This window comes from Sturnus vulgaris, chromosome 1 (genome assembly GCF_052056855.1).
Source record: "Sturnus vulgaris isolate bStuVul1 chromosome 1, bStuVul1.hap1, whole genome shotgun sequence".
NCBI lineage: Eukaryota > Metazoa > Chordata > Aves > Passeriformes > Sturnidae > Sturnus > Sturnus vulgaris.
Genome location: NC_142243.1, coordinates 120348099 through 120591891, shown reverse-complemented (window position 1 = coordinate 120591891; position 243793 = coordinate 120348099). Strand labels below are relative to the sequence as shown.

General features: G+C 38.2%; 3 protein-coding genes across 10 annotated transcripts; 2 read left to right on the top strand and 1 right to left on the bottom strand.

Moving 5' to 3' along the window:
* The first annotated feature begins 14972 nt into the window (after positions 1–14972).
* On the top strand, positions 14973–124143 carry ASPH (aspartate beta-hydroxylase). Of its 7 annotated transcripts, none has more exons than XM_088175463.1 (27): positions 14999–15178; positions 31450–31599; positions 32330–32374; positions 33632–33700; positions 54191–54280; positions 55783–55857; positions 56334–56495; positions 58111–58170; positions 59714–59770; positions 60290–60334; positions 61109–61144; positions 64331–64369; positions 65712–65753; positions 67123–67176; positions 68134–68178; positions 77595–77636; positions 88970–89058; positions 90383–90469; positions 93500–93650; positions 94681–94817; positions 100251–100349; positions 101024–101113; positions 104507–104644; positions 110896–111031; positions 111894–111985; positions 116643–116776; positions 122899–124143. In XM_088175463.1, exons 1-27 carry the CDS (start codon positions 15118–15120, stop codon positions 123047–123049), a joined length of 2376 nt encoding a protein of 791 aa, XP_088031589.1. In that variant the 5' UTR covers positions 14999–15117; the 3' UTR covers positions 123050–124143. The 7 variants fall into 7 exon arrangements, with proteins under 7 accessions (XP_088031593.1, XP_088031589.1, XP_088031571.1 ...); XM_088175436.1 differs by lacking the exon at positions 14999–15178 and adding an exon at positions 28180–28465; XM_088175445.1 differs by lacking the exon at positions 58111–58170 and having other exon boundaries at positions 15000–15178.
* Positions 124144–127191: 3048 nt separating this feature from the next.
* On the bottom strand, positions 127192–229150 carry CLVS1 (clavesin 1). Its single transcript, XM_014873063.2, has 6 exons — positions 228638–229150; positions 217370–217987; positions 194928–195102; positions 147608–147718; positions 146248–146483; positions 127192–128430 (listed from the first exon to the last, which is right to left on the bottom strand). The coding sequence occupies exons 2-6, from the start codon at positions 217756–217758 to the stop codon at positions 128343–128345; spliced, it is 999 nt and encodes a 332-aa protein (XP_014728549.2). The 5' UTR covers positions 217759–217987; positions 228638–229150; the 3' UTR covers positions 127192–128342.
* A 1570-nt stretch (positions 229151–230720) lies between these two features.
* LOC148225461 (uncharacterized) lies at positions 230721–239583 on the top strand. 2 transcript variants are annotated; one of them, XR_015807520.1, is made up of 4 exons: positions 230721–230833; positions 237149–237247; positions 238815–238839; positions 239401–239514. XR_015807520.1 is itself a non-coding variant. In XM_088175487.1 (3 exons), exons 1-3 carry the CDS (start codon positions 236950–236952, stop codon positions 239438–239440), a joined length of 363 nt encoding a protein of 120 aa, XP_088031613.1. In that variant the 5' UTR covers positions 236837–236949; the 3' UTR covers positions 239441–239583. The 2 variants fall into 2 exon arrangements, 1 of the variants encoding a protein (XP_088031613.1); XM_088175487.1 differs by lacking the exon at positions 230721–230833 and having other exon boundaries at positions 236837–237247; positions 239401–239583.
* The last annotated feature ends 4210 nt before the right edge of the window (positions 239584–243793 follow it).

The following is a 243793-nucleotide window of genomic DNA, read 5'->3' as shown; positions in this document are numbered from 1 at the left end:
GTGCAAATTGACTCTAAAATCTAAACATCACATAGGGAGCTATACCTCAGAAAACCCTGACCTTTTATCCCTATGCATACAACAGACCCAATTAAAACCTTTTTACTAATACAAAACATGTGACTACAATTAGTCATTTTTGTTTTTTTTGGTAAGTATGGGTACTCAAAATAGTCTCAAAAAAGACTCAGACTAAAGTGTGATCCCTCCAAACAGATGAGGCATTTTAAATACAAAGGCTGAGTCAGTAGAGAAATATGCAGGAATTATCGTGCAGATCTTATGTACTGTCTTTTATAGATCTTTTCATATTCCCTTGAGAGACCCGACTGCATCTGCCTTATTTTAGCACAAAAGCAGAAATCACTCTTTGGTACTCAGCTGTATCAACACTGAGCTAGGAATTGTTCTCATTTACAACAGCCTTCTGAGTATTGCTTATAGAGCTCTGAGCAGCCCCAAATCTTCATGCTACTTCAACTGGAAGCTACTCTTTGTTAACACAGGTGCTATGGTCAAATAACACTTAAGAAGTCTATCCTATTCCAATCCTATTGGGATTGAATCTTCTCTATAACACTACTGTGCCAAATGTGCTTTTTACCTCTAGGCACATACAGGCCAGTCAGGTGATCAGGCCTATGCTTCTGGGTTTGAGAAACTAAACCACCTCCCTGTTTGCCTTTTCTCTATTCTAAAATCTGGAGAGGCTTTGTGAGCAGGGAGACATATTTTTTCTTGATAGCCAACTGCTCAGAACATCTCTGGTGAATTTATTTACGTTATCTAGGAAGTGGCTCAACCACATTATTGGAGGCAGAGTCATCTGAACTGCCTCATGCAGGCCAGCCATGTTCTGAAAGCAGTATAGCCACACCTTCACTATCCACACCTACCAGTTTGGCTCAGCTAGAAGTTCTCTGGTTTCCATGGCCAATGAAGCGTTCTCATTTTTCCAGTCATAGCTTGCATTTGCATTCATCATATCTGGATTTGCTTGTTTATTTTTTAGATTTACCATGTTTCTGCCTATCTAACCCCTGAAGAACTGAGATCTGATAGTACATATGAAAAAGAGGAGTGAGGAAAGAAGATACACAGTTGTATTTCTATTAAATATGCACGTTTGTGAGCAATACACTCAATAAAAGGAGCAAAATCTACCATGTAACAGAAGTATGCTCACACTGTTATTTCTAATGCTATCAGGTTTACTGAGATAGAATTTAGCCACAAAAGACTTGTGTCCATGGGTTCACTGCTTCGTTATCTCAAATTGGCTCTTTTTTCACATCTGTTTCCATCAAGCAGCACATGTGTCTCACAGTTCTTCAGAGTGCTTTGGCGTGATTAATTTCTGTGACACAAACTCTGCCATTGCTGCCAGGTCTGTGGTGTTCAGGTTTGTGCTGCCTGTTTGGGTATGAGAAAGCATGAACTCTCTGTACTGCAGCACAGCTACACTGGAGATGACTCTTCCTGCAAATCAGCTCGGTATTGCCATCAGGCAACTACAACTCTTCTTCCTGAGCCAGCCAAGGAAAGTCCCTTCTCTGCTGCAGTAACTGCTGCTATTTCAGCCTGGCCCCACGCCACTCCAAGCCTATAGGATCCCATCAACCACATCTATTCCCTTGTCCTCAAAACAAAGCATTTGGAACACGAATGCTAGACTTGCTCTTGTTTATTCAGAGAGCCTTTTCTGGTTTCTTGATGCTTCCCTCAAAATAACTGAAAAACCTTGGCTGGAACTTTGGAGGTTTTACTGTGAAAATTAAATGCCATTTAAGGTATCTCAATTCACAATTCCCTGCCTATTATGTCAGGATGACTCTTAACACTGAAACAAATGACAAATTTCCTCTTTCTGCTGTCATTATTACAAAATATTAACTTAGCAAGAAGATCTAAAGCAGGAAGAAAACAGTACTGTGTGGGACTAGGAACAAATAACAGAATGATTTATGCAAATTATGTTAGACACAGTAAGTTGTTCCCCTTTGCCTTTGGTGCCAGTCAATCTTCACTCCCAGCTCTGATGCTTCTAATGCCCAGAGGAATTGAACATATTGATTTACAAACCTCTTGAAACATTTAGCATTCTTTTGGTTGTTAGTTTAAAATAAGCAAATGCTTGAGAGAAGCAAAGACCAAAAATCAAGACAGTGGAATACCAAGATTTTCCTAGAGCAAAAAATAATGAATAGAAGAATATCTCTCTCTAGGGAAAGAAAAGTTGCATTTCGAGAGAATTATGAAGTTCTTAATATAAACAGATTTCTGTTTTGTGAAATTAGAAGTAATTAATCTAACTAAAGGCCATGCCATTTAACATAAAAGGGATTTATATTAGTATCATTACATTCCCTATGACATGAATACAGCACATATAGATTGCAAGATCTTTTAAGGGGCTGGATGATTTGTCATCCACTCAAGAATAGTCACTTGCTGAGACAGCTAAAGGTAATATGAGCACTCCGGGGTCCCATGCCAGGGCATAACCCGATCACCTACAAAGATTAGAAAGGAATGTTCCTCACATGTGCAGTCCTGAGTAGCTGGCTCTCTGTAGCATAGATCTTGGTACTTGTTTTTTAACCTTTTCCTTGAGCAGAAGCTTATTATTGTTTCTAGACTAGGTGCACAACAGAATTGATTCTGTATACTAAATCTTGTTCTTATCTTTTTACTGTTAGAGGATTCTTTGGTGAAAAAGAATAAAGTCCTATTATATATTATATTTCAATATGCAGATGACTTCCAAGGTAATTTCATTTACATTAAATACTTTACTTCCAATTTATTTTCATGGAACACCAGGCACTGCAAATGAGAATGTTATACGAAATAAAAATGAATAGCTTTGCACTCAGGCAAATAAGCTCGTCATCATAAAGTTATTCAAATTTATAAAAAATATGGAAAGCTTCCTTGATTTGAACTTTCAAGTATGTATTTTTACATTATTTAATTGATTATACTTACTAGATAACATGATTTGAAAGCCACCCTTCAATGTTGTAGGCATCACTGATAGTATTTTACAGGTTTCAATAATGCATAAACAAGGTAATAAACACTCCTCAGAGTGTTTATTACACTCACATTAAATCACATAATTCAGCAACAACGTAAAGTAAACAGATCTTCCTACCCCCCAGAGCCTCCACATTACCACTGGCACCCCCCAGTGAAAATCCAGCTACTCACAGTCACAGGGGTGAGCAGATGGGCCAGCTTTGCAATCAATCCAGGAAGCTCAGATATTTTACAGATATTAGAAAAGAAAGAGACAAAAAAACCTCACCAACCAATCAAACAAAGAAAACAACAAAAAACCGCCAAACTACTTCACCTGCCACTTTCTCTTCTTATTCTAATTATGAATTAAGACTAAGTTCCTCCTTTGGCAGTATAGGCTAGCATGGGATGGAAAATATTCCAAGACACATCTTGGCATATGTAGGTCAAAATAAACCCTTTAGCATTATTTTTAAAACTTGAGAAGTTCTATGAGAAAGTTTTTATCAATAGTCTTTTTATAGAAAGGCTTTAATAAATAGATATGTATACACATATTTAAGCTCACACACAAAGCCACCACATACAAACTCATACATTAGGACTGCATACACACTGTGCTTGAACCTGAGCTATTATATATTTTACAAACAAAAAGATGGTATTTATATTCCGCCTTTTGAATGATGTGAACAAAAGAGAGAGCCTAGAGTGGGCCACATTGAAAGATGTGAAGGTGACAGCAAAGTCATTCACTTTGTTCATTATGTTATGAGGTGCACCTCTTTGACTACATGATCCTGGGATAAAGCAAAGATAAAAGTGGGCAGAACCACCTAAAGAATGACACTCCAGGAACGCAAAGGAGTTTTTTTGTTTGACTTCATCTCTGTGCAGATTTTCCCCATCAGGCAAGAATGGTCTTCCAGTAGAGATGCAGACATGATTTCCCCTCTCACAGAAATAAAACTTCAGACCCTCACCTGCTTTCACATAGAGCAAGATCCTACACCTCTCCTGATGGGATCCCTCAGCTCATTTCTGTCCCTGCATTACAGTACTGCAGCTCTATTATCTTCTTTTTCATTAATCCAAATGGAAGTGGCAGCCTACTACGAAGTAGAGAAACAGCTGGTCTATACTTGGATACTACAAGTGGAAGAGCTACATAATTAGGGATTCAAAACACACACTCAGCTCTGTTGTGGGGCTAATCCATCAGCTGTAGGCTGCTCTCATTTGTGATATGAAATTATGCTGAGAAAAGCCATGGACTTCTGGAGTACACAGGTGACTACCACTCTTGCCTTTCTGTTATAGCAGTATCCTCCAGCCAGACCATTGATGGCCACTGATGGGTCTATTTGTCTAATGGAATATTAATTCATAGAATCAGAGAATAACCTGAGTTGGGAGGGACCCACAAGAATCATCAAAGTCCAAATCCTTAGAGTAATTATCTGCTTATTAATACTTTTGATTGGATTAACCAAGCATAGTGCCATCAACATACCTTTCTTCTCAGCTCCATAGCACATGAACTTCTTGTGGAGGCCAATGGGCCTGCCACAGCTCTGCCCATGGCCCTGCTCTGGAGGGATGTCCCTAGAATGGGATGTCCCTTGAATGGGCTGTGATTAACTTATCACAACCCTCCTGGAAAGATGTTCCTTAAGTGGGCACATCCCCCCTTATCATGGTGAGCTATCCCCAAAGGCTTCAGTGATCCCACCATGATTTAGCACCCATGTTAATCCTATGTAACCCATTGGTCTTTCCCCCTTGGAACCATCCTTGCTTTCTCCCATAAAAACCCCAGCTTTTCCCCCAGTTCTTGAGGGAGCTGTCATCCCTGGCCCCCTTCACAGAGCTGCTGGATAATAAAGAAATCGCTGTGGAATTGCCATATAATGCTCCTGTCTCTCTGTCTCTGGGCTGGCCTGGGATAGCCTCGCAAGTAGAGCTGAAATCACTGAGCTGAAATCACTGATCAGAGCTGATCACTTGCAGCCACAGGCTGCAGCTTGCTGAGGTGTATCTGGCGGATAGGGGATCTGCCAGAAGACCCTCTTAGAAGGCAGTCCTTTGCAGGACTCTCTCTGGGAAGGTTGGTGGCTTTCTGAGTTGCAGCATTGGACTTCCACGGCCCCCCCCAGCTGCCTACAACTTCTCAGATGCCATTTCTTTGGCTTCCACACTCCCCTTAACGTCCCCTTAACATCTCAGTATTTCCCCCTTTCAAACAACAACCATCTCTTCCCCAAGATCATATTGGAGACACCATGTTTGCCAGCATTAATGCCAAGTGTGGGTGTGTTCTACTCCTTTTCTTAGTTCTTAGGATACATTCTCCCCATGTAGAGCAAGCTCTCAGTGTTAGGAACACTCTGCTTACCTTCTGGTAATGTCCACTCGATGCCGACATTATGGCTCACAGATTTTATAAAAATGAAATTAAAGACAGTTGAATCAATTTAGTAAAGTACATTTGGGTTTAAGCAACTAAAATTTTGTTTGGGTCATGTTTACCCACCTGAGCACATAAAATTCCCTAACCATACTTGCCACTTCTTCTCACTTGTCCTTTTCCTGCATCCCCACCCTTCTCAGGTCCATCCCAAAGTCCAAATACCTTTCCATTAATAAAACGTTTTGTTCCAAATGTACCAGCTTGTAAAAGGTTCACAGGCTGTTTTTCTAAATTAACATTAATGCCATTTTAGTAGCCAGTCATGAGTAAAGCAAACAGGTTCTTGAAATAAGATATTTTCTTTACAACATTAGGCTCAACACTTCACTACTTCAATTAATGTGTTGTGATAGGTGTTGTAGGTTCATATTACTATCTTCCTGTATATCTGCAGTGAAGCCTCATAGTGCAGTGTAATTGGACCTTCACAAAGTCACCTTCCACCTACTGGCAATGGATAATGGCACAGTTTGTAAAATACCTTACTACAAAGAATGTAGTAGCCTGATAAATTCAGAAAGATAAAGAATAATTTGTAAATATAAATCAGTGGAAATTTTACCACTAAAAAAGGTATTTGAATTTGCATTAGAAGCAAGAAGTATTCAAGAAGCAAGAAGTTTAAGAAAAAAGTTTAAGTTTAAGAAAAAAGCATCAGAATTTAAAGTCTTTAACCAAGATGAAGATTTAATGGTAGTTTGATCTTAGACGTCACAGGCAAGTATGTTCCAACCAGATAACATAATAAAAGGGCTACAAGCCTATGGCCAAAGAATTTACAAAGGCAAATCAGTAAAGTTTACTGAAACCAAGAGAATTACAGTTGGTATGATCCAGCTCTATGTATAACACTATCTTGAATCCAGTATAGGAGCAGTGCTTATGAATTTCACATAGGAAACAAAAAACACAACAAAGGGCAGATTCTGTTGCTGGCATTGTTCCATTCAGCTATTTCTCACTCATACTGCTGTAGCAGCTAAGATCAGAAGAACTCTACCATCACAGTAAAAGACAGGCTCCCCCTCCCAGCAAAGAAACACATCCTGTAAGCAAGCATAGAGGATCCCAAATGGATGACCAAAGAGTACTAGGAAACAGTACCATCCTATTGATTACAGTGCACCAATCCTCTCCATGGGCTAATTTTTTTTTTTTGTGGCCAAGAGTTTCAGGGTGGTGTGTGAAGAAGAAAGAATATAGAAGAAGGTACACCAGTGCTTATTATAACATGAAACATATGGGCAAATGAAGTCAGTATCTTAATTGATGAGAAACAATAACTTTAATCTTGATGTGGAAAGTAAGATGTCAGACAATGACAGGCATCTGTCAGTTTGTGGAGCTGGGACCCACTCCTGCTCTGAATGCCAGTCTGCTCTTTGTCACTGTATAGCATACAGAACTTGGCACCCTGCCTCCATTCCACACAAAACAAGGGAATGAAAGCAGAAGACCCTAAAAAATGCAGGAATTTTTGCATGTGTAATGTTAAAAGATTCTGCCTGAAGGTCTCTTTAGCTTTTTTAAATTTGCTATTTTGAATGTCATCTTTCCTGGACTTAGCCTTAAATTCGACTAGCTTGACTAATCAGCTGAAAATAGGAGCAATTTTGAAGTTCAGAGTCATCTGAATTATCAAGAATGAGTGATAACCCTTCAATGTAACTGATCTTCCATAGCCACAAAGCAGAAAACTTTCCATTGGAATGATAATGCACTTCCATGGCAAAGTAGTCTTTCCCCATAATCTACAGGATACACTATCATGACAACCACACCTACAAGATACCCAAATTGTGAAGTGAATTACTACTACTTGCTCCCCAGAGGAAAACACTAGCTTATACCTGCCAGATGGAACTGGCAGCTGGCAACTCAATGCACCACAGAGACTTTATGTAAATAGGCTCTTAACAAATGGGTATTCTGGCTTCCTGTTCCCACTCCATTTAAGTCTAACACCACTGACTCCCACTCCACATCTTGATTGGCTCTTGGACTTAGCCTTTGTTCCTGCCTAGTTCAGACTGCTTCATACACACAGACACACACACAGTTTTTATTATTTATATATTTTATCATAATAAATATTAATTATATGTATTTAATCAAAGACATTGCTTCCAGTTTGCTTACAAACAGACCTTCATTGGCTGCATCATGTCAAAGAAAAGAAGTCACATATCTCAGTGTCACAGACTTTATGCCCTTGATTACCAAATACATATCCCAATCCTCTCACTGAGGGAGGACAAGATTAATAGTACAGCAAGTGCATATACTGCTGCCCTGAATGTTCAGTACTGCCAAGTGTTTTCTTAAGTTGGGCTGCACCTAAACAAGAGTTAGCATGCCTAACTACTTCAAATAAATGATGTAATTGCTCTTTCAGTTTGAAAAGTTTAACAAAAAACTGGCTTTTACTTGTCGTTAAGTGCAACCACAAATAAACCTTACCAGTCCAGTAATTTTTTAAATAGAAATTTCTGAAACTATTTTAGTGAAATACACAGGGAAAATAAGAATAAAAAACAACCAAACAAAACAATCAAAAACCTCAGGAGATATGTAAACAAATAACAATATGAACCATTCTTGAACGTGTTCTGCTCCAGTAGGAGGGAAACACATACCTGTGGAAAACTGAAGCAGATCTAATGAAAGCATTACAGCTGGCAGAAAATGCTTATTACAGAATGCTTTAAAAATACACGATTTTAAAAAAAGAAGTATTCAAATACATTATTTATGGTCATGCAGTAAAAGCTAGCCAGACAGAAAATATAAAGAAACTTCATTATCTATCTCAAGAGAGTCATGAATTACAGTGAGCTTTAGAACAACTCCTCTCAGATCTGTCCACATCTTACTCACATCATCAAGCCCCGAAGATTAATGAACAAAACACAGAATATTTTATTACTAAAAGTCACTTACTAATGAATACAGGATATGATTAAGTTACATTTCTTCACTGAAAAGTGAAATAGGCTTAGAGAGAAATAGAAATAGTTTGCTTCATGAAAACAGCAACCTTAAGGTATATTCTTTCACCTTGCAAAACACACGTGAGGGTTTAGATATACTATCACTAACTGATAAATCTAAGACTTTATACTAAGAAATCCCATTTTTTGTGGCGTTTTGGGTATGTGGGTGTGCTTACCCTAGGCAGAAGTAGCTTCCAGAAGCTGGGAAAAACTTGCAGGTGTGAGAGCTCATACCACAGGTTATTCCCCCCAGAATTACTTGTGAAGAAAGAACATGACAGAGTTCTAGCATTTGATCAGTTCTAGTTTACTGAAATGTGCAATTTTGAAGTTAATACTATCATCTTATTTGCTGCCTTGCCCCTTTACTACAGCCAGACTGACACTAGCTGTGGGGGATCCTTAAGCAAGTGGCCTGGACTGAAAAAGCTTCCTACAGGGCAAGCTCTATCAATTACAGCTTTTTTTAAAAACAATACTAGCTATTTTTTACCGATTTTTTGCAGGTGCTTTCAGTTTAAAAATTCTTCTAAATACAGCTAAGTGAATTCTCTCCATTTTTTTTCTGGAATGACGAGTATGTAAAAGCCTCTCATAAAAGCCTCTCAAGGCCACAGAACCTTTCATATGTTAAATACACTTGAGTGTTATTTATTTATAACCGAAGATACAAAGTTCACTAGAGAGGACTCAGTTCTTTAATTTGCCAACAGGATGAGTAATCAGCAAGTATGTGCTGGCCAGAGCACGGCAGCCATTTAGTACACACTATCTAAATCCACAGGGATGATCACAATTCACAGTGGAATATGGAACGCCACTGAAGCAGAGGTGGGAGAGAGTTTGGGCAGAAAAAGGAAACAAATCTCCAGGAATTTAGGCACAGTATATCCTGCTGCACCTTGGACAATTTGTTTTCTTTCCTAATATGGAAAATTCACAAAATTACTTTATTAGACAGTGCGAAGTAACAAGACTAGTTCAGAAACGGCATCTAGGGTAAGCAGCTATTGGTGATGGCTGATTTAATAAGAATATTCCAGATTGATTTTGGAAAGCTGCCAAGTCACTCACAGAAATGTATCATCCATCAGGACAACTTATTAAATCCATTGTTATTTCTGTTAATCTATTGTTTAATCTTAAGAATCCTAATTTATGGCCAATAGAGGTTTTTGTTTTTTAAGTAAACAAAACTCTAGAGCTTCTGACTAGAAATTTCTGCTATTCAGATTGCTCTTTTAATATCACTACTTTTTCTCCAGTGGTTTTACCAAATGCAATTGTAGGCTACAGACTTTTTTGATTCTTTCCTGCTTTTGCTAAATAATTCAGATATCTTGAAAAGAGCAGGCAGTACATTGGCAGGAAAGTACCTTCCTCTTATTTTTCCTGCTAATTTCAGTGGGATGTATGATGGCATGTGCTGGGAATGGATAATTAAGCCTCATTCTCTTGTTGCCACTCTAATGAGGATTGTATTTGTATCTAAGTTAATTGAAGTAATACTGATACTGGTTTGTTGTAGTCTGTAGTGTAGTATCATTTGAGCTCCATCCATTGCTCTCATGACTTTCAGTTTAAATACATTTCAAGGTTTATTTCTCATGGTCTTCCAAGAATACACATTATAACTGTTACAAGTGCACAAATTATTGTTTACTCTTTTCTTCTGGGCATCTCATGCTGTAGGAAACAAATCCACACTTTACTATGGACTTGGTGCATGGGGACATGACAAAAGGCATCACTTAAATTCTAAATATCTTCACAGTTTATGCAAAATCTAATCACTATATGAAAAACCTTGCTCTGAGAAGTTTGCTTCATCCTCAGCTTTGATTACACTCACAGGGATCATTTTACCTGAATCAGACCTGGCAAAATCTGCACTAAGACCTCCAGAATCCAAGCAATGCTGTAACAAATCCCAGACTACTAGGCCACACCACTGATCCAAAGGCCAAATGCTATTTGAGTTACTCCTCAGTGAGGTCGATCAAATCAGATGAGAGCAACAAGAACAAGCTTTTGACCTACATTTTACCTTTGCAATTTAAAACCAAACTTTACTTCAGCTCTAGCTATGCCTGAACCAGACGTGCTTTGCCTAGCTCAAGTTCTTTGTGTCTTATATTCTGGATAATTCATCCTTCTGAATGCTTATCAAACAAATGGCTACCTTCTATTTGTCAGTAACACCAACTATATAGAAAATGTTCTAAGATTATATTAAAACACACAATTATAATAACAGGTGTCTACTGCCATAGAAGCACTGTTAAAATAAATAAAAAATAAATAAAAGAGACATTTACTCATTACAGGAAACTCAACACCAACTCAACACCTTACTTTACTGCAGATTCAACTAGTTATAAGTGGAACACCAACACAGACAATGCAGTTGTTTAGGCTGGGATAACTGAGACACTCTTCACCTTCTCTCCCCCTCTTCCCAAAACATCTGATCTGTTTCTTGACAAGTGGTTAGTATAATTTGGCTGATAAATGCAAATGTCTGGATGTTGATTCTTTGACCTGCCTGTAATCAGAAAAATGATCAGCAGTTCAAGTGTCAACTTGATAATCCAGAAAACAAACAGCAAAACCTGTTCATCACCCTCTTTACCCTTTGTTTACCAAAGGCATATTTTTAAACACAGACTGCTGGTGGGAACATCTTTTCCAGCTGGCTAGCAAGGTGCATAGTTCACTCACCATGCACGAAAAAATATTTTCTAAGTAATAAAAACTTTGAAGTTCTAAACGCCTAAGTCTTGGATCAAAAAATCTTATACTTTCTTGTTGTTTTCAACACTGTATTTTTAATGCCATCCCAAGAAATCTCTACCTCTTTTCAATGCAAGGTATTAAGACATAAAATTGTGTTTCCTCTCTTGTTGGAGAATGGACTTTCGCTTAAAAATCAATTCAAACTCATTAATGAGAAATATATAATTTAATGGACAGCTGTCAGAATGAACAATATGAGTAACAGGGACACCAACAGAATAAGGACAAACCCTTTAAGCTTAAATTATCATACTTTTTATACAAGAAATGTCACAGCCTATTAGCAGTATAACAGATGTCTTCATAACAAATTCAGATAAAAACTGTGAATGGAAACTAACTCAGAAAACTATAGCACTGATTTTAGCACAGGTGAAGAGGGATTTAAAATGTCTTATTCAGCTATGATACAGGAATTGAAAAATATAGGCCTAATTTAATGGTTCCTTTAAGGAGATGTCACTTATTCTTTCATATTTATACTTTTCACTCAGCATCCCATTTCACTGTTAAAGATAGGTCATACACTTGAAGTTCTTTCAGAAACTAGGAGATTAGACACTGAATTCTCTTCTTCTGTAATTGTTTCATTGCTGCTTCTGCTTATCACCTTGGATGTGTTTCTGTCAAACAGCAGAGTCACTGTGCTTGAATGAATCAGGACAGCAAAACAGCTGTGACTGCACTAATGCAAAGGTATTTATGGAAACAAAATGCACAGTAAAAACATGCATTTATTTTCCAAGCAGGGCTCATTAATTGGTGGCATTCTTTTAATACAATGATTTATGATATGCAGTATAATCTAAATTTAGTTTTGCTGTAGTCTCAACAAGGAATCAATTAGGACAATTTGGAGTGAGGGTAAATGTGATTCTTGCCAAGAGAAAGGATATTTTATTTTCTCTTTTTAAAAGCCTGATGCAAGCAGAAAGACTCCAACTGACCACTGTGTGGTCTGTCTCATAGCCCTTGCCTTTACTTATAACTCCTGTTTTTATTACTTATGGGTTTTACGGCTTTAATTTGTTTTGCCTTTGCATTACCAGCCAACTGTTACATTCTTTTTCTGTCCTGTTTCTTTTCCTCCAAAAAACAAAGCTGATATTTATCTTTTTGTGGTTTCCTGCACACCCTTACAATGTACCAAACATGTAGCTCTAAAACAACTAAGCAGATTAAAAATGGTGGGGCATTCACATGCACTTTCACCTACCCACACTGTTGGTTTTTATCTTTGTTGTCTTTCTCAAAAATGACATTTTAAATATTCACTTCAATTTTCATTACATTTCAGATCAGAAGGCATTATACCATTTGTAGCAACAGTCGCCCTGGCAAATTTAAATCAAATCAAGTGTTACTTTCTCTAAAGAACTGGTATCAAGCTGTCCTAAGCTTGTTCAATGGCACAACACAGATGCCATAGCCTGTACATGAACTGTGCTTAGGTGATCTCAGCAGGAAAATCAGGCCTGCTGTTTTCTGCAAATTAATCTGAACATCTGCTTTGTCTAAAACCATATATCATGATCAGATTTAAATGTATGATATAAGGCAGAAATATTAGAAAAATGTTCTCTGATCAGTAGAAGACAATAGTTCCTCTTATCCAACATTCTTCTTCAGTTTACAGTTGCCTGTAGACTGGGAGGAAAAAAGTCCTGATGCTATAGAAGGTCGACAGATATCTCCAAATGACAAGATCATGCAGAAGGATGGTGATCAGCATAAACATACAATACTGTATGAGCACTTGTACCTCTGGGAGTATATTTTAATCTTGCAAGGGAGACTTCTTGGGCAGAAGAGTGTACAAGCAGGTACTGAATACAGCAATTACAAAGTGCTGGAAGCTGTGTGCCAAAGTAAACAGAACTAGGGAATTTCACAGTCCATTTAAAGCCAAAACGTTTGGTCACAATGAAACAATAACAATATCCTTCTAAGTGTGCCAGCCTGTCCAGTGGCTTCAATGTTCTCAGTATCTCTTTTCTTATCAAACTGCCGTTTCCAGTAGCATAGCTTCAGGAAACTGTGTCCCACATTAACCACAAACAGCTGTTGTCTCAATTGACAGTAATTGCTACTTGCAAGAATATACTTACACATCCATTTTTTACTAATTACTGTATTTTCAGTAATCTCAGTACCAGATTATAATTATTTTTTGTGCTTTTCTTAGGACAATTTATTCCTTGCATTGTACTTTCCGATTTGCTGAAATGTTAATAATTCATCCTGTTAGCTTTTCTGTAATAAATTCTACACATTCATGAGTACACCTACTCTTCCCTAGCAGCTTTTCAAACTTGTCCAGCAGCTTTAGTCTCACCAAACAAAAGGGAAGCATCTCAAAAAATAGTAAGTGCTAACACATCATGTAAAAATAAGACTCTGGTAGAGTGCCATAACCAAGTGAAAAGTTCAGATACTCAACTGTACTAGATACCAATTAACACACATGAGAGATGCCAAGAAGTAGGCTTCACTATTTTTGATGTTCCCAAAACTAGTTGCTTTTATTTCTACTGCCTGAAGTGATATCAGTGTACCCACACTGATATTCTGTTACTTGACGAAGCATCTAAGCGCAAATTACATTTAAAAATACTAATTAATGCTCTTCAGTAAATTTCTGTTTCTGGTTAGCTTCATGGCATTACTATCCAAAACACAGTGCTGACCTCTGATTTGAGAAAAGACTTTCTTCTTCACACATCCACTTGCAAAGCTCTCGAATTTGCAAAATTGTTTTTGACTCGAAACACTGTATTTATGGTCAGGACTCAAAAGCTGGGTTTTGCTTTTTTCTTTCAGACTTCATGCCAAACTGGTATGTAACCCAGTCTCAAACTGAATCATCGGTACCTAGAGGAATCCAGAAGTCCCGCAAAAATAAGAAGTTTATTTTATCATAGTCAATTAAAACATCAATTACAATCAAAAAGCCTCGTTGGAGAACTCATTATCTGATGCGACAAACTTCAAGCCCTTTCACTCAGTCGATTGCAAAGATGCTCTGTGCAAGGTTTGACAATGTGTTCCATAGAATCTGTCACAGAATGGGTCAGGCTGGAAGGGAGCAGAGCACGGAGGACACGGCACAGGATTGTGTCCGGATGGTTCTGGAATATCTCCGGTGACAGAGCTCCATAACCTCTCTGGGCAAGCTGTTCCAGTGCTTAGTCACCAACACAATAAAGAAGTTATTCCTCACGTTCAGGTGGAACTTCCTGTGCATCAGTTTCTGCGCATTGCCTCTTGTCCTACTATTTGGCACCGTCGAAAAGAGCCTAGCTCCATCCTCTTAGACCGTCTGACATGTACACACACCAACGATGTTTCCCGCAACCTGGGCGTTTAAGTGGATGCGGAGCGCAGTTTAAGGCACGGGGCGGGATGTTTTAGACGGACTCGCCATGTAAATGCCGCCTTGCCGCCCTCCAAGCTTTCCCTGCCCGACCTCCCCCGCCTTCCCTCCCTCAGCTGCCTGGCGGCGCGCGCGCGCCCGAACCCTCGCGAGAGGCCGCAGCTCGCGCCCGCGTCTGCCACGTTCGAATGGGCCGGCGGCGGCGGCGGAGCGCGGCGGGCGCGCGCAACCGGCGGGCCCCCGCCCCGCCCACCCGCGGGGCCTCCGCCAATCGGAGACGGGGGCGCCCCGCCTCCCTGGCGGGATTGGCTGGTGGCGGATGAGGGGGCGGGGCCGCGGAGCGCTCGGGGTCGCGCTGCTGGGGCCTCGGCGCGCTCCCGCCGCACGCAGCTCTTGGGTGGCGGTGGCGGCTCCCGACGCGCTCCCGCTCCGCCCCCCTGCGCTGCCCGACGGGAGGTGCGATGGCTTCCCGCAAGAGCTCCAGAGCCACCGGCGGCAGCCCCAGTCCCGGCTCCAAGAGAGGTGAGCGGCTGCGAGAACGAGGCGCTAGTTCAGCGGGGAAGGGGCGGGGGGTCCAGTGGCGGCTGGAGCCGGCGGAAGGGAAGGGGCCGATGCTGCCTTCCTCGTGGTGCGGGGCAGCCGCCAGGCAAAGCGCTGGGATGCTGCGCCTTCTCCCCGCCCTGCTGCCCTTCCCTCCCCTCCTCTCCTGCCGGCCCCGCCGGTTCCTCCCGCGCTGCGGGAGCTGGGGAGGGGGTCGCAGGGATCGATGGCCGGGATGTGTCCCTCGCGTTTCCGCCGTTCCCTATCCAGGGAGTTCACGTGGAGGAGAAAGTTGGGCCTGGGCGGCCCTCGAAAGCACCCTAGAAGGGATGAGACAGCGCTGGACAGGCCTCAGCATCTGTGGGTAGCCCCGAGACCTCTTCCTCCGGGAGATGAGGTAGAACCGGGGTGCCCCAATCTCAAGTCTTTCATATTCTCGTGTCCAAACTTGGGTGTGGAATATCTCCTCAGACTGACCTGGTTAGGTCAAAATTATTAGATCTGTTGTAGATGGAGCACCTAAGCTGATGGTTTCTGTAACTATTGAGGCAAGGAGGAAGAGTCTTAGGAAAATGCAAGTAGGAGGTTTTTATGAGGCAGTGATCCACACCTCTCCAATAAAGAACCCCTTGACAAATCTGACAAAGCTATGTGTGGACATTTTGTGTAGGGGAAGTTTAATGTGCATTGGCATTTCTCAGCATAGCAGTACGCCCCTGAAAGAGGGGAGAAAAGTGTCTGGACTTCTGGAGTCACTATGCATCCATGCACACTGTACTGGAGAAAGCAGGTTTATTTTTTTTTTGCCACACACTGAGGGTTTACGTGTTGTAGCTTCTTTGGATTTGAGCTTGATGTGCACAGAGCTCCAGTGATAAAATGTGGTGATGACACAAATAAGATCTGTTGTCCCTCTTTGAATATAGCAATAATTGCGAGAACAGTGTTCATTAAAGGCTGAACCATATAGGATTAGTTTATCTATCACATGATGAATTAAGAGGGAAAGATTTCAAATATACTTAAGCTTAACAGAGTTTAGGGGTAGTATTGTTTGTAGAAGTGTTGTTTTTTGTTTTTTTTTTTTTTAAATCCTTTTTTCAGTTGCTGACCTATGCTGTGCAGTCCGTCTTAATTACAGGTTTTGCTTGGACTGGACTGTGATGATCACCCAGTATTAAGCATGTTGAATACAGATTTTCAATTTTAATGCCTTAAAAACATGCATCTCTGTTGTAATTTTAAGTACTGAATATAGTAGTTAATATTTTAACTATCACTTTACATGTTTGTCTATATTTGAAAAATAAATTTATCAGTAAACTGAATCTCTGATTGAATAAAAAAAGTATCCCACGGGTTTTTGTTTTTAATCAGAGTAAAATTTTCTCTCTTTATATTAAAAGATGTCTTTGAGGAGATGAAGCAATATAAGTAATGTGTTAGGCACTCTACTGACTTGTGACCTCTTAAATTTGTTAGTGTATGAGACTCCTAGTTAGAATCCCTTAGACAACCATAGCAATTACAGCGTGAAGCTGGTGCTGTTTTCATAGTTGCAGCTGCAGAAAGAGGTAAGGGATGGTAACTCCTGTCTGCATAAAGGAACAGCTGGAGGAGCAGAGTGCTCACAGCAGCCAGTAAGCTTTCCATAGTCAAGGGATGTGAAAATGAGATGAGGAAATGATTTTGAGATGGCAAGTAATTGAGACTGTGACGTATGAAAACCTCAAGTCTGAGGCAGTTTTTTCTTGATAGAAGCATTCACTTTCGCAGCAATTCTTGAGAGAGGATGTGGCTTCTTGCCAAGGCCTTGCTTGCAGCTTGAACCACTGAGGCTAACAGCTTATTTACAAATCTGTGCACTCAAGACAATGCCAGCATCAGCAATCTGCGTTTAGGTTTCTCTATTAGATAACATTTGCAGTAATCTACAGATAGATTGAGTCCAAAATAGTTCTAACTGTAATTTATATAGGTGTTTTCAGATACACTGTATTGTCAGAAGCAGAACTAAAAATCTTTTAGAAATAGAACTCTAGCTTTTACTTTCAGAAGTCATATACTAGAAGCTGTCAAATCAGTCCTAATTTTAAAAAAAATCTTTATTTTACCTTTATAGTGCTACTTATTATTTGAAAGTTACATTTACAGAATTGTATGACTGTACCAATGAATTTTTTTAGAGTACAGAAATGTAAACCAGGGAAAATTTGACAGTTTGGGGATACTTAGGGAGGGAAACATGTGTTTGTTATTATCTTTACTGGAAAGTTTGGCTGCTTGTTACTAGCCTGCAGAATCCATTGTAAAGACTTGGCCCCTCAAAAGGAAGACTATCAGTTTTAAAGACTAGATGAAGTAATAGATGCTTGCTGCATTGTCACTTGAAGCATCATTAGATGATGTAAAGTTTTGTTACAGAAACAAATGTATAACAACTGGTCACGAATCAACTCTCTCAAATTTCATGACATGTGAAATGTGGAAATGTCTTGGGCATTGGCAGGTGCCTGTGGAGAAGCCTTCCAGCAAGACTGAGGATCAGCAGCTCAGCTAACTTTTCAAATACAGGTGGCTGAAAAAATATGGACTACTTTGTAAACTATGCTTACCTATAGAAGTTCAGATCATAAGACAACTATCATTATGCTGCTGTGTGGGTGTATTGTAGCTTAAAGTAAGTGAGGGCTTACTTAAACATAATATTTATTGAAGTTGTGCAATAATTGTTTTTTTTGCATCTCTAATGTTAAGTGGGAGAGTTCTCCATTAAGCTAGGCACCATAGAAGCCACACATTTCTAACACAAGGCATTATCTGTATCTACAGAGAACTGTATTTCATATAAAAAAACTCATACTCCTGTCTCAGTTGTGAGACTGTGTTGCCTTCCGTCTCTGTGATGACAAAGAACTCTAACATTTCTTTGGTAAATTTTCTTTAATCTCCACAATAATGACTGAGAATCTTCTGACATCCCCTACTTTTCTCTGCAAGATCCCAGGAGATGGTAGTTTTATCGTTTTGCTGTTTTAACCATGTGGTTTCCTTACTTGTGTGAATGTACTGCCATGTTTTTAACTCCTTTCACTCATCCTTTGGACTGTCTAGTGCCCATTGCTGTAATTCTTTGATTAATTATTGGTGTTTCAACTTTCTTCAGATTTGTTTGGGGCTTTTTTTGGTATGTCTTCAAGGTGACTCAATGTACATACCCAGGTAAAATTTTGTGTTATTACAACTTTTTTAGTTCACTGTATCACTTCTAGAAAGAAGTTGTGCCTGTTAATTTACAAGAATTTCCACTTTTTATCTCATCTCTGTTGTAAAGACTGCTTTAGGGTGTGCTTTTATCTGGGTGAGGATCTCCATTAGCTTTCTAGTTTACCCAAAAAGCAGAGAAAATTCATCAACTGAGCAGGTCATGTTTTACTACTGAAATTCTTTTGTTGGGAATGCTGAACTTCACATCAGTGCTTCCAGTGCTTGGAGTGGGATTGCCTATCCATTCTGTGGTGTTTCTCAGCTGCCCAGCTGTGCTATGGTATCTAATTTTCTTACACCGTGGATTCTGTTTAAATATGATGCTTTTATATATGTAAAAATTTGGTCTCTCTAACTTCTGACCTCAGCTGCTGTCCAGTGTGCTTTTTTATGCTCTTTACAGTTGTGTAATATGTCATCTGATTTCTTGTATTGCAATCTATGCATTATTTCCTTCTTCGTGTTAATTGAAACCCTTAGGAAGAAGGGTGTTAAGATGTTGGAGGTCATAAGTGAGATGTAAATTTGGGATGCTCTATGGGCCTTAACAAATGTTTTGACTTGTCAAACTGCTGACCAAAAGTGACCAAAGTCCAAGCGTTTGCTGAACCAGAAATATTTCTCATGATTCAGTTAGCGTGCTGCTCTGTGCTTTGATTTGGCTTTTTAAACTCAATGTTTTCTTGTAACATAATTGGTCTTCAGAAATACACAGCTGAAGTGTCATTACTGTGTTAGAGTTTCTATAGGTCTATTGTGGGTAAATTAGAAATACTTTGTATCTCACTGGTGGAAACTTTGTATACTTTTAAAGAAATTCTGCTGTAATTTTTTTTGAAAGTCTATCCTATTGCCTAGATTAGTTGCCTGCAACTATTTTAAGATCTTGTATTTTTACCATTAATGCCAGATGCTAATATAAATGGCAAAACCATGGAAATGTAGACAGCTCTATAATTTGTCTTTCTGCCTCGGATCTTATTGAGGGTGGCCTTTCTGGAAGGCATTTTAAAATATTGTCAAACAATCTGCCAAATTTAAAAATTGTAGTGACAGTAATGGTCCAAACATTTGTAATTTGTAATTTAATTTGTAATTTAATACCATTTAATAATGGTATATTGCAGCAGTGCCACTGGTGAAATTACTTCATTTGCTGATTCTCTTCCTTTCTTCTCTTTTTTCTTTTTTTTCCTTTTGTTTTTTTTTTAAATGTCCCGAAGGCAGTAACTCTACAAGCAAATCAGTTTTCTTATATCTGATTCAATGAAAAATATATAAAAAACAATCTTAAAATGGTTAACACAGGTATTTCTCAGCTTACTTGAGCAGATTTGCATTGAAATAGTGAATCCTCAATAGACTCTTGATTCATTTGTCTAACTCTAAAGTGAGGTCTAGAAAGACTACCCTTAAGGTTTATCTCAATGAAATTTTCTCTGCACCATTAACTGTTGACAGGTGCAGTAGCTGATTGCCAAAATGCTGATTGCTTTTTCTCAAGGATGTATTATTTTGCGTTTTAAGACTGATACTTACGTGGAGCAGGATGGATATAAACACCAAGAGCCTGATGCATTCCTCTCGGTTCTTTTCTCCTGAAGAATTCTGAAGGATTCAGAATTCCTCCCCTGAAGAGGACTGGAAGAATCCTCTCCAAATTTCCAGAGATGCTGGCACCTGATGAAGACATCAAAGTTCTCAGTCCCCCTTTTGATCCAGTGTGGGCTGAAATCTTGGGCCTGCTCTGTGTTTCCTAATGGATCTTACCTGTATGCAGGAAGTCATTGTGGGCTAAAATATTCACAGTGCTTCAGATATGGAGGAAGGTTGGACTTCACATCTGCAAGGATGTTTGCTTCAATATAGTTTTTGAGCATTATATTAAGTCTTTAAATAATAACCTTTTCATTAGCCTTTTGAGGATAGGGTTTGTTTAAAATGCTAGGTGGAAAATCTAAAGTATCTCTGGTATCAGAGAGACAGGAAGCTGGAATATGTTTTATCACATTTTGGCAATTGCTCTGACAGTGCACGTGAGGATTCCCCATCAGAGCTCATAGCTACTCAGTGTTCAGACATCAAGGATGTACATCATATTGGGGGATCAAGAAGGTAATTTTTTTTAACAGTTTAAACTACAGGTCTGCAGCCAGCTTAATCTAGTTTGAGGTTTCTCTGCAGTCTTCCTCTTTTAATGCCCCTTCCCTGTACTGAATTAGCTGTGCAGGCATGAGGTGAACCACACAGGGAACTGATAAGCAGAAAACGGATTTTTTTTTATTTCTCCGTCTAGACTGGCTCAATGCATGGCTCTACAGAAGGTCATTTGGGAAGGAGGGAAGAGATGACAATGAGTGGGTGGGCATTTTAGGGGAGGGTAAGGTTAAGTCCAGAGTTTTATGTTTGCTTATGTAATCATGGGGCCATGGTGAACACTGAAAGGTGGCTGGTTTGGTTGGCTATGCTAATGTAATAGGTGGATATATAAGGCCTTCAGTATAGATAACAACATTTACTAGCAGTAGAAGGCCTTTTGTCAAGATTATTTCTAATTACAGAGTGCATAAAAAGGTGACATTTCAATAATGCTGTCTCTTTAAACTGAAAACCCCTTGGCCAATGACCGGTATAAAAAGAAAGGGTTCATTTTCAGCTGGAATTTCTTTGAAACATACAATAAGAATTCCTGTGCTAATTCGTATGTTGAATTCTTCATTGTAGAGAACTTGAGCAATGAAGTTCTGATTTGCCCCAAGCTGTTCTTTCCTGATGAAGATCACAATCTGGTAATCTGTGTGATGGCTGCAGTAATCTTTTTCCTAACTGCATCTGTAAGATAGCTCTTTGCATGGAAAAGTTTTGAGCTATGCTTTGAAGTGGAACTCATAATATTATGTGTCTTGAAACATGTTGGAAATTAAGTATGCAGCTAACTATGTACTGAGTTTGAACATACTGCAGTATGTGTGGTTCAACTTCATTAGAACTTCAAAGATTAAACCAATTGTGGTTTTCTTCATATGGAGTTGCACTCTTACTATGCATGTACTTTACCTGATGTAACAAATGCTACCAAGTTGTTTGTTTGAAGACTTTCTTTACAAAACATCTAATAGCTAGGGGGAGTTGTAACTATTCAGTAGTGGTTTTTTGGTTTTGCAATTCCTTTTCCTGAGGTTCTGTTTTTTAATTGACAGTTAATTACTAATGCAACATATCTCACTTTCTCATTCCTCATGCTGATAGTTTTAAATTTAAAAGTTCTCAAAGAATGTTCATGTAGCAGTTTGTAACTGTAGTCCTATTTCTTTCTATAGTAGCTAGAGGATACATAGTGATTAGAAGACAGAGATATATCTTTTGAAACCAGAAGTTTTTGTAAACAGCAATTACTCTGCAACTGAGATCTCCTAAAAACATATTTTAGTAATGTATGAGACACCTAAAACCTCTTTTGTGCTCCAGAAGAGTTGCAGGTGCATAGCGCCTCCATGGATAAACACCTAATTAAATTGGCTTAGTATTGGACTTGAAACTCTGATAAGTTCTTGGCATTTTAAGCATTTTAAAATATTCTTTCTTTCCATGAGCAGAAACCTGTGAAAAGCAGAGCTGTACGTTTTTGCATGGCAACTGGAGTTTTTCTATTTGAACTCCTTCAAAGCATGAGAAAAATTTAAAGAACTAAACCAACATAGTCTGTTTTCTTTATTTTGTGGCTTAATTAGGACTTGTTGCTAAAACAAATTGATGTGGCCCACATTACAGGATAGGAAAGTGGAACAAGGAAAAAATACCCTTAAATTAATGCCAGCATGTTATGTACGGAGATGAGGATTTTCAGCCTTATGTAATAGAATCTTTTTTAAAGGTCACCACCAGAAAAATTTGCATGTTCTGGGCCCAAGTATTTCTTGTATTTCCTCTCCACATTTACCTTCCCTGAACTCTGCTCTGTCCTAAATACAGCCAACTATTTAATTAACCTACTAATTATGTAGGGCTGTTGGCTACATTAAATCATTCAAATGCAAGGTAGGTAGATTGTATAATTTTAGATCTTATTTCCAAATGTTCTGTGGGAGAGTTGGTTAATCAAAATAGCAGCTTATAAAAAACTTTAATTTGTACAGTTAAAATCAGCATTTTGACTACTCATTGGTGTTGCAGAGATATTGTTCCTACAGCAGGAGGCAAACTAAAATTTGTTTTTAAGTGTGTGGCCTTAACCTTGAACCTTTTGGCTTGATACTTGAGTCAAGTAAGTTTACAAGAGGAATGTTCTACCTTTTTTTGAGTTTAATTCTATTTTGTGCTTGTATACACATAAAAACAAAACTAGAGAAAATTGACAGAAGTATTTGGAAAAAAGATGTACTTTTCTGTACACATCTATTTAAGTTAGGTAAATGTATAACAAAATATTTTTATTCTGTCTTTACAGAACTCCTGTTTTGTTTTTTTTCTCCAATGCTAATTGTCTGAGCCAGTTATTGTACTATCTTTAAGTTTGTGGAGAAAAGGTTAAGAAAAAAAAAGTAATCCAAAGTATTCAGATAATGATAGATGAATTAAATATATTCCTGTTGATAGCATTCATTATAAAACTCAAGTTGTAACCAATGCAGTTTTTAGTCATTTAAGCAGTGTGCACATTTATTTCTTCCTTTTAATAAACCCTACTTGAACTACCCAAAACATAGTCATCCAAATAATCAAAAACTAAAATAAAAAGCCAAAACATAGCTTGGGCAAAATTTGACTAGGTTTTGGAAGTGATCTTCTTTCTATCACATTTAGAAAAGATGCAATTGCAGATTCAGGATTTTCTTTAATATATATGCATCTCTGTGTTCTTCTTCTCTGACTTGAGTAGTTATACTTAGATAAACAAGACTTGAGAAGAAAGTTGTTAAAAGCAGCAGCTCTTATGGGGCAAACAGCTGGTCTCTCCAAACCTCACTGAGAAATGTGGAACCAGCATTGCAAGTAGAGTCCACTGTTTTTCTCATAGAGATAAATCCTTAGGGTTTTAAAAAACACCCAAACGACGAACAACCCTGAAGCTAGTCATTGTGTGGGTTTTCTGGGTAGATTTCTTGGGAATAAATATTATTTTTGTTGTGTATGTCTTAGAAGAATCGTGTAAATGGAAAGCAATAGGATTTGTTTATAGTCAGAAAAAATGTAGCTACTGAAGAATAATAAATGAATGTAAAAAAGCCCATGCCCTGAGGATGGTGCTTAACTTCAATTAGCCAGATGATAATCTTATTCTTGTTTTGGATTTTTTTTCCTGAAGAATAAATAATTCTGATTTAGTAACACATTACCTTAGCTTGCATCTAAAAAACTCTTCTAAATATCATGATGCTCCCTGTGAGTCAGAAGGCTATCTCTAGGCTTAAAAGTGCTTTGAAATATAGCAGTTTATATTCAGAAATGGAGTTATTGACCATCTCTTTATAAGCTGAATATAAAACAGCTAAAAACCTGTGTATGTTGTGTGTACTTGAAACAAATTTCAGATAATGGGATCTCAGATCTGATTCTTGAGGGACTAAAATGACTTTGTTCTTATACCTTTGAGTGTACTTAAAAATGTCTTTTAGACCTACAAAGAAGTTCAAACAGTGTTCCCTAGAGGAGAGAACTGAGTTTGATCTTTCACATCCTGACTAAGTGAGGAATTCGAGGAGATGTTTCAATGGAATCATTTAATCGCTTGAAGGCAGGAGCTTCATTTCTAGGGGAAGTTCAGCAGGATGCTTATGATCCCAGAGGTTTTTTACATATTTTGTGGTGCATTCCTTTTTTTTTTGCCATTTTTTCCCCCTCCAGTTGGCCATTTCAGTGTCCCTACAGTCAGCCTCTTTGCTGTCCAATCCTGAATTTATGACTTTTCTCCTGCTTTCAGTATTTACATTTTTCGGTTTTTTTTATATAGTGGGATATCTTACTGTGAGAAATCTTGTAGGGATTGAAAATTAAGGGTATAAAGGTTTATGTTTGGATTGATTATATGTGAAATAAGGAAAAGTTCCTCAAGTACTAAGGTAAAAATCTGTTAAATGTCAGCAGGAGAGACAAAATTGTATTTCAGTTAGTTAATTGTTTTTCAAATTTATGTTCTGGTCTTTGTATTTCCTTTGAACTTAGTGCTTTCTTTGTTCCATCAGTTTCCACATTCCTAATCAGCACATTTCTGATATAGATTATTAAAGTCTTTTGACAGCATGCAGCGGTATCTTTATAGCCGTATAACCTAGGTTATACAAAGTTCAGATCAGGGATATAGGTTTTGATGAAAAAATAATCAAAAAAAGCTATTTGCCCCCTGCCCCTAATTTTTCTCTTAAGGTTGTAGTGCTGAAGAAAATTTCTTAGAAACTAAAAGGAAGAATCAATTTTGTATTGCAAAGATTTTTTAATTGAATTTATTGAAAGTAAACATTTTTCCTTAAGCTTTAAATTTTACCTCTAAAGACCCTGCTGCCATGATTGTAAAACAAACAAAAATTTCTGAATATGGATGTTAGTGAAAATTTAAGGTTGGAATATTTCATAAATAAGTATTTTAGTAAAAATCTCTCTACCATCTGTAAAGTAAATACAGAGAAAATAGTAACCCTGTCTCCCTTTAAAAATAAAATAGAGTTTGTAAAAGCACAGATTTGTTCATTGAAAGTGTATTCTACCCTTGATGTAGAATAACTCTGAGTAAAAATAGAAGATGAAAATAATTTTAATTTCAGGATAGCACTTGGAATCATTATGGTGTAGGGACTTCTTAGAATTCATCAGTTCAGTATGTGCTTATTGAGTCAATTATAAAATACGTATTATATAAAGTGTGTGTGTGTGTGTGTATACACTTACATGACCTGTCTCTCAGTAGTGAGAGAATGGAAAAAAGCTTGTGTTTTAATAGAAAGGGGAAAATAAATAGGGGAAAAAAAACAGAAAAGGCACTGAATTTCCTGAGACACTTCAGTCAAAATACTTGTTACTGACCCAAACCAAAAAAGTACTCTGTGTAAAATCAGTTTAAAATAATTACCTGCAGATCTGTTACTGGAAGGGGCTTGCAACAGTTGCTTTGTTATTAATCATATTGGACAAGATAATTTGGCCAAAATTTCAAGCAATAGTAGGCTATGCTTATAAAATAGAGGCTGCTTTTTGTCTTTGCACTGCTATTGGTGGTAAGATGGTTCCTTTGTACCTTATTTTAACTTTTTAATTCTCTCCCATATCTTGCTTTTTATCACAGCGCATTTTGTTCTTAGGATAACTTGTTTTAAAGTCTCTCTTTAATCTAGCTGATTGATAGTTTTTACTTCTGAAACGTGATTTTTACTTGTTTCTTTGAAGTTAATGTTTTATTGTTTTTTCTTTTAGTATGTATTTCCAATTTCTAGTAACTGCTTGCTTTTGTGCACCCTTATCTTCAAGTAATAAATCATAATTTCTTCCATATAACTTCCTAATCTCCTTTGTGGGAAATAATTATACACATTACAAAAGCTTAGCTTGATGATTTGAAGCACAATATTTGGTGGTCGTAATTGGCTGTTTTTCCCCTCTAAATTTCTTTGCTTGCACTTTGGTAGTGATGTAGAGGTGTAACTAATGCTGCTAGTCTTAATTGTCAATTATGCTTCTGTAAAATTAATTAAAATACCTTGGCTGCATAGTTGTAGCACAACTAACTTGAAAATAGTTTTTAAATTTTTGAATAGTTATATAAATCAGGTGGAGAATAATAACTTTGAGTGTTAGTGCAGCAATTTGAATTACTTGAAAAAGAAGGAGCCTTTGAACACAGTGGAGATGAGACATTGTAAGAAATCTACACTGTTGACTTTGCTATCCCAATGTCAAATTGCATTATAAGTAGATATGTATTCAACTTGTCTTTCATCAAACTAACCAAAATCTTACCACATGGTATTTTTAGCTAACCCTGATCCATCTTTCTCTTGGTCCTTTTTCTTTTTGATGAATTTGAAGAGTTTCCCCATTTTAGCTGTAACCTCCCCTTTCAGGAAGGCAGATGTTTGTCATTCTTGGAATCAATTAATTTTTAAAGGGCACAAGCTTAAAGCTCTGGGTACTTGGCTAGAGGTTGATATATATGTGTTAGTTCAGATTTGGAGTGTACATTTGAAATTAATTTCTTGATTCTCTCAACTCACTTTCCTTATAAGCCTTGTGCTTGTCATCCCTGAATGGAATATGCTTATTTAGGTCTGAGTGAAAGGTGCAAAAAAATATCCTGAAATCATTATGGGCGTTCAGCCAGGTAAGGTCTAATTCAGAACAATCCCCCCAAAATATATATTAATGAACGAGGAGGTTCTCAGCATGAGTTAAATGCTTTATGAATGCACTTGTGGTAGGATCTGGTGTCTGCAAATGCAGGTGCAGCTGAAGTGAATTTGCTATAAATTGCCTAATCTGATGCCTGTCAAAGCACTATATTCTATAGAATACATATCATTGGATGTAAAATTATTTTGAATATTATTTTGATTTCTCCTTACTTTCACTGTGTAAATTCACCCCTCCCAGTTTTGCTCTCAGTTGCTTGTGCCTCAGTTACATTACTGAAATATACTAGTCAGGAGGTCTTTCTTAAAGCATCTGATCCGTTTAATGTATTCAAGTGGCTTTAAAGATAGTTAAAAGTTAGTTACAGAACTAACTAGTTAGTAACACTAGTTACAGAATCAACTGCCTGTAGCTCCTTTTCATCCATTTGAAAAGTCTTAAGCTCTAGTGCTATTTCTCAATTTTTCTCCCATAAACTCTTGAGAATTGCATTTGGTAATTAGTTGCTGGATGTTAAAATCACAGGAGATACGTGTTGTTTTTCAAAGTAGCTGTAACATTCTCTGTTCACTCCATCTACCTGGTAGCTGTGTTATTTAAATAAGCATGGGGATAGTAGGGCAGAGTAGTAGATCATAGAGCTTTTTTTACGGTTTTAGTGAATGAGAAATTAGTTTGTTTCTGATTTCCACCTAAAAGGAGCTGGCTTTTGTTTGATAAGCAATGGAAAAGAATAGTTTGCTAAAATTGAAGATGTAAAAAAAGTTGAAAACTATATTAGTGGGTTTTTGCCCTTTTTCTGGTCCTTAAGAAGAGGGTTTATTGGTGATTTAATTTATATTAGCTTTAAATTGTACAGGCAGTGTGCATTTTGTCAGAATTTAAGGGAGGGGTGAGTGAGATAAATCAGTTTTAACTCTTTCTGTAAGGGGTCTGCCAGAAGTAAATACAATGTGTACAGTTCTGATATGAAAATTCTTTGGCAAGAATGCATGAGGTTGGTTTCAAGTAATTCTTTTAAAAGACTCAAAACTACATTACAGAAAGTAGTTGTCTCTTTTTTCTTAAAGTAGTTAGCAAGTTTCAAGTGAGCAGTCTCTGCAGGATACTCAGAGCCTGGTAGGGGAGTGCCAACATGGAGAAAGTTTCTTGGATGAGGGCCAACGTAACAAATGCAAGCAGGCAAGCTTTGTGTCCAGACTTGTGTTCCAGCTTATGTGAATGGATTTAATGTCCTTAGAGATCAGGCACTGTGGCATAAATTGCAGCAGAAGTACTACAGTACAATGTGCTTGGTTTCATTCGCTGTTGTTTTTGATGTTGGAGGATTAAGGGGAGGGGAAAGGATCAACTACCCAGGATGCTCTGTTTGGAGGAGTAAGTGAATTTCATTGTCGTCAGAGCTAGATTGCCATATGAGTTCTGAAAAGCGTTTGGCTCCTGAGGATAACTGCTCTAAAAATAGATTTGGAGGAGAGGTTTCTCTTGGGTCCAGTTTCAGGTTCCAGCTGAGCTGGCTTTAGGAAACCTGTTTGCTCCTATTGCAAACAGGAGGTTAACAGTGAGGATATTTCTTATTCTGCCTCCAGCATTAACTTTGGGAAATACTGACACACTCGCTCTGTTGGTGGAAATCGAGCACTAATGTTATGGCTGACGACACAGGTATAATCCTAACCTTCTTTTTGTGAGCAAATGGGAAATGTGTACTTGCAAATACCAGTTATGTCTGATTTTATAATCAGCAAAGTAACTGGCTTAGTGTTGTATGTTTTCTTGCCAGTTTGCTGTCTAGTCTGTGTTACAGGCTGCTTCTGTTCTCTTTGGTTATGTGTTCTCTGGACTAGAGGTATTCTGTGAGTTTATGGCTGATGGTTAATTGTAAATTAAATTGTTAATTTTGCCTAATAGAGCGTACATTAACATTAGTGATATTGTTTGGTCTTCAAATACCTGACTTCAAAGCTATTTTTAGAGCATGTAAAATTGCTAAGTGTCTTGAAGGTAAGCTAAAGTAAAAAGGTTTTCTTACATTTTTAGCTAGCTGTGACTTAGTGGGGGGTGGGTGAGGTATAGGATTTTATAGATTTGCTGTTGAGCTGTAGACGGTGCTTTAAGACTTTCTGATGTCTGCATAAAGACATCTGGTGGTGTAAGCACAGGCTTACCAGATATGGCAAGTGACCTACTTCTGGCATGGCTGGCAGCATGTGCAGGGCAAGGGCTTGAGTCGAGAATTAACTGTTTGGAATGAGCTCTGAGCCAGCTTCAGCCCTTGCAGTGTTTTGTTCTGACCCTGCATGCAGCATTATTTGTGCAGATCATAGGTAAATTTTTTGTTACATAACCTCCATTTATATAAGTGTTGCATGATCAAGCTGCCATGGTTGAGTTGTTATTCAAGAGTTTTGAAAATAATTTTGCTATAAGGTAGAAAAACAGCATAAAAATGTCTTTGTGACTATTTTGAACTACATTCTTACAACAGAATCTATTTTTGAGGAATTTGCATGAAAAAGTCTTTTATACTGGAAAAAATATGAATAGTTCTGCTTGATTACTTAAATAAGTTGTATTTTATTTCATTCTCCTGTTCTTCTGATAAGTAAGACTTCTTTCTTCAGAGGCAAACAGCAGTAAATGGTGGAAAACAGTAAAGCAAATGAGTGTGAAATGCAGTAAGATCCTCTTTCCTGTTTGCTCTAGAACCGAGTTGCAGTCTGGAATGATTTAAACTGTTTTTAACCTAAGGATTTAATTTGAAGTGCATACAAAACTTTCATTGACTGCCTTGCTACACAGGAGTAGCGAAGCCTTGCTGTTACATACTGTAATTGTTTCTCAGTATTAACATTACCAGTTCAAGAGTACTGTGAGTAATTTTTGTACAGTTGATCATATTTCTGAATGCAGACACTGCTTGTCTGTCCGTCAATTTTCAGGCTACCCATACATTTCCCACAAAAAGGATGTTACAATGAGTTGTGTATATGGACCCTGCACATATGTAATTAGAGGACTGTGCAGTACCAAATGATACATACTTGATGTGAGGCTAAGTTGCCTCAGTTTCTCTCTGAATATTATTGAGCTTTTGTGTTTAATGTAGAAAAGAAACTAAATAGTTGCTGTTTGACCTTTGGAGTAGTGTTAATAAAAATTTTTATTTTCAGTAGAATGCTGAGCTGAGTAAGAGTTGACGTGGATCAGTAGTTTTTATATTGGTCTGAACTTGGTATAAAACACAATAAATGTAATAAAAGAGTATTTTATTGCAGCTGTAAACCTGCTGGCAAGCAGGGTCAGAGAGAAATTATTTATAGTTCCTGTTACAAAAATAAGTCAGTTGCCCATTTCTCATTACTTATCTTTCAGATACACCGTTTTATTGTAAATTGATATTTAGCTCCTGAGAGTATTTTTTATCTTCTTCTATGATTCTAGTGTTGATAAATACATCAGACATTACTTTCAGTTAGTATAAAGATCTCACCTTATATTATCACAATATTCATGACAAAGTTTCTTGCAACAGTATTTAAATCATGTAAGAAATAGTTTTGCTTGAATAACTGAGCCTGCATGTGGCTGAGCAGGCAGAAGTTGGTTTTTAGAATGGAATGAAGTGGAATAGATTAATGGACTTGAAACTGCAGCCAAGTACCACCCTTGCAGCAGTAATGTCAGAGGGCAGAAGAGCAGACCTTAAGCTTTGGATGAAGGCCACAGGCAGGCATCTTTTTGGGTACATATTTATTTACTTATATACAGATATCCCTCTTTCACTAAAACAATCCTAAAAAAACAGACCAAGCAGTGTATGTCTTCTCTAGTGATTATGCCCATTTGAAACTTGTTAAACATATGCAGGGTCTTTTGCAATAATTTGTTTACAACTGCATGTGATTTTTTTAATATATATTTAATTTCCTTATGTGCAGTTACTAATGAAACCATGATTTGTATCGTGTCTCTGTGCCATCCTTTTACTTGTATGTTCCATAGGACTGAAATTCTGGAGTTGTTTAGCATGGAGTGGATCTCTGCTTAATTCTAAGCATCAGGGAGGATGGTTTTAGTTGGTAAAGTGTTCTGAATTTGAAGTCTTACTCTTAAAACTCTTAGCGTTTTCTTAGGCTATTTAAATTGCAACTTTGGTTCTGTGAGCTATTTCAACTAGTTCTGAAACTCGATTTAGGAGAAGTGCTTCCCTTGCAAAGCTTTTCTGCTGACCATACTGGCCTCTGGTGGCAGACTGGGAACTTCGGAGAACAAATGCAAAGCATCTCAAAAATGTGAAGCTCTGTGTAAATACACATCAAAGGGGAGCAAGGCAGAATTTTCAGCTAATTTGTAAGACAAATTAGATGGGGGCTTTTGGTATTTGGTTGGTTATGAGGCTTTTGCTTAGATAATCATCAAGCTTCTCACAGTAATTCACAATGAAATGGAAAGCAAGTAAAGGTGGTAAAGTTTAAAAAAACCCAACCAACCGAAAAACTCCACAACTACAACAAAAGCCACCAAAAAATTGTTGCTCAAATGTCTTGTATTCTATGTGTTCAAAAGTACCAAGTTTTGTAATTGTATCCTCAGTAAGAATTTTCTAACTCTTACATCCATTTTTTCTTCTTGTTTTATTTTAACAGAGACTAAGCATGGGGGAAGCAAGAATGGAAAGAAAGAAGGCCTCTCTGGAAGCTCGTTTTTCACTTGGTTTATGGTAATTGCTTTGCTGGGAGTTTGGACATCAGTAGCAGTTGTCTGGTTTGAACTTGTAGATTATGAAGAAGTTCTAGGTAAGAATTCTAAATCTTAAGATTTTTCTAATAATGTGATATGTATTAAATGAATGCCATTTTGTGTTTTTAGATAAATGATTTGTCTACTGTAGTGTTTGCAAATTATCTACATGATAAGAATAGCAGTGTAGTTGGAAATGTATGCTTTAATGCTGAACACTATTAGGATGTTAAAACGGGGTTCTCATAAAAGGATATTAACATCCTGTGGGACACCTTTGTAACATGTATACTGTAGTTCGTTTGAGAGGTCAGCTAAATATGCAGTTTGAATTTAAGCTCTCAGAAACTCGCAGCAGTGGTTGAAAGTGGGCAGCCAGTGTTAGCTCTGCTCTGATGGACTGTGATGCCTGTAGGGTCAGGACAACTGATCAGTCATCCTCTCACGAGTGAGATGTTGAATGACCTCAGTTTTAAGCTTGTAGCAGTGATAACTCTATCTCAGTATGACAATTTTAATACAGAACTGTCAATATAATATTTAAGGTTACAAATTAAGATGTCAAATTTCAATATATATGCCCATAGGTACAGCTGTTTTCCCTGATGTTGTAGGATTCAACATGCACTTTTGCACTTGGTGGCTTTACAAGATTTAAAAATCTATTGGTACATGCTTTTCTTTTTTTTGACCTGGACTGATTTTTTTTTCAGAAAAAATCTGGTTTGAAACTTAACTGGGTCTAGTGATGCAAATAATGTTTTTGTATTTTTACCATGCATGCAGCCAAGGCAAAGGATTTCCGTTATAACTTGTCAGAGGTCCTACAAGGTAGGATATTAGAGGAATAAGCTTGTTTTACAGTCCCTTGGCTGAAAGTTTTGGTTTACTTTATCGTGGTTTTAATTTTTTTTAAGAATTACTCTTCTTCTGCAGTGACATGAATCTCAGCCATTTCTCATCTATCTCATTCTTCATGGTTTTGAAGATGATATAATTCTTATTTCTAGAGAGTTATATTTTTGCACCAGTCTGCTGTGTTTATCCATAAACAGATATGGCTCCTTTCTAATGGGTTGCTTCCATACAATGGTGATGAACACATTTTTCTATTCTAGACCCAAGTTTGAAGTTTTTCTTCCACAAAACTGTTTCCTAATTTTCTAAGTACCACATTAAGAACTGTATTTTATTTATTTTGATATCAAGAAAGTTCTACCTCCATTTACAGAATGACAAGTGTAGTAAACTGTCAGACTATCAAAGTTCTGCAAGCTCTACAGAGCTTGAGCCTGTTGAACATTGTGTCTGAACTTTAGCAAGCCTATAATTAGATAACTCTACTTGTTTGGTGGTCCCAGGACACTTCAAATCCTGGATACCATGCTTCTCTATGCTGAAAATTCTCTTTTAGTAGAAACTGAGTTCTCCTTTTGCATATATTTAGGGCTGATAGAGCTGCAGTTTCAAAAACAAAAAGTGAGAAAACTGATCTGTTAGTCATATATGAAAAGATGTGTTATTTTTTTTGGCTGCATGATAGGTTACACAATTGTTGGTAAAATTTGTGAATGGTTTTCCTTTGTTTGGGAAGTAGACTGCTTACTTTCTATTAACTTGGCACTAAAAACTACATACCTATATACCTATCTATTTTCTGAGAATTTAGAATTGCAGGAGGCATGTAATCAGAAAACAAATGGTGATTATTTTACGAATTTTTGTTTTATTATTTTCCCTCAGACATGTTGTATGTTTCTCGTGAGCTTACAATTTATTCTGAGCAAAGCATGTCCATGTCAAGTACATAATTACAGACTTGCTTTAAATCTACAGGCTGCAAAATCAATACTCAGGAAAAAGATTAACTTGTGTTTGGTCTCAAGTGCAGGAAATACAGAAAGAAACTTGAAATATTTGTAGTATTTCCCAGGAAATTTAAAATGTGGTTAAGGATATTACAGCTGAATTGTTAAAAAACATGGTGACAACCTAGCATTGACAATCAAGCATTGCACATTGAAAACTGTGCTGGACACAAATGGGCAAATCCCTAATTGTCTTTTCTTCCTCTCTTTGCACTTCTAGGAAAACTTGGGATATATGATGCTGATGGAGATGGAGATTTTGATGTGGAAGATGCTAAAGTATTGCTAGGCAAGTACAAATACAGGTGGAACAATCTATATAATTTAGTTGGCATGTTCATGTTTGGCCTTTTTTTTTTTTTTTTAAGTCAAAACAATATTTCTGGTTTCTTTATTTTTTTCCTAGTTTGATCAATTAAATTGATTTAATTGTGATGGGTTTCTCCCTTAATGCAGGTTGTAGGATTGGGTGTGTACCTCACAACAATTTTTGTTCTTTTTCTTCCCATATAGCAATGTTAGTGGGAAGCATTTAATTGCTTACGGAATGATTTTGAAATTAGGTGGTTGATGCTACTGTATTGAATGTTGAAAGATAGTTGTGATTATCAATAAATTTATCAGATGCAGGACCTAAGATGCTTCAAGAGTGAAAACATTGTTTATGTTAACATATTAAGACAGGTCCATTTTAAAGACTTTTAATATGTCTTTGTACTTCTTAGATGACTATTTGTGTAGTGCATTTTTGTATTGTCTTTATTCTCAATTCTTTTCAAGTCTGTTCATCTTCTTTGCTCTTCAGAAGCAGTACATGACATCAATTTTTCTTCTCTGGCTTTGAAACACTGGGTTTAGGCTTCTGTTCCTTTAATTCTAATTTGTGAGAATGTCTTTCTGCTCACTCTGTATCTTCAAAGGAAATTTCAATCTCTAGACATGCTTTACAATATTGTTGTTTACCTACATCTTTTAAAGCACTGCCTTCTTCAGCTACAGTCAAGCATTGGATAGATATTTCTTGCACACCTGATGATAGAAATTTTACTTAAGTTTACTTTTCTTTAGATTCTCTTTAGTTTTTTGTTCAAATTTAAAACTCTGCTCAACACTCAAACTTGTAAAATTAAACAAATGAACAAAGCAACAAACTCCCCAGCATAGTAACTAACAGCTTGAGCAGAGGACAAAATGGAATGTATCAAACTAGTCAGTTATCAGTAGTACATTATGTGTTATGGTTTGCTATTTCAAGTTCATACTCCATAAAAATCAACTTACCATAATTTTATTTTTCCTACTTTTATCTGGAGAAATAAGCATGTCTTTGGGAGGATGTGTGTTCATTTGTTTAATCCCTTCATGGTTTATAGAAAACCTGAGTAATCAACTGAATCAGTTTGCAGTGATATGAATGTGGGAGTCACTCCAAAGAATCTCCAGCACTCTGAATGGCTACAGAGCTACAGATTGGGCCTTAACTATAAAGGGTGACTAAGATAATACTTGGGATAGTTATAATCCTAATCTTTCTCTGTCTATTATGTAGTGTATAGAAACTGGATATCCTTTTCTTGACCGTCATATAAAGGCAGAAACATTCTGCTGCTTTGTTCCATCTCTGTTTTATGCAGCCTGATATAGCTGGGAGTTCTGCCAGTACATGAAAGAGTTTCTATTATAAGCTCATCTTATCATGCATTTAAACCTTGTATTTCAAATGTGACCTTAAAAGGTCACAGATCAAAATTTATTTTTATCATTTTTGAAAAGTTTCTTAGAAATAGGATTTAATCTCATTTAAATTTGAGAATAGTTTTTGCAGTTTCAAAGAAATGATACATTTTTAAGTTTTAACTGAGAAAATTATGAATATAAAAATTTATTTTATCTAATAAGTAGCATGTTGTATTATTAACTGAACTTCTCTGGAAGTTACTGTGTTTGTTTGCATTTAAAATTTAATAAAAAATAAAAAATGAGCACCACAATGCAGGCTGAAATTATTTCATTGATGCAGAAACTAGAAGACTGGATTCCCTCTTGAGGAATTAGTCTTCTAGAATTAAGTCATTATAGTAAAGGAAAATGAATAATAAGCTTATTTTCTGAATATTGAGTGCAAAGCTGCTTTTATTTGTTAGTACAAATAATAGTGCAGAGGATTTTGTTAGTACATATGCTGTATTTGAAGGCTTATTACTTTCTGGGTTTTTTTTTTCTGGGTCAGACTGCCATAACAGCAAGTGGTTTCTCCTGTATCAAAGGAGTTACTGCAGTTTGGTCTTTAATAATAGGAATTCATATGCTTTTTTCTCTTCTGTTCTTTAGCTATTTCAGCACTCGTATTGCATATTGAAATTGTCATATGTACAGTGGTTTAATGTTGTCCACTTCCATAAGCTGTAGTTTTCACTACAAATTTCAAGATTGAATTTCCTATTAATGGTCAATATTTTTAAAGTTTAAATTAATTTATTAACATTTTGAGAAATGCTTCTACCAGCATGAGTTTATTTTATATTTCAAACAATGGTTTAGTAGCTGATAATTTAGTAATTTTCTGTACTACTTGGCCATACCTAAATAGAAGAATTAAAATTTATTATTTTATTTCTTGTTTGTATAAGCTATGATAGGATCTGTTCTTTTTTTATTTGTTGGAATCAGAGTGGGTTTTATGATTAAGTTCTTTTGAGGGTAATTTGTGTAATTTTCAAAAGGGTTTGGCGAGAAGTTTGTTATGCCCTCTTCCCCCACTCCCCATGTAAGAGAAGTAAAAACACAAAAAACCAATCCAACTACACCCCCTCCAGTCAACCAACCCCAAGTAATTATGGAGTATTGTAGCATTTATTAAAAAATTATCTGTGGTGGAAATGTGAACTTGTTGAAACTAATCTGACATTATCTTGCAGATTTCTCTTTTTCATAGATATTTCTGAGGTTCTGTTTACAGAATTCCTTCTGGTAATGGGAAGAGAGGTTTTGTACTCTGGTCCTTTGGGTTCTGCTGTTTGCAGTACTTTGCTTCCAAGTTTTTGTCCACTTCACTCTGATTGTCTTCAGAAGGGTGTTACTCTTAGGAGGAGTGCTACATGTCTGACCTTGCTTTAAATCAGTACAGCAAAGCAGTGGCTTTAGTGGTCTTACCAAAAGCTGGCATGTGTAGGGGTACCAATGTCTGTAATAGTGACTTTGGAGCCAGGCTGTTTCTTTTGTACTTCTGTCCCTTTTAACAAGCAACAATATCCTGAGAAATCCTCCTTAAACACTTGCAGCAGTTAGTACAGTTTTGGAACTGCAGCTACAGAAAACAATCCCTTAATTGTTCTTGTGCATTTAGTTCAGAGTGGTCCAGCTATGCAGAAAATGGCAAAACCCCATCCTCATGTATCAGCAGTCAAATGGTAATAAGCAGTAGAATCCAAGTAAAAAAATCTTCTTTTCCTGTGGTTCACCTACAGTAGAAAAATATAATTGCAGGCAGTCGCGCTGAGATTGCACGTTCAAAAAATCTGTAGTCAGATAAGAGGTGTTAAAAGAATGCTTTTGCACGGTTTAGCTGTTTAGGATAAGTTTCATACTCTTCCCTATTTTTCTTGTATTCTACTGTAGTACTTTCAAATATTAAAGGTAGGCTCATTGTTCTCAGTTTCATAAGAAGAGGTGTTTACAGGGGAAGAAAGACTTTGTCTTGTTAAATGCATTTAGGGAGGTCCTGTGCCCTACTGCTGTGGTAACTATTGAACAGACAAATATTTTGATTCTTTCATTCACTTGATTTAAATTGTCATGTTAAGACTTCTCTTGAAATAAAGTAGCTATATCTTGTGAGTCTCTGCTTTTGTCACCATTTTCAGGTGCTTGTTATGATGCTTTTGTGAGCTCATCAGTTTTTACTTGGAAAAGCAGTTCTTCTTGATTATGGGGGTGAATGAAGACGAAAAATAGACTATAAATCAGTTGGTGGGTTTATCTGTAGGTATGAGAAAAATCCTATGTTTTTTTCTTTAATTCAGGCTGAAGTGTTGTCTGAGGGGTTTTTTGTTTTGTTCTTGGGTTTATTTTGTGAAATTCAAAGGTCATTATCTTCATCTTGGATAATATTTCAAAGAATTGTAAGGAAAGGGTTTAATTTTTTTTGTTTGGTGTTTTTTTTTGACAAAGACTGTAAGACACATTGTTCCAATTTCTGTGGTTCCCTTTGGAGTCCTAGTATTTTCAAAGAATATACGCCGCTGTACTCCGTTTTATAAACGTAATTGCCCAAAAATCTTATTCTTTACTTAGTGCAAGAATAGGTGCATCTATATGACTCTGTACGTGTGTACAAAAATGACTTCTAAAGCCTGAGGTCTTTTGGGAGTAGTGTGTTGTTTTTATTCTTTTGTTATTTTGGGTTTCTTTTGGCAGGGGCGTTTCCCATTTTGTTTTTATGAGATTCAGACAGACTAGAATGACACAAGTATTAATTCTGTCTTTATAACTTGGATTGTACTTTTAGGACTTTTAGATTCAAGTTTCCATTCTTATATTGAGATTTTGTTCCTCAATAAATATCTTTACTTTAGTTTATGTTTTTACATCTCGTATGAGCCAAATTTTGAAAACAAATTAGAATAACTGAGTACTGTGCGTAAAGTTGTTTATAAAATTTAATTTTTATAGAACTAAGCCATGGAAGAAGTTGGAGAGGGATATTTATAATACCTTGATTGCCTCCTGGATTCAATCTGTCATTTTTAGACCTTTGGGCTATCCAGTGAAAAGTTAAAGAGAATGGCTGGTCAATCAAGTAGAGGTTCTGGACATCCAGGTACAAGGATGTGGAATATCATGGACTTGGAAGTTTCTTCAGAATTATCATTGATAATTTCACTATGTGCTGTAAGAAAAACATGTGTTAAATGTCTCTACCATGAACTTCTCTATCTTGAATGTTTAATTAACCTGCATCTAATACTGCTTTATCTGCATGTGCAATGTGTTCACTTAATTTTATGTTTCAACAATCTGTCTTCACCTTTAGCTCACTTTCTGCTTGTCTTTTCAACACAAATGAAGATTTGTTCTGGTTAGAAGTGGGGGAAGTTCCTCCTTCTGCAGCTTTAAAGCGTACCAATAATTGTTTGTTGTTGCCTGGTCATTCTGTTGTGCTTTTCCTAGAATGGAAAATTTGAAATGTTATTTAGTAACAACTGTAAAACAGTGATTTTAATTTTAAAAATCCAAACAAACCTAAGCAAGATCTCCCCAAAAACAGGAGGGAAAGCAAGCCATGGCTTATTTGCCCTTTACAAATGCCATTTAGATCAGTGGGCCTTGTAACATAAAATATTAACTTCAAAAATTAGGGACTTTAGCAGTGATGAGCTCACTCTTTTGCTGTTCTGGCCTATTCTACTTTAGCTCTTTACCGTGCTTTAGAATTTCTATATAATGAAACTTTTACCCTGTATTGGCTACCTATTCATTTTTATCTGGTGTTCTGTGTATCCTCAGGTGTGGAAATAATTCCCGAGGATCAAGTACATCATATTAAAAAAAATCTATAATAGGAAAAAAAATGATTGAGAAACGTTAAAAAACCCAAACAAGCAAACAAACTGCAAAACGATGCCCCCCAGCAATTCAAATCCTCACTTCTAAACAAAATCAAAATTCTGCATGGATAAGAGTGTTATCCCTAACAGTGTGTCCGTGATGAATTTGTTTATATACCCTTTGCTTTTAAATGTTATTCTTGGCCATCAGTTGCAAGCTCTCAAATTTGAAAATGATGGTTTAAAAAATAAAGAAAACAAAATGAGTGATTTTAAAGTAGTAGAAGATTACTGATAAAAAATTTTCTAAAGGTGAATGCTGTGGCAGAAAACCTGAATATAAATGAGTTTAGTTTTAGAACTAGGAAGAAGGGAAAGCAAAGCTACTGCCATTTTTTCTCTTTTTGTTTAGTAAGATTCTGGCATAATACTTTGCATGTTTATTGCCCAAATTATAGTCTGTATTGGAAAGATTAACTTTCTTAACATCCTTCTATTTCCTAGTTAGCATTCCTGTAAAGACTTCTGTCTGTGACAAGAGATGTCTTTCACAGATCCTCTTTTTGCAGTTTCCTCTTTCCACCTAACTCCTGTCTCTTTTTTCCCCTTCCCTCTCTCTTTCTCTTTCCTCTATTCTTGTATAGGCCTGACCAAAGATGGCAGTAATGAAAATATTGATTCCCTTGAGGAAGTCCTTAATATTTTAGCAGAGGAAAGCTCTGATTGGTTTTATGGCTTTCTCTCATTTCTCTATGATGTATTGACTCCTTTTGAAATACTAGAAGAAGAAGAGAGCGAAGCTGCAGATGATGTTGATGGTACGTCACAGAATGAAGGGGTTCAGGGAAAAAAGACTTGTGTTATTTTGGATTTACAGAACCAGTGACTGAAAGACTAATTTGATTGGCTTTCAAAAATGTCCATGAAATCATCAATCTTAATATAGCAAGAATTGATGGCATTGAGGGGAGCCTCCCAAATGGACGCACTAAAGATTGAACTAAAGTTAGCCATGCAATGCTGTTTCAGTAGTTGAAAGCCTTTCAATAATTTTTCCATTTTTGTGACAGGATGACAAGTATTACACAGGTGTGTAAATATGTAGAATAAAACATGTATCTGTGGATGTGTAGTTGGTTTCTGTATGTGCTTCAGTTTGTGCATTTTGTGCACACAACTTACAAAGCTTAAATGTAATAATCTCTACTGTTAACACTGTAACATTTGTCTTTCTAGCAAACATTAACTGAAGCATTTTGTAACAGCCTTGGTTATAAAGTATTCTAGCATGACTGCATTTTGTAAATACTTGGTTTCATGTTAATCCTTAATATAGACATGACAATGATAATTCTCTTGTGAAATATAATTTTAATAAATAACTTATTTTGTGATTCACTGATTTCTCAGATAGGTTCTTTTTACTTGTTCAAAGAAAAGCACTTCATTTATAAGCGCTTGAAAATTCTACAGAAACATTTATTTCTAAGTTAGCTAACATTTTGTATTCAGAAGCTGCTCTGTCACATGGTTTATTCCCACTGCTTTTTCTGTTTTCAAACTAAATCTTAAGTCATTTCTTTGATATGACAATCACATCACAAGGGCTGTTTCAAATTTCTTTTCATTTTTAAGGTGGGCCTTCTGTGGAAGTGGGAAGCTGTGATTATGTATTTCTAATGTAATAATGACCATATTAAAGACTAATTGGAAATTAGAATTTAATGTCTTCTATTCCTTGAGAAACTGAAGTATTTAATGTAGTTTTGCAAATTTGAATCTTTTTCTTGTGAAACTGTTTTATGACAGTTGTTCCAAAAATACTTTCCATGTATGTGAATTCTGTCTGCTATCATGAAGTTATTGGTATAGAAAGGGCACTTTATAATTGTATCCTGCAGTTTGTATCAGATATCAATAGCTAAAACTGAGCTGTACTTTTAAAACATGAATAATGTACTCAAACAAATTACTATTAAAATTGTATCAAATTGTTTTTTGTAATGCCTGCTTTGCTTAAGTTTGTATTGGTTTCCTCTATGAAGCTGACATCCAAGTTTAAACGCTAGTAGTTACAGGCTGAAATTTTAACTTCTTTTTAAAATAAATATAATTTCACTTATTTTGGCATGCCATTTAAAAGTAATTTAACATGCCTGTTTAAAAAAACTTCCTCTAGATCATCCAGTTCAGGGTACTATATAACCTTTTAAAAGTAATAAAAATGTGCTAGTGTTAAGCAAGTGAAATGTTGTGTTGGACTAGTACTGCTGCTTAAGGTTTATGAATTAAATAGAGCCATGAGAGCATTCCAAATATTTGGGAATTAGGATATAAGAAAGCTAACAGCTTATTCATTTGGTGGTTTTTAAAACAAGTTCTATGAAGTTTAAGGCAAAAAAAAAATAAATTAGCCCCTAAACATTATAAAAATAAATGCTAGTGGATCTGGAATATTACTGAGCAGTTTGTTAGCAAGTGCAAGAAACTTGCAGTGTCTGAGATGTAGGAATTAAGTAAGCTTGAGATGTTTTATTTGAGAATTTTTTAAATCTTAATTTTAGAAGCAGCTTTGAATTAGAAATAAGAGTTTCATCACTGTTTTGTTATTATAATACTTCTCAGTGTGAAATAAAAAGTTGTCACGGAACATTGAGTTCTATTGTAGATGCTTCAGTAATGGAGTTAGATAGCCAAAAAGAGAAGAGGAACCTGTGCTATAGGAATTCTGTATAATGAAGTTTATGCAAAATAGTTTAAAAATTAGTTGATAAACTGGGAATTTTTCAAGTGAAATTGAGGTGGATTGCTTGAACTGCGGGAAAGCTACAGACACTGAGAGAGGTGATCAGTAAACAGTGAATTAGTTTAATGTGGGCTGCAGATATGAAATGCAGGCCAACAGAGTCCTGGCTTGATATCCTGCAACTTCCTTGTTGGTTTTATTAAGTGTGTAGGCATCTGCTCAAGAACAATTACAGTGAGAATGAATAATTTGTCAGGGGAGAAGGGGTGAGGGGTGGGTGCAAAGACCTAGTGTAAGTCAATAATTTAGTAGGGTACTTCGTTTCTGGAAAATATTCTCAGAAGTGTTCACTCTTGCCTGGGATTGTTCCTGTTAACAATTCAACCCTTGCCCATAGTGAGCAGAGCTCTCAAAACTCTCCAAAAGTTTGGGATATGAATTTGCTTTTCATGTATTCCATTAATGGTTGTGATTACAAACAGAACTTGGCTGATAAGGATGGCAATAAGATTTAATTGAATCTTCCATTTATCAGCATGGCAGGCTTTTTGTTTGTTTGCTCATTTGTTCTAAAAAAAGGCATTTAACAGCAAAAAACATTCAGTTGAGTATGATGTGCAAATAAGCAAAGAAAACTGAACAGTATCCCAATTTGCTTGTGAGTCTGCACAAAATATTTGAAATTAATTGAGGAACTTGAAAACTAAATTTTTAGCTTGAATGTTTATGAGTATAAAAATACAGTCATTAATTTTTTTAAACAGTATTTTTAAAGTGGGTTGAAAGCTATGGCATTTTGCCTTCTATTATTTTAGAATAATTATTTTAGAAAGTGAGGCTGTTGCTTTCTCCTGCAGTTTCTGGTCTGATAATTTTTAGTAGGAGAAAATTAGTAGCTAATAATGGTTTTTATGTGGAAAATATATTGTTTAAGTGATAGGAACTTGCTGGGTTTTATAGCTCGCAAGGAATGAAACTTTACTGATTTTTTTATTAAATTTGACATGCAGTTTTCATTAGATACCCTTGTACTCCTTACAGTTAATTAATATTAAATTTTCGGATCTCCAGAAATAAATGTCTGTGACTAAAATTGTAGTCTTTCAGATTGTCCAGCATTTTTAGAAATTGTGGGATGTTTTACTTTGTCATTTGTTGGTAAATGTTTGATATTTTAATTGCCAGTCTTCAAACAAAATGCTGCATTAACCTTTGTAGCAAAGCTTTTGCTTGCTTTCTTGTGATACTAATAAAAAGAAATTTATAGGGGAAAAAACCCTTAATACCCATACATCTAAAATGGCTGAAAACTTTCAGAGGCTTTGAACCCCAGATTTCTGTGACCACCTTCAGCAGGATTTAATTTGAAAGTAAAAGATTGTTATATGGCGGAGAGAAATCACAATGCTCATAATGTATAGAATAACTTTGAAGAGAATAAAGAGTACGTTGTTTGCATATCTGTTAAAATTCATATTTCAAAAATTTTTTGCCAATATTTTCCCCCTTCCCTCTTAAAAAAAAAAATCATTATTAGTCTCAACTAGCTGTCTATAGAAGAAATCAAATTTCCATAACAGTTACTGGTATAGGTTGCATTTAGATAGTGGCATAGAAGAAGAATATATTGAAGCATTAGAAAGATTTTAATTCACCTGTATTGTAAATGTAATTTGAGAGGTGGGGAAAGCTGTTGTGTACAGATCAGTCCTTTTGGAGAGATGTGTTACTGTATTCCCTGTTTAGTTTCCATCAGATAAGCAGCTATCATAATGATGTCACAGTAGCATGAAATACATTAAGTATTGTATTTCTCATGGTCAGTTAGGATGTATGTCTCAAGATGAGGCTAATAAAGGCAAGATTTGCTTATTGGTTTCTTACATCTGCTCGTACAGGATGCAGCATTAAACATCTGTGACTTCAGGAAACAAAAATGCTTTCTACCATGTGTATCTGATCTGGATTTTTCTTCTGACATTAGGCAGTTAAATAAGCAACAGGTATTGAAGCAATGTATGGAGAATGTACTGAAGTTTGGTGTTTTGTTGTTTGGGGAGTTTGTATGCTAGTTGTATGAATTAAAAATCTTGCACTTGGAGACGTGCAGGCTTTGGTAAGACAAGTGCTCTGAGTTCCGTTTAAGGTAAGTGGGTATGAGCTTTCTGTCAGTAAAGTAATTTTGTTTAGCAGATGACCTTGTGTATCTAATATAGCATATTACAAATGCACAGTCATAGTAATCATGTGCAGCGGGATAGACAAACAATCATAATTTTTTTCTGACTTGCAGTTCTTCTGGAAAAGGAAAGTAAAGAGAGAAAAAAATTTCAGTAATGATTTTGGCTTACAGATTAGTACTTTCTCTTTTTGTACTACAATTTTATCATCTTTCGCTAATTTTCTGTGTGGTTAAGGAGGTTCTTGATGGAACATCATAAATTAAGGCAAGAGTCTGAACACCAGCCCTAGCGTTTTTAAACTTGACACTTTTATATTCTGTTATCCAGGCTTTGCATAAATTGCAGCTGTTTGTCAGTTGCTTAGTGCTAACCTGGCCCGTGTACTTTCTATGGTAAATACAAAGTAGCCTCTCCCTTTTTCACATTTAAGTGGATAAACCACCTTAATTAGCTTACATTTGTTTTGTGGTTCTGCAGCTTAAAAGTGTTTATGCAGGTAGAGGTTGTGGAGAAATTGATTTACAGGAATTTTTTCATATGGCAAAGCCTTTCATCTAGCAAGGCTATTAAAGTTTTCAGAGTTATTAAGTGAATATAATAGTATTTGCACATGCCAGGTTGCTCAATATATTGTTAAATATGAGAAACTTATTTGTCAGCATCTGGGAAACTGCTCAAAAATTGAGAGCTTTTTGCCTATTTTTCTTTTGCAATGCTTATCTTTCTAAATAAAAATAGTATTTATATATTTTTCTTCTGATGCTAAAGTTCTAGATCTCTTCTCTCACTTGGGTGTTTGTGGAGAATGTTCTTGAAGGTTTTTTATGGAGAAAAATAGAGGAAGTGACTGGACTTTCTTGCAGATTAAGAATACTTTGTAATATTAAAAGGATCAGTTAAGGTAGCAAGTTGACTGCCTTTAAGCTCTATATGAAAATAACCACTTTGAGAGGAGTATTTTTATAGAATGACTATTTAAAGAGATTATTTAAAAAATACTATAAAGCTATCTACCTAAGTTAACTTTGAACTCCACTTTTTAATTAACTAACTCCAATAGTGGCCATTTCTGACATTTGATGATATAAATTGTATATTATCTTCTCGTATTGCCAGCATTGGATATTTATAATGTGGGATTGAATGGAGAAAAGGAGGACTGAAAACTAGCTCAAAACAAGTGTGAAGCCACTTGAATTGGACTTTGGAGTAAGAGTCCACAAGTTCAACTACTTGATTTATAGAATTCTGGACATTTGTTTGTGTGCCCCTGTGCTGTAATAGCCTAAGTCTTTGCCATGAATTCCCTTAGGTTTTGTCACATGCCCTGGACATTGCTATCTTGGAAAACAAGGTGGTTTGCACCCATCTTGCTTCAGCCTAATTGGGGCTGACAAGTAAGGCTTCCCTGTGCTGTAGGGATTTCCTCTTGTAGGGGTCATGTCCAGGTGGAAATCAAGATGCAGCAGGATTCTGGTCTTGTGATTTGTGCATAATACTAATGTTTTAAAATATATTATTTTACATACTTCTTTTGTGAACAGGTCTATTAATAATATGTTAAAATTTACATGATTTATGTAATTATGTCATGAATTGATAATTTGCTGAAAACTATAGTTCTATTCATTGCATAAAAGCAGATTGAAACAAAATTACTGCTTGTCTGAATATTTAACAAGTGAAATAACTGTAATCAGTGAACAAGGTATTTTGTAATCTTTCAACATAGTGCATATATGTTTATTTTAAAATAATTTGAAATATCTGTATGATAGCTTTTGTGTCTACTGATACTTGTAAAATTTCAGTTTTCCTTGTCAACACATGCTTCTAAGAATATCGTAAAATATCCAGTAATGTTTAATTTTAATATTAAAAGACAGAAGGAGCTGGAAATTTAGATGGCTTTGTACAACTTTTCTGAGTACCTTGTATTGTTTATATTTTCACTGATGATGTAAATGAAAGTTGGAGTCTGTTTTTGCTTTTATATGAAAAAAATGTTGACTTATTCTTCCATGCATTGCTTAGAAATAGTAAGACTGAATAATGATTTTGTCAAGTTAGAGCTCTGGTCTTCAGCAATGATGGTAATCTTTGAGGGAAGAGCTTGAAAAACTCATATCCCAGGTATGAATTTGTAAGGAAATTAATCTAAAGCCTATATTTTTCCTTGACTAATCCTTTTAAAAACAATTTTGGCCATGGCACAAATGCTTGATGTTTTGAAAACATGTAGTATAGAAGTTAGATGCAAGGTCACTACAATGACTTTAATGGCTACATTAATTAAATTTATCATTTCATTTTTTTAGTATAAGCTATCAGAGTATTGTTTGTTTTTTTCAGATTAAATGTTGCTATATGACACAGTTTAGGTAGATATTGTTTTCTGGAAACCTAAGATCATGGTGTAGATGTTCAGTGTCAGTGTTTTGTATGTCTGAATGAGAAGCCTAGTGTTTAAAAGCACATAGTTACTGTATCTTTTCAGCTTTTCTTTACTTTCTAGTTGGCTTTTAGGTAGCAACCTACGTGATTTTTTTTGGTTAAAATTGCTGTGTTTATGGGATTTAAGTCTTAATCCAGAGCATCACGATAGTGATAATCTAGTCTCTTAATGGTATTAAAAAGATGAAGCTAAATACTACTTGTTTTTCTGGAAAGGCTTTTGCCTTTATGCCTCTTGTGGTGCTGGCTGTGAAGTGCAATCACGAGGCTGCTGCTCTCTGTTAGCTACAATGGGAAAAGAAGACAGCACCTGATCTTGGAGAATAAGGTTCATTTTTTAAAATAAAAATCCTAACAGTCTTAAGTTGTCTGAAGTGCTGCAGTAAGTATTTTAACTGTAATGAAATGGTAACTGCTTTTTGGATCTGGGCAATACCTTTGCCAAAACATTTATTTTCCTTTGGATAAAGAAATATATTGTAATTTTTTGAAAGAAAACAGTCAATTTATATACTCTGCAATACCTGTGTACTTGAAGGCTTTTTGAGTTAACGTGCTTATAAAATATTTATAAGATTTTATAGGAACAGAAATTAGTGCATTTGAGAGGGAGCAGACAAATACTTTGCTGACAAATCAGAGGGGGTGCTGGTTATAATTATGTGGCAGCACTTGTCTGGAGGGAACTGAGCAATCTCCTAGTTTAGACACTTCACAAGTAGCATGCATTTGGTAATGTGGTGCTTTTCTTTGATTAGTTAGTCTTTCATATCAGTACTTGTGATGGTCCTGCAATGGAGGTTGCTTTATTCTTAAGTTAATATTTCGTATTTTTCCATAGTGTTATAGTGTACTATGTAAAGTGAATGTTTTACATAACATGGCAGGTAGGGAAATTTCATGTCAAGTTTATTAAACATTACAAATATGTTCATAACCTATTTCCATTTTGCAACTAATTAGGTGAGGAGCCAGGAGGGGTAGCCAAGAAAAAAACTAAACTCAAAGGTATTTTTAATGTTCTTTATCCTGCGGAACTTTATGCAGATAATGATGTATGAAATGCATGTGCATTACAAATACAAACTATGGGTTATAATGTTTACTAATATTAGCTGTGTTGGCTAAATATTTTCTAATGGTGCAGCAAATTATTGTTCTTGCAATTTTTCTTTTTTTTTTTTTTTTTTAATACTGATTGAAATTTAGTGGCAATGTGAGTGCTTTCCTAACTAGAGATTATATTTTTGTGTGGATTTTTTTTACAAAAGATATCTTGTTTGGACTGTAAGTAGTTTATGATAACCTGATATTCTGCATGTTTTTAAGTAAGATTTTGCTCCATGTGAAATCCTCTTTGTTATCTTCAATGAATTCATGATATTATTACTATATTGTAATTTGACTTGATTGCCTTAATTCTTCTAAGGCTATACTTTAATAGTTTCATCTATTTTTTTTCCTGTGGGAATTGAAATTCAGGCAAGGTTCAATAACTTCCCTTTAATAATATTTGCAGGATTGATTGCAACATTTTCTAAAAGCTTAGCATGGGATAGCTTGCAACCAATTTATGCCATATATTTATTTATTATTACATTGTATGAACAGGTCATAGTGTTGAAAACAAAAAAAGCTAATTAGCCTCAGCAAACACCAAGGTACCAGATGTACTTCAGGTGCTTAGCTTTTTATCTGCTCAGTTATCTCTGGGCAGCATGAGGCTATGCAAACAGTCCCTATGTGACATAAAGAACATATAGACTGTAAGGTGTTATTCTCTAGCAATATATGAAAAATGCATGCTGTCCACCATACAAACCTTCATGAGGAAAAAAAGTGTATTTGCTAAGGAAAGCTCGTTTCAGTGTGACTTTGTTCAGCATCTTGTATCAAGTTGAAATTATTAGCATTGTGCTTGGTATAACTTCGTTGCAAACTGCATGTTTCCAAGAATGTAGTAAATGCCACTTAGCAATTCTCTCCTGAGTTTTGGATTATCTTTCATTGTTTGATATGAGAATAAAGAAATGGCATATTTCAAATGTTTTGTGTCAAAAACTATTTAGAAGGAAATATGATATCATTCCTTTTAGACTGAGCTATGTAATTGAATTGTTCACTCCAGAAATGTTACACAGCAGCTAGAGGCACACCTGCTTTTTTGCCTCAACAGGCTGCAGTTTCTCTCAAAAGTCTGAATAAAAATAGAGCTGTTTATATGTTAAAGTTTTCTCACTTTCTTAATAATGTGGGAGTATTCATTTCAAAATTAAATTGAAATATTGCATACAGATTTAATGGAAAAATCTCTAAATTTTATTTACTTAAAAATTCCTTATTCTGGAGTATTCTACTGATACTGAAAAATATTTTCAAAACTATGGTAAAATGGAAGTAAATATTGAACATTAAACATACTGAACATAAATTTCAAGGATTCTGTTCTGATTGTTCTTATGACATATTATCTGTATACCCTGACACAGCCAAATGTGAATTAGGCAGAGAAAAGAAGCACAAGAGACACAACTCCAAAAGTAAAACAAATTAAAAAAAATTATACTGATAGCTGAAAAGCAAAGTTGTAAGAACCAATTTACAATTATTGCTTTGATTTCACTGAGTTTAGTCTAACGCATTTAACTGTTTTGGACTTGATTTAATTCATCAGGACATTGCTGTTTCTTCTTGTACTTCTCAATACATACTTCAGTTATCTTTTTAAAGTCTTTGCTTAATATGAGGTAGCAATATCAGTAAAACATTGTATTATAAATTTGTGTAATAACGTTTACAACTGTTACGCTGTTGTCAAAGGTTCAAAATTTATTGTGATTTTCATGCTCACAGGCAAAAGTGGTTTTAGCATTCTGCAGAAGTTAACAGTAAGATAATAGAGGCATGGTTTTCTCTACATTAACGCTTCATTTGGATGCAGCTGCAGTATAAGCCAATGTTATTCGCTGGCTGCATGGTGTGAGATGTTCCTAAACGTCAAAACTAATTTGTTTAAATTACTTAAAGCTTACGAGTTGATTATACAAAATCTAACAAGCATTAAATAATAATTTGATCAAAGCTTTTACATGGTGTTCATAAGATGTTTTTTGGCCTAAGAATGGTTCTCTTATTGAACATTTCCTCTTTTTTAAATGAAAAACTAAAAGCTATTAAAGAACCACTCAAGAAATTAAGGGAGAAGCAGGAATCCAAGAAGGAGGAAAATGAAGAAGAAAAAAAGAAAACCAGGAAAGGAAAAGATGCTACTGATCGAAAGGACAAGAAAGCTGTTGATACGAATAAATTAAAGAAAGATTCTGACAAGGCTAAAAGAGACAGAGGAAAGGAAAAAGGCCTAGACAAAAATATAAAATCCAAGGAGACTACAAAAAAGTCAGCCAGTGAAAAGGATGGCACTGTTCAGGCTGGAAAAGACAAAGAAACAAAAAAGCTAGTTAAAAGCCAATCCAAGGAAGACAAGAAAGAAAAGAAATAAACAAGAGTTCCTGTTCTGCTAATGAGGAACAGACCTCAAGAATGTAAAATTCAGCATATTTATATGAATGTGGTAAATATGGCAGTAAGAAAATAATGTTTTCTGGAAATAAGTGTGAACAAAGGCTATATATACTATTTTTCTAAAACTGTTCAGTGTGTACTGGTATTGTAAACACAAAGCAGAAATATCTGCTGGGAAACTCAAGTATGTACATATGTTAATGTGCCTGGCTACCAATGTATATTGAAAACATTCAAATGTTAAATTTATGCCAGTTACTTCAAGTCTACTCTAAATATGGGTTTGGGGTTTTGTGATTGTTTTTTTTTTTCCCTTCAGTGTTCACTTGATGTGGAGATAATAGTATAATATTCTATATGAAATGCAAGTTTAAAAACAGTATTAACAGACTTACCTGGACATATATAGTAGAAACTCAAAATATTTCTATTTCACAGAAACAACCAGGAGGAACATTAATGGTCTGTAGTGTCATAGGAACTAAACAAATAAATGTAACGTAGTCTCTGCCAAACTTTTTCCATAAGGAAACTGGTTTTTTTTCCTGAGAAAACTGTTTTGTACACAAATAGTCAAACCAACTTCAGTGTTGCACTTTGTCATAAGACCCCAGTGTATACTCAATCAAAATGTTCCTACATTTTTGATCCCATGATAATATGTTTCTGCTTTTCTTCCATTCCCTATTTATTTAATTACTTTATTTCTCTAAATTTGAGTTCAAAAGCTTGATTCATTATCACTTTTTATTTAACTGTGTCCTGATTTTTTTCCAAGTTTACCAACCGTTTAGTAGTGAATACTGCTGAAAATTAGGCCACCTATTTCATCATTGATAAGTATTGTTGTATTCCAGTTATATTTAATATGTGATATGCTAGTACTACTCTATTCTGTTTGAACTTGTTTAGAGAACAGCTTATATATTTTTGCAGCTATTATCTTCTTCAACACTTCCAAGTGCATGATGCTTCTATAAGCAAAATCTTGTGTTAGTTTGTTCTTACAGCTTCTGTATTTTTAGCATCAAGGAAAGGGTTATCCAGCAGTCTCTTTAGAATAAAGTTGCAAAACATTTCTGCAGAGATAATAGAGAGATTTCAGAATATTTTTGAATCTATAGTTGCTTTCAAGTTTATTTAGAAATGAGTATTTTCCAAATAAATTTGAAAGCAAGTACATTGCACAGAGTACAAAAACTTGTAATGGAAGTTTGATTCTTGACATACCGCAGCATTAGTTTCAAGAAAACAAAACTAAGGACTGAAATTTGTGAATGAGTATATATATGCATGTGGATAGTAATTTAAGATTGAAGTCCTGAAGGTTAATTCTGTTTGTGGTTTTGCTAAAATTTTGTGTATAACAGTTGGCAATACACTTACCTCAGCCGTTCCATACAGATGTCTGCATCATGCTTTGATTCCTAGAGTTATGAGATGTGATAATAAGATTAAAGATGATTTTTTTTTTTTGTTAGAAAAAGTGAAATATTCAATTAGTTATGAAAAATAGTTCAAATTAAAGCTATAGAAAACAGTACAGTATCTTAAGATTCTGGCTGTTGTAATTCACAGAGATGATCTACTCTGAGGTATTCTTTAAATATTTATAAATTCATTAAGAGGGAGGGAAGACATGTGCATTGTGAATGGTACAATGCCTAGCAAAAAAAATACGAGAGAATGAAGATCTAATAAATGCACTTCCATAATGAACATTCTCTGTTAGGTTTTGATGATGATAGATGTATTTATTCACTTTGCTCTGGTAAGTATTAAAATGTGTATTTGACCAGAGGAGCATTCAAATCACACTTCTCAAGGATGGTGGCACAATGGCACAACATCACTTTTTATTTTCTCCCATAATGTGACAGAACTTGTAACTATGTGGGAGTGAAAGTTGAAATGAATTGCTGTTCTGATTAATATATTGTATCTGTGGCCCAAAGTTTATGGGCTTCTGGAAAGGTTGGGTTGTTTTATTTTTGCCTTTCCAAAGAAAATTTTATTTAGCACTCCAGGCTATACAGACAGCCACAAAATAAAGTATTTTTCCCCCAGTGATCTCTTGTGTTGTTGTATATCTCTCTGAAATACTATTGTCATCAAACTTGATGCAACAAGTTACTACATAAACTCAAAAAATGCGCCAGACAAGTAAAAGCTGAATGCAATTCTAATAAACAGAAGAGAGAAAACAATATGTTACAAAAAGTAAATGATTTAGTATATTACATATTTCATAGGATTGACTAGAAATCAGTGTTAAACACAATAGATATGTATAAAAAGCTTGAAGGTCAAGTTGAGAAATGTGCAAGTGAAACAAAGACAATTGTTGGTTCTTTCTTTCTTGTTAAGTACCCATAAGTGCTTGTTAGGTGTGGAATATTGGCTGTCTTTTGAAATGCTTTTACTTCATTTATTGTTCATGAAGCAGAGTATGTGGTTGTCTGGAACTTGTGGATTATTGAGGATACAAAGACTTACTTAAAGCAGTGTATGTGTAAAGTAACTGAACTGTGTTTCTTAAAGCAAACTGTTTCCATGTGGCTGTTTCCGTGCTTATGGATTCTGAAGTATGAGAGAGTGGTTAATATGACTTGCTGGTTTTGTCTCCATCCTAAGATGATTGTAGAAGGAAGTAACTTCTTACTCTTATAGCCATTAATATTCCTGCAGGAAAAGATTAATGTCTTAATTATATTTTCTAATATTCTAGGTGAGTGTTTTTTTAATGACATGGGAAAATTGGCCAAAAACTAAGTGTAGATTTGGCATTTTGCTTCTAGCTTCTTATTTTGACTCCAAAGTGGTAGACTCTTAGTTACACTACTTTTGGATACGGCCTAACTACCTATCTTCAAATAATTTAAATTTAAATAATATAAAAAGATATACTTAATTCTATTGTCCTGTAACCATTACTTGAAATAAATACATGTTTTTCTCACAATCCATAAAATAATATCTCTCTAGTCTGCACAAATTTGGCTTGAGACATACTTGTCCAATTTGCATTGAGATATGTTTGACTCCAATAGAAATGTGGTAATTCTTATTTTTTAAATTGTACTTACTTGAAATACAAACATTATATTTATATTTGTCAAGTGACACTTAAGAGTCACTTTTACAAGATTGCTGGTACTACAGGGATATTCATCATAGTTTAGCCTCTGCTTTCTTACATACTATATTTTCTGTTTATTTCCATGTATACAGCTGTTGAAAAACTCTTTTGCTTTGGGCAGTGGTGTGTGTTGAGACGGAAGTCTTACCTTAATTGACTTGGATGTAGGATTATAGTCAAATGCCATTTGGAAGGGACTTTGGGAGATCGTTATTCCAACATCCTGCTCAAAACAGGGTCATTTCAGAGGAATGACCAGGTTGCTCTGGCCATTTTCCAGTGCTGTCTTTCAGACCTCCAAGGATGGGAATACACAGCCTCTCTGTGCAGTGTTTTCCACTGATTTCACTGCTGTCTTAGTGGAAGGGGGTTGTGGGTGTGTGAGATTTTTCTTATACCCAGTCTGAACCTCTTGTACAAGGCTTGCTTGAACCCTCCTAAAGGACACTTGAGAATTAGTCCAATACCAACACATTCTTGAGCATATGGTGTCTTAAGATGTAACATGATCCATCACAGCTGTGTCTTTATCTCCTGCCATGATGATGTTGATCATTACATTTATTGATTGCTTTCTTTTCATTGTGTTTTGATCTAGAAAGAGACTGTGGTATAGATAGCCAGGATCTTAGTGGTAAAATTCCATCAGTCATCCTTTTCTATAGTCCTAGTTGTCAAAACAAACTAATCTTAATCAGGTCTTCTAAGATGTAACATATTTAATTAAAGTAACTCTTCTCATTCTGTGCAGCCTTTCATAAAGTTCAAATTAGTTCTTCATAGAACCTATAAAATTGATCATATGAAGCACTTTCTGCCCAAATTGAAAAAAAGAGAAAAATTTGCTGCCTGTTTTTTTATTGGATACTGAATAGATGTTGAGAATACTGTAGTCATTTGTTCAGTTACTTTGAAATAAAGGCAAGTCCTTAAATTTCTGTCTCTTTTTACCTCCTCATTGTACGTCTGTCTTCCAAACATCTTTGTTTACTATCTGGATACACTTTAGTCTTTATATATATATGTATATATATATCACTGTATATTATGACAGCCCTGTAATTGTGATTGTTTGAATGCATTTTTGGAAACTGTAACATCAGTTAATTTAATTGAAAGAACTCTCTTATTTTATAACTGAATCGGTTCAAAAAGGGCATAAAGTTAACTTTATAACTGAAAAATGCAGGCCTTAAAGAAAGATCTGTCCCAGCACAGCCAGCATCACCAGAATCTGAGGAGACTGTCCAGCCCGCTGAGAAGTCATATGTCGAATCAGGTAAGAACTTTCGTGAATCATAGGCAAAACAAAAGACATGATGCTTCGTTTGAATTTTAATTCTGTGTCATTAACATGTGAACTCTTTTACAGATTTTGTGTTGCTTATCTACTGGCATTTATTTAACAGGAATCACTGTTTATAACTTCATATAAATCACTGACCATGAAAAATGTAAAATTTCATGGTTGCTATTGTAGTCATATCACATCAGAATAATTTTCTGATGATGTACAGTTGTGGCTTGGATTGATTTCCAACTGTATATCCAGACAGAATAATAGCAGATTCTTCACCTTAAAAAACAAACAAGACCCTCTCAACAGCCAACTTAATAATATAATAAAGTACTCACTTTTCCACTAAAACTACTAGCATATAATAAATACTATAAATGGAGCTCCTACTGTTAAAAAAGTTTAAACGAATTTAAAGCCCTATAGTATTAGTAGAATGTATTAGAATTAAGAGGGATTCAAGAAAAAGTCTTTACAAATGTCACATTTCACATAAGTGGTTTACATTAGTGTTATTCAGAGAGTATGGGTTTTTTTCCTGTTTATTGAAGAGTCTTATCCTATGTGATATTTGTGTGAACCTAATGCATGAACATACAAATACAGAGCATAAGGCCAGTGGAATCTATGGAACATAGATTTTGTTTTGAAAGATTTTTCTTCTGATATAATTTATAAAATACATCAAGATATGGTTTCCTGGTTGAGTGGGTTTTTTTGTATGTGTGTGTGGTTTTTGTTTTTGTGGGACTGTTATTCATAACTGGTAGCATTTTTGGATCCGTATTTGAAAATACAGCTGTTACCTGGTTTAGAGCTTTTTTGTCAGATGTGTCATTATAGGGTTTCTCAGTGTTAATTTCAGGACATTTGTATGAAGACAACACTTCATATAAACTCCTGTTCTGTCCTGGGCTGGTGTGTTAGATGGCAATCGCTTGTCCATGAAACCAGTTTGTGATTTCTCCTGGCAATTTGTAGCAGAACAAGACCTTGATATTGTAATATTAGTATCTATTTTCCCTGTTTATGAAGTCGACAGGATCCTTCTGCTGCAACTCACATTCTGTTGTCAAATATGACTTGCTAGTGCTGCTCCCTAAATTGCAGGAAGATAATGGATGAAAGTGTTAGTAAATTAATTCCTTAGAAGAGAGTTCTTGGTTTGAGTAGTTACCTGAAGTTGTTACTACCCCTGGAAAAAATATATGTGCAAAAAATGTAGTGTAGATAAATTCTCCCAATTCATCTTCAGATGGACAAATCTGATGTGATTGTTGCAATACTTTCTATATTGGAGAGTAAGCAAGACAAAATTGTTTTTCTAATTATGTGAGTTGCAGAGGTGCACCAAGTCAGTCTCTAGGGAATTTCGTGAAAGGGATTAAGAACATGATGAAGCCTACTAAAAGCTGCAAGCTTTGAGTTAATGTTTAGATTTTGCCTTTTGCACTTACCTTCACTGCAATTTATAATCCTTTTAGAGCACAAGACTGCCGATGTAGAATTGGAAGAGGAAATTCAATCTGTTCATCATGAAGCTCTCCATTCCAAGCCTGGTAATGCATTAACACTTAGAAATCACTGAAGAGTTTATAAATACCACCATAGGCTAGATGAATCTCAGAGTCTGGTTTTGGTATGAACTTAAAGTACTTTTGCCTGCACAGAACATTCAAATCAAATAATTTGTAATTTTCAAGAAAATTCAGAAAGTTCAGTCATCAAATCCTAAAACTGTGTCTTCTTATCCAGACTTGTGTGGTAGTAATAGCTCAAATCAGTCATTTAACAAAAGCTTTCTCAAAACACTGTGTAGAGGGCAGGAGTGGACAGAGGAGAGTTGGCCTTTTCTGTGAGCAAAGGTCCTGGCAAGTTGGGTTTATAATGCTGGGTAAAAAAACCTGTGCAGATAAGTTTTCTGTCACTCCCCTTCCCTTTGGAGACTAGCTGGAAAATACAAAGGGTGTACTGAAGACTGAATATTTGCTGGTAATAGAAAATGTATTCACTAACAATCTGCTGTATTGATTAGGAGAGAGACATGAAGATATAGATGAAAGTGTAAGTGACCAGTGGCAAGTAAAGGAAGAAATACATGGAGAAACTTTTGAAGCTCCTGCAACAGATGACATGCTCAGAGAATTTGAGAATGAAATTCCAGAGACATATGAGACACCAGACTCAGTTCAGAAAGGTATCTGAATTACTAAATACATTTAAAAATACATTTACAAAAGAAAACCCAATCCAAATGTCACGTTAAAACCTGGGCTTTTAATTTCTACTTGAAATAGAGCCTTCACAACTGTCAACCACAGTATTATTTAGCAAATAAATATATTTTAAATCAAAATGGGATATTTTAATACTATGTGGTTTGAATTTTTTTTTATTTAATTGCAACTCTATGTGCTTTCATCAGAATTAATCTGTGCTCCAAATATGCATATCTGTCCCCAGAGGCATGAATATAGTAATATAGAATGGTTTTGGTTGAAAAGGTCTTTAAAGATCTCCTAGTTCTAGCTCTTCTGCCATGAAGGGCACCATTCACTAGACCAGATCATTCAAAGCCCCATCTGGCCAGGCCTTGAATACTTCCAGGGATGAGGCATTCACAGCTTCTCTGGACAACATGTTCCAGTGCTTCATCACTCTCACAGTGAAGAATTTTTACTTTATACTCTATCTAAACATGCCCCCTTTCAGTTTAAAGCCAAAACCCCTTTCCTGTCACTACATTCCCTTGTAAAAAGTCCCTCTTCATCTTCTTTGTCCCCTGAAGATACTGAAAAGCTGCAATTAGGTCACCCCAGAGCATTTTTTTTCTCCAGGCTGAACCCCAGTTCTCAGCCTTTTCTCAGACCTCTGGAGAGGTGTTCCATGTTCAGTCTTTCATCTCCCAGCACCCTCAATTGCTTCCTGGTGTGGCTGCTCTTAATCTGTTCATCTCCCATCAGTAAAACCTGTACGGAATCTGCTTCTATATCTTTTGGTTTATTAAACTAAATTTTAAAGTTTATTAACACAGTCTTTTCTATACTTTATTCTCATTCTTATTTCATTCAAATATGGCTCCCTAAGAGCATTAACTACATTTAAGTCCTGCAGAGATGAAGACATCATATAAAGAAGATGCTCATATCTTGTCATCTTGGGACTTTGACTGGATGATGAAAATTGTAGTCAACACATGAAAGTAGAGTCATATGATCTAAATCCAACTAGGGGGGGAAATTTTCTGAATGCTTTTTATTTGCACTGCTGAAAAATTTACCTATATCTTAATATACCTCTATACTTTTTGATAAAACACATATAATTGGTATTGTCTAAAAGTTTTGATTGCTGGAAGTGCACTGAGATTCTTTCTTCACAACCAAAGTAACTCTTCAGTCTAGGTCTATTATACCTCCTCATTTCTGTATCTCTTTTATTCATCCACAGCACAAGTCAAATTAGGAGACTAGAGGAGAAATATAAATTCCATTTACTTTGAATCTTTGCAATTAAGAAGGCAAAGTTAATATATTCTTCTTTCCTCCAGTTTATTCAGAAATTTCTGTGGAGAGTCCTCTTTTTTTGAGGAAATGTGTATAGAATTTATTAATATATGTACATTCTCAATACTGTATATGAATAAAATAAGTAACTTTTTTCAGTCTATATATACATATCCTATTGCCATTAGGAGAAATTTGCTTAGAATTTCAGCTTAGAAATATTACAGTTCTTACATAATATCTGTTAGAGGGTTTGTGGTATTGTTTGTTGATTTAAAAATGTAAAAATTTGTGCAAAATTCTCAGATGCTGATCCTGTGGTGGATGATGTTGGAGCAGTGGAGTCTGAATCATATGAAATTCCAGGTACCTTTGTTTTTCCATACTGAGTAATAATAGTTTTCTGCCTCAATGTAACATATTATATGAGAAAGAAAAATAGAAAAGGTTAGACTAGTTTAGAAATATATCATTTTGAATTTGGGTTTTTTTTCTCTCAGTAACTAATTGTTATTGTCTTGGAGGATTTTTCTTAAGGGATGACTGTATCATACTTACTATTGAAAATCTTTATTACAAATAAGAGGTGACAGGTATGGAAACTTTGCTTTCATTGGTGCAAAATTTTTTATTTACCATGTGTTTCTGACTGTTGTGTATGATTGGGGACTGGGTAGGCAAGTGGTCTGTGGTTATACAGTCTAAAAAAGGGAGAATGAGATGTATTGCTTATATTGTCTTCATACAGTCTATAATAATAAGGTTCTTCTAGACTATTTTTCTTGGCATTAGGAGAATCCAGTTTTTGTGCCTTTCCTTCAGGGCTATCACAGTTTCTTTGTGTCTGACTCTGCTAACAGAGAGGGAGTCAACACCAAGGACATAATTCTGAACTATCCTTGTTCTGTCTTTCTGCACATCTTAATTGGTCTTGAAAGCTTTTTGAAATTTGGCTTGGACTAATCCGATTACCTTGTAGTCATCTTCATGTTATGCTTGATGTCATGTACATGGGCATTAGCTCATCTTTCCCATTATGAAGAAGCATTAAGTGGATATTGCAGTTTCCCTACTGTCTGATAAGTATTTTCTTCAGGATTCTAACAATGTTTCTTTAGAATATGGACAGTCTCTTGCATTTACATTAGACATTGATTTCTGTTTGTACTAGGCTTCTTATGTTTGACTAAGTGTTAGCTCTAGACTTTGCAGTTGTGTTTGGTGTCACAGATGTGACAGAAAAATAGTTTTATTTATTTGATACAGCTAAAACTGTTTATCCCAAACTGTGTGTGGGATTACTGGTTTAGAAGCCAAGCTTCCAAAGTAAAAGGATAATACTTTACCTTCAGTACTGTGTTTTCTCATATGTGAGTATATTAACAACATTGAAAAGAATTGTAGTTATAGAGGAAAATAATCCCCAAATTTATCTAGGTAATGAGGGGAAGTACATTGCTCTAAATCTGAGATGCCAGAAGTGAAGCACATATTTTGCAAGGTCATTTTCTGGTTCATGTCTTGTCTTCTATAGATCCATCACCAAGTCAGCCTCCTGCACATTAGTAAAGATATTTTGCTGTTTTGAAGATAGACAATGCTTGCATTTTTTATTCATGTTAGAAGAAATATTTAAAAATATTGATGGAGATATTGATGGCTCTCATTGCTCTAGTTTTCCTACAGAGAGTATAGCAGAAGACTGGAAGAGAGAGTGGCCCAACACCTTCTTTTAGATTGCCATGTGTCAAGTGTCAGTTTATAAAGTTTCAGTTTTTCAGATTTCAGCTAAGGAACTACATTTAGCCATTGACAGAATCATTATGTATACAAGTTAAAACAATGACATTTTAGACATATTTCATATTTTTAATTTCAATATATTTATTTTTTCATATTTAATTTGCAGCCTTAAGAGAATATGTTGCAGATTTGGAAGAGAGAGCAAGTGATCCAGACACTCCAGGTTTGTAAATTTTCAGTATTTCAAATGATAATAATCACACTTTTTAAAATGTGCTACAAGGTGATGTGTCATATTGACTGTTTCCTCATAGTTTTATTTTCAAATGGTTTTTAGATAGTTTCAAGTAGGCCTGATTTTTATGCTGCTATGTTACCATTACATTTGTGAGCATAACACTTCATGAATCCAATCTACAAATACTTACATAAATATTTTGTTCTGTTAGGAATTTCCCAGTCAAATCAATGGATTGATTATCCAACACCTACTTATATTCCTAACTTTAAGCCTCAATACAAATATGCATAAACTTATTGTACTCTGTGTTTTATGATGTAGTTCCTGGATGGGTTTTATAATTCACCTATCATTGTCAAATAAAATACTGTAGTATTAAGTCACTATTATTATTTCTTTAATTTTTGAGCTAAATATGTGACCTTTTTAAAACCTCTTGCATTGTTTAGCTGTTGCATGAAAATTCAATTCAATATAAAATATTAAATATTTCTATTTAAGGTGACTCTGAGGTAATGCCAGAAGATGCTATGGAAGATTACACAGGTACAATCCAAAATCTTCTTTCTTCTTGCTGAAGATTCATTGAATTTTGGTCACAAACCAAGACAGTCATACACACAAAAAAATCCCCTGAACAAACAAAACAAACCACAACAACATACAACACCCAAGACTTTGGAGTTCCTAGGTAGTATTTTTTCAGAATGTAAATTGAAAATTTAGACATTAACTTCCTGAGGAAATGATTCTAAAATTCACATGAGTACTACTTCTCTGTAATGCCATCCAAATGGGCAGAATAATATTTTGAGGGTTGAATTTCCAGGAGAATGGAGATTGATATTTTAAATTGTATAGAAGTGTTTCTGTGAATAAAAAAGAATTTAAATATGCCAGAGGTGTTGCAGTTAGTGTGATGTCAAGAAAAAGTAATATCTCTACGTTTTTTTAAAAGCAAGTAAGCCATAACAACCAGATGCCAAAATTACACTGTAGAAGTTAATTGTATATAAAAGTGATGTACAAATAGTTCAGATTCAAAATAATTATGAATATTTATGAGCCATATAAGAAAGCCTGCTGATATTGCTTTCTTTTTAAAGTTTATCTTTTGATGCCAGAAAATCAATCAGTTGTTTTCACAGGATCTTTTAGAAATCTTCACCTTTGCACTCTCATTATTACAGTATGAACTACTATAGTTTCAGATATTTTTTTTGATCTGAATAAACTTGACACTGTATTGTATTATTTGTGTGTCTTTATTGTCTTAAAATTCCATGAATTTTCCTGCTTATTTTCTCTTTCTTTAAACAGAGGATAGAGTGCATGAAGATTATAGTGAAGACCAAGGTAGGACTGCTATACTTAATGAAATTATAGTATCAAAATTTTTCATTAATATAAAAGTGGAATTACATTGTTTTAAACTTTCCTATGCTGCCACATTACTTTGCAAGTTCTCAGCTAAGGTTTTGGGTTGTTGTCTGTTCAAACCCCCTGTGTTTGTAATCAGTCAATCAATTAATCTTTTAACACTGGTCCAAGTGTAGAGTATGCATACTCATTATATTCCCATACTGCTCCTCTTTGCCATCCTTTGTGCATATGTGGAATAAGAATGTTGAAGGCTTTACCAAGCCTTTTTCCTTGTGAAGCCCTGGCCAGGTGAGATGTGGTTTATTGCATCTGTTTAGCTCAGTATCACCTTTTCATCTTGTCTGCCACTACCAGTTCTTTGTAAATAACCCTGTTTTAATTTGATTTGTTTGATGATTTGCTAATGATTACTGAGACCAAATCAAAAAGTAAACAAGAAGAATAGTAGTCACAGCCTTGAAACAAAGGTGTGTGGTTGTGATTCCTGCTGTGATATCCTTCTGGACACTGCCACACTTCACGATTGTTAAACATATCTTTACGGCACTCTTGTTTATTTCCCATGTTCATGTAACCTGAGCAAAGGACAGGGTTTCTTAACTTCAAAATATTTGCAACAGAAAACCTCTTTGTTATCAGGAGGTTAATTCCAACATCCTTCTTTGGGATAGAAGTCAGACTTCCATTGAAAGACTCTCAGTGGCCTGAAGGTGTATTTAGTCCTTAGCCTGTGTCTTTATCAGTCTGCAGAAAATAATTATTTGCCTCAGTTATGGTGCCCTTGACAAAATATCTCAGGAGTAATAGGACAGAAAAGCAGGAGACTCTAGGTTTTTCCCAGGGCTTATTTTTTACTTACCTTTTTAGGAGATAGTTATTTTATGTTCAGTTTCTAATCAAGAATCACTTCTCTTGCTTCTCACATCTAGATATGAAGAAGTGCAACTTTTAATCTTTACTTTTCGTACTCTTTCATATGTAGTGGTAACACAAACAGAAAATGCTTCAATGCCCTTGTGAAGAGACACCTATATCTGCTTTTTGACTAACTTGATCAGGGAGGTTACAAAGTAAATTGCATAAGCTTTTTTAAAAATCAGTTCCAAAAGCATTTCATATTCTGCAGTCTCTTCTGGCACCCCAGCACAATAACAATGAGTCACTGTATTTTGTGAGTAATTAATTTACTTCAGGAAGCAGCAGTTTCATGTGCAGTTACCCGTCTGTACTGCAATGGGAGTTTTAGATAGAGTAGGGGGATTTATCTAACACTTTCTTCATTCTTGCCAGTCTTCTGATTAGGATGATAAAGAGAATAGAAACTTCCATTCTTTTTCTCAAAAGGAAATTCTAAGGTAGCATGTGACTGTCAAAAAATTATTATTCTTTGCTATTAAATTGTTTGGCTTCTTTATGTAGTAAATTACTCCCACAGTTCAATATAATCCATGGAAAACTGATTTCCTCTTGATAAAATTTGCCTTTTTACAACAGAATTTTACCTTGCTTTCAAGTTCCACCATGAATGCATTCTGGTTGTGAGAGAAAGCACAATGTGTCCTTTGTACTTTTTGGAGGAATTTCTTTTCAGAGCTCCAGGAGAGCAGTGTAGAAGAAAAAGACCAGTGAGATGAGGCTGCCTTTCTGTCACACACCATTTTTTCCTTCTTAGTTCAGTATGAGTTCAGTCCCTGGAGTTTCAGGGCATGTTCATGTGCTAGTCACCATTTTAGCAATTGTACCTGTTTTTCATCCCTTTTGTCTCTAGGCCCATCTTTCTCGTACCTTTTGATTATGGTTTTGGTTGGATTGAAAGTGAAACAGATTTACTTTGTTTTTGGAGGAGCACAATTTTTCTAAATTTTTCTCCATTTTTCTAAGTCACAGAATGGTTGGAGGCCATTGTGGAGATCTGAAATCCTTTCTCTCAGATTTAAAGCTTGTGGTTTTGGCATGGGCTCCAAAACTGCAGTTGAACCCCACAAGAAGATTCACATTAAAGCCTTTGTAGGCAATTGTCTGTGAAATCAATGGAAGTATAGGCTTTGAGTCAATTGATCTTCCTTGTTTCTATCACATGTTTTCCCTCTTCTGGCAAGACCTTCTGGTGAAATATTTTCTCCAATCCTGGTGCTTTCTAGAGTTCTCAAAGCTGAAGACAGTGCAAGATGATTGCTGGCCAGAGCAGTCCAATTTCTTTTGTGGCTCTTGCTTTGTAAGGCTTGGTTCTTAATTCACATCAGGAACTCCCTCTAATAGGATTGCTGTAATCACATCACTGAGGTTATTGCTAATGCTAAAAACTCTTCAGGGGAAATAAGTATCCACAGTGGAGCATGTAAAAGATTGATTATAGAACAAGAATACAAGAACTCAATTGTTGTACATAACTTCCAGTTTTATGAAGAGTTTCCTACAGTTTGTAGCCATGAAACTAGAGAAAGAAAGCGAGTTTGAGATCTTCATTAGAAAGAAAGAGTTCTGGATATTTTTAAAGGATATTCTATTAGAACTCCCTTTTGAAGGAATATGGGGAGAGCTACGCAACCATAAGATGCAACAATATCTTAAACTTACTACATTAATATAAAGGTGGTGGTTTTTTGTTTTTGTTTTTTAAAATGTTATAAAATAACCTTAATCAGTTGAGAATTTGTATGTTAGATAATGAAATTATCCAAAACACTGAATGAACTTTGAACTTTTTTAGTCTAAAATTCAAAGTAATATTGAAAATTCAGACAATGGATAACATTTTATCTATTTTCAGATATTATCTAAAATTAAATAATGATTATTCTTGACCTATTTCGTCTTCAGAATTACAAAAATTAGACTGACTATGCAAAGATTAAGAATGTAGGAGAATTATAACAGAATAATAGATTTGTTTAGTTGTTTTCAATATTTCATCTGTGTGATAGAAAGTCTTGAAATTTCAGCAATATATACACATACGGTTTCTTTTTTTTTTAATGTAGAATTTCTACTACAAGCTCCAGAAAGGGTTCATATATCTATTCAGGCCCCCAAACTAAGGGAATTTTTTTTCAGGCCTTTGCTTTTGCCACTAAAGAAGTGAACTATATGCTTAACCAAATTTTTAGAATACTTTGTGTATATCAACTACCCAAGAACTTTATTTTTCTTTCCTTTCAGAACCAAAACATGAAAAGCTGACTGAGACTCAAGATACAGGTATATACCTTTCTCTTCTCTCTCTCTCTCTTCCTCTGTATGTATATATAATATTGTAGGCAAATTAGCATAAAGGTCATAAACTCAGTCTTTTATAAATATGGAAGTACATTATCTGTGTGACCTTCAGTCATGAATTGCCAGTTATGGCAAAGGTTCAAAACAGTCTGTATTATTATAAAGTTAGATTTTTGACTGTGAACTTAGAAACTCTCTTTTACTATGCTGTTCTTGAGAATTCATCTTTAAGGTCTCAGGTGACATAGAATGGGCTGTCTGAGCTTTTAATGGACAGCTGGACCACAGTGGTTCATCACAGACATTGCTTCTTGTGATGAGCCCTGCTCATAACCTTGTGTGTAAGATCACTCAAAATGTAGGCTGTCAGTACTAGCTCTGCTTTGATGCAGACTTCTTGCTGGTGCATTTGTCTAATTAGGAGAAGCAATTACAAATTATTTGTCTGCAATATTCTCTCTGGGTTCTGTATACTTTATTATCTTGAAATGCCAGCTTTTTTGAGAGTCGTCTCAGGCAGCTGACTGAAAAAACCCACAATCATTTAGTTTAGAAGGAAGTCAAGAAGTTCTCTAGTGTAAATAAATTGTAAGTATCTGTTTCCTCACCTTTGTTATCATAATCTTAAGAGTACAGTCAAAGGAATTTTTAAAGTATTAAGAGAAAACAAATTATTTTTTCTTTAGAATCCATAATTTAAGTTGTATAACTTCTTTTTGTGCTTCAAGAAGGAAATTAGGACTCACAAATGAATTGCATGTTTATCCAAATAAGAAACTTTTAAAGTTTATAGGTATGCAGGATTTTTGGTTGGTTTTCACTTTACCTAGGAGATAGAGTTGATGCTGCAAAAGATGAGCATGGGAATACTTGAATATATTTGGAAAGATTAAGAAGTAGTTTTAAAATTTCACTTATTGTATCATAATCCAAACAACAAGTGTTGAAAAAGTACAATTTTGAAATAACTAGCTGATGAATAGAAGAGCTGTTTAGTGAAACAGGCAAGAATATTTAAGATTTTTTTTCCCCTGGAATTCACTAAAATGTCTGTTCATAGCAGGTAAACATGTCTATGTGCTAGCTGTGCTCTTTTGTGTAGTGTATGAGTTCCATCACTTGAGGGCTTGATATCATTATTGCTCTGAATTGAATGTTTTCTTAGCTGCTGAGGACTTTCCAAAGGGGGTAAGTGGAGCCACAGGCCCAGGTGTATATTTTGTAATTGTGATCTTCGTGTTTTGATAAAATGCATAAGTTTGAAAATCGTATGTTAAGAAAAAAAGCAAGCTGATTATACGCTTTTTCCTTTTCATACTTATAGAAGAAATTAATGAAGATTTTGATATTGCTAAAGACCTCCCAGGTATGAAACTTTATAGTTTGTAAAAGCTTTTTTTCTTCCATTAATATTTGTTAAAATAATTTAAAAGGAACAAATGAAAAACACAGCAGATAACAGAATCATGGAAGGGATATTTGAAGATCATCTGGTTCAATCCCCTTGTCATGTCTAGGGACATCTTATTCTTAGTCAGCTTGCTCAAAGCTCTGTCCAGCCTAACTTCATAAACACTTCCAGGGTTGGAGTACCCACTACTGCTCTAGGCAACCTGTCCCACACCCATCATGAAAAGTTTCCTTATGTCCAATCTCTATCTCCTCTTTTTCTTTTTAAAATCCATTGTCCTGTTGCTACAGGCTTGAGTAAAAGATCTCTCCATCTTTTTTACAAGATCCCTTATTGAAAGGCTACAATAAGGTCTCACTGGAGTCTTCTTTTGTCCAGGCTGAACAATCCCAGTCTGTCAGCCTGCCTTCCTAGGAGAGGTGCTCCAGCCCTCTGATCACCTTCATGGATTTCATCTGAGCCTGTTCTAACAGGTCTCTTGTACTAAGAGCTCCAGGGCACTCCGTGGTGGGTCTGATGAGAGACTCCTTCAGATGCAGCCAGGGATGCAGTTGGCCTTCTGGGCTGGGAGTGCACACTTTTGGCTCATGTCCAGTGCTTTATGCACCAGAATATCCAAGTCATTCCCCACAGGGATGCTCTCAATCCTTTCTTCCCACAACGTTTATTGATATTGACGGTTGCCCTGACCCTGGTTCAGGAGCTTGCACCTGGCCTTGTTGAACTTCATGATGTTCTTATGAAGTGCTTATTCCATTCCTCAAATTGGAGCTCTGTGGTAATTTCCCACATTGCTACTCAGAAAGGTTACATTGTAAATTTTTGTTTGCTTATTATCCTTGAAGAATGTCGAATGAGTGCTGTGTTAAATGTAATTTAAAGGTCTGCTCTTAGGAGTTGAAAATTTTGTTAAAGAAGTTTTTCTCAAACATGATGTTGATTCAGTCAGCTAGAGCAAAGCAATCTAAGCAGTTTAGCCTGAGCACTATGTGTAGAATTTGATGCTATATTTATTTAGGTTTTCTATTTGAAAAATGCATTATTGTGTGATTAAAAGGGATAACATACATTGTTTCACTCAAATAACAATTGTAACTAAAATCCTTCTGGTGTGTGCAGTAGAAGTCCTACTTCTAGTAGCAAAACTTTTGATGTAAAATACATTTAGTACCCTTATTCCTACTCTTCGGTTAACTGAACTTGTTAGTTTATAATTTAAGTCTTCCTTTTTGTTTGGTATTAATTCAATTGTGTGGCTGCTGGGAAATAAAAACAAAATTGTGAATGCAATGTGAATAACTTTCAACCTTTCTTTTTTATCTAGGAGTAGAAAGTAAACAAACAGAAGATGATGTGGCCATTGAACCAGAGGAATCAGGTATGTATATTGTGTTTTCTATGTGTTTGCTGCTTTAAAAAGTTAGTAATTTGGAATGATAAATATTATGGAGTAGAATTCTATGCTGCAATAGAAATGCATTCATAACTTTTTCTCCAGCTGTTTTCTTTCAAACATATCTGTGTTTTTGGGATCTAGCATCTTGGGCTTTTAAATTAGAAAACACTCTTCAGTTTTAGAAGTTGAGAGTGCTCCCAGTTCAGAAAAACTTGTATTGATGAAAATGATCGTGTTTGGTTATACAATGGAACTGAAAATTTCTTTTCCATGCTGTTTTCCACCAGCCAGTCAGGAGTGCATACTCAGGAAAGAGGCTGTATATAAGGAATAAAGTGGAATGTCCCCTAAGCTTTGAGCTCTTTATTTATGGACTTCCCAAGTCAGAGAATGTATTTCCCCTCTTCAGTTCTTCCTATTATCTACAGCCAGCATCCTGGCTATTGTGAAGTTTTTTCTGGTGAGCCTGACTCCTTCCAAGCATGTGTGCAGACTTCACTCTATTAGCAGTAGTAGCACTAGGTGTTTTGTGACATGTTTAAATTAAACATACATGTAGAAATAAAAGAAATTGAATTTTGAAGTCAAGGATTTCATAGTTATAGCTATAAATATAATAGGTATATATATAGATGTTTTCTAAGCCCATACTGTAGTACCATGTGTGCTTTGAATAGTGTAGTTTCAGAAGTTTGAAGTATCATTTTTGAAACTATGCAATCCTGCAATATACTCACTGGCCTACTCAAGTATTAATATTCCTCTTGGAAAAATTCAGCTGAGGAAGAAGTCTGCATCCCACTTCTGCACTCTGTTGTATTACACAGCAGGCTTAATAGGTCACTGCTTGAAATGTAAGTGAAAAAAAAAAAGGGAGGCTTTTTGTAAATATTTGGGAAGCAGTCCAGTTTTAATTATATTCCTATTTTTTATTTACAGAAAAACCTGTTAAAGCTGAAGATTATTCAGATGATGTTCAAGTGGGTAAGTCAATCTTGGGTGCTTGGTTTTTTTTCTAAAAAAATGAAGCTGTAGCTACATGGAAATTAGTAATCAAATTACTTTGTGAAGGGATATCATTATTGTTGAAGCTGCTTCTTGGTTTAGAAGCAATAATTTTTCCATTGTACTTGATAAATACCAATGGTAGTTACTGGGTTATATGAAAGCATTCCAAATTAACTGAGTAGTTTTAATTTAAACCTTAATTTGTAATAATTTCAGGTAGAGCTGAATACTTTTGAAAGGGAAATACAACTATTTCAGTTCTCAATATGCATGTGCTTCCCCTCCAGAGCAGCTATCATGGACAATGATAGTGTTGCTTCTCTGTGTGTCAGTCGGAATCTGACTGTGGCGTGTTCTTTGGGCACTGATCTGGAAACAGGGACTGTTTTATCATGCCATACATTTTTCTTAGCATAGCTGATTTTAAGAATAAGAACACTTCCAGTTCTTCCATCTGCTGCCTGACAGTAGTAGACATGGATTTTACCCAAACGGTTTTTAGCATAGTTAAGTGGCATCTAAATTCAGGAACTGCATATTGTTACATTTCTTGGAGTTAGCTATTACAATTTGCTGCTTTGTTTATTGTACCAAACTAGTTGTGTTGAGTGGAATGGAGTTATATCTCAGGGCAGTACATCAGAGAAGCTGCAGTCCAAGACCTGTAGCAGCTGTATTTTTGTTTTGTGCTGATTAGCCTGACCACCTTTCTGGATTAGTTAATCCTTGTATGTATAATAATACTATGCAGAAGCTCTTCTTACAAGATGTGGTGCCCAGAGAGTTCTGGGTTGTTGCTTTTGTTTTCCTTAGAGTATTTGTAGTTGGTTCCTAGTCATGACAAAAGTAGCCAGAGAAGTGAAGAAAACATAGGAGGCCTTTTGTGGTTGTACAGCTTGGAGGCATGGTTTAGTTCATGTTTGCGTTTGTATGCTGAGCCTTAGCTGAGGTGGTTTGAAATGCTCATATTGGTGCACAGCTGTGTTGTCTGTGAGGTCTTTCCAGCCTGTTTATCACAACAGCCATGCAGTGTGTTGAAAAGTTTGAAGCCATAGTTATTAAGAGATGCATTAACTGAGTGTGTTTTGTTTCATAATGAATATGAAGTATTCTTAACCAAAGCTTTTAATCAGTGTAGGAACAAACGGTAGTTACCTTTGACAGCATGGGCAAGAAATTCAGCAAAGATAGTCTTCACTCAGTTTGTTATGCATTGTTGGAACTGGAGAAAAGGAAAAGATGTTTTCTCTCAGAAAAGGTTGCTGTTTAAAGTTAAAATAGGCCCTGACAGAACTATTGCAAAATTTCAACATAGATGATTCCAACACAGAATGTCAGTTGAGGATATTGAGATGATTTCTTGACTTACAGATACTATTTTAAAATTAAATTCAGAATTCAGAATTGAAATCTTGGAGTTTTGGACCATATTTCTATCAGTTTTTGTGTGGTAATTTATGGCTCAGTCTTGCAGCTGTAAATTAATTTTTCTACCTTCACAAAAAAAACATATCTTAGATGTTTTATATAGTGGTGATAGATTTCGAAACACACCATTTCAAATCATAACATCATTTAGATTGGAAAAAATCCTTAAAGTCAAGTGCAGCTTTAGACCAAACACTAGCAAGTCCACCACTAAACTATGTCCCCAAGTGTCATATCTACACGTCTTTTAAATACCTCCAGGCTGGGGACTCCACCTCTTCCTCGGGCAGCCTGTTCCAATGCTTGACCACCCTTCTGGGGAAGAAGTTTTTCCTCACACCCAATCTAAATCTCTCCTGGAGCTACTCAACGCTGCTGTCTCAAGCACTCTCTGGCTACTTGGCAGAAGAGACTGACCCTCACCTGGCTATAACCTCCTTTCAGACATTTATGGAGAGGAGTATGGTTCCTCAGCTGCTCCTTGTGAGACCTGTGCTCCAGACCCACCCCCAGCTCTGTCCTTCCACACAATCCAGCCCCTCAGTGTCCTTCTTGCAGAGAGGGGCCCAGAACTGACCACAGGATTCGAGCCTCACCAGTGCTGAGTGCAGGGAAATGATCACTCCTCTAATTGCAGATGTATTTGCAAATAAGCTGATGGAATTGAACCAAGTCCACTCTCCTTTTTTTGTATTGTGATACTAAGAGACTCCTTGCCATTTTCAAACACTGCTAGGATGATTAATAGCTTGTGATACTTTGAAATGGTATTATTTCTGAATAAATCTTCTGGATATATCCTTTTTTTTTTTACCTGTGGTTGTTTTCAAAGTCAGTGCAACACACCATTAAAATCACAAAATTACCTTGACATCTATCCTGGCATAGGTTTTGGAAATACATAATAGCAGCAGCACTAGAAGGAAGGAATTATTTTCTTCTTCCCTTCACAGGGAAAAAGTGAGAGAATCAATCAAAGTGTGTTTTAAAGACAGTTATTATAGTTATTAAAGACACAAGTAATTATTAGGTGTAGTACAATGTTCATGGTCCTTTGTTTAGGTAGTAGAAAATGAAAATAATTTGATCAGCACAAAATCTGAGCAATGCTCTACCTTAAGAATTCTTAGAATTTGTGTGGTGATGTGGGAAACGCTCTGAAGGCAGAAGAACCAGTATTTATAACTTTTTCTAAAAATCTTATTGTTTCATCACATTAAGTAAAATTCAAGTAGCATCTTGAGAAACTGACAAAAAAAATAGGACATAAACTACTGACAGTGAATAAAATTCTATTAAATTATTAGATCTTCTTGCTATTAAGTATATTTACTGTCTTTTTTTAACGTGAATATTTCAGTTTGAAAGCAACATTACTCTCAAATTTTCCTCTCAGATTGACGTTCACATTTAGTGGGGGGTTTTAATATCTTCTTTGTGATGGAGGATTCAGTATGGGGGATTTTGTTGTCGGGAATCTTTCTTTGTTTGTGATTTTATTTCATCAGTTGTTCAAAGCTAATATTTCCTGTGCTTCAGTCAGTGTAAAAGAAATTCAGAAATGCCACTATACATTGCTTATTCCTTCAGTAGTTTAAATTCATGCAATTGAAGCATGATGGCACCAGTTTGTATCAGGTTTGGAGCAGTTGTTTGGTTTTTAGCTAAAATACAGGAATTTAGTTTTTTGGAAAGAAAACAGGAGATAGCTCAGAGATTGAATTTAGCCGTGAGGAACATTCTCACATCACCAGGGAAGACACTGAATGTGGGATGTGAATGTGCTGGAGTGCAAGTCAAAAATTTTTTGCTGACTTGAGGGCATATCACAAGAAAGTTCATACTAGTCAAGTACATCTTTAGGTATCTGTAAGTACTGTTTTCCAATTCTCTGAGTTTACTTCTGAAATTATTGCCAGTATTCTTTTCCAGATGTGGGATACTGTAGCTACAGTTGTAATCTGCACTTTCATAAACTAATGGACTTTATGAACTAATGGTTTGATAAACTAACTTGAAATATTACTGATTCGGGTTTTCTGGCTAATCCTGCTTTACACTGGCACATAAATTGCAGTGCTTGTGATAGAGTGGTACTTGTTGGACACATGTTTTAGGGAGACCTTGGGGATTTAGGGGATACCATTACTCTTTGTATTTGGATTTTGATCCTTCTTATATGTGTTTAGATTTAAAATATCTCCGAGTTGCTCCACTCCTCTCCTTCACCTTGTATCCTTGACATTTTTGACTCTACATTTATTTTACCAGTGGCTGAAATCCCTTATCTGTAGAGAAGTTTCCATTTTAGAACCTTGACCCTTCCTCATTCCCTGGCTCCTCTTTTCCGATCGTCTTTAACAAATAAAACCCAAAATCAAACCAACACAAAAAACCAAACCAAAACCAAAATGCTTAAACAGATTTGTGGCATGGCCTCAATATCCTTTACAAGGTAAATAAAGTGCCATATGGTAATAAAAAATTTACTGCCTAGAAAAATATTTGAAAGTTTGTTTCCCACCTTATACAGCAACTTTGTGTATATTCCTTAAGGTAGCTCTTAGAAACTACAGCTTTTTCATCTCAATTAGTCTGATACAAAGTTGCAATTTTTAGCATTTAAGATTTTTTTTATTGTTGTTTTAGAGGAAGTTGTGTTTTGGTTGGTCCTTTAATAGAGATTTCCCCTTATTTTTTCAGATACTTAAAGCTTCAAAAGAAAAGTCCCTACATCAGGAGGACCAGTCCTAACCATACGCTACAAAAGGGGAGCAGATGGTTGTAATAGACCTTATGATGTAATTACCAAGCAGTTCAGGGTTTGGGGAATGAACACTAAGATGTTGTAAATGGGTTTTAGCCAACTGTCATTTTAGTAAGCATTTTTAACACTTGGATGTTTAGTTTACATTCCTGTCTGATATTTTTTTTCCCTTGGTCAAGTTTAGTGAATTCATTATTTTTCTTCTGTGTTTGTGACAGAGTTATAACTTAGAGCTGCATTTCATGTACTGTTTGAGCAATTGTTAATATTCTATTTATAACATAGCAGCAAGTACATTTTTTTCAGATTTTAATATATATCTTTTGTTGTGGATTCATACAGTATGTACAGAGCAGTTTGGTCAAATGAAACATATGATGTTATGAATTTTTAAATGTTTCATAACTGCTGATATAGCATACAGCCTAATTGCATTTTATTAAAAAAACACTAATCAGACACACACTATGCTGTGAAGTTTGACTTATGTCTCTTTGCACTGATGTTATGTCAACAGTTAACTATATGAATTTCAGGTGACTTTTAAAATACCCTAACAAGGTATAAAATGTGTGTTTAATTCATACTAATAAAAGGCCAAATTACAAAACTACAGTTTTCAAAAACCATTTAGGTATGAATTAGCACTTTTTATATATGCTCACCTGATTTCTACAGCAAAAATGTCTGGAGACTAGCTGCTAGCCTGACAGGGAGTCAGTGGAGATTGTAACAAGATTGAGTTGCTGGAATCAGGTTGAATTCAGTAAAATTATTCCATTTTGGTTTGCATACCAATATAATGCTCTCAAAGCTGGCTTTTAATAAGCTTTATGTTCAGTAAATTATTTTAAAATTCAAATTTGCATAAACATTTGAGTTGCAAATTTTATTTAAAAAAATACTTTGGAAATTCAATCTTAAGAAAAATATGATGTTGAAATTTAAGACCTACAGTTATGAATGCTCTTAAAAATGGTACATCTGAAATTTAGGTACTGTGAGTGATTTAGAATTTTAATATAACAGGTGTGCTTTTTACCTGTTCTGTGCTGCTGTTCCACAATTACGAAGACATATTTTATTCTTTGATATTTTGCATGTGTTCCTTTTTGGCTCAGGAATAATTGCTGTGATTTTAGGAAGTTGCCAAGCCTGTTACATGAGCTTAAGATAAATAAAGTAAAATAAATTTATAAAAAAAAGAATCAGTTTGGTAACCCTAAAAGTTGGTTGCCTTTTGGTTTACAGGGAGACTTTCAATTTCTGTAACACTGTTTTGGAGTCAGGGTTTTAGATGCTTACATTTGTAGTGAAAGGGGCATCATATATGCTTGCCTTTTTTTTGGGTTTGGGATGTCAGTAAGACTCCACGTGTTATATCTGGTCAACAAATACAGATGTCCCAAAGTGATTTCTTTAGACTTTTCAGGAAAGCAATAATACTCTTAGACTGTGATGTGTTTTGGGATGGGATATTCTAGTAAAATTACCTGTGATTGTGAATTGCAGAGCAATAATTTTTACAAAGCCATATTTTGTGAGGAATCTTGGGAATTATTTTAGAATGGTGAATGGAGGACTTTTTATATAACAGTGGCAGCCTATTTGTAGAATTATGGGACTGTGAGAGTGTATTACGCTGTGATTGAATTTTAAGTATTTTGTAACTGAGTATGTGATTTTACGTGCTTCATGTTTACAAAAATATGCCAAGCTGAGCAAGGTCAAGTGGACTATTAAAAATATGTATATTTAATCCATTTTAATGTTTGGCAATAAAACACAGAAGAATATCTTTGTCTTTCTAGTGTCATTATTTATTCCCAAATGTCTTAGATATTAGCTATAGGGATAAATATTTTACTCAGCCCCTAATTAATATTATTTTTTAAATTTTGAATTTGAATATTAAAAATATATTTGAAAGTATTGTTTACAAGGAGGAAGTAGCAAGTAAAATAAATTCATTTTATTTCTGGGTGCTGCTATGTGAAGGAAATGGGCAGTATGCTAAGGTCTGTGTCTTCCATAATTGTGTTGTGATTGTCCTTATGGAGTATTAACATTCTGCAACCAGTCAGGACTGAATTCTTTTCATGAAACATTTCTGTTTGTAATTTATAATGGATGAGATAGCACTTCTTAACAAACACAAATGCCTGGGGAAAGTGATATATCTGCTTTGCATACAAAATATTATGATTATGCTCCATAGTTTAAATCAGAAATCTACTAAGGTCCATGCACTTCTCTGAAAGCAAAAATCTTCCTTGCCCTTTTCAGTTTTCAAACACCTCCATAGCTTTAATGATCTGGTATTGCTGAATAGTAGTTTAAGGAAAAGTCGCAAGATTACCTTTTTCTTTGAATTTTCACATTGCTACATTGCTGCCTCTTGTTATATGTCAGTGCATCTATAAAATCTTGGATTCAGTTGCTTTTTTTTGGAAATCACAGGAGGAAATACCTGTAAGCAAAGAGTAGAATACTAAAGTTGTATTTTAATACTGCCAATTTACTACAATTTAAGTTACTTTCTAACATTCTCTGTAATTGAAATGACAATATCATGGCACATCTTTCTAAGAAGTTAAAAAACTGGCTAAGATTTGATATAGGAAAAATACGGAAAAATATAATGATTTTACTTAACATCATTTGTAATTTTACATGTTTCAAAAATTACATATCTGTAAAAAAGTACTGTGCATTTATAGTGTTGACTGAGATTCATATAAAATCTACAAGGTCTGAAACACATTTTTAATTATGACTTGGGTCATTCTTATATGTCGTCAAACATTTAGTTGTATTGTAATATGAAAGATAAATTTATTCTTCCTGGTAGAAATCTTCTTGGGAATCCCTGGTGCATTCGTTATATAGTGATAGCAGTCCTAGCCTACAGAGATTAGCTAAAGCTGTTTTGTCAGTGATTTTCATCTTGAATTATTTTGCTGGAAATGAAGACATTGAGTAAAGGATGGAAGTGGCTTGAAGAGCTAAGATTTTTTTGTTTGCTTGAGCTACAATTGGTTTAAGTTGATGAAAAAGTTGTCTTAGGATTTATTATCATAGCCCTGTCTTTGAGAGAGCACATTTTTAAGCCTTTGTCAGAAATAGCATAATTAAAACCTTTTGCACCATTGAAATGGGCTAGGGATCAGTGTGGAAGGAGCAAAGCAATACATGCTGAATATGATGCTGAAGTGAATTCTTAGTGAAGTGTGAGTTCTTAGCTTCAGAGCTAACAAGGTCAAGTTGTGATGAATTTCAAAAGCAGCTACCTAGAAGGTGAAGTGGTAGTATTTAAAGATCATTGGAGAAGCTTTGGTGAAGTAAATGACAAGTAATTTAGCAGAATAAAGGCTGAAAATAGTCAGAGTTTGGATAACTGATTCTAGGGCATAAATAGATGTAGAAAGCTGTAGGTTATATGTTGCATGAGTCTCAGGAATAAAGAAATGGGAAGCCAGACAATAAGTGGGCGATAGGAGCAGGATTTATAGTGAGGTCATACATTGGTCTTCCTGTGATGGCAAAGAAGTTGCAGAAGTAACATGAATGTCCAAGATGTGTGGAAGGAGGTTATCCAGTGACCTAGAATGAAGTAGAGAGAAGAAGCCAGGTGAGAATCTCAAGTGATGCTGGTAAAGGAGAGGGTACATGGAAAATGCATGGCTAGCTAGCATGTGTCGTAATGGGAGGTGGTAAAAATAGAAATATGAGTATATAAACTGCTTTGTGTGAAAACTAAAACTAAACGGTTATTTCATCTAGAGCTGCACTATTGCTCAGTTTAAAATTTAGTGTTTTGGATGACATACAACCATTTTATTGATTGTGTGGCATGTGCAAACAAATACAGAATCCAGGGTTTTAGGAAGTACTGCACAGTGCTTTCATTAATATACTGCTACAGTAATAATTGTCCCTAGTATGTAATTGACTCTATAGATCTTTTGTCATTTCTTACAATTTAATTGACAATCTAGATCTCATGATGTAATTGAATGACTTTCAGCGTGATCCTATTTCTTTAATTTACCATATAATCAAGTTAATGTTTCTTCTGCCTTGTACTGAATATAAATTAGAGTTATAGTGTCCATAAATTCAGGAATAGCAGTTGTCAGCCTGTAGTAAAGGGTGAAATTAGAGTGTTAAAAATTTTGATTTCATGTGTGTGCATAATCCAGTTTCTTCATGGAAAAAATGCAATGTTTTCTTCATTTTTAAATATTGTATTCATGCTATAATGCTTCTGAGCAGTCAGTTTAAAAACCAGTGAAGACAGAGTATTCAGACAAGGTGTCTCTAAATTACTTGGATATTAAAGAAAATGTTTTTTATATATATCTAAGAATACCTAAAAATTAAACAGTATATGTTAAAGAGGACAATAACTGGGTAAAAAGGCAACAGACCTCCCTATTTAGTGTTCTCTAAGTTTATGAGGAGGAAATATTGGAAGTGTATTGGGAAAAAAATTGGAATTAGAAACAAAATAACAGTGTTAGAATTGTGAGGCAAAATGTTTTATATGTTATAGAATAGAGCAGGGTCAAAAAGTGTTTTGAGAGGGGAAAAGATCTTTATGTATCTACTACCTTCATGAAATACACATACATGATTTTTGTCCAGGATTTAGTTTGCCTTTGCTACAGACTGTCTTAATGCTTACTTAACATCTACCTCTGCAGTCAGATGTTTGCAAAACACCTGTTCCATTATTTTAAAAGCTGAAAAAAGACAAAAGCTTCCAAGTGCCCAAGTCACTTCTAAAAATCTGACTTAAGTTCCCAATTGCTTTTTTCACATATTAACCAAGTGTATGTATTAAGCTAGTGTTTCAAATAGCTTTTAATTAGTGAAAAGATTTTGCTTCTTGCAAAATAGCTTGCATTGTAAGTATATATCAACAAAACATTAAATATCTAGAGGAGAAATTTTGTGAAATGTTTTGTGATGGAAGCAATATTGTAATATCTGAAGCATCTGCAGGGAAAGACCTTTTAGGTAACTATATAGTTCAGAAAATAATTTATGGTTATTTTAAAAATTAAAAATGAAACAAAAGTCTTGTTGACTCAGTTATGTTTTGTGTATAAATTGTAATTTTCTTGTATCTCTTTCTTATCATAGAATGTTAACATAAATTTATTTCAATGAAATTATATTTTTAATGTTCTAGGGAAAAGTGAAAAAGAAACTGAACAAGACAAAACAGAACAAGGTAAGTCTGAAAGTAACATTCTGTTCTGAAATTCAAAACCATGCTTTTTGGGAGGATTGATTTAAATCAGATTAAAGAGTAGTGAAGCTTTGCTGCTGTACATCTTATGTAGATAAACTGCAGTTGAATGAAAATCCAGAGGGCATGTGCTTTTACAGGTAAACACTTGGTGGTTTCCAAGGCTGGAATCTATGCATGCCAATCAATCTTACCTGGTCACAGAATGGAATGATAGAATTGTCTAGGTTGGAAAAGACCTTCAAGGCCATCCAGTCTAACTCGTAACCTAACACTGAACCATGTCCCTAAGTAACACATGCTTTAAATGCCACCAGGACAGCCTGGCAACCCTTTCAGTGAAAATTTTTTTCCTGATGTCCAATCTAAACCTGTCTAGGAGCAACTTTAGGCCGTGGCCTCTTGTTCTGTCCCTTGTTATCTGGGGAAAGAGACCTCTACCTCAACCCCCACGTCATTACAGCCTCCTTTCAGGGTGCTGTAGAGAGCAGTGAGGTCCCTCCTGAGCCTTCTTTTCTCCAGGCTAAACACCCCCAAACACTCCCAGCTGCCACATCAGATTTGTGCTCCAGACCCCTCACCAGCTCCATTGCTCTTCTCTAGACACAGCCCAGGACCTCAATGTTTTTCTTGTAGTGAGGGGCCCAAAACTGACTCCAGGATTGGAGTGCAGCCTCACCAGTGCTGAGTACAGGGGGACAATAACCTCCCTGGTCCTGCTGGCCACACCATTTCTGATCCAGGCCAGGATGTCTCTGGCCTTCTTGGCCACCTGGGCACAGGCTGGCTCATGTTCAGTCAGCTGTTGACCAGCACCCCTGGGTGCTTTTCCAAAGGGCAGGTTTCCAACCCTCTGCCCCATGCCTGTAGCATTCATTGAGTCATGGGATGGTTGTGACAACTCCTGCTGTCTCAGGACTAAAATATTCAGTGTCATACTCCTAGTTTAGTGTTCTGGAGGTCAGAGTTCCACCAGGCTCCTTTTGCTTGTGGAGGCAAGAGGCAATGTGGGCTACCTGGCCCCTGGAGCTGGGTTCAGCACTGCCAGCTGTGCTAGGTGTGAAGAGACAGGTGACATGCAGATCAGTCCTTGTTGACACCATGATTGCCTAGTCTGTCTTAGGTTAGGTAGGAAGGTGCAGAGAGATTAGATGGAAAAGAAGTGAGGTTTTGCTGAAGAGCATTGTGAATCTACTCTCCCTGCAATGACATTTGTTCTTGACCCCATACATTCCCTGTCACTGCACAAAATTTGCAAAACCTCCTTCACTGGGATCATGGCTGGTTGCTGACAATGCCCAGGAACCTCAGGGTCCATGCCACGGGATTCAGTGACTCTACTCCTTTTTCATTCTGTTTCCATTTTCTGTGTGGCTGTTATTTTATATTTGAGTACTTAGGAATGCTGCTTTTCCAATATTTTGGTATAGTTTCTTTGGTTTGGTTCTGTATATTGGTATTTTTAAAATATGTTTCTAGGACTGGCAAACTTTAAACATTTTATTTAAGTATTAAATATGTCACATGTAAGCATTACATATAAAAAGTAAAAAAAACCTCAAAACAACTCAGAAAGCTTGGCAGTTATGGCTACATTTCCATTTATTAGCAGAGAATATATTACTGCAATGAATTTACATACTCGATAGTAGGAAAAAACTCACCACAATGTGCTGCTTTTACTGACCTGTTAGAACAGTATAATAAAATGGCATACAAGAGTCATCCAGTATGGCTAAAAAGCAGTCATAGGTAAAAATGCCAGCTTGTGTAAGAAATTTACTATTATGCAACATTACTCATCAGAGTACAAGAACTTGAGGACATGAAAGTACGACAAAGTGGAACTATTTTCCTTTTCTGCCCTAGGTGCTTTGTGGTTTTGTTTCTTTTTAAACAGCAACTAGATAAATGCCACTGCAGATTACAGGATTTCTATAAGGTGGAAAAAGAGATGGTTTTATTTTCCAGGTTAAATTGATAGAATTTTTCATCCTACCAGGAAAAACAACCCTGCATTTTTTAAATGAACTTTGTTTATAGCTACACTGCTTGTGTGATTTTCATACAAGTTGAATTTTGCTGAACTTTTTTTATAGTTTGAACTGTTTTAAGTTTCCTTTTGCAATATAAGTGGCTAGTCACAGAAAGTAGTATAAGGTCCTATTGTTTTGGTTTATTTTAAATTAACCTAATAAGATGCAGCAATAAATTGATGAGACATGTATTATAAAATATACTGTACTGACTAGTATATGCAGGAAACTTGGAAATCTAAGGGTTTGGAAATTTGAAACTTCATATTTGGCTTGGGTTTAGGGTTTGCTTCTGATTTTGAGAGTACATTCTGATGTGCAAGTCTACATTTGTTTTGTGGTATTTGGAATACAAGCTCCAAATAGCCTTCTGTGCAGAAAGTGTTTAGAGCTTTGAGTAGCTCTTACAACATAAATACTTTTTACTGCTGCAGCCTTCGTAGTACTAAGTTAGCAAAGTGTCCTAATAATTATGTAAATTTCAGTATTCAACAGTATTTCCTCAGGCTTATTGAAAGTCTTACTGAAAATTCTTTGATATTAACAAAATCCCCCTCTGGAAAGTCCTCTTAATAAATGAAAATGAAAATAAACTTGTTTCTAACATAGAGTTGCTTCAAGGTTTCTCTGTTATATTTAATCGAGGTGGATCCTTCTCCATAAGAATGTAATCAAACTTTATATTTAAACTAGCAATTGAAATGGGATGGGTATTCCAGGTGAATCTGAGATATAATTCTTTAAAAGGTTTCCCAGGTATTGCAATGCAGGACATCCACATCCATAAGGTCTTTCCATCTGAGATAGTTTTAGTTCCTTTTGATCACATAGACAAAAAAACCCCCCAAACTTTAAGTAAGAAGCCTAATTTTTCTACTTTGGTTTATATTGGATATATATTGAATATTCATTTACATTGATGAACAGATATAAAAACTGAAAAAATGATTTTCAGCTGGGAACATGTTTGTTTCATATGGTGAATTTCAGCATAGGTGCTATTATTATAAATATTAATTTTCCCTTTTCAAAACTGATAAAGCATGACAGTAAAAATGAATGCTATTTGGCTGGAGCACTCAGTTGTGTTGCGTTAGGGACAGGGGTACACTTAAGCCAGGCTTAGGACAGTGTCATTCCACATGTGGTCCTGCCACTTGGTGTCGTTTTGGTAACAGGTCAGCATTCACCACTGTTTATTCTAGCATTTGCCTTTGAAGATATGCAGGATTCCACTGAGATACTAGTAGAGAGCTAATCTAAGGAGGCTAAACTGCAGACCTTCTGACTAAGATCAGTTATCCCCTAAGTTCCATTGGGAACCTTCACCAGAGCTCTGTTGTGTGGAGAAAGAGCTTACATGGTTAGCTCACCTCCAGCATTGTCTCCTCGAGTCAGTGGGCTGAGTTCCACCCTTGCAAGCTCTGCTTGTGAGAGTATACATAGAACCCATTGATTTGCAGATTTGATACAGGCTACAATTAAATATCTGTGAGCTGTGTGAAGAATGACCAAGATAGAAGTGTAGTTGTCAAAGTCCAAGACTGCTGTATAACACCATTCTGAACTAAATATATAGGACATTGGAACATTACAGTGTATTTTTGAATAAAAAGTCAAATGCAGAAATTTCTTTCTGATTTTGTCAAAGGATTGCTTGAGTCTAGTCCTTGAGTGAAGCCAAAAGTCTTAATGATGAAAGAGAGGTGAATGATAGAAATACATGCCAAAACCAAAATTATCATTCTGCTGTTGTTTCTTATGATCCACATCTAACCAACCAACCAACAATGATTCCATACAGAAAGCCCTGTAGAATACTTTTTACTGCAAGGGAAATTGTTCTGGAATAACCGAAGCTAAAGATTTATTATAGTCATTAGATTCCAGCTTTATTAGTCCCTAAAATGCCTCAGTTTTTATTGTCTGATTACTTCCCCAGATAAGTTGATTATAGTGGTTTTGCCTGTTCTACCAATACATTTTAGAAAGATCTTTTAATTATTATACTGCTCCTAGCTTTAAATTGTCTATATGCAGTTTACTTTGGTTTATACCTTCCAAGTTATCATTTATAGAAGCCCATAAAACTGGTAGATAACTTACATTCTCTGTATCTCACCTAATGAGCTTCCCAAACAACAGGACAATGACAGGAGTTTTTCATCATCATCAAATTCTCATTCAAGTGTCCACTGAGAGGCAGCACTAATTTGGGTAATGATATGGGGCTAGTATCAGTAGGAAGGACAATTACTTGAGCAAATTTTCAATTCCAAGTAAAAGTCTACTAATATATGTGTATGTTTTTCAGAACATAATTGAAACTTAGAACTGGGAAGGTGTAGTATTTGTGGTGGATGATGAAGGGAATTAGTAAAACAAAAAGTCATGAAATTAGTTGGAAAACAACTACAGATCGTGGTCATCTACTTGTCATTGTCCCACACTCAGAAGTTGCCATTTACAAGTTGCCAAGAGCATTATTATTGAATTTGTGTTGCAGCAGGGATGGGAGGGTGTTTAGAAAACAAAACCTGTGAATCCTCCTGGAAATTGCTTACTTAGTTTTTCAAAGCTTAAGACAGAGAACTGACAGGAGGAGCCTTTGCTGCAAGTGACTTACAAGACTGCATCACATTTGAAGGGGTTTTTATTTCAGATTAACTTTAGACATGGCATAACATAAGGAGACATAACTATATAGTTATAGCCTCTGCAATTAAATAGTTATAGCTTCTATTAAAACTTTATTTAAGACTTAAATAAAAAAATTATAGAACAGTTTGGGTTGGAAAGGACCTTAAAAGACCATTTTGTCCAACCTCTGCATTGAGGTCATTCAGTTTTCTGGCTACTGGTAAGCAAAATATACAGTCAGTGGAGCAGGATTGTTCCAGTGTACTTTTCAAATCAGAAACTGGGGACCATGTGTCCTCAAGGTGGCTGTAAAGATCAGCCTTTATCTTGAACCACTTGTAAAATAATTAAAACTGGAGTCCTAACTCCTCTGTTTTGCGTGTGAGAGATAGCAGATGTAAGATCATGGAAGCCTCCAGGAAAGCTGCCTTAACATTATAATGACAATATGAATGAATCAATAAGTGAGTAAAAAAATCTAATTACAAGAACCAAAACACATTTACGAAGTGGTTTGTTAGGTAGGGAGTAGTGTCTTTCCATTCTCATGTTTTCTCCCCTAAGTCCACAGAGAGATTGTAATGTTATTGTCTCGCTGTTTCTGAGGAACTAGAAATCTCATTAAAGACATGTTTAACAAGAAATACTTATGCTAATATGTAATATTGACTCTCATAATCATAGACAGGCCTCTGTCAATTGACTGTAAATCTTGCATCATTAGTTTCTGAAGACTGAAGCAGGACCATTTATCCTGTGAGGAAGGCAGCCTTCCCCCCAAAACTGCAAGTCAGACCAGCCAGGCTGTCACTCATTGCTCTCACTGAACAGCCCAGGTTCAAAATGTCAGCAGTATTACTAGTTAGTTACTAGTGACATTTCTATAAGTTTTTTCTCTATTCTTTTGGACTTAGGGTCATATGTAATCAAATTTTTTGCTATGTGCTAGTTATCTCTTTTTGTTTTCCTTGTTATCCATGTAAATTGCTTAACATAATTGTCTACTTGGTGTTTTATAAAGATTTCTAACCTTGGGTTCTGCTCAGTTACACAGGAATTTACAGACATTTGATCATGTGGGGACATTTGTCTAGAAAGTCGTGAAAGTTTTAATTCCTTGATTATTGTATCTTCAGGCAGCTTTTCACATTACAAGTTACCAAGTATCAAGAAATATAATTCTGTGAATAAATCAACAGTTTGCAAAATTACTTTTCTGGTGCTGTTTGGATGGCTACTTAAGATGAAAAGATCTGCTTCAGATGAAGATTTAAAGAACTTGATTTTTTGAATGTTACTAGTGTTTTATTTATACAGAAAAAGCTAATAAGAGCAGTGGTAATGGAGATTGCTTTCTATCACAAGACTGTTTTTAATCACGTGGCATTTCTGAGATTATAGCACTGAAGTGAAATTTTGCATGAGGAAAGGTTTTGAAGCTTCAATATTCTGTTGCTGGGATTGGGCTAGGAGGAATCTCAGCTACTGTGATGATTGGCACAGTGAGCTTCTGTGGGGATTTCTTTGGTTGTCAAATGAGAGAGGGGAAGTTACCTGTGTCATTAGAGTGTTGGCACTAAACACCTTGACATATAATAGTATATTACAGAAATTGGAGAACATTTGACTAAGTGGGACCCTAAAGCTTACTTTTGTCTCTTTAGTTCACTGAGGGCCTTATCAGCTGTATGCATTGTTCTTGGCAGATGCTTACACATCCTGTTACTGCAAATTTTCAGTAATTAGAATTCCACAACTGCCCTCAGCAACCTGTTCTACTGTGCTTGCTCAGAGATAGTAGTTCCAGATGTTCAAGACAAATTTTCTGTTACAGCCTCTCTTCTTTTAAGCCTTCTCTTCCTTATCCTATGATGATACAGAAAATAATGGATTCTTTTCATCTCTGTAGCTATGTTTTACAGAGTAGTGTGTATCTGTCTTCCCATGGCAAACTCTTCATTACTGCCTTTTTACCCTTTGTTCTTTCATATTGTTGTTCCCCTTCCCACCCCAATTAAAGGCAAAATATTTTTAAACCAGTCTTAACGAGTGATTCATTTATGTTTAATAATTTGGTTACTTTTACTTAATTTTGATGTGATTCCCTTGTGGTCTGAAGAGTATCTAGCAGTGTGTTCATTAGTAGTCAAAAATAATTTCTCTGTCCCTTGCAGAAGTAAGGCTGTCACTGCTTTTGGTGATGACAAGGTGCTTTTCAACATAAAACCAAAATATGCCTGGTGTTTTAATTTTCATATGCCAAAGCAGTTACTTGCAATATTTCATCAAATTTCATTGGATGATATGACAGGCTATTAAGTTTACTGTACATTTAATGTAATACATTGTAATACATTGCTACTTCTATTTTTTTTTTAATTCTGTAAGTGAGATATGAGATTGCTTGTCATCACTGGTAATTGCCTTGTGTCTCCAGCACAAGAACTAGCATAGAGTTTCTTCTAAGACTTTTTCCTAGCCTGCTGCTTTTTCAGTGGAAACTGTTTTCTCTAAGGAAGTCTTCAGGAATCTTATGACAGCAGTCCTAGATAGAATGCCTATTCTTGCATCCAAGGCTATTACTGAAAATCCTCAGTAGTATTCTTGAAAGTCCACAGTATGATATGTAAGAGGATTATTACCATTTTAATGTTCAACCTGATTTGGACTACAAACCAACCAAGCAGTTGTGTGATCATGCACGACTTCAGTGTCATGGTGAAATTTGTCATTGAAGAAAAATAACATGTATTTTCCTCTGAAAATATATAAGTTAACTTCTTTGTATCATTGAATTTAATATATTAGGTCGCATCTGCTAAAGGATTATTGCACTAGAAGGAGGCAATGGATAATTTATTAAAATACCCCTGCAGGGAGATAGCAGGCTATCTGGTTAATATAGAGGAATGCTTGATAGTTACACTGAAAGCTCCCTGGTGAATCCTTTAACATAGGAATAGAATGGGAGATGAAAATGATTGCTCCTTATATAATGTTTACTGTGTTATATTGGTGCCTAGCAGATGAATAATATTTATGTTAACAGCTCCTTTCCAGCTTTTTATATTGATCTCCTGCTGATCTAGGGCTGATATATAATTGTACTGAAAATAGGAAGAAAATACTTATTTTTTGTAATGGAGAGTGGCAAATAGGTTCTTCCAACACATCACCCAAGCTGGACGTGAAAGGAAAGATATTGTATCTTTGTGCCACAGACTTGGAAGATTTTAATTTTCTTTTTTTATTTACTTTTTTTTCTGAGCTGTTTCTCGTTTCCTTGTAAGCTTAAATGAACTGCAGAGAGTGTCCCACAGGCAATGGGAGCTTCTTGGGGACTAGGAAAACTTCTTTCCTTTGCCTCAAAGGAACCTCACTGTTGCCATGCTTGCTGAGTTTGAGAAGGACCAAATTACTATTTTCCATGAATGCTGAAAGTTAAAAAACTGACAAATAGCTGTCCTGTCTCACTGAAATACTCTTCCTGTGTAGCTGGCCAACCTTAGATAAAGATTTTCATTCAGAATTAACATTTTTGTTGCAGTTTATGTTACTTATAGAGCAGAAACTAAACCAAGTGTTTGTTGGCAATACCCCATTGGAAGCTCCCCAGATACTGTACCCAGAGGAACTGACATGCCTCAGTTTTCTTGCTAACAACAAAGGACAGTTTCACATGGCAGCTGAGAGCAAAATGAACCCAAAAAGTCCCCAAGGTCACTTGCTTTCATTGGTTCCTTGAGTTGGTATTTCTGGGTTCTTCCACTTCTTCTGTTCAGCAAGCCAGGCCTTAGAAATAGCAGTGGTTTCTAGTAAAACTGAGCTGGCATATTTTTTAAAAATAATAAAAAAAACCAAACACAAGACCCAACAAACCTTTTGTGTTGTTCTTTTCAGGCCCAATGACATTATGTGAGAAACTTCTCACCATACCTGTCAGTCACTGTGGACTGAAGGTTTGGAGTGGAGGGATCCTTGCACTTGTAATAAGAGCTGTTTCTGTGAATTTTACTGGATTCAGGGGGTGTGAACACTTGGGAGAGAGACAGTGCTGTGCTCCTTAAACATTATTATCATTAAATGCATGAAAAGGCAGTAAAGACATTGCTTTCCTATGAAAAGGAGGATAGTAAATGAAGACAGAGAAAGACTAAGATCAGCAACAGATTGGAGAGCATTTCTCCTGCATCATCTATGGGCAATAAACAAAAGGCATTAAAAACATCTATATTATTAAGAAAAATGCTACATTTGCTTGATTTCAAATGAGGTTACAATAAAAAACTTGGAAGTGTTTAGGAAAGCAAAACCAACGTATTAAACTATGCTGTTTTTGAGTTTATCCTGTAAAAGGAGTAAACTCCTAAATGTCAGACAAGTTTTGTTTTGTTTTTTTTTCTTCTTCTTGGTAGCTAATGTCATGAAAAGTTACAGCCCCTACTATTATAAGAGATATATGTCAACAGACATATAATAATATTAGTGCATTGCTGCTTTAGTACCTTTTGTTTATAAATTTTAATACATTTTTTTAATATTTAAAGTTTTATACAACCTTTGTGAATAAAAAAATGGAATTCAGTAGGATAGCTAAATTCTGTTCCTTTCCTGCTCCTGAAAAGCAATGGCATCTAGTCAACTGTGCATACCAACACTGCAGAAAAGTTTAAAAAGGTAGTGTAAGTAAAACTCCACACAGAGCTGTCCAAGTTCAGCATTGAAAAGAACAGTAAAAGTCTTACACAGAAAGAAACAAAAGTAGTAAAGGTGGTTATTTTTCATTCTATATAGAAGAAGATCAGACTTATGACATCCTCTAATGATTGGATGGATTTAGTATTGGTTTAGCATTACCCAAGGCATTGGACTTTCTCTGAAGCTTAACAAAGATGATGTGATTTCTCTGCCTAAAACTCTGTAGGATCAGAGTCTCAGAGAGACAGTGTCATTTAATGAATCACAAGTACAGCTTCCAGTAGCTCTTGTCATTCCTTATCAGTGCTCTGAGGATTTGGGAAACAGAATAAAATGTGGCTAGTTACTAAACTTGTTATCCAAAATACTTGTTACAGTATTGCAGAAGATGATGTTAAACTGTAGGATGTTTGATTTAAACTTTACACATACCAGTTACAGCGTTCCCTATTTAAACTCCTACAAAGCAAATAGTAATTTTACTTTTTCCATAGAGGGGGAAAAAGCAGCAATGCATGATTAAAGCAAAAAAGATGTGCTATTAATTACGGATAAATATAACTAGTAGTTCTATCAGATAATATATATTTCCTCTACTTGTGTAAGAAAAGGTGGAATTTTTTTTTTCTGATGAAGTACAAGTGCAGAGTTCAGTTCTAGCAAATATAGAAGAAACCAGTTATCTGCTGTCATATCCTTTCAGTAGTGCACTTGCATTTTTTAACTGCTAGTATACTTAATGTAACCAGGTAGACATTGTTTAAGAGTAAACCACTATGAAGTAAATAGCTGTTTAAATCGACACCATTTACTTAAATTTGCTTCAAATGCAGTTTGCTTTACACAATTTATTTCAAGGCTGATTTGCTACATACTGCTGCCGCTCTACTGCTGTAGAAACTTGATCACTTAAAGGGGTCTTAACCCAACATTTCAGTGTTGAATTTGTTTTCATCAGGTAGGTCAAGTACTTGACTTTTTAGGTCCCTCCTAACCTGAGAAACTATGATTTATATGAACTCATCTAATCACAGAATGGGTAAGGTTTGAAGGGACCACAGTGGGTCATCTGCTCCAGCCTTCCTGCTCAAGCAGGGTCATCCTATGGCACATGGCATAGGATTGCATTCAGACAGTTCTTGAATATCTCCAGTGAGGAAGATTCTACAACATCTCTGGGCAATCTGTTCCAGTGCTTGGTGATCTGCACAGTAAAGAAGCTCTTCCTCATGTTCAGGTGGAACTTCCCATGCATTAGTTTCTGCCTGTTTCCTCTTGTCCTATTGCTTGGCAGCTCTGAGAAGAGCCTGGCTCCATCCCCTTGTCACCTACTCTTAAGATATTTATACACATTAATGAGGTCTCCTCTCAGTCATCTCTTCTTGAGGCTGAACAGGCCCAGCTCCCTCAGCCTTTTCTCAAAAGAGAGATGCTCCAGTCGCTTAATCATTTTTATTGCATTCCACTGGACCCACTCCAGGAGTTCCATGTCTCTCTCTTGTCCTGAGGAGCCCAGAACTCCTCACAGCACTCCAGATGCAACCTCAGTAGTTGCTGAAGGTAAAGCAGACACATATAGTCACAAATTTTGGAAATTACTAGTATGCCCTAATGATCGTGGAAAAATAAATGTGGAAAAATAACAGTTGCTTTTGCTCTTCCATGTCTATTGAACAACTTTAAAAAAATCCTTGACTGTGACAAAAAATGCTTTATTCTAAACTAAACTACCAAGTTACTCGATTTGAATGACTGAAGTTTACTTTTTCATATAGGAGTTTGTGATTGAAATAAGTAAGAAATCAGTTTCTTTTCAGTGTAATTTGAAACTGCCTTACTTGAAAATGATGCACTTTGCCAGCACAGTCCCTAGCTAAAATTTACTCCAGACAATTGAAATATGAAAGAAGTAATGAACTCTCTGTTTGCTAAATCTTCTAGCTAAAAAGAAGAAGAAGCCAAAGCTCTTAAACAAGTTTGATAAGACCATTAAAGCTGAACTAGATGCTGCAGAAAAACTACGTAAAAAAGTAAGTTTTAAATGTTTCACTCAGGACTGTAGGCAGTGGACAAAAAATGAGTAAATTAAAAACTTGGAAAAAGGGAGAATGAATTTTGGACTGCTTTTTATTAAGTTAACTTTTTCAAATATTCAGTGCATATTTGTCCTTCAAGTTTAATTTCTGCTATATAGTTTATCTTAAAATTTTTTTATATTCTAAGTGTGTATCTGTTCATGTGTGTTTGCTCACTGCTAACCTTGAAGATACGTAGCTCAATCATTGAATTTCTGCTTAAATGGATCACATGGAACAGGGCTAGTTCTGTCCTGTCACTCTTGTCCAGGTGACTCCTGAAGTCAAGTGCTACCAGCGAACTTTGTGTGTGTTAGCAGGGATCTCTCAGTAAGTGTTCTGATGTTCATGAGTGTTAGGTGCAGATCATTGAAGTAGCTGTTGTTTATGTTGAGATTCTGTGTCCTGGGAGTGCCTCTGCTGCTCTAAGCTGCTTAGAGGACAAAGCAGATGTTCCTGCTTCTCACCAGGGGCAGAAAGACCTTAACATCAATCAGTCAAGTTGGGTAGTTCTGAATTTAATAACTTGGCCATGGAAAACAAACAAAAAACCCCCCAAGCTCCTCAGTTATCTCCCCTTATAGCTTCCAATTTTATACTTTTATTTGAATATTTCAGAAAAGAATACTTTTGCAGATATGTCTGTTTTCCAGATGTGAGATTAAATAGTGAAGCAAGACTGTGGCTGTTAAAAATGAGGGACCTTAAGTCTTTTGAATGTAGTTCTTGTTAAAACTCTGATATGTCTCACAGATGGTCGTAGCACATAAACAACTGCAGGTCTTTGTTGTACCCTGGATTTTTCTCTCACAGTGTGTTGTTGTGGATGAGTCTACAGTATTTTCCTTAGAAAAACTGTAGTTATGATACTCTCATCATGAGGGGTTTGCAGAGGGAAAATTTCTACCCATGTCTAGAATTTTCTTCCTACTCTCTATTATTTCTGATCTAGAATTTTTTATTAGCAGTAGGATCTTTACTTTTTTATACAGACAGGTTATTATAATCTCAGCATTTTATCCAGTCAACAAAGTAAAGTATGAAAAACCGGGTTATTAATTTTAACCATGGAAAGTAGATTATATTGTTTCATAAATACTGACAATTAATTTCTCGTATATAAAAAGGTAATCCAAACAAAAGTATGAGTGAAAGCTGTTGATTCAGTGTGCATTGTTTTATGTTTGTGCTTTAATTGTGAAACTAATGTATTATTAGGTCCTGCATCCTTCAGCATATTTATTAGAGGGAATTGCTGATAAATATCTCTGCTTTTCAGGGAAAAGTTGAAGAAGCTCTAAGGGCCTTTGAAGCATTAGTGAATCAATATCCACAAAGTCCTCGAGCAAGATATGGAAAAGCACAGGTACTTAGAAAAAAAAAAGATAGGTATTGAAAAAAGCTAAAATAAACATTTTGTTTTACCAATAGAGTTATAAACACCAGTTGGAATTAATTTATAAATTTATGGAGGTTTCCTAGGTAAAGAAAGAATCATGTGATATGTCATATTGCATCTCTTTCAGTCAACTGTCCTTCCCCAATTACTTTGGCAGATTTTGTGGAACTTCAGTAGGAAGTATTGTAAATAACAAAAAAATAAGGTACATCCTGTAGATCCCAGGTGAATGGCATGAGATAAATACCAACTAATGGCCCAGTGCAGGAACAACAGGCAGAACCCACATACTATTTGCTGTAGCTGGTTAATCAACACATCTGTCAGCCTGGGATAAATGCTGGTTTTTTGCTCTAGTGGGAAGAGAAAAGAGCATTTAGAGTTTTTAGAGAGAAAGAATTAAAGCATAAAGAACACAAATTCTCAGGCAACGAGGCTTAATTAGCTTTACTTGTGGAGTGAGTTATGTTTCAGGTGTTTCCCTTAAAAAAAAAATAAAACCAAACCCCAGAAGGCATTAGAAAATAATCTCTGCATTTATAATACTTTTAGGTTGTGTTGAGATATCTCAAAAGGGAATAATCTTTGAATTTTCTTAAATAGTAGGATAATCCTGCTGCACTAGGAGTAATAGAAGACTCCTTGAACTCATATTAATCAGGATGAACAAAGTTAAGCCCTCACTGTAGGAAGGAAAGGCGCTTTTAGACAATTGATGAGGACCTTGGAGTCACAAGTTTCCACTAGGTTAATAACAGTCATGCTAAAACCAAAGCTGTCATTATCCAAAAATCTATCACACAAGCACTAGATACTCAGTAGACCAAATGTGCTCTCTGTGGTGATAGTCTGCCAAACTCTTTGCCTCTTTACAGTAGGAGACCACTTTGTTCATGCAAGTGATGAACTTATCTCTGTTAAGTTACACTTTTAGTATTTACCAGTTTTTAAAAATCTGCTCGTTGCATCTAATAGAATATGCTTCCTGCCTCCTCAATGGCTTTAGGGAGAAGAGCAGATCACTGCAGCCAGTTGTGAAATTTATTCTTATTCTGAATTCCCATGTCAGTGACCCAACTTCATTTGTCCATTTACAGCAATTTGTAGTCAGCCACTACTACTTTAGTAATCCATGAAAGGTCAATACAGACCAAGATCTGAAGAAATAATTAGATGCATTTTCTGGGAGTGTGTAAAAACAATGATAAATTCATGTTCTGCAGCCTTTGAAGGTTCATACTAGTCATTTTACTGAACAGTTATATTAATATTACCAATGACAATTTTATTGAACCCAGTATGTATAACTTCAAGTTGTTTGAAGGAATAGGAGATGAATTATTAAGATTTGCATTGTAACACAGTATTATTTCTTAATGGATATTCATACAAAAAATTCATTTAAATTTGCTATTTCTTATCACTAACTAAAAGTAAAACTATAAAGAATAAGGCTAAAGGCCTTGAAAATTAAAGAAAGTAAAAAATTCACCACAAAAGTATACCTCTCCATTTCCTTGAAGCATGAACCAACATTATATGCTAGTCTTGTAGATTCAATTTTTAATAAAACATGAAGATTGATGTTTTTTTCTAGGTCTTTAAATGGCTCTAAAAGACAACTGTTTTCCAAAAAAGTCTGCAAAATATTTCATTATTGGTGTGTTTTCCACAAATATGAGAATTTTTTATTTGATGTCTGAAGTACACTTGAGCCGGATAAAATGATGCTCTGCAGAATTAATTAACATCTTTACAGTTGAAAAGAACAAGAGATAGGTTTTTAACCTCCTTATATGATTTATACTGGTGAAGTTATGCAGATTTTATGCTGACAATTTTTGCTTCTTTGTTACATATCTTTAATATTCTTTGCCCTGCAATTCCTTTGAAAATGGGAGAAATAAATTTCCCAGTGAATGTACATGAGAAAAAATAAGTTATTGCTTAAAACTGATTTCTGAGGTTGTCTCTGACAGCTGCTTGATGAACTGTTTGGCTGAGTAACCATATTTTGGTATTTCCAATACTAAGTTCGAAAGCAACTCAAGGAAAAAATTAAAGGACAGAAGTGCAAAAAGATTTCAGACACTTGCTATAACACACACAGATAACACAGATGAAGCAATTTTATTTAATGTATTTGATGCAACAATGAATGGAAATAGACCAACAAGAGCTTCTGCACCATCATGCTTGTGATACATCTGCTGTGGCTCTTGTCTCAAGAAAGAACATAAGCCAATAAATAGAGAAGTATTTGAGGAGAATGCATCTAACACCCGAAAATGTATGCATTTATATAAACAATTCAAGTAAGCCTTTAAAAATTCTCCATTTGAGACATAGTCTTTTTCAGCTATGGAAGCAAAGTGTGAACATGATCTCACAGGTGAGATCAGTCACAGCTTTTGTTAGATTCACTGAAGCTGTAGTTTTACTGTAGAAAGCTCATATATCCCTTGGTCTGCTTCTGGATTTGATGAACAAGTTTAAGTTTTGAAGGAGTTGTAGGGAACATGTATACATTGATCAATTCTATCAATATATGCAAGGCAAAAGGCAATTCCTAACTCATTTTGCAAGAAAGAGTGTAAATATACTTGTCAGAATAGATGAAAATGTTTGTTGGTGTGTTTTGATCTGTGTTTTGCTTCCAGAGTGAGGCTTAGTATACAAATAGTCCATAGGCAAAATTTTACATTTCTTCTGTGTTATTAAAGCAGATTGCTTCATCTGCTTTTGGAAACAGAAGCTATAAACTCTGCAAATATTAATAAAAAATCTGTGTTAATGTATATTTTAGGTGCAAATTTTCTCGTACTTCTCAATTCAAACAGTTTGTAGGTAATGAGACTTAATGGCAATTTAGTGTGCTTTCCCATAAAGCACAACCCATAGTCTAACAATCTCATAGCTTGCCTGGTAAGAAAATAGTTGGTTTTAAGACTAACGGATTATTAGGTGTTCTAATAATGGTTTTCTTATTCTTTCTAGTCTGAAGATGACTTAGCTGAGAAAATGAGAAGCAATGAGATGCTGCAACAAGCTATCAACACCTATGATGAGGTGGTTAGTCTGCCAAATGTCCCTTCAGACCTGATAAAACTGAGCTTGAAGCGAGAAGCTGACAGGCAGCAGTTCCTTGGTAAGTTTTGGGGATGTTATAAAAATTACAAAAGTTGTCTGAGCAAGGATTTTGAGACATCACTAAGGATTTTAAAATGACAATTCCATTGAATTTTTGGTTGGACTTATCTTCCTAGTACCTTTAATGAAAACCATTTTTATGTTATTTAAATTTTTCCTAGGGAACCTAGTGTCTATTATTTAGGATAATAGTGCCTGTAGAAAGCTGCAGCAGATGTGATGAGAAGCTGTGATGATAGGCGGCCAAAAAATTGTATTGATAGACAAAGAGGAAACTTTTTCAGCTGAAGCTGAAGAAAATCAAGAGGAAATTACTGGTATAAGCAGAATAAACATACTCAGAATAAACTTTCAGTAAACATAGAGAAGGATGGAATTGTACACAGGGAGAACATCCCCAAGATTTAGGTTTAAATTCTAGTTTTAGATCTCAATTCTGTGATGTATGAGAAGTGATGATTAGAATATGAGGCAAAATCAAGAGTTCTGTTCCCGTAGGTTGGATTTTTAATATCAAGTAGTTTTGATCTTACTTTTCCTTACCAAGACCTCATTTAGGAAGTCAAGGAACATGCTTCATTTTAAGCACATAAGGCATGATAAACTTCATAATGGAAGTAGAGTAGAACTATTACTTAACACTAGAAATTAATTTAATTTACATAACTAAGGTGAAGTTTATTATTATATGTTTACTTAGTTTTGTCCAGTGCTTTGCTATCTATGTATGATAGAGCAACCAAAGCTTAAATAATGTTACTTCTGCACCGTGAAGGGTTCTCCACAAGAGGCTGCCATAACACTGCGTGATTGCAGTGATTCCCTGAAATATTCCTGGTACAGCTACACCCACAGTGACAGCCAGGCAGCTGAACGTGCTCCTGCTTGCACAAGTTTTTCCCGGTTCTCCTTCCTGATTGTCAGTGGGAGTGCTTGCCTCTGATTTGTGTTTCCTTGGATGTTGTGTAAATGTCTTGCTACTGTTTCTTATATCTGCACTGTAATTAAGTCTTGTTCGATCCAATCAGGTCGCATGAGGGGTTCCCTGGTTACTCTACAGAAATTAGTTCAGCTGTTTCCCAGTGAGACGTCATTCAAGAATGACCTTGGTGTTGGTTACCTCTTGATAGGAGATAACAGCAATGCTAAGAAAGTATATGAAGAGGTGAGTTTCCATTCTAGCCAAGGAAAATTATTGTTTACATTCCTATATTCATTTCAAAGATTGATCGATTTAAACTTTCTTAGCTGTTAAATATGTCACATGAGATTTTCAACGGTTAATACAGATACAATTCTTTTTTCTAGTGCAGTTATCTTCTAATTTTAATTTATATTTTCTGATATTTTTCATACTAAGTTTGTCCTCATTGACAGGGGAATGCATCTTATTTCTGTATGCTTCATAATAATTTAACTCTTCTACCTTGTGGTGATCAGGTTTGGAATATATTGACAGCACATCTAGATGTGTTGTATGTAACATGTAATGCATACTACAAAAAAAATAACCGATCTTCAAGACAAGGCGTAAGCCAGTTTCTCTACAGGAACAGCATCTCTAACCATGTGATCAAGTAGATCAGTACTCACAAAGCTATTTAATCTTAGGTTTTTATTCCTTTTATAAGCAGCTTAAAATCTGTTTTTCTTTCATGATGTTTATGGTGTGGACAATTCATTGGATTTATATTTCTGTCGTATACCGTGGTTATCTGGCTGGGGAAACTTTGCTGCCAGCAAAGGCCACTCTGCTCCTGTGATCTAGAAACCCTGTTAACATCTGGAAGCCATCTGACAGATGTGGGGTCTGACATCATTGGTGGAGCACAAATTGTCACACCTGCCCAGGAATGGTCTTGTTGATGTTGGCACGGTTGTGGTGCTTCAGCAGGACAGGCTTGGTGGGGTGATTGTCTGGTTGTGGAGGCTAGAGAGGGATCAGCAGGATTAGTGCCACCTCCTGAGAATAAAGGCCTGATTTTCCATTCCCCACATCTTCTGGCTGAAGAGCTTCTCATCTTTGATAGCTTCTCAAAGAGGAGGAGGATGTTCAACCACATGGCTGAAAGCAGGAGCCAAACATTAGGAATACAATTTTTTTTTTTTGGACTCCTCTGGTAGTCTCAGATGTTGCCAGAATAATGTTTGCTTTGCTACTTTAGCTACTTTTTGGGTCCTTCCATAAAACATTTCTGTCTGATAACTTTTGGCTTGCTGTCAAAATTTCTCAGAGGATTGGAAATAATGGCTATTAAAGATAAAGATATTAAATAGATTAATATATATTAAAGATATTAATGGCTATTAAAAATAATGGCTATTAAGATATTAAAGATATCTTTAATGGATATTAAAGATTAGAGTTTATTAAACAAACCTGCTACTTAAGCTGCAAGGAATTTGAGAAAACAAAAGCATACTCCTTTTGGGCAAGATTTTCCTGTGTGATTATTCAGTGTTTTATTGCAAACAACATAATTGTTAGAATTTCTCAATAATCACAGGGATTTTTATACATGGAGAAAGGTTATCAATTTGTTATATAATTACTTTGATACTGAGTTTTATATACTTCAGAAGAAATATATAGGGCTCTGATTAAGAACAGATATGCAACTGGTGTCCTTTTAACATATTGTTTTCCATTCTTCTTTATCCAGTGTAAAACCCTGTTTTGCAGTTCACTAACACTGGAATAGAATAGAGCCTAGTGATGTTCTGTCATTGTAAAAGGAGGACAAATAATTTTTTTGTAAGACTTGGATTAATTTTTTCTTTAAATCATGGTGGGTTTGTCCATATTTTAGGTACTACTCAGGGTAAATTCCAACACAATAATGTAATTTTTTGTTTTAATTCAGGATAAATTCACACTAAGGATTTCAAGAAAGAATACCCAAAGAAACAGGGAAAATCTCATGTATACCTGCTTTGGTTCTTGGTTCTACTGAAGGCTTCTTGCATGATTTTGGGCAGATTCCTTAGGGGATACATGGCCTGCTCTGGGGTGTTTTGCTCAGCTGTTGCAATGCATATTTAGAAAGTGCTTGAGCTCCTACCACAGGTGCTCAGGTTCTCTGCATGGTAGAGAAAGGGGCAGACTGAATAATGGTTCTGAGAGCCTCAAGGAGACATCTTGCTCTTCCCATGATTTTTGAAAAAACTGGGAAACTTCTGAAGTGTGACTAAGTCCTTCTCACTTGTGTAATCTTTTGATGCAAAAATGTTAAGAGAGCACAGAAAAGAACATGAACTCAGTGCTGCGAAGTAGATACCTCCAATATTTATGAATCCTGTATTCTGTTTCCCACTGTAAGGATGGTCACACATTTTGTTCAGGTGTTCTTTAATGCAGAAAGCACAGCCATCTTAGAGTTCAGTACATACCCTCAAGATAATATACTCCTTATTCAACTTAAAATGTCAGCTTTTTCTTGATTTCCCTCTAGCCTTATTCACTGTTGTCTAAGTTCTTGTGTATGTGGTACTTGTTTCTGCTGCTCAGGAAAATTCCCAAGTAGTTAAACTCTCTTCTCTGTGGAGGAACTTAAACTCCAAATTTCCTATTTCCTGGGAATCTGCTAGATTCATGGGGAAAATCTTTGCTTCCTGCTGTAACATTTCAATCTCAATGCAGTGTTACTGATCTGTATTAAGTATGCACTGAGCAGTGCCAGCAGATGAACACTTCTCAGGCACTGTTTCCTACATGGCATCACAGTACATGCCATTTCAGACCAGACTAACCTGAGCTGGCATCATCTCCAAAGAATTTAATAGAAACCCAGGGAATCCTGGTGGATGAAAACTTTCTGCTTTTGCTTTACATTTAATAGCTTGTTTACTTATTTTCCAGTCAATTCTTATTTTTCTTTCCAAATTTGTTAGATATTAGCAGCTCATTTTAAAAGTCTTTAATATATAATTCTTCTTTTAGCTACAGAAGCAATGTGTCTAAACACTGAACTTCAGACTAAGAGAGTTTTTGCTTCCAACTGTAGTGTGGTATAGTATAAATTGCCCAAAATACACTTTTCTAGTTTGTGTTTGCCAAAATTTTTGCTGAACCACAGATGGAAAATCACGTCCAGCTGGAGAAGATTTCAGTTTTGCCTCTAATATTAAATCATTTTCTTTTGAATATTGCACTTAGGGACATGGAAACATAATGTTAAGGGTAATCCTGGTAGAATTGAGAGCTATGTGTATTTTCAAAGAAAGCATAACTTTAAAAGTAGTGCTGTAAAATTAGAACTATTTTTGGTTCAAACATCCACAGATTATAAAAAGATACAGTGAAAGAGAACATTTTAAGATTGGTTACTCAGCTAATAGCACTTTTTCTGCCTCCATGCTGAGGCATGTGTGCATGCAGCATTATAGAGACATGCATAAGCCAGCTCTGATTGAGCTATCTCAGGTACCAAAACCAGAATATCCACATTAACACACTACTCTGCCCTGGCTAATTAGCCACTGATAGCCCCAGAGGTTAATTTCTATATTCATGATTAATATTTAATGGGCTTTGAGCAGTTTAGTAAAACTTATTTCTAAACATAATTAATATTGCATGCAGCAACAGCAACAGAGTAATACAATTTACATTAAATACTTCCAGTGTAATTTCTGCTGATTGTATCTCTTCTCTTCTCTTTAGGGGCTCTGAATGTAGATCATTCCTTAATGCAACTCGGCATAGTTTAAATGAACCGTAATACAGAAAATTCTATTCTGTCTTAATTAATCAGATAGCTTTATCCTATAGTTAAAGAAACTGTAACGAAATTATGTGGCTAATAAATATTTCTGTCAGTCATTTCATTTCACCCTGCAGGTACAGATTCTTGGATCAAAATAATTATACACAGAATGCTGTAGTCAAAAGGCATAAGATGCAGAAGGTGGTGGTGTATTATACTAGGGATCAAGCTCATCCTTACTGTGGTACTTTTTCCTCATCATGTCTCGTACTGTGGACTTCCAATAGATTCTCAAATTGTTTGTTCCTTCATAGTAAATCTTTTCTGTGAAAAGTAAAGTGCTGCTTTTTTTAACTCAACATTTTGTACCCTCATAGCTGTGATTTTTGGTTTTGCTTGGCTGTAGTTGGTGTGCGTAAGATTTGAGAAAAGGGAGAAATTGGTCCAGAAAACTTCTTATGATTTTGCTTGTAATTATTTTGATTGAAAAGTGATGTAAGACAGTGACTGGAAAAGGCAGAGGGAAATAACTATAATGTATGTAGCAGCTTTTTTATCCATAGCATAAATTTAGTAGCTTCAAAAATGAATTTAGGCAAGAAAAATTGCTCATCTGTCTGTTGTTTTGTATTTAGTAGCTGTCTAGACATTCAGTGGATATTAGCCTCTGTAATTCCACTGCCTGCCAGGGTCCTGTGATGATCTTCACAGATTGAGGGTCTATCCTGATAAGACTGTCCACCCTTATTTTAAGAGAGAAGAGGTGTAAAAACAGATTAACTTAACCATGTAATTGATACTGCATAGAGCTACAAATTATATTGAATATATACTTCATAGAAATGCAGAGCTGAAAAGTAGATCAAGACATTCTCTCTAATTTTTTGCCCTTGGCTGAGGCAGACCAAATGCACTAAAATTGTCTGACTTGTTGAGTCTGCATGTTTCAGAATTCAGGTTGGCAGCTTCACACCTCCTTCCCCTGAAACACCACCCTATACACTGATCCTGCAGCTGTCCCTGTGCTCACAAATCCTTCTCTTCCACATCCCCATGAAGTATCCATTTCTGGACAATTGCCCATGAGTTTCCCTTTTCTGGAAAATTAAGCCAGTTTGTAACTCAGATATGATCTGAATCTTGTTGAGGGCACAAAATCTTTTAGCTGAATTTGGCATGCTTGGTCTTGGTCAAAGACTGCAACACACTCTATTCTGTACAAGAATAATTTATCCATCACCTTCTAGTGCGAAAGCACATTGAGTCACTACTGCAGTAGACTTTTTATTACCTTCTTTCTCATGGCCAGAAAAGTGCACACTGTTCCAGAGAGTGCTTCAGTTCACCACTGTGCTGAGAGTGCCCTTGGTGTTCCAGAATTTGACATCCTCATCTCATGATGCTGGCATTACTTTGCAGCTTTTTCTCAATTGTAGTCATTATGCTTCACTTATTTTCTCTTGCAAAAACTAGTTTGCCACCATTGGAAATCTATCCAATTTAAAACTATTTCAGGTATGTTTCTGTTGCAGATTTTTTCCAAGAGTATCTGCTTTCCTTCAGATTAGTCTAATCTGGAATAAATAACATAAGTGATAATAGTGGGTTTAATTCTGTAATGTGGCATGCTATACCTCAAGAGGGAAATGTAGAAAAGGACAGACAAGTGAAAAATAAAGCAATTTCTGTTGAAATAATTTTACTTCTGGGACTTCAAACTTTGGCTTGTCTGGAGAAAGCACAAAAGTGGATGAGGAAAAGAAAGCACAGACAAGCCTGAGAATCAGTAATGGAAGAAAATACCATTGCATTAGTAAATAGTACTATATATACAGGTTTGTTAATTTGCATAGATTCATACGGGTGCATTTAATTCATTTTCTCTCAAACAGGTTCTAAGTCTGGCTCCAAATGATGGCTTTGCCAAAGTACATTATGGCTTCATCCTGAAGGCAGAAAACAAGATAGCAGAGAGCATACCTTATCTGCGGGTACGTTTTCACCCACAGTAAATGTTTTACCAGCAAAAAGTAGAATTGGAATGAATAAAATATGTCAGATTGGAAGTGCATTAATTACAAATCACTGCTTAAGCTATTTGTTGGAGTTATATTGGTGTATCACTGCTTATGAACTGGAAAATACTTGTACATTGAAAACCGTCAATTCTTAAACATCAAGGACTTGTTTTATTAATGGTTAACCTGAAGCACAGAGGTATGAGCCTCAAATTTTTTTAAGGTTGGTACTATTCTGCAAACCTAAGGTGCTTAAAGATCCAGAGAAGCCTTACGTATACTTCTGAGTGTTTGGGAAGAAATACAAAAAATAAAACTCTGGTCTAACTTTATAAAATGCTTCTGTATATGTTTACAGGGTCAGAGGCAAGTATCCAGCTCTGAATATGCCTCTGTCTTGGAGGCACTGAGGGGAGAGACTGTGGGATTTGGAAAACTGGTAACATTTCAGAATGACTTTCTGCTGACATATTGTATTCATTTATCTTAAATTCCAGGTTACCATGGTGGTTACATTTTGCACTAATTTCATAGCCTGTCTGTTGCATAGGATTGACAGACTATTTACAGTAATCAAATGAACTCTTTTAGAAATCCTATTGAAGTTTTCTTATACTTTTCATATTTATTTATTTATTTATTTTTAGGAAGGACTGGAGTCTGGTGACCCTGGCACAGATGATGGGCGTTTTTATTTTCATCTGGGTGATGCATTACAGAGAATGGGAGACAAAGAGGTACATGTTTAACATGCTCTTGCTTCAAAATCTAAATCTCTGAGTGGCTGCAGAATCCAGAAAAGCGTTTAGTGATGGGCTTAATGTTGAAAACAAGAGTACTCCAATTGCAACAACAATACAGCATGCATGTGTAGAAGTCAAGATGATCAACAGCAAAAAATCTTTGTAGGCATTACAATACAATCTCTTAGCATCTCTTACTTTTGATTTAACTTAAAATGTTTAAGCTGGCATAGGGCAGCTTGAAACAAGGGACTAAAAATTTACAAAAATTTTAAATGTTTCTAGAATCTGTTTTCTGCTTATATCACTTACAACACAGATTTTAATGAGAGTTAAAATAATCAGTTACTTGTACATTACTGTATAGAAGTTCTTGTATATCAGTGTTTTGTAAATCTTCCTTTCTTTCCGAGGAAAAAGCACCAATGATATATGATAAAAGAGAATCATGAGAGGACTGAATATGTAGGATGAGTTATGAAATTTTTTCAATAACTAAACTAGCAAATCAATCAGGAGAACAGAAATTTGTACTATGTATCTGTTGAGTGGCCAACAAAAACAAACATATGACGCTGGAAGCCACAAGAGTTTCTCTTTTGTTTATTTGAAATCAAATTATACTTAAAGCAAAATTTAAATGCATGAATTACCATTATGGTCATGGTAGGAAAGCAAAGGACGTTTTTGAAGACTTTGATTAGTCATGAACTTTAATATGGGCATGAATTTAAAAACAACAGCAAAAAAACCAAAACAACATTATAATTCCTTGTTGGGAAATATCAAAAGAATAAGCATTAAAAATCAGAGTAGAAATAGCCGTGAAAATCACAGCTTTTTAATTATTTACCTAGTAATGTGTACAATATTAATACCTAAAAATCTGTAAAAAATTATGAGCTCTTTAATGCTGTGGCCAAGTCAGTAGGTGGTTCTCCAGTATATGAACTGTAGACAGGTGGGCTGAGATGAAGCCTCTGCATGTGATCTTTCTCAAGCCTAATTCATCAGGTTAGGTTTTTTTAATAATTCATGGAACTTTTATTACAATACTTTATACGTACAGTAGATCTAGAACAGTGAAATGTAATACCTGAATTTTAAGTTAGATTGCCTTCCCTGCAATACTCTTCCAATGAGATTTTTTTAAATTATTAATTTATAAGTGAGAATTAGTTTACCTCATTTTACTTAGAAATACATGGACACACAGACACACACACAGAGTCTGCTATCACACTCTATCTAACTCTGTCTCCTTCTCTCAAATCCCTGTACATTTCCATGGGACATTCTGGGTTGAGTTGCTAAGCCTAGAACATCCCATTGCTATGTTTGACTAAAGATACCACACAGATGTAATTAATGTATATCATCTTTAACCCCAGGATAATTATGTGTTTAGAGAGTTAATGGCCAAATCTGCTGTAGAAAAAGTTTAATTAATGATAAATGAACTTCTTGGGATAGTATCAGTGGAAAGTCCATTGTTCAGCTAAATTTTTCTCACTGACCTTGCTAGACTTGCTGAATTTCAAGATTTAATCAAGGAAACAGATCAATATTTAAGTGACATGTGAAATTGCTATCACTGAAAGTTTGTTGAAGGGAGATATTAATCTATTAGAGCTAAATTAGGAGTTATGAATGTGGCCTTGGGAAGTGTTAGGGAAACAGTATTGAGTATGCCCTTTCCAGCTATAATTTGATAAAATGCCATATTGGCTTAAGAAAAGAGAAATTAAAAATGTGGAATTATATTACAGAACAAATAACTTTTCACACAGAATGTATAAACTGAGTGCATCTCAAATAATTTCTGTCCTGGAAAAGAGCTACGCTGTTGTAGCTGTCCATGTTCTACTGCCAAGACCTTCATGGGGAAAGAAATGTTTCTCACTGAGTCTGGGAATGGACAGGATGAGTGAGACAGCCTAACCCTATTCCATCCTGGTAAAGGCAACTTCCATAGCACAGTTCTTCTAATAAATAAAGATTAAATGTGTTATACATCGTGATTATAGCTGATGTGTCTTAAAGAGCAGCAACATTCATGCTCATCACTCAGGGGCTGAAACAAGTAATTCATTCCCATTATCATTTGGGCTAACTCCAGACATTGCAAATGAATGCAGGCAGTCAGCATGGACAATCTACTGATACCTCACTAGTATTACAACTTTGGGGATCAAATGTAAATCCTAATGCTTCCAGTTCAGACAGTTAACCAAGAAAACATCAAAATTTAAAGTTTTTTTTTTTTGACCCATGCACAATTTTACTGAGCTTCTCTAGGGAGAAAAAGATGACAGTTTATATATGATCTTCTGTTACTCTGTTCATCCACATTACTTTTGTGTACTTCAAATAAACACTGTAAGGCAACAATTGTATTGCAGACTTCCCTCCATACTTTGGGAGAGTTATAAAGATCAGAGAGTTATAAAGATCAGAGTACCACATTTTTTTCAAAACTTAAAGAAAATTTACAGGACTTTGGCCAGTTTCTGTTCAACTCAAGGATTGCTATCTGCTTCAGTCCCTCTGCTCTGGAATTACTGTTCTCATATATCCCTATTTAACTGTCCTGGTTTTTGTAGTTTGTGTTGTTTTGGGAGGGCTTGTTTGTTTATTTGTTTTTTTTAAATGGTGTTGTCTGAAATATTGCAGCTGTAGCAGCAATGCTGGGCAGGAAGGAGGCAGTTCTGTATATGCATATTGCATATCTTCTCTGCATATGGTTTGTCACAGTACTACAAATGCTGGATCTTTTCTTTCCAAGCATCTCATTTTCTTTCTTTGCTTTTTTTGCTGCTATTCAGGGATAAAACAAGTTGTTTAAAGGGAGAGTAAAGACAAGTAAAGGTCCAGTATTAACTTCAATAGGTTCTGTCATGTGATCAATTTTGATGTGACAAAAAATATTTGAAGAAACTCAAGAGCATTTAAGTATTAGATAATTACCACTTTAGATCTGCAAAGTCATCATTGTTTTCCTTATCACAGCATCTCCACTGGCAGCAGCAGACAGTCATCTTTAATTTGTAGGTAGAGGATTAAAACAGAGAAAATGAAATTGACCCAGATGAGAAACAATTGGATATTCCATGTCCAAGGACATGAATTACTGGCCCATATTTGATGTGAATGGTTGTGAGAAGATTATCTTGTTTTTTTAATGTTGGACTGGACTCTCCTGGCCAACTGATCTATTTTGTTATTTGGGTTTTTTTGTTTACTTGTGGTTTATTTTCTTGAAGTATTCATTAGTACATTTTATTAAAAGAATAACCCAAACATCCAAAGAGACAGTGTGCTACCTTGCCAGAAAGTGTTACTTTCTTCCTGTAGGAGCTTGGCTGATGTGAATTTGCAATGTTTTAGGCATACAAGTGGTATGAACTTGGGTACCAAAGAGGTCACTTTGCATCAGTTTGGCAGCGCTCCCTCTACAATGTCAAGGGACTGAAAGCTCAGCCTTGGTGGACAGCAAGGGAAACTGGATATACAGAACTGGTGAAGGTAAGGCTACATTGTACTTTTGTTTTTATTAAAATTACAGCTATAATTTCAGTCACTAAGCAGAGAAAATGCTAATCAATAAGGTCAGAACTACTGTCTGTGAATTCCAGCTACCACTGTCAGACTGAGCACAAGACTTAAGTAAAATACTGTAAAATAAGCTTAGACTTTTTCAAATTTGAGAATGGGGACAGGATAGCTGATATTATTAATAAATACAAAATTTGCATGCTAGACAAATGTAACATCTCAAGTGGAAAATGACAGCACAATTTGGTAATGTCTGGAACACCCATTGTGAATTTTTAATTAGTCAGGAAAGGCTGTGCTTTTGAGCCCTGGTGTAATATTTAGTGACTTTGGAAGCTTTTAATTGCATGAGAGAAGCAAGTGTAGATTTCCAGTGATGGATTTAACAAAAGATAATAATGAAGAATTTAAATTCTTTTAAAGGTTTTTTTTATTTATTTAATGCAAGGCAAGTAGTGTGTTATTGTTCATAACAATAGCTTTTCTTTCCAAAATGGTATTGTTTTTATTAATTTATTATAATTCTAATATTAATTCATAGAAAATTTAAAAATTAGGAAGAGCATTTTTTCCTGTATGTTTCAGTCATTGGTATGTGGTTTAGAGAAACCATTATGGATAAATAATTTAAACCCCAAAAAGTATATTTGTAAGGAACAAATTCCTTCAGAATAGTTGTTTCTTTACACTTCGTTACATAGCATGTGTTAAAAAAACACTCTGGAAGGGTGGTTATTTAAAAAAAAAATAGTTTAAAAAGGAAGATTGCTCTTTCTTACGGTTTTGATGACAACAAAAATAAGGCTAGAAATTTAGATTAAAGTGTGATTCTCCAATGTAATCTCAGCCACACCAAAAAGCAGTGAGCTTTATGGACTAGCACATGAAATGTGCTCATATAGAACTAAATCTTAGGTGTGTGGCAATGGATGCTTCTTGCCATAAAAGATATGGAGAAACTGGGAACTTCTTGATATGTTTCTGTCAAACAAAAAGGAAATATATATATGATTTGGTTGGTGTGTTAGAGCTACATACAGTGTTGTTTTACAGTTCCTTACGTGTAAACCTTTCAGATTCCTGTGTCACAGCAGGTAATGATCCATTCACCCTTGGCATGAGTCAGCTTTGAAGGGTGAAAGAATTTAGCTGATGTTATCAAATGGCCAGAGCTTCACCTTGGAGGGGCTTTTTTCAGATGAAACAGGCCACATATGGAGGCCTTGGTTTGGATCAGCATCTTGAGTGGCTCCTAGAAGAGCTGCTCAAAAAACCAGCAAGGATAAAAATCACCCCTGACCCCCACAGTACAATTGCCTCTCTGGAATTCAATAATATATTTTCATTCCAATCATTTGGTGGTATATATTTTAGCTGTTTTATTAGCAATATGCCAGTGAATCTAGATTAAATTGTGACTGTTAATTTACTTGCACAGGTATCATAATTTGGGAGTAGTAAGATTTACATTCTTTAAGATAATACTCACAGCTTAAAGTGTGAAGCCAAAATGTAGTTATATGCATCAGGACAAATATTTGTATTGTTGATTTTTTGTAACTCAAGAAAGTACTTGAAGTTTTGAAAGAAAGCAGGTTTGATTGTAATTACATACAATGCTTCAAGCAAGATTAGAAGTAGTATTCTTCAGGAAGTAGCAAAAAATTATTGATGACATTAGCTTTCTAATTTCTGCAGTACTCCAACTTTTGTACATGGTTTAGTTAAAAAAATTATTTCCCCTTCTCACAGAGCAAAAACCAATCAACAGTTATTTGCTACTACTTCACTTCATTACATGCTTGCCAATCACAGTGGTGGAATTCAATAGGGATGTATACACAGCACTGGAGGCCCTGACCCTCTCTCTGAATTTCACTGCTTATTACATGGGAATGAACTATTTTCAATAATTTGGTATCTTAATAATGCTAACTGAACACTTATTTGGGGCTGGGGCAGTAGGGAAGCTGAACTCTCTTTGGTTCATTCCATTAACCAACAGAGCTGTGGTCAGTGGCATCTTATAGCACAGACCTGGCTTGATTTTCTTAAAAAGGGTCATCTAGTTTCTTGAGCCTAGAGATGGAGATGTGAAATTTTGATATTGCCTTGCCTTTTCCACAGAAAACCTAAAGATAATTTTATCTTTTTTCAGTATTCTCAGTTTAATAACTTCCTTCTGAGGGGCATTCAGCTCAACTAGCTGTAATCATACAGACGTGCATGGCATGACTCCTTGTCTGGTGTTAACTGTCATACTGCTTTCCTTAAAAAAAATGGGTCCTGATGCTTAACTTCCTGATGGATAAGTGTAAAAAAAGACAACCTCATACTTTATCTATTTTAATATTACCTACTTGCCTGGATGTCTTAAGGAAGAGGGTTTTGGGTTGAGCTTTTTTTGCGGGGGGAGGAGGCAGGGAAGACTGATAATATCTCAGTAACACTTATCAGGACATGGTAGATCTTAATTGGTGGAACTGTGCTGAAGGGACTCTCTGAGACTTAATGTGTTCCCTTGGAAGAATAGGGAGAGGCACATGATTTCTTAGGGAGAAGAAAACATAAACTTTTATATTAGGAAGGGTTCAGTGAGTGATTTATGTAGAGATGTTCTGCTGATGTTCCTGATTTACAGTATTTTAGGCCTTTGCATCTGGGAATTCAAGAAACTGTCTACTTCTTTTGATCTCAGCTGAAAGGAAACCTTACTTTTGTCTTTGGAAACCTTACTTTTGTCTTTGAAAACCTGTCCTTTTCCCTCAGGACAATTAGCTTTCCTCAGCCATTGCATCTTTCTTCAGTACCTTCTGTAGAATCTCATTTATAGCATTATTCTATTCTGGTGCTCATTTAAAAAGTATTAAAAGAGATACAATGGTGTTGAATCCTAGAGACTTTTCACTGGTCTGAAATTAATATGTAGGCAATGACTTAAGTAACTTTGTCCTTTCTGCATGTTATGTCCTTTGATGCTTTGCCAATAATTTACTACAGTGAATAGCTGATTGATTAAAGTAGATCTTGTATTGTTGCTTTTCTCTGATGCCTTAGATTTTATTAATTAAAGTTTCAAGTGCAGCAAGAAAAATGCAGAAACACAATGAAAGTATTGGCAACAGCACATATCTTTATAGTTTTCCTTAGGTTAACAGCTGGGCTTTGATGGTTTAGGTAATAATTGCTAAACATTTATAGTCAAGGGAGAAATCAAATTGAAATGTGTATTTAAAGTCTGGTTAGATGCTTTAAGGCAAGACTTGTGTTGAAAAGAGCAAAAATGATACATACAAGTGATGATGTTTAAGCTCTGTGAGTGATTGAATGGGTGCAAGGAATCTATTTTAAACAATTTAAAACACTGCCCCTTGCTTGGAGGTTATCAGCATTACCCAGTGGAGATGTGGTAACTGTTGGTGAATGCTTTCCTATTCTTTTTCAATAACAAAGTGTGAATGCTTTCCTATTCTGTTTCAATAACAAAGTGAAGTACATTAAACTCTTCACCACTATATTTTATTTTCTAGTTCAGTGGATTAGAATGGATGTGTGGTCAGTAGTTATGCCTCACATGAAGGGTAGCAGCCTCTTAATCTCTTCCTGTTTCATTTATAACCACGCATTGAAAGGGCTTGACAGCACAGAGTAAAGACACTTCCAATATAATAGTCTCACATAAAAACCTGCAATATTAAAAAATCCCTGTTTAAATAAAATCTACATTATTGCCAGATGTACAGCAACTGTAAACTTCAGTTGTTATTAAGAACTGTATTTAAAAAGCCATATGGAGGTTTATGGGAATCAGCTGCTAGCAAGCAAATACATATGCTCCCAGTGCTGGTTGCCTCCTGATTTTTCACTTGTAATCAGGATACTGCACCAAATATAATATGAATGTTTTGTTCTAACCTGGAGCTTGAATCCTTACGTATCACAGAGCCATAAGTGTATTTAACCTTTTTCCTGCAGATACCAGCTCTTGGATCACGAGCTGTAAGTCCAAGTCCTGGACTTAATCATTTTGCTTTAATGTTTTTTTGTGTTCTTACTATTCAAAGTATCCCTGAGTGTCTGTAATATCAGGGAGACCAAGGCTGCATGGTGCTTGAACTCCCCATTTATTTCTCTCTAGGAGTTGTCTGTTGGTCATTATAAAGCACTGTCAGTATGTTTTACAGATAGGGGTCTATGTTTTCAGGACAGAAACCTTATTGATTTCTGAGCAATTTATGTCTAAAACCATTGAGGATTTAGTTCAAAATTGATGAGATGTATTCAAATAAATTTCTATCTAACATGTTGGGGAGGAAGCCTTTAAACACTAGGATAAACACTCACATTTATAGGTTAACCTTCAACCTGTGGCACTTGAGAGAGAGTAGAGGTGACAGAGCAGCTGTTGCCCACGATGCCTTGGACCACCAGTGCTCTTCATGCATCATCTTGTCTGCATGGATGAATGCTCCCTCTTACTTTTTTTCAGCTGAGGGAGTAGGAGGAGTTTGAGGAAGCACAGAAGAACTTGTATGTCTTTTAAAGTTTTCCAGTTTTGTAGCTCTATATCACTTTAAACTGAGGCTGGAGTGAGTGTGGGTCATTCTTTTCTTTCTCTTCTCCAGCCAGTGCAAAACCAGGTACTCAAGCTGGCATTTCCTTTTGTAGGTAGGGTGGTGCTGAATAAGTAGCAGCACTGTTCTCGTATACATTTTTGATTAGGTGGAAATTTTGATTCTTTTTTTGTACCCTACATTTTGGAAAAGTCAGTTTTCCAAAGATATTCTAAAAAAAACCAAAAAACCCCAACCCCAGAACAACTCTCTGCATTTTTACTTAATGCCAACTATTAAATGAGTGTTATAGAAACCATTAATGAGGGAGAATAGGAAAAATAAGTGTTCTTCCCCATTTTTTGATAAGTGAGAGAAAAAACAATTTGTTATGATAGAGATTACTACAATAACAGAAATGAAATCATATTTTCATACGTTTTAGCCTAGCTAGAATTGTTCTAGTGGGAGAAAGTAGCTGTATTATAGACAATATGTTCTAGCCAAAGTTTGTTTTGTTGAGCCTTTTATGATCTAGCAATATAAACCTATTTTGCCAGATCAACTTTTCCTTTACATAACAAAAAACTCAAGTGGAAAATGCAACTGTTTAATTTACATGAGGATGGCTAATAAAAATTGGAAGTCTTTAGACTAAAAGGGGGCACTTTTATCACCTAGTCTGCTCTGTGTTATAGAGACTTTTGAGTTTTACTCGTCATATAAGGACATAGTGTGGGAACATACCATAGCTTATTTCAGTGTGAAATGGAATGAAAATATCTTACAGAAATGCATTGTTCAAGAGCACAAAGGAAAAATGAAAACTATTCACCCAAAATAAGGTTTAGTGAGAAAAGTAAGCTGCTGGGAAATTGAAGTTACTTTTATCCAGATTCATTGTTATACTGTGGGTTTTCCATTTATATTGCTATAACATTAAAATGACTTATTATTGGTACAATAAAAGATTTTCTAAGCTATCTGATTTCTCCAAATGTAATGCCATAAGGCGTCAGAGAACAGAAATTTTAATTCTGCTATTTTGTGGGTTTGTATGTATGAAGTGTAAGGCAGCTCACACATTCTTAATGGTTGTGTCCATAAATGATCACCTGGCATTTCAAGCTGTATATGATTTTTGCAATAGCATCAACACATGCAAGTGAATCTCAAGCCTTTTTGAAGGTGTAAATCATAAATTTCAACTCAAGTGGTGTGTTCAAATTTGGCCTCTTTGGTCTGTAATTTTCTGCCCACACCTGGAATTCTAGGTTATGTGAGTGGTTTTCCAGTTTCAGAAATGATTCCAGGTCACATGCATTTAGGAAGAGCAATACATTTAGCTTGCAATACAAAATGATCACTTAAAGAGCCCTTAGGCTCATCAAAAAGCAAGTCAAAGTGAGGCCTTATCTGCAAAGAGGCTGGCTATTGTTGAAATCTTACAATCCCAATGTAATCGAATCTGAAGAATGGTGTGAAAGTTATTTTTCCTGTCTTAACATGTCAGAATGGAATTTAAAGCAACTTGATAATAACGACAAACACTTTGTTTTATTGCTTTTAAATAAAAAAAATAAAGTTAATAATGGCAGAAAAAATTAAAAATTGTTCTAAAGCCAAACACAGTAATTTCTCAATGCAGTAACATGGTTCTCACAACAGTCCTTAGAGAAAAACTGGAAGCTCATTCGGGATGAGGGTCTTGCTGTGATGGATAAAAAAAGGAGCCTCTTCCTGCCTGAAGATGAGAACCTACGGGAAAAAGGAGACTGGAGCCAGTTTACCTTATGGCAACAAGGTAAAACATTCTGTATTTCCTCTCTTACCTCAATTTCATGGTCTCAGATTAGCATAATGTAATAAGGAGTAGCAACACAGCTTTTTTTAGAACTATTTTTATAATCAGTATGTAGAGAGGAATGGAACTGATAAAACAGTGTTCAGGACCCCTCTGACAATGAACAGGAGTCCTTTATTCTAAACCATGTTGTCCCCAGATATTTCCAAGAGTCCCTTGACTATGGTAACTGTTCAGTGGGTGTTCTGTTCTGGCAAGGCTGCCAACTCTTTACCTGGTAATGCGTAGTACAGATCAGCCTGAGGGAAGATGGGGATCTGGGAAAAGGCACATCCTCAGTTCTGTGTTGCCAGCTAGGGGAGATCTGTCATACAGAAACAGTATGAGCAAAAGAATATAACTCTAATAAGCCTGCTACCCTGCCCCTGAGCTGTGCACTGGGAGGCCCAACTCTTGGAATGACCTTAAATTCTTATAAAACTTAAAAACATATGAAAGAGTACTGTAAAATAAAATATTGAAAGCAATTTATATCAAAATGTAATCTAGTGTTGAAATGTTGTGCTACTGGGGGCATTTTAAATATTTTTTCCCTATGCATCCACATTAGTGATTATGTTTAAAATAACACTTTTTAAATGGTAGAAAGCCTGGTGTTCACAAATAATGTAAAAGTAAAATGTGTAGACTGCTATTATATTACAACATGTATTTAGGTTGCACAGTCTGTAAAATGGGAATAGTAATATTTACCTGTCTCTCAGTGTCAGATCTTTGGCAGCTTTGTTGCACTTCTGCACAGCAGAAAATGGAAATGTTCATTCATTGCTCTTACCAATGCTCTATCCATTATTTTCACTAGGAAGAAAAAATGAGAATGCTTGTAAAAGTGTTCCGAAAACATGTGCTTTATTGGAAAGATTCCCAGAAGCTACTGGCTGCAGAAGAGGGCAGGTACCTGGCAAACTTCTTCATTTTTGCAAATTCATAATTCTGAGAGCAGGTGATTTTGAGGAATAGAGGAACATGTATAGAGGAATGCACAATCTTGGTATATTTGATGATGCCTCAAGCCCATGATAAACTTAGCAATTAAAATATGCCCTATTTTAGCTGTCAGCAAATACCAGGTGAAATATGTTAGCTGAAGCCTTTCTATGGACTCTTTAGTTGAGCCATTTTACCTTGTGTTTCCTGGGAGCCCACGGTAGGTAAGTTGCTGTTTGCCATGGGTCAACCAATACTTAATGCCTTACTAAACCTCAGCCTGAAGAGACCTGATCTGACTCACAGCCTAACTCTACTTTGAGCAGGAGGTTGGATTAGGTCCTTTCTAACCTGAGCTTTTCTTTTTGTCCCAATCTGAACCTAACTTTACATGGCTAATTTAGTAAGACAAATTCTCACTGTGATAAACTTCACCTGTCTACCCCAACCTGGCTGCATTAGACAGAGGGAGAATCACCTTGTGGAAACCAAGTAGTGCTGCCACATGGTTCTTTCCTGAAGGTATAGGAAAGAAATTTTACATCCAAAAGTGTGGGTACCAATAAAATTTGTTTCAAGTGCCTACAATGAGTATTCAGCTATCAGTTAACATCGTTTAATCATGCAGTAGACCTATATGGGTCAATACACATGCAGTGGTTCTGTAGGACATAAGTTTTCATCTTTTTCCAAGTTATTCTATTTTGTCTATGACTACATGAGAATATCCTTCACATGCCAAAATTAAAGGTGCAGAAGTTGAAAAGCATAGTGCTAATGTAGCCCTAATTCAGACCCTTTAGTGTAAGTATTCATCTTTTTACCAGTCCCTTGCTTTTGATGTGCAGAACTACACTGGGTGGCTACTGCTGTGGGAATGAACAAGGCTGTTGTTTCATTGATTGGTTGCAAAGGCTGGTTATAGTGAATATAACTGATGAGAAGTCATCACACTCAATGTGGCTACAAGAAAACTGCTCTCAGTTGCATCCAGTGCCGTAGTGGATCTGATCAATGGGTCATTGAGAGCAGATTCTCTTGGAAAGCTACTGCTTTGTTCATAATTTCTACATGTTATCACCACAATATGGTTTGTAGAAATGTTGTATACTTACAGCTGTAGCTATAGTCACATGTTTTGAATACATAAATGTAAAATAATCTGAAAAGTTGTGCTCTAGAAGTCTAAAGTATTACATCGACTATTATGAGATGCCTAGGGCAATTTTAATTTTATGCTAGCCATGACTCAGATGTTACTGTGAAAATAAACTTAAAATATCAGCTGATCCCTATTCACACATGGAAGCAGTGGTAAGCAATGGGAACAAACACAATCAGGAAATAAGGAATTCTGTGGTGGATAGACTATTTGGTTGCTTAGGTCACCTCATGTAGTGACAAAGATAAAAGAAATCCTTAGTGCTGCTGAGACACTGTATAGACAATAGGAAATTATCAATATTATAACATTCTTCTTAAAAATAGCAGTGAACTAAAAGTATCACAGCTAGTTTTAATTCTGGACCTTTCTTACATTGCAAACATAGTACAACTATGTTGTACTAGTTTAGAACAATTTATCTATCACACTTGAGCACAGCATGCAGATATAATTCACAGGCATATCCAGGCTGATCTGCATGGGCAGATAATGTACATGAGAGCAATCAATCTTCAGTGCTGGCATGTTAGCATTACAGAAATGGTTTCTCTCAGATATTAGGAAGCATGGCCAGTTGTTTGCATTGGTTAGGGCCTAACACATCATGGTGCAGCAGAGTTGGGTGGGAGGATCTGTGTTCACCACTTCTCACTGGAGCTCATCACTTGCTGTCCATGAGAAACTGCAGTAAGCTGAAACTTCAGATGGCAAGAATGGCTGAGGCAAGAGGCACACTCTGTCTTATGCTAGTTTTGTTAACATTTGGAGAGCATGCAACACCTTAATCTGTAAGATTTATCAAAACTACTCTGTCCCAGTCAAATGTGCAGATTTTTCAGTTGAAAAGGTGCTTCTCACCACTGTAATGCATTATTCACACTTCCTGTTCTCTGAGTTCTTGTAGAACGAATCAAAAAGATTGAGGTGAGAAGGGACATCTGGAGATTACTTAGACCAACCCCTTGCTCAAAATATGATAAATTAGAGCAGGTTGCTGTGTCCAGCCAGGTTTTGAATATCTCTAAGGATAGAGACTCTACAGCCTCTCTGGGCAGCCTGTTCCTGTGTACAGTAAAACTAGTGTTTCCTTATGCTTAAATGGCATTTCCTGTGTTTCAATCTGTGTCCATTGCTTCTTTGCCTCTCACTGGATGCCATTGAGAAGAGTCTGCCTCTGCCTTCTTCATTCCTCTCACCAGGTATTTATATGCATTGATAAAATCCTTCCTTGAACCTTACGTTCTCCAGGCTGAGCAGTCCCAACTCCCTCAGCTTCTCCTTGTATGTTAGATTCTCCCATCCCTTAATCCTCTTTATACCCCTTCACCTGCTCTAGTGTGTCCATGTCTCTCACAGTAGGTAGCACAGAACTGGGTCCAGCATTTAAGACATCTCACCAGCTCTGAGGGGAAGGTTAACCCTCAATGGGCTGCCAGAGCTCTCCATAATGCAGCCCTGGAAGCTGTTGGTGGCTTTGCTGAAATGCTGCTTCTTCTTTAATTTGGACATTGTGAGGACCCTTTGAGGGCCCCCTTGTGAGGACCCCACAGTCTCTTTCTAGAAAGTTACTTTCCAGACAGTTGTCAATCACTCTGTATTGCTGCATACCTCCCTAGTGCAGAATTTTATGCTCCTTTTTGTCAAATATTTTAAGATTTGTGTTTCCTCCTTTCTCCATCCTGCCAAGGTCTTTATGAAAGGCAGAAAAAAAACCAAAAAAAAACCAAAAAAACCCCCCAAAACCACCAAAAAACAGTAGTGTATTGGCCATTCCTGTTCAATTTTCTATGATCTGCAAACTTGCTGAAGGGAGGCACTCTGTCCCATCTTTGAGTCACTGTGAAGCTCATAAACAGTGCTGGACCCAGTGCAGAGCCCTCTGATGCACCTCTAATGAGTGGCCTTCAGCTGGACTCTGTCCTCTGATCATAACTTGCTGAGTCTGGCTTAAATGCCAGGTTTCAATCCTCTTCACTGGAAACTTATCTAGATTCTGTTTCCTCACTTTGTTGATTAGGATGTTTATGACAGACTGTTCAAAGACTTAACGTTGAAATAAATAATACCCACCAAGCTAGAGACCTTACCATAGAAAGCTGGTAAAGTACAGAATCCCCTTCATAAACCCATACTGACTACAACCAGGTACATTCTTTTCCTTCATATGTTTGAAAATTGTTTCCAGGATTACTTGTTCTATCACCTCTCTAAGGGTGGAGCTGAGGCTGGCTAGACAGTAATTCCTCAGACTATTCTACTCGCCCTTCTTGAAGATAAGAGCAATGTTTCCTCTCTGCTAGCTCTCAGAGATCTCTGCTGGTAGCAGTGACCTTTAAAGATTGCATGGATTATGGGTGGATTCATATCCTCCACTTCCCTCAAGCCTCATGGGTGAATCCCATCAGGACCTATGAACCAGGTTGAGTTTGTTAAATGTTCCCTTACCTGATCCTTCTCCACAGAAGATAAATCATCTGTGCTCCAGTCTATTTCACTGGTCTCAGGTGCCTGAAAGTGAGTCAGACCACCAGTAAATATTGAGGCAAAGAAGATGTGTAGTATCTCAGCCATTTCCATGTCCTTTGTCATCAGATACTGTCACATTAAGGAGCTGGGTGTGTTTTCCCTAGACTTCCTTTTATTGCTGAGATATTTGTAGGAATCTGTCCTTCAATTCTGTCTCCAGATTCAGCACCAGGGGAGCTTTGACTTTCCTAAGCTCATCCCTGCTCATGCAGAGAGTGTCTCTGCAGTCTTCCTGGGTGACCTGACCCTGCTTCCACTTCCTGTATGCTTCCTTTTTGTGTTTCAGTTTTTTTCTGGGTTGCTTTGCTTCCTGCACATAGGAATTACTGATTTTGGATAAGGTAAGCAACCAGCTGTCCTAGACCCCTCTTCTCTCATGGGATTTTTCCCAGCAGATCTCTGAGTAAGACCAGATCTGCTCTCCTGAAGCTGTGGGTGGTAATTCTGCTTTTTGTACTTTCTTCATCCTCTCATGATCTTGAACTCCACTTTCTCATGGTTGCTACAGCCAAGGCTGACAGTGACCTCCACAGACATGTCATCTGAGAGGGGCTGGCCAGTCTGATGAACACAAGTCTTGTGTCTCTTATTTTCCATCCTTTTAAGTCTTTCTGTAGGAAATAAGGTATTTTTTCTGACTGTAGACAGAAGATAATTATTTTCAGCTTGAAATGTGAATACTGGTTATTTTAAGTAAAATTAAAACTATGTACTTTTACATACACTTGTTGGTTTCACACAACACCACAAGACATATGTTTTGTAGTATTAAATGCCTTTAGGATATGAGAGAATTGCTGCTGAAACTCAAACAAAAGATGGCATTACACTTTTCACCCATCACCAAGGACAAGACTAAATGAAGTCCTGAACTCCCAGCAGCATGGTTGTGAAATGGAATGTGTTGAAAAATGTGTCTTTCTCTTCTTGCAGATCAAATATTCTATCATGCACCCAGGGACTCATGTCTGGCCCCACACAGGGCCCACCAACTGTCGGCTGAGGATGCATTTGGGATTGGTAATCCCTAAGGAAGGCTGCAGAATACGCTGTGCCCAAGAGAACAGGTATGGTTGCAATGCTGGGGGTTTTTTTATTGTTTAGGTTAATGGGGGTTGCTTGGTTGGTTGGTTGATTTTTTTGGTTTTTTGTCTCACTTTCCTCAAGAAGGGATAGGACTGCAGTTAAAAAAAGGAAAAAAAAGGGGGTGTTTTGATGACCAGGATGTGTAATATATTTCATTAAACAGGCAGTTTTCACTCTGACTCATGGTACAATCTTATAAATATCAGTTCTGAAATAGTGCCAAGAGAAGCTTTTGAGACAAACCTGCTCTTTTCTGCTATGGCATAGAAATAATAGTGGGTTTGGTCAATGGGGTCTCTGTTTACTTTTACAATGCCAGCCTAATATTGCTGCCAACAGAGTTCCTGTATTTATTTTGATTTTGGAGAGACTTAGAGTTTGTTGCTTCTTTAGCAGAAGCTAAGACTAAGATATACCTATATTTTCACTGCTGTGACAGAATACCATAGTACTTCTGGCAGAAGCCTCCCTTTCAGCTTGTATTATTTGTTGTAACTTGTTGTATCCCAGAAATCTGGAGTCTTTGAGCTTTCTGTGCTTCTAGGCACAGACTCTGGAAAACACTGTTCTGGGCCTGAAACCTTGGAGAAGGCTTGTAAATATAAATAATGAGCTAGAAGTTACAAATGTGTACTGGGTTAGATGTGTGTATTTTCACTGGGTGATGGGTTTTAAATTTGAAATTTTTATGGTATAGTGGTGGATATGGGACAAGATGGAGAATTTTAGGTGGTGTCTTTTTTCTGTTAATTTTCTTCTTCTTCCATCTTCTTTGCAGAACTCGGGTAGTAATCTTTGGTTGGTCAGTCAAATGTCACTCTAAGGGTCGTGGGAATCTATTATTGGGTCAAAAGGAAAAATATTGTAGGTGTTAAACTTTTATTGGTTTGTTTAGCTTTAAAAGGCTTTGAAGCAAGCTCAGCTGTAGCCATTTTTCCTACTTGTAGCAAGGAGCTAGAGGTGCTGTCATACTTTTGTAGTTTCTGATAAGATATAATAAACATCTAAGTCCAAACACGAGAATCTCTTCAATCGTGTTTCTATTAATCCTGGCTCTGAGGGAAAACAAATGAAACTAATAACAAACCACTAATAAGTGGTGCAAAGCCCAGCATACACCCCCACAGTAACTCAGTTAAAATATTCCAGTTGAAGTAGATATCAAGATGAAGACATCTATGAAGTTTTAGGTCCAATGAATTACACAGGTGGCAATTTTTTTTAAAAGGTGTGCTTTAAGTGAAATTTCTTGCCCATTAGGGAAAAATTGTAGTGAATTTCAAGTCAGTTTTATCTCTGCTCAGTCCAAAACAAAATTAAATGCAATAGCTTATACATTTACAAACAGGGCATATACTCCCCTTAGAAATACAGGAAAATGTGCTAAGTTTTTAGTGTTATATTATTAAACACAGAAAGAAAAATGTAGTGTTAACTACACTGCTTGTTGCTTACGGGCTTAATTTGCTGAGACTTAAATGAAATTCTCATGATGCTTAATAGCTGTACATATATTTTGAAAGATTCTTGTATTGTCTGCAGCTTCTGAGGGCAACAAGTGTTAATTTTAAATGATTTTCAATGTAATAATGTAATTGATGGTAGAAATAGAATTAATTTGATATTGAGAAATGAAATGCTACTTCTGTTTGCATGTCTGCAATACTAGCAAACAAGTTTTTTTTTTTTATAACACCTGAAAACAACCACAACTGGAAATCTTTGGAATTTTTGAGGATAGAAGTATCCAGCTGTTAATAACAAGTGTTGTTACTATACTCTCCTGCCAACATGTAGCTTATAGTCAGTCTTACAACCTACACTACCTTCATCTAGGAAGTGATGGACATTTTTTTTCCAGCATTCCAATCCAATACCCAAATCAAGTTGGGTGGAGGGAGAGGTAACTAATTGCCTTAGAGGACTGATATAGAGGGGTGGAGTCTTTTCACTTTAGGACATTAATGTGAGTTCAGATTGGTGGTGACTGCATGGTGTTACCATTAGGTGGCTGTTTAGTAGCTGGTGGTTTTGCTCTGCTGCCAAGAGAGCAGGTGTCCACAGCTCACCACCTGTCACAGGGCTGGCACCCTTCTTTGTCTTTACCTGAACAGAAAGGATAGTCCTTTGGAGAATTAACTTAACTACCCCCTTGGTAGGAGCACTCCCTCAAAGTCAAGAATAGAAAAATGCCTGTTGCTGCAGACAGAACATAGAGCATGTCAGTGTCCAGGTTCCAGAACCTGGGTGAGTTTTAAACATCAGACATATTCATTTCACATGTAAAACACTCAAGACCTGACTACAACTTCTGCTGAAATGTGTTAAGATCAGTTGCTTACAGCAAGAGCTGTGCATTCAGAAACCAGGGTGAGATTTTCCCTGGAAGCACTCAAAGTGTCTACTGCTGGCAGTGAAAGGACTTTAGATATCCTTCTCCTGTGGCAGAGGAGGTGTGTGAACTACTGTCAAAGGGAATGGTGCCAGGAGGAAGACTTACCTCCAGCAATTTCCATTCCTTTCCTCCTGGTGGTCCAGAGCAGTGGTGAACTGGTGGTTCCCAATAGGAGAGCTGGCTGGAAGAGGGAGGAGCATCCTTACTCCTGTGCCACTGCTGTGTGCGTGAGAGAGCAAACAGAAACAATGAGAATTTCGTGCTTGGTTACCTCTGTGCCACCCAAGATGGTTACAATGCAGTTCATCATTTGATGGACAGGCAAATCAGCACTGTCCAGTGCCGTGTTTTACTCCTTCACTTGCAGAAGAGTTTTTTGCAGCTGTTTGGAAATGGTATGCATTGCTATTGAGGGCCACAAAGATGAGAAGGCTGAAACACCTCTGCTACGAGGAAAGGCTGGGTAAGCTGGGGTTGTTTGGCTTTGAGAAGAAAAGGCTCCAGAGATCTCATGATGGCCTTTAAGTACTTGAAGGGAGCTTTAAGGAAAGATTGGGACAGTTTGTATCAGATAGGCTGCAGCAGAACAAGGGGTAATGCTTTTAAGCTAAAAGAGGGTCAGTTTAGGTTGTATATAAGGAAGAACTGTTTTACACAGAGTGGTGAGACACTGGAACCGGTCACCCACAAGGATTATAGATGCTCCATCCCTGGAAACATTCAAGGTCAGGCTGGACAGGGCTTTGAGCAACCTGATTGAGTTGAAGATGTCCCTGCTTATTGCAGGTTTTGCGTTTAAAGGTTCTTTCAACCCAAATTATTATGATTCTATGTTTCTTGTTCCGTATAGCTTTGGTCATTTTAGGTCACTTGGCCATTTTGAAGTCCCAGCTCTGTAAAATTCAGGGTATAATGCGCAAAAGTGGTAGGTAAATAATATCCAGTTACCATAATCTAACATTGCTGTCAAGAAAGGTAACCTTATGTTGAAATGAAGGTGAAGGTACAGCCATTATGCAGAAGCCAGTCTGAGATCTCACCTTTAACAGGTCACACTAGAGCTGATATGGAAAATATCTGGAAACTACCCCAAAGTGGCTCAGCACCAGACCAGAACAATATGGTCCCTGTGTTACCACTGGGAAGTGTTTCTCACACCATCAGGCTTCTAGAAAATATTTATTTGCATGCTAATAGTGGGGTTTGTAGCCTTTTCAAAAGGGGCTAATAGTCCCGTCAGCTTTATGACTTTTTCTTTGTTGTGCAAAACAGCCAATCCCATTATGATGCAAATGATGGATCCCGGGTTTTAACCTCTGAAGCTACTTCATCTGGGTGCCTGCGTTTTTATTGTCCTTAACTGAGTTGCACTTTCAGGCTATTTAGAGCAGTTCTTTTCAGGCTTGATTTAATTAAAAAAAAAAAAAAAAAACCAATCAAAAAACAACAAAACCAGATACGAAAGAACTCAAAACCCCCCTAAACTAACCGAAAATCCAGCTACTTCCCCCAACATGAAAAACAACACTAGATCTCAATTGTTCCAGGCAAAGCAAAACCAAATCCCCCAACCCTCCCCAAGCACCCCCACCAAACACCCCTGGCACCACCTCCCAAAAACACCCTACCCAAACTCACCCAAAATCACTCCCCCCAAAAAAAAACCTCCAAAAAACCCCCCGAAAAAATATCAAAATAATAAACCAACCCGAAATAACCAAACCAATTATACAACCCAAAGTGTGCTTGAATTTTCTTACCACTTCATAGCATTGTGGTTTACTCCCATGGACTTTAATAAAATCAATGTAACTTTATTGCGGTACCAGTAACTCAGGGTCTATGTGACATATACAACATTTTTGTTACCAGATGACTGATGTGGTAGCAAGAACTCGCACATGATCAAATCTGAAACCTGAAAAAGGCTGTTTATCTGGGCCTTTAAGGCATGTGCAAGTCAGTGTGAATTTTTTTTTTACTATGTTATGCTTTCTGATTTGTCTACTCTTCTTTAAATTATGTTTAGTTGATTACTTCAATTGATTGTATTTCAATTTCTCTTCAGAACATAACAGCACAACCCCATTAATTTTGGTGGTTAATTTTTCCTTTTGTTGAATTAAGAATACAGAGATGAATCGGAAGTATGAACCTAGTTTTCACCCTGTTTTTGAAAAAGGAAAATTGTTTTTTCTCTAAATGAATACAGCTGAATGAGCTTAAGCAATGTCTTTCCATCTTTGATGGCAAGGCTTTTGTTTCTTTACCATTGTTACTGTTCATAGTGTTTACTTTCCTCTGAGAGCATCCATCCTCTTGGATTTCTTCAGCTCCTGAGGGATCCTGTTAAAAAAAATGAGTGTGTGTTCATGGTAGAGTGGCTTTAGGAAGGAATGTTTCTTTGACCATTGTTACCTTGACTGTTACTCATCCAGTCTCACCTGGAGATGTATAATCAGGTGTTAAACTTCTTTTCACAATTATGAATCCAGGCCTCAGCAGGCTGGAGAAGCTGCCAGCTGAAACTGTGATGAAGTTCAGCAAAGGCAAATGCAAAGCCCTGCAGCTGATAACAGATAAACACCTTGCAGCTGTAGTGTCTGGGTTAGAAAACAGCTTTGTAGAAAAGGGCTTAAGGACCCTACGAGCCAAGTTGAACATGACTTATAATCTTCTTTTGTATTGATGTGTACTGAACTGTGTTAGTAAATTTGTAGGAAGCAGTTTGAGTAGTACAATTTTTTCCTCTCTCTTCTGCATTCAAGACACTGCCTCTGAGTCAAGTTTGGGACACTTTAGTACAAAAAAAAAAAAATCATTGATAAACTAGAGGGACTCCAGTGGAGTATGAATAAAATGATTAGGAGGAGAAACTCAGCAAACTGGTTTGGAGTCTGGAAACCAGAAGGCTAAAGAGTAGCCTCGTTACTGTTTTAACTACTGATGGTGACTGTGAGGAAGAGAGAGCCAGACTCTTTTCAGAGAGGTGCAGTTGTAGAATGAGAGATAAAGAACACAAGTGACAGTGAAGGAACTTTCATCTAGGTAAAAGGAGTTTTCACAGTAAGATGGTAGAGTGCCCATGGTTGTGGATATCTCATGTTCTTTACTAGTGGATTTTTTTATTATTTCATCTGACCTCAGAATTGGATCTAACTTTGCAGTGAGTCCTTCTGTGAGCAGAGGATTGGACCACATGACCTTCCAAAGGCATTGTTCTGGGTTTTAGAAAACCCAAATGGATTTAAAGTAATTTCTTCTTGAACTGTATAACCATGTTACTGGTCATTCCCTCAGTTTCCATCACTTATGTACATCACTAATGTATCTGATAAGAAATGAAGAAAAGTAGATTATCAGACTAGTATTATACCCACTCCCTGCTTAATGGACTCAAGTAATTAAAAGTATAATAAATAAAAAATATCATAAATGTCTGAATGTGTTTGTGAGCATAACTGAGAAGAATGAGGGGGAAGGATCCCTCAATAATATGAAGGTGCATTAGACTGATCTTTCTGTACTTTATTTAAAGCTCCCCTACTCCAGTCTCTCTGGATTAAGCAGAGAAATCTTGACTGTGCAATCTGTACTGTTTAAATCTTTCTCGTATGTCGAAGAGCATCTTCAGAGCTGATCTATAGCTTCACTTGCTCCATGGCACTTCAAATACTATGCTAAAGTATGTTCTTTTTTGTTTTACAGAGACTGGGAAGAAGGAAAAGTCCTTATTTTTGACGACTCTTTTGAACATGAAGTATGGCAGGATGCTGAAAGTTATCGCCTGATATTCATTGTGGATGTGTGGCACCCTGAGTTAACAGCTCAACAGAGACGTACCCTGCCTGCTATTTAAGGGATTTCTTCTGATGTGTGGAGCAGAGGAGTATTAACTCCTTTGGAGTACGAAAATAGGATTAATTTATCCAGCATACAAAGTACACAAGCATTTTAAGGGCAAGAAAAGGATGACATTCTCCAATCCAAGTGGACTTGGTTTAAAAGAAAAAAGAAAAAAAGCCATGTTTTGTTTCATACTGATACAGCACTGATGTCTATTGTTTTTCTGGCTGCCAGTCTGAAAACACAACTCTTGTCAGCCAAAAAGCAATAGATCTGGATTTGCAAACTGAGGAATGTGCAGATGTTTTTGCCATGCCTGTATTTTCTTTACAAAACCAGTCGGTCAGTCACCTGCTCGACTATGTTCAGTCACAAGATTTATGATTTTACATCTAGGGAACACTTCCTGGCCTTCTGTCAGGGAACAATATGTAAGATATTTGCAAACATATGCACACAATCGACTTTGAAAATCAGTATGCAGGTGTAATATTAGCTGCTTTAGGCATTGAACATGTCCCTATGTTATCACTGTAGATAATGTGAATGGATTATGTGTGTTTTGTACTTTTTCTACCTGAGTAATTGTATTTTTCTAGCTTAATTATGAACAAATCTTCTTTAATTAACCACTATTTTTTAAGAAGGTGATGTGATATATATACAAGTGCATCTCTAGCTATCAACAGAAGGAAAACACTGTATATGAACAAATTCCATTTTTGCCAAGTGTGGCCTTCTTTTGCTTTCCTGGAAATGTTAACAGAAACTTGCATAACTTGTTAACAGAAACTTTGCATAATAGCTGCCTTTTTGTTCTTCTAAAACAGAATAGTTCTCTTAGTAACAGGTGACCTTCAGTTTGATAATGTGATTTTGGAAAACATTGAGCAAATCTGACATTTTTAGGCTCAGCTCTTAAAGTACTTGACAGTTCTTAGGATTATATGATGAGCTGCTGTTTCTCCTATCATCCTTACAAAAGCTTATGGTGTGATATCCTTTTTCTACCCAGTGAGGGTCTGGGGCCCCTCCTTCCAAGGACTCCTCCTTGGCTGCCCTTGGGTGGTCATTCAGCAGAAAAAAACAAAAAAAAAAAACAAAAAAAAAAACCCGAATAATTTCTTGTGCTTTGGGCAGAAGAACAAGGTCCAACTTGGCTTCCTGCCAGAATGCAGAGCAGACAAAGAACTTCAGGTTATTAACTCGTGCTAACTTCTCCTGCCAGCATCCTACAGAGTGCTAGAATGATCCTCTAATTGACCTAATGGTGTTTTCCTTGTCTTGGAATGTGTGACATAATGCTGGAGTAGTCTGATCCCAGTACTGTTTACAGTACTCTGTATTTGCCATGCAGAATTTACTATATGATAAAAAGGCCTATTCTCAAGAAAGAAAACTAGTTAGGTGTTTAAGCAGCTGGCAGATCTTTTGGGTCTGCACTGTTTCATGGGAGATGGAGTGTGCAGGACCCTCCACTTTTAACTTCTAAGAACACTAACAGGAGAGAGAGCAGAGATTGCACTGCTGATGTTCATGGCTGGCTGTGATCTCCTCACCTGCAGCACCAGCTGAGTGTGGACAGTGTGCTAGGATGCTCTGGGCATCATTACTGAGGGTTGTGAGTGACAAACACTAAGCAAGGAGACACTGAGATTACTTAGCGTCTGCAGCTCTGACTTTGTTGTCCAAAAGACACAGAACAGGTTTTATCTGTGTAGTACTCAGTGGTTTATTACTGCAGAGTCTACATCATGCCATTGGAGTATTGTGACCTGAATGTCACTTTTGCTGACGCAAAAAAACTTCAGATAAGAGCTTTGCATTCCCATAAACTGAATGCTTTTCAGATTCTTGTATTTTACTAGGTAATTAAATCTTGTAATGCCATACAGCACATGGTGACTGCACCATAAATTAGTTTAGCCAGTTTCTGGAAGTGTGCACTTTAATTTCCTTTTTTGAATATTAAACTGATAAACCCTCTCTTATCAAGAGTCACTTTTAGACAGCCAAGATAATTAGCTTTTTAACATGTTGTCCATATCAAAAATAATAAGGAAACTATACACAATGTACAAGAAAGTAACAGTTCTCAGTTAATAATAATGAAAAACTGTAAAGATTTATAGGTTTCACACTTTAGAAAATATAAAAAAATACTTTTGGAGATCATTTGGAGAATCATGCAAAACTGGAAATAAGGTACTTCTTATTGTGAGGAGTAAAAGAGTAAAAAATGTTTTTTAAATATTCTGTTAGGTGTCAAGTCAGAGCCTGTATTTTATATCTTTTTGAAGTGATCAAGCAGTACAAATTATAAGGTAATTCTCTAAAATAAAGACAGTGTGTGTAAAGAAAAAGGAAGAACTTTTTTTAAAAAAATTGATGATTTAGGTATATTTTTATTAATGTTGCATCTTAGTTTCTATAGATCAGAGTAAATGCTAAAGGAGTGGTAAAAGCTTTGGAGCTTTATTTGTGAAAATCCATGCCGTCCTTCAGACTATTTCATTGTTCCTTTGAAGGCTCATACTTTATCTTGTCCAATTGCAATTGGTGAATAGATAAAATTGGCAAATAGATAAAAGTAATCTCCCCGGGATGTGTGTGTGCCAGAGTAGCACTGTTTATTAGATTGTGTAGTGATACATTGGCCATTTGAAAATCTTAAGTGCCTCAAATAAGACAAGGTGTTTCTGCAACACTGAAGGGAATCTGTTCTGTGCCCACCTGTCAGGGAGCAGAGAGTGGATAATTTTGTTAGGTACAGTTACTGGATTAGCTCTATCCATGGGGAGGATACATAGAGCAGACTGCAGAAATTATGCAGTGAATTACTGGCATATTGTTTTAGGTGTTCCTGTTTGCCAAATGGTATTCTGTCTTGAAAAAGCTTTTCAACATTGGAAATGCCAAGGGAAGAAGTGAATGGAAGTGTTTTTTCCAATGGAAATCCATTGCAATTTGCTTTTTTTTTTTTTTTGTTAGATTTATTTGCAGAAGGAAATGGCAGACAAGGGCAGTATAGTTTGTAACACAGTATGTACTCATCACCATGTTAAGAGGTGGGTTCCACTCTGCCTGTTGCTACCTTGCTTGCACAGAATCTGTGTAAGAGCCTATGGTTAAATGCAGGCTTCATACCGTTGTATACAAGGCACCATATGTATTTATTCATATTACAGTTAAAGAAAGTAAATAATTTATCCTTTGTGAGGTTTGATCCTCAAGGACTAGATTTCAGTGGTATTTGCACTTCTTGGGCAAGACAAGACCCACTTTAATGAACAGTGATTGTAACAAATCATCACAAAGATTCAATGGCAGTGGGGGTAAGTTTATTAATAGGGAAAAATCACAAACCAAAGTATTTCTTCCTCAATGCTGCAGTATAATAGCGAGTGTCTTTTTGTCCCTTTGGATTTTTACTTTCTGCTTTAAGCACATTCTCTTTGACAAATCCAAATGCCTTTTAGTCTCTATGAGCCCAGGGAAGAGAAAAGAGGTGCTACCAGGACTTGAAATCCTTGTTTCCTGTAATAGGTGGGGATGATGTCAGGTGGGGGGGAATGGAAGAAACCTCAAAGATAAATGGGCTCAGTCATCTTATTTTTTTAATGTTCCTGCAAGCTTCTGCTTCTTTTTCTGACTCCTCTGTTGCCTTGCTGGGACCATCCACTGCCTTAAACACTGTCTCTCTATCATGGAGGCCAGGCTTTGTATCAATGACATGTTGCTGCAGTAAGAGGTTAGTCTGAGTAAGGTTATTCTGTACAAAAACTAGAGGGTAAATCCCAGGTGTGTTGATAGGATCTGGCAGGATATCCTGTCTGCCTTGTGCAGGCATAAAATGTTGTTGTAGATAAAGGCAGTATTTTGTTAGTCCATCTGTTAGGGCTGGCCATGTCCACTTGAACTATGTCATCACTTCAGCCTAACACTTGAGAATTCAGTGGGTGTTCCAGTGCACATTAAAAACCCTTATGCTCATTATCATCTCATTTTCTATGTATGGTTTACACTGCTACCTTTGATATATTGTTGCCAACTGCTTGTTCTAGTAAATTGTCAATGCATGGCAATTTAATTGAAGATGTAAAGTGTGTACAGTGATTGTAACCGTTTTAGGAAATAAAGTCACTGCACATGCAATTTGATAACGATTGTTCTTTTATTTCTTTAATCCAGTTTCCATTTCAATGAAGGGATGATACTCTCTTTGCAGCTAGAGCAAACAGAGATACAACAAACTGATCTTTGGCATTTCAGTTCTTCTGTTCTTCAATATTTCCTTTTAGCAGAAACTTGTACTGAATAATTAATTCTAAGTTTTCCTTTTTCATTTTAACCGTGGCCCACATCTGCAATCAGCATACCTTCCCAGCTACACTTTTCCCTGACTGCAAGAGAGAAGGGGATAAATGGCTCTGCAGAGCTTTCATTTGCTGTTGTAACCTAAATGAAACAATCTGAATTGAACCATTAATCACTCCCTGGAACCACCCCCTTCACATGTGCACACACATGAACACGCACATGTCTTATGGGCTCCTGAGTTGCCTGTGGAAATTTTAATCATTATTAAAATCAAATAATTGCATTTTAAATTGTGTGTGTCTGCTGCTCACACAGCTCATTCTACTTAGCTGACATAGCTGATAGTTTTAGAAGGGCTTCAAAAGTTAAGAACAATTTTTGCTAGATAGTGAAATGTGACCCCCATATAAGCTGCATGGATGAGGCAATCACAAAGTGTCATGTTGAATGGCATTATGCTGGCACTGGTGTTCCTTTTTAAAGGCAAAATCTTTCTGTAAAACTCAAGTACTCTATAGATGCTGATGATTCTGCCCTCTAACCCAGATTACTCTTGCTGATTACAGCGTAAATTTGAGATGCTTTTCTTTAAAACTCTTACAACCTTCACTTCTATAAAATGAATATCCCTGATGGAGTCTTCAGGAACACTATTAACACACCCTGCTTTCTTTAAACAGAGAATGCAGTTCCACCATTTCCAGTATTTTAATGTCACGAGTCAAACAGGAAAAAAAAAAAAAAAAGAAATCCAATTCTTTGTGTATGGACAGACTGGTGTGTCAGTAGAAGTTTCTGAGTTCTTGTTGAGCGCTGGCCGCACGGACAGATGGCTGGTGACGTTGTTGCTTGGTCAGGAAACACGAAGGACTTGTTATCAAGCGGAACACGTGTGTGTGTGTGTGTGTGTGTCTGTGTGTGGTGTGCTCTGAGGGTTCTGGTATGGTGGAAATCTCTTCATGGATCTCTGCTGGGCACCTGAGAGCTCAGTCCAGAGCCAGCAGCGGCTGGGTGTTCTCACTTTCCCCCTGGTCTTCGTGTTTCAGCGTGCCAGCTTCCACCACAGACTGGGACCTAAATGCAGAAAAACACAAATGCTACAGATGACTGCTGCAGGAGCACTCACCTCCCCGGGGTCCCCGTGCTTCCTTTTATGATCTTTGCTTTAGTCCATTCTCATCTTTATGGCTTTTTAATTCTTTTCTAAGGAAAGCATAAGGAATTTGGGAAACACTCCTTTAAGTACAAGCAGGGAAGGGAGTTGCTGAAAATCTCAAATGCTTTCAAAATATTTAGTGTTTATCTACTATCCCTAGTGCTGAACTTGCTCAGCAACTTGAAGACCTGGCCCTGGAATGCCACGAGGTCTGTTGATGCTCAAAGCTGCCCTAGGCAAGGCTACATGTTCAACTGCTCACTGGAAAGCAAAGCCATTTGCACAGGTGCTTGCAGGAGTGAGTCACAGCTCGTGCTTGTTGCAAATCTTGAGAAATACGAGTAAATCACATTTTCCTGATGTAAAACTTTATAGGGCAGAGCTTCCATGAGGTACCCAAAATCAATAAAGAAGACAGAGTTAATATGACAATGAGGGAGCTTCTGATGTGCCCAGTCCTGCAGTTTATCTGCCTGTCTACAGCCTTGGAGGATAAGTTTATTCAGGGTTAGTCCATTTAAAATGCATTTCCGTCTTCAAGGTGGGAAGCATAGTTTATACTTTGTTATTAACGGACTAAAAAAATCCCAACGCAGAAAAAATGGGTAAACACTAGAGAAAGAGGAGCATTGTGATTTCTTGCAGTAAGAAAAGCTGAATGGGCTCAAAAATATGGGAAAATTCAAGACTATTTAATTTTCTCAGGTCTGTGTGCTGTAATGTTTGCTGCTGAGCTATGGAAGGAGGATCTGATGAATTTATTGTTACAGAGATTTGTTATGCTCCATTTTTTCTGGTTTGGGCTAAGAGTTGTCTCCCAATGTGGAGGAGACAATGAGCTTCAGAGCAAGATCACTGAGTAAATCTGGAACTTGTAGAAAGGGAACTTTTTCATAAGAAAGGATAGAGCCATCCAGACCAGGCATTCACACAGTGCATAGTATTGTTATAAAGAGCCAGTTTCCTCATGGATAGCTTTTAGAATTAGGAGTAGCTCTCATTCCATATATGATGCATTTGTAGTTCCCAATTGTTCATTTATGCTTTAGCTATTTTGTGAGATTAGATGTCACCTCTCTTTTGATAAGGATCCTTAATAAATTGCATCCTTTGGTACTGCAGGACTGAATACCGTGACTGTGAATAGCTTATATGATAATTATTCCTATTCTTATGCCTGGAGCTTTCATTAAAGCATAATAAAAAAATTTCATTTAAAAAAAGTCTCCAACGAAAGATAACAAAAACTGAACGCTCAGTGGGAAGACTTTATGCCATAATTTTCAAAGAAATTATGTTTGCCCAAATGTTTTCACTGCATATTTTTTACAGATATGTGACATGAATAATGATTTATGATTGCATTTTAATATAGAAAAGCAACTGATTTGGAAGATTATGCTAAATGGCAATTTACATATTTCTAGTATGAGGCGGCAAAAAATAATGTGGCTTTCGAACCGTTCTGGAGTGGATTGAAATTGCAACATCATCAGATTTTTATTTTCTTTTTGACTGCCAGATTAAATAATTATTAAATAGTACCTGATAAATACTTGTCACCAGTGTATTTTTTCTGTCTGACCCACTGCCCTTCAATGGATATAAGAAGTTGTATATCCTTTGCAACATTTCCTTGCAGCATTTCAAAACACAGCTGAAAGTTTCTGTTCTAAGTCAGCTGTGAAAAATCTGAAATTTTTTCCTTTTGTGATCACTGCTGCTCATCTCCACTCTCATCTCATTACACACTCAAAATTTCTTGCATTCTGTAACTGCAGGGCTCTCCACTATACCACCACTTGGATGCACACTGCCTTGGGAGCAACATAATCCCAAATTCTGTGTGCAGGTCCTATGCTGTTCTTACACAGAAATGAAACATTCAGAGCATTGAGTAAATATGTTGTAACCCACCTGACCTCCAAATTCCAAAAGCCAAATTATTCAAATTCTATGCCCAGCCATTATGAATAATGTGGAGAGGGATCCAACTGAGATTTTTGTATCTCCCAAGCTCTGCAGCAGCAATTTCTTTTCTGTTTCTGCTAAAAGCTGCTTAGATTATTATCCTAAAATAAACAATTCTAATCTCTATGTCATGGTTTGAACAGGACATAGTCATGGTTTGAACAATCATTTCTATTTTCTAAGACACTACAAAAAATGATTTGTGTTTGGATTTCCATTTTCCAAATCCATCAGGGGTTTCTTTGCTGAAAAGTGTCTCCAGTTTTGTGTTTAGCTTACTTTTTATGTAGAAAACAAAACAAAAAAAAAAACCAGTCAATTCTGAAAAGGTTCCAAAATAATTTTTTTCATATTTTTCATTTATAATAAATATTAAAAATGTACATGCTCAGGGAAGGATTTTGACAATATGAATCAATGCAGCTCACAATCTAATGTAATAATTTAGCATGATATATATATTTCACTGGCCTAAAACATCCCGAATGCTGTACTTGATTTAATGACAGAGAAAAGATGATTTGCAGTAGGCCACTGTTGCAAAAAGTATTTTCAACTGACCAGTAACTGTAGAATCACAGAATTAGCTGAGTTGGGAGGGACCCATCAGGATCATCAAGTCCAGCTCCTGGCCCTGCACAGCAGAAGCCCCAAGAGTCACAGCGTGTGCCTGAAAGCATTGTCCAAATGCTTCTTGAGCTCTGTCAGGCTTGGGGCTGCGAGCACCTCCCTGGGGAGCCTGTTCCAGTGCCCAGCCACGCTCTGGGTGAAGAACCTTTTCCTAATATCCAAAATTAACCTCCCCTGACTCAGCTTCATGCCATTTCCTCAGGTCTTGTCACTGGTTAGGAGAGCAAAAATATCGGTACCTGCCCTTCCACTTCCCCTCATAAGGAGCTGGAGACCACAATGAGGTCTCTCCATCTCCTCCAGGCTGAAAAACCGAGTGACCTCAGCAGGTCTTCATGTGGCTTCCTCTCCTATCCCTTCACCATCCTCATTCGTCCTTTGGACAATCATTAATATCTTAATAGCTTTATATTGTGGCACACAAAACTGCACATAGGACTCAAGGAGAGGCTGCCCCAGTGCAGAGCAGAGTGGAACAATCCTCTCCCTTGCCCAACTGGTGAAGCTGTGCCTGATGCCCCCAGGACAGGGTTGGCCCTCCTGGCTGCCAGGGCACTGCTGATGGATGCTCAGCTTTGCCATCGACCCGGACCCCAAGATCCTTTCCACAGCACTTGTCTCCAAGCTCTTGTTCCCCACACTCTTCACATAACCAAGGTGCATGCCAACTCCATGCCAGGTGCAGAATCCTTGTTAAACTCCAAATGGTTGGTGATTGCACATCTCTGTAACTTGTTGACTTCTCTCTGCAAGGCCACTCTGCCTTCAAGGAAGTCAACAGCTCCTCTCATTTATTGTTGTAAGTATTCCTGCAAGTCCTGCATCCACATCGTTAATTAAGCTGTTGAAGACCCCAGGGCTGAAGATGGAGCCCTGCAGAATCCCACTAGTCACAGGCTGCCAGTCTGATGTCACTGTAACCCTTTGTGCCTGACCCATGAGCCAGCTGCTCACCCGTCACATGGTGTGTTTATCTAGCTGAGTGTTGGATATTTTGTCAAGAAGGATATCAGTATCAAAAGCTTTGCTGAATTCCAAAAATATTTCCTTAACTGGCTTTCCTGGATCAGCTAAGTGGGTTACCCTGTGGTAGAAGGAAATCTGGTTTGAGGAGCAAGCCTTTCTCCTCCTCATCACGCTGAATGTGACCAATGACTGCATTATCTCCCAGGTGTTTTCCAGTACCTCTCAGAATCACTTTTTCTGTGATTCTGCTGGGCACTGAAGGGAGACTAACAGGCCTGTAGTTTCCAGGGTGCTCCTTCTTGCCCTCCTTGAAAATTTGGACATTTAGCAGCTTTCGATGAGCTGGGACTTCTCGAAAACACCAAGACCACTCAAAACTCATCTAGAGAGGCACTGCAGTGGCATCAGATAAATCTTTGAGTATTCTCACATGAATCCCATCAGGCCCCATAGATTAGCAGGGATCCAGCTGGAGCAGTAGATCCTGCACAAGCTCAGGGTCAGCTGGGAGTTGATCATTCTCACAGTCATGGTCCTTCAGCTCTGGGCACTGAGATCCCCTGTATTTTTTGGCTGTAGAAATTAATATAAGACAAATGCTACTTGGAAGAAGCACCCTATCTGTTGGTTTCATATGGCTTTTGTGTATCTAGCACACATTTGGTTCAAGGAAAGCAATCACATTCTAGGTTTGTGCAAGTTTACACACTATTTAGGGGGGTTTGTATGCTGGCTCTAGCACTGAGCCTAGGACTAAGACTAATTCTTATTTTAAAAGTACTGTTATCTGTTTTAGCTGCATTAACATTTTATTCTGAGGACTTCACAACCACATTTCAAATTTTTAAGACAATCTGCTCATGGGTGTGTGTGCATCTAATTGCACTTAACCTCCTACTGAAAAATAAATTGCAGTAAGACACTGCAGTACCTTTGCCCTGACTAGTCTTTGTAAATTGCAACCATCTTTGCATTCAAAGCACCCTCTTGCACAACAATTTAAGCCATTTTGATTTAAAATGGTAAGTGAGCAGGACAAGGTTGGCAAGCAGGGTTTTAGCTTTGGCCCTGTCAATGCAGTGGATACTGTTCTGGTAGTATCCTATGGCCAGCAGAAGTTACTCATTGCCCCAGACAAAAGCACTTCTGTTTTGCTGTCTTTCCATATCAATATGTTCAAATACCTGACGGGCTAGAATAGTAGAACACAAAAGAATCATTATAGTGATACTCAATGAGAGAAGAGGCAACAGACATAGATGGAAATACAGGAACTTCCATTTCTTTACTGGTGAATGTTTACACTGAAACAAATTGCTCAGAAAGTTGAGTCTTTGTGCTTAGAGATATTCAAAATCCAGATGGACACAATCCTGCTCTACCCGACCCTGCACTGAGCAGGGATTTGGGTTGAAGATCTCCAGAGGATTCTTCCTCATCCTTTTTGTGATTCTGTGCCCAAAGAAATACCAACTTTTCTGAACCATCCCAATTCATCTTTCTCTATCCTGACAGGGCAACTATTTTCTTTACAATTCAATTATACCTTTGGGGTGTCAGCCTTCACAAGGTGGATGACATTCAGCTGCTAAACATAGATATCTGCAGCCATTTAAGGCACCATAGGGTATCCAAAGCAACTGATTAGATAACTGAAGGTTATGGCTCTTGGTTTTATAAAAGGCTTGTAGAGGACTCATGTCCTTCTGAAGTAACAGATGAAGGCCAAGTGGCCATCACAGTGCCTAAAACCATTTAATTATACTTTGCAGAATGAATGCAGCTACTTTGTAATGTTCAAGAAATGTCCAAGTCATTTTGACCTGAGCCAGATATGAACTAATAATCTAATCAGGAAACAGAAATTGCATTGGCCTTCTCCTGTCAATACATTTTAGTCACTTGTGTTTTGATTCATCTCATCATCAGACATCTATGGTCACTCTGTGCTATAAATGGCAGAGAAATAAATATCTCGGGGTGCTAGTCATCAAACATATGGTATAAACATATGATTCATGGTTACCTACATTCAAGTCCCTGCTCTGATGAGTTCTCATCTGTTAAAACCAAGGAGAACAGATTTCATGACTTATGAGGCAATGTTTCCTAGACACCATAGCCACAATTGTCTCACACCTTCAATATTCACCTTCACTATGTTACCTTCAGTACTCACCAGAAATATGACACTTGTCTTGTGTGTTTTGCACCTCTGGAATTATAAATAAGTATATGTAAATTCAAAACCTTCTATCTTCTTTTCTTTCTCAGCTAAAAAGTCTTAGTAACCAGTCTGAAAGATACTTGGCTGTGGAGGATCTGGTTGATTTAAATTTTAACACAAGTAGAAAATTGTTTGTATCACACAGATAGGGTCGCTGCTCTCAGCTGGCAGACACTGTGCCTGTCTTTTTAAACATGATTCCAATGGGAGACTTGGCTCCTGTAAGAGTACATGATCATAGAGGACTAGGAGCTAAATCTGAAGTAATTAAAAGACAAGTCAATGATCATAGATTTTACTAATCTAGATTCCGAGGCTAGGTAACCTTGCTTAGGAGAGCAAAATGAAAATGGAAAGAGAAATGAATTCTCCGTCTCTGAGAACCCTAGGTACTATTTGAGTGTGGTCCATTTAAAGTGTCAATCAAACCCCCCATGGTTGTTTTACTGTTCAGCAAGAATATTTGGAAGCCTGGAAAATCAACAATACCCAGCTGTTTCTCCAGCAGGCTGGCCATATATTTCAAATGACAGCACTGCATAGGTATGTACATCAATGTCTAAGAGAACAGATGGCTTTATGTGTGTGGCCACTTTTATGCAACTCTCTCCAATTCAGTCAAAAACCACGTAAGGAGACTGGATCCTAGCTGTGCTGTTTTCAGGAGGCTCTTCTCAGAGTATAGCTGCAGACAATCAGCTTGCAGGAACTGGTGTTTGTTGGGTATCAATTTTGTTTCCCATAAAAAATACAGTACAAAATCCTGGGCTGAGTAAGTGCCAGTGTATCACAGTATGTTTGTTTTAAGAGTCATCTTCCAATCCTCTAATCCCTCATTCTATGCTCTTCTTCACAGGAATGCTGATGTGCCGCAGCCCACAGGAGTGAGGACATCTTAGTGCTGGGCTTCCTTTGAGGGGGTTTGTGAAGGAAAGAGGAGGCTGGCATGTTTTCTTCACTAAATTAAGGAGGCTTCAAGCTCTCAGAGTGACATGCTGCAGATCACATTGAGTGACTCTGTGCCTCCCATCTGCTCATTTCCCTTAAATTCCATTCAGATTTCACCAGTACCTTAGGGCTGTTCATCTCCTAATTATTCATTCCCCTTACACAACATTGTAAGTATTTTGATTTAAATCACACTCATGAATGTCTGTGCTGACAAGGTCTGAGGGACATTTCTTTCTCTGCCTTTCTCACTCCATCAGACTGTAGAGGGGGGTGTAACATCTCAGACATCACACACCTCACTAAAGTGTATGGCTTCACTGAGTGGGAAAAACAAGGTTTTCTCCTTGGTATCACAGAAACACTGAAGACGTACAGGTGTGAAGTAATTGTGGCAAAAAGTACCCTTTTTTTGTTGAAAGTGCTTGGAAAGGAAATGCTGCCCAGGAGATGTGGGCAGTGCACAGCCCCAGTGCAGCAGCCATGGCATGTGGTTCTCTGCCCAGGCTCACAAGCCTTGCTCAAATCTCTTGCCAATGCAAGCAATTTACAGCTTCTACACTGCTGTTGGCTCACAGCTGTACATTAAGACAGCAGAGTATTTGCCACAGAGTCCTGCCCAGAGGGGCATCTTTGGTACCCCAACCACAACACTGCAAAGAGACGCAGCAGCACCAGTGTCCAGGGGCCCGGGTGGGCTGGGAATGATCCACTGGCATGATGAGTCAGGGGCAAGACCAATATGGAAACACTGGAATTATCTTGCTGCCAAGGCTCAACCCTCAGAGCAGTGGTGCCAAGGTGCTGCACTTCCCAAGTGGAAGCTGACTTTGTGGCCATGGTGGCAGCAGTGACCACCTTTCTGCCTGGTGGTGAGCACACCCTAGTGAGAGGTCTCAGAGAAGTGGCTTCACTAAGGAGGCAACTGCTGCAGAGTGAATCCCAGCACAAGACCCCCCATCCTCCCTGTGCCCACCAGTTCATGCCAGGCCCCTTTGTTCCTGAGAGCTGGGCCACAGCTGCTTCTCTCCACACAAACCCTGAGCACAGCTCACTGCAGGGTGTGCACACAGAGGGATAGGGATGACACTGCAACACGTTTGACTCTGACCAAATGGCCTGGCTGTCTGAGCACCCATTCCTGACCCATCCCTTAGCCCACACTACTCTCCAAGGATGTTTGGCACTTATTGTAAAAACAGGTTTCTGATGGGCTATGACAAGTTCTCAGCTTATTGCAGATGCCCTGAATTGGATAAACATAGAGAAATGCTTAAGTTTGTGACACAAACATACAGTCTCATGCCTCCAGGCCACTGAGACCCAGATGGAACCAGATCATATGCATGGCAAATGCAGCCAGACTCCTCTGGCAGGGCCTATATCTCTGAGAAACATGGACAGAAGTTGGTCTTGTGCCATCAGCCTTGGAATTAGGGTGCACATCTGAGTCTTTTTTCATCAGTGTGGATTTGCCTGATATTTCCTGCTCCTAAGTGTTCTGAGATTCTGTGTCAGGATCTTGCCGCAGTCCAGGGCAGGGGTAAGGCATGGATGGGAGCTTTTCCTGTCCATTTCCTTTCTCTGTTATAGACTGAGTTTTCCATATGCTTTTTTTCTTGTAGAAGGAATAGGAGCACCTGCTTCAGCTAGGAGCTCCTGGAAGACTTTAAGTCCTCTGGAATCCAGTATGTCACTTCTCACATGGTAAGCCTAGCCATAGGATCAAACAAAGACAACATTGCAGCAGCAAACACCAATTTACATCAGATTCAGCAGAGGTGTTAGGAAGTGTGCAGAATTTGACAGCTAAAAAAAGAACTTCAGGCCAGGTAATGAAAAAAATTTCTTCTCATACTTTATGAATATTCATACATGAATGCACATGCACTTGTTATGACCACTCATGCTTCTCCTGCTTATCCTCATTTCCTTGCCCACCAAGTTATCTGTCTAGCCCAACAGTTTCCTTTTCTCAGACAACCCAGTCCTTTTCTCCTGCCTCATCTTTCAGTCTGCCTATTTTAGCTTTTCCATTTTTTACCATTCCAGTGATTCCAGTTCTCAACTCTCAACCAGATCTGCCCTGAGTCATAGTCTTTTCACTGCTGTGTGGCAATAACAGGGAGGACAGAGCACTAAGAGCAAAGGGATCAGTCTTGCTATTTCCCCATCATACATCAAAAGTTTCTTGTCCTTCAGAGGAACAGCACTACAGCATGAAAGCAACCCCGCAGATGTACAATTTACAGTGGAAAGTCAAGCACCACCACAGCAGGAAAAGCCAAAATGTAGGTTGTGGGAGCAGCAGTCACTTGGCCAGGTGTGTGTGGGTGTTGAGACCCGTGCATTGCACCCTGGCCCCAGGAGCACACTCTGGTCTTTCTCAGAGGGCTCTTTCCTCCCTCAGGTATCAGCATTCACACTGCTGTGCTAGTAAGTGGCTTTTTATTTTGCTTTCTTGTGGTAATTCAGCGTGTGGCTCTGTGACACATTTTCTGCATATTAGTCCAAGCCTGCTCTGAAGATAGCCTTTTTTAACTCCCTCCTGAGCTTTTCTGTGGCGTTTATCAATGTGGTACTTGTGTGCCTCCTAAATGCTCATTCCTTTACTGCCATAGCATGACTGTGAGAGTTGGTTTTCTTTTAATTTTCATTTTGCATGCGGAGAGCTGAAACTCAGTGAGATTAGGGTACAAGTATTACTCTAATAGGGTCCCCAGTGCTGAAGTATTTTCCAGAACCGTCAGCCTTAAATGGCAGCTTGTGTGTTCAAAGCACATGCCCCATGGATTTCTTTTGCAGGCAAGTGCTGAGTATTTCTGGAAATTAGACCCCAAAGTCTATAGCTTGACAGGTTGAAAATAAGCAATGTGCAATCCCACTATCTGTGTGAAATTCAGCTTAAGCTACTTGCCAGGCTGACACGGGGTCAGGGGGAGAGGGAGAGCAGGATCTGCTTCTCAAGGGTTGCACCCAACAGACTGAACCTGGCCTCCATCAGCCATTTGCTTGCCCACCAAGTGTGTGTCCTAGCCCATCTGCTTCCAGTCCTTTGTGCCTGCTTCATCTTTCAGTCTGCCCTGTGGCTCCCATCCCAGCGACACAAGTCTCCAGAACCCCAGATGGGTTCACCACTAAATCCTCTTCTCTCCAATTCCCCTGCCACCAGCAGGGAGGATGAAGCCCTGCGAGCATAAGATGTCAGTCTTCAAAATCCTGGCTCCATGTCTTGCCATAGATTGGCCTAGTGCAGGGACAACAGTAATCACAAGTAAAAGTGGTAATTACAAAAGCCCTCTACACCCCATGGCCTGGGCAGGAGATGCACATTTTGAGCACTGAACCGTCAACCCAAGCTGAACAAGTTTATTTATGTTGGGAGGCCAAGCTAAAGCGTGAGGCAATCTGTGGGGCCATTAAATGCTAAAATTAAATATGTTTCTACAGGGCATGTGTGAATTGCCCTTTCAAAGGCTTGTAACTCAGCCAGATGTAGGTGGATTTTTCACAGGACAGCAAAAGACATAAGCAGTGTAAAACCATTTGTTTTATTAAGTGTCATGTCTCTAATCTAAACTACTAAACTTTTGGCAAATTTATAGCCAGTTGAAGACATAATTTACAACACAATATTTTAGGCAACCTGAACAGCACTGGTTCTGCCTTTCCCACCTCTAGCCTGTGCTTGTGCAGCCATGCACTGGGAATTGAGTGCTGCAAACAGATGAAATGAAACCCACACTGTCAATGACCCCAGAGAGCAACTGATTTCCTGCCTCGTCCCAGGGCACCCCCAATACCAAGCTACCCATCCCTCCTGTTCTTAGTTCAGCTGTGGCTTTGCAACTCACTTGGCTTGTCCTGCTATTCCTGAGGATATTCTGCAACATCTCCCTTGCAGCCTCCCTAGGACTTGCTAATGTGCCTGATCCACCAGTTGCTTTCCATTTCTTTCCGATGTATTCACTGGATTCTGTTTAAAAGTTATAAAACTGTTCAATAGCTAACACTCTATTTTCCTAGATAATGCTTACATTACATGATATGCATGCCCCTGGGGCACCAGCTTAACTACCAATATGTGTCTCATTCATTATCTGTGTATGTGGGAAGCATTTCTGCAGAAGCATTCAGAAATTCTCCTTTATTTGAAATAATTTATAATAAAATAGGGAATGCAAGCCTTGCATTGTAGGTCTCATATATTATAGAGCTATTTTATCACAAGTTTTTCCCTTTTACTCCAACACAAGTAGAAATGCACCCCAGCTACAAGCAGAGCAACCCAGGTGCCATCCATGGGCAGTGGGAAGTGTTCACACATTTTCATACTGATTTTTATTTGCTGGTATTTTACTACTTCTGCAGTAAATTGGTGCTGACTGTGAACCGGCATAAAACATGACCCATAAAAGCAGAAACATATGGTGAAGGAACATTAAGGTCATGCTAAGGATAACAACTAGAAAGGTCTGCCTTGCACAGCCCAGCTGGGCATATGGAGAAACAAGTCTGAATAAATAAAAACCTTACATAAGTCACCCCCATGAACGGCCCCTTTTGGTTCTAAAGCTGTTCCAGTCGGCATTAGTGTGGACCAGTTGTAATATCCTTCCTTCTGGAAGCAGGATCCCATTTCTGAGAAACAGCAATTAGTTTCAGCAGTGAATTCATTTGAATATCTGGGCTTTTGAAAATACACACATCAGGAGGCAATAATGGCTAAATCCTCATCTGTACTTTAAAATCCTTTCACTCTAATCTGGGACATAAAAATCCACATGCTTTAACTCAGCATCACAGGGCAATGGGGCAATGCATTCCAACAGGCTTTTTCCACTGCATTTTCAAAATTCATAATATGGGGGCTTTTGGTGAACCACTAGTCAGGCCATTGAGTCTTTAGGTGCTCAAATCCTTTAGGAAACAGCCTCAAGTTTTGCCAGGAGAGTTTTAAATTAGAAATTAGGATAAAATTTCTACACTGAAGGGATTGTAAACATTGGAACAGGCTTCCCAGGGAAGTGTTGGAGACACCATTCCCTGGAGGTATTTAAAACATATTTAGGGACAAGGTTTAATGGTAGGCTTGGGCAAACACTGGACTTGATGATCTTAAAGTTATTTTCCAACCTAAATTGTTCTACAGTTCTGTGATTCTTTAAGTTTTTATTTTACAGCAGAAAAACGTAATGGTGTCTTAATGCACAGATTGTACATGTTCATAATTAGGGTGCTTGGCTCTACTTTAAAAGTTTTTCCTTAACTCTGAATTTACAGAGTCTCTGATAAGCTGGACTTGGTGCAAGTAATGCTCTTGCAACCTCTATTATACAAAGAGTAATTTTTAACCCCAAATTTCAATAAAGTTATCATTAATTAAATTTTGATTAAATGAGTTTGATGAAACAACCCATGTTATTTAGGCAGAATATAGATATAGCTGTCAGGTAACATTTTCTTTGTCTGCAAGGCAATCTTAAATTGCAGTAGGTTTTCAAACCTGTTTGCACTGGCAGCAGGTTAAAAGCTAGTGCTCTTTTGATGCCTGGGAGGGCAGAGAAGGAACATTCAGCTCCCAAGCTGTGCTGGGTGCCTGTGCAGGGAACAAGCAAAGGCAGAGAACAGTCTTCATCACTTGGACTGAAGATCAAGTTCAGACATCAAGAAGTGACCCAGATGCAGCTGAGGAAGGGCAGTTCTTGTGAAGAAAAGTGAGTCACAGAGAGAGAACATGGTGCTGCAGCTTACTTGTTGCTGCTGGACCTGAGTGCAAGAGCAAGGGTGACACTGGAGAATAAAGGAAACTTCAAAGAACACAGCTCTTTCACATCTTCCCCTGTCACTGGATCCATCCCATCTGGGGATGTTCACCCACTGTTTTCAGGTACCCAAATAGCTACAGACGTGGATCTCCTACTGTTGGGAAAATGGGGCTAAAATTTGTGCCCTATTGGCACAGTGATATGCTGAGAGCAGTCTCTGACTCTTTAACTGCTAGGCTTAACCATCCACCATAACTCTTCTTAAACTGCACACCCAGATAAAGCCTCCAGCTGTTCCCAAAAACAACACCTCATCAACAAAAGCCAGCATGAATGCCTCAGGCAGATGCTTTTGTGTGAGCTCCTTGTTGACTAAAGGCCCCTTTCTGACCATCAGAGATCGCAGAAAACTTGGCCACAACTGAATGGGAGGTGATATTCTTCTCTGTGATCCAAATTTTTGCACCATTTGCATTGCTCTGAAATCACAAAGCTCTTAAGTGCCAGGATCCCTGCATGGATGCAGACCCTTCAGAAAAGATGCCCCAAGATAGGGGAAGGGTCTGTGGCCACTGCTGCTCCCAGGACTGTCTAATGGATGCAGTCAGGCTCTCAGATTAAACTAAGTTTGCTATATTAATGCTGGTTTGCATGTTTACTACCTTGCCCATTTCAGACTTCACTGAGCTGAATCTTAATAAACATATATCCTGAATGGATTTTTATTATTGTTGCTTCCCCCTCCCCTCCCCCCAGTCATTAAGACTCATTATGTGGAGTCATCAGCTGTTTTGCTTTGTTTCCCATCTGCTCATACAGTACTTGGGATCCTAGATAATACTGTGTATGGGAGTGCCATTTCCACTCCTTTGGTTTTGCTCCTGTGGGACTTCATGCGGCCACTGGTGGAAAAATTGCAACGGTCTTGATTAAAGATTTTTCATATTATATATAGACACTTGTCAAATCTCAAAATTTTCAAGATCATGTCACTGACTAGAGTCAGTGTTAGTCCTTCTCTACAAGGATTTTCAATCCCTTCCCCATCTACAACACCTGCATTCTCTGAAGTCAACAAGGGCTCTTTCTCGAGAGCAAATCTTGTGCCAGTTCAAGTCACAGGGAAAACCACCCCTGCCTCTGACTGGGAAGAAAATAACACTCTGGTTCCATTGCTGTTAAATGAAGCAGAAATTGGAATCTAATGAGACTTTGCTATGCAAGTTTAATCTCCTGTAGCCCCTTTGCATTACTCTTTCACTCCTGTATCAGTTAGATTTTCGTACTGGCACGCTGTTTCTGGCCTCTGATGACTAGCAAACCAACTCTGGATTTGCAGCCAAGGTATACCTTGATCAACTTACACCCATTTGATCTCATTTCTAATGCCTAAATTGTCCTTTCTCTCAAATACTTGTTCTCTCTTCCCAGATTTTATTCTCTTCAAATCCATTTCAACCTTCACTCTCTGAAGCTAAACAAACCACTGTCTTCTATAGTTTCTTGCTGGAAAAATATTCACTCTGCTTTCCTCATCCTCCCCCCAGTTCTAGGTGAACTTGTTTCAATTCACGTGCACCTGCAGTGGTGACAGGAGCCAAAGCACTGCTGTCAGCCCTAAATCTGACCTACAGGCAGGTACCTGCTCCAGCTTCAGCCCCTCTCACTGCTGCTTGGTGCCTCAATTTTTCCTGCTCTGCATTTGGAGATTTATTTTAGTTCTCAGTTTGGTCCCAGGTATATCTTGAAAATTGCCTCCTTCTGCCCCTCTGCATTCATTTGCTAATATAGGTTATGTGGCTACAACAGTATATCGGTCAGTTATTCTCCGATTCCATTTCCTGCCACTTTTCTTCCGGATCTATAATTCATATCTTGATTTCTCAGCCTCTCAGCTACTAAATTTGCCAGACACTATTTTTGGAGTAGGTGCCAAGGGTGAGCTTCTCTCCAGGTGCATAGGATGGTGGCATTTCATTTCACAGGGACACTTCTCTGTGGTCACAGTGCACTCAGCTGTTATAGCAGCACTGATCTCACAGAATCCAGATGTTTTCTCAAAGATTCCAGATGCTTTAACAATTTGCTGGTCCAGTGGCAGCTTTAGCAAGGATGGGCTTGCATGGCTTTACAGCAAGTGGTCACAGAGCCAGGAGGGGCTGCAGCTCTGCACTTTGTCATGCAGCAGGACAGTGCCACAGCAGGGAACAACTTCTGTGATTTCAGCCTCCCAGGTAAATCCAAGTCTCATAAGCACTGTCCTCCCCCACAGCTGGTTACTGGGCAGGTAAACCTGCAGTGATATCTGGGAAGTCAAAGAGGAAAGGTCCCATAATTGCTCAGCCTTAATTGCAGAAACCCAAGAAGGTTCAGTCTTTTAATATTTGCCCCTTTCAGTGGAACATGACTGCTAAAGAAAAAGTCAGTGACCTTGACCTTTATTTTTCGTTAAACCAATCATTTCATCAGAGAAACACAAAATTAACATGTTACCTAAGAATGTATGCCATGAAAGGAGGAGCAGAGGAGAGAATTTCAATAAAACTAGAAATTGTTTTAATAAGGGAAAGAAATGATAGAACAATTGTGAAGGAATAATATTTAAGATGAAGAATTATGTTAGAAGATCACCTATGCCTATTGCAAACTTCTCTGGAGTATCCAGGAATCTCAGTCATAGCCTGAGTTTCTCATTGTGTTAGAGATATATGAACCTAAAGAGGCAAGGAGGGATATAAAGACAGATAATGCTTTAGAAGTAGCATTAGAAGTAGCAGGTAGAAGTCTGGAGACCTTTTAAGATGCCTTAGATATAAATCTGGTCCAAAAAAACCTAATAAAGCACACAATCATGCTTTCTAAACATAGGCTTTTACCTGTGCTTGGCCCAAACCATAATTCCAGGAGAAGAATAAAAGCAAATACTCATAGGAGAAAATCTGTTGAAGCTGTGAACTTTTCACCTTTAACAGCAAGTAACGACCACGGGGTGCAAGATCAGATGGTTGACTTAACCACCGAGTAACGAAATTAGGTTAAAAGTTAGATCTGGTCTGCCCAGAGGCAACATGACAAATTAGATTCATCCACTCCCTGTATTTGTATTAGTGCACTTTTTTATTAGTGAACAGATTATAAAAGAAGGCTTTGCCTCAAGGCAGGGTTTTCTGGCACTGAACTAATTTTCAAGCCGAGGTTTCCCCCCTGAGGGCACAATAAGACCCTCCCTTCTTTGCAGCCAAGGATCAGATTCTCAGCAAATATTTACCCGTGAACAGCTCTCAAAACCTGCAGATTTCTTTCTATAAAGCTACATAAATGGAGATATATTTTAGTAATAATGATATATTTAGTATTTTTCTAAAATAATACAGTGTGTTTCACTGACATATAAATATTTTTAATATTTTTTAAAAATAAATTGGTTTAAACTCAACTCTCTGGAGCAGGCTTTGTAAACTCATGCTGGCTCCTGGCCTTGGCTGGTGGTCAGTAGTAAGAACTGCTGACAGTGCAGGTGGCCACCCCTCTTCTTGACAAGGCTGTGGCTCACAGCCCTGAAAGTCTTGTGGCCCTGTGAGCTCTTGAATTTGGTCATAAGTGTTAGTGTTTCCAGCACGAAACCTCACTTTGCAGACACAGCCGCATGGCATCCTTCTGACCTGGAAGGGAGCCGTGAATCGAGAATGCATTTCCTTTTCCTCTGAAGATGAAAGACTTTCAAAATTAAGTGCATGACATTATGGCTTGTCTGTGTTGTCAGCTTTGATTTTGCTGTGACAGAATGATGGCCGCTCCCTGTCACGGAGAGTGACGCTGTGCCTGTGAGCACTGCACTCATCAAGTGGCAGCAGCGAGGAAAGCACCGCTGCAATCTGCATGGAAAGCAGTTTTGTGGAGCGGGATGCCCAGGGTGAGGCAAGTGCAGATGTTACACAGGGGAGCCTACATGGCCATGGCTCACTGCAGCTGCTGTTGGCTGAGCCATACCAACCACAGCTCTGTGCCAGAAATCCCATTTCCTGACCCCATCCCTACAATCAGTCCAGACTACTGAGAGCAACACTCCCCAGAGGTGTCCTTTTGAGCATTCAGAGCTGAATGTACAATCACTACAACAAAAATAAGAGCATTTAAAAGAGAAGCTCTGCAGCTGCCTTTGCAGGGCTCTGCACAGCAAGCGGGAGCAGAAGCAGAGGGAGAAGACCAACTCCTTTTCCCTTTAGAGGGCAGTGGTGTTCATCGTACAAAAGCTGCTTTTTCAAGGAGGTAAATCCCTCATCAATAACAGCCGGGTCAGCAGCAGCAGAGCAGAGGCGAGGAATCGGGATCAGCGCTGAAGTGATGCCGCTGGATGCGCTGCACCGTGCAGGACAGCATCTCACCCTGATGCACTTTCTGTAATGCTCCGTGCAGGGGCTCATTAATTTCCCCTCATTTTCATGCACAGTAATCAGACAAGTAATTACGGTTCCACCGAGAGGCTTTCTTTCTCCCACCACACCATGAGCACAGCCCAGAGTGAAGTGCTCCTTACCGTCAACGTTTGCCAAATTGCAGCATCTTATTATAAATACATATTATAATATTGGCTTTTCGCAAATATTAAAATAGATACTATATGTATCATGTTAAAAATAAATTTGCTACAGTTTTTATTAGATATAGTGGTGAAACAGCTAATGTAGTTATGCTTGTAGTAATTGAACTACCTGCTTAGTTAGGATAAAATCCAGTGAACGCCTAATAAAGACCCTACAACTTTCAGCACCTACCGTCTGGAAAAAGTATAAACCAAAGACCAAACCGGAAAAAAGAATAAAAATGGACTAAAACCACAGCCAAAAAATGCGCATGCTCTAAAAAGGCAGCTCCGAGGAGGAGCCATACTAAACAGTTCTTAGAACATGTAAACTAGTTTGGGGAAAAGTTTAAATATGCATAGTAGTTTATGAATATGCAGCAGGGTAATGCAATAGAAAAGCTGTGTAAAGAGGGTGTCCCAGGCAGCAGGTGTGCTCTTGGCTGAATGCCAAGCATCCGCCGATAATGCTTTACTTTATCATCTTTATCTCTCATTGTCCTTTATTAAACTTTTAAATTTTACCAGGAGAGTGAACCTCATTCTTCACAATCTCTTTGAGCCAGACGAGCCCTTCCGGTGAGATTTATACCAAACCTGTTCAGAGAGCCCAGTAAGAGCTGATTTGGGAGGCGGTACTCACCTCTTCATGGGTTTGGGTGAGGCCTCCCGCTCCAGGTTGGAGGACGCGTGCTTGACGTGCATGGCGTTGTAGGAGGTGTGGGTGTACTCGTTCTCATCGCTGTAGTCGGGACCCAGCAGCGTTCGAGCCCACGTCCCCATGTCATAGGGAGGCAGGGTCCCCCCAAATTCAGAGGGCAGGCATTCAGGGTGTATTAGCTGGTGAAGGCTGTTCAGGTTGTTGCCATGAAGAAAGATCTTTAAGAGACAAAAAAGAAAGTTCAAAGTCATCACCGACGCGTTATTTCATTAGGTACGATAAAAGCAGCGCTAATGAGGCGTGGAGTGTCATTATTTGACGCTGCAGTTTCAGGTGGGAATTTCAAAAGCTCTCAGGGCTGACTCAGTTGGCAGAAGAGAGGGGATTAACTTTGGGGTGGGCAGCTGAAGAATTAGGCTGGCACTACAAACACTTCTGAAAACTGCGATTTGCTTGCTTTTTGGCACATGACAATTTCCGTTTCTTAAGTACCACATCAGGAGAAGAAGTCAGGAATTATGACTGATTATTGCTACTGTAAGAGGATAGAGGCTTACATGAAGAGCAGTGAGAAGAAAAGGGTGACAATGGAGCTTACTGAAAGCACGCATAAAAAGTAGGACTTCAGCATCTGAGAGGGTCACTAGCCCTGCACCCCAGGACAGATATTTCCAGGGGTGTATCAGGCTGTGTCACCACTCGGTGCTGCTTCAGCAACACTTGTTTCTCTAATCTTTGCTTTCAGGTGGGTCCTACCCTTGTCCTGCCTAGTCAGACCCAGCTCAGAGTGGGCTCTGAGTGATTATTCAGCTGTTGTTTGACAGACTGCAGAGAACAAATGGTTGGGATGACTGCAGAACCACCAATTCACTTGGGTTTCAGTGGAGAAGATCTGCCTCTTCTGCAGTGTGAGCAAGCAGCCTTCAGCATGTGTACTTTTTGTGGAAGCAAGTGAGTTACCATCATGTGAAAACAGTCACCCTGCTGAAGGAATGAAACAGGAATTTTTACTTCCACAAAAAGAGTTGAACTGAAGTTTCCCTCACTTGCAAGTAACTTCAGCCAGGCCTGATAATCCCTCCACATTGCCAATTCTCTCTATCCCTGAGCGTGTCCCAGTAAAATGTATCCATGCTTTGTTAGTGATAACAGATTTCTGGTCTCTGGCTGAGTTATTCATTCAATCCAGACCATTCCAAACTCTAATTTTTAATAACAGCAGTGATTTTCTTATACCATATGGAAAATGCAGAGAGAAAAACTAGAAAACAGGCAGAACAGGCAGCTCCTTGGAAAATCCAGGTCTGCAGGTTCCTCCTCACCCCCACCCCCATCTAATTACCCTTTTCCTTGTCTTGTCTTTGAGGAACGGTTTGATTAGCGTGTACAGGGCATGGATGTACCAGGGCTGATTGACAAAATGGACTCCTCCAAAACGTGCAGGAAAGCTGTCCTATAGAAAGAAAGAAAGGAAGGCAGTTAAGAGATGCAGTGCTTTACTCCGGCAGTCAATAGGATGAAAGTCGGAGGAAAAATCTGTCTCTTTGCATCTGCAAACGAGCACTGGGCTTGCTGGGAGGGGGCAGGAGGGAAATGGAAAAACAAAAAAGATGCCTGTAAGCGTTTGTATCAGTTTCCTCTGTGTACAGAGGCAGTCCCTTCGCCCCCTCCACACACTGACACATCAATTGCCGATGAGAGGCTGAAGATTTAAAGTCGGGTCTCCAGCCACTTCTCATGAACATTTTTAAACTCCGTCAGGGCATCTGACTGGGCCGGCCTGGGAAGTGAGAGGGGCTTGATGAGCACCGCTCCCTCGAGGGGAAGCTTTCTAATTTCTCATTGTGCAGCGCAAGGCAAGCCCCCGGTTCCCACGCACATCGCTGCTCAGAGCTCACCTTTTCACCCCTCGGCCTCCCTGCCTCCCCCTGCTAAAATCATCATGACAATGGCTGACCTTTCGGGGTGAGCAAGCAGCGTGTTACAGGGAGGAGGATGGGTGGGAAACGCTGATGAGCGAAGGTGTGGGGAGAGCGCACCATGCCAGCGCCATGGAAACTGCCGGGGCCGCGCTCGCTGCCGCTGCCGGGCTCGGCACCGGCACCCCGGGCATTGTTAACATGCAGGCAGCGTCCCACCCTGCTCCGGCACGCCGAAGAGAACAGGAGGTGCTGCCTGGCGTCTCTTTAAAGGTTATTGTGCGTTATGAAGGGTATTTTGTACCTACGATCTTATCTAACAAACGTCAGTCAAGGAAGAGGCTGGGAATTTTTTTTTTTTTTTTCGCGTGGCATAAATAATGGGACGACCGCTGCTCCTGTGTGCAAATACGCTTCCAAAGGGAGGAGAGGAGCCTGTCTCTCCGCTGTGAAGGGAGATTCTGATGAAGCCGTCCTCATCCTGTGTGTGCTTCCAACCCCTACAGCTCAGCGTGAAAAGCAGAATATAATCAGGTCTGTTCCTTCAGGGCTTTGGCTCTGGGACCCAGGCAGGTTCCTTCCCCCCACAATTAGCACAGGGTATCCTGGGGCTTTCTCTCCTTCCTCCCGAGCATCAGAGATTGAGCACAGCTGGTGCGAATACGGGGTGGATTTGTGAGATGATATGAAACAATCCTCTTATACACCTGCTCCGCAGAGCTCCTGTGCTGCTTCAAGGTCAATTTCCCCCCCAGATTTAGCGATATGTATGCATACACCACCTCCTGCCACCCAGTGCAGATCATCAGGACTCTCCATACTCTTTAGCCATGGATTGCCCTGGCAGTCATCTAAAACCATTCTAGGATAATGAGCCACAAGCTCATTGTGAGCAGCTTGTGAACAGCCACAAGCACTAAGTGATATCTTTTTCTTTTGCTATACAGTGGAATAAGCTGCTTCCACCTCAGACAGGTCAGTTGACCTGAAATCACTACAAATCTGCATATTGGATATACTGTGAAGGACTATTGGGTAATCAGGCCAGCACACAGGAGGACAAGCAGTGTAAACATCACAGGTGATCCCATTATAAATTCCAGTAAATGATGAATTGAGCTTTTGAGACCCCACCTGGCCTGGGATTCTTAGCCCAAGGAAGATGTTAATCTGTTAGAGTGAGTCCAGAGGAAAGCCAAAAAGATGATCAGAGGAATAGAGCACCTTTCCTACAAAAACAGGCTGAGAGAGTTGGGGAAGGCTCCAGGGAGACCTCATTGCAGCCTTCCAGTACCTCAAGGAGGTTTATAAAAAAGAGGGAGAGGGACTTCTTATCTGGGCAGATAGTGTCAGGACCAGGTGTTAAACTGAAAGAAGGGTGGTTTAGATGAGATGTTAGGAAGAAATGATTTCCTTAGAGGGTACTGAAATAGAAAAAAATGTGGATGCCCCATTCCTGAAAGTGGTCAAGGCCAGGTTTAATGGGGTCCTGAACAACCTGATTTAGTGAATGGCATCCCTGCCCGTGGCACAGGGATTTGAACTAGATGGCTTTTAAGGTCCTTTCCAACCCTAACCATTCTATTATTCTGTTCAGTGATTCTATGATTCTATAATTCTCTTTGAGAATGGCATATGTTGTGTTGGGGTATTAATTTTCAATAAAGAAGAGTGTATTTCCACTACTTTTCATGAGAGTTTAGGATGCAGATGTGACTGAGATAAAGTACTGCAGTGCTGCACATTGCAGTGACTTCAACTGATTGATGAGAAATTGGTGCAGAGAGTCTGAGCCCGACTAGAAAAACACATGGACTGACAGAAGTGTGAAGCCCAAAGTGATTTTCTACCATGTGATAACCTGAAATTGTGTTTTATAGCAGACTAGAGCCATAAAATGCCCATCTCATGTAAAATTCACAAATTCAGTTGCCTTTCTTATACATGGGAATGAAGATTTTAAGATTTGGAGCTTTTCACAGATTATTCTTAAAAAAACCAAACCTAAGACAAACTGGAATGTTCCATATTTGCCTTTATTTGTTTATTTGTTTATTTATTTATTTATTACTAATTCTATATTTGTCAAGCTGGCTGCCACCCCACAAGCTGTATCTAGAAGGAAGAAGTTTCGGACACCTTTGCTCTTTGGGGATAAATTGCCACAGTTGTTCCCAGGCTGTACTGTAGCAGCTAATGTCAGTGTAGAAAATCCAATCTGAGTCTGAAGAATAGGAAAGTAAAGAAATGAAAGATTGGAAGCAGGGGAATAACTCTAAGGCACAGAGATTTATATTGACCTGAAAAAGAAAAATTGTTTTGCCTTCTTGCTGGAATGCACAAATTATATTATTCGTAATTTTTAGTAAGAAACATCAACCAGCCTTCATTTTCAAGGGGGAACATGTATTTTTTAGAACACATTGACCAGCTTTAACAATACCCAGAAAGGCCCAAATACTGAGAATTATAGGAACCTACCAGAGGTTTAAGCTGGGAGCCTGCCTCTAGAATAAAAGGAGCAAGATGCACTTTCCTATATAGAAAATTAATTTTATGTCCACCCAACATGGATTGTTGAGTCTATAAATTAGATTCTATCTCACACATCTGTGTTATAGGAAATCCCTTAATATAACAATTTTATTTCAAGGCAATTGCTTTCTTTTAATTTTGAAGGGACACCCAAAAGTGCACAAAGACCCTTGAAAAGGAAACAACAGTCAGAAAAAAACCCAACAACCAAAGAACATTTTTTATGTGTGTAACTTTCTGGTAAATTTTGTTCCTTGCCCTATTAAGCACATTAAGTTCAATTTGACCTTCATCCCTCAGTCCACCTGCATTTGTAAGGCTGTCAATTAGAACAAGGACAAAGACTTTTTAAAAAAAAACTCAAAGAAATTTGATATGGGAATCATCCAGACACTGTTTGGAACTGCAACATACTAATTTTGTATAAGTCCCTAATTAGAGCAGAGCTGTCTTGGAAAGAAAAGCTCCTGTCTGGAGGTCTGCCTTGTGCAGTCCAGGAAGATGTATGAGACATTTCCCACACCCCACTTAAAGTCTCTGCTGCTTTCCCTGGGGCAAGGGGAAAGTAGCTGAAATTGATTTTCTGCTGAAGAGCTTATGCTTTTAGGAATTCTCTTTTGATTTCTCATGTCTTGTGGTTCCTTGGGAAGGTATATTTTATAATGAGGTACATTTTTTGGAGTCTACTGTGAAATGGACTCTGGGATCATGGAGCCTTTTCTTAACCTGATTCCTTGTCAAAAATACCCAATCCTGAGGATATACTTGGGGTTTATTTCAATGTTATAAATTAAATATAGTACACATGAATTGGTCTAATTATTTTTGGGCACTACTGTCTTCTCCTCTGAAAACAAGGCTGGGCATATTAGCACGTTGCTCAGCAATGAAATTGCAGAGTAAATAAACACATCCAGTCCTAATCAAGCTAACCTGCTCTCTGCTCAAGCAAGGTCAGCCCAGAGCACATGGCACAGGATTGTGTCCAGATGATTCTCGAGATCTTCAGTGAGGGAGACTCCACAATCTCTCTGGGCAGTCTGTTCCAGTGCTCATACTGGAGCATAGTAAAGAAGTTCTTCCTCATGTTTAGGTGGAACTTCCCATGCATCAGTTTTTACCCATTCCCTCTTGCCCTATTGAACTTGCTGAGGAAGCATCTGCCCCTTCATTTGAGTCATTGATGAATAAGTTAAACTGAAAAACTGAACCTTGTGGGACACCAGGTTGACCAGCTTGACCCTGTGATATTAATTATGGCCCTCTGGGATCTGCCTTTGAGCCAGTTCTCAATCCACCTCACTGTACACTCACTCAATCCACACTTGAGTGAAAGAACTCCAGATATCTTCTTGGACAGCTAGGTCACCCCTCAGTCAGACCAGGCTGTCTTTACTGGGCTTAAATTGATCTACAATAAGGAATATATTTAACAATGCTGCAGTGGCACCTTCCCAGAGCAGTATGGGCAAACTGAGAGAGAAAATACATGGAGTATGAGTTGATTTAATGAAACTAGGGCCATTGATGGGCCTATTCTTTTGCCTGATTCCTCTTTGTTTTGCTTTATATATTTGTTTCACTTTATATATTTGTTTCTTTGCTGTTTTCAGTTATTCTCTTTATCATACCTAAAGAGAGAGTAATGAACACAGTGGAGCTGCCACAGACCCCCCAGATCCATGCAGGCTTCAATGCATCTTTTGTTCCAGATAGAAGAAGTGTCTCCAAGCTTGCAAGTCAGAGCAAAATGTTATGGGGATCATCATTTCTCAGACCTCCTGAGAAGAAAAATTTTTGAACAGAGCCTGGAACTAAAAACCTTTGGTACATAATATTCCATTAAATAACTCAGGAAGGGTGCTTGAAAGCTATGAGGTTGATTAGAGACAATTGTTCTTTCTTTCTGCCTGTTCTTGCCATGCCAACATCTATTTCTTTTGGCATGGGTATGCATCAGAAACCTTTTACTATGGCGTTGTTTGGAACTGCCTGAAAGCTAAAAATCAACATGATTTTCCAGCATCTCCTCACACCAAAGTGTGATAGGAACGCAAAGCCATCTTTGGAATATGAAAAATAGGAATGAATCCAACCTGATACTCAAGGTAATTCCGTTCAAACTACATGAATTGTTATCATAGACCAAAGCCCTGAGCTCAAAATCCATATTACAGCATATTTCTAGGTTACAGAACATCTGAATTTTGAGAAATAAGCATTTTTAAAATGCTTTCATACCCTTTACCCTTTCTAATCAGGAAACCAAGCACACATCCCAGTGAACTTCTATCTCAGCAATACTTGCCAGTTTACTATAAATCCAAAAGTAATTCTCCTTGAAAGAAAATAATTGCCCCCAGATTCAGGAAGATATCAGTCATAAACAAAACTGTTTAAAGTGACAGGTCATGTAAACAGAGAATAAAACCAGCATCTTCATGCCTGTGCACTTACATAATCAGTCCCTGAGGTGGATTAAAGCTCCCAGAGATCGTATTAATAGTTCAGGGATATTTTATTAATAGTTCAGTGATAGTTTCTCCATGGAGAATTTCCACGAGTGTGTGATTTTAATGGATTGGCACAATAAGGGAAGGAGGATTTCTGCTCTTCAGCTCTTCAGCTTCAGATCCAAATTCAGCCTTTTAAAGAGTGACAGTGCTTGAAAGTTGTTGAACCCTGATTTTGGGATCAACAACCAAGATGTTGGATAGGCTCTGTCCATCAACAACCTGCTCCTGAGCATGTTTGAATGAATTCCATGTAATGCCCTAGGTATGGACAGTGGGCTGTTGAGTAGGGAATGCTAGGCAAGAAGGCAAAGTTTCCACCCATTGGGACAGCCTCAGCTTCTAGTTTTAATGCAGCTCCTAAGGGGTGGATGTTTAGTTTGGCAGGAGGCAGTGAGAGGCAGGACCAGGGCCATGAGGACAACTCTGTAAGTGTTCCCTGGGGCTGCAGGAGCTGGGGCTGCTCTTCCTCACCCTCTGCAGTGCCTGCACTGATCCCAGGCACGTTTCCAATCTCCACCCTGACAAGTTGCTTGTCCTTCTGTTATCTCTTTTTGCTCCCCTGTGTTTTTGAAGAGATGGGAATGCAAAATTAATGTTGCCAGTGGCAATAATTGCAAATCGTTTGTTTCTACCTTAGCATGCCCTCAGAGTACACAGGGCTTGAAAATAGCTGCAGAGTAGGGGAAATCCAGTAAAAAAAAGGCATTAGTGCTAGCAGTATGGCAATCCTGACCTGCTTGAATACGACCGTAAAAAGAATTCTTGCAATCGTGAAGAATTAATTGATTTTGGGTAAGCTGTGACTGTAACTGCACACGCCAAAATGCTCTCTTTTCTTTGAAGCACATAATAGCAAAGGATTGGAGCAAAATCACGTGAAATTGTGAGTTCTTGGTTTATTTTTACATCTCATGCCCACATATGTAGATGAGGATGCTCTGAAGTACTTCTGTCAGAAAAGCAGAACTGAAAAATGAACACTGGGATACATTCTCCTAAACATTTTTCATTATGTTTATCTCTCCTGCTACACTCAGTAACTTTTAAAATTCAGTCATTTGCAGTGGGTTTCTCCCAGTCAGTATTGCACACTAGTGAGGTCCTACAGAGCATCTGTTCATGGGTGTTGGCAGATGGCACCAATAAATCAGGTTATAGAACACAGATTTGCTCAGTAAACTTTGATTTGTCCTGATAGAATCATGCTGTCATGTCATCTGGTCTAACAAAATAAGTTGTAACCTTCGGGCAAAAGGGGGATTTCTTCACTACCTTTTTGCAAGAAACCCTTTACTGAACCAGCTCAGAATAATTTAGGAACAGAAAATTTCCCAGAAGCAGTAACTCTGTTGGATTGACACCATGTCCTGGTGCTATTTTTTTCCTTCGCATGTACCCCTCTTTTATACACTAAAGGTACAGAGTAAGGGTCCCTCCAGAAACAAAAAAAAACCCCAAAAAATAGATTAATAAATTATATTGATAGAGAAGCAGCAGGTTCATTCAGAGAGTTGGTTGAAGAGGTTCACAAGGAAGAAAGGAATTCAAAATGCGATTAAAAACTAAAACTGAGAGCACTGAAACACTAGTTTGGAGGTAGCCCATGCATGTGTGCAGGTGCAACCCTGCAGTTTGTTCTAGCTTAGGTCATTTTAGGTAAGGCCAGATCAGGATGCTTCTGGTGGAGCAAGAAGAGTGACAGTCACCACTAAGCTAAGGAGGGGTGGTCTGGGTCACAGGCAGCGTAGGAAGACACATGAATTAGCTGGGGGCTATTTTTAAGAGTCAGTTTAGGAACTTGGTTTGATCTTTGCAATTCCAGCAAACCAGGCTACGTTGTCTCCAGTGTTCTGATTTTTGGTGTAAACTATCTCAGAAACCTGTTTGTACTCAGCTTTCCTAATGCAGGGTGACTGCAAGCTGAGCTGCTTCTATTCCTGTATCTCCCTGAATGTGAACGTCTGAAATTAGTTGTGGGGGAAGGAAAAAGCAGCAGGAAGATCATCAAAGCTGAAAGCAGTTTTGGGCTTAATTAGAAATGGCAAAACGTGCTGGGCACAGAGCAAGCCTGGCCTGGAGACCTGCTGGGTGAGCGCAGGTGCTGCTGGCTGCAGTGTGTGACCACAGGTTGGCAGGGATGTGTCACATTCCCTGCCACACAAGGGTGACCCCTGAGCTTTGGCTGCCCATCAGACATCATCACCACAATAAAGTCCCCGTGCAAGCTTTGCTGAGAGAAGTGACCTCCCTCCAGTCCTTTCCCCCTCACCCCGGGAGATAAAGTGGTGTGTTTTAACTCCACTTGAGCTGTTGGTGGGTGTCTGTGGGTCTGAGCTGCTCTCAGTTTTGGGGGTGTGTAGGTTTCTTTTGTAGACAGATTTTAATGCAGGGCATTCTGAAGTAAAATACCCACCAGCGGAATGAGCATTTCCATCAAAGAAAGTAACAGTGAGCATTAACACAGCTTTAACGAAGGAGTGTCCTAATTCCCTAGCACCTGGAAAAGAAGCTACCCAGGAGCACTGGGGTTGAAAATTTGGCATTGAAATCTCAACACAAAAAATGTTCTATTTTTAATATAAACTTTTTGAAAAAGAATAGAGAGAATAGGGATCTTTTTTAAAGTAATTTTTTAGAGTTAAGCTTTAAACAAAATTAATTAGTAACATTAACCACTGTAGTAGAGAACACCGCTGTTTTCTTTAGCTGATCTTATTTCAAGCTCTCTCCTAGCTATTTTTATTTCCATAGACAGGCCTTGCACTGATCCTGAAGGGCAGTAGATCTGTGGGACACTGTGATTGAAAGCACAGGGAGTGAAGGAGTTAGGGCAAAGTAGATGGCACTGAGGTAAATCCAGTAGCATTTAAAAGGCTGTTGAAAGGAGTGAGTTGAGTGCATGCAAAGTCAGTCATGAAAAGCATAACATACAGCACCTTATTTCTTGTCCAGTACTGAGATTTTAAGCAAAAATCTCTATACAGAGACTGTCTCTTTAGATGTGCATTGTTATGCTGAGACTCTCTACATTGTCTATGCAAAACATTTATTCTATATTTTTTCATTGCATATATATATATGACAGACACACACACACACATATATGTATATACACTTGCTCTCTGCCCTATTTCTGCCCACAAAAATAGCTGTGTTTGAGCAAAGGACAATGAAGGCCAAACTGCCATGGTGAGGACAAATGCCCACAGCATTAGTTAAAGTCAGCCAAAGAAAAGCAATTAAAAAGGTCTTGTGGCACTCTCATTGCTTCTCAGGAGACCTATTGACTTTGCAGAGAAGCTTTTCATCTTTGCCCATGGAAGCACCAAGGTATTAAATAGAATTCCTAAAGTCTCATTACACTTGTGATTGAAAGCTGATGATGGAGAAAAGGAGATTTTGTTTTTTATAGTGCTAGGCAACCTATTTGGTGCTGAACAGAAGTCTGTTCTAGCCTGGCTTGAACAGTGCATGGAATCATCTTAAAAGCAGCATGGAAAGGAGATTATAAACTATCATTGTGATGAGATTATAACCTAGCATGGTCAGAAGGAAATTATCAAGCAATTTTTTTATTTGACTAACTAGAACATCATATTTAATGGAAATTATTCCTTTTCCAGTAAATATCTTTGCATCTAGCAGTAAGTTAAACAATCCTTTGTGTTGACTGCTCTGTACAAGTCCTTGTACGTATCACAGGCTCTTAGCACTTATTTTCTCAGAGCTATCTGTTAAACAAGAGAAAGATTCCTGTCTCATTACACTAAGAATTTTGTATTTTACTCTAATTTGTTTGAGATGGAAACCTCATTTTAAAATTGAAGGTTTCCCTTCACCTAGCACTTCCACAACCTCTCTTTAAAACAATTTTTGTGGTCCCTGTCAGCTTCGACAAATGTCCCATGGTGATAAATGGTGAAGATATTTTTTCAATTTTTTAGTCTCTTTCAACAGGAGTATGTGAATATATGTGTGTGTGTGTGTGTGTGTGTGTGTGTATGGGCAAACCCCATGAGCTGCTTTGATGTAAAGGGAGTCAAAATGCTAAATGCCTGAGCAGTGGGGGAGACTCAGCTCTTGGTGGGTGTATTATGAGGCAACTCACACTGATAAACACCTGATACCAGCAACACCTTTGCCTCATATACAGCCTCTTATTCTTCAGACCAATAGAAGCCTGAGGAAAAAACCCCCACCCTTTTATTTTTTGCATGATTCAGTCTCTGTCCTTGTTCCACTCTCTGAGTGAAATTGCTTTGCTGTCTTATCCTTTCATGCTGAAGGGAAAATTGTTTTGTGTATTTGTATTTCACAAAGTCCCACATAGTCACCAGACTGATTTAACAGGAGCAGACCAATGTGTCAGGTCTGCAATAAAATATAATCTCTTTGTGTCTGCCCTTTTGTGATCTCTTTCTCTCTATACTTTTTTTTTAATAACAGAGCAGTGCCTTGGTAATGAGAAACTTGACCATAATTTAATGTCCTTGAAATAAGTTTTGATAATAAAAATACATGAGTGATGTTAAAAATACATGTGGAAAGATTTAAAGATACGTTGTGGAAAATATATCTTTAGGAAAGCTATTTTTACAATATGAGACTGCAATTCAAGTTTCATGACATGCTCAACAACATGCATTTAAGAAATGAGTTATGATGACCATTTTCTTCATTTCATTTATTCCATTTATGAAGAGCCTTGTACTATGCACTACAAAGAACTGATGTTTTTTCACTGATGTTTTTCCCCCATGGTTATAAAAGCAGGTATTGCTAATAGCACCACCAATAGTTAAGATTTTCAAAATTATTGCAACTTTGCTGTACTTACACATTTTGGGCCCAAAAATTTCAACAGGGAGCCAGACATATTTTTATGGGAACAATGTTGGAGGCTGGGGGTGGGGTGACAGTTTCTCCATGGGCTTGCAGAGAAAAATATTTTTTTCTGCACTTCAAAATATTTCTATGATTATTGGAGGGTGGAGATTTAAATCTCAGAGCTTTTGGAGCATGGACCCAACCTTTCACAAAAGGCTTTCCTGGCACCTGTGGCTTTAATGACACAGGGAGGATTTGCAACTCTGTGTATGTGTATGTCCAAACTCACTCAAGGAATTGTGGAGGCTGTTTCATAAGCTGGCAAGTCACAGTGATCCCCTCTTGCCTTAAAAGCTGTGATCAGTCAAAATTCTTGGAGTGCATTAGCAGTGTTCACCCAGCAGGGAGAGAGGCTGCAGCCCAACCCGCGGGTGGGAGGTGGAGCTCTCTCTGCTGTGGTTTCTCCCAGAGATGTCATAAAGTACTGGTGTAGTCAGGGCTCCCTGAAGCTCTGCTTTGATACTCAGATTTTTCCTTTCCTGAGTGCGTGACTTTGCCATTTCAATGTTCTTTTTGTGCTGTGTTCACCACCTAAAGCAATGCTAGGCAACAGTCAGTGTTGCTCATTGCATAATCACTCAGAATCAGGGCTTTTGTCAGCTTGGCAGCATTAAATGTCACATAAACTTTGTACTCTTTGCTACATGAAATACAAGCCTATACTCTCTGCAACAGCTCTCTCATTTCCACAACACATCCTCCATTCAGTTCACACTTTTTGTTCCTCACTACCTGGCTTTACTGCCACCTTAAATCTGACTACAAAACAACTTTAAGAGATAGCAGTAGAAAAATGCTTTCTGATGTCTGTGTAGGTGCAAGAAAAGCAGAGCATTAATGTATGCAGTTTCTCAGTCTTTCCAGTATCATTAGCCAAGCATGGATATCAGACTGTGGACAAATTACCAGGTCACTGTTCAGCCTTTTGGCATCCTGCATATTATTTGCTCCCATTACAGACCCTAACAAGAGCAGTCTGAGGGTTACCAGTGAATTTTATTGCCTGGGTAGTACTTGCACTGCCTTTGCCAAAAGGTTATTCTAAATTGTATTTTCAGGCACCACAGCATCAGTCTGCAAGCTCATGATTGCTCACCCTCTGGTTCTACTCCTTAAAAATTTGCTCTGATCATTTTTTTTCAGGGCTGAGAGCAGGGAAAAAAATTCTCTGAGTTTGCTAAAACTGCAGTTCACAGGAAGGTGTGACCCTGTTTCTTAGCCACCTCAGATTAAAAAACCATACACATTTTCATTCTCTTCTTTCTTTTCACATTGGGTTAAAGTCACACATTAAGTACTGCTACATGAAGCCTTAAATGAATTAAGTTTTTTCCATCCACATACTGGAGTATCCTTTGTTATATCTCTGGAGATCATTAAATTTGCTAGGTAGGTACAGGACAGTCTGTCTGTACCTTCTTCTTTGGAGCTTTCTATGGGAATAAAACAGAGAGTACAATGGAACCGATAAAGGGGCCTGATATCTTAGGCCTGATCAAGCAGAAATTGTGGGAGGGATAGACACAGATAAATGCTCCCTGAGCAAGAAATGATCAAGAAACACAAGTTGTGAAACTTTGTGATAAGATAATGTTGCCTGGTGGCATGATGTCATGAAGAATGTATAACCAATGGGGAATTGTTACCAAAAGTAGAACCTTATATAAGTGCCATACAAGTAAAACCCTATATAAATGCCTTGTATACTCAATAAAATCCGCTTCTGATCCAAACTCAGATATCCTCATTTCTCAATCACTAATAGCTTCCCATCGAGAGCTCTTCCCACCTAATTGCAGGCAGCAGACTATCCTCCTTATTAAACTGCCAGCACTGGGTACCTGTGGAAATTTGCAAATTACTTGGTGTCATTAACCTTGACTTTAGCATGACTTTAGGCACAGTGGCATGCATTGTCCTCCAGCAAATTTAAGAGATTTTGTTTGGAGTGGTAGTGCTTAGCTCTAATTTCAAACTTTGCCCCGCTTTAAGCTATGAATGGGATCTGATCTTCCAAACTTACTCCATGATTGTGTGGTGTTTCATATGTTAAGGTATATGTGCATGTCAAGTTGTCAGGCTGTTCCTGCCCTGTCATGTTCCACACTTACTGTTGACTGATCACTGGTTACTCAGGGCTTTGGGTTACAGCTTCCATTTAAAGCAGAATTTTATCATCTTTATAATGTGACTCAGAATCTATTATAGAAATGGGCAGGAAGGTAAGGCTTATTTATTATCTGCTTTGCTGCAAAACCCATATTATGACCATAAATGACAGCAATAAACAAAAGAAAATAACCTATTCAGACCAGAAGAAAATCTGTATCACTAACTCCCTGCATTGAACAGTTGTTCCAAGAATGAAGGATTTCCTTGTTATTAGGAATGTGCCAGGTGAAGAGAAGTTTCAGAAAAGCTGCATTCTCTATTAGCTGCTACAGAATGTTGCACTTGTGCAATGCATATTAATCCCACTTACGTCCATCAACTCAATTAAAATCTCTCTATTATTGAAATCTATAACTGGCACAGAAAGGTATCCCAGCTTAGTAAAGAGTGTTCATTTATGCTGTTCACTGGACAGCTCTCCAGTAGTGCTAGGTGATTTCTGGAAGGAAGCAAAAAACTTTTGCAGAATATCCATAAATCTAAAAACATTTGGAGATGACAACCAAGGCTAGTGTTTGTCTGTAAGAGTTAGTGAGAAGCTAAGAGTATTACTGGATGTTTGCAGATGCTTAATCTGGGTGGGTTTTTTTTTTGTTTGGGTTTTTTTTGTTTGTTTTTTTGTTTTTTTTTGGGTTTGTTTGTTTGTTTGTTTGGGTTTTTTGTATTTTTTTTTGCAATGGCACACTTTTATTATATATATTGTAATGTGCATGTACAGTACATCTTTGCACAAAAATTGAAGATAATGTCCACGGACAACACACTTACAATACAGAGGCTACATTAATATATTTCCCCCACTTCTGTCAGGATCTGTCTGGGAAAGTCGGTACACCACTTATTGGTAATTGGTACCATCACATCAGCCTCAAAATCTTAAGAATAAAAAAGTTAACAATTTTTTTTTTTGTATTCCCAAATTGTCTCCCCTAGGTTCTATGTTGTTTCAATTTTTTAGTTGCATCTTAGGTGCACTGTGTTGTACAGCCTGGGACATCTCTTAAATAGGTTCTGCTGTTTGAACTGACTGAGTTGTGAAGGGGTTCAGACTATGAAAGTCTGCTCAGTGTGAAATCTAGAACTGCATACAGCAAATTCTTAACTCAAGGTGATTATTGAACAATTGATTTTCTCAATAATAAACAGCAGGAAAATATCCTAACAGAAAAAATAGAGAAGTTAAACAACTTGTCAACATCAAAACTCTTTCAGACCAGAGAAATAGTTGAAGTAGTTTACCCAGTACTTCAGTCTGTGTCCATAAAACAGAAGTGCCACTGTTAGCTTGATTTCTGACAGAAAAGTTGTGAAGTACCTTGATGGTTGAAATTATTTTTGGGAAAAGAAGGTTTATTATGAAAAATTGTAACACCAATTTAAGCACTACAGTCAAGATAAAGGGAAACATCAAATGTTTGTTTTCAAACAAACAATATGAGTAAGATAGTAAAAATAAAATTATGGCTGTGATTTATGGAAAGGTAATAAAATTTTAAAATTTTTGGAATTCAGTTTGTGATAAAATCACGGATTCTGGGAAAAATTATTCAAGAAAGTGTGTACTGAAACACCCAGAATTTACTTAAAACAAAGAATTTGAGGGACCTGCCTGAAATTTGAGAAGGTTAAAAGCTGCTTTAATGTTGTGGACATGAAAATACACCCAAGATTTTTCTTTGAATGAGACTGAGGCAGGAAAGCATAACACCAGCAGAGTGGGAATCCACAGAACCCACGATGGAGAAACCAGGGTGGACAAACAACCCCTGCAAGATATCTGCTGTTTGTAAAAGGATCACAACACCACACAGGCATTTAAAAGCATCAGCAGAGATCTGTAGAGGAAGGAACAGCCTTCTTCATGGCAGCCAAGGAAAACAGCAGAGCATCAGAGAGTCATGGAATATGCTGATTTGGACACCCAAGGATTGTCAAAGTCCAACTCCTGGCCCTGCACAGCAGCATCCCCAGGAGTCACAGCAGGGAGTGTGCCTGAGAGCACTGTCCCAACACTCCTTGAACTCTGTCAGGCTGGGACTGTGGCCACTTCCCTGGGGAACCTGTTCCAGTGCCCAGCTGCCCTCTGGATAAAATACCTTTTCCTTATATCAAGTCTTAACCTCCCCTGGCTCAGCTTCAGGCCATTCCCTTGGATCCTGTCACTGGTTACCAAAGAAAAGAGATCAGTGCCTGCTTCTCCTCTTCCCTGTTCATCTGAAGGTTTTGGAACACAATTGATATTCCATGATATTTAGGTGCACCAGGGATACTGGTATTAGCAAAGACAATTCACTTTTGGTAGCAGTGAAACTCTGGTCATATAGAGGCTAACTTTTATTATAAAACAAATTTGTACCAGTAAGTGTTTGGACAAGGAATAATATTAAAATTTATGGAAAATTTAAAATTTCTAATAGTACAGAAATAAAAAAAAAAGCTTATTATTGAGCTAAAAAAGAGGTCATCTTCTGGAACTCAGAGACTGAATTCATGTAATGGACAGACAATTGTTGGCAGCAACTCAAAAAGAACCTCAAGATGCTTCTGGGAAATAGAGGAACTCTCAACAGAGTAGGGTCAAGATTGTCCATAGCTCATCTACCCAGGAAAGTTTCTCTTGCCATAATTTGAGCTACAATAAGAGAAGCCTATTGCTCTAGGGAGAAAAGTATAATGAAGAAAAACAAGTGAATGCATTGTGCTTACAGATCATGTAGAAAGCAAGCAAAACATTGAAATATTTCATTTGCATACAAATGACCTGCAAATGGCACCTATTGCAATGTCTCTAATGAAAAACTGAAAAGGGAGTAGCACTCTGGGAGGTGACCTTATGAAACTGAGGCATCCATATATGCATGATCATAATTTCTTCATGAAATTATTTCCTTGGAATGCCATTGAATTGCACTTGGAGCCACAAGGCTTTTTCTTGGATGTACAAAACATTTAACAGTGTAAATAGCACTAAGTTACACACAAATTATGTTAGATATGGGGGGAAAGTGTAAAAATATCCCATCTGGAAGGCTCAGATGGTAACTCAGAAATTCTGACATAAACTGAACAAATTAAGATGTAAAGACATATTCCAGTGGAACTCCCTGGGAGTGTCTCCTCCAGCATGAGTGTCTCCTCACATGAGGGAGCCATAAGGAAATTTGCACCTATCAAGCTCCCTGCAGGAGTATCTTGAGAGGGCTAAGACACATACAGGAAGGGTAGATCACAACCCGTTCTGAATTTAACATTTGAAATTACCATGGCACCAGTGATGCACTGGAGGTCACATGAACTCTGAAGATAAGATGCCTGTGCTTGTCAGGCAGCTGTCAGAGTCACTTTGGTTTCACAGGTGTCTTGAGACAGACAGAGCAAAGCAGCAAGTCCAGTATGGTTTGTGAGATGTGATAAAGGTGGGAAGCAGTCATGCCAATGTGCAGTGAACTCATCTCAGGTGCAAGTGACACTGCTGCACCAGATGGACACAAACAGAGGTGGAATAGGTTTTCTCATCTGAGACAGCTGAGCTCAAGGACCTGAGACAGCAGGAACTGAAGGACCTGGTTGGGGCAGAAATGACAGCATGGATATTAAAACTGAGGTCCAAGGGTCTGTGTGATGTTACAGCACACCTCAGGAGTTAATTGAACCTTGATAGCCAATGGTCTTTGAGATTCTGAATTGCATTAGAAATTACTGATGGTGTGGCTAGAAAGGGGAGTAGGGGGAAAACAGCAAACTTGCAAGAGGACCTTAAAAGAGATACTTGGCAATAAATGATTACTGGTTCCTTTCCTACGTCCATCAATCCAGCCATGATCAGTTTATAACCCCCTGTGTTGCTGTGCTCACAATTTGGAGTGGAAGTGTGAAACAGCACTTTCTTTGTATTTCCTTTAAAAGTGGCAGGAATAGGATAAGGTCTCCCACAACTGCTTACAGAAACCACATCAGTAGGAAGCAAAAGTAAGGAAAAGAATATAAGAAGGAGGCAGTAAATGTGTTCTCCCCAATGGCATTTCCACAACAGGATAATTTCTCTGGCTTCAGATCCCCTGATCATAACAGCAAACCATCTGCTCATGGAAAGAGGATACTTCAAGAAAGGATATTCAGCTCAGTCATCCTGTCACATCACAGCTCTTCAGGATTTCTTTTATTCTAGTAAAGAGGTTTAAGTTTTTAATCCTGTTTCTGCATTTTTAAAAGAAACATTTAGATGTTGTTTTTACAGCTTAATCTGACAATTCTAAAAAGCATCATAAAACAAATAATCGAGCATCCTACAGAAGTATAAAGCTAGTACTACCAGCAATTGCAGTAACAATAAAGCACAACTGCAGTTAAATTATGGAATCAGGCACCCCAAAAGACAGTTTAAAGCATGCATAGACTTTTTGCAATAGGCATATCAGCTGTATTTAACACCAGGGACAACCAAGGATATGCACAACACTGGCAATTACAGGCATGCAGGACTCAGCTCTCTGAGGTAGATCCAGCCTCCTCTCCAAGAAGCAGTCCAAATTATGGCCCTGTGTGGTGGGCTAAGTTCATAGGGCCAGCTCCTCCCTGTGTGACTGGACCTGTCCCATGCTCATGAATGCATACATATGCATGTAACACAGCCCTTCATTTTCTCTCTGACCTTCCCTCTTGCCTCCTTTGGCCTCTTCTCTCTGAGCTGCCAGTGTAATGTGGACAAGTTGGAGGCAGAGGTGCAGTCTAGTGGGGCACTATTGTTTCATTGCCTTCTGCTGCCTTTTCCTACTCCTCCAAGAAAATCCCTCTCTAGTAGATAAGGAGTATTTGTTTCTGTTATTCTCCAAAGCTTGTCCTAAATTTCAGACTGCAAACAAGGACCTGATGCTAATGTTCATGTGCCTTTTTGGTGCCTTTCCCTCCCCCATCCCCATCCCCTTGTTGTCATTCCTTCACACCTCCTATCATTCACAGTCCTCTTCTGGCTCAGCTAAGTTTCTTGAAACAAAATCAGTAACAATATATTTCAGTGTGCATTTTGTCTTTCATTTTGATTGACTTCACAAGTGTTTTTAGAGTTACAGGTCAAAAGCTTCATTGCCCCGGCTGGTTTATAAAGCATTCTTCTAAATAAATAGCACATACCACAGACCTGCCTGATCATCCTAGCAAAATATGAAGCTCTCCACACCAGCTGGAAGCTGAAGAAAACAGCACCTGCCCGCACACAGCACTTCTGTGTAAATCTAGAGACAAAATGAAAAGCCTTGCCTCTGCTCAGACATGGGAAAATTTACTGTGAAGTGAAGCTCAACATGTAAAAATAAGCATTTCTGAAAAAGCAGGAGAGGTTACTGTCTTATCACTGCTCATAACCTCCTTGAAGCTGTTGGTTACTATCCCTTGTGAAACCCTCAGGTCTTCTGAGGGTCCCTATAACATAGCATATTATCCTTTCACCTAAGGATGGCTTAGGTGAACCTGGTATTTCTGCCCTGAGACATTAAAGAGTATGATCCACAGCTGTGAAAAACTTCAAGATGAGGGGTGGATACTAATATGTGCCCATCTCTGGGACTCCTCCAAGTTTGTGTTGAGGTTTGAGTTCCTCAAACCAATTTCTGCAGAATTGTGCTGGGTTAATGACAGCTGCACTATCATTTTTCATCACTCCCACTTAAAACATGGTGACACCTAAATTCTTATAAATTTATATTTGTGCAATCATATGTTTATTCTCTAAGTGTTTATAAGAAAATATCTTCTCTTGTGCTTGAGTATTTTAGAAGCCAGGTAACTGAATAAAATGTTAACACCTAGCACTTGCTCATTTTATACACAGAAGTGTGGACAGTGCTTTCTCTATTTAGAAGAGGACCTGAATATAACACTTGTCAGTGCATGAAGCAGTGAAATTTGCTGTCTATTATTTTTTTCCCTGCCTGATGAGTGTGCTTGGCTTTATGACAGATTTTAATGTCAGTAGAAACTGTATCTCCACATACAGTCTCAGCTCCAATGGCTTCAGGTTACAGATTTGTTTGTCAAAACAACGAAGATCTGAATGACTCTGGCCTCAAGGCTCTGACTTGAGCAGAATTAGGAGCTTCTCAATCTAATTCTACTTCCCATCTGATTTTCCATACTAAGCATTACTTCAGCCTAGTATTGGTTTTTCTTATTTTGTAGTATATAATACAAGTCAAGTATGTTTTGGTGGAACTGGCAACAAAACAGGAAAGGAGATGAGCCCTAAGTTTTTTCTGTGTTGTTCAGCATTGTGTTGTGACTCCAGACATGCTGACAAACACAGCAAGCAAGTAGATGGGTTTCAGAGGTGAGCCAGGGGGCTGAGAGGTGGCAGATATGACTTTGCATTTTAAACATATTGCAGTGGCTGTGCCTGCAAAAGCTTCACATGCCCTCCCCTAAAGAATCTGATGTTTCTTTTCATACTTTGTGGTATCAGACTTTGAGGAAATGCCTGCAATATTAAGGCATTGTATTTTAAAAACTGCCTTCACTGTCATGGGTTTGGAATGATAAAATAATCTGACATTTAAATGGAACTAGCACCGAATGCTGATCATGAGATATCCTGAAGGACTGTGTTTACTGGTAATGATGCCTGGAGGGGCTACCTGGAACAGAGGCTAGACAGTATTAAAGGAATAAAGTAGGGTATTTATTAAAGGGCCTTCAAAGGATACACCTTGGGCAGTACAAGAGCCTGGCCATGGTTACATCCAAGATGGACTCAAGATGGGTGCAAGATGGACTCCCGATCACGAGTTTTCACATTTTTATAAGTTTTGGTCCATTTACATATGGGAGTTAATTGTCTAATTACAGTTCCAGATTATTAAATCCCATCCTCCCAGATTGCTCTCCTCAATCCCCTGTTGTTTACACTTACTGGGCCTGAAGCTGCAACCATGTCCTTGGCTCTCAGGCTGGAAAAGGATTGTTTGGTCTAACTAAACTGTGAAGACAACTTGCTAACACTTTATGGGAAGTTCAGAGTCACACACCAATGCAGTACAGAATCTGAAAAATATAAAAGCTAAAACTTAAGTCAACAGTAGGTGCCCACAAAGGAGAGCTGACAGTTCACTTTAAAGTGAGACTACCAGAGAGAATATTCATCAAGCCAGATGAAAGGGATCAAACATATCTGGCAGAAGAGTCCCATAATGGCTTGACACCTTGGACATTTGCATGAAATTCTGCTTACCTTCTGCTTTACTTATACCTTGAAAAGTCTGCCTTGCCATCTTTGCAACCCCTCTCCATTGACTCAGTGGTTTCCTGTGAGGCCATGTTCTGGGAATCTGTTCAGGCTCCTTCCCTCTCTAAGATTGCCTCCTAACTTCTTCCCTTCTGCTCCCTCCTTTGCTCTTCAAAGGACATATGGCTCTGGCAGCATTTAAAGGTGGGCCTGCACAGGTGATCAGTGACCCAGGTGCCCTTGGGTTTGGTACATGAAAGTTACCTGGTCTCTTTGTTGTCAGGGAAAGCAGGAAATACAAGAGCAGGAAATTTCCCAAGTCACACAACTAGATGGGAACATTGCTTCCTTCTCTTCCATTCTTTGACCTTACTTGCTTGTGTTAATGACTGCTGACACCAGTGTGATTTCTGATTGCCTTTTATTTGCCTCTGAGTAATTAACAGCAGGACAAATACTCAGGAGCTCAACCTTGCTCAAATTCAGTTTCTGAAAAGAACTTTCATAAAATAATAGGAAGGTCCTTTCTGAGCCAAATTCAGCAAATCTAACACCCTATCTCTAGCAGTGGCTAAAGGAAGTAGTGCAAAGCCAGGATAAAATTTATATTTTATATATTCACAGAGTACTCTCAGTGTTCAGCTAAGGGCTTCCTGTGTTTGCTTTTTTCCTGAAAGGTCTTTTTCTGTCTCAAATGACATCTCTAATAACAATTAGGTCATAACTCTCTATCTATGGATGAAAAAAAAAAATTAACTAAAGGGATGGAAATTTTGAAGAAGTTTTGTACCCTAGGAGTCCAGAGAGCCTGCCTGGGAATAAATTGCAAGGTTTAGCTTTCTCTATCAAAACATTTCTTACTAAAATAGAGGGGACCCAGTCATCTGCAATACTGTCCTGGGTTTGTTATGAAACAGGGAAGGGGACACCATCATGATTTCATTTTCTTTGGTTTTGTCTTTTCAGCATATTTTAGTATTGCCACAATCAATGGCTAATCACTTATTTCTCTAAAATACTCCTTTGGGACTCTTTGGACCTTGTAAGAGAATTTTACACTGGAAAAAAATAACAAAAAGCATTTCTGTGGGAGTGGTCAAGCCTATTATTATCCCGAGAACATGGATCAGAATCCCAAATTTTGTAATACAAGTTCTTTCAGTTCCTCCTCCTTCATGTCTCAAGTTAGGTACCGTCCTATGAGTTACACCATGTGTGCTCCAGGAGTATTTCAATTCTAGCCAGATATATTTTACTTTACTCCTCAGGCACTAGTGAATCCCTGCGAGAGCTCTGCACTCCCATGCAGTGCTTAAACAACAAGGTATAAAAACTTCTTTTAAAAAATCAGGATCTTTATGATCACTTTGGTTATGTTGCATACATAGTAGAAAATTTTACGTGTCATCCTTGGAGCTGAGAGCTGCTCAGCAGATTTCACAATGTGACAATGACCTCAGGACCCAACAGTAGCAGATCTCCTTGGACCACCTGAGAACCTGACCTGGCTCAGCACTCTGGTGTTGAACATTCACAAGTACAAACTGTGACTTTTCAAAACACTTGCTTGTTTTTCATTAGGTTGACATTTCCTTTTTAGATTCACTACCAAGCCTGAGGCATGTGGGCTTTCTAAGGTGAAAAAGGGTTGAATAAAAGCTGGTGATTGATTGTAAGAAAACAATTTGCAAGGAAAGGGAAAACAACAGCATGTCACTTCACCTAGAAGCGCTTGCCATTTGAAAGCTCAGCACCTGCCATTCTGTGACATTCTGCAGCAGTACTTCTGAACCTCCTATATTGGCAAGTGTCTGGTAAAACTCAGTGTAAAGTAAAAGGGTTGAACAGGGTATTAAAGCTATCTCAGTTTACCAAAATGAAACATATTTAAGAATTCCTTACAGTTTGTAATACTTATATGTCTAGAATGCTAGAGGGAAATGCTGACTGAAGAGATCATGAGGTAACTTCTAGGAGGTAGAATACATCCCTTATTCCTTATTTTGCAGCTGTCTTCAGTCCTGGGAATTCAATAAAGTGTATTGTCTAAAAATTTCACTAAAACCACTGGTGCATTTACAGCTACTCAACACACTTTCTGTACAGTAACAAAACAGGCAAAGATAGAAAAAAGCAGTCATTAAAAACAATCTCTTCTGTAAAAAAATGCCTCATCCACAAAACCCTTTGGGTTCAGGAAAAAATCAACAATCCACAATACCCATAAAGCTTAATTCAGTCTCTAAGTGGAAGCAATTCACTGAAGCCTCCAGAATGCTGGAGGGTTGCAGTGCTTGGTTGAGAGAAGGAACGTGGTACAGTCTCCCCTGCTTACATAGGGCATATGTACAACCTTCCCTCAGAATCCAGACATGAATATCCTCACCATAGGTGAACCCTCTGCCTCAGGATTTCTCTCTGTTTCCTGATCCACAGGAAGCACTTAAATACTCCTCTCTCTTGGCCCTGGCAATACCATTTATTCAGGAAAGTAAACAATCTCCAGACAGGGAGAAACCACAGGAAGCTCTTTATAACACTTAAGTGTTCTTACGTGACCATTTAACCCTTTAGATAGGCAAACAAGAAATGATTTTTTTCTAACAACGTGACCAAATTGAAACTCTGCATCCCTCAGTGAAGGACATCTACTCTTCCACCCAGTGCTATCTAATTTTTAACATTGCAAAGTGATGCAATTTGGTACCAATTTGCTTCAGGTAGTAACAGCTGGACAACAAAAAAGCTTTTTTTTTTTGAGGATAATTTCTAGCAGCATCAAGCATTTGCTGTCTGAGTCAAAAGTTATTCAGGCAAGTTACACAGCTACATGGCCATGATAACATATTTAAAATCATGTTTATACACACAGCTCAAGGGGGCTTTCTTAGCTCAGGTGGTTGTCACCAGAGAAATTATGCAATTTTCAGACTGGCACTATGGAGTGGGGTGATAGAGCATCTGTCTGCTTCAACTTTTGACCATGCGGTCAAAATTTGTTAAGAACAAACTTAAGAACACTGAAGAAACAAAAGATTGACTGAAATTACTTATATTTATCTGAAGAAGCATCTTGCCAAAAAAAGGATGAGGAAAAAAATCAAGCAAATGCACAATCTGAACTATTTCCAAGTTTTGTTTTGATATGTAGCTTCAGTGCAGTAAGAAAAGGGAGAAAGAAACATTCAGAAATGACATGAGGCCTTTTGCCAGTCTAGAAATGAACTGGATGTTTTCTGTTTTGTTTTGACCCACAACAATTGCTTTTCCAACTGTAATACTGGGACAACGACTTAGAAAATCAATTTGTTCATCTCTAGTCATTAAGTGTGTAATGAAGCATTCAGTGTGGTTTGTGGCCACAATGAATAAACAACTTATTCAATGTCATTAACATTTTTGGCCTGTGAACTCATGAGCACTCAGTAATACTCCTGTGCAGCTCATGTGAGCTGTCTTCAGTATGATCACTGTCAAAATTCGATATAATATTTCACTTTTATTGAGCATTTTAAGTACTTTTTTACGGCAGAATCTGAACAAAACAGTTTGGGCAAGGTGGTCTAATGATATACATGTATTTTTGGCCAGTGGAATATTTGCTGGATTGTGCTGAACTGTCCATTAAACTAACAAGAAAAAAACAGGTACAACCAGGTGTAGCAGGAAAAAATGTCTGCATTATCCTGCCAGCCATGTGGTTTTGCTGCATTGTGTAGATGTCTCCCATATTAAGTTGTTGGAGGTATCCTATTGTCTCCCTGAGAATGAATTTTAATTAGGCACAGTATAGAATAGTTTAATTATTAAACTTATGACACATATTTTACATGGAAAAGGTGATATGTACAGCATAAAATTATAATTTGATTTCCAGATCCTCTTCTCCATAATAGCACAGAGAGACTTAAATTGGACCCACCATCCATCTAGTCTGGTATTCTGTGATAAGCTCTCTCAGTTACTGATTTTAGTAATGATAATGAAAATACAACTATTATTCACAACTCTATGGCTAATATACATTTAAAATCTGTCCAGAAACCAGAAACCCTCAGCACAACTCAGGCATATGACTTGAATACATGTTAGAGGGTAAGTGCTGTTCCTGCTGTTTAACACAGAGGAGCTGCAGGCTGTGAAGTTCTAGTGCTAAGCAGGCATGCCTAACTGAAAACCTTAGAAACTGGGAAGCAATTCTATTCCTCCTTTTGTTTTCAGTGTCATAAACTAAAGCATTAAACAAGACTTGGCCCATACAAAGTGAGCATGAATAGAAATTGGACAGAAAATACTTGTCATAAACCAATCTGGAAATAGGTAAAAATGCAGCCTGGGTACAAGTGAGGAAGCAGAACAAGGGTCAGGTGTTACTGGCCAAATTTTTGGCTAAACGTCAAAATAAATATTCCTTTCAAGTTATTTCCTACCCTCTCTCATGACAAAGATAAAGTCCTTCATGCCTATTAGCAAATATTTACTGGAAACTGGTTTTGTCTGGCTGGGAAGTGGAGGCAGATCATCCTATCTAAATAAAAATCCTGCAAAAAGCTGTATGTCATATCCAGGCAGAAAGAGACCACAATGAAATTTGGGAAGACTGTAGGTCTGAGGAGGATGAAACCCTGGAAGGCTGAGTTTATTTCAAGACATTAGCTCCTACTGGAGAATCCATTCTCATGTGGATTCTAAATTATTGGAAGAAAAATATATATTGTGTGTCATGTAGCATCTATAGAGATCCCAGAAGACTACAAGACCCATCCTTGTATTTGTTCTATGGCTGAAAGCATGGACTTCATGTGACCAAATTGCACACATGCTTCTCAGAAATGTAAAAAGGCAACTTCATTTTGCTCATGTGACAGGGACATATTGAGTCACACAAGGGGAGAGGGAGATACCAGGATCCAGGGAATTGGAACGCTGGTGGAAAAATTGTCAGAAAATTTTTATTCCTGTTTCCCTCATTTGTCTCAGAGCACTATAGCATGGGTTGATCTAAAGTTGGAGCTGTTCCTGATTGGAGCTTTTGTTTTATTATCCAGTAGTCCTAACACAGCTTTACTTGTTATCTGGAACTAACTTTGAAATGTACTGATATTCTTAAATTGATCTAAATTTTTAAATGTTTAAAGTTGCATGGTTGGACTGACCTGAGCAATCTCATAATCCCATTGGCAAAAAACTTGATTGGAAATAAATTCAAATCTACTCTTAAAATTCCATCATTCTCTGCTGATACCAGAAATTACCTGCCCAGACATGAACAGATAAGGGATAAAGTTTTGCTTTAGTAACAATATTAACTCACGATTTTGAATTAATCAGCCTGGTTATTATCACTTGCAAATTGTATCAACCCCTGTTGAGTTCAATTTCTGATATAATGAATACATATCTAAGCATCTTAATTTTCTTTCTTGTCACGGCTGTTTTGCTTGAAATTATTTTACCTGGGACATTTAATACATTCAAAATAATTTTACAGTCTCTATTTCATTTAAGACACAAAGATCTAAAAATCCTGAGGAAAAAATACATCAAAGGTACTACCTAAGTACATTATTTGAAGATACGTAGTTTATAAATCAGCATTCTCAAGGACAACTCAATGACAAAGATTTTCTTCAAACCTCACTGGGAAAGGGATGACACATGCCCAGGACATGTAATATATACTTGATATTCAAAAAATAGTTTGACTTGTACAAGGGAAGGAAATGAGTCAACGAGTCTAAGAGTACCAGAGTCATCCCTACACCTCATCACAGAGTGCATCCCTCGACTATGCATGGCCTAATTTAGTAATTCCACTTGATGCTGTGTGGATGCACCACACCACACCTGAAGCAGCACTGCTTCCTTCACATCAATCTCATTTAGCTCACAGCTAGGTCTTAAGTTGATTATCTCAGACATCTTTTGCCCCTTCTCTTGCAGTATAGATAAGCTCTACTGTGTATCTCTCCTGACTCAGTCTCCAGTTTTAAATGACATGTTTGTCTCTCCCAGCATCTGAAGTTCCTTAGGCTGTGTCCTGCACAGCCATAGGAAGACCTCCTGATGGGAGAAGTGCTGAGTGCTTTCACTCTGCCTCATTATTTTCTGAATTAGTAGGCATAGTTTGCTCTGTGTCAGTTCAGTCACCTTCATGCTAGAATAATGGGGATTTTAATTACATGATGTTAAACCTCTCTCTCTGATGTAGCCATGTATTGGAAGGCTCATCATCAATTCAGCAGTCGATTGAGGAAACCTTGGATAATGAGAGTTTATTAACCCAGGTTAATGAGCCTCAAGCAAAAATGAGGGATTTTGCCCAGCTGAAGAGGAGCACTGAGCACAAACAAGGCTCCATGAGCAGAACTCATCCCTCCTGAGATCTGCCCAGGAAATGACAGAGCATTTGTAGAAATACCAGCGACTGGCTACTGAAAGCAGAACATCTGTGTTCTCGAGAGCTACATTTTTTAATCATGTCCTCCAGACCTCTGAGGAGAGACAGTTATCCCAGCAAGTGCCCTGGCAAACAGGGAGGAGAATGGCTCAGAGGAGCTGCAAGCAGGATGAGTGTCTCTCAAGGAGTCCCTTAGACTCTTCCCTCAGGGTCTCCCTGAGGGGGTTCCTTTTCTTGTCCACCCGGGAACTCATAGCATCTGTGCTCCCAGGAATACTCTCTTAGTCCTTGGATCTCATATCCTGTCCTAGGTGCAGAGGTGCTAAAAATTTATGGTACTAAACATAAGCAACAAGCTCCCTTCCTTCCCTAGGAGACAGTCTTCTGATAAAACAATGTCCCCTCACATAAATTCACACAGGTACAATTTCCTGTGGAATGACTTAGCAGGGATAGGGAAAGGGAGAAATCCCATGATATCTGGAACAACAATCAGCTGTACAACTTTAGCCTCTCATGCACATCTCCTGTTGTGCTCTTCTACCCTGCCCAGATATCAACATGTAAGGAGGTGAGAAACAAAGCATCACTGCAGCAGAAAGAGCATTTATTTAATTACGGCTACCCACTCTTAGTTCATGAAAAAGTGTGGATTTGTAAAATTTGTAAAATTTGTTTGCACTTTTTTGTATATGCAGCTGAAATAACAATAATATTATTTCAGAAGTTGTTTACTTATTTGCAAGTTGTAGTAAATGTCAATCACAGCTAGAAAAAAGACAGACATTATCCAACAGAGGAAAAATGCATGAACTTCAGTGATGTGAAATACTACTCTTTCCTCTAATAAATGCATTACCCATTGAAATTATAAATTAACGTCTGCTGTTCAAAGAGACGGTAGCAATAGCTTCCCAGATTCACATTTTTGTGTCCAGTCCCTTTACTATAAAGTCTGAGAAGGGCAAATAGTTCAAAATTACTTACTAGGCTGAAATCTTTGGTTGTGAAGTCAGCAAAAGATTTGCCCTTGTTGTCAGTTCTGGGAATTCCAGTACACTCGCTACATTTACTTGTCAGCTCTTGCTGTTGGCAAAATTCAAATGGATACAAATTCTTTAAGCTAGTGGATGGAAGACAAAATGGCCCCAGAGAAAACGACTCTTGGTTTTATGAACTTAAGAAAAAGGAATTTTCTATTTCATATTTTTGCATCTATTGCAAAATATAACTCATGAATCAAAGTATCTTACCACCTTCCCTGTAGGATATCTTAACAATATTCAAAGAAGGAAAAAAGGACTGCCTAAAATATCAAATGCTATGAAGTATCTGCAACTTTGGAAATTAAAACAGCTGATAAATGGCTGAATGAATCGTATATGGCCTAAAGAAAATTAGATGCATGTTATTCTTATTATTCTTAGTCTCAATATATGCAAAATTGTAAAACTGATTCAATGAAAATAATGGCAGCTATGCCAAAAATGCATCTGAGATTTATTTGAATAAGCTTATTGTAAAGTCAGCTGTTAAACTTCCACTGTGCTGCTTCTTTAGAAGGCAAAATCTTGCAGTTCTTATTAAAGTCCTCTACTAAACAAAGCACACACATATACATACATAGAAATGGTCTACAGGTGTTTTCCAAAATTAGAAACTTATTCATCAGGGAAAAACCAGTTATACAGTTTGTCATACAATAGATGACAAACAGAAGCTCTGCATAGCCATGGGTAAAACCTTGCTTGCACAGGAAAGTTGTCCTTGTGCAATTTCCCCATAACATTTATGCAAATATTACTGACAGCCATGCACCAGGGTTTTCATGAGGATGTGCCACTTTGAGATGACAGCAGATCCCACAGGGCCTTTGGGCTCTTGGAGAGCATCAGCTGAGGTGGCTGGTCCATGTTCCTGGCAGTCCTGCAGCAATTCCAGTAACACAGAGAGGCCTGCAAGGAGCTCACTGGAGCTGCAGCAGAACATTAGCACTGGAAGAGACCTCCATCGAGCCACCATCACCTTATGTATGTGCAAATGTATGGATATATGTTTGTATTTATAAAAATATCTGAACAGACTGGTGTTTGTACCTCGGTTATTGCTGTCAGGATGGTGGCTACTGCTGAACAGTGCCATTTCATGAGTTGTGTAGGAGGGTTTAGAAATGCACAGGGGGTTAATATTAGATTTACAGTGAAGAGCTCCTGCAGCCAGGAGCATGACTGCAAAAGGGGTCTTCCTTTCCACCCCTCACATTCTTCATCCAAGAGGTAGAAAATGTAATTGCTTTCTTATGCTGTAAGGCATGCCAAAAGCTTTATACAAGCCCATGTGGCAATCATCTTTTCTAAGTCTATGGCAACCAACTTTTCTAAGTTTCTACGGTATGTGTGCATGTTGTAAAATAATTTTCTAGCTCTCTGTGAAAGACCCCAAAGTACTGTTGGGAGGAAGGCAGGGAGGGGGACTTTAGAGGTTTGAATTGGAGGATATAAGGAGCAAAATAGAGTAACACAAAGAGTATTTTCTAAGTCTTGATTAAAATATCCACACATCTTCAAATCTTTTGATGAACTTTAGAAGTGTACCTGCACCATAGTATTGACAATGCAATTCATAATATCCAAAGGTGGATAAAGAGCTAAGGGTATTGATTAAACTATGAACCAGCATACCATTCCTATTTTTATGGCTGTAGCTACAATAAACATATGATAGGTTAAAGTTTTAACCTGTTTGTTACCACCACCTGTAGAAGGCTCCAGGTCAGGAGGTGAGAAAAATGAATAATTTAGGTATATAGAAGCATATGCAGCCAATCATTAGAGGTTTTGAGATTTCAAAGCAGAAATCCTTCCAATCTCAGTAAGCAAAAGAGAAAATACAAAGAAATATAATTTTCTTAGTGTTAACATTATGTTAAGAGGCTTATGAATTCGTGGACTTTTTAACTAGGAGGCTGACTGCTGGAGAGCAGGGTACTGCAGCAGAGAGGCACGCACACAGCTGTCCTCAGAACTTGTTCTGGAGCTGACACTGCTTTCAACTCCAATTAGCTTACTCAAAATCATAAGCTTAACCTTTTTTCAAGGAACTGTTATGTATGAATACACACAAACTGTACTAGAAAAATGATGATTCAGTGAAATACGGTCCTGTGAGCTTTTGGTACTAGAAAGACACTCCTAGAAGTGATGGAGGCCAGCTGGTGCTGAGCACTGTTGCCAGAAGATCTAGGGAGTGAGAAAACCCCCCCATGACTGTTCATAAGGATGCTAGCTTCTTAAAATACTGGTGGTATTTTCCTTTGGATGTAGTGTTAAGATCCTTCTGCCTTCACATGCTAATTGAGAGAGTGATAAAGGGAGGGTAACCTCCACACCCCCACTCCTGTTTTAAACAACCTTCTTTTCCATATTTAGGGCTATCAGTGAGGTCTAGATATAGACTTTGTGCAGTATTATGAAATATTAGAGCTGATTAAATGCTTAATTGCATTTGCAGGCTTCTTGTAGACCATCTGACAGGCCCTAGTGGACCTGGTGGTATGGAAAAAGGAAGGTTCCTTTGCCAAAGGATGTGTTGTGTGTTCCCCATTTCAAACCAGGATCAATCACTGCAAGAACACCTGGGTCATGATAGATATCCCCACACAACCTCTTAAGCTTTGTCTACCCCTTTTGGCCTAACAACCTTTGAGACCCCTTACCCATTCCACTGAATCACAGCCCACAGCTCTTATCACTCCAAAGATCCAGCTCCTGTTTTTTATTAATTCCACATATCCATCTTGGATCAGAGTTTTACAAAACTTCTCGGTGCATACCAGACCACCCATCCTCTTTGACCCAAAAAACTATTTAAAGCACCACTTAACTCCGAGTCTTCTCAGGTCTTCCAACCTTTTGCTCCAAACCTCCTTCTGAGCAAACCCCCCACCTTCCCTGCTCTTCCATCTCAGGCTCTCCACTCCATGGTCAGGAACCCCAAATGCTGATCTCCTGGCAGTGATGGCTGCTCAGCTCTCCATCTTTGGATCCCTCACCTCTGCTTGAACCATCTGCCAATATCTGCACCCACTGCAATGAGCTTCCATGGGACCCTGAGCCCACCTTCCTACACTACAGCACCTCCTGCCTTACCTCTCCCCCAGATGGAATGACCCAGATCCTGCTTCTCACAGGGATTTCTAAAACCTAAATACAGGCTGCAGTTCCCAGAAATGTATTTTAAAAGGATCCAAAGAACAAAAAGTAAGATCTATTTTAGGAAAACCAGATGCATTTAGACCCGGTATGTCCTTACTTTTACTCTGCAGTTAGATCTGGAACTTCCTTTTTTATAGGATTTGGAAAACAAAACTGGAGAAAATGGGCATGTAATTTTTTCCTTCCCTCACCCCTTGCCTCTAAGAACAAAGAGAGCATTTTTAGGTTTATTTTCCTCTCTTTAGTCCTGTATTTGTGAAGAAGGTGGGGGAGGTGAAAGGCAACTAAGACCCAAAGAATTAGAGGTTACTTGTTCTTCTTTGTAAATAATTGTCATGCCATTGACTGAGTGCCCTGAAGCCCAGCTGCCTGCTGACAGACTGCTGTGTCAGCAAAAATCTCTCTTGTTTTGCAGGAGGCTTTAAAGTCATCATGGGTGGAATACAAGGCAGAGTACAAAAACTCACTACCAGTTCTTGATAGCACATGGTTGCTTTTCAAATTAAAACATTTTTTTTCCTTTCCACATATACCAGGGGTGCTACCTCAGTGATGCTTGCTGATCCATTCTTCCTTTCTCATGGAAGATGAAGAGTTTCTCACTGAACCATTTTTTTTTCTCCCACTGAGATTAACCATTGCAATCAGAATGCACGGTATTTGATTAACCACTTTATTAAACCTGTTTTCACCTTTGAAAAAGACATTTTGTTCTCCTCCATTTATAGCACACTAAGACACTGTGCAAATACAGTTATGGATCAGCACCTTATTAATCCATTTTTTGTGATAAAATAGCTGTGTGAGAAGGTACAAGGACCTCACAGATAAAACCCTGCTAGGTGCCTCATTTATACCTTTTCCTACTCAAAACCTCCTTGTTCTGGTACAGGAACACCTGTGCTTCCTTGTAAGTCGTACATGTTAATTTTCCTCCTAGCATCACATTGCTGCCAGTGTTAAAGACTTGAACAAAAAAACCCAGGGTACAACAGAGCTTACAGCAGTAGAAGTACATTGTGTGTTTGAAAAGCTACAGAGTGGAGCTGAACAAGTAGGAGATCTTGTTTTCCAGCCTTGCAGACCTTTAAATGCTAAAATAAAGCAAGACAGAAACCTGGTCTGGACTATTATTCAGCAAAAGTCACTGAATTTTCAGCAAGTGGTGGCTGCAAACTTCCCAGTAAATCCAGCTAGGGATAGCTCATGACCTCAAGTAAGCCTGAAAGCCTTTACTAGCATAGCTCAGGTGGTGGAGGATCTACTGCACTCCTACACACGGTCCTGTAGTGGCTGATAGCACACATCACTCTTTTCTGGTCAGAACTGATCTTTTAATAGGAAGAGTAAGAACTCTAATATCACTAGAATAATTTTCTGAATTTATGGTCTCCAAATAAACTGTGTCCATTTTTAAATGGAGAAGATGAGCTGTTTTCCCAGCTAAATCAGCAATAATGTGAGGCTCTTCCGTGTTCAATTATCCCCATTTCATGGGAGTTCAGAAGGTGTGCAAGTGGCAGTAAAATCAAGCTTGCTATTCTGGTCTGATTCTTCAGTGCTTGTGTGAACAAATGGCAACATAGCACTTCATGCTCAAGGTAATATAATGTAATGCTCCTCTAATGTGAAGAGGGATAAAATGATTTCTTAAATATTAACCTGTTGTCCTGGTGTTTCAGCCATCTGATGTTGACAGATTCTTTTACACTCTTTTTTATAAATAATGATTGTTTGCATTCCTTTTAGGAGGAAGAGAGCATTGATGGACTGGTGATGGGGCCAATGGAGTCAAGAGGTCTCACCTTTACTGTCTAATTCATGGTTGTTGTTGGAATTCTATAAATAGAGATGTAATGTAAATAAAGTCCTCCTTTTGCTGCATCAATCATCGGAGTTAAGGTGTGAGTCTCTCTCTGTGTAATTCTGTGACATTAACCTTTCACTCTGAGAGGAAAAAACACCCCTCAATGTCACTGCAAAAGTAATTATTGGGAGTCTCTACATGTTGCACACCAAAGAGAGTCCTTTTGACTACATCCAGTCAAAGACTATGTCTTTTGTAATGAGCTACTTTAGCTGAAAATGAACAGCATTTCGAACTAGAAAAGACACTGATTTGAATTTGGTGATGAGAGAAGTGATGGAGCTGATCACAAAACCTTGCTTAGGGCAATGGATATTTTGTGTCATTTGGCTGAGAGAGGTCGTGCCTCTCCATCCATCTCTCCTCCTCCTCCATCCAACCTAACACCACCCCACTGCCACCACAACCACACCCAACACAGCTGTCTCTTCTGTGAGGCCAGCAGCAGCAGCCAGCTCAAAAGTGAGCCTTGCAAGGGAGGGAGGACGTATGCAAAACATATGCTGTGGAGACACAGAATCAGCACTGGCAATGAACTTTGTGATTTTCAAACATTCTCTTAAAGACTGAGCATTATGTTCCTGTGATATTGCATGAAAGCTTGGCTTTTATTCAAATGGGGAGAAAATGTTTCCAGCATTCATGGCAGTCCAACCAATCTTGAAGATATTAACTGCAAGCACCTCAAAGACTCAAAACCTAGACTGCAAATGCAAAGTAAGGGTTAAAAATTTTTTGTTTGCACTTCCATATCTGTTAAAGAAACCTCCCATGGGCCTAGAGGAGATAAAAGAGGAGGAGTGTGGGGTTTTTGGAAGTTTCCAGAGAGAGACAGTAAGTGTGTTATGAAGCAGCTGCCTTGACTGACAGTCTGTTGCCCACCTGGTGGAGAGGACCTGCTGTGAGCTTTCCATGTACTCCTCAAAGAAAGCCAGGTAGAATGCAGCAGCAGCAGGAGGGGTCTGGATGAAACTCTCTCCCCTTTGATTCCTGTGGTTTGTGCAGAACTCCTGCAAAGCTGAAAAGCACTGGGGAAGACTGTGTGGTTTTCTGCCAGAACATAGCTGGGGAATTCAGGGGTCTTTTGCTGTTGTGGATTTTGGTCACAGGAGTGATTGTGCTGCAGTCCACCTTTCATCTCATGGTCACAGTCACTGGTTTCCCCCGACACCAGGACACGGTGTGTGTGAAAGGTTGCTCGAGAGAATGGAGCAAAAGGCTCTGTGGTTTTCCCCTCCCTTCCCTTCCCATCAGCAGTGCTCACCCCAGCATTACGAGAGGAAAAATAGACCTTCAGCTCAGCACCTCCTGCCCCCACCTAGCAAACCTTCACTCTGTCCTCTGCAAAAGAGTCAACAGTGCCTCTCAGGAGCAGGTGATAGGTCAATGGGGATGACTGAATGCTTTTGATCCACCAGCTCTGCTATGGTCATGCTTAGATGAGCACAGGGAGAAACACTGAATTTCAGCATTTACTACATTTTTACTAGCATCTTGTTTGCTAGAATATGTTTATTTTTATCCCTCAGGCAAATATTTCTGCCTTCTGTGAACCTTTTATGTAAATCAACAGAGGCATTTGGCAAGCTATATCAAAACTGCAGCTTTACATATCACTGAAGCGGAAAATAAATGGAAATAATTACTGATGCCTCCAAGTAGAGATTTGTTTCAAAATGAAACGTTAGCTTAGAGAGGGTGGGCAGTATATATCTAATGATTTTCCTGTTAGCTTATATAGCATTGGTTCAGACATTTTTATTTCATTACAGGATATGTTTTCTCCCTCTTTTGGGGGAGATCAGGGAGAGATAGTGGCTGTTTGTTTGCTCATTTTAACCATATTGAACAGCATTAGATCTTCAGTTATTTAATAAACTACTTCCCAACAGTAAGCTTATATTTGATGTGTTGTTGTGGCACTCTTTCGCATCATTCTGACACTGAACAAAAGAACTGCTCAACTAACCAACCAAAAAAAAACCCCCAAAACTCAACCGAAAAAAAGAGAGATGGCATTAAGTGCTCTGCTTCACAAAACCTCCCATCATGGCAGTGTAACAGCATCCAGCTTGTGAAGTTCTGCGTGCTTTAATGACTGGAGAAATGCAGGGGAAAAATCGGAAAGTACAAAAAAAGTAGATAAAAAGAAAAAGACAATTTTCAGGTTTGCTGCATTTAGCACTTTCAAACAGCATTTTGAATTTTTTAAAAGATGCAAGATCTGCTTCACATGCAACAACAGCTGAATGGCAAAGAAATCAGAAGGGTTGAAAGTCTTCACCTATGTCTCACATCTTCCAAATCTGTCCCTACTGAGGTGACAGGTTTCTCAAAAGGATGTAATCTACACAGGAATCAACAGATGTTTCATCGTTAGGGAAATGTTCCTGCCAAGAGTTATTTCACATCTTCTTTTTGTGTGCCAGCCGGCCCAGATCAAAGAGGCCTGCCCTGGAAACACAGCCTCCAGGGGCTGGGGAGAGGTGGCATGGAGCTGCTCTCTGGGCTTGGACACCACCTCCCAAATACACAAAACAAAGGAGACAATGATTTTTGCCTGTGGTTACCACAATCAGGTTTGTTATGCTGGTGACATAATTGAGCATCCACTGCACTGAAATCCTTGATTGCTTGCCCCTGTTTATGCCAGAGGCACGGATATTTACTGACCAGTCCATGGCAATTTGAGTAGACCCAGATCTGAGATAGTGCTCTGAGGGGAAACTGCAGCCTGGCAAATAACTGCTCGGAAATGCCTTTAATTCATGTATTTTTTTTTCAACGATGTACGTGTCCAATGAAACACTCTGCTGTTAAAAGCTCATTTCTGAAAATCATGTTCTGATGTTATTACAGAATTTGAAGTAAGTAAAATTTCCAATTAAAAAAGAAATCATCAAAGTTACTAATTTGCAAAATCTCCTATAAGCATGCCAGCTTATTTCCTGACTCTTTCTTTCTTTTTCTTTTTCATTTTCTTTCTTTCTTTTTCTTTTTCTTTTTCTCTTTCTTTCTTTCTTTCTTTCTTTCTTTCTTTCTTTCTTTTCTTTCTTTCTTTCTTTCTTTCTTTCTTTCTTTCTTTCTTTCTTTCTTTCTTTCTTTCTTTCTTTCTTTTCTTTCTTTCTCTTTCTTCTCCTTTCCTTTCCTTTCCTTTCCTTTCCTTTCCTTTCCTTTCCTTTCCTTTCCTTTCCTTTCCTTTCCTTTCCTTTCCTTTCCTTTCCTTTCCTTTCCTTTCCTTTCCTTTCCTTTCCTTTCCTTTCCTTTCCTTTCCTTTCCTTTCCTTTCCTTTCCTTTCCTTTCCTTTCCTTTCCTTTCCTTTCCTTTCCTTTCCTTTCCTTTCCTTTCCTTTCCTTTCCTTTCCTTTCCTTTCCTTTCCTTTCCTTTCCTTTCCTTTCCTTTCCTTTCCTTTCCTTTCTGTCTAAACCTGGCATCTTACAGATGTACTTTCTGCATAGGCTTCAAAAGAAAGGAATGCACTACTACAAAGGGTTGTTTTTTTCTTTTCTTTTTTCTGTATTCACACACAAAGCTGGGCAATCCTTAGAAATAGATACCAAATAAATTTACTCAAGCTAGTAACAACATTCACTTATTTTGTTAGTTTAACAAACATTCTTGAACTAATTTGCCTAGAGTATCTTTGCAAAATAAACAAGCTCAAAGTAGTGCAAGCAGTCAAAGTAAAATACTTCAAACATTTGAATTAAATTTATCACAGACAGCAGGAATTTACTGGTAAGGTTATTTATACGTTCTCAGGCAATAATGTTCAGGCATAGCATCTTTGGAACAGAGTCAAATCTAAGCTATTTTCATTGTCTTTTAAGATAGTTCAAATGGAATTTGTCTTTCTCACTCAGCAAACTGGGTAAGAGTTCTAGTTTTTTAAATGCTGTTGTTCCAGTTTCAGAGTAGAGAGGCTATAAAACGGGGGTGCTTCATTAAAATACCATAGCTGGCACCTCTCAGAGGCACAGGAAAGGAATATTCACTGAGTAAGTAACACATTATAAATTATAATTGAGATTCAATTCTCCCAGGGAGAAGAGAAGGTAACTTGTCATTTGAAGTGTTGTGAGTTTCTGAGAGTGGACCAGGAGTTTAGAGGGTATAATGATATCATTAAGAAATGCCCTTGCAAAGCAAGCAAAATTATACTGTGCTGTTTCTTGAAAACCACAGGAACTCTTTATTGTTCTGTCAGCAGCAGTTCAAAGAGCTCTGTGACCCCATTAACATTCATTCAGGCATGTATAACAAATTGGAGGGGGAAAATTTCTTGAATAGTTAATTATATTTTGTGTGTTTGAATACCTAACACTGTTAGCTATAAGAGCTCAACACCACAGAATACACACCTTGCACACCTGGTTTACCTCACAGTTTTATTTATCTTCTAATACTTAGAGGAGAAAGCAGTATCAAATGTAGAGGGATAGTTGGAAGGTTGGAAACTGGAAAAAGTAGATAGTGGCAAGCTGCTTTGATGGCTGTGGTTGAACTGCTCTAGTATTCACAGTCCTTCTTCCATGAGCAGCAATTGCCATTAGATGATGAGAAAACTCTTTGAACCCACATATCCATTTCAGATAGGAATATGTGGGGTGATACACTATAAACATCAGCTAGAATCTTGCAGGGAAACTGAGTTAATCTAATTTTCAATAAGACACAGTTCTTTTGGCCAAACTATTTATTTGTTTGTGTGTGTGTGTGTGTGTGTGTGTGTGTGTGTGTGTGAGAAAAAGTTGTCCCAGAAACTTTCACACACAGTGGCAAATGACTACAGTCCCCATGCTGTGGTAATCATTGACTCAGCTTAAGCAAAGACAGTGGCCAGCAATAGAACTGAAGTTTGCCAGGTTGGTTTGGAATGCAAATATTTATATTATTTTTAGAGAGAATGATTGGTAGATATTGTCTTCAGTGTTAGCAGAAAGCCCACTCACATTGATTAATTAAGTCAGAAGCTTTATCTGTTCCAATTAATTAATTTCAGTGACACTATGGATTCAGGAATCCTTATCTCTTTAAGACTGTCTCCTTGCAGCTTTCCTCACACTTAGCAATGAGATTGATAAATTATATGATAAAGGCAAGGACCATCACAAGGAGTTTAACGTTGTCTGTGCTATACCGAGATGTTGTGTCCTCAGAATTCAATTCAGGTTCTCTGTATTTCTAAGTGATGCCAAACAAAGTTAGGATTGTTAGTGGGACTTTTCAGGAAACTTCACACAGAAGTTGGACTAGGACCCTTTGTAGCTACTGAAGGTGTCCATTTACACAAACATTCCCACCAAGCCAGAGGAAATCATTTCTTCCAGACAGTGGGCACATATGCTGCTTAGCACACTTACTAATTCAAAGCTGCTTCTAAATTCTCTTGGAAAATAGAAGAATAAGGTTTATCTTACCCTATAAGCCTAGGCAAGCTTGCATTCTATTTTCAGTTCATTGAAATTTCTACTATTTTCCTCTGTAATTCTTACACAGTGATCAAGTACGTTGCTCATCACATATATATTCATACTTCTACCTTTCTTCTGAAAAACTGTCAATCTAATGACCTTTTAAATGTATCTGCTATTTGAAAAATATTTGCATTGTAATTGTACTTGTGTTAGCTGTGTTTTTTCTTGGCTGTATTTTTATTGCATGTAGATTGGAGTTGGTCAGAAAGCCTCCTCTGAAATGGAAATTATTTTTATTACCTTTTGGCCTTGCTTTAAACTGCTTCCACTGTAAACAGTTTGTAACAGTTTGTGGGAGTGTGCTCAGAGTGAAAATCAGAATGTACATTCGAATGGTCTAATCTGTGGCTACCAGAAAGGGATGAAAAACATATCCTGAACTAATAATAGGAAGTTTGAATTACAGAGAAGTAGAGCTACTGGATGAATTTCCACTGAAATGTTTTTTTTCCTCAGAGAATTCCCATTTGCTGAAACCAAAGCTTAGTGGGGTAAAGGATAGAGATGAGGGGAGAAGGAAGTAGGATGAATATTTCTCTTGAGGTTTTCAACGTTCCTTGGAAGACTGTGGTGTTTGAGGTTGACATTTTTGCATCAAGAAAGCCCTGCTATTCAGGAATGTTTGTTTAATTGTAAGGTTCCACACGGTTAAGGAGAGACATAAAAATATTTGAGAACAAAACAGAGTTCTTCAAGATCACTTGGCAAATGTTCTCATTGATGTACAAATTCTCCAAGAAATGCTCAGACACTGAGGGACATTTTCTGCAAGCCTAGAAAATTCTTTTGAAGTGGAAAATCACTTTCTGCCATGGTTTAATCGGGGTGGAATGACAGCCTCCATCAGGACAATGGCAAAAATTCCATTTGCATCAGCTGGGACTTAAACTTGCTGAAAGCACTCCTTTGGCCATGTTGATCATACACACATTTGCCATACAAATATGTACAATCATACAAGGTTTGAGGAATTTATAAGTTCCTCTTTTGAAGAGGAGATAATAATGGATGCGGCTTTAAAGAAAATTACTGTGCAGAAAAGTCCTAATCAAGTCAAACAACAAGTAGGCAAATGTTTCTAAAAATCATTGCCTTTCTGCAGAATTTAAAAATGTTTCTGGCAGCAGGTTTTTGTTAAAAACTTTCACCTGAAATTACCTTGCTTAGAGGAGCAGAATGAACACAGAGTCCTGCCAAGAGCCCTCTCCTGTGTGAGCTGAGCTGCTGGGTGTTCCACAGCAGCACCAGGGACCCACAGCCAGTTCCACTGCTGCAGCACGCCCTTGAAGGCATGTGCTACAGACAGGGCTGTGGGCCAGAGGTGTAAAGAACAGCTGGGCTTTTACTGCCACAGCTGTCTGCCCAGGAGACATGAATTTCAGATGTGCAGTTGTTAGTGAAGGCTCCAGCATGAGTCTTCTCCTAGAGAGAGCCAAGTCCTTGTGTCCCTGTGCTCAGGGGATAATCTATGCCACTGTGTGCAGTCACATCAGTGATGACTCCTCCTGCTCTGACTCCCTCCACCTCCCTATCCACACGGACCTCCATTGCCACCCCACATCTCAAACAAAATAGCACCCCTTCCAACTCTGCTGTCACATGGCTCTCACTGAGCTGTCACTATTCCAGTCTCTTTCTGATCTAGTCTTGTACATGCAATCCCTTCTATATTTTTGCATAATCACTGTGTATATTTGTAACAGCAAGAAATTACCTGTAGTAAACACTCTCTTCAGGAGGCATTCACTCATTTCCCATGCTAAAAAGGAGAAAGCCTTTGGAGTTTTAAAATAATTTAAACATATTACAAATGCATCTTTCATGAAATTTTATGAAATTATGAAGGCTAGGTCTAATGCATATTAATGCAAGTACATTAGACCAAGTTCACATTTTAGAAGAGGAACAAACATTCAACACATAATATGATCTATTTATGCATATGTTGGTGGGAAGGTTTGAGAATGACTGGTGTTAGCTCTAGGCTACTTTTTTAGTCTCAACCACTAAGAAACAGCTACTTTCTGTTAAATGCAGACTTACTGCAATAAACTTTCACATTTCCTTGCTGGGACTGAAAGAGTATTTTCTTCCTTCCTAATGCTTACCAGCAGCTTGGTGAGATCTTTATTAAAATGTGATAACTGGCATTAAAAAAACCTTTCCATTTAACATATTCAGCTTGTACTCTACTCACAGCCAAAAGCCCCAAAGCATCCAACTGGTAAACATGGCAGGGCTGATCAATTCTACTAAGCAGCTAATTCCAGTTTTCAAGTGAAAAATGTTAGTCTACAGCCTGCTATCCTTTGCTTTTTCCATGTTCCAGTCAACTCCCTAGAGATGATTAGACACACAATGAAGATAGGCCTTCTCTTGCAGAGAGCAAAGTCTGTTTATCTACCTTTTTTTTTTTTTTTAATATAAAACGAGCCAATCCCTCTTCTCTTCTCATCTTTAATTTCAAAGGCTCCCTCATTGGCAGCTCAGAGAGTACTCACTCTACATATCACAACAGCTGCTGGAGAGAGATAGCATGAGCATTCCTGGAATGATTCAAACTGACCTTCTTTCAATGGATACTAAATGCTCATCATTAGCTGTGGCTTCATGTTTCAACACAAAAAGAGAACCACATTCTAATACTGAGAGAAAAGGTAGCAAGGTAAACAGTTTTGGGAATTTTTGAGGCTGCCTTTAATAATAAAAAGAAATTGGTATGCTTTTTATGTGTACATATTGCAAATTATTTCATTCAAATACTTGTGTAAATATGTGGTCTGATGTCTCATATGAGTAGTAGACTTGAAACCAAAAAAGTTATTTTGCTACATATATTTTAGGAAACAGAATATCCAATTGCATCTTACAGCAGCTGATAAATTCTGATCTTTAGGCACTTTCCAGTTGCTGAAGATCATTAGAACTTGAATCTGTCTAATTTTAGGAAGAGTTCAATCATTCTTACTGGGAGGAGGTCTCTATTTCCTTCACAGACCAGATTTGTAGGTCCCCTTCTGTAGGTTAACTCATGCTCATATTGCCTCTATGAACATAAGCTTGAGGTCTTCTAGATTTACTGACAGGCACTCTTCTTTGGGAAGCTGCCACGTGCCTTTTGGACACATGAACACACTGTGATGACAACACAGGAACATCCTGCTTTTATATTCTGGGAAATCACTTGTCCTCTGGTAGGACACTACTAAAGGCACAGTTATTCATCTCCAAGGACTCAGCCTAGAATATCCATCCTCTTTTCTTCAACTTCCCTATCCTGGGAAAGATAATGACAAGGCTTTTGCAAAAATCCAAAACCTAAGTATTTCCCTAATTTTTTAGAAGTCCTTAAATTCTGGACATAAATATGCAAAAAGTCTGCCTTCAGGTAGGTTTCTTTCTAACAGGGCAAGGGAAAGAGGGACAGATTCTCAGCTGCCACAGACCATCATTTCAGATGATGTGCACAGAACCACAGCCAGTTACACTGTCCCAGCTACTGGCCTCAGATCTGCTCACTTTTATCAGCATGAAAAACTGAGGAGAAGCCAAACAATGGAATGAGCAACTTTTGAATCTGCAGTCAATCTCCCAGAGATAAACCATAAAATCTAAAGCACTTAGGGCTTTTTACATGACGTGCTAAGGTTTTTTGGCTTGTCCTTGTGCAAGCCAGTGGATACATGAGCCTATATATGGTTTTCCTTGCCTAGCTTCTGTCACTGAGTGTTTTATCTGCTCTGACTTCAGCAGGCAATGACAGAGAGCTCTGTCTTTCTAATAATATGATCTGTTATAAATACCAGCAGAGACATAATAGCATAATAGGATATTTATAGCACAGGCAGACTTAACCTTACACTACAGATTTCTGCAGAAAGGCTGAGTGTTGTCCAGCTTGTTACAATGAAAATTCTCTCTCAGTCTAAATTTTCAAGTAGCAGCAATGTTATGTTCAAAAACTCTGTGGAAAGAAGAGTTTTATCTTATAGTCTCTATGCCAGGCATCTTATACCCTATACCCTTCACATGACTCATAAAGAGTTCCACTGGAAGTACTTATACAGACAAAGTGATCACATTTACCTCAGGTTTCAGAGTACAAATGTGTTTAAGCAAGGAAGGAAGAGTCAGTTCCCTGTCCTAGTGTCTGGGCTGGTGAAGAATACATCAAGTTTTCAGGGCAGAGGGCTTGATGAAGTCTCCAAATGCTCAAGGACTGCCTGGATTCTGTTCAGATGCTCAGTTTGACAATAACAAATATTAAATTAAGCCCATTAACTCAGGTCATGCTGACCTGAAATACTGTTCCGTTACCTCCACTTGATTTCGAATTTCAAAAAGCAAAAAATACTCCTTACCACTCATAATGAATTAGATGATTAAGTATTTTGATTCCCAGATTAAAATTATTGAAACAAACATACTTCCAGATAATTTTGAAAATCTATTCCACTGTAATAACACTATTCTGAAAATACAACATAGTTCCAGAAAAATTTTTTTTTTTTACTTGAAAAGATTTATCAGCTCTAAAGGCTCATATTTTTCAGTAAGATTTGGAAAAACAAACATACAAAAATATTACACCTTGGGCATAATATTGAACTGCATCTTTTTTTCCTTCAAGATCTACATTCTTCTTCACTTTTGAGCATTTTTAATATTATAGCTCTTCCTTCTGAAGCACAACATGAAAAATATTTGATTGTATAAGATAGCGTCAAGAGACAAGTAATTTGCTGCTATAATTTAACTGACATTAAGTTTCTTGATCCAAAAAATTACTGTAGGAGGAAATTTTAAAAAAAGATTTTTAAATCTATTGCTCATGTTAAAGATCAAAAAGCTTCATATAATTATAAACAGGCTGAGTTTTTCATCATCTGGGATCTCATTCTACATTTTAAAGTGGGATAATCTCCAATAATATCTAAACAAACCTATTAGCTTGATTTTCTGATTTCATCTAACCATTAATGCTATTCTGTAGTATTAGCAAATGTACCTTTGACAATTTTTCTAAGATAATCTTGTACAGTTTTCCCTTACTTGAAAATTTTTTCAAAGATCTTTATCTGTACCAGTATCTGATCAAAGAGTTCTTAAGTCAAGCATCATTGATTTCCTTTCATTTTCCTCTCCTCACAGAAATACCAGCTTCAAATTTTTGCTGGATTATGATAAACTGAAGATAACTTAAAAGAACTAAAGAAATTTAATGTATCTCCTAATGTCCTTTGTTGGTCAAATCTTCTGTCAAGTTATTGCCAGTGAAAATCTGGAGACAAATTCCTGTTTGCAGATCTCGGTTGTTCCCTTTTGTTACTGCTGTTTGATGCAATGATCGTGAAATTTGAAACAAAGCCCTATTGAACCCTAAAGATCACTCCTGCCGTGATTCATCATTGTCACAAGCAGAAATATGATTTATTTCTTAAGAGTCAGTGTAATCACATTTGTGTGCACCTGGGTGTGACACAACTATCAAAGAAAGAAGGAATACAGCTGGGAAATAACCATTCACCCTATTTCTTGTTTCAGCACCTTGAGACACCCCTGGGGCAAGTTACCTGCTAGGTGAGGCAGTACAAGGTACTCTAGAGTCCAAACCTGATCTTCTGGCCCGTTTTGAATCCAATTGGGTGATTTGTGTCATAAGCCACTTAGCTGGGTCCTGGTAGACCACGGCCTTCTGTCTTGGCTTTCACCAAAGAAATGGCAGGCAAGGTCAAACCTTCTGCTGTTTTGAAGGTTTTGGAAGATTTCTGGATGCTGTTGGGAAGTTATTGCATTTCAATTCAGAGTACTAGCTGGGGGAATTTCTAAATTGCTACGTGCATGCACATACAAGAACTGCAGGACATAGCTCTGGTGTTGGATAAGGCAGGAACAAAGAGTGTTTCTTTATACTCATTGGTATACCATAAAATCAGAAGTCCAGTCTGGAGGCCAACCAAGTACATCCTCAGAGCAGAAACCAACCCGTCTTAAATAAAAAAAAATTGTCTGGGCTTCACTGGACATGAAGGCCGTGTTCACTGCAACACTTCAGCCCTGGTTTCCAGGATTATTAGAGGTCTTTGAATGCAGTAGTCAGTAGCAAACATCCTGAGTACTGAGAAATGACCATTTCTTACATGCTTCACCTGCATCACTATTGTAGCACGGGTTTCTGACCTTTGCTATTGGACTGTGACACTTCTTCTCTCTTATTCAAAGTGCCAAAAGATCAGTGTCTTAACTTAAGCCACAATTAAATTTTGTCTAACATTATAGTTATAAACTCAGCATGGCACAGGAAGAACTATATTTCACAGATAAAGAAAACAGAGGAAAAAACATGCTGTGAAGGGGAAAAGCTGTTCACATTAAAAGAATGAAGATTAGAAGTGAAAACTCAGAAAGTTATTGGCAAAACAGATTTATTTTAGACACATCTCTTTCCCCACCTTTCCATCCACGTGAAAATCTTGTGTTTAATATGTTAAAATTCAAGAGATCTGTAAGGTCCAGGAAGGAGTACAGCATGAGCTCAAAGCACACAGTGACAATTGTCTTGTGCTAAAACAGCAGAGCTTGTTAATCAGAGATGGCTTAGGCACTACAAAAACATTTGTCCCCACACTGCTGTGACATGATGAGAATTGCCATACTGTACAAATAATTATTTAACATCTAAACTACTGTTGTTTGAAGTGGAGGCATAAGGCTATTTTTAGGTCATTAAATAATGTAACTGAGACACAATGAACTGTCTTATGTGAGCCAATATAGAGAAATCCATGCAGAATAAGGAGAATTTAGCAAAATGTGCATTCAGCAATGTGGTGATGTAACTCCTACTCTAAGTATTTACAGATTTTACAGTGTTTGGAACTGAGTAGCGTATATAATAGCAATAGATTAATTTCTGCACTCAAGTCCACTAGATTTGACTAGTGTTTGTATTACTACTCAAGATGAATTAATATATTCACCTGTGTAATGCTTGTTGTCTGCACAAGTAAAAATTATTAATGTAAAAATTATTAAATATTATTTCTTGTTTTTTAAAAGTAATTCTATATGTCAGAATATGATGGTCTGACACACTGAATGAGAGTTTAAAAAAACTACAGGAAAATTGTTCCACTATAGTATTAAAATTGCCATTAGGTAAGGAGAAGCTAAAAGTTCCTGGCACAAATAGCAACACATGGGTTCTGCTCCAGGAGAAATTGTAAGAGAGAATAATTTTCCTTCCATGCACTTAATTAGACTTAAACAGGACTTAATATAACCCTAAATCTCTTCCTAGCAAGGAGGACTGAGATAGCCATGTAATCTGCCTGTCTGAGGATTTGTACTTGCACATTGCCTTAGCTATGAGAAAAAACAAGGAACTGAAACAATCTGCTTTTTTTTCCCCCGGACATCATCATCTCATGGCAGCACGATCTGACACTTTTACTTTCAATGACCTCCAATGCAGTGACGCTTTTTCTAAATTATGTAGGTCTGCATTTCAACTACATTTCACATAAATTTTACATTAGGATGGCACTAGTTCTTTTAAAATAATAATAGAACAAAATCTCAATGAAGGTACTTCAATAGTAATGATGAGAGCCAAAAAGCCTCCCAATCTAAAAAGCCCCCACCGTCATTGTATGCTAAATATGTGCTTTATAACCATGAATGACTTTCTTCTAAAACTAGTAAAAAGGAATGCAGCATTCACAACTCCTACCACTCCTACTACTCACAAAGCCAGTGGTTAGCTAAGTTTAGGACATGTTATCCCAATTTGTATTTTCAGAGAGTCATATTTTACTGATCCTGAGAAGACAACAATAACTTGACTTTAAATAAGAAACGAAATGCACATGCATACTCAAGAAAGGCAGTCTCCTTAAATTGCACAACACAGGATGTCAGGCTAATGACAGAATTATAAGATCAATTTTGGTATTCCCAGGCTTCAGTGCTTCCAGTACTGTTGCCAACAAATAAACTGGAGGCACACGACCTGTCAGTGCCATGGCCAGAAATCAGATGGGACGAAGGCTGGACTGGCTTCTTACTGAATAAATGGAAAAGCAAAATTTGGACAGGCACAAGGACGCTTTGCTAGAATTTGATTTACTTATGCATGTCACTCGGCTTGATCTTCCTTCTGACTGGAAGGTTTTTTAAATCATAGAATGTTATTCTGTATGAAGTGATAGTATCTGCAGGAAAAGATAAGGTATTGTACTAAGAACTAATTGCACAGCTTGACTTTCTAATTTGTTAGAATAGATGAAAATTCCTCACAAAGGGGAATACAGGCTTAAAATTGCAGGCAGATTTTCCACCTCATTTTTGAATAACAAAACAAAGTAGACACTATCATGATCTACTTGTAGATAATTTGGTAGTCAAAAAATTAGTTGAACAAATTGTTCCTTCTGGTATGTAAGTTAAAATAAAAATGCACACACCAGAGAGAATTTTTTCTTGAGGTGTTTAAGACAACAGGATATCTGGTAAGTACTAAGCAAGAACAAAATAATTACTTATCTCTCCTTCTAAATATGAAGCTGCATGAAAATATGTGGACCTTAAGCAAGCTGGTATAAGACTGAAGTAATCCCTGCTTTGAGCAGGGAGACAAAGTGATCTCCAGCACTCCTTCCAGCCTAAATAGTCCTTGGATTCTATCAAATGCCCTCAAATAGGAAGATTATGTAAAACTACCTCTGACTTAAAAATCCATCTCAGGTCTAGCACCAGATGTGGGCTTGGACTTTAGTGGAAGAGGCTGAAGTCCTCTCTGAGCACCACAGTTTATCCTCATCCTCAGGCTGGCCCATCATTCCCAGCTGCCTTGTCCTCACTTTCTACCTAACCCTGTAACAGCACGTGCTTTTAGCATGCTCCTAATTTTGGCAAGCACCAAGTGGATGTGCAGCCCCTAAACAGTCTGAACCATAAAGTAACAGGATCCTGTGTGACAAATGAAGGCAGAGTGAGGGCACAACAGGGAGCCTGTCCTCCCTCTTCCTCATTTCCGTCCGGCTGAAATGCATCCCTGTGAACACAACAGCACGCTTCCATCTGCTGAGGGAACTGCTCCCATCTCCTGTTAGCCTCCCTCTGCATACACATGTGCTTGCATGTGGACTGCACACTCCAGAAGGCAGACACTGCTGGATTCTAATCCCCCCAAATTCTCTGATAGATTAAACCTTAAATCTCTAACCCTCCTTCTTAATGCTGTGGTAAGTAATGCACGTACTGGTTACATTGATTTACAGCTGAAATAAAAGTGAAAGACAAAACGAGATGTCTGAAAATTGATCTATGCTGCAAGTGGATGGAACATTAAAGCATTCTGGATTATTTTCTCCTCCCTTCACTTTGCCCACTGCCTGATGAAGCAAAAATCACTGTCTGCAGCAATAAAAGTTGCATGTAAATGTGTTACCCTCCACCTACCTGTAACCCTTCAATGGCCAGTTTGAGGATAGATGGTGTAAGCTTGGAGGCTTGCTTGAAAGAAAAGTTGCTCCAGTCTATAATTAGAATGAAGCCATTTATCTGAAGCTCCTGATCTTCAATGAGCACTTCCAAGGAAAGTAGAATAGCCCGAAGGATATCTATGAAGGAGTTCCTAAGGCAAAAGCAGAAAAAAAAAATCAATGGTTGCAGTTATCTTCGAACCTCAAGATACTCAGTTTTACTGTTGGTGGGGCATGAGTGAGGGACAAAGATTTATTGTGGTAGAATTATCCTGGAAAAGAGTTTTTCCAAAGGTGTCTTTAAAGAGCTCCTGCTCCAAAACTGCTCGGTGTGATAAATCCTGTTCAGTGATGGATAAAATAAACACTGAATGAAATCTCCTCAATTTTGCCAGCAGTCCTTACAATAGATTTTAGCTAAGCTACATTGGGAAACTATTTGTCTGTGATGAAATGAAACAAATTCAAGCTGTCAATTTAAATCCTTACTCGTTTGGATATACTTTACTAGTTTGTTCCCCCTCTTCTTCCTAGTTTTTTGTTTCCCTTATTTTCAGAAAAGGAAAAAAATCAGTACAATATTAATATAAAAAATATTGTTGCAACTAGGTTCTGTGGTTCCTGCTTGAGTGTAGGGAATGACCCAAGGTTTTAGACAAAAAAGTTTGGCAGTTGTCTTATTTTTGCAAACCAAATGCAACATAAAAAATGGCTACATCCACTCAAAATGAGAACTCTTTATTAATTATCGGCTACAATAGGCTGGCCACAAGGTTTCTCTCAGCTCTGAGAGAATAATTAAAAACCTTGAAGGGTCTGAAGCATATGACAAGTAAAAAAGAAAATGCTGAAATGCTTTCTTTAATGTGGAAGTCTGCATCGGAAAGCCTGGCCCACTCACTGCTCTCATTTTCTCATTATTTACATTTCACAAAAGCGAGACATTTTATTGACTAGTCCATACTTATACCCAAGTAAGCTGAATTAGGTGCTCTCCTTATCTGTCCTTCTCATTAAGATGATTTACAATGCATTCTATTAGAGAGCAACAAGCAAGGAAAGCTTCACAAAGTGCAGCTTAACCTTGTGTAAAATGAAATTGTATTATACTGCTAGTGCAATCTGCTTTACCTCAGCATAATTTTAAAGTTTTCATGAGGCCTGAGGTCCTTTAAGGGAAGGTTCATACCATGTTCTCCCATGGAGATTTTTAATTTAATTATTTTTCTGCTGTTTTCATTAATTTAAAACAAATCCTCACAAACCTTCAAGAGTATTGTTCCAAATTCTGCCTGAGAGAAAAAACGTATGTGCAGTCAAAACAAATTTCTCTACCATTGATCTCTACCCCTGAATGGCATCGAGACATGGTAAATTTCTATTGAAAGTAAATGGTGATTCTTTCTCTTTTCTCTCAGCAGGTTTTGAATGGAAATGTACGTTCCTTCTCTAAAGACCTAATCTCTTGATAAAGCTGCTTCTGCACTCTGCCTTTCTGCAAAAATTAGAAGCTTCTATGAAGTGCAATTGCTGGGGCAATAAATTGAGCCTAAAGATAACTAATATTGTTCTTGCTGCATACCAAGTCACCTCTCCCTCATTTACAGTTACAGGACAACCTGGACCTTTTCAAATCCTATGGGGAAGCTCTGCTAAACAGCTAAAATGAAGGAATATTTCCTTAGCAACTTCAGGTGAAGGCATAGTGATTGGATTGGCAGATGGCACATATGATTTTAGCCTAAATTTATTTTGAAAAACTGTGAATATACTACCTATTGCTTAGCTGAAATGAGTGATGACTTTCAAGCAGCAGCATCAGATGACCACACTTTCAATGGTGAAAAAACCCCAAATATACCCCTAGACCATATCTAGTTAATATAGCCTACACTACCCTGGCATCCTCCTTCAGGGTGATCAGCCTTCCACAAGAACCGCCCCATAGAAGCTCCCAGACATGTGCAGGGGTTCCAAAAGTGTCCTCACATACATGCCAGCTTTCTTTGCACTCTTGTTTGCATCAATTCAAAATTTTGACTGGCTTCACCGGGCAAGATGGAATAATCATGACCTCAATCCCTCAGCTGCAAAACTTAGAATGAACTGAATGGCTTTTATTAACGAGGTTGTGAAAACATGGCCACATTGTGACAAAATAAGGTTTCATCCTTCATTTGTGGGTAGAGCTTTTCTTAAGAGTACATTCAAACTTATATTCATGATCCTGCTAGCACTGATGATTTTAAAGTCTGTGTAATGATTCCAGTGAGGTTATCTGGAAATGGTGGATACAAGACATCTGTAATCCACTCAAACTCTAAAAGGCAATGGAAATATTTCAGTGCAAAATCTTCCCCTCTGTCTCTGTGCTAAGGAATTCCAGTCTTAGTTTGAGTGTTTACATAGATTGCCAATTTATCAAGCAATTACTCACCTGTACTTCCCTGTACTTTCAGTAGAAATTATTTACCTGGGAGATATGGCACTCAATTTTCTTAGTTTGCAACTGATCTGGCTGTCCCCGCCTACATCCCTCCCCTCTCTATGTATTTGCAATTTGAAGACATGGTGTGGGAAATAACTCAGAGTGAACACAAAGACGTTTTCCTGATGAGTACAGGGAGACATGAAAGCAGCACACAAGTCCTCCAGGTGGGTTGTTTGCAGACACACTGTTCCATGAATGCAGAGAAATCAGACAGAGTGCCACTTGAGGCTGAAGCCCTCTGCTCTGCAGTCTTGGGGCTTTGAGACAAATCATTCAGCTATGTGACTGATTTGCATCCAAATAATTTTCTATGCATGAACACAGAACCACTTTTTATTAGTCCATCTCTTTTGTCCCTTTGCTGAATGTTTCCTTCCCCTCTCCCAAGTTTAACCCTCTCACACAGAGAAAAAAGTGAAATAAATTACAGTTACACAAAGGGAAATGTGTAAGGTCCTGTAAGGATTCAGCATGGAGACTACTGAAGAGAGTCACTAATGAGTTACAAAAGATTTGCACAAGCCCCAGACAGAGAAAAAGGAGGAGGGAGAGAATGTACTTATCTGCCTTGGTACCACAAAAGAAAATTGAAAGGTACCACAAAAGAGTCTCTGCAAAAACCCTTTGAAAAATGGCAAGTTAGCCCAACGTAAGCTAGTGGTAAGGAACAATGATGTAACACAAAAAATGAAAATAGTTTAGCTGAGGGATTTGGTGGGGAGATTAGCCAAAGGCATAACATGAAATAAATAAGAAGAAATTACTTAATTATAAGAGGTGTAAGCAGGCTGTGAGAGAACCAGAAGGCTCAGTGGAGTACCAGGGTGCAATGGGAACAATTAAAGGGGATAAATTGCAAGGAAATTAAATGATCTATTTGCATGTATCTGCCACCAGTCAATTTGAAGAGATCCTTGGATAACAAAGCTGAGGGATTGTTGGAAAGTAAGGGGTCAACTAAGACATACTGAAAGAAAGTGATACATTTTGGAGACGACAGCATCAATAAAGGCTTTTGACATTACTCTTTCTGAATAGCTAAGCACAGACTCTGTTTTAGGCATGTTAGTGAAATTAATTGGATTATTCAGATAGTTAAGAGTACGAATGTACAGAAGTACTGGCAGCTGAAGCCATTAAGATTGTCTGGTAGTAAGCAAAAACAAACTGTCACTACAAATCCTGACTGTCCCACAAGACAGCAGACTAAAAAACTTTGGACCAGTGCCGCTATCTTGGCAGCTGCAGATAATTCAGCTTAACATCCCTAAGTTAATATGCAGTAAGAGCCTCTCTCCTCTAATATTAAAAAGGTGGCCAAAGCTCTACAGTATTTGGCAAGTTGCAAACATGGCATAGATACAAATCAAGTAAGATATCACATCTTGCTTTGCTCCCGCCATACACAAAAAATCATCAAGAGAGCAAAAATGCATATTTAGCTTCTAAGGGGGGAGAGCTGATACTGGCCTGCAAGGAGGATTCCCAGTGGGACTAAAACACAGAAGAGGAAGCAGAAAGAAGGACCAGAAACACATCTTCAGGGTGCCCCAAAATATTTAAGCTAATCCAAGTTCAAGAAACTTGTTGTACCTCAAATCCTGTGTTTATTTTTGGGCCCCTCAGTACAAGGACACTGAGGTGTTGAGCAGGTCTATAGAAGGGTAATGGCACTGGCAAAGTGTCTGGACCACAAGTCTTGTGAGGAGTGGCTGAGGGAGCTGAAGGTGTTTAGCCTGGAGAAAAGAAGGCTGATGTGAGATCTTGCCACTCTCTCAACTACCTGAAAAAAGGTGTCAAGGCAAGGGTCAGTCTCCTCTCTCCGGTAACAAGTGACAGGACAAGAAGAAAAGGCCTTAATTTGTTCCAGGAGAGGTTTAGATTGGATATTAGGAAAAGCTTTTTCACTGAAAGGGTTGCCCTGGAAACATATGAAGATGTGTAGATGTAGTACTAAGGGGCATGGTTTAATGGTGAACTTAGCAGAGCTGGGTTAACAGTTGGACTCGATCTTGAAGGACTTTTCCAGCTTAAATGATTCCATGATTCTATGAAAAGCTTAGAAAGGGAGAGACGAGCAACACAGCAGATCCATGCAGGAAAGGGGAATTTTCAGTTATTCCCAAGCACAGCCGAGATATGTTATTAAAAAAACATGAATAAAACAAAGCCCCTGGAATCCAGTCAACAGTGGGCTTTGAAAAGATGTTAATGAATCATACAAAGTCATTTATTTCATCAGATTAAATTCTCCTTTCTGCTCATGAAGTATTGATAATAAATCCTCCAACTTCCATTATTGTATTCTTGGAAAACATCTATTTTTTTTTAGTGCATATTGTGGTGGTTTGTATTTTAGAAAATTAAACCTCACCCCTACTGAAATCAGTACCAGAAATTATTAACACACAATCCTTGAGGATTAATGTCTAGATCAAACTCATGATCCTGAGTAACTACCCTGCCTCTCTGGCATCAGAGGGAAATGGCAATCACCCTAGCTGCTGCAAGACCTGATCTTCACAGCTTATCACTTTGGGTGAGGAAAGTCCTCTCATATGAACCTTGCACAATGTGGGGCAGCCCTTGGCTAAAGAATAATCAGGAAGAATAAGTTCAACATGAAGAATCACAAATGAACATGGTGACTCACTTGACTAATCCTGCACTAGAGAAGATGAACAGCCAGAGGAGCTCACAGCTGAGTCATGCAATGAAAAGGGCTTGTGTCCTCTGTCTGGGGTCTGAATGGCACATATATGTGCAGAAATTAGCAAGACTAGCCTGCAATTCACAGAGGAAATGGGTTACATTAGCAGCAAATGCTTGCAAAGAATATTTTGGCCTGCTGTAGGAAACTTTCTTCATAGAACAATTCAAAGCCATATAAACTTGTTAGCTGCAAGAAGTATGAATAATTCACTGACATGCAAACTGGTAAAATTATTACTCAACAATATAAGGGTGTTTTTCTTATTTTGTAGGGTACCAAACTCTTCTTTGTCATGTCCAAGATAAATTATATCGTTTTTTTCTTTCTCTGTCAAAACAGAACACATGTACAGGAAACACCTACTGAGTAAAACACGGGTTGCATGAAGTTAATGTCAGAGTTCCAAATTAATTCTTCTGTCGCATCCAGTGTAGCTATCTTTGGTTGTTCCAGCATGTCAGCCTCAAACAAGCATCTCTCCTGTTTTGTAACGAAAAGATAGCAAGCTTTTCCCCATAGCATCTGTGTCGTTCTATAAATAAAATTCACAAGTAACTTTACATCCAGGACAACAGACTGGATAGATCAGGGTACTGTTTTTTTCTTCACAAGTGCTTAGCAATTTGTTGGATACAAAGAATAACATAGACTAAGCTGAGATTTGAAGCCTGTATTTCACATTTCTAATGTTAGAAATGCATAGCTTAGTTTATAATTGAATGAAGGCCATTCACACACAGATATCTGGCTGGCTTTGAATTCCTGCTTAGAATGAGCTGGAAGCCTCTGCCACAGCCAGTGAAGGGGAAATGTACAAGCCTGAGGAAAAAAATTGCATCAATTTTTTTATCATGCAAAAATTGCCTCTCAGTGACTTCCCTGAAGATATAAAAATTTTCCCTTGTTATGTTTCTGCTAGAGGTTCTTCTGCATAAAAGTATTATGAGTTTTTTTTTGCTGTCACTTTCCACTTCAGTTGGACTCCATAGCAACCAATAGCCCACGAATTACACACTCTGCATTCAAGTCTGTGCTACGAACCTCCTCCTACACACACTCATTCATACTGCAGGCACCCTCACCAAATGAATACTTTGTCCCTGATGTTAATGTGACTGAGCAAGGACCCTTTCTTACATGTAATTTGGCTGATAAATAGGGACCTTCCCCGACCCTGGGTTTTGGGAGAGACACTTCTGGTGGTGGGGCTCTTCAGACACATGATGGAACCAGCTTCCACCAGAGGGAAGCTGGCATCTGTTCCCTTTGCCTCAGCCCACAGATCCCCATTTAGCAGGGGATCAGTCCAAGATAACCCACAGAATTGTTACACTCCCACGAGTTCAAAAAATTCCCTCCCCGAGCTCTCCGGAAACCTGATCCCAATCAGAGCAGGCAGCCGATTACAACCCATGACAGCACAAGCTCTCTGGCTGCTCCTAAGCAGTTCTTGTGGATGCAGCAGGGCTTGGCTGGCCTCCCATGAGCAGTGTCCAACTCTGCTCAGCAGCCTGCTGCTGACTGAAAAGGCCAGAATGCAATCTCAGGTGCAATAGGACTGTTCCTCTGGCTGGGGGTTTAGTTTATTCCTTTAGGAATTAAGTATTTCTGAGATACACATTGGTGATTTTCTCTTTTTAGTACCCAGGGCCATGTCATGCTTGCACAGTGTGTAAATTTCTCTGTTGAGAAGGAATAAGTGACAATCACAGGCAGTATTATGATATTGTGGAAATTATTAAATGCCCTATACTACAACCTCTAAGTGCAATCAATAAATCAGTTTGACAGAGCCAGTGCTGTGACTTGCCTGGCTATTCCCAAAGGCAGTGTCCCCTTGTAGGAGCATGGGGAGGACAGGCAAAGAGCTCATTCCAGCATGAGCAGAGCCAGGGAGTCTGCTGTGGTTTCAGGTTAGTGGCCTCCCCTGTTAGGAATTTCGGAGATGACATGTGGTAACACACAGAGCAGGATCCCGTTTAGGAGGTAGTTTGTAATCTCCTATGGTGATCTCACCAATGCTGGGATGGCTTCCTCAAAGCACAGCTGTAGCAATAATGAACAAAATGAATAGCTGGTACATGAATGAGTATGGCTAGAAGCATTAGGATTGATGACCTCTATTGTTTATTTTACTCTGTGTGATTGCATGGCCTTTTCTTATTCCCTCTTGGCACTGAAATCCACCCTTGCATCACACTAAGCTATTTGCTCAATTTCTTGCACCATTGCATTTCACAAGTTAATTTTTCATTACAGAAAGGGAAGGGATTTTTTTGTACATTATGCAGCTACTGTTTAATGTCTGAAAGCAATTATACAGCTCCTTTGCTTTGTTATTGGAAGGTACAAATACTGATTCAGTTTCCCTGGTATCATGTTTCCTGTGTGATTCTACTATGTCTCCTCCACCTATATCTCCTCTGCATCTTCATCATCTTCCCATCTGAAATAGCCCTAAACTTTTTGTTTTCTCCTGATGCAATCACCTCACTTGTTCATAACACTAATGAATTCCTTTCATTGCCTTTTCTTTTTCTTTGGTCAGATAGTTATAATTTTTTTACATTCCCTTCTTTTTGAAATAATATAGTGTAAAGTGAATTTCATATTCAAGGTGAGTTGGGAATATCAGCATGCATAAAAGAATTCATTATCTTTTCCTATTTGTTCTCCATCTCATTCTTAATGCAGCCTAACACTTAATTAACTTTTCTGACCACCACTGCACAATAAGTACACTTCCTAATTATGCTGTCCATAACAACACAATGTTTTACTTAAAAGGTTAAAAAAAATTGAAAATCCAGATGAAAGTGTACAGAAGTAAGGGTGAAGGGTCTCCATATCAGATGTGGCCACATATTAAAATCCGACATTTTCTTGGACTTCATTGCACAATAATGCTGCTTTTCTAGGTCATTCTAGAGTTTTCCACAATGTTTGCTAATCCTGCTAATCCTAACCTACATGACTTTTAATTTATTTTTTGTCACACCATCGTCTACCTCATCTGTCTGCCTACTACTGCATAATACTGAATATTATGATAACATAATTTTGCCACTTGCAAATCCTATTCTCTGTCTAAAGTATCAGGATCCCTTTTATTTCCAAAATGAAAATTCAGCTGTATTTTTTTAATTAATACATAGTTCACAGGAAGATCTTTTATTAGCTAACCAAACAGTATATTTACATATTTTATGTCAAAGAATTCCAATAAAATTATCTAATTGTCCTTTTGCTTGCAAACAGTCACTCTTACAGCAGACTTCAATGACGACTAGATCAAATAGTAAAGTTAAAATCAAATAACTGCTCACCAATGCACATATTTTGAGAGTGCTGTGTTCAGAATGGCAAAAGTCATATTATCGTTTATGAACACTCAAGCAGCACCTGGTAACTCAGTCCAGAAAGCCTCGAAGAAATGTATCTCTTGAGAGATATTGGGTAAGAAGTGACCAACATAGGAGAAGTGGCAGAAAGTAGAAATGCTAGTACATATTAGTAAATACTTAAACTGGCTGCTAAATCAGGCAAAGAGCATATTCTTGGCTTATGACTGTACTTAAATCCGGGCAGTGAAAGTAGCAGATATTAGAAATATGTAAAAAAACTCATGTCAATCATAATAAGGTTTATAATTTGTTTTAGTTGGAGCCCTTCAGGACACATAAAAGACAGACATGAAAATATTCTAATTATTACTTATAAATTAATGAAAAATTGTGTCAAGTATTTATATATCATAGAGGTTTCCCACTAGAACAATAAGCAACTTTGATATAGCTGACAAGATGGAGGAACTTGATATTATTGATGTAGAAATAATCACTGGGGAACTCAAAACAGATACAATAAAGATTTATAAGACAGCAACCTAGAAAAAATTAACTGCATGTCTTTGCAGAAACAATGTTGAAAACTTGTTATAATGATTTGAGTGAACAGGAGAGAAGGACCAGGAAAAAAAATGAAACTGTGTAGATTTATGTAATAAAGACTGATAAAAGTATATAGAATCATGGTGCTGCCAGGCACAAAGAAACCACTTTGCACAGTTATGCTGAAAAGGATATACAGTGCCATGAAGCTCAAGAAAAATGAGCATATTCACTCTAGCTACTTTTGGGTGGATCATATTTCATGCAACTTCATTGAAGAAAGTGAAGGAATGAATAGCAAAAAAACATTCCCCCTTAAAAAGCAGATTTATTTTTTCTCCACAGAAAGAGAAAGTAAGCCAGTTCTGCAGAAGACTGCAGACTTTACAGAAACTTTAGGAGTATAAAAATAGGTTGTGATCCAACCAGCAGTGAAGAGTCTGGTGACATGTCACCAGTGAAATTTTAAGAAAGATATGTCTTTTTATTCACATTCTTCACCTTTGCCCCAGAGTTCATTGGGTAGCCAACTTCCTGTGTGGACAACAGCTGACAGAAGTTGCTCTGGGAGGTCTGGATTCCATGGACTCGTGACTCCCCACTATGTCAATCAGTAAAATATGATAACTGAACGTATTTTATAAGTAGCTGGTAGAAAACGAAAATTATGAAATGACACCATCAGTCTCAACCACACAACGTTGCAGTAGAAACCTTAGGAATGTAATTCTGTGGGCAGCATAAATGACCACCACTGTAACATCTCCTGCAGTCGCTCTTTTTGAAGGGGAGCTACTGAATACAGAAACCAAATATCATCAGTGCTGTTCTATGTGGTGTCACAAGCCTTTCACTAGGGGTATTTTTGTGTGGATGGCAGCAGTGGAGCAAACCTAAAGTCTAATGAAAGCTAAAAATCTTTTTCTGTGGCTTTTCTTACCACTTAGGCAGAATTGGTTGTGTTGGAGGAAATAAAAAATGTTGAGATCCTGAGATGGTTACCAGCACCCGATGCTGTGAAAGTGAGGATGTGAGTATTCCCAGGATGTGCAAGGTTCCTTTGAAAAAAGTGATCCTTTGGAATGGGTTGGGGTTTGGGGGGTGTTTGCTTGGCCTTCAAGCTGCAAATTTCCTGAGGCAACTGAAGGACAAAGGGAAAAGACATAAGCCTAGCATGACTTCCCTGAAAGTTTTCCAAAGCAGCAACCTGAACAAATTAATGTTACTGGCCCAGCTCATTTAGACATGCAACAGTGCTGAGACTGGCCTTCTCAAAGTAGATGAAACAATTATGGAACAAAAATCTTAAAGTTCAGGCTGCAAAATGAAAATTAGAAACTGCCAGAGTTGCAGTTGTTTTCAAAATGCCTTTTGTGCAGGATCAGTGGACAAAATAAGCTAGAATCAATTTTTAAAGTATGATTTTATATAACCACAAAAGGGAAAATTAAACTTATTTTAAAACTCTAAAATAGGTATTCATAATTTTTGAATACTTCAATTTATGTGAATGTAGAGGCTTAGTACATTATTTCTCCATTATTAAAAATAAAAAAATCAAAAATCAAAAAAAGACAAAAAAAATCTGTCAATCTACCTGAAACAATTAAGCATTGCTTTACTTATAGTTCCTTATCTAGATTTGAAACTTTAAATTTATGAAATAAATTCTGCTTTTTAACTAAGATTTCTAATTTTATGATCTAGGAGCATGAAGGATTTTTCTAGAATGGGATGGGGTAGACCTTGGTGTAACATGGTAACAGCAATAGTGGGTAGTAACTGTTTAAGTTGAGATCCCAAAGGCAGCAGAAATATAATTGTGGAGCCTTGTATTGGATGTATGGTAATGGAGAAAAGAAGCCCAGCCTGATATCCTTATTCCCATAATGCCACTACAGTTTTATGGTACATGCCAGCAATTCCCAGCAGGGTACAGATCAGTGTTGCAGGTGCAGTGCAGTCCTTGCCTTGGAATAATATTGTTATATAATTATTTGGGGGAGACCATCAAATTTTCTTAGGAATTTCCAGTGGAAAATAATCTAAGTGGTACATAAAGTATTAAAGCAAGTTGAGCTGAAAAGAGAATTTCATATGAATTGCAATGTTAGGGATTCTGAAAGAAAAGTTTCAATAATTTCTTATTAAAGAAGTTATCAGCAACCTCCTAAAATACTCTGACCTCTAAACAATAGAGTATATTTATATGTGTGGAGATTTAGTCTCTTCTTTCTGGCAACTGCTGTTTCTGGTTTGCTCTTTCTGGGGAAAAATTTCTAACCAACTGGAAACTGTAAAATTACAATGTGATTTATACTCTTCTATTTCTGTTTGTATTTCTTTTTATTATGAAGCTACAATAATTAATTCAAAATAATTATTTCACACCTCTAATAAGAATTTTCACATAGCCAATACAGAGAATTACTGAAGAAATGTGATTAATTGAAGTAATTACTCTGCACTACTAATTCAATTCTAAAAATTGTTAATGAAGCAACATATGTAAGGATTGAGTTCAGGACATAATAGGAAAAAAAATCAATGCTATTGAGCTCAATGCACAGTGATGTCCTGCCAGACCCTCTGTTGGTATTTGAAGGAAGCAGCTCTGGAATCAGATAGTTGGAGCAACCAGGACTTGTACTTCAAACACAAGCACTGAAATAAAGATACAGGACAGCAGGGAAGCCCTGTTTTGTCAAAAGGCAACCAAAAAGAGGCAGAAAAAGGATCAGCAGAAATTGCCACAGCAAATGTAGTTACATGGCCTTGAGAAAAATTCCTGAAGAAAAACTTGATATTAGAGGCAAATGTATAAATCTTGAACAAATAAATTACTCCTTCTTTTTACTTCCTCTTGTTTGTGGAAAGCATTTACATACAGTCATTTGTACTAACTTTTCTTGCAAAGAAACACCTAATTTTTTCATCTTTTCCTTTCTGTAAAAGAAGAAAAACAAACAAACAAAAATACAGAAAATCTTTAACTCTTTTTTTAGCCTTTTAACTTTTTTTAAAGTTGCAAAGCCTTCTTTTCAGGAGATGTCATCAGAGATTTTTCATGATATTATGGAATGATTTGTTAAAATTGCCAGGTTTCTTTATACTGCACTGGTTGTCCTTTTTTTTTGCATGTTATTGTCTCACAGTTTAGACTATATCGAAAGGGGAAAATTAGGTAGGGATGCTCCATTTTATAGATCTCTGCACAGCCCTAGGACACATTCTTTATAACAGCAGAATTAATTTTCATAAAAGTGAGTGTAACATATACACTTCTCTTTATTCTAGACAATATTTTGACTCCACCAAAAGATTCCTAAGAAGGCCTTATGAAATACCAAAGAATAACCTCGAGCAATCAGGTCTTTGCAAACTGATTCCAGTCATGTTGTAGTTAGTTTCACTCCACAACAACACATTGCAGGCTCTCTGTGATACTTCATCTTGATCTGGAAGAGTTCTTGACCAGTCCATTCCCTTCCATTAGGCTGACTTAGCTTTGGTTAATATTTTGCAACAGCATTTAATGGCCAAGTAAATGCACTGCTTTAATTTTTGCATGAGAAGTACATTAAGTCATAAGGTATTTAAGCAAATGTCTGAAGCGAAGTGTATCAGTAGTGTCATTGCTGATGAGAGCCCACAGAATGCCACAGTTACCTGAATCTTAGTCACTGCAAAATGTTTTCTAATATTTTAAAATCTAGTTCTGTTTAAGATTTGGGATAATTTTGCTCTTGTTCTATATATCCACTGTTTACTACCACATTTTGTTAAGGTAAACGATTATATATAGGAATAATTGAATCCCACCTCTTATTATCTTCAACCTGTATGACATTGTCATATTTTCCAGACTTCTTGTGCCATTGTTTTGTTGACTTAGCTCAGACTTGTCTCTTGTGCTAGTGCTTAGGTTACAGGACAGTTGAGGTGGGTAAAGGTGAGTAACTGCTGCTGTACTGCTGACAACATTCCTGTAATGCAGCCCAGACTCTTTGCTTCCCCAATGGTATCACTTTACTGTATATAATTTCATTTGTAGTCCATTATTAACCCTCAAATCCTTTTGTGCCCAGTCAGTATTAGTTACCCATGAACACCTGATTTAAGAAATCAAGAGGTGAGAAAATCCCAGTGGACACAAACCTGTCAGCCAGGACGAAACCAGTAATGGCAGGGGTGTCTGGTGCCTCACAAGTCTCCTTGGCTTTTAACAGGGAGCCTGTATCTGCTAAGCTTCTTTCTGAAGTAAATCCCAAAATGATCCTGAATTACCTTTAAATGATTCATATAAAATATTCTCTGAAAGAAAGTGAATGTGCATATTGATTTTAGCAGAGAATAACAATAAGATGCTGGAAAAAGAAAAGGCACTCATTGGCAGCACAGCATACACAAATTGCCATTTTCTCCAGACTTGCAAAACTCTTTTATTCAAACAGAATTGAAGGCTTTATCAGAATAAAAGTGAATTTAAATTGCAGGAGCCAGCTAGAAGTGGTTTACATGTAAATGAGAACCTAAAAAATGCAAAGATTTCCCACCATCTCTCCCTAGGTCGGAGTTTATTCCTCCTCCTTTTTGACTCAGTTTTCAAATTAATATTGCAGTACATTTGGAAGAAGGATTTTTTCATCAGTCTTTTCTCTTTCAATATAAATCACATCTTCTTTTGTACCTCTGCAATAGACAGGTAGGAATAGCCCTGGGAAAGCAAGGCAATGCACACTTATGGAGAAACCTTGCAAAGTGGGAGCAGCTTAGAGGATCACAGCTCCAAGATAACAGAAGAGGATGAAGACGACTTAGATAGGGTTATCACACTCAGGTGTAGATTCTCCTGGTTAGAAATACCTGTACAAAAGCAATCCTGTGTGCTAACACAGAGCCTAGCACTCTGAAGCAGTGTAGGCAGCACACATACTCTGCAGATTGATCTGTGCATATCTAAAATACGTGACTGGCATCTCTTGGATTTGCTGTGAAAGGCAGCCAGGAGGAAGGAAACAGTGAAATATTTAGCCCTGGCAAGAGGAATAAATGTTTCTGATTACATCATAGCAGTGGCCTTGTTGTTACTCCTTTTTTTCACCTATGTTACTTCATTCATAGCTGAATTTATGGAATTCAGTTCCTCTACTGACATGTTATAGAACCAGAAGAGCTGAGATTGCAACTCTGTGGACAGGAGCACAGAGAAAGATGTGGGGATAGCTTGTAGCTGCAACACAATGAAGAAAAGCCTATTGGTTTAAAAAGGTTAAAAAAGTCTTCTTGCATCATTAATTCAGACCACCAGGTCTTGGTACAGTATGTGAGGATATATGTGTTTTAAAGTACACACGAGAGTAGTTCTGTGGGTTCAGACCAAAAGTTCTCCTGCCAAGAACAGGCCCCTAATAAGAAGTTTGACACACAGCAGGTTGTCAAGGTCAAAATAGAGACCATACTAATTTGACACTGAAAATCAAGTATTTTTTCTTATGTATGTTGATACAGCAGTCATTAGCTTACACTTTCAATCAAATCCTCAATTTTGGTCCCTAAACATGCATTACAGGATATTACATAAATACTCCATATACCCTTTTCAAATAGGTTGTTATTGAACCTCCAGCATCATAACATAATATAATATAATAAATTATATTGCATGTGTGAAAGAAAACTGGCACCACACGTGTTAATGCATGCACAGAACGTGCCATCCACTGCTCCTCTGCAATGGAAAGGTGGAAGAGAGATACCATCTCTCTATAAAGAAAAAGATATTTGCATATTACCTTTCTCCTTAAAATGAATCTTTACTAGCTTGAGTTTGCTCAGCATGGACAGTTTTCATAAGCAGTTACATAGGAAATAGTGTCAGCAGGAGGCTAACTGGCTTGCTTTGCCCTCTGTCCCTGCAACAAATGGCCCCTCCAGGAAGTTTTCAGAGCTGAGATTATCATGGTCTGTGAACAAGGGATAGTTGCTTTTTGGTGCCTCTGTGGTTGCTGCACTTATTAGAAACAAAAACTGTGACAGTGCAATTAGAATTTAAGACCAAAATTTCCTCTTTCTTAAGAAATTATTCCATTTTCTCATTTTTAGGAATCAAATCTCCAGTCATGACATGTTAATTATGATGCTCCAACTCTTTTGTTGTTTTAACCATGACAAAGGAGACAAAATACAGAAGATCTTTAACAATTCAATTTTTTATCTGATTTAATGGAATGACTTTACTCCTCCATCCTTTCCCCTGTCCTCCTATTCTATCTGCTTGGTTAAATTTCTAGGTGTGCATGGCAGCTGGGTGCTTGTGCCACTTAATTTCCCACATCATTGAGAGCTTCCCATGGTCATGGCACTCTCACCAGCACAACTACAAGACCAACTGTGCCTCCCTCATCCTCCACCTTCACCGTGGCAAAGAAATACCCTGAAGCTGGGTGGCTGTGGTGGCAGGGTAGAATTTACCCCAGGGTGCTGTTCAGCTATTTCATGGAATTGAGCAGCCACCCACAACATTTGTATCCTAACCAAATTCATGCTGTCTGCTGTAACTCCTGTGGGATCTCCTAGTCTGCTAACAGCACCAGTTCCTAAGCATCCCTTGTGCTATTGTGAGAGTGCTGGAATTTGAAGATCTCAGCACTTGCCAGAGTAAAAAAGCAGATATTTCAATGTAAAATGCAATTGATACAGGGCTCAGAGTTCAGAGGAAAGAGTCTAAAATAAATCATGGCCTGGGGAAATAATTTATCAAGGAAGTATTAAAATTAAAAAATTTCAAATGTATTTAAGGATCCCAGGTCAGTATTTTCATTCATTTCTGATGCTTCTACTGCATGTAGTTTATTAAATAGCTGGCCAGAGAATTAATTTTTTTCCTTCTCTGACTCTTTTCAGTCTGTTACTGCTGCAATACCTGAATTTGCCTTGGCTGCTTTTAGTTAGGTTGGCAAGTTAGAAACTGATTGGAATATTAGATATTTAGATAACATGATTGGAGGAATTCTGTGAATAAGTGTTCTGGTCTCTTCCTACAAAGCCTCACCTCAAAAAGCTGCTATTTACAAGAGTACTCATTCATGGTTTCCAGCAGTTTCCAAAGTTCAAAAGGGCAAAGAACCATGTGGGATGTCACATTGCTTGGCTTCCTACTGTTGTGTGGATGTAACTCTGTTATGGTGCTCTTTTGCAGATCCCATCTGTGAGGATGGCATATACAGCCCGTGTAGGACTAGGGGTCGTTCTTTTAGGGACAAGTGCTATCACAAGTGTAGCAGTTTCTCTTTTCTGACACCCAGACACAAACCCTCATGAAAAATCGAATCTTTTGAGAGTCTGTGAAGAAAAGCAGGGGATGTGTATGTGTGCCTATGTGTTTGCTGTGTATATTGTATATGCTTGTATATTTATCAGCTGTCCTTTCCACTCTACAAAGCACGGGAATTGGATTTAGTTTCTTTTCACCGCAGGAGGAAGGTGGCATAGAGTCACTTTCTAGTCTGCCCTACATTTTCCTGTGTTGCCCTGCAGGCCAGCTCCTGCAACTGTGTTTCTCACCCCCAGGCACTGTCCTTCACAGCTCTTCAGTCAGCCCTCAGCCAAATACCATCCAGTCACCTCTTCCCTCTCAAAATGTGTTTGATTGCCAATCCCTCTCCAAGGATTTTTTTTCCTTTTCAATCAGGCTTCTCTCATTCTTCAACATATGCTCATAACTTTCCCAGCTGTTGTTTTTCTTTCCCTTTTTGAGACATTTTCTCTGTCTTCTTGGATTCCCTGCACAGCCCAACACAGGATTCTCATTTGTGTATGTCATCCTGCTGTCATTCATATGGGCTACAATTGCCTTCATAAATATGGCTTCCATAATAAATGGCACTAACTGAATTAAGTTGCCGCCTGCAAGCAAATTAAAACATTTCAAGACAGAGTTTCTTTCTGTCTTCTTTGTCCAATATTTAACTAGCACATCTGTTACTCTTCAAAATGAGTATTCTGCTTATGCTACTCTGCCTTCCCTTACTGTCCTGAATTCTGCTACCATTTCAGACCAGCTCAGTAATGTAATATGAATTATTTTCTTATGCAGCATGCTTCTAAGCTATTTATTGGTCATTGCAATGCTTGAACCACGATGTCAATCTGCATTACTGTAAGCATCTCCCAACAGAGAATCACTAGCTCCTAACCAAACCCAAAGACTTGATGTGTAAAAATCATTATGGTGTTAGGGCTGGCTGCACTTCAGCTGTAATCTCTCATGATGAACAGACATGAGGTTGAATTATTGCCACAGTTCGCCTGTGACTATAAATCAGTCTCAACAGATGTTTATTCCCTCATTTTCTATTAAGTACCTGAGACTATGCTTGAAATATATTAGAACAATCGGGAGTTGATATGTATGCTTTCACATGAACAGAATCTGATGATGATAATATGCTTGTAATTATACCACTTTGAGCAGTCTCAGGAAGGACATACTTGGGTTTTATCATGATCCTTTAAAATATTTATAGCTGTTGGTTTACCTCTATGACAGAATATTTCCTTTCCCTTTAGCCCCAGCACGCTATCCTACAGAATGGTAAGTATCTGGCATTTGAGATTCCCTGGGTAATAAAAGATGGTTTATGGCTAGCAGTAGACTTGGGATTCTATGTTGTAAACAAAGCAGCAGGTTTTCTCCATCTGACTCACAGAATTTTTGGAGCTATGTGACAGCTTCTCAGGCACAGACACAAAGATAGAAATTAATTACCATCTTACTGAAAAAAACTATGAAAAACATTCTGCCCCCTATCCCAAGCCCTATTTGCAGAGGACTGTGATTGGAGTCCTTCTTCTGGCTCTCTATACAAAAATAAATTTTACTCTGGCTGAAGAACCTTGAAAGAAACACTTTTGCTTGGAAGATTAATGAACACCTTCTGCTGAATTACTTGCTCACCCAAAGCTCCATCTCCTTGGTGTATAAGCAGCATGTATAAGAAGACAGTAGCAGACGTAGGAACAGCTGTGGAAGCTACTGAAGGCTTTCCTCAATCCAGCAGCTGACAAGACCCTCTTACCAAACTTTTTTAAAAGCTTCAGTTTCACTACAGGTGGATCAGAAGAGCAAGGGCTTAGATTTGGTGAGGATGATGAAATGAAAAAGTGTGAGAAAGAGTATTTATATTCCAGCACATGAAACGTGGTTTTTTACCTGAAATCCTAGTTCATCAAAACTGTGTGTATGAATTTGTTTGTTTTACAAACTGGAATTTTTTATAATGCAAATTATTTATTTTTTTAAAAATCATTACATTATCAGTTTGACACTCTTATCTGTCTTTATTGCTGCCCAAATTTGCTTTCAAAATTAGGTGCTCTGTAAGCAGTGCTGTAAGTAGTCTTTGTGGGTTTCAGGTTCACACCTTGAGTTCTGATCAAAGTGAAAAATGTCCCTCCCCTGTACTAGTGTACAGTAATATAGCTCAACAGTTTTTTTCTCCCTCACTATGGAATTTATCTGATCTCTTTTCTATTCATCTGCTCATTTTCATTTATTCAATATTGAATAAGTGAAAATGAAGCCATTGAATATGTGATTAACTTTAACTAACAGATCCAAAATATACTATGCAGGACCTAGAGAGAAAGTGATGACATCATCTCTAAGAAATCTGCCTGAACAATGGAGAGAAATCAAACCTATGCAGAACATGTTAAATAAGCGTAACTCTGGAACCATGATAGATCTCAGCTAGTGATTTGGCAATAATAATTATCATCCTCTGTGTTTTTTTCTGGTCATCAAAAAGGTTTTGGTCAAAATAACCATCACTATATTTTTTAACTATGTGGAAACAAAAATAAAATTCTTGTCAGTGAGCTTTGCAGATGTCACAAACCCCCTGAAATGATAACTGGGGAGCAGGACATGTTTAGCTCTGCACAAGAGCATGAATCACATGCTAGACTGTGCCCACTTGATGGATGAGACTGTATGACACATTTACCAGTGGCACTTGTATTTTAGGAAACTGACTTGAAAGCAAATTTGAGCTGAACATGAGTTCAAAATGGGATAGAGTAGTTACAAACAGAGTGACTACCTTGTATCTAAAGGAGGAAACTACTGAACAGATGAGATAAGGTTATCATTTGATGACTTATTAGTAAAAATTTTTATTCAGTTCATCCACTTGCACCTTAGCAACAACACTAAAATGATAGGAACAGTCCAGAAAGGAATGATGAAGAGTATCTTAAAAGTGGAAAATCTTCCCAATTCTGAGAGTAAAGAAGTTAAAACTGTTTAAGCTTTGGCATCTTGAGTGTATTTGCTTTGCAGAACATTATCTTTGCTGTGCTGGCTGCTCACAGGTGTGTTCCTTACCTTATGGACAACACTAAGTTGTTTTTTCCCTTGAGGAAAAGGGTGTTAGATGTTTTACTTTCCCATGGTTAAAGGTGACCACAAGGGTCTCTGCTGCAGTCACTAAGGCACTCTTGTTTCCTGGCTGTGACTTACCCTACAGCGCCGCCTCCCCAGCGAACTCAAAAATAGGTTAAATGTGACATGGTCAGGACACAGAAGTGCAAACATGGGAAGATGTCATATTTTTGTGGTACATTTAAACTAACACGATCTAGCAGCTGGAAGCTGAAGCTGGAAACATTGAGACTGGAAATTAAAACCTGGTTTGCTAGAGATGTCAGGTCTATCAGTTACATTCTGATGGCTGAAATTGCAAATGTTTCTAGATGCTTATGTGGAAATTCTATCTCTGATACAGGAAATACCTTAGAAACATCTCGGTTCTGATTTGTCCAAGCAGTCATATTACACAAATAATGACATTTCCTGTTAAAAATCAATATATTTATAAGCACAGAAACTTTCAAGCTTTCTTCTGCCTCTATGACATGTGACACCAACAGCATTCATACTCCCAGGTGCATAAATGGTAAGAATGTCTGGACTGAAAATCAATTTATGGACTATAGCTATTCTGATTTTAACAGACTCTTCAAAAATTATTATTTCTTTATAAACAACCCCTCATAAATTAGAATTTGATCACAAAGAAAGAGAAGGCACATCCAGTGGCAAATGAGATTAAAGTTAGGAAGGGCAGGCTGAAGGGTGAGCTCTTACTCCTGCAAGTCAACACCACAGCTGATTCCATTAGCATTCAGCTGAAATGTGGGCTTGTGAACATCTTTCCCTCACCGAAGACACATCTGCAGAAAGGTTGCCCAAGATACATTTATGTAAGATGTGCAAAATGCCTGTTTGAACTTTTTTGGAAGATATGTTTCTTCTGGTCAATAACCTGCTCTCATGCTTAATAGGACATTGCACTCACCATTTCTTTCTCCTTAACAGCTTTTCCTCTGGTTGATGCCTTTAGACAGCAAAAAAGGAGGAGGGCATGCATTTACTTACAGCCCAAATCCTGTCCCAAATCCCTGTTGCACCTGGAGTGCCACAAAAGCCCACAGAAAAAACACTTTTTGTCATCTGAATCCACAGAAGAGATGAGGTTCAGTGGCTGAACTGAGGTAAAATTTGCACAGGATTTTTAATGTCACTGAGGAGTCTTAGGAAAGTACATCCTATGCTATTTGCCTCACCTTTTCTTCTTTCAAGGTTAAAATTATATTTTCAGAAATATGCAGGATTGCTTTGGTTTTTCCACAAACAGATATACACACAAACATACACATGGATGCATATTAAAGGTCTTGCAGAATATATGAGCCAAAATCTGACAGGAATCATTATTCTGTGAAAATTTCATTGCAGGAGCCTTAGACACCAGCACTCTCAGCTTTCCAAGAGCAGGACCTGATGTAGAAGGTTAATCACAAAGATTCATTTTGTTGAGGGATCAGAAACCCAAAGCTGGCTCTATGTAATAACTAAATCCTTTAATACAACCAGCAGAGCCACAGTGCTTCTGTCCTCTAAAGCTGATGCTTTCTATTAATTCCAGATACCTGTTCATTCGTCTTTCTTTTCAGGCCAGTTGCTAACAGAAGAGTTTTGTGGTTGAAAGAAACTTGCAGTTCAGAAAGACAGGAGATAAACTGCTGGCCTCTTTGTAGTTAATAGGGCTTTTATTACTGCCCTCAGTTCACAATTTCACCAAACATGTTTGATTATGCAAAGTTACTTCTGTATCATTTTCTGTACATTTATTCACATGCAAATGAAAATCAGGAACACTTCTGAATTCTGCTTTTCATATGGCAGTAAAAGGTTTTCCCAGAAAATAAATAACATGAAAAGTTGCAGGCTTATGTGTTCTCTAATAATTTCTGTGATGTATATTCAAAGCTCCAATCTATTGACTCCTAAGGCTAAAACTTTTTCATCAAAAACTTTAGACCATGGCAAGACAAAATCCTACCTGGGAATCATCAGAACTGATGGTACTTAAAACCTGAATCTGAATTTTTTTCTTTCATATGATTTTTATCAAGGTTCAACAGAACACGTGGCAACCCTATAGCTGATTACACTTCTCCATCTCACCATGAAGGCAGGGAAAATGGAATGCAATAACTTATAAAGACAAGGACAATGTGGACATGATATTTCTGGACTAGCCCCTTTTCTCTGTACCACTTCAAATAGGTAGTGAAAGCTGACTAATCACATTAACATTTAAGGACATTATTTTATAATAATGGCTGGGAGATATCTTTGTTCATACCACTGTGTAAAGAAATGGCCTGAACATAAAATATGCTTTGTGTGACTCTCCCATTTACTGGACTAAAAACACAGAGCAACCAGAGTGTGTAGAAATGACAATGAAGTTTGTGGAAATAGAGCAGAGGTTGCAATTCCCAAAATGGTTCAAACAAACCAACAAGCAATCTGTTAGAAAGTCTGAAGATAGAATAAATATCATCAGTTTCTTCTGCACTAGGAGAGCTACAAGAATCTCCATATGTTTTGAGATGCTTTCTGTCAACCTGTTTGGCTGGTCCATGATACAGCTGAAGTAATTGCATGATAGACATGAATGTATGTATAGCAAAAAGACATTATCTGGCTAAAATTTGGAAATATTTCTTTAAAAACTAAGATATGAGCTACTGATATGACACACTGATATAGCTTTATCTCTCATTTGTCCTATGTCCTAAGAATGAGGACTGACAGGTGATCAGGTGAGATGGAAGTTAGAGTGTAATGAAGATATGGTTACAAAATCTTTTGCTGAAAATGCTCCTGCTGCTTCAAAGATGGCCACAAATATTCCATTACAGTTGAGTATGAGTGTGTGTAAAAAGATAAGGACACTATCTACATTTACCTACTCTGATCCCAGTTGGCTGCAAAAAGCAGAAGAATCTTCCTGCCACAGTGGTCACGATTTTCCAGTACTCCTGGAAACCCATCTGTGAGAGCCCGTTTGATTCCTGGATCATCAGCCTTGAAGTTTTTGAACATATCCAGATTTAATTGGCGGTATTGGAAGTACTGAGCCAGCAGTCTGAAGGCCTCCGTTTGGTGAAACTTTCTGGCTCGGAGAAATCTCAAGATGAAGGCATCATCTGTACGTAAAAACCCAATGTCAGGCCTCGTGATGATCATGTCCCTGACTTGCTGGATATCCTGGTGCAAAATGTCTGGGTTTTCATTCAGTTCCAGGCGGGCTTTCTCTATAGTCTCTGGACTGAGCCCAGCTTGTAAATGGGTCATCTCTGCAAAAACCTCTTTTCCAAATCCTTAACTTCGGATATTTTAGTAGGAGTACTGATCCCATTCAACTGATGGTCTGCTGTGAGCGTGAGCCATTCAGATGCTTTTTGCTATCAAGCTGGTATTTAACAAGTAAAAGCAAAGGGCTTTTCTTATTCTTGCAGAGTAACAGGCAGTTCACATGCACTATAATCCATCCAAAGGAAAGTGTTGTTTATTCCACCACTTACTAAAAGAAAAAGAAAATATATAAAAGAAAGATTAAATGTGTATATAAAGCTTGCAGGAATGCATTTCTGAATTTATTTAGCCATAAAATTTCTTTGTGTAGGAGGACACCAGTCACATAATTTCAGAAGGGATGCATTTAAGATAAGGCAGTCACTAACATCTTGAATGTATGTTTTCAGGCTTTCAGAAAAGCAATCTGAGTTATTGACAATTAATATTAAGCTGTATCAACCTGCTATTAGAATATACTTCTCAAAAGTTGTCTTACAGAAGTGTAGGAGTTGCAGCATCCCTAACTTCAAAATAATAGTAATTTTTTTCTACCATTTACAGGAGCACATTTCAGCTTCAGAAGTAGACAGATTTACCCTCATCATACTAGGCAGAACAACTGTTTGATTTGGTTTTATGACCTGTACTTTCAGCTTGTAGCTGTCCTTGAAAAAGCTCCTGAATGACTGTAAAACTGATTTTTTTAAAAAACCAAAACTCCACCAATACCAGGGATAATTTCTACATTTTTGAAACTCTCTGGAAATATTTCTTCCATTGAGTCTCTCATTGATACTCAACATGTCTTCATGGGAAACTGCCCACAAATAGGATTTTGATGTATCCAATCTGGCAGGGTTGGTGGCTTAGTTGAAAAGAAATTTATCAAAATTCCTTTTTTCAGTATATTCCAGCTTTCCTGAATACCTAGTTCTGAATTTCATTTTGATTTTCATACTTTACCTAGAATTTGTTTTTACAAGTGTTAGAAGAAAATCTGCTTAAGCTGTTATGTATGAGCAAAATGGTACAGTGAATCCCTTACATTTCAGTGACATAATTAGCAAGAGGCTGTCATCGAAGTCTGTGTAGCTACACTTGTGTGAAATAAGATCAAGGTCTGTTCCAATGTGATATGTGTGTGGGGAAAGATCAAGATTCATACAATTTTTCAGCCATCACAGAAACAGACAAGCAAACACCCCCTCCTCCCCAACTGCTTAACTGATCTCTCTTTCTAATTTCTGAAAAAGAAAAATTGGTTTTAAAAATTTAAAGGGAATCCCTCAGTGAAAGACATACTTTTTGTATTTGAAGAAAGCTGTTTGGAACGTTATGAATTATTAATAGCAAAACAACCATTTCATTCAGCTACTCCCCTGGGTTCAGCATTCTCAGATCAAACAAAGAGGAGAGCAGCAGCCAAAGCATTTCTTGGTCCCGGATTTGCTCAAAGTTATGTTGCAGGACCTGGAAGTCAATGAGCTCAAAGGATGCCTCAGTTCCCTGCTTTGTGACCTTGCATGTTATTGATAAAAACTACATTTTAGATGCCACAGCTGCAGCCCCAGGATGAAATCCCAAAATTTAAATACAGAGTGTTTCTGCATATTTGCTTAAAGGACATTTGTGGTGGGAGATAAGCTTTTCATTTAACAGCAATATGAATTGGACTTTTCTATGGATGACACAAAAGAGAGTTTATTAAGCATCCTCTTTCTGTATTCACTGTGGAGCTGGAGTTGAAAAGAGCTACCTGCAGAGCAGAGTATCTGATGATTGATCAGCCTGGGAAAACTCAAGGAAAGGCAGAGCTGGGAGAAAAGAGGGCTTTGAAAAGGCACTATTGAGAGCAAATTATTCCAGAAAACAAGTCCCCAGGTTTTGAGGGGTAGTCCATGAGTGCAGGCTATTCAATTCTTAAAGAAATTAGAGCTGTAATAAAGATGGATTCCTTATATAAAAATAAAGTAATGGTTATTTTCTTTACTCTTGCTTTTATTAGACCAAATTAAAATAACTCAAATGGTATCAACTGAATTCCACTGATGTAAAATTACAGTAGCCCATAGAGAAATCAGACATATTTTGTGACTGAGATTCTCAAATTAATGGTGACATCAGCATTTTCTTGCATAAATCATGGATTTAGTTACAATTGCCTCCATGAGCTAGTTAGGAGAGCTAGGAGTATTTAAGGGTGATACTTGTCATTAGGGGACTGTGGTGCCAGGATTGGACCCTCTCTAGTTTTAACAGCAAATGTAGAGTATAGAAACTCTTTGTTCCCAAGGGTTTTAAGCCAAGATCTGGAAGCAGGAAGCTTATCTGGGGTCTGCATTAGCTCTGGCTTAGGACCTAGTGAATGAATTACAACACCTTTAGTGTTACTGTAGTCTCTTAGGTGACTACATGATGCCTGTATCCCCAGTTGTCTGCTCCCTTTATGCTGGATATTGAGTTCTGCACCTTTGAGACTGGTTCTGAGAGCGACGAGGGGGAACAAGAAGCATGCAGTTTGTTTTCAGAGACTGCACTCACTCCTGAGCTTTCCTGCTCCTGGACTGTGCTTTCTGCAGCATGGGCAGACAGTGGGAGAGAACTCTCCATTGTTTTTTGTTAGTTTTTAGCTAGCTGAGGCAGACAAGTTCCCCAGACTGTAGGTTGTTTTTTTTTTTCTATTTCTTGGAATGGTTCAAACCTGCTCTGGACTGGAAACCCAGAAGAACACTGGGAGCTCACACCTGGGCCTGGGACATGGTGTTTTCCAGCAAAGGAGGGACTGAGAGAGACTGAGTGAGCCAATTTACACCCCACAACAAGGACTTTCTGAATTTGCCATCTCTTCAGAACAGCAAGAGGCTTCATTGTTTAATATTAATAATTTTTATGCTTGTGAATACTTAGCTTGTTAAATAAACAGGTTTTTCTACTTTTCTCCAAGAAAATCTTTTCCTGAACCAGTTAGAGGGAGGGGCTGCTTGAGTCTGCTTTCTAGAGGGACTCCTTTGGAAGTTCCCTTCCAAGTTTGCCCTAAACTGGGACACTTAGAAGCACAAAATTGTGGAATCACAGAATGTTTTTTAGTTTGGAGGGGATCTTTGAAGGTCATCTGGTCCAACCTCCCTGTCATCAGCAGGGACATCTTTCACTGGATCAAGTTTGTCAAAGCACCATTCCACCTGGCCTTGAACACTTCCAGTGTCTGAGCATTCACATCTTCTGTGGGAGACTTGTTTCAGAGCTTCACCACCCTCATTATAAAAACATTTCGTCTTTATATCCAGTCTGAATCTGTCCTCTTTCGGTTTAAAAATGCTAGCCCTTGTCTTATTATCAAAGATCCTAGTAAAAAGTCTGTGACCATCTTTCTTGCAAGCCCCCTTTAGGTACTGGACAGCTGCTGTAAGGTCTCCCTGGAGCCTTCTCCAGGCTGAACCACCCAACTCCCTCAGCCTGTCTTCTTAGGAGAGGTGCTCCAGCTCTCTGATCATTTTTGTGGCCCTTCTCTGGATCTGTTCTAAAACATCCAAGGATTAGCAGCAGATAACAGTGGTACATACAAACATACACACATACACAATTCCCAGTGGTTCATCCATTTTCTAGGAGTTTCTGGGAGTAAAACTGTCCTTTCCTCTTTTTCTGTCCCCCACCTCCACCAAGATGCTTCTTTGGCAGTAAGGCAAATTCTTGAAAGGTCAAATGCAGTCTGCTCCAGAAAAAAATGATATTTGACCAAGGAAATAAAGTATTTTTATTGGTTCCCCAACTATTTAATGTCAAAAAATTATTCTACTCATTTTTATTAAAGTTTCCTACTGTTTTTTAACTAATTTAAATGCTCAGGATTATCCCAAGGTGACGGACATACAGTCCTTTCTTGTCAGATGTTTTTAAATGCATTTCAGAGATTTCTGATAGTGAACTGAGCTATAGCCATGGATTACAGTTATCTATAGATTATCCCGATTATTGCCTGGAACAGACTGCACTAAAATACTTTATTGGTGTGAAGTTATATACTGCAAAAGAATCTAAAACATGTATGGACAATTTTGTCACTCTGAGAATCATAGGGCAAATCATGAAGTTAGGAATCTGCACTAGCACCATTGCCTTCAAGGAGCCTGATATACATCAGTGAATGACTTGGTTCTCCCACTGCTAACCTTGACAATAAATTTAGTGCTCCACAGCTACCCAGTTTAACTGTCACTGCACTTTCTCAAATGGTTCTGATTTATTCTGATTCCCAAGATATAACAGAAGCTTCATCTCCATTTTCACCTCCTCCCACACATGGCAATTTCTCCTTCTCTTCCGGTGTTGTGTACAGCTCAGATCCATCTGCCAATTTTTTAGATGTTTACATCTTTGTTCAGTTTGGTGCAGAGTGTTTTTTCTTCCAAATGAAGATATTTGCCTTCTTTTCCTATTTTGAATATTAGTGCTGTGTTTTGGCACACTAGAGTGTATTATAGTCTCAACAGCTGTTTTTCTATCTTGTGACTCTTTGTTCCCAAGGGACTGTTTGCTCTTCTAATGTCTTTTCACAGCCACTTACAATAAATCATCCCTCCAAAGGAACAAAATTCAGCCTTAAATGAAAAAAAAAACAAACAAAAAACAAAAAAAGAATTACAGAGATTTGAAGCACAACATACTAAAACAAAAGCAAGGAGGGAAATTTCCACCAAAATTGTGGTGTCACATACAATTTTGGCTAATTAATTTTCAGTCCCAGCAAGGGACAGTGATTGTTCAGCATGGGTAACATACTGAAAGTGGGATACAATTTTCAGACAAGAAGCTTATATTTTTGCATGACCCTCAGAAAAAAAGTTAATTATAAAATGTATAGTAATATTTACTACACAAATTAAAATCAGAATAACATTCTTCCAAAATATACAAAGCACTTTTCATTCAAAAATTTTAGTATGCCTTACTGCTCTTTCTTTAGTGGCAGCTTCTGGGTCAGCATTCAATCCCTATTTTCACTGCATGCCCTGGAAAATTGGCCAAAACCTGCCTTCAGTGATGATGGCAATTATCTGGATCATTTTGCTCCTGCCCAACTTATCAATCCCTGCAACACCACTTGATTCTTTAAGCACCTCATGTCCATTTGGCTCTTCCCCATCCAATTCATTTCCAGAAAGATTTTAGCTGGCTCTTAATCTACCAAGTGTTTTCCATCGAGTCCAAAGCTATCTGCCATGTGAAATTTCATTACCACAATTTTCAAACTGAGAAGGCACTAACATTTCATCCTCACCTGGTACTAAGAGGCATCACTGCTAAGGTTTGGCTCATTATATAATTCCTAACTTTTAGCATTTATACAGATATTAGCTGCTGAAATCATGTCAGAGAGGAAGAGAGTAGGCAGGGAGGGAGGGAAAATGGTAATATAGAATGATTTTATCTCAGAGTGTGGGTGTCATCTCATTAAATTTCTTTTTGAAAAATATTTTGATGTTCATTCTGGAAAATCTCTTAGGGCTATGCTCTGCTTAGCAGGGGTTGCTCCATAAGGACTGGGGAGGATGAATCCATACCTGTACCTACAGGAATGGTTCCTATGGCCCTTTGTGGCCTTGTGGTACCTTAGTAGAAACCTTCACTGGAAGTGGAGTAGTCAGACCTAGAATGGAACCTACCCCAGCTCCATGAACCAATTTCAAAAGAGCAATGAGCAAAACTGACTCTCTTTTGTCCTTGGCTTCGAGAGCCTGGCATCTTCCACAGATTGTGGGGAGGAGCACAGCCTTGAGTGATTTGTCTGAGATCCCAGAGGACACATTTCACATAGCTGGGAATAGATCATATCTCTCCTGAGCCATAAGCCTACATGTTAACATCCAGGGAATCTTTCCTCATCATCCCCTTGAACCTTTGTCAGACTTTCTCTTATATGTTCATGTCTCTCTTGTACTGAGGAGCCCAGCAGAGGACACAGTGCTCCCACCATGGCCTCATCACTGCTTCTCTGTAGTAAGGAACTACTCTGTATTTTTTCCTGAGGGACTAGATTGTCCCAGTGAATATAAATTAGCTAAATATTGCAAGTCTTTCTGCTCCAAGTACTAGTGCTCCTGTAAACCTTCACTAGGGATTTGTTACTTATTGTCATTATGAAAATACTGAATGCTTGTGACTGTAACAGCTGTGTGAAGAATTTGATGGTTTCTCTCTTTTTCCCAGGGTAGAATCTCTCAGCTCAGGTACAAAAACTAACATTTCCTTCAGTTCAGTAAAATCAACACATGAATTTCTACTCATTCTACAGTCTTCTTGTTAGTTTTAGTTACAGATTGCCCTCAGGCTACATCTATATGTCCAGTGGTGGTAATTTAGCCATGGCACAGCACAAAACACGGCAGAAACCCAACTGATCTTCACTGATCTCTGCACAGTATGCAGGGCAGGTGTGCCTGCAGCACTGACCTGAAGTTGTTCTGCTATTCCTACAAGCTGCCAGGCAGGAGGAGAGAGACAGACAAGGTTGTTCAGCAAACATAAAATTAAAAAACTTCCCCATTATCTTTTGATCTAAAATATGCAAAACTTATTAACTACCTGAATATGCCAAGGAGGGGAACTTACACAACGCAGAAATTAAAAAGTTAAACAAAACAGCATTAACCTCAAGAGTTTGGTTTAATTTTTCTTCAAATCATCGTTTTTAAATTGTAAGTATCCAGCAATCACATAATCTGCAAACTCATGTGGGAATGTGTGGCCTGATCTGTGGCATGCCAAAGAAGCAGCAGTTTACGAGGAACTTCCATGTCAGTCACAGTGCAACCATCACCCTGGCTGCAGGGACAGGGGTCAGTTCCTCCAATAATATAGATACACCTTGCAGCAGAAATTAACAGCATGCAAAAAAGGGAAGGGAAGGGAAGGGAAGGGAAGGGAAGGGAAGGGAAGGGAAGGGAAGGGAAGGGAAGGGAAGGGAAGGGAAGGGAAGGGAAGGGAAGGGAAGGGAAGGGAAGGGAAGGGAAGGGAAGGGAAGGGAAGGGAAGGGAAGGGAAGGGAAGGGAAGGGAAGGGAAGGGAAGGGAAGGGAAGGGAAGGGAAGGGAAGGGAAGGGGATTTCTGCACCAAGGAATTCATGCAATCCTCCTGAGTTTTTTTCTCTCATTCCTACTGAAGTCTGAGCACAAACATAAAGCACATAGAAATTTCTACCAAACTTGTAGAAATAAAGCTTAATATAACTTTATAATACTGTGTGGGTTTGTTTTCTCAGTGGAGGAATATCAGACTTAAGGAGTTTATTTCTATAAATACTACTGAAGAAAAAAAAACTAATTAGGCAAACCAAAATCCCACTAAAGTGTTTGGAAATCCTCAAATTAAATCAACGGAACAGCATTAGATCAAGAGGGAAAGGAATTACAACTCATCTGACAAAAACCATGTGAACTTGTGTTCAGTTTTTCCACTCCATAAGAGACTAATGTTGCTTCCTTTTTTTTTCTTGTTTTATTTTGTTTAACTAGTAGTACCCAGTTGTCACATCTTGTTTGTGTCTATGCCAGAGAGACACTACAGTATGAGGCTGTGAGAGAAAATAAAACTCACTTGCCAAGCAATAGCACAATTGCTTCAATAATTGCATGCTTAAGTTAACAACTGCATGAGTTTGCAGTCTTTTTGAAGGAAATATTCTCCATCCTTTTATGAGGCTGATTATTACTATTTCAACCAACATTGTTCTTTTTTTGGAAGATGAGGAGGCTGCTGTTACATATTTCAGTGAAATGACGTCGGTGTTCAAGGCATGTAGAGTTTAAGGAATTATGACCCAGTGCTATGGCATGGATTCTGCAGTTCCTCCACTGCTGAACTCAGTTGCACTGCTTACACTACTACTCAGCAGCACTCAGTGCTACTCAGAGTATCCTGTCTCTGCAACAGATTTTAGGTTATAAATTATGATATAATAAATTAAGAAGTTTTTTTTGAATGGTTGTAGTATCTTTCATTGCTTTGAGTTTGCTTCTAATTTTTAGAAAATACTCAATTGTTTTCAGAAGTAGATGAGTCAACAGAATTCTTAAAATAATCATCAGCATTTTATGACAGATACATGACAGCAGAAGCTGCCCCTATAAACTTCAAGCTGGGATACAGACTGCAAATGAGGAAAAGCTCTACAAGGTTATCTGACTTATCATTATAGGAAAAACTCAACCAGTACCTTTGCTATGCAGTGCATGGCATAATACTGTTACATAATATCTCATGTAGATGTTGGCATTGTATTAACTTTTAGTACTGGAGATAATCCATGTTATCATCTGATTACTCAGAAAGCACATGAAAGCAGACTTTCTGTAATTTAATTTTTTCTTCCAAATATGATCCTGTCACTATTTAGTGATGGACAAGGAGTAGCCATCTGCTCCTTAACTTAATTAATTCACAGAGCTTGTTAAAATTGAGGAATCAGCATTTTGAAAAGGGGACACTCCCTTTCTCCTATGACCTTCCTCACCCTCTCAGGATTAAACCATTGCAAACAGAATTAAAGTCAGGCCAGTAGCACGCATGGGGTTTCTCCAGCTGTTATATGCTTTGCATTTATTTTCTCTATGAACACCCTCACTTCTCACAGAGACCAAAACTTAATTCTTGACTAACTGCAGCAAAGGACCCACACACTAGGCATGATTTACCCCACTTCTTCCCTGCACCCATCACTGTTTACCACTAAGAAAGCAGTACAAGTGACTGACCTGGCACATTCCCCCCTCCCTTTAATTGCTCATCCCTCTTTGGAATGAGTACAGCTAGTCAAAACAGGCGTCAATTTGCTGAGGAGCAATCTGCTGCTGTTTGATAAGGTCCTGTATGTCAACTCTTGGCTGTAGCCCTTACTTCATTAACTTAACTCCCAGTTTTAGCCTTTTGCTCTACACGCCTCTCATCTCTCCCCGGTCTCAAATTGGATCTTGACTTTCCCTTCCAACTTGTGCTTTTTTCCTTCCTTGCCCAGCTCCTGGGCTGCCAAGCTGATTTTTACAGTCCCATGCCGCCTTTCAGGAAGGACTGAGGGTGGTGATGGAGAAAGAAGACAGGAGAGGAAGAAAGGGCAGGGAATTAAGGAATATGGGGAAACAGGGGCAGGGAGGAAAGGAGGCAAGGGAGCAGGGTAGGGAGGAGAGCAGACAGGGAAGGCAGAATGCAGAAAGGCAGAGAGAAGAGAAGCAGAGAAGCAGGGCAAGGACAACTGGAGGAAGAAGAGGCAGGATATATAAGAGGCAGGATGCAGTAAGCAGGGCAAGGAGAGGCAAGGGAGACAGGTGAAGCAGAGAAGAGAGGGGAGGTAAGGGAAGTAGAGACTGCAGGGCAAAGAGAGGCAGGGAGCAGAATAACGAGATGGAGGGAGCAGGCCAAGTAAGAGGCAGAGAAGGCAGTGAGAAGGGAGTTGGGGCAAGCATGAGGCAAGCAGTGGAGGCAGGGAACATAAACATAGAGACAGGGAAGGCAGTGATCAGGGGAAAGAGGCAGTCAGGGCAAAGGGCAGACAGACAGCAGGGAAGCAGATGCAGGAGAGGTAGGATGTCAGACAGGAGACTTATGTTGGGAGGCAGGAGATAGGGCAGGCAGGGAGCTGGGCAGGCAGGAGTCAGCAGCCAGAGCTGGCAGGAGGCAGGGAACAGGAGGAGCAGGACAGGCAGCAGGCTGGACAGGCAAGGAGTAAGGCAGGCAGAGAGCTTGGCTGGAAGGAGGAAGGGGACGGGAGGGAATAAGGCTGGCAGGAGACAGGGAGCAGGACAGGAAGGGAGCAGGGCAGGCAGAAGGGAGAAGGCAGGGAGCAGGAAGGGGGAGCAGAGCAAGCAGGAAGAGGGAGCAGGGCAGGCAGGAAGGGGAGCAGGACAGGCAGGAAGGGGAGCAGGCAGGGAGCAGGGCAGGAAGGAAAGGGAGCAGGGCAGGAAGGAAAGGGAACAGGCAGGGAGCAGGGCAGGAAGGAAAGGGAGCAGGGCAGGAAGGGAAAGGAGCAGGGCAGGAAGGGAAGGGAGCAGGGCAGGAAGGGAAGGGAGCAGGCAGGGAGCAGGGCAGGGAGGATAGGGAGCAGGCAGGGAGCAGGGCCGGAAGGAGAGGGAGCAGGCAGGGAGCAGGGCAGGCAGGGAAGGGAGCAGGGCGGGAAGGGAAGGGAGCAGGGCAGGCACGGAAGGGAACAGGGCAGGCACGGAAGGGAGCAGGCAGGGAGCAGGGCAGGAAGGGAAGGGAGCAGGGCAGGCAGGGAAGGGAGCAGGGCAGGCACGGAAGGGAACAGGGCAGGCACGGAAGGGAGCAGGCAGGGAGCAGGGCAGGAAGGGAAGGGAGCAGGCAGGGAGCAGGGCAGGGAGGATAGGGAGCAGGCAGGGAGCAGGGCAGGCAGGGAAGGGAGCAGGGCAGGGAGGATAGGGAGCAGGCAGGGAGCAGGGCAGGAAGGGAAGGGAACAGGGCAGGCAGGAAGGGAGCAGGCAGGGAGAATAGGGAGGATAGGGAGCAGGCAGGGAGCAGGGCAGGAAGGGAAGGGAACAGGGCAGGCAGGAAGGGAGCAGGCAGGGAGAATAGGGAGGATAGGGAGCAGGCAGGGAGCAGGGCAGGAAGGGAAGGGAAGGGAGCAGGCAGGGAGGATAGGGAGCAGGCAGGGAGGATAGGGAGCAGGCAGGGAGGATAGGGAGCAGGCAGGGAGGATAGGGAGCAGGCAGGGAGGATAGGGAGCAGGCAGGGAGCAGGGCCCGGCGAGCAGCGGCCGAGGCCGGAGCTGTCCGCCCGGCGGTGCTGAAACGCCGCATCCCGGGCCCGGCGGGGCGGGGGGAGCGCCGAGAGCCGCCCTGCGCAACCCGAGAGAAGGCAAATCCAAATACCTGCACAGCGCCGGCAGCTGCCGTGGGGCGGCGGGGGGCTGCGTGGGGTAGGTTTTTCCCCCTGTAGATGTCCTTGATGCTCAGCTGTGTGGGCGAGAAAGATCTCCCGGCTCCCGGGTTCCGGCTCAGATCTCTCTAGAAAACTGAATGAGCGAGCGCCAGCTCCACGGGGCTGTGATTTTTTTTTTTTTTTTTTTTTTTTTTTTTTTTTTGGTAGGAGGCGTGTGCGCCAAAGCCTGGGTCCTTCCACTGCCGTCCCCCTGGGTCCTAAGCCCTCCTGCCGCCCGCCCGGCTGCCTCCCGGCGGTCCCGGCACACCGGGATGCGGGCTGGGAGCTCCGCGCCGCTGCGGGAGGGGTGGGAAGGGGATGCTGGCGGCCGGGAGGGCTTAGCTCGGCGGGCTTCCACCCAGAGGCATTGACTTCACCGCCTATTTTCTAGCGTCGCCTCTTTCCCAGCGAAAGCCGGGCAGAGCACAGCCTCCTGCCGCAGTTACAGCAGCCGTGGAAAGGGTGATCTTAATGGGCCGTGTATTGTCGATGAACATGCCTTAATGAACATGGCAGCCTGGGTTTAGAAGAGAAGTTTGTCTGGGTCAGACTGCAGGGACTGCCATCAACGGAACCCACAGCAAACGTTTAGTGAAGAATGTAAGAAACAGGACAAGCATCACCCCTGCACTCTCTCAGCCCCTCTTCCAAGTACTTCAGGTTCAGGAATTTCCCCAGCAATGTAGTGCCTGTGTTTTCAGGATGAATTTGTCCTCCTTGAATTCTCACAGTGTCTCCTAGAACAATTATACATTTCTATAATGTCTTTCCATAATGTCCTTTGATTAGATCATCTACCTACTTCACAAACCATATTTTGTTAGAAGGATGTGTAACTTTAGCTGGTGGTGTGGAAAGAACAGGAGAACAGAACTTGTGTCATTAAATTAGGTCCTGAAAACTGCTTTCTGTACAAGCTTCATAAGACCTGTGCTGAACTGTACTTGGAAGACTTTGGCTGATGTAATGACCAAATTCACACCCAGCTGCTCCTATCAACACAGTAAACCAAATTAGAAGCAAACTGCATTTCTTCTTTTGTTATCCCTGCACATTGTGGAGCACAATTCCTGGGAATTGGTGGATTAAAGTCAGCTGATTTTCTTGGTCTCTTTGCTTTGGACAGGTTTCCCTAGTCAGTCACTGAAGGATCTTGTATAGTGAAGAACTAGGTGGTAAATGATAAAGATAAGGAACAAATTCTGCATAGGAAATGGCTAAATAGAGTAGGAGTCTTCAGCATGGAAAAAAGGGAGAGAGGAGTAAGTGTAGATAAGATAGCAGTGTGGGGTTTTTCCATCATTCATAGTTCCATATTTCATAATAAAGAGTAGCATGAGGAAGATAAACCTGAACAATATCTCAGTATCATTTCCTCTTTTAGGAGTAGGAGAAACGAAACCCACTAGGACCTACCTTTGATTCAAACAAAAGGACATACTTCTTCACAAAATATTTAGTGCATCTGTGGAACTAATTTCCACAGGAATTCACACTTCAGAAAATTGTAGGACATATCTGTGGAAGAAAAATCCATTAAGGCCCTTTAAACATGGAGTCATAACCTCTGCCTCAAGAAGAACCTCTTTCACAAATTGCTGAAGTAGTATTTGGGAAAGGATGGTTATATCTATGCCCTATCCTTATTCTTTACCTTAGCCATCCAGTGCTGATCACTGCTGGAGATAGACACTGGGCTAAATGGACCTTTGATCTGACCCAGTACTGGCTTCTCTTATATTCTTAAATACAGAGTAGGCTTTGAGAATATGAACACAATTGGATTCCTTTCAGCTTTGTTTTCCCTTAAAAGGGGAAGATCCAGTGGTTTTGCTCTTTTTCAAAGGGTCTACATCCAGAGTCACTTGCTTTTTAGAGGAAACACCCCAATATTAATGAGCAAAGGCAAAAGGAATCTGTGGGGGAAGATGACTTGTGCTTTTAGAATAATTTCCATGCAGAACCATTAATTTAGCCCACAGCATGTGTAAAAGTGGAGTATGAGGTTTTGCATCCTGTGACCCAACCACATTGACTGGAAGAAAAGGAGCAGAAGCTCAAAGGCCAAGAGCTTAAAACTCTCACAAGAGCATTTGTCCCAGCACTTGATGGAAAAGCATTTCTAGCCCCAGGGAAGTTAATACTCAGTAAGTAGTCTCATTAGATCATTATTTTCTTCATAGAGATCCGTTTGGAGATAAAAGAATAAGCACTCTGTTTTCATAATCCTGTTCCAAGCTACTCTTGCACATATGATAAAGATTAATGTACTAGCTACTGTAACTATGCAGTATTTCCCTGGGAATTGTTAATAATATTAAGTGGAATGAACATGACTCTATAAACCAACTGCCTTAGGCAGTCAAATGAGTTGCCAAACTGGATGTATGCTTAATATTTGGGGATTTAATATTTTTATTCAGTTTAATTGATCTGGTTTTTTTCATTCCTTACTGTGCTGTTAAGTGACCAGTGCCTGCTGAGCCCCTGGATGATTGACATGTACCACAATACTATGATAGAAGCAGATCTCTAAACATATTACAGCAGGGCCTTATATTGATCCCAGTGCAAATATTCTTAGGTTTCTTTCTCATTGCCACTTTATCACTTCTTCATCACTTTGTACAAAATCTACTCTGTACTCTGAGACCATGCTCCAGGGCCTATCATTCTTTGCATTATCCCAGTCATTACACTTCATTTGATGTTCCAATATCAGAAAAAAACCAGTGTTGAAGGTAAAAACCTTCAAGTTTCATGCAGGTATGTCTGGGACATTAGGAGCTCCCTTGCACAGACTGGAGCTGCAGCCCTTTCTCATTTACAGTGTTGAATAGACACAGCTAAGGTGAGAAAAATATGCTGGTAATCACAGTTTGTCACTGAAGGCATCAGAACTGACTGCACATATGAAGGGAATAGATCCGTTTTGAAGGGGAGTGTTTTGATATTTTATGCAGCCTTTTCTGAAAGTAAAACAGAAATTTGATATTAAATTTATTCTAAACTTACCTTCCCTGCTGCCACACATATTGATGGTCTGTTTAAAAAAAAAGAAAAACAAACAGGGAGATAACAAACTTGAAAAGAAAATGTATATTTTCACCACCAGTTGAAAGGATCCAAATACCTTAACTATCAAGGAAGCCATGGAAGGTCAGAGTAGCTGATTTTCCATAGTCTAAGCATGATAAATAGTTTCTACTCTTCGCAGAAAAATATTTTGTCTTCACTCAGTTGGACTAGAGACACATTATCTTGCAGTATTTTTGACTTCCAAGATGTGCCGTGAAACTAGGGGGTAGACTGAACATTTCTGCATCTCTGATATTACTGATATTACTCTCTCATTCATACAAAGCCCAAAATCATTGAAATATTTTAATTAATCACTGTAAAGAATAAGTTTTTAACCCTAAAAAAATTCCAAAGAAATGGAAATCTGGTCTCATTTTGACTTAAGATTGAAACAGAGATACATATATTTGTAGCACAGACACATATTGATCTTCAGCATTTTATAGGGTTACTGTATGTGCATGAATATTCCTTGAGCAGGGTTGTTGGACCAATTAATCCCACTGCTCGTCTCTTCTAACCTTACTCATTCTGCAATTTTCTGATATAAGAAGGGGAATAGATCCTTGATGCAATTCAATATATACCTGGTGCAATTTATTTTCTCTATGTGATTTCTCCAATCTTTAAAATGTTTTTTTTCCTCTTGTGAACAGAGAATTTGAAAAATAATATAGTATTGGATGTTCTTATAGCTTTAAATTTTCTTTTGCAAACGATTTGCTGCAAGTTTCTAAAATTAACAGTCAATTTTATTAATTAATTGGAAGTTCATTCTTTTTCTCTAATCTACAATTACCATCTGGTTTTATTTCTTTTGAAAGAAATTGCATTGAAAGCCCCAGTAGGTTAAAAAATAATAATGCTAAGACTGCTTAGACCCAGTAAATCATTATTCTTAAGGGACAAATAACTCTTAGATCACAGTTCAGAGGGATTCATGTTTTAAATCCTCTCAGGTTTCCTAAACCTTTAAAATATTTAAAAATTTATACCCAAGAATGCAAAACATATGCAAATTGATAGTTCATATGATTTATTTAATGAGAAGGGTCCTATTTTGCCATTTTTAGTCTTGATGTAGAAAATTCACTCTTTTGCTGAGTTCACATGCAATCACCATTTCTGCCACTCTCAGAATAGCATGTAAGTGGGACATGAGCAAAGCTTTGGCCTCGAGCATGTAGAGGGGTGAAGCTGAAATGTTCACAGCTCCATGGGAATTGCAGGAGCTAGTGGTGAGATCCAACACAGAGCTGGAGGCCAGCAGCAGAGTTCAGGTAAAGTCTAGCTCTCAGAACTGCTCTCCTGAATTTTTCCCCTCAATTCTTGCCTATCTCTGAACCAGTCTAAACACCACAGATGGCTTATTTTGGGATTGTGAGGTTCATGGTGTAGTCCTAGGCTGAGTAGCTTGGTTCTAAAGATCAATCAGCATTCGAAAAACTATAGATATCTCTCTGACATTTGGGTGTTGGAAACGTTGATTTTAGGCCCAGATGTGCTGTTAAAGTAAGGCACAGATTTGGCCTCATGTCTTTAGTCATTTTAACTTGGCAGCACTGAGTGTGCTGGCTTTAGTGAGATAACTGTGATTTAAATCACCTGGGGACCTGCTTCTATTGACTTCAGTTACTTACAAAGTCAGTGCTACTCTGTCTAAACAATAAGGCAGTGTCTTGCTAAACAACTAAGTGTCCTTTTGCAGAGAGAAATAAATTGTGAGATGACAGGTTTTACATAGCTGCTACCTAAATGATATGACCTTTAAAGAATAGCACAGCAAAACTTTGCCATACTGCCTAAGAAGATGAATATCAGAAATAATGTTCTTCCTGATGCAGGAGTAAGGCAACCTAAGGTAGGCTGGTAGGGAAAAAAAAAAGCATACAAGGAGGTAAGTAGTCCAAAAAGTAGATGAGTTTCTTGAGATTTAGGATGACTGTTAAAGAATTGATTCAGAAAAATCCTCTTGGGAAAAATCTGGCTGATAATTGCATTCTTGCTGTGTTAGGATCAGTTTGCACATAAGCAACAATTCAGTCTGATTTGTAGCATACTGATCTCAGATATGATTTGTTAAAAGCTTGAAATATGTAAGCTGTTTAATGTCAATTCTCCATTGTGTTAACTTCAGGGTTCCTTAGCTTTCCAAAGTCTGTTGTATATTTCCCTTTCTGTATAATAATTGCAACTTGCTCCTATGCATTTGCCCGAAGTAGCTTTAACAGTTGATCTCCAAGTGTGAGAATGGAACATGTGAAGTGATAAAAGATGATTTGAAGGTTGGTAGCTGGATTGGAATAGTTAGAGATGAGGCAAATAATAGGATACTTATCTGATTGCTTAGTTTGTTATGTGATGATTTATTTCTGAAATAGTTTTAAATGAATGGTGTACATAAATGCATGCAGCTTTGGATGGCAGTAACATAAATCAACAATAGTAATAATGACTGTGAGTCCGTGCATGTGTAAACAAGCATATGTGCAATATAAATTCTATTATCTCAATGTCACTGAGGATATAGAATAATTTCACATTTGTGACTGAGTAACAGCATAAATTTTTGTTGGCAATATAAACAGATGGAGGACACAATGCTGCACTGGATAGCTAAAGTCTGTTAAAAACTGAAGTATGTGAGTGTATTTGCATGTACAAAAATAGAGACAAAAATTATGGCTGCAATCCTCAACAGATATAAATCAACATTATTTCACTGACTGTGGTGGGTGTGTGCAAACTGGCCAGCACAGGGGTAAATCTCTGCATATGAAACAACTGTTACACCTATCAGCAGTCTGATGTTTTACATTACTACTTCGCCCAGGAGCGTAAAGGATGTATCAATCTGCTGAAGCCACTCCACAGAACTGTTTTATTCTTCCTGAGATTCAGCACTGGAATAAGGGTGTAAACAGCACCAATATAATCTTGCAAACACTGGGTATGTTTTAATGTCATCGTGGAGCCCTGGCACAATCCATCTAGAATATATATCCAACAGTGGGGTGTACAGCAATCATGTACTTTTTAGCAGGAGGAAGGTTTTTTGCTTGTCATAGCTGGTGAGCCTCCAGGGAGGTGAGGCTCCTGCCATTCTGATTCCCAATATATGCTGATTCAGTCATTAAAATGTGCATTCATCATCCTTCTCCCAAGACCTAGCTGTGCACAGCAGGTTTAACTAAATTGCCAATAAGAAAGCTTCTTAAATCATCCACAGTCCTGACTGACAGCCTCACAAGCAGATGCAGCAACTGATCCTGAGGCAAACTGGAGTCTGTTCAGCAGCAGCATAGCACTTCTGTGTGTACCAGCTAGGGTGTTTTTTTAAATCATTAATGGGCAAGTACATTGTAGACAGAGGGAGAAGGGACACAAGAATGAGAAAAGCAGTTGGGAAGGGAAAGATGAGACTATTGGGAAATCCTTATTTCCTTTTACACTATGGTACCCTCTCTACAGCTGTAGGACAAGGAAAACAACCCCTTCTCTTAAGTGCTCCTAGCTTCAGGGTATGGAGAACTATTAATCAGCTTGTTCTTATGCAGCAAGGACCTGCAGAAGGGCTGGCTGGAGAAGTGCCAAGGACTGTCACTTCACACATCCTGAGAAATCGTCTCCCTTCAGCAGAGATTTTAATGGCTGTGGAACATGCCTGTCTGTGTATGTGCATGTATGCATGTAGAAGAGAGAGAAAATGTATTCTCTTGTCACTCTTCCATCTCTTACCTACACTGCTGCAAATACCTATTTTTTTCCCATGTGTACAGATGAAAAGTGTTTTCCGTAACTGTTTGCAAAAGTGCTGGGAAGACCTGGTTCTGGCAGGAAGCCCTTACTCTCAGGCTTGTTAGAGTCCACTACGGCTGCCAGATCATCTCTGAAGAGGTATAAAATCTTATAACATCTTGGAGAGTTAGAAACTCTTTAATCAGGTGTTCAAGCTCCGTTACTATCTAACTAGTTGGGCACAGTTAGCCTTGCTTCTACTTTAGTAAGATTTAACTATGGACTGTGATTTTCCAGAGGAGACTGTGTCTGGCCCTCCTTGATACAGGGCTTTCAATCAATCCCATGACAGCATGCAGCAGTTTGCTCCACACTAATGCTAAGGTTAAATTATTGGTGTGTCACTCGTCCTAGGATGTGGTGCCTGCACTGGACAAAAGCCGAGAGACCATCATTAAACTGAATTGGCTCTCTCCATGTATTGGACATCTCATTGCAGAACAGAGGCTGCCCAAGTCCTGATGTTGAATGTTAAGTGCCACATACCTTCAGCACCCTTCAGGAGGTGTCAGATACCCTGCAAGGCTGATTAACCAGGTGGTGGGTGAATAACCATATGATGGAGTGGCACAACATGGGTATTTGTGTGCGACGGTTGCAGTCTCTCTCCTTTCACATGTTTTTTTCCTGTGGAACTGCAGTAAAATGTGAAGAGGTGGCAAGTATCTACTTGTCTCAGATTTTGCTAAAACCCATGTGCTTTTCAGCACCTCTGAAAAGCTATAGACAAGTGTAAAACCTGAGGAAAAAATGGCAAGGCATGTAGTACTCAAAATATATTTTAAAAAAAATCCCTCCTTGAATTCCAAACTAATCCCCTTAATCACATAAGCTTATGAGATCTGGAAAACATGAAAAGGAAAAAAAATAATTAAATGTCTTCCAAAAGGGTACTCAAGATGGAAGGATTTTGCTAGCAGATTTATACATTGCCAGACAGTATCTTGTCTCTAGAGAGATCAGAAGGAAGACAGGTACTTTAGATCTCCAAAGAAATCACTCCACTCTAAGCCACTGAGAGGTAGGCATCTAGTAAAAAACATAAGCCTAAAGGAGACCTCATGAAGAGCATTTGTCAGTATAATTGGTGTCCTAGTGATGAAAGCATCAATAGCTGATGGTAGTTAGTGGAAAATTTATTTTGTCTCTTTTCCGTCATCTTTAGTGTGGAAAGACTCTGTTTGCAGACAAAAGATTTCCATGTACTGGGTATTAGCACCGTGTGTCTGATTGCCCAGTTCAGTTTGCTGACTTTTCTTCCTATAGGCAAATGTTCGTGACATAAAATGGCAGATCAGAGATTCACAGAATCAATCAGGTTGGAAAAGACTTTTGAGATCATCAAGTCCAGCCTGTGACCGAACACAACCACATCAACTAGACCATGGCACAGAGTGACACATCCAGTCTTTTCTTAAACACCTCTGGGCATGGTGACTCTACCACTGCCATGGCCAGCCCATTCCAATGTCTAATCACCCTTTCTGTGAAGAAATTCTTCCTTGTCCAACATGAACAAGTTCTTCCTGATGTCCAGTGTGAATCTCCCTGCTTGAGACTCTGTCCTATCATCTTGTCACTAGATCCTTGGGAGAAGAGGCTGAACCCCCTCCTGGCTACAACCTCCTTTCAGGGAGTTGTAGAGAGTGACGAGGTCTCCCCTGAGCCTCCTTTTGTCCAGGGTAAGCAATCCCAGCTGCCTCAGTTGCTCCTCATCAGACTTGTGCTCCAGACCCTTCATCAGTTCTGTTGCCCTTCTCTGGACCTGCTCCTATGCCTCAACGTCTTTCTTGTAGCGAAGAGCCCAGAACTGGACATAGAACCTGACCTGTGGCCTCACCAGTGATGAGCACAGAGGGAGAATCTTTTACAGATCACTGTAAAGGGTGTAGAAACAACAAGACAGCTATGGTAATTTCAGTTTGTTTTCTCTGACAGAAGTTCTGTGACAAGTTTTCTTTAAAAAAATCAGTTATACAAGGCTTGGATTAAATATATTATTTTTTCCATAAAGTACTGATAACTTCTTGAAAATTAGCACATTCCCTAACAAGCAGTAAATTTAAACCAGTAAATTGGTGATTTGATGTTACAGAATAAATCAGAGACTAAAGGCTTTTTCTGGGACCATTTTGGAAAAGAATATGGATGGAGGCTGCTAAGGAATTTCAGCTCAATTTTAAAGCAAATTTGTTTTCCTCCTTAAGTTCACAGCTAAATCTGTCTTTTCTATTGGTTACAAATGTCTCTCTTTTCAACCTATATTTATTTGATTTTGTCCCTGTTTTGGGTTTTTTTTTTTCCTTAACATTGCTTTTCTATGGGACAGGACAGCTACAAACGCCAGTGTTTCTTTATAGAGAACAATGCAGTTTCTCGCTAATTTTACTTTTTTAGGCCAAAAAAACTATCTCAGGGAGGTCCCATCTCTGTTGCCATGGACTTGGACTGTCTAGGGTCTACAAATCCACCAAGCAGGGCACAGCACTGTGCAGGGAACCAGTCCAGACCCGTGGGCATGATAGGGACATTTATGTAGCTATATTCTCTTTGCACTTGCAGAGAAAAAAAACCCTGTCTCCAGCTCTAAGAAAATCCCAATAGCTGATTTGACATCCATTCCCCATTTGAAACTTTTCAAATAAAGAAAATAAGTTATTTTTCACAACGTTTTTGATTAATGTCTCCCACATTATGCATCCCTGGCTATACCAGGAAATTTTCCAGCTGTTGCACTTGCTTTTTTCATGACCACATTATACTGGTGGCTCATAATCCTCCTGTAATCAACAAGTGCCCCAGGGTCTCCCTCCTTCTCTGTCATTTTCCTATGAAACTCCCAATTTGCAGAAGTTCATGTTATAAGCTCGTTAAGTGTATGACTTTGCACATTATGCAATTAAATTTCATCCCCTTTCTAATACTCTACTCTCAAGGTCATTTAGTTTTTCCTGTACAATATTACATTCTCCCTCTGTTGAGCTTTGTGTCATCACCAAACTTCATTAGTACATGCCAACTTCTTATCAGGGTCATTAATAAAGATGTTAAAAAATCAATCCCAAAAGTTTAAGGATTTCCACTAGTGGCAGTTCTTGCCAGACTAATTATTACTTCTTTTCTTTTGCTGATTCTGAACTCATATTTCTCATATTATTTCTCATATAGCTAGCTACAATGCAGGTAGATGAGATTTAGTTTTGAATTTAGTGGGTTTTTTCATGTATTTTTGTCTTGTATTTTACACAGATTTTGTCATCTTTGGTATCAAAAGGTAAAATAATCATCTAATCAATCGACCTATCACTACTAAATCCATATCATATTTTGTCCTGGTTTCTACTTAATTTCATGGTTTCAGATATTAACCACTTCAATATTTACATCTAATTCAGACTAAATTCTTGATTCTGGATTATTTACCTCTCCCTATTTTATATATGGGTAGTGTGTTTGCTGTTTTCTAGTCAGTTGATGCTCCTCTATACTCCATTAAAAATTCACTTTTTTTCACATTTCAGTGTGTAAATCACCTTGTTTCTCAAAGGAGCATATTAAGCCTTCTTGTACCCAGATGTGGCCATCTCTGTCTCTGTGCTTTCATGTTCATTAGCCATTTGTCCTCTGCATTCATCCCATCAGTGTTGTATTTCTTACTGAAAATGAGACGAAGTATTAGTTTGGAGTCCTATCATAATTATATTTCATATTTAGCCTGTACTCATTACACAGAGGACTCACTTCATTATTTATTTGCATGATGCGATTTTCACTACTTATTTTCATTTACTTTGCAAAATCTAACTTTGTTTTTCTTATCCCCTTGTACTCCTAGTGCTTTATGGTCCAGAACAAGCATGGATTACAGTCCTTAGCCAACTCCAAATGATATACAGTTCTTCTCTCCACTGTTACTACTAGTGCACTTTCTCCATCACCTTTTATTAATAATCCTCAGTGAGACCACTGGTTTGTGGCACCTGGGTACTGCAACTGGAACTATGAAGGTGTGTGAACTCCTGCCAGGTCTCAGAAACTGCTGGGGCTGCCCTCAGTTCCCTCTGGATCCATCAACCCGTGGCCTCCAGAGGGGGCAGAGCGAGCAATAATTTCTGGGAAAGGGTGGGATGGTGTGAAGTGGGGGCTCATTAAAATCAGTCAAAACCTCCTCAAATGTACACTGGCATGTCTGAGGTTTGTGAAATCTACCCCAGAACCAACATTTTCTCTTTGCTGCTCTTGGTATTAAGATATTTAACACAGGCACATCACCACAGGACATGAGAACATGTTATGCACAAGGGCTACTACACAAGCCTTTGGAAAATGGTGGGAGAAGCCATTGGTGTGACACATTTCAAGGAACAAAATTTAACCACTGGTTTATATTCAAGGCACTAGGGGGTGGCTGAACATATGCCATGAACACATAAAGTTTGCCACATCTTAGCAGAGAAACCCTAACCTATAGGATATGAATATACTCACCAATTTAGCTTGTTTCCGTTAACTTTAAAGCTCAATGGAAGAGCAACACTTCACAGATGAAGTGCTCTGAGAACCCACAAATAACTGGTTATTCTAAATTCCTGCTAACTTGCCATAGTCTGATGGAAGGCATGAGTCCTCAGTGTAGTTTCTGATAATTCCGTGCCAGTTGCTACTGCTTACAACAGTAAAAGGAGAATCCTTAAGTACTGACACTCCAGTTCTGGGATTCAGGAGGTCTGTATCTTATTCCTGTCTGCCTCACATATCTGCTAAATGGCAGTGAACAAAATTGCTAATCTGATTTCTTTACATTTCCTTCTCTATAGACTGAGAATAGCAACGCTGGCCTAGAGCAGGAAGATTATACAGGTCTTAATTCTTTAACAGGGTAAAGTGATTTCTGAATAATTAAAAAACGTGTAAGGAAAGGTCAATATATTATAATGGTAAATAAGTTACACATTTTGAGGATTCAATATGTAACTTTTTTTTGAAAGCCAATGTTTTAATTCTTAAATAACAGTTTATCTTAAGCAAATGCTTCAGTGTCTTATAATAGTTAGAAGTGACACTACAAAACAACGGTTTGAGACAGAGCCAAGATAATTTCTACTCCTTTAAAATGGAACGAGAATTTCTCAGCCTTGAAGCATGACAGCTATTCAGGAGTCGATTTTTCTGGCTTTGAAATCTGAGTTGTACTTAGCTATGGGATTTGACAAGTTTCTGCTGCCTTATATCATCCCTGCTCACCTGACAGCACAGAAGAAGGTGTCTCACACTAATCTTGTCAAGCTGAAGCTCCACTGAGAGGACAGTGATGAATGTCAGCTTGAGTCTATTGAGCTTGTGGTGGGTGGGCAATGGATAAAGGTTAGATAAATAAAACAGCAAGAATTATAAGAGGAAATATAGTCTATTCATTCTAGTGTATTGCATATGGTCTGATTCTTTGTGTAGTCAAAATGAGGTTTTCTTGACCAAACAGTGATCTCTCCTAAATCAGCTGTCCCTACAAGCCTATGTCCCAATGAGGTTTTTGTCTACTTGAATTACTGGCCCTGGCAGAGAGTTCCATACCTCTGCTAGGAGGAATATGGTTTGGGGAAAGTAATAACCACTCTGCAAAAAAACAATCATCCTTTGACTTATGTATCCCTGCACCCTGCTGACTGTTCTAGTGAATAATCTCCAGCTATGCACGAAGGTGCAGTGTATCATTCCTTAGGTGAACAAATTTCAGCAAAAAGATGAGCACAGTGAGTGATTTTTAAACACTTCTAATGCTGCCAAACCAAATAAAAATTCCTTCAGAACAAGGCTGCTCACTGATGCCCCTTAAAAAGGTATTTTCATAATGTCTGCAATTAGGTTGTGGATCAATACAGTTTTACTCTGTGGGAATATTTTAGTTCATCATATGGTGCAATTATCCATGACCACAGACACAAAACCAGCAATCACTGGCCGACTGAACATGTGTTAATTGGAAGCGTGAATGCTTTAAAACAACCAACAGCACCAGTTCCTTACACAATCACTTCTTGTTGTGGATACCTCTTTGTTGTGGATGCAGCTAGGGTTTTATTCCCTACTTCCAGTTTCGAGGCACTGCTCAATTCCACAAGGTACAAGACATAGCCTTTCCTCTAGATCTCATCATTATCTTTCAGTAAAGGGCAGTGTCACAGCTACCACTAAGTTTCAACTCCCTCTTCTTGTCTGTATTCACTCTTCCTGGAGACCCACAGGACTGCACCCCGTGAATGCCAGCTGCTGGATATTGTGACAGGGTACCCTGAAAAGAAAAGAAAATTAAAAACAAAAGAGGGAGGAGGCTGCTTCATTAAAGCAGCCTATTAAAGCAGCCTGATAAAATTTTTCACTGTGTTATTTTTGTTAAGCATGTATAGAAATTCAAGTCTGTATTAAATAATAATATATCTTTGAAAAAATAACCCCGGTGTGTTTCAAAGGAAGGAGAAAGGCTTCCCATCTGCACAAAAGAAATTAAGTTAGACACAATCCCAAAAAATCTGCTTGACATTGAAAATGAGAGGAAAAGTAAGTTCAGAAAACTCTTTTAATATCAGAGATAACTGCTTTTTACTGTTACATTTATTGTAAAAAGAGGAGTAGTCAAGCCAGATGATCTGTCAGAAAGATGAAACAGTCACAGATGACAGAATCTGGCTAGATAGGGTGGATCTGCCACTTTTCTAGTGTGGAATGTGTCTGAGGGATTTTAGACATTGAATTTGCTAAAACACTCACTGAAAGGCAAACCCTGTTAACCTGAACAGTTCTTACCATGTAACCAAGATGTGGTTAGGGAACTATAGGCCAGAGATGCTCTCCTCTCCAGCTTTTGGCTCTGGATTGCTGATCTCTGGGCAGGATCTCCCCTGGAGTCAGAGTTCTGAGTCTCTTCCCCCTCTCCCTGCAGGAGCCAATCTGACTAAGGTAAGGAGTCTAATTGACAGACTCCAAAGTCAACTCCCTCACAAATAAGAACAACCATGAAGAAAGCTAAAAGAAATATTCTGTCCACCAAGCTTTCCCTTGGAAGCTGGGGTTCTTCAGTTTGGCCTCGTCTCTTCTTCATTACAGCTCTGTGAGTCCAGCCCAAATACATCCTCGGTCCTGACCCCAGCCCTGATCCTGGCAGACCAACTTGACTTCCTATCTGGATCCTGGACAGCCTAGCTATAATGGGTTAGCAGGGCTGTCACTGGGCTAATGCTGACCCTCAACACTGTCCCTGGACTTGATGCTGACCCTGCCTGGCTAAACTTCCTGACTTCTTGTTGGGGAGGTCACAGACCCTGCCTGCCTTGTTGCCATCCTCTGCTCCTGCCCTTGCAGAGCAGCTTGTCCTTGCTGTTCCCTGACATCTGGAAAGCATAAACCAACATTCCTTTTTGCAGAAAATAGATGTCTAAATGATATTTTGTGGCTCTAAGTATATACCAAAGCATCCCAGAGGTCACAATCTAAAGCTCTGTGGTTGAATCATGAGAATACCAATGCAGCAGAATATCACAGACTCATAAAAGCATGGTCTGGGAATGACTTATGGAGAAGTCTAGTCCAGTCTCTTGTTGAAAATGCTAAGATCATGTCAAATCAGCTGTAGCTTTGTCTATCTGAGTTTTTGAAACATCCAAGAATGAAGAGTCTCTTTATAACCTGTTTCAGTAGGTTCTCTTAAATTGTTCCAGTAGTGCTCTTTCTTCTCTTAAACTTCACTTCTCAAGGTTCAATTTGTGGTCATTTATGGTTGCAATTGGCACAATACTTCAATTTCTCAAGTTTCCCTGAAATCCTTCAAGTCTCTTATTTATGGAAGCACTAGAGTCATTCTGGTACAAAAGTCTGAGTTATCCTCTGAGCCATGTCAATGCTTTCTTTTGTCTTGGACATTTCCTGCTTTTTTGATTTTTTTAATTGATTTTTTTTAAAAGATTCAAAGGTTCATAATTTCTTTTAAAATATACATGGAAAATTAGTTTCCTGCAGTACATTTATAGCTTTCTAGCAGACTGCTGATAGGGTGGACTGCATATAGCAGGCTATGGTATTACAGTGTGTGAAAAGGTCCATCATACTGGGTACCTGTTGGAGTCCTGGGCTGGTGAGAGAGACAGGCATAGCCCTGGCCAGAACACCTGGTGGAACTGCCTTTGATTGATCTAACCATCAACCCACCCATGGGGTTTGTTTAAGAGATACTGAGT

Excerpts from the sequence above, each read along its gene's own strand:
- LOC148225461 (XM_088175487.1), top strand. The coding sequence starts at position 236,950 with ATGGCACAGAGTGACACATCCAGTCTTTTCTTAAACACCTCTGGGCAT. Across the intron at positions 237,248-238,814 it reads TGAGCCTCCTTTTGTCCAGG|ATTTTGTCATCTTTGGTATC; the intron begins GTAAGCAATCCC and ends TATTTTACACAG. Across the intron at positions 238,840-239,400 it reads GTCATCTTTGGTATCAAAAG|TGCTTTATGGTCCAGAACAA; the intron begins GTAAAATAATCA and ends TTGTACTCCTAG.
- ASPH (XM_088175463.1), top strand. The coding sequence starts at position 15,118 with ATGGCTTCCCGCAAGAGCTCCAGAGCCACCGGCGGCAGCCCCAGTCCC. Across the intron at positions 15,179-31,449 it reads CAGTCCCGGCTCCAAGAGAG|AGACTAAGCATGGGGGAAGC; the intron begins GTGAGCGGCTGC and ends TTATTTTAACAG. Across the intron at positions 100,350-101,023 it reads AGAGCATACCTTATCTGCGG|GAAGGACTGGAGTCTGGTGA; the intron begins GTACGTTTTCAC and ends ATTTATTTTTAG.
- CLVS1 (XM_014873063.2), bottom strand. The coding sequence starts at position 217,758 with ATGACCCATTTACAAGCTGGGCTCAGTCCAGAGACTATAGAGAAAGCC. Across the intron at positions 195,103-217,369 it reads GCCAACTGGGATCAGAGTAG|GAACTCCTTCATAGATATCC; the intron begins GTAAATGTAGAT and ends CTTTTGCCTTAG. Across the intron at positions 147,719-194,927 it reads TGGCCATTGAAGGGTTACAG|GACAGCTTTCCTGCACGTTT; the intron begins GTAGGTGGAGGG and ends TTCTTTCTATAG.